The 221,495-nt window shown below is 48.7% G+C and overlaps 7 protein-coding genes across 13 annotated transcripts; 3 read left to right on the plus strand and 4 right to left on the minus strand.

The window, feature by feature from the left end:
* The first annotated feature begins 10,747 nt into the window (after nt 1-10,747).
* On the plus strand, nt 10,748-23,361 carry LOC130194900 (CD44 antigen-like). The gene is made up of 6 exons (XM_056416109.1): nt 10,748-10,839; nt 21,182-21,264; nt 21,370-21,527; nt 21,741-21,894; nt 22,445-22,584; nt 22,757-23,361. The coding sequence occupies exons 3-6, from the start codon at nt 21,434-21,436 to the stop codon at nt 23,359-23,361; spliced, it is 993 nt and encodes a 330-aa protein (XP_056272084.1). The 5' UTR covers nt 10,748-10,839; nt 21,182-21,264; nt 21,370-21,433.
* A 14,476-nt stretch (nt 23,362-37,837) lies between these two features.
* On the plus strand, nt 37,838-51,188 carry rlig1 (RNA 5'-phosphate and 3'-OH ligase 1). Its single transcript, XM_056416929.1, is given in 7 exon segments — nt 37,838-38,395; nt 39,993-40,110; nt 44,356-44,448; nt 48,140-48,519; nt 49,909-49,936; nt 50,550-50,629; nt 50,874-51,188. Coding segments are annotated over 7 exon segments (975 nt in total). The 5' UTR covers nt 37,838-38,305; the 3' UTR covers nt 51,060-51,188.
* Nucleotide 51,189: 1 nt separating this feature from the next.
* On the minus strand, nt 51,190-105,396 carry cep290 (centrosomal protein 290). 6 transcript variants are annotated; one of them, XM_056416920.1, is made up of 49 exons: nt 104,835-105,386; nt 104,445-104,522; nt 104,203-104,272; nt 104,094-104,140; nt 100,172-100,309; nt 99,556-99,609; nt 99,448-99,468; nt 98,687-98,833; nt 98,436-98,618; nt 98,268-98,357; nt 95,231-95,353; nt 95,099-95,119; nt 94,810-94,930; nt 94,230-94,402; nt 93,490-93,946; nt 92,402-92,472; nt 91,968-92,043; nt 91,756-91,883; nt 91,215-91,355; nt 90,688-90,822; nt 90,505-90,620; nt 87,953-88,055; nt 87,373-87,603; nt 76,745-76,909; nt 76,232-76,343; nt 67,260-67,465; nt 67,003-67,151; nt 66,677-66,848; nt 66,151-66,606; nt 65,925-66,089; nt 65,156-65,263; nt 64,950-65,084; nt 64,439-64,699; nt 63,716-63,823; nt 63,366-63,574; nt 59,326-59,539; nt 58,108-58,245; nt 56,770-56,991; nt 56,435-56,527; nt 56,220-56,362; nt 55,155-55,310; nt 54,687-54,807; nt 53,837-53,971; nt 52,870-52,956; nt 52,597-52,755; nt 52,284-52,379; nt 52,036-52,205; nt 51,822-51,954; nt 51,190-51,487 (listed from the first exon to the last, which is right to left on the minus strand). In XM_056416920.1, exons 1-49 carry the CDS (start codon nt 104,937-104,939, stop codon nt 51,290-51,292), a joined length of 7,140 nt encoding a protein of 2,379 aa, XP_056272895.1. In that variant the 5' UTR covers nt 104,940-105,386; the 3' UTR covers nt 51,190-51,289. The 6 variants fall into 6 exon arrangements, 4 of the variants coding, with proteins under 4 accessions (XP_056272895.1, XP_056272896.1, XP_056272898.1 ...); XM_056416921.1 differs by having other exon boundaries at nt 66,677-66,788; nt 104,835-105,385; XM_056416923.1 differs by lacking the exons at nt 95,099-95,119; nt 99,448-99,468 and having other exon boundaries at nt 66,677-66,788; nt 93,490-93,556; nt 93,626-93,726; nt 93,784-93,946; nt 104,835-104,959.
* Nucleotides 105,397-105,464: 68 nt separating this feature from the next.
* Nucleotides 105,465-126,092, plus strand: tmtc3 (transmembrane O-mannosyltransferase targeting cadherins 3). Of its 2 annotated transcripts, none has more exons than XM_056416925.1 (14): nt 105,465-105,594; nt 106,275-106,488; nt 109,594-109,812; nt 114,124-114,223; nt 115,304-115,419; nt 115,532-115,704; nt 118,126-118,378; nt 118,901-119,049; nt 119,133-119,253; nt 119,839-119,950; nt 120,617-120,720; nt 121,356-121,525; nt 123,525-123,751; nt 124,649-126,092. In XM_056416925.1, exons 2-14 carry the CDS (start codon nt 106,300-106,302, stop codon nt 125,458-125,460), a joined length of 2,745 nt encoding a protein of 914 aa, XP_056272900.1. In that variant the 5' UTR covers nt 105,465-105,594; nt 106,275-106,299; the 3' UTR covers nt 125,461-126,092. The 2 variants fall into 2 exon arrangements, with proteins under 2 accessions (XP_056272900.1, XP_056272899.1); XM_056416924.1 differs by having other exon boundaries at nt 105,465-105,590.
* A 2,546-nt stretch (nt 126,093-128,638) lies between these two features.
* On the minus strand, nt 128,639-144,388 carry LOC130194902 (basic proline-rich protein-like). Its single transcript, XM_056416110.1, has 3 exons — nt 144,308-144,388; nt 129,564-130,678; nt 128,639-128,702 (listed from the first exon to the last, which is right to left on the minus strand). Exons 1-3 carry the CDS (start codon nt 144,386-144,388, stop codon nt 128,639-128,641), a joined length of 1,260 nt encoding a protein of 419 aa, XP_056272085.1.
* Nucleotides 144,389-163,666: 19,278 nt separating this feature from the next.
* Nucleotides 163,667-203,730, minus strand: kitlga (kit ligand a). Its single transcript, XM_056416926.1, has 10 exons — nt 203,441-203,730; nt 171,476-171,586; nt 170,960-171,016; nt 170,517-170,669; nt 169,561-169,741; nt 167,239-167,292; nt 166,294-166,391; nt 165,990-166,093; nt 165,197-165,265; nt 163,667-165,105 (listed from the first exon to the last, which is right to left on the minus strand). The coding sequence occupies exons 1-9, from the start codon at nt 203,453-203,455 to the stop codon at nt 165,235-165,237; spliced, it is 804 nt and encodes a 267-aa protein (XP_056272901.1). The 5' UTR covers nt 203,456-203,730; the 3' UTR covers nt 163,667-165,105; nt 165,197-165,234.
* On the minus strand, nt 171,594-176,726 carry LOC130195413 (uncharacterized). The gene is made up of 2 exons (XM_056416928.1): nt 172,283-176,726; nt 171,594-172,184 (listed from the first exon to the last, which is right to left on the minus strand). Exon 1 carries the CDS (start codon nt 176,588-176,590, stop codon nt 176,222-176,224), a length of 369 nt encoding a protein of 122 aa, XP_056272903.1. The 5' UTR covers nt 176,591-176,726; the 3' UTR covers nt 171,594-172,184; nt 172,283-176,221.
* Nucleotides 203,731-221,495: the final 17,765 nt, after the last annotated feature.

Raw genomic sequence — 221,495 nt, forward strand, 5'->3', positions numbered from 1 at the left:
AGGTTCTCCTCCCCTCCCACATCTGTTGGGTCTGGGTGTTCTCCCCCCCCCCCACCTCTGTTGGGTCTGGGTGTTCTCCTCCCCCCATCTCTGTTGGGTCTGGAGGTTCTCCTCTCTCCCCCCCTCCCACCTCTGTTGGGTCTGGAGGTTCTCCCCCCCACCTCTGTTGGGTCTGGAGGTTCTCCCCCCACCTCTGTTGGGTCTGGGTGTTCTCCTCTCCCCCCATCTCTGTTGGGTCTGGAGGTTCTCCTCCCCCCCCCACCTCTGTTGGGTCTGGAGGTTCCCCCCCCCCCCCCACCTCTGTTGGGTCTGGAGGTTCTCCTCTCCCCCCCCCACCTCTGTTGGGTCTGGAGGTTTTATTATTTTATTTACCTTATACATGCTTCCTTTGGGCAATATTATCAGGAAACACTCCATAAACTTTCATTGTTATGCAGATGACACTCAACTATATTTATCGATAAAACCAGAGGAGAGCAACCAACTCTGTAAAATTCAAGCATGTCTTAAAGACATAAAAACATGGATGACCTGCAACTTCTTGATGTTAAACTCAGACAAAACCGAAGTAATTTTAATCGGCCCTGAGCACCTCAGAGATCAATTATCTGGTGATGTGGATTCTGTAGACGGCATTGCCCTGGCATCCAACACCACTGTAAAGAATCTTGGCGTTATCTTTGATCGACTTGTCCTTTAACTCCCACGTAAAGCAAATCTCAAGGACTGCATTCTTTCATCTCGTAATATTTCAAAAATCAGGCACATCTTGTCTCAAAAGATGCAGAAAAATTGGTTCACGCGTTCGTTACTTGAGACTGGATTACTGCAACTCCTTATTAGCAGGCTGCTCTAATAAATCTCTTAGGTCCTCCAGTTGATCCAGAATGCTGCAGCTCGTGTTCTCACTAAAACTAAGAAAAGAGATCACATCACTCCTGCACTAGCTGCTCTGCACTGGCTCCCAGTAAAATCAAGAATCACTTTTAAAATTCTTCTCTTAACCTACAAAGCCTTGATTGGTGATGCACCATCATATCTTAAGGAGCTTGTCGTACCATATTGCCCCACTAGAGAGCTACGCTCACTAAATGCGGGACTACTTGTAGTTCCTAGAGTCTTAAAAGTAGAATGGGAGCCAGAGCCTTTGGTTATCAAGCTCCTCTTCTATGGAACCAGCTTCCAATTTCAGTCCGGGAGGCAGACACAGTCACCTCGTTTTAAGAGTAGACTTAAGACCTTCCTCTTTGACAGAGCTTATAGTTAGGGCTGAATCAGGTTTGCCCTGGTCCAGCCCCTTGATATGCTGCTATAGGCTTATAGCTGCGGGGGGCGTTAGGATGCACTGAGCACCTATCTCCTCTTTTCTCTCCTTAAGGATGAATTTTCATCTCTCAATCACACGTTACTAACTCTGCTTTCTCCCGAAGTCCTTTTGACTTTACGTCTCATGGGGTCATCGGACCCTATGAGACGGCATAGATCCTATCTGCCTGATGGATCGTCTGGGTCGTGGAATTCCTGCTCATGACTACGCCACTGTCCTGTTGAGACTCCGCCCACTCCTCCCCACCGCCATCTGCCTGATGGATCGTGGAGGTCTCCATCGTGGAATATGCCTACTATGAACTATTCATACACTCTGTCATATTCATTGAATGTATTTTAACTCTAAATCTGTCCTTCTGGTCACATGACATCTATTGTTCTGTCCATCCTGGAGAGGGATCCTCCTCTGTTGCTCTCCTGCAGGTTTCTTCCTTTTTCCCCTGAAGGGTTATTTGGGAGTTTCTCCTGGTCCGATGTGAGGTTTTGGGGCAGGGATGTCTATGTGTACAGATTGTAAAGCACTCTGAGACAAATTTGTAATTTGTGAAATTGGGCTATACAAATAAACTGAATTGAATTGAATTGAGGTTCTCCCCCCCACCTCTGTTGAGTCTGGAGGTTCTCCTCTCCCCCCCCCCACCTCTGTTGGGTCTGGAGGTTCTCCCCCCCCACCTCTGTTGGGTCTGGGTGTTCTCCTCTCCCCCCCCCCACCTCTGTTGGGTCTGGAGGTTCTCCTCTCCCCCACCTCTGTTGGGTCTGGGTGTTCTCCTCCCCCCCACCTCTGTTGGGTCTGGAGGGTCTCCTCTCCCCCACCTCTGTTGGGTCTGGGTGTTCTCTCTCCCCCCCATCTCTGTTGGGTCTGAGGTTCTCCTCCCCCATCTCTGTTGGGTCTGAGGTTCTCCTCTCCCCCACCTCTGTTGGGTCTGGGTGTTCTCCTCTCCCCCATCTCTGTTGGGTCTGGAGGTTCTCCCCCCCACCTCTGTTGGGTCTGGAGGTTCTCCCCCACCTCTGTTGGGTCTGAGGTTCTCCTCCCCCCCACCTCTGTTGGGTCTGGGTGTTCTCCTCTCCCCCCACCTATGTTGGGTCTGGAGGTTCTCCTCCCCCACCTCTGTTGGGTCTGGAGGTTCTCCCCCCCACCTCTGTTGGGTCTGGGTGTTCTCCTCTCCCCCACCTCTGTTGGGTCTGGAGGTTCTCCTCCCCCCACCTCTGTTGGGTCTGAGGTTCTCCCCCCACCTCTGTTGGGTCTGGGTGTTCTCTCCCCCATCTCTGTTGGGTCTGAGGTTCTCCCCCCCCACCTCTGTTGGGTCTGGAGGTTCTCCTCCCCCACCTCTGTTGGGTCTGGGTGTTCTCCTCTCCCCCCCCCCACCTCTCTTGGGTCTGGAGGTTCTCCCCCCCCACCTCTGTTGGGTCTGGAGGTTCTCCTCTCCGGTCCGGCTCAGCTCCCGGCGGAGGTCTTCCCCGGCACCCCCCAGGCTCTGGTTCTCCTGCAGCAGGACCCTCTTCTCCCCTGAGACCCGGTCCAGCTGCCGCCGGGCGTGGAGGCGGCCCTCCTCGGCCCGGGCCAGGGCTCGCTGCAGGGCTGCGCGCTGACAGGGAGGTAGGGGGTGGTTAGAGGAGGCGTGATGTCACTTCCTGTGTGTGCGTGAGGCTCCACCTCTCCGCTCAGCGCCTGCAGCTCGTGGCTCAGGTCCAGCCGCTCGGCCTCCGCCGCCTCCCGGTCCCGCCGGCTCCCCAGGGCCCGGGCCTCGCTCTGGGCCCGGCTCAGCTCCGCCTCCCCTCGGGAGGCCTCGGCCTCGTCTGCCGCCCGCGAGCTCAACGTCGCCCTCTGCTGGCTGAGGTACAGCTTCTGCTTCAGCTGGGGGGGGGGGGGGGGGACGTGTTCATGGGACTAAATGCTCTTTTGTTTTGTATCGAGTTTAAAGCTGCATAATAATAATAACAACAATAATAATAATAATAACGCATTTTATTTGTACGTCGCTTTAAAATATACTTTACATGTTACCAGAAACAATAAAAGCTATATTATTATAAACAAGAACATATCGTATATATATATATATATATATATATTTATATAAATATAGTCTTGTGAGTTTTCAAGCATCCCAAAAAATGCATCCACGGTACAAACATCAGAATAATAACAGATGAGGAACAAAAGAAAGCTTCTTTGCACAACTGCAAATACAATAACTAACATGCTGATGCTGCTAATGCTAATCAATGCTAATGTCAGGCTGTTCAGGAGGACCTCGTGCTCAGTGTGTCTCATCTCAGCTTCTCTGGCAGCTGTTTGGTCCTCTTGAAGTCTGACTTCCTCCCTTTGATGGTTTCACATTGGACGCTCAGGAGAGACGGCTGCTCTGGTCCTGTTGAGGGAGGCCTGGTCTCTGAGCCAGTCCAGTGTGTGTGTGTGTGTGTGTGTGTGTGTGTACCTCTTTGACCTGGGCCTGTAGCTCCTGGTTCAGGCTCCTGAGGGTCCTCATGGTGAGCTCGCTCTCCGTGCGCATCACGACCCTCTCCATGTGGATCTCACTGGACAGATGCTTGTTTTCTCTCCTCAGATCTTCACATTCCTGGAAAAGTATCAAAGCAGACGTTTTGTTCTTGTTGTTGTCTCTGTCTCATAAATACTTTGTATTGTTTGAGGAACATTTTAACTTTAAGAGTGATTTAAATCCACTTTTTAAAATTAGATTTATAGTCAGTTAGATTTTTATTTTTATTTTATTATATTTTTATTTTTTAATTTATTATATTTTTTGTATTTTAAGTATTTTTAATTTGTAGTTTTTAATTTAGTATTTTTGTTGTATTTTGGGTATTTTTTATTATATATTTTTTTAATTTTAGTATTTTGGGTTTTTTTAAATGTATTTTTTAATTATATTTTTAGTTTTTGGTTTAGTATATGTTTTGTATTTTTTATTATATATATAGTTATTTATTTGATTATATTTTATTATTTTAAAGTATTTTTTTAGAATATTTTTAGTTTTTAGTTTAGTATATTTATTGTATTTTTAGAATTTGTTTACTATATTTATATTGATATTTTATTATATTTTTTTATTTTAAGTATTTTTAAATTATATTTTTAGTTTAGCATCACGGATCAAAGGTGACCTTAAACTTTCTCGTATGCCGCAGGCTGCAGATTGTCCACTAGAGGGAGCCGTTTGGGGTGGGGGTGGGGGTGAGGATGGGGGTGGGGGTGGGGGTGATGAATGCACACTGGGGTTCTTATACCTGGTGGTGATTATGATCAGCTGGGCTTTATTCTTTTTTTAAATTCCAACACATGACATTCACCTCATAACTAAACAATTTAATAATCCTGTGATTTAAATTTATTGGGAAAATATCCGAAAATAAATCTGATTCCTCTTTATTTCTTTCTTTCTCATTTCTCTCCGTATAATTCAGGAGCGAAACGGTTGCAGGAAGTCAGTCGTACGCGTCTGAACGTTTTCCTGAAACCAAAAGTCGTCAACGGCTGTCGGACCAAATCATTTAATTAATTTCACTCATTTAGTTCATTTAATTAATTTAACTAATTTTTTTTTAAAGATTTGTTTTTTATTAACAAAAATGTTGCCCCACAGAACATCCGCAGTGGAATAGCACCTACAGTTTGTTATGCTGAAAACACTACTCTACAAAAGAAAATACACAAATGTATAATCCTGTGGAAATCACCACACAAGGATGATGTTTTTTGTTTTTTTTAACATAAGATGAAAACAAGGAGAGAAAAAAAAGAAAAGAAAACAAGACCAAACAAAACAAAAACATGACACAAAACTTTTTCCCCATCCCACCCCTCCCCTTGTATGGCTCTGTTTCCTTTCATTTATACATCTACACAGTCTCTACACAGTTTACCTACACCCATCCGTACACATTTGTATCAACATAAACCAATACAGCACTCACAACAAAATAAAAAATAAATAACCTGCAGCGGGCTTAATGTGACGCCGGTCTCACACCACCACGATCAGCCGAGTCCAGAGATGGCAGAATATCTATGAAGGGGCCCCAGATTTTTCCAAAGGCTGCCTGCTTCCCTCTCACATTATATAATATCTGTTCAGGTGTGCAGTAGGACACAAGCTCATTCATCCAGTGTCTTATTGATGGTGATTTTTCAGATTTCCAGTTAATCAGAATACATTTTTTCACTGCAGTGCTCGCAAGTAAGATAAAGTATTTATTATGGTAGTTTGCATTGATAGAGCTTGTGTCCCCCAGAATCCATATCTTTGGGTCCTGTTCAATTTGAATTCCTATTATCCTTGAGGTTAATTCAGTGACGCGTTTCCAAAGTTCTTCTATCAATGGGCAACTCCAGAGCATGTGTAGAAGATCACCGTTTGTCACTTTACATCTCTGACATCTGGGGGAAATGTTGCTGTCCATGTAAGGGGTGTAGGATGTCCTATGGAATATATTAAATTGAATTTGTCTGTGTTTTGTGGAGATTAATACCGTCTGTGCCTGTTCCAATAGGTGATACCAGTCTGCCTCCTCGTAGACACATCCTAGGTCTGTTTCCCATTTCCCTTTAGTAGATGTTTTATCATAAACAGGTGACTTTCCGTTGATGATCCCGTATATTTAAGATATTATTCCTTTTGTTGATCTGCATAATTTGTTACATAGGTGAGTTTCAAGGAGAGTTTCTTTCGGGATATCTGGGAATATTTCTTTAGATTTCTCCTTAACCCAGTCTCTAATTTGTAAGAATTTAAAGAAACTATATTTGGGAAGGTTGAATTTATGATTTAGTTGTTGGAGGCTAGCAAATGTATCATTAATGTATAAGTCAGCAGCTGTTTTAATTCCTCTATCCCTCCATCCCCGCAACACTGAATCCTCTGTGGTGTGAGAGGTTGGGATTACCCCACAGCGGTGCCCTTCGAAGAAAAGAAATATTTATATCCAGGAGTGAGTGAGATTCCTGCCAAGCAGCAAATGTATTCAGTATTATTGAATTGTTTGTGAGTGTGGCTACATTTTTTTTTTTTACCTATGAATGGTACGTCCTTTAAAGGCATAGACTTCATCTCATGCTGTTCTATTGAGACCATCTAACTTCACGGTTCTTTGCATGCAGCCAGATCTAGATTGGTCGGTACTGAGAGGCAAGATAATAAGTTCTAAAGTGTGGTAGGTTCAGCCTTGAATATGGAGCCTGCAGAGAGATGAGTTTAACCCGGGGTTTTTTCATTTGCCATAAAAAAGGTGTTATAATTTTGTTAAGCTCTTTGAAGAAACTCTTTGGAACATTTACAGAGAGACATTGAAATAGGTAAATAAACTTAGGTAAAACGTTCATTTTAATAGTATTAATTCTGCCTATGAGAGACAGAGGGAGATCCATCCATCTTTGAAGATTAAGTTTGGTTTTTTCCAATAATTTTATATAGTTATATTTAAATATATGTTCATCCGATTTGCCAATTTGTATACCCAAATATTTGAAACCAGTGTTGCACCATCTCAATGGGTCAGTGAGAGCTCTAATATTGTTGTCCTGTATATTTAGTGGTAGAATCTCACTTTTAGTGTAATTTAATTTATACCCCGAAACTGCACTATATTCTTTGAGGCAATTCAATAGAGGGGGGACTGATGTGTGTGGCTCGGTTATATACAATAGGAGATCATCTGCATAAAGAGAAAGTTTATGTTCACTTGTACCAAATTTAATTCCGGCTCTGGAGGCGTTGGAGCGGATGGCGATGGCTCAAGTGCAAAGAGCAGCGGGGAGCGTGGACAGCCTGCAGCCTCTGGTTAGTGAGAAAGTCTTAGACAAGACGTCATTTGTTAAAATATTAGCTTTAGGGGCATTGAAAAGTGTTTTAACATACCGAGTGAATTTCTCTCCAAAACCCATAGCCTCTAGAGTCCGAAAAAGAAAGCTTGGTTCAATCCTATCAAATGCTTTATTTGCATCCATAGATATTATTTGCGTAGGATTTTGATTTTTTTGAGTTCAGAATGTGGAGCAGTCGCCGCACATTATCAGCTCCGTACCTGTTTTTGACGAAGCCTATTTGGTCAGCGTGTATTATCTTTGGTATAACATCTTCCAGTCTGAGGGCAATTAGTTTGGATAGTATCTTATAATCTGCATTTAAGAGGCTGAGGGGTCTGTATGAGTCGCATTTCTGTTTGTCCTTACCCGGTTTCGGAAGTAATGTGAGTGTTGCAATCTCCAATGAGTCTGGTAATCATGTTTACGAGGGGTGTCAGTAGTTTTTTTGAGAAGGTCTTATAATACTCGATGGGGAAGCCATCTGGCCCAGGTGTCTTGTTATTTTGTAAGGAATTGATGGCTTGGAGTACCTCCCTTTCTGATATATCTGCATCTAGCAGATCTCTATCCTCATCTTGTAATTTGGGAAGGGTCATTCCGTCCATAAATCTTTTTGCTCCAATATTATCAGCATCCTGCCCAGTTTTATATAAATCTTCATAAAATTGTTTGAATTCTGCATTTATGGATGGTGAGTTGTCAAGGAGTCTGCCGTCCTCTGTTAATATTGAGTGTATAAACTTATCAGATGCTTCCTTTTTAATTTGCCAAGCCAAGAGTTTACTTGTTTTGTTCCCTAATTCATAATAGTGATATCTAGTTCTGGCCATAGCTGCTTCCTCTTTGTTGGTACATAGATTATTATATTGCATTCTTGTTTTAGTTAGTGTATTAAGATGTTCTTCCTGTTTGGAGGCAATGTAATCCTGTTCCTGCTTTTTAATATCTCTTTCCAATTTAGTAAGTTTCTCTCTAATTTGTTTTGCCTTGTGGGCACTGTATGAAAAAATGTGACCTCTCATATAGGCTTTAAGGGCATCCCAAATGTTGGCATGCGAGGAGGAATTCGAATTGGCCTCAAGAAATATTTCAATATTGGTAGTCATATAAGAAATAAACTCGAGGTCTTTCAACATGTAATTTTTAAATCTCCACCTGCGGGCTGTGGGCTGTTGAGTATCACTCATCCACGAGAGTTTGATAGGGTTATGATCTGAGAAAGTGGCTGCTAAATATGAGCATTCTATCACTCTGGCCATCATATCTAGTGGCACTAAGAACATGTCAATAGAGTGTGTATTATGCACTGGTGAAAAGAAGGAGAAATCCTTCTGGTTTGGGTAAAGATTTCGCCACACGTCAACTATGCCTCTATCTTTCATACCTTGGTTTAGTGCTGCTGCCGCCTTTGATAGTGAAGATGTTTTTGGTGCTGATCGATCCAAAAGAGGGTTTAGGACCAAATTAAAGTCTCCACCCACAACACATTGGCCCCCAATTGTAGCCAGTTTCAAAATCAAATTGTTAAAGAACAATGGGTCATTGTAATTAGGCCCGTATATATTCACCAAGGATATCTTGTTCCTATTTATTTCACAGTCTACAAGCAAAAATCTGCCGTTTTTATCCTTTTCAATTGAATTTAATTTAAAGTGCAGGTGTTTATTAATGAGCAGGGCGACACCTCTTGCTTTTGAGGAATAGGAAGAGTAAAAAACATTACCCACCCAGTCTCTATGCAATTTTAAATGTTCAGTGTCAGTTAGGTGGCTCTCTTGGATAAAGGCAATATCTACATTCTGCCTCTTTAAATAAGTCAACATTTTCTTCCTCTTAATTGGCGGGTTGATCCCTCTTATATTCCAAGATATACATGTTAATTTACCCATAATATAAGTTCTTCGTATGGATGTCTCAAAAGGATAAGTGACATAGCGTTCAGCTCTAAGTCCGTCTGATTGTGATTCTGCATTGAGTTTACGGTAAAGCAATGGACAGGAGTGTGATGCTGAGACTGAGCCCAGCCATAAGAATAATCTGGACATGTGTGTAAGTAGAAGTTTGAAACTTAGTGAGACCATTCATATCCCCAAAACGTTCAAGTAAAAACCTGCCTAATAAAACCCCTGTGACTGAAGCACATGAGGTAGGTAACTCTTCTAAACAGCAGTGGTGGCTTCAGCAACTGCTGGAAATTAGAACTGGCCACTCATAACATTTTGTATATGGCAAAGCTTTAAATTTAACTATATCGGAAATAAGGCCTAAACATGTAATGGATAAAGAAGTTGGTTAATTAGAGTGTGATCCCTTCTGCCACGAGGGTGTAGCCCATAACATCACGCTCATGAGCTTATATATGGACGTACCGACATAATTGAGGAGTGAACAATTGACCATATCACAGTAAACAGGTGCAGGTTCATCATCAGCCATGTCCCAGTTATTTTGAGCATTCGAGGATAACAGGTTGAGGCTATTATGTCGCAGCTGTAATCCCAGCTCTTCTTATCAGTGTCTATGACGGTGGACTGTGTACTGCAGCCACTTTGGTCATCTTTAGGTTACTCACTTGATAGTTCTTTCACAAATCGTTGCGCTTTCGGCTGGAGTGGAGAAAAACTTGAAGGATCCCAGATGTTTGATGCGAAGCTGGGCTGAGCAGCGCGTATTCCAGCTCCTTCTCTCGCAGCGTCCGCTTCACATCACGGAACTCGTCTCTCCTCCGCTGCAGGTCTGCGCTGTAGTCTGGATAGAGCGATTTCTTTTTGTTCTCGTATGTCATCTCTCCCTTACTTCTGGCCAGTCGAAGGACTTTCTCTTTATCTCTGAAGTTCAGGAACTTGGCCATGAGGTCTGTCCCTTCTTCCCGATGCGCTGCGCTCTCTCCAGGGTGACAGGTGAGGTGAAGTTGTCGTTACCCAGGATTTGCGGTATAAACTTTTCCAAAAATCCTACTGTATCACGACCTTCTGCTTGTTCCGGCACATTTATTATCCTAATGTTCGATCTCCTACTGCGGTTCTCCAAGTCGTCAGCTTTGTCTTTGAGGTTCGCTATCAGTTTCTCCATTTCGTCAACACGGTTGTGCGTGTCTTTGATATCGTCTTCGTTTGCACTCATTTAACTCATTTAACTCATTTAATTAATTTAACTCATTTAACTCATTTAATTAATTTAACTCATTTAACTCATTTAATTAATTTAACTCATTTAACTCATTTACTTAATTTAACTAATTTAACTCATTTACTTAATTTAACTCATTTAACTCATTTAACTCATTTAACTCATTTAACTCATTTACTTCATTTCATGAGATCTTCATTGAACAATCAGGACATTCCTCCGTGAGCCCAGACTCCTGAAGGCGAGTCCAGGTGTGTTCCTGTGTCCGTGCTCACCTTCCTCTTCCTCACCAGCTCTCCCTGCAGGTGGTTGATCTGGAAGAAGGACCCGTTGGAGCGGCGGCGGCGCTGAGCGGCCGCACCGCCCTCACGGGCCTCCGGGCCGCTCTGGGGGCTCTTGCCCTCGGCGGGAGCCAGCGCCGCTGCTCATGGAGAAGGACCTGAAGGGACCGTCGTCCGGGGGCCTCGCCGCCGCCGACAGGTCGCTGTGGGATTTGGCCCTCAGGGACATCGTTGTGTCTGCTGGGCTCCGTGCGGAGCAGCCGAGCAGCTCAGGTATTATTCATGAGGTAGCGAGAGCACCGGCCTCTCCTTTGTGCTTCAGACTGGGTCAGCCTCCATGGCTCAATGTGTGAAGGCACAAGGTGTTTACTTACTGACGCTTCAGTTTCTACCCAATGTCAACATGTCAACATGTCAACAAGTCTACATGTCAACATGTAAACATGTCAACAAGTCAACATGTCAACATGTCAACATGTCAACATGTAAACATGTCTACATGTCAGCGTTGCGATACAATACAATATGATACGCTACGTTACGTGCAATACGCTCGTTACGATACAATGCGATGCGTTGCGATACAATATGATATGCGCTGCGTTACGATGCGTTTGCGATGCAATACGATGCGCTGCGTTGCGATGCGATGCGCTGCGTTACGTGCAATACGATGCGTTGCGATGCGTTGCGATGCAATACGATACGCTCGTTGCGATACAATACGATGCGTTGCGATGCAATACGTTACGATGCGTTGCGATACAATACGATACATTGTGATGCAATACGATGCGTTACGATGCAATACGATGCGTTGTGATACAATACGATGCGTTGCGATGCAATGCGTTACGTGCAATACGTTGCGATGCGTTGTGATGCAATGCGATGCGATGCGCTGCGTTGCGTGCAATGCGATGCGTTACGTGCAATACGATGCGTTGTGATGCAATGCGATGCGTTGCGATGCAATACAATGTGATGCGCTGCGTTGCGATGCGTTGCGATACAATATGATGCGTTACAATGCAATACGATGCAATACGATATGTTGCGATGCGTTGCGATGCAATGCGTTACGATACAATGCATTACGATGCAATACGATGCGTTACGATGCAATGCGTTGCGATAAAATCGATACATTGCGATGCGTTGCGATGCAATACGATGCGTTGCGATGCAATGCGTTGTGATGCGTTGCAATACGATGCAATACGATGCGTTGCGATGCGATGCGATGCAATACGTTGCGATGCGTTACGATACGTTGCGATACAATACGATATGTTCCGTGCGCTCCGTGCAATGCGTTGCGATGCGTTTGCAATGCGATGCGATGCGTTGCGATGCGTTACGATGCAATACGATGCGTTGCGTGCAATGCGATGCGTTGCGTGCAATGCGATGCGTTGCGATGCGTTGCGATGCGATGCGTTGCGATGCGTTGCAATACGATGCGTTGCGATGCAATACGATGCGTTGCGATGCGATGCGTTGCGATGCGTTGCAATACGATGCGTTGCGATGCGTTTACGATTACGTGCAATGCGTTACGATGCGTTACGTGCAATACGTGCGTTGCGATGCAATACGATACATTGCGATGCGTTTGCAATACAATATGATGCGCTGCGCTGCAATGCGATGCGATGCGATGCGTTGCGATGCGTTGCGATGCAATACGATGCGTTGCGATGCAATACGATGCGCTACGATGCAATGCGTTGCGATGCGTTTGCAATACGATATGTTGCGATGCAATACGATATGTTGCGATCGTTGCAATGCGATACGATACATTACGATGCAATACGATGCATTGCGATGCAATGCGTTGCGATGCAATGCGTTACGATGCATTGCAATACGATGCGATGCGTTGCGATACGTACGATGCGTTACGTGCAATGCGATGCGTTGCAATGCGATGCGATGCGATGCGTTGCGATGCAATGCGATGCGTTGCGATGCGATGCGTTGCAATGCGATGCGATGCGTTGCGATGCAATACGATGCGTTGCGATGCGTTGCGTTGCAATATGCGTTGCGCTGCAATACGATGCGTTGCGTTACAATGCGATGCGTTGCGATGCGTTACGATGCGTTGCGATACAATACGTTGCGATGCGTTGCAATGCGTTGCGATGCAATGCGATGCGTTGCGATGCGTTGTGATACAATACGATGCGTTGCGATGCAATACGTGCATTACGATGCAATACGATGCGTTACGTGCATTACGATACATTACGATGCAATGCGTTACGATGCGTTGCGATGCAATGCGATGCGTTACGTGCAATACGATGCATTGCGATGCGTTGCAATGCAATATGATGCGCTCGCTGCAATGCGATGCGTTGCGATGCGTTGCGATATGCAATGCGATGCGTTGCGATGCAATGCGATGCGGCTACGATGCAATGCGTTGCGATGCGTTGCAATGCGATGCGTTACGATTGCGATATGTTGCGATGCGTTGCAATGCGATGCGATGCGTTACGTTGCGATGCATTACGTGCAATGCGTGCAATGCGTTGCGATGCGATGCGTTACGATGCAATACGATGCGTTGCGATGCGTTGCGATGCAATACGATGCGTTGCGATGCAATGCGATGCGTTACGATGCGTTGCGAGGATGCGTTGCAATGCGATGCGATGCGATGCGTTGCGTGCAATGCGATGCGTTGCGATGCGATGCGTTGCGATGCGTTGCAATACGATGCGATGCGTTGCGATGCAATACGATGCGTTGCGATGCGTTACGATACAATGATGCGTTGCGCTGCTATGCGATGCGATGCGTTGCGATACAATACGATATGTTGCGATGCAATACGATGCGTTGCGATATGTTGCGATACAATGCGTTGCGATACAATACGTTGCGATGCAATACGATACATTACGATGCGTTGCGATGCAATGCGATGCGTTACGATGCAATGCGATACGTTTGCGTTGCGATGCGATGCGATACAATGCGATGCGTTGCGATCGTTGCAATGCGATGCGATCGTTGCGATGCAATGCGATGCGTTGCGATGCAATGCGATGCGTTGCGATGCGTTGCGTGCAATACGTTGCGCTGCGTTGCAATGCGATGCAATGCGTTGCGATGCGTTGCGTGCAATACGATGCGTTGCGATGCGTTACGTAATACGATGCGTTACGTGCAATGCGATGCGTTGCGATGCGTTGCGATGCGATGCGTTGCAATGCGATGCGATGCGTTGCAATGCGATGCGATGCGTTTACGATGCGATGCGATGCGTTGCGTGCAATGCGTTGCGATGCGTTGCAATACGATGCGTTACGATACAATGCGTTACGATGCAATGCGATGCGTTGCGATGCGTTGCGATGCAATACGATGCGTTACGTGCAATACGATGCGCTGCGTTTGTGACAATGCGATGCGTTTACGTGCGATGCAATGCGTTGCGATGCGTTGCGATGCAATACGATACATTGTGATGCAATACGATGCGTTACGTGCAATACGATGCGTTGTGATGCAATACGTCGATGCGTTGCATGCAATGCGATGCGTTACGTGCAATGCGATGCGTTGTGATGCAATGCGATACGTTGCGATACAATACAATGATGCGCTACGTTGCGATGCGTTACGATACAATATGATGCGTTGCAATGCAATACGTGCAATACGATGTGTTGCGATGCGTTGCGTGCAATACGTTACGATGCAATGCGTTGCGATGCAATACGATGCGTTACGTGCAATACGTTGCGATGCAATGCGATGCATTGCGATGCGTTTGCGTGCAATACGATGCGTTGCGATGCGTTGCGATGCAATGCGTTGCGATGCGTTTGCGTGCAATACGATGCGTTGCGATGCGATGCGTTGCGATGCGATGCGTTGCGATGCGTTGCGATGCGTTGCGATACAATACGATGCGTTCGATCGTGCACGTGCACGTTGCGATGCGTTGCAATGCGATGCGATGCGTTGCGTGCAATGCGATGCGTTGCGATGCGATGCAATATGATGCGTTGCGCTGCAATACGTGCGTTGCGATGCGTTGCGATGCAATGCGTTGCGATGCGTTGAAAATGCGATGCGTTACGTGCAATACGATGCGTTGCGATGCGTTGCGTGCAATACGATGCGTTGCGATGCAATGCGATGCGTTACGATGCATTGCGATGCAATGCGTTGCGATGCGTTACGTGCAATGCGATGCGTTACGTGCAATACGATACATTGCGATGCGTTGATACGTTGCGCTGCAATGCGATGCGATGCGATGCGTTACGATGCGTTGATGCGTTGCGATGCAATGCGATACGTTACGATGCAATACGATGCGCTACGATGCAATACGTTACGATGCGTTTGCAATACGATGCGTTGCGTGCAATACGTTTGCGATGCGTTGCAATGCGATGCGATGCGTTGCGATGCAATGCAATGCGTTGCGTGCAATGCGTTGCGATGCAATACGTTGCGTTGCGTTGCAATACGATGCGATGCGTTACGTGCAATGCGATGCGTTGCGTGCAATACGATGCGTTACGTATGTTGCGATGCGTTGCAATACGATGCGTTGCGGCTGCAATACGATGCGTTACGATGCAATGCGATGCGTTGCGATGCGATGCGTTGCGATGCGTTGCAATACGATGCGATGCGTGCGATGCGTTGCGATACATTACGATGCGTTGCGATGCAATACGATACGTTGCGCTGCTGCGATGCGATGCGTTACGTGCAATACGATGCGTTGCGATGCGTTGCGTTAAATACGTTACGTGCAATACGATGCGTTGCGATGCAATACGTGCATTACGTGCATTGCGATGCGTTACGTTACGATGCGTTGCGTTACAATGCGATACGTTGCGTTGCGATGCAATACGATGCGTTGCGTGCGTTGCAATGCGATGCGATGCGTTACGTGCAATACGATGCGTTACGATGCAATGCGATGCGTTGCGATACAATACGATGCGTTGCGATGCAATACGTTATATGCAATACGATGCAATGCGTTGCGATGCAATACGATATGTTGCGATGGTGCGTTGCGTGCAATGCGATGCGTTGCGACCGTTACGATGCGTTACGTGCAATACGATGCGTTGGGATGCAATACGATGCGTTACGATGCAATGCGTTGCGATGCGTTGCAATGCGATGCGTTGCGTGCAATGCGATGCGTTGCGATGCGTTGCGATGCAGCCGGCTACATTGCGATGCGTTGCGATGCAATGCGATGCGTTGCGTGCAATGCGATGCGTTACGTGCAATGCGATGCGTTGCGATGCGTTGCGATGCGTTGCGATACAATGTGCGTTGCGCTGCAATACGATGCGTTGCGATGCAATACGATGCGTTACGATGCGTTGCGATGCGTTACGATGCGTTGCGACTGCAATGCGTTGATGCGTTGCAATGCGTTACGTGCAATGCGATGCGATGCGTTGTGATGCGATACGTTGCGATGCAATACGATACGTATTGCGATGCAATAGATGCGTTACGATGCATTGCGATGTGCAATACGTTACGATGCGTTACGATGCAATGCGATGCGTTACGTGCAATACGATGCATTACGATGCGTTTGTGCAATATGATGCGTTGCGCTGCAATGCGATGCGATGCGTTGCGATGCGTTACGTGCAATACGATGCGCTACGTGCAATGCGTTGCGATGCGTTGTGCGATACGTTACGTGCAATACGATATGTTGCGATGCGTTGCAATGCGATACGATGCGTTACGATGCAATACGATACGACGATACAATGCGTTACGTGCAATGCGTTGCGATGCGTTTGCAATACGATGCGATGCAATGCGTTACGATACAATACGATGCGTTGCGATGCGTTACGTGCAATGCGATGCGTTACGTGCAATACGATGCGTTGCGATGCGTTACGATACGTGCAATGCGATGCGATGCGATGCGTTGCGTTGCAATGCGATGCGTTGCGATGCGTTGCGATGCGTTGCAATACGCGATGCGTTGCGATGCAATACGTGCGTTACGATGCGTTGCGTGCAATACAGCTGATGCGTTGCGCTGCTATGCGATGCGATGCGTTGCGATGCAATGCGATGTTGCGATGCAATGCGATGCGTTGCGATGCGTTGCGATGCAATGCGTTGCGATGCAATGCGTTGCGTGCAATACGATGCATTGCGATGCGTTGCGATGCAATGCGATGCGTTGCGACAATACGTGCAATACGCTGCGTTGCGTTGCGATGCGATGCAATACGATGCGTTGCGATGCGTTGCAATGCGATGCGATGCGTTGCGATGCAATACGATGCGTTGCGTGCAATGCGATGCGTTACGATGCGTTGCGATGCGTGCAATGCGTTGCAATGCGTTGCGATGCGTTGCGATGCGTTGCGATGCAATGCGATGCGTTGCGTGCGTTACGATGCAATGCGTTGCGATGCGTTGCGATGCGTTGCGATGCGATGCGTTACGATGCGTTGCAATGCGATGCGATGCGTTGCAATGCGATGCGTTGCGATGCGATGCGTTGCGATGCAATACGTTACGATACGTTGCAATGCGATGCGATACCGGCCGCGATGCGTTGCGATGCGTTACGCAATGCGATGCGATGCAATACGATCGCTGCGCTACGATACGTTGTGATACGATACATTACGATACAATGCGTTGCGATACAATACGATACATTGCGATGCAATACGATGCGTTACGTGCAATACGTCGTTGTGATGCAATACGATGCGTTACGATACAATGCAATGCGTTTGCAATGCGTTACGTACATTGTGATGCAATGCGATGCGATGCGCTCGTTGCGATGCAATGCGATGCGTTACGTGCAATACGATGCGTTGTGATGCAATACGATGCGTTGCGATGCAATACAGCCGTATGATGCGCTACGTTGCGATGCGTTGCGATACACAACCGATGCGTTACAGCCAATGACAATACGTTATGTTGCGATACGTTCGTTGCAATGCGTTACGATACAATGCGTTGCGATGCAATGCGATGCGTTACGTGCAATGCGTTGCAATACGTGCATTGCGATGCGTTTTGCGTGCAATGCGATGCGTTACGATGCGTTGCGTGCAATGCGTTGCGATGCGTTTGCAATACGTGCAATGCGATGCGTTGCGATGCGATGCGTTGCGATGCGATGCGTTGCGATGCAATGCGATACGTTGCGATGCGTTGCAATGCGTTACGATGCATACGATGCGATGCGTTGCGATGCAATACGTGCGTTGCGATGCGTTGCGATACAATACGATACATTGCGATGCGTTGCGTTGCAATAGCCTTGATGCGTTGCGCTGCAATGCGATGCGTTTGCGTGCAGCCTTGATGCGTTGCGATGCGTTACGATGCGTTGCGATACGTTTGCAATCGATGCGTTGCAATACGTTACGTGCAATACGATGCGTTACGTTGCGATACATTACGATGCGTTTGCAATACAATATGATGCGTTGCGCTGCAATGCGATGCGATGCGATGCGTTGCGATGCAATACGATGCGTTGCGATGCAATACGATGCGGCTACGTGCAATGCGTTGCGATGCGTTTGCAATACGATGCGTTGCGATGCAATACGATATGTTGCGATGCGTTGCAATGCGATGCGATGCGTTGCGTGCAATGCGATGCGTTGCATTACGGTACATTGCGATTGTTAATGCGATGCGATGCGTTGCGATGCAATACGATGCGTTACGTGCAATGCGATGCGTTGCGATGCGTTGCAATACGATGCGTTGCGCTGCAATGCGATGCGTTACGATGCAATGCGATGCGTTGCGATGCGTTGCGATGCGTTGCAATGCGATACGATGCGTTGCGATGCGTTGCGATATGCAATGCGATACATTGCGATGCGTTACGATTGTGATGCGTTGCGCTGCTATGCGATACGATGCGTTGCGTGCAATGCGATGCGTTGCGTGCAATACGATGCGTTGCGATGCGTTGCGATCAATACGTTGCGTGCAATGCGATGCGTTACGTGCAATACGTGCATTGCGATGCGTTGCGATACAATGCGATGCGTTGCGATGCAATAGATGCAATGCGATGCGTTGCGTTGCGATGCGATGCAATGCGATGCGTTGCGATGCGTTGCAATGCGATGCGATGCGTTGCGTGCAATACGATACGTTGCGTGCAATGCGATGCGTTGCGATGCGTTACGATACAATGCGTTACGATGCGTTGCAATACAATGCGTTGCGATGCAATACGATATGTTGCGATGCGTTGCGTGCAATGCGATGCGTTGCGATGCGTTGCGATGCGTTCGTGCAATAATGCGATGGGTTGCCAATGCGATGCGTTGCGATGCAATGCGTTACGATGCGTTGCAATACGATGCGTTGCGATGCAATACGATGCGTTGCGATCGTTGCGATGCAATACGTGCATTGCGATGCGTTGCGATGCAATGCGATGCGTTGCGTGCAATACGATGCGTTGCGATGCGTTGCGATACGATGCGTTACGTCGTTTCAATACGTTACAATGCGTTGCGTACAATGCGATGCGTTACGTACAATACGATGCGTTGCGATGCGTTGCGATGCAATACGTTGCGATGCGTTGCAATGCACGATGCGATGCGTTGCAATGCGTTGCAATATGCGATGCGTTTACGTGCAACGTACGTGCGTTGCGATACGTTGCAATACGATGCGTTGCAATACAATGCGATGCGTTACGTGCATTGCGATGCGATGCGTTGCGATGCGTTGCAATACGATGCGTTGCAATGCGATGCGATGCGTGCAATGCGATGCGATGCGTTACGTGCAATGCGTTGCGATGCGTTAATCGATGCGTTGCAATACGGTATGTTGCGATACAGCCGTACGTTGCGTGCAATACGATGCGTTGCGATGCGTTACGTGCAATACGATGCGTTGCGTGCAATACAATACGTTGCGATGCCACGATCGTTACGTTACGTGCGTTGCGATACAATGCGTTGCGATGCAATGCGATGCGTTTTGATATGTATTGCGATGCGATGCGTTGCGATGCGTTGCAATGCGATGCGATGCGCTGCAATGCGATGCGATGCGTTGCGGCAATGCGATGCGATGCGGTGCAATGCGTTTGCGATGCGTTGCAATACGATGCGTTACGATGCAATACAATGCGTTGCGATGCAATGCGATGCGTTGCGATACAATGCGTTGCAATACAGCCGTTGCGATGCAATACGATGCGATGCTGCAACAATGTGCGATGCGATACGTTACGTTGCAATGCGTTGCGATGCGTTGCAATGCGATGCGTTACGATACAATGCAATGCGTTGCGATGCGTTGCAATGCGATGCGTTGCGATACAGCCGCAATGCGTTGCGTGCAATGCGATGCGTTGCGATGCGTTACGATGCAATACGATGCGTTGCGATGCAATGCGATGCGTTGGGATACAATGCGATACGATGCGCTGCGATGTACGATACGTTGCGATGCGTTGCAATGCGATGCGTTGCGATGCAATGCAATGCGTTACGATACAATGCGATCGTTGCGATACGTTGCGATGCGTTTACGACAATACGTGCGTTACGTGCAATACGATACGTTAGGATACAATACGATACGCTACGGTATGATACAATCCATGAATCCATAACAAAAGTATCAGGCATGTGATACCATGAGAGAACGTAGCGCGGTGCCAGTGATGAGGATGAGCTCTCTGGACTTCAGCCGTCTCCTATGTTTGTGTTTAAAGTTCAGTAACGACTTGAGGGCGACTCGGAGGAAGGAACTCGTACTCTTTCACCACTGAGCTCCGCCTCGACTCTTGGGACTCGGACTCTTCCTGACCAGGAGAATGTGACCAATTAGCTCGTCTTCCGGCTCCTCCCCTGCAGCGCCTCGGTCCTCAGAGGGGAGCTCCATCATGAAGAATAGGACGCGCCCAAAAAGTACCATCGATATGTGAATACGTCAAAATTGCAAACACTTGATACTAAGCTAAGCTAACCTGTTGCTTCAGATTCAACAGATATGAGGCTGTCGTTCCTCTCGCCTCAAGAATCTGACTCATCTTCATGTATATGTATATAAACATGTACATATTTATATATGGATAGATATAAATATATATACACACATGCACACACTTTATCTTGTAACAAATATGTATATATTTTATGTACATTTATTATTTGTACGTGTTTGTATATATATATATACAAACACACACATATACATATACACACACACTTATATATATATACAAACACACATATACACACACATTTATATATATATATACAAACACACAAATATATATATATATACAAACACACACATATACATATACACACACATTTATATATACAAACACACACATATACACACACATTTATATATACACACACACACACACACACACACACACACACACACACACACACACACACACACACACAGGGACAATGTGGAGGAAGTTTTCTTCCTGACAGAACAAACTCGGCTCTGAAGGATAAATGCTGACTAAGCAGGAAAAAAAAGTCAAAACCATGTTTATTCAACATCCCTGTTGTTGTTGTTGTTGTTGTTGTTCTCGTGTATCCAGAAGAAGAGGAGCGACCGTCTCTTCTCTACAGCTGACCGGCCACCCGGCTTTCATGTTTCATGGAAATCCTCACAACTCGGTTTGTAAGTTGAACCGGTTTATTGCGCAATCGGCCTCCCGCCGTTATCTCGTGAAGGGGCATCCAGCAGATTGACCCCGCCCCCTTCCTGTTTCCTCGCCGTGCCCAGGCTTTTCCCCGTGCGTCGGCTTTCTTTGCTTCCTCCACCTCCAGCAGCTTCGTTCCACGTCCACATGAGCGTCCTCCAGAGCAACGGGATGGCCGCGGTGGCGCTGCTCCTCTCCCTGTCGGCCTGGGCCGTGGCGTCCGGCGGCGAGCCGGTGAAAGGTACGTCGTCTCGCTGCTTTTCATTCGTTGGCGTGAGGAGGGAGCAGCGATGTCAGCGTGAACATCAAAGGAGCTCTCTGCCCACCGGGCAGCAGGCGCTCAGCCGGGGGTTGGCGGTTCAACGCCCTGGTCGATGTGTCCTTGACCCTTGACCCGGAGCAGCGCTGTGTCGATGTGTCCTGATGTCATGTGACCCCTCCCTGTGGCCTCCAGGTCCGGGAGCCGCCGGCGTCTTCTTGCTCATCGAAGGCGGGAGGTACACGCTGGACGCGGCGGCGGCAGCGGCCGCCTGTCGGAGGCTGAGCGTCACCGTGGCGACCAGAGCCCAGATGGAGCGGGCGCTGCAGCGCGGACTGGAGACGTGCAAGTAGGCCGACCGCCCGCCGCTCTGGAAACACGGCAGGTCTCCGGAGACGAGGGTCTGGCTCGGGGCGTTTGAGGAAGGCGAGTCATTTGAAGGCGTGTTCTTCAAGTAACTCGCCTTCCTCCCGCCGGCCCGTTGGGGTCAGGCGGACCGGCACCGGGCTCCTCGGGGGCTTCTTCTCGCGGCCCGTTGCTCGGCAACAGACTCCCAAAGCTCGACAACAACCGACTGCAGAAATGCTCCTGAAACCCAAATGATAGCTGCACATTCCCACGATTCTGAAGGCCTTTGAACTCACCGGGGGGCATATCTTAAAACACCGTGGCACGTAACCTGCAACATGAAAGCTAACCGGCTGTTATCCGGTGCCTACGTTACCCACAATGCAGCGCTTCAGTTCACGCCTGAAGCGCTGCATCTGGTCTCACTTAGATAAGACGTGTTTCAGTGAGCGACTAAAACTTTATTGACTGTTCACCAGATTCGGCTCGTTAAAACTTTATTGACTGTTCACCAGTTTCGGCTCGTTAAAACTTTATTGACTGTTCTCCAGGTTCGGCTGGATCTCGGAGCAGACCGCCGTCGTCCCGCGGCGCTCAGCCGACGTTAGATGTGGAAAGGGCAAAACGGGCGTGGTGACGTGGTTCGCCAGAGCAGACCAGAAGTTTGGAGTCTTCTGCTTCAATGCGTCAGGTACTGCGTCCGACCGGCGTTCTCCACTGGAGGGGCTCTTTGTTATATTGTCTCCATTAGAAGGGCTCTTTATCCTATGTTCTCCACTGCAATGGCACTTTATCATGTTCTCTCCACTAGAAGGGCTCTTTATCATGTTTGAATGAAACTTTTTCTTCCTCGCCACTTGCAGATTTAGAGATAACAGCAAACAGAACCACATCCGGTCCACACAGCTCCGGTCTGCCGACCACATCGACCACGCTGACCCGGATCCAGACCCTCAGACCAGCATCCAGCTCTTCACCTTCAATGCAGCCAGTAACAGAAGCTCCCGAGGAGACCTCTTCCCCCGCCGCCTTCACTCTGCTGATCCAGACCAGCCCTTGGCCTCGCTCCTCCTCCTCCTCCTCCTCCTCCTCTCATGTTCCCACCTCTCTTTCTCCACTCCTCGCCTCGAAGCCCTCTGTCGTCGGCTCGGTCGTTTCTACTTCTGCCTCCAGCTCGTCTCTTTCCTCTGAGTCGGGGAGGCTGGGCACCGCCACACCTCCCCAGAGAAGTACGTCCTCGTCCTCGTCCTCGTCTTCGTCCTCCTCTTCGTCCTCATCCTCACGTTGTTTGAGGTGTCTATGTGTTTGTGTTGCTCTGATGAGCTACGTTCAGGTCTTTTTCTCGATGTGGTTTCATGTGACGCTCGTTGTGGCCACCAGGGGGGAGACCGAACACAACCAGCTGACCTCGGCGCTTTTTAAACACTTTTTTCAAAATTGGATAAGAGGCATTATGATTTATGATTAACAAAAACAAAAGATCAATTCATATAAAACAAACAAACAAACATGTCGTAGTGGAACTACGCGTCTCTGTGCGATGGATCGAGTGTATTGAGCCTCCATCAGGTGTGGAGTGAGCCTCCGTCAGGTGTGTAGTGAGCCTCCATCAGGTGTGTAGTGAGCCTCCGTCAGGTGTGTATTGAGCCTCCGTCAGGTGTGTAGTGAGCCTCCATCAGGTGTGTAGTGAGCCTCCATCAGATGTGGAGTGAGCCTCCATCAGGTGTGTAGTGAGCCTCCATCAGGTGTGTAGTGAGCCTCCGTCAGATGTGGAGTGAGCCTCCGTCAGGTGTGTAGTGAGCCTCCATCAGATGTGTATTGAGCCTCCATCAGGTGTGTAGTGAGCCTCCATCAGGTGTGGAGTGAGCCTCCATCAGATGTGGAGTGAGCCTCCATCAGGTGTGTAGTGAGCCTCCATCAGGTGTGTAGTGAGCCTCCGTCAGGTGTGTAGTGAGCCTCCGTCAGGTGTGTAGTGAGCCTCCATCAGGTGTGGAGTGAGCCTCCATCAGATGTGGAGTGAGCCTCCATCAGGTGTGTAGTGAGCCTCCATCAGGTGTGTAGTGAGCCTCCGTCAGGTGTGGAGTGAGCCTCCATCAGATGTGTAGTGAGCCTCCATCAGGTGTGTAGTGAGCCTCCGTCAGGTGTGTAGTGAGCCTGCATCAGGTGTGTAGTGAGCCTCCATCAGGTGTGTAGTGAGCCTCCATCAGATGTGGAGTGAGCCTCCATCAGGTGTGTAGTGAGCCTCCATCAGATGTGGAGTGAGCCTCCATCAGGTGTGGAGTGAGCCTCCATCAGGTGTGGAGTGAGCCTCCATCAGGTGTGGAGTGAGCCTCCATCAGGTGTGTAGTGAGCCTCCGTCAGGTGTGTAGTGAGCCTCCGTCAGGTGTGTAGTGAGCCTCCATCAGGTGTGTAGTGAGCCTCCATCAGGTGTGTAGTGAGCCTCCATCAGATGTGGAGTGAGCCTCCATCAGGTGTGTAGTGAGCCTCCGTCAGGTGTGTAGTGAGCCTCCATCAGGTGTGTATTGAGCCTCCATCAGGTGTGTAGTGAGCCTCCATCAGGTGTGTAGTGAGCCTCCATCAGATGTGGAGTGAGCCTCCATCAGATGTGTAGTGAGCCTCCGTCAGGTGTGTAGTGAGCCTCCGTCAGGTGTGGAGTGAGCCTCCATCAGGTGTGTATTGAGCCTCCATCAGGTGTGTAGTGAGCCTCCATCAGATGTGGAGTGAGCCTCCATCAGATGTGTAGTGAGCCTCCGTCAGGGGTGTAGTGAGCCTCCGTCAGGTGTGTAGTGAGCCTCCGTCAGGTGTGTAGTGAGCCTCCATCAGGTGTGTAGTGAGCCTCCATCAGATGTGGAGTGAGCCTCCATCAGATGTGGAGTGAGCCTCCATCAGGTGTGGAGTGAGCCTCCATCAGGTGTGGAGTGAGCCTCCATCAGGTGTGTAGTGAGCCTCCGTCAGGTGTGTAGTGAGCCTCCGTCAGGTGTGTAGTGAGCCTCCGTCAGGTGTGTAGTGAGCCTCCATCAGGTGTGGAGTGAGCCTCCATCAGGTGTGTAGTGAGCCTCCGTCAGGTGTGTAGTGAGCCTCCGTCAGGTGTGGAGTGAGCCTCCATCAGGTGTGTAGTGAGCCTCCATCAGATGTGGAGTGAGCCTCCATCAGGTGTGTAGTGAGCGCACATCAGGTGTGTAGTGAGCCTCCATCAGGTGTGTAGTGAGCCTCCATCAGGTGTGTAGTGAGCCTCCATCAGGTGTGTAGTGAGCCTCCATCAGATGTGGAGTGAGCCTCCATCAGGTGTGTAGTGAGCCTCCGTCAGATGTGGAGTGAGCCTCCGTCAGATGTGGAGTGAGCCTCCATCAGGTGTGGAGTGAGCCTCCATCAGGTGTGTAGTGAGCCTCCATCAGGTGTGTAGTGAGCCTCCATCAGGTGTGGAGTGAGCCTCCATCAGATGTGGAGTGAGCCTCCATCAGGTGTGTAGTGAGCCTCCGTCAGGTGTGGAGTGAGCCTCCATCAGATGTGGAGTGAGCCTCCATCAGGTGTGTAGTGAGCCTCCGTCAGGTGTGTAGTGAGCCTCCATCAGGTGTGTAGTGAGCCTCCATCAGGTGTGGAGTGAGCCTCCATCAGGTGTGTAGTGAGCCTCCATCAGGTGTGTAGTGAGCCTCCATCAGGTGTGTAGTGAGCCTCCATCAGGTGTGTCCAGGTGTGTAGTGAGCCTCCATCAGGTGTGGAGTGAGCCTCCATCAGGTGTGGAGTGAGCCTCCATCAGGTGTGTATTGAGCCTCCATCAGATGTGGAGTGAGCCTCCATCAGGTGTGTAGTGAGCCTCCATCAGGTGTGTAGTGAGCCTCCATCAGGTGTGTAGTGAGCCTCCATCAGGTGTGGAGTGAGCCTCCATCAGGTGTGTAGTGAGCCTCCATCAGGTGTGGAGTGAGCCTCCATCAGATGTGGAGTGAGCCTCCATCAGGTGTGTAGTGAGCCTCCATCAGGTGTGTAGTGAGCCTCCATCAGGTGTGTAGTGAGCCTCCATCAGGTGTGTAGTGAGCCTCCATCAGGTGTGTAGTGAGCCTCCATCAGGTGTGTAGTGAGCCTCCATCAGGTGTGTAGTGAGCCTCCATCAGGTGTGTAGTGAGCCTCCATCAGATGTGGAGTGAGCCTCCATCAGATGTGGAGTGAGCCTCCATCAGGTGTGTAGTGAGCCTCCATCAGGTGTGTAGTGAGCCTCCATCAGGTGTGTAGTGAGCCTCCATCAGGTGTGGAGTGAGCCTCCATCAGATGTGTAGTGAGCCTCCATCAGGTGTGTAGTGAGCCTCCATCAGGTGTGTAGTGAGCCTCCATCAGGTGTGTAGTGAGCCTCCATCAGATGTGGAGTGAGCCTCCATCAGGTGTGTAGTGAGCCTCCATCAGGTGTGGAGTGAGCCTCCATCAGGTGTGTATTGAGCCTCCATCAGGTGTGGAGTGAGCCTCCGTCAGGTGTGTAGTGAGCCTCCATCAGGTGTGGAGTGAGCCTCCATCAGGTGTGTGTGAGCCTCCATCAGGTGTGGAGTGAGCCTCCATCAGGTGTGTAGTGAGCCTCCATCAGGTGTGTAGTGAGCCTCCATCAGGTGTGTAGTGAGCCTCCGTCAGGTGTGTAGTGAGCCTCCATCAGGTGTGTAGTGAGCCTCCATCAGGTGTGGAGTGAGCCTCCATCAGGTGTGTAGTGAGCCTCCATCAGGTGTGTAGTGAGCCTCCATCAGGTGTGGAGTGAGCCTCCATCAGATGTGGAGTGAGCCTCCATCAGGTGTGTAGTGAGCCTCCGTCAGGTGTGTAGTGAGCCTCCGTCAGGTGTGTAGTGAGCCTCCATCAGGTGTGGAGTGAGCCTCCATCAGGTGTGTAGTGAGCCTCCATCAGGTGTGTAGTGAGCCTCCATCAGGTGTGTAGTGAGCCTCCATCAGGTGTGGAGTGAGCCTCCATCAGGTGTATTGAGCCTCCATCAGGTGTGGTGAGCCTCCATCAGGTGTGTAGTGAGCCTCCATCAGGTGTGTAGTGAGCCTCCATCAGATGTGGTGAGCCTCCGTCAGATGTGGAGTGAGCCTCCATCAGGTGTGTAGTGAGCCTCCATCAGGTGTGGAGTGAGCCTCCATCAGGTGTGTATTGAGCCTCCATCAGGTGTGGAGTGAGCCTCCGTCAGGTGTGTAGTGAGCCTCCGTCAGGTGTGTAGTGAGCCTCCACTGCGTGGGAGGAGCCCATCAGGTGTGTAGTGAGCCCACTGGGTGTGTAGAGCCTCCATCAGATGTGGAGTGAGCTCATCAGATGTGTAGTGAGCCCGTCAGGTGTGCAGTGAGCCTGTCAGGTGTAGTGAGCCCATCAGGTGTGGAGGAGCTCCATCAGATGAGTGAGCTCATCAGATGTGGAGTGAGCCCATCAGGTGTGGAGAGCTCCATCAGATGTGGAGTGAGCCTCCATCAGGTGTGTAGTGAGCCTCCGTCAGATGTGGAGTGAGCCTCCATCAGATGTGGAGTGAGCCTCCATCAGGTGTGGAGCCCACTGCGTGGTGTGAGCCTCCATCAGGTGTGGTGAGCCTCCATCAGGTGTGTAGTGAGCCTCCGTCAGTTATTGTAGTGAGCCTCATCAGGTGTGGAGTGAGCCTCCATCAGGTGGAGAGCCCATCAGGTGTAGTGAGCCTCCATCAGGTGTGTAGTGAGCCTCCGTCCAGATGTGGGTAGGCCTCCATCAGGTATTAGTAGCCTCCATCAGGTGTGTAGTGAGCCTCCATCAGGTGTGGTGAGCCTCCATCAGGTGTGTGTGGCGAGCCTATCAGATGTGGGAGGAGCTCATCAGGTGTGTGTGAGCTCCATCAGGTGGAGTGAGCTCATCAGATGTGGAGGAGCCCACTGTGTAGTGAGCCTGGCCAGGTGTGTATTGAGCCCGCTGTGATTGTGGTGGTACTCCATCGGATGTTGAATTTGGTACTCCATCGTGTGTAGTGAGCCTCCATCAGGGTGTAGTGAGCCTCCATCAGATGTGGAGTGAGCTCATCAGTGTGTAGAGCCTCCATCAGGTGTGTAGTGAGCCTGCTGATGTGGAGTGAGCCGTCAGGTGTGTAGTGAGCCTCCGTCAGGTGTGTAGTGAGCCTCCGTCCAGGTGTGTAGTGAGCCTCCATCAGGTGTGTAGGCCTCCATCAGGTGTGGGCCTCCATCAGGTGTGGGTGACCTCCGTCAGGTGTGTGAGCCTCCATCAGGTGTGGGTGAGCCTCCATCAGATGTGTAGTGAGCCTCCATCAGGTGTGTAGTGAGCCTCCATCAGGTGTGTAGTGAGCCTCCATCAGGTGTGGAGTGAGCCTCCATCAGGTGTGTAGTGAGCCTCCATCCAGGTGTGAGTGAGCCTCCATCAGGTGTGGTGAGCCTCCATCAGGATGTGGGTGAGCCTCCATCAGGTGTTATCAGTTTCTCCATTTCGTCAACACGGTTGTGCGTGTCTTTGATATCGTCTTCGTTTGCACTCATTTAACTCATTTAACTCATTTAATTAACTCATTTAACTCATTTAATTAATTTAACTCATTTAACTCATTTAATTAATTTAACTCATTTAACTCATTTACTTAATTTAACTAATTTAACTCATTTACTTAATTTAACTCATTTAACTCATTTAACTCATTTAACTCATTTAACTCATTTACTTCATTTCATGAGATCTTCATTGAACAATCAGGACATTCCTCCGTGAGCCCAGACTCCTGAAGGCGAGTCCAGGTGTGTTCCTGTGTCCGTGCTCACCTTCCTCTTCCTCACCAGCTCTCCCTGCAGGTGGTTGATCTGGAAGAAGGACCCGTTGGAGCCGGCGGCGGCGCTGAGCGGCCGCACCGCCCTCACGGGCCTCCGGGCCGCTCTGGGGGGGCTCTTGCCCTCGGCGGGGAGCCAGCGGCCGCTGCTCATGGAGAAGGACCTGAAGGGACCGTCGTCCGCCGGGGGCCTCGCCGCCGCCGACAGGTCGCTGTGGGATTTGGCCCTCAGGGACATCGTTGTGTCTGCTGGGCTCCGTGCGGAGCAGCCGAGCAGCTCAGGTATTATTCATGAGGTAACGCGAGAGCACCGGCCTCTCCTTTGTGCTTCAGACTGGGTCAGCCTCCATGGCTCAATGTGTGAAGGCACAAGGTGTTTACTTACTGACGCTTCAGTTTCTACCCAATGTCAACATGTCAACATGTCAACAAGTCTACATGTCAACATGTAAACATGTCAACAAGTCAACATGTCAACATGTCAACATGTCAACATGTAAACATGTCTACATGTCAACGTTACGATACAATACAATATGATACGCTACGTTACGATACAATACGCTACGTTACGATACAATACGATACGTTACGATACAATACAATATGATACGCTACGTTACGATACGTTACGATACAATACGATACGCTACGTTACGATACGATACGATACGTTACGATACAATACGATACGTTACGATACGTTACGATACAATACGATACGTTATGATACAATACGATACGTTACGATACAATACGTTACGATACGTTACGATACAATACGATACGTTATGATACAATACGATACGTTACGTGCAATGCGATACGTTGATACAATACGATACGTTACGATACAATACGTTACGATACAATACGTTACGATACGTTATGATACAATACGATACGATACGCTACGTTACGATACAATACGATACGTTACGATACAATACGATACGTTATGATACAATACGATACGTTACGATACAATACAATATGATACGCTACGTTACGATACGTTACGATACAATATGATACGTTACAATACAATACGATACAATACGATATGTTACGATACGTTACGATACAATACGTTACGATACAATACGTTACGATACAATACGATACGTTACGATACAATACGTTACGATACAATACGATACATTACGATACGTTACGATACAATACGATACGATACAATACGTTACGATACGTTACAATACGATACAATACGATACGTTACGATACGATACGATACAATACGTTACGATACGTTACGATACGTTACGATACAATACGATACGTTCCGATACGCTCCGATACAATACGTTACGATACGTTACAATACGATACGATACGTTACGATACGTTACGATACAATACGATACGTTGCGTGCAATGCGATGCGTTGCGTGCAATACGATGCGTTGCGATGCGTTGCGATGCGATGCGTTGCGATGCGTTGCAATACGATGCGTTGCGATACGACACGCGTTGCGATGCGATGCGTTGCGATGCGTTGCAATGCGATGCGTTGCGATGCGTTTACGATGCACGATGCAATGCGTTGCGATGCGTTTACGATGCAATGCGATGCGTTGCGATGCAATACGATGCATTGCGATGCGTTTGCAATACAATGCGATGCGCCGCTGCAATACGATGCGATGCGATGCGTTACGATGCGTTACGTGCAATACGATGCGTTACGATGCAATACGATGCGCTACGTGCAATGCGTTGCGATGCGTTTGCAATACGATATGTTGCGATGCAATACGTTATGTTGCGATGCGTTTGCAATACGATACAATACATTACGATACAATACGATGCATTGCGATGCAATACGTTGCGATGCAATGCGTTACGATGCATTGCAATGCGATGCGATGCGTTGCGATACACGATGCGTTGCGATTACGATGCGTTTGCAATGCGATGCGATGCGATACGTTGCGTGCAATACGATGCGTTGCGATGCGATGCGTTTTGCAATACGATACGATGCGTTGCGATGCAATGCGATGCGTTGCGATGCGTTGCGATGCAATATGCGTTGCGCTGCAATACGATGCGTTGCGTTAATACGATACGTTACGATACGTTACGATACGTTACGATACAATACGTTACGATACGTTACAATACGTTACGATACAATACGATACGTTACGATACGTTACGATACAATACGATACGTTACGATACAATACGATACGTTACGATACAATACGATACGTTACGATACATTACGATACGTTACGATACAATACGTTACGATACGTTACGATACAATACGATACGTTACGATACAATACGATACATTACGATACGTTACAATACACATGATCACGCTGCAATACGATGCGTTGCGATGCGTTGCGACAATACGATACGTTATTGCAATACGATGCGCTGCGATACACGTTGCGATGCTGCAATGCGATGCGTTGCGATTGCGATATGTTGCGATGCGTTGCAATGCGATGCGATGCGTTATTGCGATGCATTACGATACAATACGATGCGTTGCGACGATGCAGCGATGCAATACGATGCGTTGCGATGCGTTGCGATAATGCGATGCGTTACGTGCAATACGATGCGTTGCGATGCGTTAATACGTTGCAATGCGACACGATGCGATGCGTTTACGTTACAATGCGATGCGTTACGATGCGACACGTTGCGATGCGTTGCAATACGATGCGATGCGTTGCGATGCAATGCGATGCGTTGCGATGCGTTACATACATTGATACGTTGCGCTGCTATACGATGCGATACGTTGCGATGCAATACGATATGTTGCGATGCAATGCGATGCGTTACGATATGTTACGTGCAATGCGTTACGATACATACGTTACGTGCAATACGATACATTGCGATGCGTTGCGATGCAATACGATGCGTTGCGATGCAATACGATGCGTTTACGTTGCGATGCGATGCGATGCAATGCGATGCGTTGCGATGCATTGCGATACGCGACGTGCGATGCGCGATGCGTTACGTGCAATACGATCGTTGCGATGCGTTGCTACAATACGTTGCGCTGCGTTGCAATGCGATGCAATGCGTTGCGATTTACGATGCAACACGATACGTTACGACACGTTGCGATACTACGATGCGTTACGTGCAATGCGATGCGTTGCGATGCGTTGCGATGCGATGCGTTGCAATGCGATGCGATCGTTGCAATGCGATGCGATGCGTTGCGATGCGATGCGTTACGTGCAATACGTTGCGATGCGTTGCAATACGATGCGTTGCGATACCCACGCAATGCGTTTACGATGCAATGCGATGCGTTGCGATGCGTTTACGTGCAATGCGATGCGTTACGATACAATACGATGCGCTGCGTTTGTGACAATCGATGCGTTGCGATACGCGTTGCGATGCGTTGCGATGCAATACGATACATTGTGATGCAATACGATGCGTTACGTGCAATACGATGCGTTTGTGATGCAATACGACACGTTGCATGCACGTTGCGATGCAATGCGATGCGTTGCCGATGCAATGCGATGCGTTGCGATGCAATACAGCCATGCGCTGCGTTGCGATGCGTTACGTTACAATATGATGCGTTACAATGCAATGCGATACGCCACGATATGTTACGTGCGTTGCGTGCAATACGTTGCGATACAAATGCGTTACGATACAATACGATGCGTTGCATTCGTTTACGTGCAATGCGATGCATTGCGATGCGTTTGCGTGCAATACGATGCGTTGCGATGCGTTACGTGCAATGCGTTGCGATGCGTTTGCGATGCAACGATGCGTTGCGATGCGATGCGTTGCGATACGTCGTTGCGATGCGTTTGCGATGCGTTGCGATGCAATACGATGCGTTCCGTGCACGACACGTTGCGATGCGTTGTGCATGCGATGCGTTTACGATGCAATGCGATGCGTTCGCGTTGCGATGCAATATGATGCGTTGCGCTGCAATACGCGTTGCGATGCGTTGCGATACACGTTGCGATATTTAAAATGCGATGCGTTTACGAAATGCGATGCGTTGCGATGCGTTGCGATGCAATACGATGCGTTGCGATACACGATGCGTTGCGATATTGCGATACAACGTTACGATGCGTTGCGTGCAATACGATACGTTACGATACAATACGATACATTACGATGCGTTGCAATACATATGATGCGTTCGCTACGCGATGCGATACGATGCGTTGCGATGCGTTGATGCGTTACGATGCAATGCGATGCGTTGCGATGCAATACGATGCGCTCGATGCAATACGTTGCGATGCGTTGCAATACGATGCGTTGCGATGCAATGCATTTCTATTGCGATGCGTTGCAATGCGATGCGATGCGTTGCGATGCAATGCAATGCGTTTACGTGCAATGCGTTGCGATACAATGTGCGTTGCGATGCGCCACACGATGCGTTACGATGCAATGCGATGCGTTGCGATGCAATGCGATGCGTTACGTTTGTTGCGATGCACAATACGACGTTGCGCTGATACGATACGTTACGATACAATGCGATGCGTTGCGATGCGATGCGTTGCGATGCGTTGCAATGCGATGCGACGATGCGTTACGACATTGCGATACGTTGCGATGCAATATGATACGTTGCGCTGCGCGATGCGATGCGTTACGTGCAAACGATGCGTTGCGATGCGTTGCGACACGTTGCGATACAATACGATGCGTTGCTGCAATACGACACGTTACGATGCATTGCGATGCGTTGCATTGCAATACGATGCGTTACGACAATGCGATTCGTTGCGATCGATGCAATACGATACGTTGCGATGCGTTGCAATGCGATGCGATGCGTTATTGCAATGCGATGCGTTACGTGCAATGCGATGCGTTACGATGCAATACGATGCGTTGCATTTATACAATACGATATTTGCAATACGATACACGTTTGCGATCAATGCGATATGTTGCGATGCGTTACGTGCAATGCGATGCGTTGCGATAAACGATGCGTTACGACAATGCGATGCGTTACGATACACGATGCGTTACGTGCAATATGCGTTGCAATACGATACGTTGCGATACAGGCGATGCGCGATGCGCGACAATGCTACATTGCGATGCGTTGCGATAATACGCGTTGCGATGCAATACGATACGTTACGACAATACGATGCGTTGCGATGCGTTGCGACGTTGCGATACAGCGTTGCGCTGCAATACGATGCGTTGCGACAATGCGATGCGTTGCGATCGTTGCGACACGATGCGTTCGATGCAATGCGTTGATACGTTTGCAATACGTTGCGATACCACGATGCGATGCGTTGTACAATACGACACGTTGCGTGCAACGATGCACGATGCAATACGATGCGTTACGATGCATTGCGATGCAATACGTTGCGATGCGTTTACGTGCAATGCGATGCGTTACGTGCAATACGATGCATTGCGACACGTTTGCAATACCATACGTTGCGCCAACGACACGTTGCGATGCGTTACGTGCAATACGATGCGCTACGATACAATGCGCGATGCGTTGTACGATACGTTATGCAATACGATATGTTGCGATGCGTTGCAATACGATGCGATCGTTGCGATACAATACGATACGACGATACAATACGTTACGTGCAATGCTTATGCGTTAATACGATGCGACAATGCTTTACGTAATACGATGCGTTACGATGCGTTCGATGCAACGATGCGTTGCGTGCAACGATGCGTTGCGATGCGTTCGATACATTAATGCGACGACGATACGTTACGTGCAATACGATGCGTTACTTTGCGATGCGTTAACACGATACGTTACGATGCAATCGACGTTACGTGCGTTCGATTTATTATGCGTTGCGCTGCTATGATACGCGTTACGTGCAATACGATATTTTCGATGCAATACGATCGTTGCACCGACGATGCAATGCGTTACGACAATGCGTTGCGATACGACGATACATTCGATCGTTATGCAATACGATGCGTTACGACAACGATCAACGCTCGTTGCGTTACGATGCGATGCAATACGATGCGTTACGATCGTTGCAATACGATGCGATGCGTTTGCAATACGTGCGTTCGTGCAATACGATGCGTTGCGATGCGTTTACGTGCAATGCGTTGCGATGCGTACAACGATGACGTTGCGACGTTACGTGCGATACACGATGCGTTACGTCGTTATTGCAATGCGTTGGATGCTTACGATGCGTTGCGATGATGCGTTGATGCGTTACACGACGATGCGATGCGTTGCAATGCGATGCGATTGATGCGATGCGTTTACGTGCAATACGTTCGATGCGTTGCAATGCGATGCGTTATACGCCACGCAATGCGATGCGTTATGCGTTACGACAATACGATGCGTTGCGATACGATGCGCTCGTTTATACGCCGATACGACGTGCAATGCTTCGATCAATACGACATTGCGATGCAATACGATGCGTTGCTGCAATACGACGCCATCGATGCTACGATACACACAATACGTTAATACACGTTACGATGCATTGTATGCAACGTGGATGCGCTTCGTTACGTGCAATACGATGCGTTGCGATGCAATACGATGCGTTGATACAATGCGATACGTTACGTGCAATACAATATGATCGCTGCGTTACGTGCGTTGCATTTAATGCGTTACATCAATCGACAATACGTTATGTTGCGATACGTTGCGATGCAATGCGTTGCGATACAATGCGTTTACGATACAACGATGCGTTACTAATGCGTTGCTAATACGATACATGCGATGCGTTGCAATGCGATGCGTTGCGACGTTGCATACATGCGTTGCGATGCTTGCAATGCGTAATACCGTTACGACGTTGCGACGATGCGTTGCGACGTTGCGATCGTTGCGATGCAATACGATGCTTTCGATGCGTTGCTACGTTGCGATGCTTAATGATACGCGACGATGCAATACGTGCGTTGCATCGTTGCGATGCAATGCGATACATTGCGATGCGTTACGATGCAATATGATGCGTTGCGCTGCAATGCGACGTTTACGATACAGCCTTATGCGTTGCATGCGTTACGACAATCGCTACGTTTAATGCACGTTGCAATACGTTGCGATCAACGATGCATTACGTGCAATCGACATTGCGATGCGTTGCAATACACACGCATACGTTGCGCTACATGCGATGCGATGCGTTATGCGTTACGATGCAATGCGATGCGTTGCATGCAACGATCGCTGCATACACACGCGTTGCGATACGTTGCAATACGATGCGTTACGATGCAATACGATATGTTGCGATGTGCAATGCGATACGATGCGTTCGATACAATGCGATGCGTTCCACAATATGTTGCGTCGTTAATGCGATGCGACACGATGCAATGCGATCGTTGATGATGCGATGCGTTACGATGCGTTATACGACGTTGCGCTGCAATGCATGCGTTGATGCAACACGTTGCGATGCGACGTTGCGACGTTGCAATACGATCGATCGTTGCGATACGTTACGACAATACGACCTGCATTGCGATATGCGATACATTGATACTGCGCTGCATACGATGCGATGCGTTGCATGCAATGCGATGCGTTATGCGTCAATACGATGCGTTCATGCGTTCGACAATCGTTACGTGCAATGCGATGCGTTCTGCAATACGATGCGATGCGTTTACGTTGCAATACGATGCGTTGCGATGCACGTGCAATGCGATGCGTTGCGTTGCGATGCGATACACGATGCGTTGCGATGCGTTGCAATGCGACGATGCGTTATCGATGCGTTACGATGCAACGACGTTGCGATAGTTGCGATACAATACGTTGCGATACGTTCACGATACAATACGTTGCGACAATCTATGTTCGATGCGTTACGATGCAATGCGATGCGTTGCATCGTTTTTGCGATGCGTTGCACACGACACGCCTAATGCGATGCGTTGCTGCAATGCGTTACGATGCGTTTGTATGCGTTGCGATACAGCCACGTTGCACGATGCGTTACGATGCACGATCTGCGATGCGTTGCGATGCAATGCGACCGTTGCTGCAATGCGATCGTTGCATGCGTTGCGATACGATGCTTCATAACAACGACAATACGTTCAGTGATGCTTACGACAATACGACGTTGACGTTCGTGCAATGCGTTCGATCGTTGCAACACGATTATGCTTTCAATCAGATGTTATTCAACACGTTACGATATTATTAACGACGCCACAATCGACGTTACGTGCATTGCGACATGATGCGTTACAACGATGCTAATGCGATGCGATGTTATGGCGACGATGCGTTATAATGCGTTTGCGATGCGTTAATCGATGCTTGCAATACGTTATTTCGATACACACGTCGTTATAACACGATTACGACACGTTCGTAATACATGCGTTAGTTACAGCGTTGCTGCAACACGTTATGCGTTGCACACGTATTAGACAATACGATCGTTATGTGTGCGACACGTTACGACGCAACACGATACGTCGCTGCAATCGATGCACGTTATAATGCGATCACTGAATGCGTTATCTTTGCAATACGATCGTTATAATACCACGTTGCGATAATGCGATCGTTACGACAATATCTTGATACACGATGCATCAATGCGACGACGCTGCAATAAACACGACGATCTACGTGCAATGCTTACGATCGCAATGCGACACGTTACGTACAATAATCGTTATGCTTAATGCGATTTATTACAATACACGTTACAATCGATCGTTACACGTTACGATGCAATACGGCGTTATACAATACGACGTTTATACACACGACACGCTACGATAACGATACGTTACGATCAACGTTGATAACGATCGTTCGACAATGCAATGCTACGACAATACACGACACGTTACGATCGACGACAATACGATGCGTTACGTTCAATACGACGTTTATACAATACGATACGCTACGGTATGATACAATCCATGAATCGCCAAAGTATCAGCATGTGATACCATAGAACGCTGCCAGTGATGAGGATGAGCTCTCTGGACTTCAGCCGTCTCCTATGTTTGTGTTTAAAGTTCAGTAACGACTTGAGGGCGACTCGGAGGAAGGAACTCGTACTCTTTCACCACTGAGCTCCGCCTCGACTCTTGGGACTCGGACTCTTCCTGACCAGGAGAATGTGACCAATTAACTGCTTCCGCCCTCCAAATTTAGCTACAGCACTGTCAGTTAGACATCTGGTGTAGAAACTTTTGACTAACGGAGTACACTCCGGTAGTATAAATTCAAAAGTGATGAGGTTGTGGTCTGACAGAAGAGGATTCTGTGGGAAGACGTTCAAATGCTCAATGTCAACGCCATAAGTAAGAACAAGATCAAGCGTGTGGCCAAAGCTGTGAGTGGGTTTCTGTACTCTCTGACAGAAGCCAATCGAGTCCAACAAGGAGATGAATGCAGCGATCCGCCGCCGCGCCGCACGGTGGCGCTAACGAGCCATTCGATGGTTTGGCAAAATACATTTAAAAAAGCGAAGAAGAAAAAGAACGTCACGTGACAGGAAACATACACACATCCCCCTCCCTCCTGAGCGCTAGCCGCGATGCTGCTCCGACGCTAGCATGCACACCGAGGAGTCTGAGACAACACGCGGACAACAGCAACAACAAGAACAACAACAACAACATGCGGCGTCTGGGCGCCGTTCAGCAGAAGATACCGTGCGTCTTTCTGACGGAGGTGAAGGAGGAACAGTCGCGGAAACGGGACCGTCAGGTGAGACGTTCATGAACCAGGTGCCCGTGAAGCAACAGCCGGTGTTTCAACGCACATGCGGACGGGTTAACTTCGGGTTGCCGTTCACCACCATCCCCCTTTGCCACTACCCGTTGCTGAACGGACAGCTGCACACAAACCCGAATGTTGGATCCATTAATGAATGTGTTATTTACATCGTCTTCAACAGGTTTTAAATGTATTTATTTGCATCTACATCGGAACGTTCTGCCAACAGTCACAACAACAGTCACAAGTACAGTCACTACAACAATCACAAGTACAGTCACAACTACAGTCGCAACTACAGTCACAACAACAGTCGCAACTACAGTCACAGCTACAGTCGAAACAGTCGACACTACAACAGTTGCAACAGTCACCACTGCAGTTGCAACTACAGTCACAACTACAGTCTCTACAGTCACAGCTACAGTCGAAACAGTCGGCACTACAGTTGCAACTACAGTCACAACTACAGTCACACCAGTCACCACTACAGTCACAACTACAGTCGCAACAACTGTCGAAACAGTCAGCACTACAACAGTTGCAAGTCACCACTACAGTCGCAACTACAGTCACAACAACAGTCACCACTACAGTCACAACAACAGTCACAACTACAGTCTCTACAGTTACTACAGTCACCACTACAGTCACAACAACAGTCACCACTCCAGTCACAACAGTCACCACTACAGTCACAACAACAGTCACAACTACAGTCTCTACAGTTACTACAGTCACAACTACAGTCGCAACAACAGTCACAAGTACAGTCTCTACAGTTACTACAGTCACAACAACAGTCACAGCTACAGTCACAACAGTCTCTACAGTTACTACAGTCACCACTACAGTCACAACAGTCACCACTACAGTCACAACTACAGTCGCAACAACAGTCACCACTACAGTCTCTACAGTTACTACAGTCACCACTACAGTCACAACAACAGTCACAGCTACAGTCACAACTACAGTCTCTACAGCTACAGTCACAACAACACTCACAGCTACAGTCACAACTGCAGTCGCACGCCGCTCTACAGCCCTCTGTATGAATGGCGGTGACGTGTTGAGCTGCTGATGAACTCCTTTAGAGAAACGGCCTTTAGAGATGTTGTTCAGGTTGAGACATGTTGAAGACTACCAGGTAAAACTGTGTTAATAGATATTAACACCCATTTTTAATTATGCCCCTGAGGTTTTATTGACTGCATTCACCGATGCAAAGAGACAAAGTAGTTAAATAAACTACGACTTTGTGTCTTTATTGAATGTTTTTCTTTTGTTTAGCATCTGCTAAATGACATGTAATGTAATGTTAGAGAACCAAAAAAAGCTCAGTCTAAAAAAACTGTCCAGTGCAAGAAAGAGATAAAAGATATATATACTTAAAACTACTCGACAGATGTAGATTGTGTGTGTAAGTATGTGTATATTGTGTATGTTGTGTATATTATGTTATCTCATTATAACTTCTTTAAAATAAATACATGGGTGGATTTCTGATGATGAGGGGTCGAGAGAAAACACTTGTGATGCCGTAACCCTGGAATTCCCCTCTCTCTCTCTCTCTCTCTCTCTCCAGCAATTCCAGGTAGTTGCCACGGAAACCGTGAACCCGGTTGCCGTGGAGGCCAACGTCGACCGCGCGCTCGTCACCGAAAAACTGGACGGCACGTGCTGCTACGTGACGCTCTATAAAAGTGAGCGCTGGCCACCGCTCTGCTTCTCTTGAGCAAGGCACCGCAGAGGGTTGTGTTCACGCTGTGTTATTGACATGTTCATCACGTGTTATTGACATGTTCATCACGTGTTACTAACATGTTCATCACGTGTTATTGTTGGAGTTGGACAGGATCACACCACCTGGACGGTACTCACTGGGAAAAACAGCAGTAGACTTTTACTTTAAATCTATAAAGCGTTTATTCAAAATCAAGATACAAAATAGACAATCATGCGCATGGACCCCAATCCAAACCTGTTACCAATGGCTTCAGGGCTGGAGAAAGGATGCCGGTTCAGAGTGTGCGGCCATTGAAATAGGCAAAAGGAACAGTTCTGATTGGTCAGGAGAAAAAGGGGTGTTGTCTTCTCATTGGTTCTTGTTCCTCTGCTTCTGCCGTTGTCGCTCTTCCATTGGTTCTTGTGGCCAGCCAATGAATTCATATGTTTGTAGAAAGGTGTGAGAGAAAGAAAGAGAGTTGATTTACTGGTTTCTGTCTTCAAGGAAGACTTCCTTTGGGGCCCCTTTTGTGCAGGGATGGGGTCGGGGTCTTCTCAGAGGGTTGTCAAAACAAAGGGCCCTCTCTCATGTGTGAGTGTGCATTGGGTCAGAGGTAAGACATGAGTGTTAGGTCAGAGGGGACATCTGTGCCTGCTGTTTCTCGGGGGGAGGGGGGTACATAGGTGTCACTGTTATTTTCTTTAGATCAGTCCAGGCGCCAGAGCGCCCCATTAGACATTCCAACCCTCCTCCAGTCTATTCCCTCCTTACAAATAAGCTTTATGCACATCACGATAGGGGCATCCCAAGCAACAGTATATATTCTTTACATTATTAACATGTTCATCACGTGTTATTAACATGTTCATCACGTGTTATTGACATGTTCATCACGTGTTATTAACATGTTCATCACGTGTTACTAACATGTTCATCACATGTTATTGACATGTCCATCACGTGTTATTAACATGTTCATCACATGTTATTAACATGTCCATCATGTGTTATTAACATGTTCATCACGTGTTATTGACATGTTCATCACGTGTTATTAACATGTACATCACATGTTATTGACATGTACATCACGTGTTATTGACATGTTCATCACGTGTTATTGACATGTTCATCACGTGTTATTGACATGTTCATCTTGACATGTTCATCACGTGTTATTGACATGTTCATCACGTGTTATTGACATGTTCATCACGTGTTATTGACATGTACATCACGTGTTATTGACATGTTCATCACGTGTTATTGACATGTTCATCACGTGTTATTGACATGTTCATCACGTGTTATTGACATGTTCATCACGTGTTATTGACATGTTCATCACGTGTTATTGACATGTACATCACGTGTTATTGACATGTTCATCACGTGTTATTGACATGTTCATCACGTGTTATTGACATGTTCATCACGTGTTATTGACATGTTCATCACGTGTTATTGACATGTTCATCACGTGTTATTGACATGTTCATCACGTGTTATTAACATGTTCATCACGTGTTATTGACATGTTCATCACGTGTTATTGACATGTTCATCACGTGTTATTAACATGTTCATCACGTGTTATTGACATGTTCATCACGTGTTATTGACATGTTCATCACGTGTTATTGACATGTTCATCACGTGTTATTAACATGTACATCACGTGTTATTGACATGTTCATCACGTGTTATTAACATGTTCATCACGTGTTATTGACATGTTCATCACGTGTTATTAACATGTTCATCACGTGTTATTAACATGTACATCACGTGTTATTGACATGTACATCACGTGTTATTGACATGTTCATCACGTGTTATTGACATGTTCATCACGTGTTATTAACATGTACATCACGTGTTATTGACATGTTCATCACGTGTTATTAACATGTTCATCACGTGTTATTGACATGTTCATCACGTGTTATTGACATGTTCATCACGTGTTATTGACATGTTCATCACGTGTTATTGACATGTTCATCACGTGTTATTGACATGTTCATCACGTGTTATTGACATGTACATCACGTGTTATTGACATGTTCATCACGTGTTATTGACATGTTCATCACGTGTTATTGACATGTACATCACGTGTTATTGACATGTTCATCACGTGTTATTGACATGTTCATCACGTGTTATTGACATGTACATCACGTGTTATTGACATGTTCATCACGTGTTATTGACATGTTCATCACGTGTTATTGACATGTTCATCACGTGTTATTGACATGTTCATCACGTGTTATTGACATGTTCATCACGTGTTATTGACATGTTCATCACGTGTTATTGACATGTTCATCACGTGTTATTGACATGTTCATCACGTGTTATTGACATGTTCATCACGTGTTATTGACATGTTCATCACGTGTTATTAACATGTTCATCACGTGTTATTAACATGTTCATCACGCGTTATTGACATGTTCATCACGTGTTATTAACATGTTCATCACGCGTTATTGACATGTTCATCACGTGTTATTAACATGTTCATCACGTGTTATTGACATGTTCATCACGTGTTATTAACATGTTCATCACGTGTTATTAACATGTTCATCACGTGTTATTAACATGTTCATCACGCGTTATTGACATGTTCATCACGTGTTATTAACATGTACATCACATGTTATTGACATGTACATCACGTGTTATTGACATGTTCATCACGTGTTATTGACATGTTCATCACGTGTTATTGACATGTTCATCACGTGTTATTGACATGTTCATCACGTGTTATTGACATGTTCATCACGTGTTATTGACATGTTCATCACGTGTTATTGACATGTACATCACGTGTTATTGACATGTTCATCACGTGTTATTGACATGTTCATCACGTGTTATTGACATGTTCATCACGTGTTATTGACATGTTCATCACGTGTTATTGACATGTTCATCACGTGTTATTGACATGTACATCACGTGTTATTGACATGTTCATCACGTGTTATTGACATGTTCATCACGTGTTATTGACATGTTCATCACGTGTTATTGACATGTTCATCACGTGTTATTGACATGTTCATCACGTGTTATTGACATGTTCATCACGTGTTATTAACATGTTCATCACGTGTTATTGACATGTTCATCACGTGTTATTGACATGTTCATCACGTGTTATTAACATGTTCATCACGTGTTATTGACATGTTCATCACGTGTTATTGACATGTTCATCACGTGTTATTGACATGTTCATCACGTGTTATTAACATGTACATCACGTGTTATTGACATGTTCATCACGTGTTATTAACATGTTCATCACGTGTTATTGACATGTTCATCACGTGTTATTGACATGTTCATCACATGTTATTAACATGTTCATCACGTGTTATTAACATGTACATCACGTGTTATTAACATGTACATCACGTGTTATTGACATGTTCATCACGTGTTATTGACATGTTCATCACGTGTTATTAACATGTACATCACGTGTTATTGACATGTTCATCACGTGTTATTAACATGTTCATCACGTGTTATTGACATGTTCATCACGTGTTATTGACATGTTCATCACGTGTTATTGACATGTTCATCACGTGTTATTGACATGTTCATCACGTGTTATTGACATGTTCATCACGTGTTATTGACATGTACATCACGTGTTATTGACATGTTCATCACGTGTTATTGACATGTTCATCACGTGTTATTGACATGTTCATCACGTGTTATTGACATGTTCATCACGTGTTATTGACATGTACATCACGTGTTATTGACATGTTCATCACGTGTTATTGACATGTTCATCACGTGTTATTGACATGTACATCACGTGTTATTGACATGTTCATCACGTGTTATTGACATGTTCATCACGTGTTATTGACATGTTCATCACGTGTTATTGACATGTTCATCACGTGTTATTGACATGTTCATCACGTGTTATTGACATGTTCATCACGTGTTATTGACATGTTCATCACGTGTTATTGACATGTTCATCACGTGTTATTGACATGTTCATCACGTGTTATTAACATGTTCATCACGCGTTATTGACATGTTCATCACGCGTTATTAACATGTTCATCACGCGTTATTGACATGTTCATCACGCGTTATTAACATGTTCATCACGCGTTATTGACATGTTCATCACGTGTTATTAACATGTTCATCACGCGTCCTCCTGCAGGCCGACCTCACCTGTGGGCTCGACTCGACCGCAAGCCCAACAAACAGGCGGAGAAGAGGTTCAGAAGACATCGGCACGCTCACAGCTGTGAAGGTAGAGGCTCATATATGTGCATAAATATATATATATCATATATATGTATAAATATATATATATCATATATATACACGCAGCCCATACCAGCTGCCCCGTAACCATAGCGACGCAGAGTAAACAGGACAAGAAAAGTCCTGACTCGTGTGAAATAGTCTGTTGCATCAAAATATTTATATTCCCAAGATGGCGCCGCAGATGGCAGCCTCGGTACTGCGCTCTCTCGTACTTTTCCTGTTTTTGTTTGTTTGTCTCGTCTCCAGCTCTCCCTCTCTGATCACATTCAGTAGGGAGGAACTTTTAAACTTCCGTGAATCCACTGGACAATTTTTTTCACCGGTCTTCAATGAACCGGATGACTTTACTGGGTTTTTGGTTGCAGGAGCAGCTGCTCTTCTCGGAATTCACCGGAGACGCCGGCGTGGGAAGCGTGCAGGAGCGCTTGTTAAAGTGCGTCAGCGGGATTTCGAACTGCGCTCCCGTCAATTCATCTGGCGAACGTCCGCTCTCTGGCGAACAAGATTGATGAACTGCTGCTCCTGAACAAAACTAATAGGGACTTTAGCAGATCTGCCGCCTGTGCTTCACCGGCTCGGCGCACATCCCGGACAGCGCACTGCATCTGCGGGCTTCCAACTCCACCGAGCGGACGCGTAACGGCTCTGTCGGGAAAACGAGGGGAGGCGGAATCTGCTTTTATATCAATGAAGGTTGGTGCACAGATGTCACGGTGTTAAAGGAATCATGCAGCCCTCACCTAGAAACTCTTTTAATAAACTGCAAACCATTTTATTCACCGTGAGTTTTCCTCATTCATCCTGGTCGGTGTGTACATCCCACCTCAGGCCTGTGTGAGTGAGGCACTCCAACACCTGGCAGAGCAGATCACCACCATGGAGCACAAACACCCAGACTCCCTGCTCATTGTTCTTGGGGACTTTAACAGAGCAAACCTCAGCAAAGAACTGCCAAAATACAGACAGCACATTAAGTGTAGCACCAGGGACAAAAACACACTGGACCACTGCTACACTGTACTAAAGGACGCATATCGCTTTGGGACTCTCTGATCACTGTCTGGTTCATCTTCTCCCGTCCTACAGGCAGAAACTAAAATCTGCAAAGCCTGTGGTGAAGACTGTGAAGAGATGGACCAACGAGGCCAAGCTGGAGCTACAGTCCTGCTTTGCCTCCACTGATTGGAGTGTTTTTGAGGCTGCTGCTACAGACCTGGATGAGCTAACTGACACTGACATCATATCAGCTTTTGTGAGGACATGTGTGTGCCGACAAAAACCTTCTGCACATACAACAACAATAAACCCTGGTTCACTGCAAGACTCAGGCAGCTTCGCCGGGCTAAAGAGGAGGCCTACAGAGGTGGGGACAGGATTCTGTACAACCAGGCCAGAAACACACTAACGAGGGAGATCAAGGTAGCTAAGAAGAGCTACACTGAAAAGCTGGGAAAAAAGTTTTCAGCCAACGACCCCTCGTCAGTTTGGAGAGGCCTGGAAGTACTCACCAACTACAAGAGACCATCCCCCCCCACTGAGGACAATCACCGACTGGCTGACGACCTGAATGTCTTCTATTGTAGGTTCGACAAGCCCACTTCCACCCCGCCCAACTGCTCCATCATCGAACAATCACCTCCACTCTCTGACTCACCTCTCCCATCCAACCCCCCACCGGCACTGAGGATCTGCGAAGAGGATGTGAGTCGGCTCTTTCAGAGGCAGAAGATCAGGAAGGCTCCGGGCCCAGACGGCGTGTCCCCCTCCTGCCTGAAAGCCTGTGCTGACCAGCTGTCCCCCATCTTCACGGAGATCTTCAACCGATCACTGGAGCTGTGTGAAGTCCCTTCCTGCTTCAAGCGCTCCTTGATCATCCCGGTGCCCAAGAAATCCTCCATCACAGGATTAAATGACTACAGACCCATCGCCCTGACGTCTGTGGTCATGAAGTCCTTGAGAGGCTGGTGTTGACCCACCTGAAGGACGTCACAGGGCCCCTGCTGGACCCCCTGCAGTTTGCCTACCGTGCAAACAGGTCGGTGGATGACGCAATAAATATGGGACTGCACCATTTACTGCAACACCTCGACTCCCCAGGGACATATGCAAGGGTTCTGTTTGTGGACTTCAGCTCTGCATTCAACACGATCATCCCGGAGGTTCTACAACCCAAACTCTCCCAGCTCGCCGTGCCAGCCCCCACCTGCCGGTGGATCACAAACTTCCTGACAGACAGGACGCAGCAGGTGAGGCTGGGAAAAACCACATCCAGCACCCGGACCATAAGCACTGGCGCCCCAGGATGTGTGCTCTCCACTGCTCTTCTCCTCTACACCAACGACTGCACCTCAGAGGACCCGTCTGTTAAGCTCTTGAAGTTCGCAGACGACACAACGGTCATCGGCCTCATCAGGAACGGTGCTGAGTCTGCGTACAGACGGGAGGTTGAACGGCTGGTCCTCTGGTGTGGACAGAACCACCTGGAGCTGAACAAGCTCAAGACTGTGGAGATGACAGTGGACTTCAGGAGGAGCCCCCCAACACTATCCCCGCTCACCATACTAAATAGCACTGTTCCTGCGGTGGAGACCTTCAAGTTTCTGGGATCCACAATCTCCCGGGACCTGAAGTGGGCCTCCAACATTAACACCATCCGCAAAAAGGCCCAGCAGAGGCTGTACTTTCTGCGCCAGCTCAGGAAGTTCAACCTGCCTCAGGAGCTGCTGATCCTTTTTTACTCCGCCATCATCCAGTCTGTCCTCTGCTCTTCCATCACTGTGTGGTTTGGATCGGCCACCAAACAGGACAGTCAGACTACAGCGGATCGTCAGGTCTGCAGAAAGAACCATTGGTTCCAGCCTCCCCTCCATTCTGGACTTGTACACCGCCAGAGTCAGGAAGCGGGCAGGAAAGATCACTGCAGACCCTTCACACCCTGGACACAAGCTGTTCCAACTCCTGCCCTCTGGTAGGCGCTACAGAGCACTGTACGCCAAAACCACCAGACACAGAAATAGCTTCTTTCCACTGGCCGTCACCCTGATGAACAATTAATCACTCTTCCATCTGCACTATCTGCACTTTTTGACTACTGTCTTTAATGTCTTTTTTATATTTATCCTGCTTATTGTATATTGTGTGTGTGTATAAGTACGGAAGAGCAAAGTGAAACCGGAGTCAAATTCCATGTATGTGCAAACCTACATGGCCATTAAAGCTGATTCTATTCTATTCTATCTATATCAATAATCAAATAAATGATGTCTCACAACAACTAGTCTATTGTCTCATTATATATATATATTTAATGTATATAAATATTATATATATACATATATATTTAGTATATATATATTTAATGTATATACAAATAATATATATTATAAATGTATGTTATAATTATATATGTATTATATATATAACTAGTGAGACTTTCATATATTTTGACTTTTATATATCTAATATATATATATACATAAAATGTATAATATATATATAAAATAATTATAATTGTAATATATTTAATATATATTTTATAAATACAAAATCTATATAAAATTATAATATATATACATATATAAAATTATATATATATTTTATATATATAAAATGATTGTGGGTAAAACACGTTTGAATCTCTCGGCGTGACCGTTAAACTCGTGAATGGCGTTCAGGTTTCTCGTGGAGCGTGGAGGACGACTTCAAGGCGGTGCCAGAGACGTGGATCCCGGCTCACCGGGTCCGGCTCCGCGACGGCCTGCCGGTGCCGGACCCACACGGACACATTCCAGGCTGGGTGCCGCTGGACAAGGACAACAAGCAGTACCGCTGGCACGCCGCCGCGGTGGACGCCGAGGCCCGGCGGGCCCTGGTCCTCCGGCCCGGCCCGGCCGAGGAAGACGAAGACGCGCTGGAGGTCGCGGCCGTCCCGCTGGCCGACCTCCTGGAACAGACGCTGGAGCTCATCGGCACCAACGTCAACGGGAACCCGTACGGTGAGGCGCCGGGTTCAACCGGCCACGCTCTTCTTCTCTACAGCCACGTCAGAGAACATGTCAACAGTTTCAGGAGATAAAGAAGTTTTAAAAAATAAAGTCAGAGAGAAGTCAACATGTCGCAGAGCGTGACACTCGTTTTTCAGTCTTTTGTTAAACTAAAAAAGTAACAACAGAATGACAAAAGTTCATATAAATGTCTAATATAGTAAAATAAGTCATATAAATGTCTCTAATGTCGTAAAATAAGTCATATAAATGTCTCTAATGTAGTAAAATAAGTCATATAAATGTCTCTAATGTAGTAAAATAAGTCGTTTAAATGTCTCAATAATATAGTAAAACAATCCCTGAGAGACCAGCAGGACGAGTGGAGGCGTCTGTGGCACAGACGACGGCACGCTCGTCCTGGTGTCAGAGAGACCGTCTCAGAGAGGCCCAGAGAACGGCTCAGAGAGAGAGATCGAGAGAGACCAGCAGGACGAGTGGAGGGCGTGGTGTGGCACTGTGACGACGGCACGCTCGTTAAGGTGAGAGAGAGAGAGAGAGAGAGAGAGAGAGAGAACGAGAGAGAACGAGAGAGACCAGCAGGACGAGTGGAGGGCGTGGTGTGGCACTGTGACGACGGCACGCTCGTTAAGGTGAGAGAACGAGAGAGAGAGAGAGAGAGAACGAGAGAGAGAGAGAGACCAGCAGGACGAGAGAGACCAGCAGGACGAGTGGAGGGCGTGGTGTGGCACTGTGACGACGGCACGCTCGTTAAGGTGAGAGAGAACGAGAGAGAGAGAGAGAACGAGAGAGAGAGAGAGAGACCGAGAGAACGAGAGAGACCAGCAGGACGAGTGGAGGGCGTGGTGTGGCACTGTGACGACGGCACGCTCGTTAAAGGGTACCTGTAGTGCAAAACAACAACGTGCTACATCCATTCGGCGCATCAAATAAATCATATTTACCCCGCTGCTATTGTCAACAAGGATTTACATTTCTTTGTCAACATTCCGAGTCCGTGGGCGCAGCCATTTTGCTAGTTATTTACTCCAGCTCAAAGCTAACTATGACGTTGAGTCGTTGAAAGGAATTCAGCCAATCCGGAGCCACTTCTACACGCGTTGCTTCTTGGGATAGATCGGTGGCCTCAAGAATTACACAATCTATATCAGGGGTGCTCAATACGTCGATCGCGGCGACCTGCCAGTCGATCGCGGCGTAGTATTGGTAGATCGCATGACATTAAAAAAAATTGGCCCGCCCCCCTGTCACTTTCTCTATAGCGCCACATTACAGCAGCAGCACGTCATTTCTGTCTCTACGTGTTGCGCTGACAGTCCTCTGCCCGCCGTCTCGTGCGCCGCGGAGCTCCCCACACCGGTTTGCGCGCATCGGGACGGAGCAAAGAAAAAGTCACTAGCACCCCCGAACATGTGGGCCGAACATTGCATCAATGAAAGACATCTCCAGCGCTGGCTTATGCGCGATGTAGCTATCAAGCTCACGCTTTTGTGTGAAGCAGATGAGGTCTAATGACACTATATCATCGGACATAAGTTCGTGTTCTTTACAACAAATGCACTCTATGTCTGTTTTTAGTGGCACACATTTCCCACAACTACACCAAACGACCGCCGACTTGCGTGCACGGTCCGCACGGTGAAGCATCTGGACCGGCGGTCCTTGACATCAACTTCATCAGAATCATCGCTATCATCGCTGTCACAATTCACTAAATGGGGATAGTCTGCTTTTAAAGGTTCAAACAAGTATCCAGTTGCTGAATCTGACAATCTTTCATCGTCCATATTCTCAATCTCTCAGCATTTGTTTGCGAGCGCTCGACGTTGTTTACATTGGTATCTGAACACATCCGCTGTGGCTGGCTGTCGATCTCTCAACGATCTGACGTCACACCACCCGCGACATATTCAAGCTCCAGTGCACTGTCGCATGTCGGAGTTGAGGACTTTGAACAGCCTAAACTACGTATTGTTATTGAATACTGGACCGTCATGCATGAATAACCTTTAGAAACACATTATCTTTTGATCTGGCTACATATTGTTTTGCACTACAGGTACCCTTTAAGGTGAGAGAGAACGAGAGAGAACGAGAGAGAGACCAGCAGGACGAGTGGAGGGCGTGGTGTGGCACTGTGACGACGGCACGCTCGTTAAGGTGAGAGAGAGAGAGAGACCGAGAGAACGAGAGAGCGAGAGAGACCGAGAGAACGAGAGAGAGAGAGACCGAGAGAACGAGAGAGAACGAGAGAGAGACCAGCAGGACGAGTGGAGGGCGTGGTGTGGCACTGTGACGACGGCACGCTCGTTAAGGTGAGAGAACGAGAGAGAGAGAGAGAACGAGAGAACGAGAGCGCGACTCCAGTGTCGAGTGGTTTCTAATTGGCCGCCCGTTTCTTCAGGTCCACCGGCACCACCTGGGACTGAGGTGGCCAGACGGGGGGACGGCCCTCGCCGACCGGCCGGTGGTGGTTACCGTGGACGACAGCAGCATCATTAGCAATACTAGCATCAGCAGCATGGACTTGTTCACCTTCTTCTCCAGGCTCAATGGACATCGCTTCAGTCGACTGCTGGACATCAAGTAATCTCTCCCTCTCTTCTCTCTCCAAGTATTCCTCACTAATAATTCCAGATGAGAGTAAACAACAACAGCAGGAGCAGCAGCCCGAGTGGCTGAGTTCCACTGAGCTGTTGAATAAAGGACGTGAACGTGTGTGATGTCTACTCAACACTTTATTGTCATGTTCGTATAAAACTAGGTTCTCACACACGCTGAGCAGTAGCCCATGACTCCCTCTTAAAGGGACAGTAACCGTTAGCTGGCGGGTGAGTCGGGCCGTTGGTCTCTCACTCCGAACTGGTGGCACACCTTCCTCAGCCGCTCCTCCAGCAGGATGTTCTTCTTCACCTCCGCCCTGTAGTTGTACTTTAGGTCTTCCACCTCGTCGAAGAACGTGGGGTCGAAGTTCTGCAGCTCCGCCTTCAGCTTCTTCACCTCCGCCTGAAGTTTGTCCTTCAAAAGGAGACAATAAATATATATTATTAATATATGTACATTATAATATAAATGTATAAATTATATATTTTAGAATATAAATATATATAAAATAAATAGATGTATATTTATAAATATATATATTATAGATATATATATATTATAAATATATATTTTATATATATTATAAATATACATTTAAATATATTATAAATATATATATCTATTATAAATATATTTTAAAAAGAAATATATCTATATTATAAATATATCTATATATATAAATATATTATAAATATATATATAAATATTTATATTATAAATATATATATATATATTTTTGGGCCTGTACCTGATCCTCTAGCAGCCGGACGCTCACCCGAGCGCTCTCCTCGGACTCCTTCAGCTCCTTCTGGAGGTCCCCCAGGCTGCTGGTCTTCATGGAGAGCTCCTTCTCCAGCTCCTTCATCTTGTTCTCAAACATCCTGCGGATTCAAAGAGCAGCTCAGAGTTCATCCTCTCTTCTCTACTGCCGACTGGATGGAAGAACAGCGTGGCGCTCGGACCGGGTCACCACGGAGCCCTTCCGGGTCTTGCCGCTCACTCCTTCGGCGAGGGGCGTGGCCAGAGCGTCCCGCAGCCTCCGCTTGGTCTGCTCCAGCTCCGCCTCCAGCTTCTCGTTGGTCACCTCGGCGCTCGCCTTGGTCTCCCTTAGCCGTTGGGCAGCGTCCACTTCCTGGAACACACACACAATAATCCAGGTGTTGTCCGGGAGCACGGACTGCGTGAGAACAGCTGCTGCAACGGAGCTCACCTGACGCAGACGCTGGTTCTCCAGCGCTCTGGTCTGACACTCCAGCCTGGAGCTCAGCTCGGCTTCACTCTGGCTCTTCAGTCGCTCATAGTCGCCCTAGGAACATACATATACTTATATATGTTATATATATTATAGAATATATCACATATATATATTACATATATAACATGATATAATTATATATATATATTACACATATATAATATATAACATATTCATAAATATATATGTTAAATACATTATATATATAATATATACACATCTATGTATGTATATATTATATATATACATATAAATATATAATACAAACCTTTAGTTTGGCGTGTTCCTGCTCCAGCGCCGTGTCTCTCGTGGCGTGAGCGTCGTGTTTCTTGAGCGCCTCGTTCTCCCTCTGCAGACGCTCCACCACCTTCTTCATCAAGCCCACGGTCTTCTCCAGCTCCGGCACCGTCTTGCCGCTGTGACCGGCCTGGTGATTACAAACATGTCAATTGGCTGCTATTCAAATCCCTGTTGTTGCTGCTCTTCCTGTGTGGTAGGGTCAGGGTCAGGGTCATGCATCGGTGACTCTGGGTGAACGTACTCCACGTATGTGCGTCAGCTTCTTCTCCACCTCCACTCGTTCCTTCTTCAACGCGCCGCACATCTCCTTCAGGTCTGCTACTTGATTCTGAGAGAACAAAGACTTCATATAGAAATACTGTGGAGTAAAGTTAACATCTGGGGTTCCTACATTATATTTTGTAGTTGTTTTAACCCTTTATACGCACTCAGTGAAATACTTGAAATTCAAAATGTCAACACTACAATGCTATTGGAGGACCTAACAAAACTGTTTTACTGTTCTATATATATTATGAATAAATATATATATGATAAATATATATGTATATCTTCTAATATATATATATATATTTGATAATATAAATAAATTTTAATCTACGCACTCATTGAAATACTTTGAAATTCAGAATGTCAACACTACAGTGCTATTGGAGGACCTAACAAAACTGTTTTACTGTTATTCTATATATATTATAAACATATATATTAAAAATTTATATTTTAGAATATATATATATATTAATAATATATTTTAAAATATATATATATGCATATTTGATAATATATATAGATTTTAATCTACGCACTCATTGAAATTCAGAATGTCAACACTACAGTGCTATTGGAGGACCTAACAAAACTGTTTTACTGTTCTATATATATTATAAATAAATATATTATAAATATATATATGTATATATATTTTAATATATATATATATATGTATATTTGATAATATATATACATTTTAATCTACGCACTCAGTGAAATACTTGAAATTCAGAATGTCAACACTACAGTGCTATTGGAGGACCTAACAAAACTGATTTACTGTTGTGACATAAAGAATGTATATATATTGTTTTTAGGTAAAAAATCAACATCAACTAAGTTTGTTGGTGCCTTGCCTGTTTGTGGTAAAGACTTAAAGAAGTTTATGACGCAACATTGGATTCTCTTCACTCTCCCCCTGATGCTAAGCTAACCGTTAGCCTCGGCAGGTCTCTGTCGCTCTGCTCCAGCTGGAAGCGCAGCTCCAAGTTCTCGGAGGCCAGTTTGAGGTTCTCTTTGTGGAGGTCCTGGTCCCTCTGGGCCGGCGGGCCGGCGCCTCGCCCCGAAGTCTACGGGAAAGTCAAGACAAGTGGAAATAAATCGTCCTGAGGAGCAAGTGAAAGGCAGCGATAGCTGAGGAGGGAAGGAGGGGAACACAGGAGCTCTGAGGGGGTCAACGACACGCCTACTACAGGGGCCTGGGGGCCCTGCACAGAGCTCAGGTCTACAGGGGCCTGGGGGCCCTGCACAGAGCTCAGGGGTCGAGCGTCCCTTCTGGTACCCATGAGCCTCTCTGGTAGTCTGCTCAGCGTGGAGTCCACATCTGGTTCGGGGCCTCCTCCTCCTCCTCGGCGGTTGCCGTGGACGACGTAACCGGTCTTCCTGAAGGATCCTCGGGTCGGTACCTCTCGTGGTCCGCGCTTCTCCTCCTTCGTCCTCTCCTTCCGCCACAGAGCCTTCTCCTTCTTCTCCAGCAACGTCGGCGCGACTCGGTTGTTCTTGTTCGGCCCAAACGTCCTCCGCTCCCCCGGAGCCGGTTTGGGGTTCTCCGGCGTCTTCGGCCGCCTCGGAGAACCCGGCGTGCGCGCGGTGGCGTTCGGCCACAGGGGGCGAGGCGGCGGACGAGGAAGCTTTCCCCTTCACGGGCCGTGGAGCAAGAGAAGCCAGTGAAGGAGAAACACAGGAAGGAGGGAGGCGACGAGAGCCTCTGTGGGATGTCCACGGAGTGATGCATTGTGGGTGCTCACTGCACAACCTGCCACATACAGGTGGGCGGGGACTCACCGAGGGTCTGGAGGCCGGCTCTTTGGGGGTCTGGCCCTCCGAGTGGAGTCTCTCCTCCAGGAGGCGGTTCCTCAGGGTCAGACTCTCCAGGGCGGCGTCACGCGGTAACGCCTGGCGCTGCCTGGTGGTCACAGTGGGTATCGTTAGTCATTTGATGTGTGTGTCTGTATATATGTAATAAATATAGATATAATTATTATATACAATAATATATTACTATATAAATATTATATATATATAGACAGGAGGAGAATTCTCTGGCTGTACAGAAGTCTATGCTTCATGTCTTAAAGCTGCATTCTCTCTCCTGACCACCAGGGGACTCCTCTGGTTGTATAGAAGTCTATGCTTCATGTCTTAAAGCTGCATTCTCTCCTGACCACCAGGGGACTCCTCTGGTTGTATAGATGTCTATGCGTCATGTGTTGAAGCTGCATTCTCTCTCCTGACCACCAGGGGGCGACGTACTTGATGTTGAGGACGAGCGCCTCCAGCTCAGAGTTCTTGTCCCTCAGCTCCTCTAGCTCCGCCTCCAGGTCGCTGCACCTAGCCCCCACCACCTGGTCGGAGGTCACGCCGCGACCCCTCACCTTCCTCTGGAGGGCGCTCTTCTCCTGCTCCAGCCTGAGGAGCAGAGAGCCTCGTTGCCATAGTTACCATAGATACGACATGGAAATAACTTTTAAAAGTCCTTGACCTTCTAGGTTCCCCATGACCTTCCAGGTTCCCCATGACCTTCCAGGTTCCCCATGACCTTCCAGGTTCCCCATGACCTTCCAGGTTCCCCATGACCTTCCAGGTTCACCATGACCTTCCAGGTTCCCCATGACCTTCTAGGTTCCCCATGACCTAGGTTCCCCATGACCTTCCAGGTTCCCCATGACCTTCTAGGTTCCCCATGACCTTCCAGGTTCCCCATGACCTTCCAGGTTCCCCATGACCTAGGTTCCCCATGACCTTCCAGTTTCCCCATGACCTTCTAGGTTCCCCATGACCTTCTAGGTTCCCCATGACCTTCAAGGTTCCCCATGACCTTCTAGGTTCCCCATGACCTTCCAGGTCCCCCATGACCTTCCAGGTTCCCCATGACCTTCCAGTTTCCCCATGACCTTCTAGGTTCCCCATGACCTAGGTTCCCCATGACCTTCCAGGTTCCCCATGACCTTCTAGGTTCCCCATGACCTTCCAGGTTCCCCATGACCTAGGTTCCCCATGACCTTCCAGTTTCCCCATGACCTTCTAGGTTCCCCATGACCTTCCAGGTTCCCCATGACCTTCTAGGTTCCCCATGACCTTCTAGGTTCCCCATGACCTTCAAGGTTCCCCATGACCTTCTAGGTTCCCCATGACCTTCTAGGTTCCCCATGACCTTCCAGGTCCCCCATGACCTTCCAGGTCCCCCATGACCTTCCAGGTTCCCCATGACCTTCCAGTTTCCCCATGACCTTCTAGGTTCCCCATGACCTTCCAGGTTCCCCATGACCTTCCAGGTTCCCCTGCGCCCTGGCCGTGGGCCTGATGAGTGAAGCTGACCTGGCTTGGAGGTCCCTCAGCGTGGCCAGCTGCTGGCTCAGGGCCTGGTTCTCCCGCTCCTTCTCCTTCAGGGCGCTCCGCACCTTTTCCATCTTGGCCTGCCACTTCTTGCCCTCCTCCCAGCGCAGCAGCTGGGCTTTGACCTTGAGGGACAGACGTAGAGGTCAGGTCCAAAGCCAACGTGTCCGACGAGCACGCCTCATCCGGAGCAGAACCTTTTCGGGGTCGTCCTTGAGGCTTCTGCGGTCGGCCCGCTCCTCCGGCTCGGCCTCCGGGCGCCGGCCCCTCCCGTCCGGGTCCGGTTGGTTCTGAGAATCAGCAGAAGAGAGGAGCGCCTCCTCAACATCAGAATATGAAGCGTTCATTTAATTGGTCCTGGTGTCTCCTCATGAACTCTCCTTCCCCTCTTTGACCCCGTAACCTCTCACCACAGAGGTCAAGGAGAAGTGGTGAGCAAAGGAGGCTAGGAGGCATTGGACTGGGCGACATTCCTCAGGAGGTCAAAGGGACCCGTCTAGATTCATCCCCCACAATGCTCAGCGGCGCTCACCTGCAGGGCGCCGCTGAGCCTCTGGACCTGCTGCCGCAGCTCCCGGACCTCCTGCTGCGCCTCCTCCCGCTCGGCCTGCAGGCGCCTCTGGGCCTTCAGGCTGCTCTGCAGCTCCTGGTCCAGGCGCTGCGCCTCCTCCTTCAGGGCGCTCTCCCGGCCTCGGGCGGCTCTGGGGAACTCCTTCGCCGCCTGGAGCTCCTCGCTGAGCTCCTGCACCCGCAGCTGTGGAGGAGGAAGAGATGAAGAAGGAGACTTCTCTGAGTTCTCTTTACATTGAAGAAGGAGACTTCTGAGTTCTCTTTACGTTGAAGGAGACTTCTCTGAGTTCTCTTTACGTTGAAGGAGACTTCTGAGTTCTCTTTACGTTGAAGAAGGAGACTTCTCTGAGTTCTCTTTACGTTGAAGGAGACTTCTGAGTTCTCTACATTGAAGAAGGAGACTTCTCTGAGTTCTCTTCACGTTGAAGAAGGAGACTTCTCTGAGTTCTCTTTACATTGAAGGAGACTTCTCTGAGTTCTCTTTACGTTGAAGGAGACTTCTGAGTTCTCTTTACGTTGAAGAAGGAGACTTCTGAGTTCTCTTTACATTGAAGAATGAGACTTCTCTGAGTTCTCTTTACGTTGAAGGAGACTTCTGAGTTCTCTACATTGAAGAAGGAGACTTCTCTGAGTTCTCTTCACGTTGAAGAAGGAGACTTCTGAGTTCTCTTTACGTTGATGAAGGAGACTTCTCTGAGTTCTCTTTACGTTGAAGAAGGAGACTTCTCTGAGTTCTCTTTACATTGAGGAATGAGACTTCTCTGAGTTCTCTTTACGTTGAAGGAGACTTCTGAGTTCTCTACATTGAAGAAGGAGACTTCTCTGAGTTCTCTTCACGTTGAAGAGGGAGACTTCTGAGTTCTCTTTACGTTGAAGGAGATTTCTGAGTTCTCTTTACGTTGAAGAAGGAGACTTCTGAGTTCTCTTTATGTTGAAGAAGGAGAATTGTGAGTTCTCTTTACGTTGAAGGAGAATTCTGAGTTCTCTTTACGTTGAAGGAGACTTCTCTTTAGGTTGAAGAAGGAGACTTCTGAGTTCTCTTTAAGTTGAAGGAGACTTCTCTGAGTTCTCTTTAGGTTGAAGGAGACTTCTCTGAGTTCTCTTTACGTTGAAGGAGACTTCTGAGTTCTCTTTACGTTGAAGGAGACTTCTGAGTTCTCTTTAGGTTGAAGGAGACTTCTCTGAGTTCTCTTTACGTTGAAGGAGACTTCTCTGAGTTCTCTTTAGGTTGAAGGAGACTTCTCTGAGTGTGTATATATGAGTGTGTGCATGTTGATGGATGGGAAGTGGGCGGGGCCACCTTGAGCTCTCGGGTGTGGCGGTCCAGCAGCGCCTGCAGGTTGAGGCTCTCCTCCCTCTGCGCGGCGCCGGTGACGACCTGCTGCTCCGCGGCCGCCGTCATGTCGGCCCGCAGCTCCAGCAGCGCCCTGCTGAGCGCCTGAGAGGTGGAGGTGAGCGCCACAAACTTCTTCTTCATACAAACAACTAACTTTCTTCTTCTTTTCGGGACAAACAAGATTAGATTTTTTCCTAAGTGTTCCTAAAAATGTGATTTTTTTTCTTCTTTTCTCTTTTTAAAACCACTTTCAAGTTCTGTCATTTTTGTTTTTTTGACAAACAATATAATATTTTTATTATACTTTTTTTCCCTTTTTCGTGATAAACCAAACATTTTTTTTCAACAAACACAATTTTTCCCCCTTTAAAACAAATTATTATTATTTATTTTTTTCGTGACGAACTAATTATTATTAAAAAAATAGAAATTTTCTTTTCGTTGCAAACAAACTTTGTTTTTTTAAAATAAACAACCTTTTTTAGTTTTTGGTTAAAAAAAAGACCAAACTTGAATCAAATAGAATTAATATTATTATTACCTTCGCATTGAAAATGCCGGAAGGTTATGTTTTGATCGCCGTGTATTTATTTATTTGTATGCGTGTTATTCGCAAAACTCAAAAAGTATTGAACCGAATCTCATGCAATTTGGTGGGATGATTGTTTATTATCCGGGGACCAGTTGATTAGATTTTGGGATCTATCGGGTCAAAGGTCAAGGTCAAAGGTCATGAACAGGTCAAAATGTTCTTGAATCGCATGAAATTTGGTGGGATGATTGTTTATTATCCGGGGACCAGTTGATTAGATTTTGGGATCTATCGGGTCAAAGGTCAAGGTCAAAGGTCATGAACAGGTCAAAATGTTCTTGAATCGCATGAAATTTGGTGGGATGATTGGTTATTATCCGGGGACCATTTGATTAGATTTTGGGATCAATCGGGTCAAAGGTCAAGGTCATGGAAAGGTCAAACTCAGCACGATACATTTTTGTCCAATTGGCATGCAACTAATGCGAAACTGTTCATAATTCAATGCCCAATCTTGTGATATGCGAAGGTATGCGCTCTACCGAGTGCCCATTCTAGTTGTATTTATATTCTACTTGTATTGATTCACTGAGTGTAGATGTGGAGGCGTCCAGCGTGCATCACTTGTGACTGAAGGTCATGCTGCTGACCTTGAGCTGCTTCTCCTTGTGGCCCAGCTGCGCCTTCAGCCGCTCCACCAGCTGCTTCATGGCGCTGCTGGGCGAGCGCCCGCTGGCCTCTGTCTGGGCCGCCAGCGCCGCCCGCAGCTCGCCCGCCGCCTCCTCCGCCCGCGCCGCGCAGCCCGCCTGCTCCTCCGTCTGGGCGGCCAGAACGGCCAGCCGGGCGGCGTGGCGCTCCTCCAGCCTGCAACGCCCCCGTGTTAGACCAGACACGACCCGCACACTGGAGTGATGACATCACTTCAGGTCATCACTGTGAACGTATGGGGGGGGGGCTATGTTCTGCAGCTGGTGTAGACTATGTTCTGCAGCTGGTGTAGACTATGTTCTGCAGCTGGTGTAGACTATGTTCAGCAGCTGGTCTAGACTATGTTCTGCAGCTGGTGTAGACTATGTTCTGCAGCTGGTCTAGACTATGTTCTGCAGCTGGTCTAGACTATGTTCTGCAGCTGGTGTAGACTATGTTCTGCAGCTGGTGTAGACTATGTTCTGCAGCTGGTGTAGACTATGTTCTGCAGCTGGTGTAGACTATGTTCTGCAGCTGGTCTAGACTGTGTTCTGCAGCTGGTGTAGACTGTGTTCTGCAGCTGGTGTAGACTGTGTTCTGCAGCTGGTGTAGACTATGTTCTGCATGGTGTAGACTATGTTCTGCAGCTGGTGTAGACTATGTTCTGCAGCTGGTCTAGACTATGTTCTGCAGCTGGTGTAGACTATGTTCTGCAGCTGGTGTAGACTGTGTTCTGCAGCTGGTGTAGACTATGTTCTGCAGCTGGTGTAGACTGTGTTCTGCAGCTGGTGTAGACTGTGTTCTGCAGCTGGTGTAGACTGTGTTCTGCAGCTGGTGTAGACTATGTTCTGCAGCTGGTCTAGACTATGTTCTGCAGCTGGTGTAGACTATGTTCTGCAGCTGGTGTAGACTATGTTCTGCAGCTGGTCTAGACTATGTTCTGCAGCTGGTGTAGACTATGTTCTGCAGCTGGTCTAGACTATGTTCAGCAGCTGGTGTAGACTATGTTCTGCAGCTGGTGTAGACTATGTTCTGCAGCTGGTCTAGACTATGTTCTGCAGCTGGTCTAGACTATGTTCTGCAGCTGGTGTAGACTATGTTCTGCAGCTGGTGTAGACTATGTTCTGCAGCTGGTGTAGACTATGTTCTGCAGCTGGTGTAGACTATGTTCTGCAGCTGGTCTAGACTATGTTCTGCAGCTGGTGTAGACTATGTTCTGCAGCTGGTGTAGACTGTGTTCTGCAGCTGGTGTAGACTATGTTCTGCAGCTGGTGTAGACTATGTTCTGCAGCTGGTGTAGACTATGTTCTGCAGCTGGTGTAGACTATGTTCTGCAGCTGGTGTAGACTGTGTTCTGCAGCTGGTGTAGACTGTGTTCTGCAGCTGGTGTAGACTATGTTCAGCAGCTGGTGTAGACTATGTTCTGTCGCTGGTGTAGACTATGTTCTGCAGCTGGTGTAGACTATGTTCTGCAGCTGGTCTAGACTATGTTCTGCAGCTGGTCTAGACTATGTTCTGCAGCTGGTGTAGACTATGTTCTGCAGCTGGTCTAGACTATGTTCTGCAGCTGGTCTAGACTATGTTCAGCAGCTGGTGTAGACTATGTTCTGCAGCTGGTGTAGACTATGTTCTGCAGCTGGTCTAGACTATGTTCTGCAGCTGGTGTAGACTATGTTCTGCAGCTGGTCTAGACTATGTTCTGCAGCTGGTGTAGACTATGTTCTGCAGCTGGTGTAGACTATGTTCTGCAGCTGGTCTAGACTATGTTCTGCAGCTGGTGTAGACTATGTTCTGCAGCTGGTGTAGACTATGTTCTGCAGCTGGTGTAGACTGTGTTCTGCAGCTGGTGTAGACTGTGTTCTGCATGGTGTAGACTATGTTCTGCAGCTGGTCTAGACTATGTTCTGCAGCTGGTGTAGACTATGTTCTGCAGCTGGTGTAGACTATGTTCTGCAGCTGGTGTAGACTATGTTCTGCAGCTGGTCTAGACTATGTTCAGCAGCTGGTGTAGACTATGTTCTGCAGCTGGTGTAGACTATGTTCTGCAGCTGGTCTAGACTATGTTCAGCAGCTGGTGTAGACTATGTTCTGCAGCTGGTCTAGACTATGTTCTGCAGCTGGTGTAGACTGTGTTCTGCATGGTGTAGACTATGTTCTGCAGCTGGTCTAGACTATGTTCTGCAGCTGGTGTAGACTATGTTCTGCAGCTGGTCTAGACTATGTTCTGCAGCTGGTCTAGACTATGTTCAGCAGCTGGTGTAGACTATGTTCTGCAGCTGGTGTAGACTATGTTCTGCAGCTGGTGTAGACTATGTTCTGCAGCTGGTCTAGACTATGTTCTGCAGCTGGTGTAGACTATGTTCTGCAGCTGGTGTAGACTATGTTCTGCAGCTGGTGTAGACTATGTTCTGCAGCTGGTGTAGACTGTGTTCTGCATGGTGTAGACTATGTTCTGCAGCTGGTGTAGACTATGTTCTGCAGCTGGTGTAGACTATGTTCTGCAGCTGGTGTAGACTATGTTCTGCAGCTGGTCTAGACTATGTTCTGCAGCTGGTGTAGACTATGTTCAGCAGCTGGTGTAGACTATGTTCTGTCGCTGGTGTAGACCATGTTCTGCAGCTGGTCTAGACTATGTTCTGCAGCTGGTCTAGACTATGTTCTGCAGCTGGTGTAGACTATGTTCTGCAGCTGGTGTAGACTATGTTCTGCAGCTGGTCTAGACTATGTTCTGCAGCTGGTCTAGACTATGTTCAGCAGCTGGTGTAGACTATGTTCTGCAGCTGGTCTAGACTATGTTCTGCAGCTGGTGTAGACTATGTTCTGCAGCTGGTCTAGACTATGTTCTGCAGCTGGTGTAGACTATGTTCTGCAGCTGGTCTAGACTATGTTCTGCAGCTGGTGTAGACTGTGTTCTGCATGGTGTAGACTATGTTCTGCAGCTGGTGTAGACTATGTTCTGCAGCTGGTGTAGACTATGTTCTGCAGCTGGTCTAGACTATGTTCTGCAGCTGGTGTAGACTGTGTTCTGCAGCTGGTCTAGACTATGTTCTGCAGCTGGTGTAGACTATGTTCTGCAGCTGGTGTAGACTGTGTTCTGCAGCTGGTCTAGACTATGTTCTGCAGCTGGTGTAGACTGTGTTCTGCATGGTGTAGACTATGTTCTGCAGCTGGTGTAGACTATGTTCTGCAGCTGGTGTAGACTATGTTCTGCAGCTGGTCTAGACTATGTTCTGCAGCTGGTCTAGACTATGTTCTGCAGCTGGTCTAGACTATGTTCTGCAGCTGGTCTAGACTATGTTCAGCAGCTGGTGTAGACTATGTTCTGTCGCTGGTGTAGACTATGTTCTGCAGCTGGTCTAGACTATGTTCTGCAGCTGGTGTAGACTATGTTCTGCAGCTGGTGTAGACTATGTTCTGCAGCTGGTGTAGACTATGTTCTGCAGCTGGTGTAGGCTATGTTCTGCAGCTGGTGTAGACTATGTTCTGTCGCTGGTGTAGACTATGTTCTGCAGCTGGTGTAGACTATGTTCTGCAGCTGGTCTAGACTATGTTCTGCAGCTGGTGTAGACTATGTTCTGCAGCTGGTCTAGACTATGTTCTGCAGCTGGTGTAGACTATGTTCTGCAGCTGGTGTAGACTATGTTCTGCAGCTGGTCTAGACTATGTTCTGCAGCTGGTGTAGACTATGTTCTGCAGCTGGTCTAGACTATGTTCTGCAGCTGGTGTAGACTATGTTCTGCAGCTGGTCTAGACTATGTTCTGCAGCTGGTGTAGACTATGTTCTGCAGCTGGTCTAGACTATGTTCTGCAGCTGGTGTAGACTATGTTCTGCAGCTGGTCTAGACTATGTTCTGCAGCTGGTGTAGACTATGTTCTGCAGCTGGTCTAGACTATGTTCTGCAACTATGTTCCTCAAGTCCTTGAACGGCATTCTGGGTAATCTCGTGAGCGTCCCCAGACGTTCCCCCGTGTTCCATCGTTAACGCGAGTCTCAGACCGTCACCTGGCCGTCTCGTCGCCGTGCCTCCTGGCCAGCGTTGCCGTGGCGACCCTCTGGCGCTCCAGCTCTGCGGTGGCCAACCTCAGCTTGTGGGAGGCGGCCTCCAGCGACTCGTCCTGCTCGGCCAGCGTCTGCTGCAGCTCGGCCAATCGCTGCAGCTGCTGGGCGGCGGCGGCCGACGGAGGCCGGATGGCCGGCTTCCTCATCAGCTCCTGGACAAAAAAAGGAGAACACCTGAACGCTGCAGGACTCAGAGACACACACACAGAGACACACAAAGAGACACACACACAAAAAGAAGAGAAAGGGTGCGTTCAGGGCCCTTGGGTGAGGACACCGGGCCCTGAACGCACCATGGCCGTCTGCTTGAAGCGGTCCAGGGAGGAGTCCGTGTGCAGGTCCAGCTTGTGGTGCAGCGCTCTCAGCTCCTCCTGGTGCCTCTGGATCAGCTCCTCCTGGTCCTGGTCACAAGGAGCAGCATCACATGACGCTCAGTGAGCCACCAGAGCCACGTGCTCCATGAGCTCACCGTCATCAGATGAAGAGAACATCTCGTCAAGAGGTTATGAATCATGATGTGGATAGTACATATGTCTGGAGTTCTTCTAGTGGCTCAAAGGAAGGCCAGTTGGATAGCTTCACTAGCAGCATAACTGTTTTCAGCTGCGCTCACATCAAAAGGGTTTACGGGTTTTCTACCCCTCCGCTAGTCTTCTAAGGCGATAACACAATGTACCATTAGACCACTGGAGATGGGCCTCTAGACACCAGAGAATAGTCACGACCTCATTAACTATGTAGACTTCATTACACACCAGAGAATAGTCACTACCACATTAATTATGTAGACTTCATTACACACCAGAGAATAGTCACTACCACATTAACTATGTAGACTTCATTACACCAGAGAATAGTCACTACCACATTAACTATGTAGACTTCATTACACACCAGAGAATAGTCACTACCACATTAATTATGTAGACTTCATTACACCAGAGAATAGTCACTACCACATTAACTATGTAGACTTCATTACACCAGAGAATAGTCACTTCCTCTTCAGCCCGTACCTGTCTGGCCTGAGTCAGCTGCCGCCGGTATTTCTTCAGCACGTCCTCCTTCTGGCCGAGTCTCCCCTGGAGGTCTTTGATGGTCTGGTGGGCGAGCGCCGTGGGGGGGGGGCGCTCCGCCCGGCCCTCCTGGAGGTCGGCGAGCAGCCGCTCCCTGTCGGCCGAGGCCGGCAGCCTCAGCCTCAGCTCGTTGATCACCCGGTCCCTGGACACCACGTTCTGCTCCGCCTTCCACAGAGACGCCTCCTTCTCCTTCAGCTTCTGCTGGGGGGGGGTTCCATCTCAGTACATTCCTGTGTACTCTGACATCTGGCTGACCTGAGCGTCGTCCCTCTCCTCCCAGTGTGTTGTTGTGATGCTCTTCACCTGGTGACATGTTCTGGTGTTGACACCTTGTTGCTATTGACTACTGTCACCACTTTGTGAGAAGAGCTAAATAATTACACTTTACCTACCTCACTACTTACCCTCCTACCTTCCTACCTACCTACCCGCTAACCCACCCACCCACCTGGTGCAGGTGGCTGCAGGTGGCCTGCGTGTCCCTGGCGGTGCGGCCGTGCTCTGCGGTCTGAGCCAGAGCCAGGTCCAGCTGCCGGTCCAGAGGCAGGCCGGGGTCGGGTCGGGCTGCCGGGCCTCCGTCACGCTGGAACACACGGAGAGGCGTCACACCCAGGAGACCTTACACGGGCTGCCCTATAGGGGGCGGCGGCTCACCTGCTCCGCAGCGCTCAGGACCCGGTTCTGCTGCTGCTGGTACTGGTCCAGCTGGAGCTCCAGACCCACTTCTCTCTGGTCAAACGCCAGCTCACGCTCTTCCTGAAGCTGGACGTGGTGAAGAGGAGAGAGAGGGGCGAGAGAGAGGGGAGAGGAGAGAGAGAGGGAGAGAGAGGAGAGAGAGAGGGGAGAGAAGGGAGAGAGAGGGGAGAGGGGAGAGAGAGGAGAGGAGAGAGAGGGGGGCGAGAGAGAGAGGAGAGAGGGAGGGGGGGGAGAGAGGAGAGAGAGAGGGGAGAGAAGGGAGAGAGAGAGGGGAGAGAAGGGAGAGAGAGGGGAGAGGGGAGAGAGAGGAGAGGGAGAGGAGAGAGAGGGGAGCGAGAGAGGAGAGAGAGAGGGGAGAGAGAGAGAGGAGAGAGAGGGGGGAGAGGAGAGAGAGCGGGGAGAGGGAGGAGAGAGAGAGGGGAGAGAGAGGAGAGAGGAGAGAGAGGGGGGAGAGAGGAGAGAGAGGGGGGAGAGATAAAGAGGTTAGCGTTGAGCTAACACGGCTAGAGAGGTTAGCGTTGAGCTAACACGGCTAGAGAGGTTAGCGTTGAGCTAACACGGAGAGAGGTTAGCGTTGAGCTAACACGGCTAGAGAGGTTAGCGTTGAGCTAACACGGCTAGAGAGGTTAGCGTTGAGCTAACACGGCTAGAGAGGTTAGCGTTGAGCTAACACGGCTAGAGAGGTTAGCGTTGAGCTAACACGGCTCCACCCTCTCAGCTTCCTCACCGTGTCGAGCTGCACCGTCTCCTCCTCCAGCTGGCGGATGCTGCTCTCCTGCTCCTCCACCAGGCTCTTCAGGTAGCGGATCTCCTCCCTCTGGACCAGCAGCTCCCTCCCCTTCCTCAGCTCCTGCAGACGAGCCTCCTCCATCTTGCGGTGCCACTCGGTGACCTGCGGTAGACGAGCGTCAGGAGGACGTCCCGCAGCCGGCGCTCTGTGTGCCGCGACGCACCTTGTGGGCCCCCGTGGCGTCCTTCAGCGTGGAGAGGAGCTCCTCCAGGCCTCGCAGCCTCAGCTCCAGCTCCTCGGCCCGGCCCTCCGCCCTCCTGCTCTCCTCCTCGGCGCTCCTCTTCTCCTCCCGGGCTCTGGCCCGGTCCTCCTGGAGGCTCGCCGCGGCCAGGGAGAACTTCTCCAGCCGGCGGAGCGGCAGCGCTCCGGCCAGCTGCCGCCGCAGCGCCTGGACGCTCTGCCGCAGGCGGCGCCGGCTGTTGCCGGCCTCCTGGCGGGCGAGGAACAGGGCGCGCTCGGCGGCGTCCTGCCGCTGCTCGCCGCGCAGCCGGCCGGCCTCCAGCTGCCGCCCGCGAGAGGCCGCCGCCTCCCGCTCGGCCAGAGACGCCGCCTCGCCGAGCCGCAGCGCCACGACCTGCCGGTGGAGCTCGCCGATGAGGGCCTTCTCGTCCGAGTGCGACTGAGGGCGGAGCCAGAGACGCCGTGAGACCACGCTCAGGAGAGAGAAGGTGTTGAACAAACAGCGTTACCTGGTAGTCCAGTGTCTGTCCCCTCAGAGCTTCCAGCTCCTCGTCTCTGGCCTGCTGTCCGGCCTGCAGAGCCGACGCCTGCATCACGGCCACATGGGACACCTCCTGGAGCCTGGAGCCACACATGGCATCAAACTCCCACAGGAGGAGTCCTTTCTTTTTGGATTTTCTTCTTTTAATGTATAGATATTCTATTTTATTTATATTCATACACATATAGAAATATATATATTTTTGTTTTATTTATATGTGTATAATTGTGTGTATATATATTTATATAAATATATATTTATATTAAGCCCCGCCCCCTTTGTGTGTAAACCTACTGTGAGACCTCCCAGCAGAGCTCCGCCTCGCTCTTCTCCAGCTCGGCGATCCTGGCCCGCTCGGCCTCGCTCAGCACGCCGCCGCCGCCCGCCAGCTCGTCTCTCAGCTGCTGCTCCACCTGCTGCGCCTCCACGACCACCTGGGTCAGCTGGGAGGGGGGGCTTTATAATGAATGCATACAGGGAGGCTTCATGGGGGGTGGGAGTGAAATAAAACATTGAATACCAGACGACTGGCGCCACACACACACACACACCTCCGTGACGTTGGCCTCCAGCTCCGCGCTGCGCTGCTCCGCCCTCTCCAGGGCGCTCCTGCTGTGCTGGTGCATGCGCATGGCGTGCTCCGCCCGCTGCCTCTCGTTCAGCTCCTTCATCTCCAGAGAGGTGAGGCGCCGGGCGGCGGACGCCACCTCCTCATTGGCCAGCGCCTTGCCCGCCTTGTCCATGTTGTTCTCACCGGCTGAGACCAACAGAGGGGAACCTGGGTCAACCTGGAGGTCGACTACAGTAGTACAGGCTAATGTACAGGCTAATGTACACGCTAATGTACACGCTAATGTACACGCTGATGTACACGCTAATGTACAGGCTAATGTACAGGCTAATGTACAGGCTAATGTACACGCTAATGTACACGCTAATGTACAGGCTAATGTACACACTGATGTACACGCTAATGTACACGCTAATGTACACGCTAATGTACACGCTAATGTACACGCTGATGTACACGCTGATGTACACACTAATGTACAGGCTAATGTACAGGCTAATGTACAGGCTAATGTACACGCTAATGTACACGCTAATGTACACGCTAATGTACACGCTAATGTACACGCTAATGTACAGGCTAATGTACAGGCTAATGTACAGGCTAATGTACACGCTAATGTACACGCTAATGTACACGCTAATGTACACACTAATGTACACGCTAATGTACACGCTAATGTACACGCTAATGTACACGCTAATGTACACGCTAATGTACAGGCTAATGTACACGCTAATGTACGCTAATGTACACGCTAATGTACACGCTAATGTACACTAATGTACACACGCTAATATGTACAGGCTAATGTACACGCTAATGTACACGCTAATGTACACACTAATGTACACGCTAATGTACACGCTAATGTACACGCTGATGTACACGCTAATGTACACACTGATGTACACGCTAATGTACACGCTAATGTACACGCTAATGTACACGCTGATGTACACGCTAATGTACACGCTAATGTACACGCTGATGTACACGCTAATGTACACGCTAATGTACACGCTAATGTACACGCTGATGTACACGCTAATGTACGCTGTACACGCTAATGTACAGGCTAATGTACACACTGATGTACAGGCTAATGTACACGCTAATGTACACGCTAATGTACATGTTATGTACACGCTAATGTACACGCTAATGTACACGCTAATGTACACGCTAATGTACACGCTAATGTACACGCTAATGTACACGCTAATGTACACGCTAATGTACACGCTAATGTACACGCTAATGTACACGCTAATGTACACGCTAATGTACACGCTAATGTACACGCTAATGTACACGCTAATGTACACGCTAATGTACACGCTAATGTACACGCTAATGTACACGCTAATGTACACGCTGATGTACAGGCTAATGTACACGCTAATGTACACGCTAATGTACACGCTAATGTACACGCTAATGTACAGGCTAATGTACACGCTAATGTACACGCTAATGTACACGCTAATGTACACGCTAATGTACACGCTAATGTACACGCTGATGTACACGCTAATGTACACGCTAATGTACACGCTAATGTACACGCTAATGTACGCTAATGTACACGCTAATGTACACGCTAATGTACACGCTGATGTACAGGCTAATGTACACGCTAATGTACACGCTAATGTACACGCTAATGTACACGCTGATGTACAGGCTAATGTACACGCTAATGTACACGCTAATGTACACACTAATGTACACGCTAATGTACACGCTAATGTACACGCTAATGTACACGCTAATGTACACGCTAATGTACACGCTAATGTACAGGCTAATGTACACGCTAATGTACACGCTAATGTACACGCTAATGTACACGCTAATGTACACGCTAATGTACACGCTAATGTACCTAATGTACCTAATGTACACGCTAATGTACACGCTAATGTACACACTGATGTACACGCTAATGTACACGCTAATGTACACGCTAATGTACACAATGTACGCTAATGTACACGCTAATGTACACGCTAATGTACACACGCTAATGTACACGCTAATGTACACGCTAATGTACACGCTAATGTACACGCTAATGTACAGGCTAATGTACACGCTAATGTACACGCTAATGTACACACTAATGTACACGCTAATGTACACGCTAATGTACACACTGATGTACACGCTAATGTACACACTGATGTACACGCTAATGTACACGCTAATGTACAGGCTAATGTACACGCTAATGTACACGCTAATGTACACGCTAATGTACACGCTAATGTACACGCTAATGTACACGCTGATGTACACGCTAATGTACACGCTAATGTACACGCTAATGTACACGCTGATGTACACGCTAATGTACACGCTAATGTACACGCTAATGTACACGCTAATGTACACGCTAATGTACACACTGATGTACACGCTAATGTACACGCTAATGTACACACTGATGTACACGCTAATGTACACGCTAATGTACACGCTAATGTACACGCTAATGTACACGCTAATGTACACACTGATGTACACGCTAATGTACACACTGATGTACACGCTAATGTACACGCTAATGTACACACTGATGTACACGCTAATGTACACGCTAATGTACACACTGATGTACAGGCTAATGTACACGCTAATGTACACGCTAATGTACACGCTAATGTACACGCTAATGTACAGGCTAATGTACACGCTAATGTACACGCTAATGTACACGCTAATGTACACGCTAATGTACAGGCTAATGTACACGCTAATGTACACGCTAATGTACACGCTAATGTACACGCTAATGTACAGGCTAATGTACACACTAATGTACACGCTAATGTACACGCTAATGTACACGCTAATGTACACGCTAATGTACACGCTAATGTACACGCTAATGTACACGCTAATGTACACGCTAATGTACACGCTGATGTACACGCTAATGTACACGCTAATGTACACGCTAATGTACACGCTAATGTACACGCTAATGTACACGCTAATGTACACACTGATGTACAGGCTAATGTACACGCTAATGTACACGCTAATGTACAGGCTAATGTACACACTGATGTACACGCTAATGTACACGCTAATGTACACGCTAATGTACACGCTGATGTACACGCTAATGTACACGCTAATGTACACACTAATGTACACGCTAATGTACACACTGATGTACACGCTAATGTACACGCTAATGTACACGCTAATGTACACACTGATGTACACGCTAATGTACACGCTAATGTACACGCTAATGTACACGCTAATGTACACACTGATGTACACGCTAATGTACACGCTAATGTACACGCTAATGTACACGCTAATGTACACGCTAATGTACACGCTAATGTACACACTGATGTACATGCTAATGTACACGCTAATGTACAGGCTAATGTACACGCTAATGTACACACTGATGTACACACTAATGTACACACTGATGTACAGGCTAATGTACACGCTGATGTACACACTGATGTACATGCTAATGTACACGCTAATGTACATGTTATTTACAGGCTAATGTACATGCTAATGTACATGCTAATGTACATGCTAATGTACACACTGATGTACAGGCTAATGTACACACTGATGTACATGCTAATGTACATGCTAATGTACACTGATGTACAGGCTAATGTACACGCTAATGTACACGCTAATGTACACACTGATGTACAGGCTGATGTACACTGATGTACATGCTAATGTACATGCTAATGTACATGCTAATGTACACACTGATGTACTCGTCTTTGTACAGGACTAATGTACACGCTTTTCGTGAGGGACTAATGTACTCGCTTTTTCGTGAGGGACTTTGTGTCTAAATCTTTTGTAGGGACTTTGTGTCTCGTCTTTTCGTGAGGGGACTTTGTGTCTGCCTTTCGTGAGGACTTTGTGTCTCGTCTTTCGTGAGGGACTTTGTGTCTTTTCGTGAGGACTTTGTGTCTAAATCTTTTCGTGAGGGACTTTGTGTCTCGCTTTTCGTGAGGACTTTGTGTCTCTTTCGTGAGGGACTTTGTGTCTGCCTTTTCGTGAGGGACTTTGTGTCTCGTCTTTCGTGAGGGACTTTGTGTCTGCCTTCGTCGAGGGACTTTGTGTCTCGTCTTTTCGTGAGGGACTTTGTGTCTCGTCTTTTAGTGAGGGACTTTGTGTCTCGCCTTTCGTGAGGGACTTTGTGTCTCGTCTTTCGTGAGGGACTTTGTGTCTCGTCTTTTCGTGAGGACTTTGTGTCTGCCTTTCGTGAGGGACTTTGTGTCTCGCTTTCGTGAGGGACTTTGTGTCTCGTCTTTTCGTGAGGACTTTGTGTCTCGTCTTTCGTGAGGGACTTTGTGTCTCGTCTTTTCGTGAGGGACTTTGTGTCTCTTTTGGAGGGACTTTGTGTCTCGTCTTTCGTGAGGACTTTGTGTCTCGTCTTTTCGTGAGGACTTTGTGTCTCGCTTTTCGTGAGGGACTTTGTGTCTCGCTTTTCGTGAGGGACTTTGTGTCTCGTCTTTTCGTGAGGGACTTTGTGTCTGTCTTTTGTGAGGACTTTGTGTCTCGTCTTTTGTGAGGGACTTTGTGTCTCGTCTTTTCGTGAGGGACTTGTGTGTCTTTTAGGGGACTTTGTGTCTCGCTTTTCGTGAGGGACTTTGTGTCTCGTCTTTTCGTGAGGGACTTTGTGTCTAAATCTTTTCGTGAGGGACTTTGTGTCTCGTCTTTTCGTGAGGGACTTTGTGTCTCGTCTTTTCGTGAGGACTTTGTGTCTAAATCTTTTCGTGAGGGACTTTGTGTCTCGTCTTTTCGTGAGGGACTTTGTGTCTCGTCTTTTCGTGAGGGACTTTGTGTCTCGTCTTTTCGTGAGGGACTTTGTGTCTCGCTTTCGTGAGGGACTTTGTGTCTCGCCTTTTCGTGAGGGACTTTGTGTCTCTTTTCGTGAGGGACTTTGTGTCTGCCTTTCGTGAGGGACTTTGTGTCTCGTCTTTTCGTGAGGGACTTTGTGTCTCGCTTTTCGTGAGGGACTTTGTGTCTCGCCTTTTCGTGAGGACTTTGTGTCTCGTCTTTTCGTGAGGGACTTTGTGTCTCGTCTTTCGTGAGGACTTTGTGTCTCGTCTTTCGTGAGGGACTTTGTGTCTCGTCTTTTCGTGAGGGACTTTGTGTCTCGTCTTTTCGTGAGGGGACTTTGTGTCTCGTCTTTTAGTGAGGGGACTTTGTGTCTCGTCTTTTCGTGAGGGGACTTTGTGTCTCGTCTTTTCGTGAGGGGACTTTGTGTCTCTGCCTTTCGTGAGGGACTTTGTGTCTCGTCTTTTAGTGAGGGACTTTGTGTCTGCCTTTTCGTGAGGGACTTTGTGTCTCGTCTTTTCGTGAGGGACTTTGTGTCTCGTCTTTTAGTGAGGGACTTTGTGTCTCTTTTCGTGAGGGGACTTTGTGTCTCGCTTTTGAGGGACTTTGTGTCTCGCTTTTCGTGAGGGACTTTGTGTCTCGTCTTTCGTGAGGGACTTTGTGTCTCGTCTTTTCGTGAGGGACTTTGTGTCTCTTTTTCGTGAGGGACTTTGTGTCTCGTCTTTTCGTGAGGGACTTTGTGTCTCGCCTTTCGTGAGGGACTTTGTGTCTCGTCTTTTCGTGAGGGACTTTGTGTCTCGTCTTTTCGTGAGGGACTTTGTGTCTCGTCTTTTCGTGAGGGACTTTGTGTCTCGTCTTTTCGTGAGGGACTTTGTGTCTCGTCTTTTCGTGAGGACTTTGTGTCTCGCCTTTCGTGAGGACTTTGTGTCTCGTCTTTTCGTGAGGGACTTTGTGTCTCGCCTTTTCGTGAGGACTTTGTGTCTCGCCTTTTCGTGAGGGACTTTGTGTCTCGTCTTTTAGTGAGGGACTTTGTGTCTCGCTTTTCGTGAGGGACTTTGTGTCTCGTCTTTTCGTGAGGGACTTTGTGTCTCGTCTTTTCGTGAGGGACTTTGTGTCTCGCTTTTCGTGAGGGACTTTGTGTCTCGTCTTTTCGTGAGGGACTTTGTGTCTCGTCTTTTCGTGAGGGACTTTGTGTCTCGCCTTTCGTGAGGGACTTTGTGTCTCGCTTTGTGAGGGACTTTGTGTCTCGTCTTTTCGTGAGGGACTTTGTGTCTCGCTTTTCGTGAGGACTTTGTGTCTCGTCTTTTCGTGAGGGACTTTGTGTCTCGTCTTTTCGTGAGGGACTTTGTGTCTGGCCTTTCGTGAGGGACTTTGTGTCTCGCCTTTTCGTGAGGGACTTTGTGTCTGTCTTTTCGTGAGGGACTTTGTGTCTCGCCTTTCGTGAGGGACTTTGTGTCTCGTCTTTTCGTGAGGGACTTTGTGTCTCGCCTTTCGTGAGGGACTTTGTGTCTCGTCTTTTCGTGAGGGACTTTGTGTCTCGTCTTTTCGTGAGGGACTTTGTGTCTCGTCTTTTCGTGAGGACTTTGTGTCTCGTCTTTTCGTGAGGGACTTTGTGTCTGCCTTTTCGTGAGGGACTTTGTGTCTCGCTTTTCGTGAGGGACTTTGTGTCTCGCCTTTCGTGAGGACTTTGTGTCTCGTCTTTTAGTGAGGGGACTTTGTGTCTCGTCTTTTCGTGAGGGGACTTTGTGTCTCGTCTTTTCGTGAGGGGACTTTGTGTCTCGTCTTTTCGTGAGGGGACTTTGTGTCTCGTCTTTTAGTGAGGGGACTTTGTGTCTCGTCTTTTCGTGAGGGGACTTTGTGTCTCGTCTTTTCGTGGGGGGACTTTGTGTCTCGTCTTTTCGTGAGGGGACTTTGTGTCTCGTCTTTTCGTGAGGGACTTTGTGTCTCGTCTTTTCGTGAGGGGACTTTGTGTCTCGTCTTTTCGTGAGGGGACCTTGTGTCTCGTCTTTTCGTGAGGGAACTTTGTGTTTCGTCTTTTCGTGAGGGACTTTGTGTCTCGCCTTCGTGGGGACTTTGTGTCTCGTATTTTCGTGTGGGGACTTTGTGTCTCGTCTTTTCGTGAGGGAACTTTGTGTCTGCCTTTTCGTGAGGGGACCTTGTGTCTCGTCTTTTCGTGAGGGAACTTTGTGTTTCGTCTTTTCGTGAGGGGACTTTGTGTCTCGTCTTTTAGTGAGGGGACTTTGTGTCTCGTCTTTTCGTGAGGGGACTTTGTGTCTCGTCTTTTCGTGAGGGGACTTTGTGTCTCGTCTTTTCGTGAGGGGACTTTGTGTCTCGTCTTTTCGTGAGGGGACTTTGTGTCTCGTCTTTTAGTGAGGGGACTTTGTGTCTCGTCTTTTCGTGAGGGGACTTTGTGTCTCGTCTTTTCGTGAGGGGACTTTGTGTCTCGTCTTTTCGTGAGGGGACTTTGTGTCTCGTCTTTTCGTGAGGGGACTTTGTGTCTCGTCTTTTCGTGAGGGGACTTTGTGTCTCGTCTTTTCGTGAGGGGACTTTGTGTCTCGTCTTTTCGTGAGGGACTTTGTGTCTCGTCTTTTCGTGAGGGACTTTGTGTCTGCCTTTCGTGAGGGACTTTGTGTCTCGTCTTTTGGTGGGGGGACTTTGTGTCTCGTCTTTTCGTGAGGGACTTTGTGTCTCGTCTTTTCGTGAGGGACTTTGTGTCTCGCCTTTTCGTGAGGGACTTTGTGTCTCGTCTTTCGTGAGGGACTTTGTGTCTCGCCTTTTCGTGAGGGACTTTGTGTCTCGCCTTTCGTGAGGGACTTTGTGTCTCGCCTTTCGTGAGGGACTTTGTGTCTCGCCTTTTCGTGAGGGACTTTGTGTCTCGTCTTTTCGTGAGGGACTTTGTGTCTCGTCTTTTCGTGAGGGACTTTGTGTCTCGTCTTTTCGTGAGGGACTTTGTGTCTGTCTTTTCGTGAGGGACTTTGTGTCTCGTCTTTTAGTGAGGGACTTTGTGTCTCGCCTTTCGTGAGGGACTTTGTGTCTCGCCTTTTCGTGAGGGACTTTGTGTCTCGCCTTTCGTGAGGGACTTTGTGTCTCGTCTTTTAGTGAGGGACTTTGTGTCTCGCCTTTCGTGAGGGACTTTGTGTCTCGTCTTTTCGTGAGGGACTTTGTGTCTCGCCTTTTCGTGAGGGACTTTGTGTCTCGTCTTTTCGTGAGGACTTTGTGTCTCGTCTTTTCGTGAGGGACTTTGTGTCTGCCTTTTCGTGAGGGACTTTGTGTCTCGCCTTTCGTGAGGGACTTTGTGTCTCGTCTTTTCGTGGGGGGACTTTGTGATTCGCCTTTTCGTGGGGGGACTTTGTGTCTCGTCTTGTCGTGGGGGGACTTTGTGTTTCGTCTTTTCGTGAGGGACTTTGTGTCTGGCTTTCGTGAGGGACTTTGTGTCTCGCCTTTTCGTGAGGGACTTTGTGTCTCGCCTTCGTGAGGGACTTTGTGTCGTCTTTAGTGAGGGACTTTGTGTTTCGTCTTTTAGTGAGGGGACTTTGTGTTTCGTCTTTTAGTGAGGGACTTTGTGTCTCGTCTTAGTTTCGAGGGACTTTGTGTCTCGCCTTTTCGTGAGGGACTTTGTGTCTCGTCTTTCGTGAGGGACTTTGTGTCTCGCCTTTCGTGGGGGACTTTGTGTCTCGTCTTTTAGTGAGGGGACTTTGTGTCTCGTCTTTTAGTGAGGGGACTTTGTGTCTCGTCTTTTCGTGAGGGGACTTTGTGTCTCGTCTTTTCGTGGGGGGACTTTGTGTCTCGTCTTTATTCTCGAGACTCCACTTGGAAGGCGACAGAAATCAAATGGAACATTCTAAATCGAGGAATGAATTAAAGTCAGTGAGGACGTGTGACGCCATTGTTTGTGTCCAGAGCCACGCGGTCAACACCCACAATGCAACAGTTTGAACTTTCGGCCCTGCAGCCAACGACGTGACCAAATCCATGAAGCGTGTGACGGCTCGATGGACGAGCTGATGAGCAACTGAGAGGCTTTTGTCCTGTTGTCTGTGAATAGACTAGCAGCAGCAGCAGGGTTAGCAGCAGGGTTAGGGTTAGCGGCAGCAGCAGCTAGCTTACCGGTGGCATGGCTGCTGCTCCACGCCTGCTCCAGCGTGTTCAGCTTCTCCTTCGTCGTCTCCAGTTCTTTATTGGTGGCCGAGATCTGCTCCCGAAAAGACTCGTTCTCCTTCTGAGGGACGGGAACAAGATATTTAATATATATATATATGACCATTCAATGACTATTCCATCACTTTAAACCACGTCATGACCCAACATGTCTCTAAATCTCAGTATAAACATGTAAAGTGATAAACTTTGTATTTAACTAACAAAGAGAATTACAAGTTTAAACCTTAAAGACTCAAATGAGAGACAACAGTTTAGATTTAAAGAATAAACATGCAAGTCTTTTCAGTTACGGTGCGTTCACTTGCAGCGCGGTGAGTGTGAAAGAGCGTAAGCGGCTTATATTCAGAGGAGCGTCTTTCTTTTAAGAGCATGTTCATTATTTTACATTCACAGGACTTTTCCAGGCTTGGAAATAAGCGTTTTTGAATGCCAGGCGTTTCCATGTTGTCCGTGTCCTACCTCCAGGAGGTGGGCGGTGCCCTGCGCGCGGCCGCCGCCCTGCAGCAGCTCCCTGTAGCGCCCCGTGAGCTCCGCGTACTGCCTGTTGGCCGCCTCCAGGGCGGCGTGGGGCACGCTGCGGTCCAAGGCCTTCTGCAGCGCCGCCATCCGATAGGCCGCCATGTCCTACAGCGCCCGGGAGAAACCCTTCTTACCGAGGACCCGGAGCCGCCTCCAAGTCCACATCGAGTGTTTAGAAGAAGGAACCAGAACTGGTTCCCAAGTAAACCAGTTCACAACACGCAGCGCGGCCGGCGCCAAGTGGCCGTTGAAGGAACTGCAGCGTTCGGCTCGTCCTTTGGGACTAAAGCTGCGTTCACACCAAAACGACCGAATCCCATGAGAAGTCAACGTACAGACGCGTGTGGCTGCGATAGATGCAATATTTTTCCGGGCGACGCGTTTACAGCAGCGTGTTTACAGCAGCGTGTTTACAGCAGCGTGTTTACAGCGTACAGTGTGTATACAGTGTGTGTACCTTGTGTCTCTGCAGTGTGTGTACCGTGTGTGTACCTTGTGTCTCTGCAGTGTGTATACAGTGTGTGTACCTTGTGTCTCTGCAGTGTGTGTACCGTGTGTGTACCTTGTGTCTCTGCAGTGTGTATACAGTGTGTGTACCTTGTGTCTCTGCAGTGTGTACCTTGTGTCTCTGCAGTGTGTGTACCTTGTGTCTCTGCAGTGTGTGTACCGTGTGTGTACCTTGTGTCTCTGCAGTGTGTATACAGTGTGTGTACCTTGTGTCTCTGCAGTGTGTGTACCTTGTGTCTCTGCAGTGTGTGTACTGTGTGTGTACCTTGTGTCTCTGCAGTGTGTGTACTGTGTGTGTACCTTGTGTCTCTGCAGTGTGTGTACCTTGTGTACCTTGTGTCTCTGCAGTGTGTATACAGTGTGTGTACCTTGTGTCTCTGCAGTGTGTGTACCGTGTGTGTACCTTGTGTCTCTGCAGTGTGTGTACCGTGTGTGTACCTTGTGTCTCTGCAGTGTGTGTACCTTGTGTCTCTGCAGTGTGTATACAGTGTGTGTACCTTGTGTCTCTGCAGTGTGTGTACCGTGTGTGTACCTTGTGTCTCTGCAGTGTGTATACAGTGTGTGTACCTTGTGTCTCTGCAGTGTGTATACAGTGTGTACCTTGTGTCTCTGCAGTGTGTGTACCGTGTGTGTACCTTGTGTCTCTGCAGTGTGTGTACCGTGTGTGTACCTTGTGTCTCTGCAGTGTGTATACAGTGTGTGTACCTTGTGTCTCTGCAGTGTGTGTACAGTGTGTGTACCTTGTGTCTCTGCAGTGTGTATACAGTGTGTGTACCTTGTGTCTCTGCAGTGTGTATACAGTGTGTGTACCTTGTGTACCTTGTGTCTCTGCAGTGTGTATACAGTGTGTGTACCTTGTGTCTCTGCAGTGTGTATACAGTGTGTGTACCTTGTGTCTCTGCAGTGTGTGTACCGTGTGTGTACCTTGTGTCTCTGCAGTGTGTATACAGTGTGTGTACCTTGTGTCTCTGCAGTGTGTGTACCGTGTGTGTACCTTGTGTCTCTGCAGTGTGTGTACCGTGTGTGTACCTTGTGTCTCTGCAGTGTGTATACAGTGTGTGTACCTTGTGTCTCTGCAGTGTGTATACAGTGTGTGTACCTTGTGTCTCTGCAGTGTGTGTACCGTGTGTGTACCTTGTGTCTCTGCAGTGTGTGTACCGTGTGTGTACCTTGTGTCTCTGCAGTGTGTGTACAGTGTGTGTACCGTGTGTGTACCTTGTGTCTCTGCAGTGTGTGTACCGTGTGTGTACCTTGTGTCTGCAGTGTGTGTACCGTGTGTGTACCTTGTGTCTCTGCAGTGTGTGTACCGTGTGTGTACCTTGTGTCTCTGCAGTGTGTACAGTGTGTGTACCTTGTGTACCTTGTGTCTCTGCAGTGTGTATACAGTGTGTGTACCTTGTGTCTCTGCAGTGTGTGTACAGTGTGTGTACCTTGTGTCTCTGCAGTGTGTGTACCGTGTGTCTCTGCAGTGTGTGCAGTGTGTGTACCTTGTGTCTCTGCAGTGTGTGTACCGTGTGTCTCTGCAGTGTGTGTACCGTGTGTGTACCTTGTGTCTCTGCAGTGTGTGTACCGTGTGTGTACCTTGTGTCTCTGCAGTGTGTGTACCGTGTGTGTACCTTGTGTCTCTGCAGTGTGTATACAGTGTGTGTACAGTGTGTGTACCTTGTGTCTCTGCAGTGTGTGTACCGTGTGTGTACCTTGTGTCTCTGCAGTGTGTGTACTGTGTGTGTACCTTGTGTCTCTGCAGTGTGTGTACCGTGTGTCTGCAGTGTGTGTACCGTGTGTGTACCTTGTGTCTCTGCAGTGTGTATACAGTGTGTGTACCTTGTGTCTCTGCAGTGTGTATACAGTGTGTGTACCTTGTGTCTCTGCAGTGTGTATACAGTGTGTGTACCTTGTGTCTCTGCAGTGTGTGTACTGTGTGTGTACCTTGTGTCTCTGCAGTGTGTGTACCGTGTGTGTACCTTGTGTCTCTGCAGTGTGTGTACCGTGTGTGTACCTTGTGTCTCTGCAGTGTGTGTACCGTGTGTGTACCTTGTGTCTCTGCAGTGTGTATACAGTGTGTGTACCTTGTGTCTCTGCAGTGTGTGTACCGTGTGTGTACCTTGTGTCTCTGCAGTGTGTGTACTGTGTGTGTACCTTGTGTCTCTGCAGTGTGTGTACCTTGTGTACCTTGTGTCTCTGTGTATACAGTGTGTGTACCTTGTGTCTCTGCAGTGTGTGTACCGTGTGTGTACCTTGTGTCTCTGCAGTGTGTATACAGTGTGTGTACCTTGTGTCTCTGCAGTGTGTGTACTGTGTGTGTACCTTGTGTCTCTGCAGTGTGTATACAGTGTGTGTACCTTGTGTCTCTGCAGTGTGTGTACCTTGTGTCTCTGCAGTGTGTGTACTGTGTGTGTACCTTGTGTCTCTGCAGTGTGTGTACCGTGTGTGTACCTTGTGTCTCTGCAGTGTGTGTACCGTGTGTGTACCTTGTGTCTCTGCAGTGTGTACCGTGTGTGTACCTTGTGTCTCTGCAGTGTGTGTACCGTGTGTACAGTGTGTGTACCTTGTGTACCTTGTGTCTCTGCAGTGTGTATACAGTGTGTGTACCTTGTGTCTCTGCAGTGTGTGTACCGTGTGTGTACCTTGTGTCTCTGCAGTGTGTATACAGTGTGTGTACCTTGTGTCTCTGCAGTGTGTATACAGTGTGTGTACCTTGTGTCTCTGCAGTGTGTGTACCGTGTGTGTACCTTGTGTCTCTGCAGTGTGTGTACCGTGTGTGTACCTTGTGTCTCTGCAGTGTGTGTACTGTGTGTGTACCTTGTGTCTCTGCAGTGTGTGTACTGTGTGTGTACCTTGTGTCTCTGCAGTGTGTGTACCGTGTGTGTACCTTGTGTCTCTGCAGTGTGTGTACCGTGTGTGTACCTTGTGTCTCTGCAGTGTGTGTACCGTGTGTGTACCGTGTGTGTACCTTGTGTCTCTGCAGTGTGTGTACCGTGTGTGTACCTTGTGTCTCTGCAGTGTGTACAGTGTGTGTACCTTGTCTCTGCAGTGTGTGTACTGTGTGTACCTTGTGTCTCTGCAGTGTGTACGTGTGTGTACCTTGTGTCTCTGCAGTGTGTGTACCGTGTGTGTACCTTGTGTCTCTGCAGTGTGTATACAGTGTGTGTACCTTGTGTCTCTGCAGTGTGTGTACCGTGTGTGTACCTTGTGTCTCTGCAGTGTGTGTACCTTGTGTACCTTGTGTCTCTGCAGTGTGTATACAGTGTGTGTACCTTGTGTCTCTGCAGTGTGTATACAGTGTGTGTACCTTGTGTCTCTGCAGTGTGTGTACCGTGTGTGTACCTTGTGTCTCTGCAGTGTGTATACAGTGTGTGTACCTTGTGTCTCTGCAGTGTGTGTACTGTGTGTACCTTGTGTCTCTGCAGTGTGTGTACCTTGTGTACCTTGTGTCTCTGCAGTGTGTATACAGTGTGTGTACCTTGTGTCTCTGCAGTGTGTGTACCGTGTGTGTACCTTGTGTCTCTGCAGTGTGTGTACCGTGTGTGTACCTTGTGTCTCTGCAGTGTGTATACAGTGTGTGTACCTTGTGTCTCTGCAGTGTGTGTACTGTGTGTGTACCTTGTGTCTCTGCAGTGTGTGTACCGTGTGTGTACCTTGTGTCTCTGCAGTGTGTATACAGTGTGTGTACCTTGTGTCTCTGCAGTGTGTGTACCGTGTGTGTACCTTGTGTCTGCAGTGTGTACCGTGTGTGTACCTTGTGTCTCTGCAGTGTGTATACAGTGTGTGTACCTTGTGTCTCTGCAGTGTGTATACAGTGTGTGTACCTTGTGTCTCTGCAGTGTGTACCGTGTGTGTACCTTGTGTCTCTGCAGTGTGTGTACCGTGTGTGTACCGTGTGTCTCTGCAGTGTGTATAGTGTGTACAGTGTGTGTACCTTGTGTCTCTGCAGTGTGTATACAGTGTGTGTACCTTGTGTCTCTGCAGTGTGTATACAGTGTGTGTACCTTGTGTCTCTGCAGTGTGTGTACCGTGTGTGTACCTTGTGTCTCTGCAGTGTGTGTACCGTGTGTGTACCTTGTGTCTCTGCAGTGTGTATACAGTGTGTGTACCTTGTGTCTCTGCAGTGTGTATACAGTGTGTGTACCTTGTGTCTCTGCAGTGTGTGTACCGTGTGTGTACCTTGTGTCTCTGCAGTGTGTGTACAGTGTGTGTACCTTGTGTCTCTGCAGTGTGTATACAGTGTGTGTACCTTGTGTCTCTGCAGTGTGTGTACCGTGTCTCTGCAGTGTGTATACAGTGTGTGTACCTTGTCTCTGCAGTGTGTGTACCGTGTGTGTACCGTGTGTCTCTGCAGTGTGTACAGTGTGTACCTTGTGTCTCTGCAGTGTGTGTACAGTGTGTGTACCTTGTGTCTCTGCAGTGTGTATCTGTGTGTACCTTGTGTCTCTGCAGTGTGTGTACCGTGTGTGTACCTTGTGTCTCTGCAGTGTGTGTACCGTGTGTGTACCTTGTGTCTCTGCATTGTGTGTACCGTGTGTGTACCTTGTGTCTCTGCAGTGTGTACTGTGTCTCTGCAGTGTGTACGTGTGTGTACCTTGTGTCTCTGCAGTGTGTGTACAGTGTGTGTACCTTGTGTCTCTGCAGTGTGTACAGTGTGTGTGTACCTTGTGTCTCTGCAGTGTGTACAGTGTGTGTACCTTGTGTCTCTGCAGTGTGTGTACAGTGTGTGTACCTTGTGTCTCTGCAGTGTGTGTACAGTGTGTGTACCTTGTGTCCTGCAGTGTGTACAGTGTGTGTACCTTGTGTCTCTGCAGTGTGTGTACAGTGTGTGTACCTTGTGTCTCTGCAGTGTGTGTACAGTGTGTAAGTGTGTGTGCCTTGTGTCTCTGCAGTGTGTGTGTGTGTGTACCTTGTGTCTCTGCAGTGTGTGTACCGTGTGTGTACCTTGTGTCTCTGCAGTGTGTGTACTGTGTGTGTACCTTGTGTCTCTGCAGTGTGTGTACTGTGTGTACCTTGTGTCTCTGCAGTGTGTACGTGTGTGTACCTTGTGTCTCTGCAGTGTGTGTACTGTGTGTGTACCTTGTGTCTCTGCAGTGTGTGTACTGTGTGTGTACCTTGTGTCTCTGCAGTGTGTGTACCGTGTGTGTACCTTGTGTCTCTGCAGTGTGTGTACCGTGTGTACCTTGTGTCTCTGCAGTGTGTATACAGTGTGTGTACCGTGTGTGTACCGTGTGTGTGCAGTGTGTGTACCTTGTGTCTCTGCAGTGTGTGTGTGTGTACCTTGTGTCTCTGCAGTGTGTATACAGTGTGTGTACCTTGTGTCTCTGCAGTGTGTGTACTGTGTGTGTACCTTGTGTCTCTGCAGTGTGTGTACTGTGTGTGTACCTTGTGTCTCTGCAGTGTGTGTACCGTGTGTGTACCTTGTGTCTCTGCAGTGTGTGTACTGTGTGTGTACCTTGTGTCTCTGCAGTGTGTGTACTGTGTGTGTACCTTGTGTCTCTGCAGTGTGTGTACTGTGTGTGTACCTTGTGTCTCTGCAGTGTGTGTACCGTGTGTGTACCTTGTGTCTCTGCAGTGTGTGTACCGTGTGTGTACCTTGTGTCTCTGCAGTGTGTATACAGTGTGTGTACCTTGTGTCTCTGCAGTGTGTATACAGTGTGTACCTTGTGTCTCTGCAGTGTGTATACAGTGTGTACCTTGTGTCTCTGCAGTGTGTATACAGTGTGTACCTTGTGTCTCTGCAGTGTGTGTACCGTGTGTACCTTGTGTCTCTGCAGTGTGTGTGTGTGGTCCTGCAGTGTGTATACAGTGTGTGTACCTTGTGTCTCTGCAGTGTGTGTACTGTGTGTGTACCTTGTGTCTCTGCAGTGTGTGTACTGTGTGTGTACCTTGTGTCTCTGCAGTGTGTGTACCGTGTGTACCTTGTGTCTCTGCAGTGTGTACCGTGTGTGTACCTTGTGTCTCTGCAGTGTGTGTACCGTGTGTGTACCTTGTGTCTCTGCAGTGTGTATACAGTGTGTGTACCTTGTGTCTCTGCAGTGTGTACCTGTGTGTACCTTGTGTCTCTGCAGTGTGTATACAGTGTGTGTACCGTGTGTCTCTGCAGTGTGTACAGTGTGTACCTTGTGTCTCTGCAGTGTGTGTACTGTGTGTGTACCTTGTGTCTCTGCAGTGTGTACAGTGTGTACCTTGTGTCTCTGCAGTGTGTGTACCGTGTGTGCCTTGTGTCTCTGCAGTGTGTGTGTGTGTGTACCTTGTGTCTCTGCAGTGTGTGTACCGTGTGTGTACCTTGTGTCTCTGCAGTGTGTATACAGTGTGTGTACCTTGTGTCTCTGCAGTGTGTATACAGTGTGTGTACCGTGTGTGTACCGTGTGTCTCTGCAGTGTGTGTACCGTGTGTACCTTGTGTCTCTGCAGTGTGTACCGTGTGTGTACCTTGTGTCTCTGCAGTGTGTGTACTGTGTGTGTACCTTGTGTCTCTGCAGTGTGTGTACTGTGTGTACCTTGTGTCTCTGCAGTGTGTACCGTGTGTGTACCTTGTGTCTCTGCAGTGTGTGTACAGTGTGTGTACCTTGTGTCTCTGCAGTGTGTACAGTGTGTGTACCTTGTGTCTCTGCAGTGTGTGTACGTGTGTGTACCTTGTGTCTCTGCAGTGTGTATACAGTGTGTGTACCTTGTGTCTCTGCAGTGTGTGTACTGTGTGTACCTTGTGTCTCTGCAGTGTGTGTACAGTGTGTGTACCTTGTGTCTCTGCAGTGTGTGTACAGTGTGTGTACCTTGTGTCCTGCAGTGTGTGTACTGTGTGTACTGTGTCTCTGCAGTGTGTGTACCTTGTGTACCTTGTGTCTCTGCAGTGTGTGTACTGTGTGTGTACCTTGTGTCTCTGCAGTGTGTGTACCGTGTGTGTACCTTGTGTCTCTGCAGTGTGTGTACCGTGTGTGTACCTTGTGTCTCTGCAGTGTGTATACAGTGTGTGTACCTTGTGTCTCTGCAGTGTGTATACAGTGTGTGTACCTTGTGTACCTTGTGTCTCTGCAGTGTGTATACAGTGTGTGTACCTTGTGTCTCTGCAGTGTGTATACAGTGTGTGTACCTTGTGTCTCTGCAGTGTGTGTACCGTGTGTGTACCTTGTGTCTCTGCAGTGTGTATAGTGTGTGTACCTTGTGTCTCTGCAGTGTGTGTACTGTGTGTACCTTGTGTCTCTGCAGTGTGTGTACCGTGTGTGTACCTTGTGTCTCTGCAGTGTGTGTACTGTGTGTACCGTGTGTCTCTGCAGTGTGTACAGTGTGTGTACCTTGTGTCTCTGCAGTGTGTGTACTGTGTGTGTACCTTGTGTCTCTGCAGTGTGTGTACCGTGTGTGTACCTTGTGTCTCTGCAGTGTGTGTACCGTGTGTGTACCTTGTGTCTGCAGTGTGTGTACCGTGTGTGTACCTTGTGTCTCTGCAGTGTGTGTACCGTGTGTGTACCTTGTGTCTCTGCAGTGTGTGTACCGTGTGTGTACCTTGTGTCTCTGCAGTGTGTGTACCGTGTGTACCTTGTGTCTCTGCAGTGTGTGTACCGTGTGTACCTGTGTCTCTGCAGTGTGTGTACCGTGTGTACCTTGTGTCTCTGCAGTGTGTGTACCGTGTGTACCTTGTGTCTCTGCAGTGTGTACCGTGTGTGTACCTTGTGTCTCTGCAGTGTGTGTACTGTGTGTGTACCTTGTGTCTCTGCAGTGTGAGTACCCTGTGTGTACCTTGTGTCTCTGCAGTGTGTGTACCCTGTGTACCTTGTGTCTCTGCAGTGTGTGTACTGTGTGTACCTTGTGTCTCTGCAGTGTGTGTACGTGTGTACCTTGTGTCTCTGCAGTGTGTGTGTGTGTGTACCTTGTGTCTCTGCATTGTGTGTACCGTGTGTGTACCTTGTGTCTGCAGTGTGTGTACCGTGTGTACCTTGTGTCTCTGCAGTGTGTGTACCGTGTGTGTACCTTGTGTCTGCAGTGTGTGTACCGTGTGTGTACCTTGTGTCTCTGCAGTGTGTGTACCTTGTGTCTCTGCAGTGTGTGTACCGTGTGTGTACCTTGTGTCTCTGCAGTGTGTGTACCGTGTGTGTACCTTGTGTCTCTGCAGTGTGTGTACCGTGTGTGTACCTTGTGTCTCTGCAGTGTGTATACAGTGTGTGTGTACCTTGTGTCTCTGCAGTGTGTGTACTGTGTGTGTACCTTGTGTCTCTGCAGTGTGTGTACTGTGTGTGTACCTTGTGTCTCTGCAGTGTGTATACAGTGTGTGTACCTTGTGTCTCTGCAGTGTGTACCTTGTGTCTCTGCAGTGTGTGTACTGTGTGTGTACCTTGTGTCTCTGCAGTGTGTGTACTGTGTGTACCTTGTGTCTCTGCAGTGTGTATACAGTGTGTGTACCTTGTGTCTGCAGTGTGTGTACTGTGTGTACCTGTGTGCAGTGTGTACCGTGTGTGTACCTTGTGTCTCTGCAGTGTGTGTACCGTGTGTGTACCTTGTGTCTCTGCAGTGTGTGTACCGTGTGTGTACCTTGTGTCTCTGCAGTGTGTGTACCGTGTGTGTACCGTGTGTCTCTGCAGTGTGTATACAGTGTGTGTACCTTGTGTCTCTGCAGTGTGTGTACCGTGTGTGTACCTTGTGTCTCTGCAGTGTGTGTACCGTGTGTGTAGCTTGTGTCTCTGCAGTGTGTGTACCTTGTGTCTCTGCAGTGTGTGTACCGTGTGTGTACCTTGTGTCTCTGCATTGTGTGTACCGTGTGTGTACCTTGTGTCTGCAGTGTGTGTACCGTGTGTACCTTGTGTCTCTGCAGTGTGTGTACCGTGTGTGTACCTTGTGTCTCTGCAGTGTGTGTACCGTGTGTGTACCTTGTGTCTCTGCAGTGTGTGTGTGTACCTTGTGTCTCTGCAGTGTGTACCGTGTGTACCTTGTGTCTCTGCAGTGTGTGTACCGTGTGTGTAGCTTGTGTCTCTGCAGTGTGTGTACCTTGTGTCTCTGCAGTGTGTGTACCGTGTGTGTACCTTGTGTCTCTGCAGTGTGTGTACTGTGTGTGTACCTTGTGTCTCTGCAGTGTGTGTACTGTGTGTACCTTGTGTCTCTGCAGTGTGTGTACCGTGTGTGTACCTTGTGTCTCTGCAGTGTGTGTACCGTGTGTGTACCTTGTGTCTCTGCAGTGTGTATACAGTGTGTGTACCTTGTGTCTCTGCAGTGTGTGTACCGTGTGTATGTCTGCAGTGTGTGTACCGTGTGTACCTTGTGTCTCTGCAGTGTGTGTACCGTGTGTGTACCTTGTGTCTCTGCAGTGTGTGTACCGTGTGTGTACCTTGTGTCTCTGCAGTGTGTGTACCGTGTGTGTACCTTGTGTCTCTGCAGTGTGTGTACCGTGTGTGTACCTTGTGTCTCTGCAGTGTGTATACAGTGTGTGTACCTTGTGTCTCTGCAGTGTGTGTACTGTGTGTACCTTGTGTCTCTGCAGTGTGTATACAGTGTGTGTACCTTGTGTCTCTGCAGTGTGTACCGTGTGTGTACCTTGTGTCTCTGCAGTGTGTGTACCCTGTGTGTACCTTGTGTCTCTGCAGTGTGTGTACCGTGTGTGTACCTTGTGTCTCTGCAGTGTGTGTACAGTGTGTGTACCGTGTGTCTCTGCAGTGTGTGTACCGTGTGTACCGTGTGTCTCTGCAGTGTGTGTACCGTGTGTGTACCTTGTGTCTCTGCAGTGTGTATACAGTGTGTGTACCTTGTGTCTCTGCAGTGTGTGTACCGTGTGTACCTTGTGTCTCTGCAGTGTGTATACCGTGTGTGTACCTTGTGTCTCTGCAGTGTGTGTACCGTGTGTGTACCTTGTGTCTCTGCAGTGTGTGTACTGTGTGTGTACCTTGTGTCTCTGCAGTGTGTGTACCGTGTGTGTACCTTGTGTCTCTGCAGTGTGTATACAGTGTGTGTACCGTGTGTCTCTGCAGTGTGTGTACCGTGTGTGTACCTTGTGTCTCTGCAGTGTGTATACAGTGTGTACCTTGTGTCTCTGCAGTGTGTATACAGTGTGTGTACCTTGTGTCTCTGCAGTGTGTGTACCGTGTGTGTACCTTGTGTCTCTGCAGTGCGCCCGTCCTCTGGGTGACGGCGGCCTCCACCCGGCTGCTCTCCTCCCTCAGCGTGGCGTTCTCTGAGCGGAGGCGGCGCTCTCCCTCCAGCAGGGCGCCGTGGCGCCGCCGCAGCCTCGCCTCGTTCACCTTCAGCAGCGTGGCCGAGCGCAGCGCCTCCCCCAGACGGCGCCGCGCCTCCTCCGGGGCCTCCTGCAGCGCCGCCAGCAGCTCCTGGGCCACAGGACAACGCTCAGCTCCTCCTCCTCCTCCTCATCATCATAAACTAGGAGACGAGAGTTGAGTGATCCCGTCCCTCTATGGCCACCGAACTGTTCAGTTAAGGTGCGTTCACTGACAACGGGACGTTGGCTTTTATCCTGAGCGTCTCTTTGAAACACATTCATTATCTTAAACATGAATAAACATTTACATGACTTTAACAAAACTTTTGGGATTTTGAAAATAACTTTTTTCAGGTTTTCCATGTCCTTATGAACCCCGTGTGTCGTGGACTGTTAGCATGTATATGAGAGAGAGAGAGAGTGTGTGTGTGTGTGTGTGTATGTGTGGTCCAACTCACGTTGAACTCCTGGATCTTCACAGCGTCCACCTGCTGCTGCTCCTCCAGCTTCCTCCTCAGGTCTTTGAACGCCTCCTTCTCCTTCTGCCACTCCGTCTTCTCGCTGAGCAAACACACAGAACAGGTACCGAGCTCTCTGGCTCTCTCCGAAGGCGGTCGCATTTTTTCTCTCCCCCCCCCTTCCCATGATCTTCCCTTCCCTGCTTGGCTTCTCTCGTCATGTCTTGTCTGTCTCTATACTGGAGAGACTCTCTCCGCATCGCTCTTCGAACTAAAAACCATGGACGAATCAACTGGTCCTTAAACGCACTGACACCATCTTCTCGACGAGAAGCTCGGGTTCGGGGAACCTGCCTGTCCTGCTGGGACGAATGTTGCTGGATACACGATGACGGCGTGGCGTGGCGGGTCTTGTGCCTAGCACCACTCTCCGTGGAGGACGTGAAGACATCTACCTATTCGGAACTATGATTACAGGATTTCTGCTGTTTGGATTTGGCGCTGCCCTGGCTTATCGGAAAATTAAGGAAACGGTGACAGCTGTAAAAGCCCCTAAGGCTGCCCGACATGATTGACGTTGGGTAGAGTTGTTGGCACTCAGACTGTGGCATTAAACCGCCAGAATGATAACATCGTGGAGAAGCTGACGGCTCTGCAAATGAAAGTGGATCGATTTGAAATCCTATTGGCAAACGGGAGGAAGATGGAGGAATAGTGGTTGCGCAAAATTGAAATGCAGCTACTGGAAGACCAAACAATCCCAATCTTATCTGCTTTCGGCTCCCTTACCAGGACGGGCCTTGGCCAAGGCCGTTACTGGAACAACAACTCCCCCGAAGATCACTGAAGTGAGAATCTCTCATTCCCTTCCCCCTATCCACAGACACCTGTGGTTGTTTTCTCCCCAGGACCCTTCAAGGCTATCTCCATGGCAACGACCATCTTGCGGACTGAGAACTCTGTCTGTTGTGGCCTGGGGGAGGACGACATACTGGCCACGCTCACACAAACTTAACATACACTGAAATGCATTCACTACCCCCCCCCCCATCCCACGCCTTCGTCTGCTTCGTCCCCCCAGTGTGACAGGACGGGGCCTGTGATCGGCGCTGTAATGGCTGAAGGACCGGGCTGGCTGCTTGTCGGTGCTGGTCACCTCCTGCCCCCAATGGCTGGGCTTAGATCACCCAGTCTTTGGCTTACCTCCCCTCCCCCCTTCCTACTCGCTGCAATTTATGTTTAAGATGTATGTGCTTATGTGCTAAGGTGTTTTTTTCCTGCTCCCACACTGTACCCCTAGGGGCATAGTCGGGGGGTTGTTTTTTTCTCGCCTCTCTTCCCTCATGTTATGCTGTAATCTTCCATCCCCTTTCTTTTCAATTTCGTTGCTTCTGTACCTGTACTCTATGCAATGACAATAAAACCCATATCATATCCTCCAGGACCCCCTGAGGACCCACCTGAGGTAGTCCTTGTAGAGCAGCCATGAGGACCCACCTGAGGTAGTCCTTGTAGAGCAGCCCATGAGGACCCACCTGAGGTAGTCCTTGTAGAGCAGCCCATGAGGACCCACCTGAGGTAGTCCTTGTAGAGCAGCCCATGAGGACCCACCTGAGGTAGTCCTTGTAGAGCAGCCCATGAGGACCCACCTGAGGTAGTCCTTGTAGAGCAGCCCATGAGGACCCACCTGAGGTAGTCCTTGTAGAGCAGCCATGAGGACCCACCTGAGGTAGTCCTTGTAGAGCAGCCCATGAGGACCCACCTGAGGTAGTCCTTGTAGAGCAGCCCATGAGGACCCACCTGAGGTAGTCCTTGTAGAGCAGCCCATGAGGACCCACCTGAGGTAGTCCTTGTAGAGCAGCCCATGAGGACCCACCTGAGGTAGTCCTTGTAGAGCAGCCCATGAGGACCCACCTGAGGTAGTCCTTGTAGAGCAGCCCATGAGGACCCACCTGAGGTAGTCCTTGTAGAGCAGACATGAGGACCCACCTGAGGTAGTCCTTGTAGAGCAGCCATGAGGACCCACCTGAGGTAGTCCTTGTAGAGCAGCCCATGAGGACCCACCTGAGGTAGTCCTTGTAGAGCAGACATGAGGACCCACCTGAGGTAGTCCTTGTAGAGCAGCCATGAGGACCCACCTGAGGTAGTCCTTGTAGAGCAGCCCATGAGGACCCACCTGAGGTAGTCCTTGTAGAGCAGCCATGAGGACCCACCTGAGGTAGTCCTTGTAGAGCAGCCCATGAGGACCCACCTGAGGTAGTCCTTGTAGAGCAGCCATGAGGACCCACCTGAGGTAGTCCTTGTAGAGCAGCCCATGAGGACCCACCTGAGGTAGTCCTTGTAGAGCAGACATGAGGACCCACCTGAGGTAGTCCTTGTAGAGCAGCCCATGAGGACCCACCTGAGGTAGTCCTTGTAGAGCAGCCATGAGGACCCACCTGAGGTAGTCCTTGTAGAGCAGCCCATGAGGACCCACCTGAGGTAGTCCTTGTAGAGCAGCCCATGAGGACCCACCTGAGGTAGTCCTTGTAGAGCAGCCCATGAGGACCCACCTGAGGTAGTCCTTGTAGAGCAGCCCCTGCTGGTGGCTGCTGACGGAGAGCTGCATCTTGAGCTGCTCCAGCGCGGCGGTGAGCCGGCTGCTCTGCTGCTCCTTGTTGCTGAGCTCCTGGAACAGAGCAGGTGGGTTCATACCTGAGGGGCGTGGCTCCTCTCGCTCCGTCTCGCTCACCCACCTGGAGGAGTCGCACGGCGTACTCCTCCAGAGAGCCGCCGGGCTCCGGGCCCTCGGGGAGGGTCGAAGGTCGCGGGACAACTCCCAGGCTGCCTGGCCTCCTCCACGCCTCCAACGGGCCTTCCAGTGGAGTCACCTGAGGACAGGTGAAGCGGAGCAGGACCCGCCAGAGGACCGTTAGAGGAGGAGCCAGAGTCTACGGGACCATGCTCTGCATGTGTGGGGATATGGATGTGTGTGTGTATGGATGTGTGTGGATATGGATGTGTGTGTGTGGATATGGATGTGTGTGTGTGTGGATACGGATGTGTGTGGATATGGATGTGTGTGTGTGTGTGGATATGGATGTGTGTGTGTGTGTGGATATGGATGTGTGTGGATATGGATGTGTGTGGATATGGATGTGTGTGTGTGGATATGGATGTGTGTGTGTTTCTCAGGTCATGTGTGTTTCTCCTGAACCAGTCACAGCCTCCAGCTGTCCTCCATCAGCTCGTCTCCAGGACACATTCATTATTACTGAAGCACCTTTTCCGTGGCGGCGGCAGCGGCTTCCTGCCGGGCCGACCGCAGCTCCCGCCTCAGCTCCTCGTTCTGGCCCAGCAGCTGATGGATTTGGGCGGCGAGGTGCGGCGTGGACCGCCCGCTGGCGGCGCCGACATCCACCACCTGAGACGTGGGAAACATCGGAGGATAAATAACGTTCTCACATCGGGGAAATATAAACACCAACAGCAGAGACCACATGTAGTGACCGTATACGTGTCCTCCTGTCATGCAGTGACCGTATACGTGTCCTCCTGTCATGCAGTGACCGTATACGTGTCCTCCTGTCATGTAGTGACCGTATACGTGTCCTCCTGTCATGTAGTGACGGTATACGTATATATATATATATAAAGATATTTATAAATGTATATCTATTTATAAATATATAATTGTTTGAATACTAAAAATATATTTATAGATATATAAATATCTTTATCAGTATATATATATATTGATGAATATATATATTTATAAAAAGACGTGAAGTGAAATCTTGGAACAACATTAAAAAGCGACTTGCATTGGCCAGCCTCTCCAGGCTGTGCATATCGATGGCGGGTGGCGGGAGGTCCTGATTGGCCCTCAAGGCTCGAAGGACGTCCCTCAGGGCGCCCTCCAGGTCGTGCTTCACCTTGGACAGCTCTTCCACTGCGAGTCGACCAGAAGGAACACCAGGACCTTCAGACTGAGGGGCCGGTCTCCTCCTCAAACAGAGGGCCTCATGAGACTCACGCTCCGTGTGCTCCTGGCTCCTGTGGAGCTCCAGCTCTCTCTGCTTGTCGCTCAGCTGCTTCTCCAGGTGCTCGTTCTGCAAAGGAAAACAGTTTGGACTCACAGGGTTCAGACACATGTTGACCAATGGATTTACATGACCTTTCCAAGACCTTTCCTTAACTTATTCATGACCTTTCCATCACTTGTCCATGACCTTTCCTTAACTTATTCATGACCTTTCCATGACCTTTCCTAAAACTTCTTTCTGACATTTCCATAACTTGTCCATGGCCTTGCCATGGCCTTTCCATGGCCTTTTTATGACCTTTCCATGACATTTCCTTAACTTCTCCATGACCTTTCCTTAACTTCTCCATGAGCTTTCCATCCATTACTTTAAACCAAATGTCCACAACGTGTCCATGACCTTTGCGTGACCTTGGAGGTCTTACCCTGCGGCGGCTCTCTCCGTGTGAGCGCGTGCTGTCCTCCGCTGAAGCCGGCCTGACGTCCCCCCTCGGCTCTGTGAACACTTCAAAGGTCACGACCACTGAACCGGAGCTTTGAGTAATCTCGATTGGAGATGATATCTCACTTCCCCAGAACAACGACACACACACACACACCAAGTATAACAAAAAAGAAATATATATATATACACTGTATACATGTGCCTCAAGGTATATAAATATGTATACATTTATTTCTAAATAAATATATATATGTGCTTCAATATATTTAATTAATTCTTATTTATTTATATATAAATATATATAGATATACATATTTAAATAACATGATATATATGTATATTTATACAAATAAATATATACATATTTATATATCTTGGGGCATAAAGATATATATATATCTATATATACACTACCGTTCAAAAGTTTGGGGTCACTTAGAAATTTCTTTATTTTTCAAAGTAAAGCAGTGTTTTTTCAATAAAGATAACATTAAATCAGAAATACCCTCTATACATTGTTAATGTGGTAAATGACTATTCTAGGTGGAAACGTCTGGTTTCTAATGAAATATCTCCAGGTGTATAGAGGCCCATTTCCATCAACTATCACTCCAGTGTTCTAATGGTACATTGTGTTTGATCATCGCCTTAGAAGACTAATGTCTGATTAGAAAACCCTTGTGCAATTATGTTAGCACAGCTGAAAACAGTTATGCTGGTGATATAAGCTATACAACTGGCCTTCCTTTGAGCTTTTAGAACAAAATTAATACTTCAAATATTAATCATTATTTCTAACCTTGTCAATGTCTTGACTATATGATCTATTCAATTTTCAATTAATTTGATGAATAAAAGTGAGTTTTCATGGAAGACACAAAATTGTCTGGGTGACCCCAAACTTGAACAGTAGTGTATATACATCTATATATATATCTATATATAGATATATATATTTATACTTGTTGCATTAGTGATTTTTTGAGGCAAAAGTCAGGCTGCTAACATTCTGTGACCTTCGTTGACCTCGAGCTGAACAAGCGTCACATGACGTGTTATTGAATTCACCTCGTTCCTTCACCATGCGCCGGACCTGCTGCTTCAGCTCCAGCCTCTCTTCTTCAAGGCGCTCTATCTGGAAACCACGGGGAGAAAGTCTGAAGAGGAGGAGGAGGAGGAGGATGAGGAGGAGGCCGATGTGTACCTCCTTGGTGAGGACCTGGTTCTCAGCCCGGTAGCTCCTCTGCCGGCGGTCCTTCTCCCTCCTGAAGGCGCTGAGGTCCACTTCCTGCTGGGGGCCCAGCCCTGCAGAGACAGACTGGTTCAGGTCACAGGTCAGGAGGAGAGAGACACGCCACCCACCCAGCTGCTCTCTGAAGGCCTGGTTCTGGTCCTGGAGGTCCGAGGCGGCGCTCTCCAGCCGGTTGGTCTCCTTGGTGGCGGCCCGGGCCTCCAGCTCCCTCGCCCACAGCTCGTGTTTGCAGCCTTTGATCTCTGCGATGGCGGCTTCCAGCCCATAAGTGCCCTGTTGTGCACACAGAGCGCCCATTACCCCCAAGCAGCCGGCGGGGCTCCGCCCCCTCCTGGGACAGACGCTTATCTAGTGGACGCTGTGTCTTAGAGTCCCGTTGCCGCCACGGCCTCGCCGCCACGGGACTCTAAGGACTCACACACCGCCTCCAAGAATCAGCACATCATCTACTTCTCTGAAAACCCTCAAGGAAGACAACAGAGAGGGAGGGAGGGAGAGAGGGAGACAGACAGACAGAGAGAGAGACAGCCACACAGACAGGTGTCCTCAGACGTACCTCCTCGTATCCTCTCAGGCGGCCCGAGGCCTCCATGAGCTCCTTGTCCTTCTCCTCGGCGTGAGCCTCGGCGAGCTCCGCCATGCGCGTCGCCTCCGCCGCCCTCGCCTCCGCCGCCTCCAGCTGGGCCTCCAGCTGCTCCACCTTCCTCTGCTGCAGGGAGGACGGGAGGCCTGGGGGGGGGGTTAACACGAGGTCATACTTTAGTTAGAAGGTTGAGGTGATGGAGACTCGTGAGGAACAAACCACTCGGCCTGTTAGGGCTCAGACACATCATGACCACTGGGTTTACATGACCTTGACATGACCTTTACATGACTTTAAACCCGAGTGAGAAGATGTCTCTAAATTAACAAAGAGAAATCCAAAGCGTTTAGTTTATAACCTTGAAGACTCAAATGACTGAGAGTCTCTCATCAGAACCTCTCCTTCAGTTACTGTAAACCACACTCCATCATCTACTCGTCTTGAGGTCATCGTAGACGCCCGTGTGATCTCGGGAGGTGGCTTTGGGCCACGCCCCCTTGTGGGCGGAAGCTCCTCCCAGTCTGTTTGCCGCTCTTCCCAAACACAAGCCCACCTCGGTCCTTCTTGGTGGTCCTCAGCTCCTGGATGAGCAGCGTGTGCTTCTCCATCTCCCCCGTGTACTGCTCCAGCTCCGCGCTCAGCACCTGGATCTGATCGTCCCTCTCCTGCACGGCCTGGAGACATGCACCACCACGTTGAGACTCAAGGGGGCGCTGAGGGGTCACGGGGTCACCTGCACGCCAACGTGAAGGGGAGCTATGGAGGGACTGGGGTCTGGGGGGGCTGGAGGCCTGGGGGGGGGGGGGTCTGGAGGTTGAGAGGACAACACATTTGGAACTTACACTGCAGAGCTCAAATATGACCTAGAACCACAGCAGCGAGAGAAAGATGGGAGGAAGAGAGCATGTCAGAGGCAACGAGAGAGAGACAGAGAGAGATGGAAGAACATCCGATGTGGACCCCCCCCCACAGACCTGCTGCAGGGCCATGCTGCTGCTCCGGTCCTGGTCCAGCTGGGCCGAGCGCAGCTTCTCCCTCTGGTCCCGGATCATCTGCTGGTACAAGCAGATCTCCTCGTCCTTCACCGAGAGCGCCGCCTGCAGGAGGAGGAGGAGCCACAGGATGGGGAGAGCATCAGGAGAACCTTCCTGAGGCAGGAGAACCTTCCTGAGGCAGGAGAACGTTCCTGATGCAGGAGAACCTTCCTGCTGCAGGAGAACCTTCCTGAGGCAGGAGAACCTTCCTGATGCAGGAGAACCTTCCTATGGCAGGAGAACGTTCCTGATGCAGGAGAACCTTCCTGAGGCAGGAGAACGTTCCTGAGGCAGGAGAACCTTCCTGAGGCAGGAGAACGTTCCTGATGCAGGAGAACCTTCCTGCTGCAGGAGAACCTTCCTGAGGCAGGAGAACCTTCTTGCTGCAGGAGAACGTTCCTGCAGCAGGAGAACGTTCCTGCAGCAGGAGAACCTTCCTGAGGCAGGAGAACCTTCCTGATGCAGGAGAACGTTCCTGAGGCAGGAGAACGTTCCTGAGGCAGGAGAACGTTCCTGATGCAGGAGAACCATCCTGAGGCAGGAGAACCTTCCTGCTGCAGGAGAACCTTCCTGAGGCAGGAGAACCTTCCTGATGCAGGAGAACCTTCCTGCTGCAGGAGAACGTTCCTGCAGCAGGAGAACCTTCCTGCTGCAGGAGAACGTTCCTGAGGCAGGAGAACGTTCCTGCTGCAGGAGAACCTTCCTGCTGCAGGAGAACCTTCCTGATGCAGGAGAACCATCCTGAGGCAGGAGAACCTTCCTGAGGCAGGAGAACGTTCCTGCTGCAGGAGAACGTTCCTGAGGCAGGAGAACGTTCCTGCTGCAGGAGAACGTTCCTGCTGCAGGAGAAACTTCCTGAGGCAGGAGAACCTTCCTGAGGCAGGAGAACCTTCCTGATGCAGGAGAACGTTCCTGATGCGGGAGAACCTTCCTGAGGCAGGAGAACGATCCTGATGCAGGAGAACCTTCCTGAGGCAGGAGAACCTTCCTGCTGCAGGAGAACCTTCCTGATGCAGGAGAACGTTCCTGATGCAGGAGAACCTTCCTGCTGCAGGAGAACCTTCCTGAGGCAGGAGAACCTTCCTGATGCAGGAGAACGTTCCTGAGGCAGGAGAACGTTCCTGAGGCAGGAGAACCATCCTGAGGCAGGAGAACGTTCCTGAGGCAGGAGAACGTTCCTGAGGCAGGAGAACGTTCCTGCTGCAGGAGAACGTTCCTGAGGCAGGAGAATGTTCCTGCTGCAGGAGAACCTTCCTGATGCAGGAGAACCTTCCTGATGCAGGAGAACCTTCCTGAGGCAGGAGAACCTTCCTGCTGCAGGAGAACGTTCCTGATGCAGGAGAACTTTCCTGATGCAGGAGAACCTTCCTGATGCAGGAGAACCTTCCTGCTGCAGGAGAACCTTCCTGATGCAGGAGAACGTTCCTGATGCAGGAGAACCTTCCTGCTGCAGGAGAACCTTCCTGATGCAGGAGAACCTTCCTGAGGCAGGAGAACCTTCCTGAGGCAGGAGAACCTTCCTGAGGCAGGAGAACCTTCCTGCTGCAGGAGAACCTTCCTGCTGCAGGAGAACCTTCCTGAGGAAGGAGAACGTTCCTGAGGCAGGAGAACGTTCCTGAGGCAGGAGAACGTTCCTGAGGCAGGAGAACGTTCCTGAGGCAGGAGAACCTTCCTGAGGCAGGAGAACCTTCCTGAGGCAGGAGAACCTTCCTGATGCAGGAGAACCTTCCTGATGCAGGAGAACGTTCCTGATGCAGGAGAACCTTCCTGAGGCAGGAGAACATTCCTGAGGCAGGAGAACGTTCCTGATGCAGGAGAACCTTCCTGAGGCAGGAGAACGTTCCTGATGCAGGAGAACCTTCCTGAGGCAGGAGAACGTTCCTGAGGCAGGAGAACGTTCCTGATGCAGGAGAACCTTCCTGAGGCAGGAGAACGTTCCTGATGCAGGAGAACCTTCCTGAGGCAGGAGAACGTTCCTGAGGCAGGAGAACGTTCCTGATGCAGGAGAACGTTCCTGATGCAGGAGAACGTTCCTGATGCAGGAGAACGTTCCTGATGCAGGAGAACGTTCCTGATGCAGGAGAACGTTCCTGATGCAGGAGAACGTTCCTGATGCAGGAGAACCTTCCTGAGGCAGGAGAACCTTCCTGAGGCAGGAGAACCTTCCTGAGGCAGGAGAACGTTCCTGAGGCAGGAGAACGTTCCTGATGCAGGAGAACCTTCCTGAGGCAGGAGAACCTTCCTGAGGCAGGAGAACGTTCCTGATGCAGGAGAACCTTCCTGAGGCAGGAGAACGTTCCTGAGGCAGGAGAACGTTCCTGATGCAGGAGAACCTTCCTGAGGCAGGAGAACATTCCTGAGGCAGGAGAACGTTCCTGATGCAGGAGAACCTTCCTGAGGCAGGAGAACGTTCCTGATGCAGGAGAACCTTCCTGAGGCAGGAGAACGTTCCTGATGCAGGAGAACCTTCCTGAGGCAGGAGAACGTTCCTGATGCAGGAGAACCTTCCTGAGGCAGGAGAACCTTCCTGAGGCAGGAGAACGTTCCTGAGGCAGGAGAACCTTCCTGAGGCAGGAGAACGTTCCTGAGGCAGGAGAACGTTCCTGATGCAGGAGAACCTTCCTGAGGCAGGAGAACGTTCCTGAGGCAGGAGAACCTTCCTGAGGCAGGAGAACATTCCTGAGGCAGGAGAACGTTCCTGATGCAGGAGAACCTTCCTGAGGCAGGAGAACGTTCCTGAGGCAGGAGAACCTTCCTGAGGCAGGAGAACATTCCTGAGGCAGGAGAACGTTCCTGAGGCAGGAGAACCTTCCTGAGGCAGGAGAACGTTCCTGAGGCAGGAGAACGTTCCTGATGCAGGAGAACCTTCCTGAGGCAGGAGAACCTTCCACCCAGTAATTCATGGGCCATCACAAAGCACCCCCCCCCACCAAAGGGCTCAACATTCCTCTCCGTTCTCTGGAGATCAGGCGCTCACCTTCCACTGATCCACTTTGGTGTTGACGGCGGCCATTATGGAGTCATCTTCCTCAGCAGCGCTGTGGACCTTCTCCATCAGCTCTCTGACCTGCACGGAGACACACAGGAGGAGGAGGAAGGAAGAATATGAGGACAAGAAGAACCCCCCCCCAGCAGCAGTGTGTACCTGCAGCCGGGCCAGGTCCCGGTCCTTGCGGAGCTGGTCCATGATGGCGTCCGTCTGCTGCACCACGATCTTCATGGTGTTGTACTCGCCCGTCATCTTGTCCATGTCCCTCACCGACTCCTCCAGGCCGCTCTGCAGCTGCTGGTTCTGCGTCTCCAGGTGGGCGCTCTGCTCCTCGGCTCGCTGGGTGGGGGGGGGGGTGTTATTGGTGTCCTGGCCTGCAGCCGGCGGGTGAAGGCCTCTGCCGGTACCTGCAGGTCCTCCAGGGCCTGGTAGAGCTGCCGGTGGGCCGCGCTGAGCTTCCTCTGGGCCTCGGCGCTCTGGTCTCTGGAGGGCGGCGGCTCCTTCTGCTCCAGCTCTCCGCGGTAGAAGTCCACGTCCTGCTGGAGCTGCTCGTTCTGAGGGGGCAGGCGCCATCTTGGGTTATGGACCGACAGCCAGTCAAATACATACAGAAATATATAGAGCATTTTATTATTGATATATATTTTATTTTATTGATATATATATAAAAAATACATATAGATATAGATATATATAAACACACACATCTCATGTAAAAATATATATATAAATATCAAGAACATAAATATATATAGTATTTTTTTATATATATTTTTTTCTTTCTTTCTATATATGTATAGATATATATACAGGTTTTTTTTTAGATGAGATGTGTATATATATTTATATATATATATCAAGAAAGGTTAAAATAAATAAATATTCTAAAAATAATCCCTTATGTCAAGTCTTTGGATTTCTCTGCACGAACGAACACCTTTAACTTGAACGAATCTCCATTTAAATATATTTAATTCCTCTACGACAAGGAAATCTACGTCACTTCCTACAGGACCAGAGGGAAGCTCCACTACTGGTGTGCTACACGCGGGTCATCTGTGACCCCATGAGGTCCTGACAGCTGACCTCTGGTCTGTATGCGGCCCTCTCACAGGCCTGAGGACCCCTCTGGCTCTCTGCACTGACTTGAAGATGAACCCACGCTTACCTTCTTCTTAAGCTGGTTGAGCTTTTCCAAGAGAAGAGGAAAGAGATGGAGCCAATGAGGGGCCGAGAGCACACACCGTTAAGGGGCCTGTTGGGCGGAGCCACGTACCTCTCTCTTCAGCCTCTTGGCCTCCTCCTTGGCCTCCATCGCTCGTGCAGCCAGCTGGAGAGACGGGAGAGAAGCACAGGCCGGTCACGTGCCGCATCGTCACCATCGACACCGAGGCGGCCGCACGGCGCCGGGAGGTCGGGGACGCTCCCGAGGGACGGAGGCGTTCCGAGACTCCAGGGGTCACGACCCGGTGGAGGCGTGGAAACGACGGCGTCGGGCAGACGCCCGCGCCCTCCCCCCTCGGGAAGAGGTCTCCGGCTGCTTCCCGTCCACACCCTCAGGGTTCACTTTGAGTGAGCTCCGTGGACAGGGAGCCGAGGTCATTCTTCATGCGTGATGTTGGCTTTAATGGAACGTGAGCGGTCGTGTGATATTTTCAAAAAGTTGCCAAAAACGATGCTGCAGCGCTCAGGTGTGGACGGAGGTGTGTTTGGAGTTGGTGGATGTGGGAGGAGCCTCAGTCAACGCCTCATAAGAGGAGTGGACACTGCTTTCAACTCCGAAATGTGAAATGTCTTCGTTGTATTGTGAAGTGTTTTCAGAGAGTTCAACCAACACACCGGAGGGGGCCACGGCCCTAAAGGTCACCTGAGGACCACCTGAGGGCTCCTACCTCCTCGCTGCTCTGCTTGTCTTTGCCCATCTCCCTCTGGAGGCGGCTCAGCTCCTTCTCCCTCTGCGCCAGCTGGCTCTCCAGCTGACGGATCTCCTCCCGGAGGAAGTGGGTGTCTGGCCCTTTGCCGCCGCTGAGCTGGAGTTGTTTTGAAAAAAAACCAAGACAAACAAATTACACCCAAATCACAACCCCCCCCCAAGAGAAAACCCTCTGAGTCTGGCATCAGCGCCGCCATCTGTTCACAGCACCGACACATGCAGACCGACCACGACTAGAGGACACAATGACCACGACTAGAGGACACAATGACCACGACTAGAGGACGACTAGAGGACACAATGACCACGACTAGAGGACACAATGACCACGACTAGAGGACACACTGACCACGACTAGAGGACACAATGACCACGACTAGAGGACACAATGACCACGACTAGAGGACGACTAGAGGACACAATGACCACGACTAGAGGACACAATGACCACGACTAGAGGACGACTAGAGGACACAATGACCACGACTAGAGGACGACTAGAGGACACAATGACCACGACTAGAGGACACACTGACCACGACTAGAGGACACAATGACCACGACTAGAGGACACAATGACCACGACTAGAGGACACACTGACCACGACTAGAGGACGACTAGAGGACACAATGACCACGACTAGAGGACACACTGACCACGACTAGAGGACACACTGACCACGACTAGAGGACACAATGACCACGACTAGAGGACACAATGACCACGACTAGAGGACGACTAGAGGACACAATGACCACGACTAGAGGACACAATGACCACGACTAGAGGACACACTGACCACGACTAGAGGACACAATGACCACGACTAGAGGACACAATGACCACGACTAGAGGACGACTAGAGGACACAATGACCACGACTAGAGGACACAATGACCACGACTAGAGGACGACTAGAGGACACAATGACCACGACTAGAGGACACACTGACCACGACTAGAGGACGACTAGAGGACACACTGACCACGACTAGAGGACACACTGACCACGACTAGAGGACACAATGACCACGACTAGAGGACGACTAGAGGACACACTGACCACGACTAGAGGACGACTAGAGGACACAATGACCACGACTAGAGGACACAATGACCACGACTAGAGGACACAATGACCACGACTAGAGGACACAATGACCACGACTAGAGGACACACTGACCACGACTAGAGGACACAATGACCACGACTAGAGGACGACTAGAGGACACACTGACCACGACTAGAGGACACAATGACCACGACTAGAGGACACATGACCACGACTAGAGGACACAATGACCACGACTAGAGGACACAATGACCACGACTAGAGGACACAATGACCACGACTAGAGGACACAATGACCACGACTAGAGGACACAATGACCACGACTAGAGGACACAATGACCACGACTAGAGGACACAATGACCACGACTAGAGGACACACTGACCACGACTAGAGGACACAATGACCACGACTAGAGGACACAATGACCACGACTAGAGGACGACTAGAGGACACAATGACCACGACTAGAGGACACAATGACCACGACTAGAGGACGACTAGAGGACACAATGACCACGACTAGAGGACACAATGACCACGACTAGAGGACACAATGACCACGACTAGAGGACACACTGACCACGACTAGAGGACACTGACCACGACTAGAGGACACACTGACCACGACTAGAGGACACAATGACCACGACTAGAGGACACAATGACCACGACTAGAGGACACAATGACCACGACTAGAGGACACAATGACCACGACTAGAGGACACAATGACCACGACTAGAGGACACAATGACCACGACTAGAGGACGACTAGAGGACACAATGACCACGACTAGAGGACACAATGACCACGACTAGAGGACACTAGAGGACACAATGACCACGACTAGAGGACACAATGACCACGACTAGAGGACACAATGACCACGACTAGAGGACACAATGACCACGACTAGAGGACACAATGACCACGACTAGAGGACACAATGACCACGACTAGAGGACACAATGACCACGACTAGAGGACACAATGACCACGACTAGAGGACACACTGACCACGACTAGAGGACACAATGACCACGACTAGAGGACACAATGACCACAACTAGAGGACACAATGACCACAACTAGAGGACACAATGACCACAACTAGAGGACACAATGACCACGACTAGAGGACACAATGACCACGACTAGAGGACACAATGACCACGACTAGAGGACACAATGACCACAACTAGAGGACACAATGACCACGACTAGAGGACCTCTCAGCTCAACCACAGCCAGAGTCTCATCACGGACTCAAAAATGCAGAGGAACATGAGATAGCGATGAAGACGAAGGAGAGGGAACAACGCTCCGCGTGTGCATGAGAGGATTAGCTGTAATCTCCTTAGCGCTGTGGGTCACGACACACCCCCTGGTCGCCAGGTCACCCTCTGATTGGCTAAAAAGATTTAGCACCGTGTCCAAAGGTAAACACACCAGATGTACAGTTACACACACGCACACACATCCGTGTGTGCGTGTGTGTGTAGGTGTATGTGCGTGTGTGTGTGTATGTGCGTGTGTGTATGCGTGTAGGTGCGTGTGCGTATGTTTGCGTGTGTGTTGTGTGTGTATGTGTGTAGGTGCGTGTGTGTGTATGTGTGTAGGTGCGTGTGTGTATGCGTGTGCGTATGTGTGCGTGTGTGTGTAGGTGCGTGTGCGTATGTTTGCGTGTGTGTTGTGTGTGTTTAGGTGCGTGTGTGTGTATGTGTGTAGGTGCGTGTGTGTGCGTGTGTGTAGGTGAGTGTGTGTGTAGGTGCGTGTGTGTAGGTGTATGTGTGTAGGTGCGTGTGTGTGTATGCGTGTAGGTGCGTGTGTGTAGGTGAGTGTGTGTGTAGGTGCGTGTGTAGGTGCGTGTGTGTGTGTAGGTGCGTGTGTGTGTGTATGCGTGTAGGTGCGTGTGCGTGTGTGTGTAGGTGCGTGTGTGTGTGTGTAGGTGCGTGTGTGTAGGTGTATGTGTGTAGGTGCGTGTGTGTGTGTGTGTGTGTAGGTGCGTGTGTGTAGGTGTATGTGTGTAGGTGCGTGTGTGTATGTAGGTGCGTGTGTGTATGCGTGTAGGTGCGTGTGTGTAGGTGCGTGTGTGTGTGTATGTGTGTAGGTGCGTGTGTGCGTGTGTAGGTGCGTGTGTGTGTAGGTGCGTGTGTGTATGCGTGTAGTGCGTGTGTGTGTGTGTGTGTATGCGTGTAGGTGCGTGTGTATGTGTGTGTGTGTAGGTGCGTGTGTGTATGCGTGTAGGTGCGTGTGTGTGTATGCGTGTAGGTGCGTGTGTAGGTGCGTGTGTGTAGGTGCGTGTGTGTAGTTGCATGTGTGTAGGTGCGTGTGTGTGTGTAGGTGCGTGTGTGTATGTTTGGGCGGCTTTAGCTCAGTGGGGTAAGAGGGCCGTCCTGCAACCGCAGGGTTGTGGGTTCGATCCCCGCTCTCCCCATTAGCTGCAAGTCGAAGTGTCCTTGAGCAAGGCACTGAACCCCCAGTTGCTTCCCGGGCGCTTCACCGCAGCCCACTGCTCCTTAATAACTAAGGATGGGTTAAATGCAGAGAACTAATTTCCCCTTGGGGATTAATAAAAGTGTATATTCTATATATTCTATTCTGTGTGTGTATGTGCGTGTGTGTAGGTGCGTGTGTGTATGTGCGTGTGTGTAGGTGCGTGTGTGTATGTGCGTGTTTAAGACATTCATCACAGTGGTAATAAAGAAAACCTCAGTAGCTCAATGAGTAATGATGCAGACGCACACACACAGACATACACACATACACAGACACACACACACACCCCCGGTGCCCCGCGTTACCTTGAGCTCTTGCTGCAGCCTGGTCACCTGTGTGAGGAGCTCATTCTCTGCAGGGAGATCAACAGTCAGCACCGTCACCTTCATCTTCACCTTCATCTTCACCACTCACCCACTTTCCCGTGCTCCTCGCCCGCCTGCTCCAGGAGGGCGGTGCTGAAAGCAGCTTCTCGGTCTCTGATCTGAACCGGGAGGGAACACAAGCACACATGAACAACTAAACCATAACATCTAAAGTCAGAAGTTATAAAGTAAATGTGATTTCTGATTGAAATGAGTTATACATCCGGGTGGAGTTGTTGTTGTTGTACGTGTTAGATACCAGAATAAAACAATAATAATAATCCGGCATACCTTCAACAGGGTCTGAAGCAATCGGAGGACTTGAGTAATGTCCTCTGGGGTTTTATTCTTCACCTCCCATTCTTCTGTCTTTATGTGGTGAGAGAAAAAAACAGTAAGATGCAGTTATTTGCAGTCAAAACAACAACAAAACAGCAATACAAAAACTGGACCTAAACAAAAAGGTAAACACAAGTCTATGAAGCCAAAGGTTGTAGGAAAGCCCGATCACAGCCTCACTTCATGGCGATGATGACGGATCATAAGGATCCGCTGTGACGTCACACTGATCTCAGACCAGCAGGACACGTGTCTCCTTTCAGCAGGCATAGCCACCAACCTGTAACACGTTCATTTGAACTGTGATTCATTATTATATGCAGTGGTTAAAAACGTAATTACCCAAACAAGCATGTTGACGACCTCCTCCATTTGGGTTTTGTCATATTCGAAGAGGCTCGCCGGGTCGATCCGGGTCACTTTGTCCCACTCGAGAGCCGCGGGCATCTTGGCGCGTTGGTAGAGATGTTATAGCGAGACTAAACGAGTGGAAACTGCGTTCTTACGTTACGTAAAGGAGGGACGTTGCGTTACGTTACCGGGGGACGTTACGTCGAGCTAACATTCGGACCACAAAATGCTAAGCTAGCTAAACGTTAACGTCGAGATTTATAGTTAAGTGTGAAGCTGAATGACCCGGATGCAAAATATAAGGCTATCCAGAGGTATCCATGGCGACGAGCTGACAACCAGCAGGAGTCACAATACACGTTTAACGGACACTCACACAAAGTGTAGAGAAGCGCAGGTAACCTGCTCGAGAAGCGCAGGTAACCTGCTCTAGGAAGCGCAGGTAACCTGCTCGAGAAGCGCAGGTAACCTGCTCGAGAAGCGCAGGTAACCTGCTCTAGGAAGCGCAGGTAACCTGCTCGAGAAGCGGCTTCGCGTCGGCGCACAGACGAGACGGCCGACGTTGAACGCGCGCGCTCACCTCTGACCCGGAAGTGATCGTGATGACGCGTCGGGGCAGCCGCTAGCATCTCACGAGAGGACCGCCGCTGTCCGGATCCTCTCCTCCGTGTGTGTGTGAGCCGTGAACGCTGTTCAACGTGTCTGATACCGCCTCTGCAGTCACCGTTCGCCCTTTTTATAGACACGGTAGGTAGGAAATAACAATCATAAAATCATTAAATGCCATTTTGTTCGTATCAAAGACGCCTCTCAGCCCGGTTAGCGTCAGCTAGCTGCTGTGCGGCTAGCTGACGCTATGCAGCAGCAGCGAGACAGAAATAGCTATTTGGGGGCTTTTTAACAACTGTTATACCACCGCGAAAACAACGTGGATCTCATACGTTTGACCAGAGGGCTGCCGCTGTGTAGCTATGGGAGGAGGCCAGAGCTCAGCTGCGGGGAGTCCGCCCTGCAGCTGAGCTCCTGCCAGCTGTGGCCTCACGGGGCTTCAGGCTCTCTCTGATGGCCATGACGTCTCTGACGGCATGTCATGTCTGCTTTGTAACGCTTGTCTTGTTTGCTGTTCGATGTGGGCTGTCTCTTGTTGTCTGTATGCGTTCCCCTAGTTTAATAAAGCTTTCCAACCCTAAACGGGGTGGCGGACTATCAGGGTGCTGAACGTCAGGAGTATTACCACCACCTGTGTTCAGCCAGCATGAGCATTGTGATCAGGACTCTCCAGAGGAAGAGTCCAGCACAGACACAATGTCCGTGACTGTCTGTGACCGGTCTCCAGCTCTCATGATCCTTCCCTCTGGAGGCTGTCTGAGTCCCATCAGGTGAGCCGCTGCCCTCCAGGTGACCCCTCTTGACCTCTTGTCTCTCGCACAGTGATCGATGACGGCTTTGGTCGGCCATGGCTGTCGTGTCATGGAAGGAGATGTTACTTTTGACTGGACTGGTGGTGGCGTGCTACTGGAACAGCGTGGCGTGCGGCTTCGTGTTTGACGACGTGTCGGCGATCCTCGACAACAAGGACCTGCGGCCCTCGACCCCGCTGCGCAGCCTCTTCCTCAACGACTTCTGGGGAACGCCGATGTCCGAGGTAACCCGGGTCCACGATGCACCTCTGTGCTGCATCACAATTACTTTCTCACGCTTTTACGTTGAGCTGAGTTTAAGTTTGATTTCAGTCACTGAACTCCTCGTTTGCCCCCTCCTCATGTTCACGTGCCTCTGAGGTTGCTCTCAAAATGGCCAAAACTAAGCCGGCAACTCTGGAGGTGATGGGGCTGCAATCGATGAACCATTCAACAGCGCCAACAGAGGTTCCCCCATGGGAGGGCTGCTACTCAGACATTGTGTGGTTGTATCACTCATATCATTTAGTTTACAGCAATATATATATATACTACCGGTGACTAACAGTTGAGAACATATCAGGGTTTTTCCTGGGTCAAAATGGGTCTTCGGTGCTCCCCAAAAAAATGTCTGTATCGCCATGTCACCATAATTAACAGACATCTATGTTTTTGTTTTTTTCCCATAAATAATGGAGGCAATGCTTGAGGAAATCATTTTGCTAAAATAGATCGGCTAATAGATTGACAATTAGAGATTCACCGATCAGGATTTTGGTGCCGATCACCGATCACTGAAATCAGTATCTGCCGATCCGATAATACCGATCACCGTTCACGGTGTTGATTGAAGCATTCTATTTATTGTGTAGCATTATTGCTATGAGGACTATGAGGAAATACATATATAAAGCACCTCAAACATTAAAGAAATTACAGATTTCTTTAAACATTTAGGACTTTTACTTTGAAAAATGTCCTAATTGATACATTTAAATAGTTTGATTGCTATTGATGGGGATTTCAGATATGTATGGAACACATCTGTATCATTCATTTCCTGGAACTCTTGGGGAAATCTATAGACAGGACTTTGTTTAACATACAAAAGTCTGACTTATTTTTATAAACTCTTCCTTGGTGCAGTAACAATGTTTTAATGTTAGCATAATTTAAGCTAAATATCAGAAACGATCTCTAAAGATACAAAATCAGTTCATTGTTTACTTTGATATGTTAGTGTATGATTTGTCGACATCTTATTTTGAAAAACGGATGTTGTTTCACGTGGTTCTTTCCGCTAACTTTGCAAAACCGGATGTTGTTACTTTAATCCTTCCGCTAACTTTATCAAAACCCTCTTAGCTCCTGATGGAATGTGTTTAGCGTGAGCATCTCTAGGGGCTCAGAGCCTCAGACATGTGAGAGTCGGCTGAGTCGACCCAGAGATTCAACTCGGGGGACGGGGACGCCGCTCGGTGGTGAGGATCCCCTCTGACCTCTGACCTCTCACTCTGCGGCCCTCGCCGGGCGCATCGTCTCCGTTGCGCCGCCATTGAAACGTCTGATAGTTTTTCTCGCAGATGTTACGTCATCTGATCGGCCATTTTGAGAACGCCGATCAAAACCGATAATGGGAATATCGGCCGATATGGATCGGCGCCGATCAGATCGGTGCATCCCTATATAGTCCAGGTGTGTTGGTGCAGGTCGGGCTGGTGAGGGACCAGCAGCTGGCCGCTCTGTCCATTCGCCTCACAGTATTGATAAGACAAGAAGACACGCTTATCAACGCCATTACTGTTGATCCAAACAGAACGAGGGTTCGGCTGTAGCCGACTTGAAACATACGATTGAGAACACATTCGCTGACGTGCACCTGATGAACACAGGTTGTTTTTTTCCATCGCCATTTTGTCATAGGCGTTCGGGAAAACGGCTTAGGCGCACGCCCACATTTTCTCTATGCAGGAAAAACCCTGCATATAATAATAATAATATAATAATAATTTTCGACTTTTATAGTGCTTTTCAGTCCACAAAGAAGCTTGAGCACCCGGATGGTTCCAGTTGTTTTTGCAATGTCAGCAGTTGAAGTCCAGTGAAGAACCTGAAATGGAACAAAGCTCAGCGGCAAACTGCCAGAGGTTAAACCAAAAACTGAAAACTAATGTACGTTTCAGAGTTCTCCAAAGGGGACTTCTTCAGGGAACAAGGAATCAAGGGTTAACGACTTGCCGCTGTTCTGGAAGTAAATGAAGCCGTGCAAGTTGATGCTGTGGATCCTCCGGGTGTCTCAGCTCCATCCCTGTATGAAGCAGTGTGGGGACAGACGGTGCTCCTCCGCCCTCTTCAGCGTGACGTGGACAGTGTCGTACTGCAGGAAGTCATATGGTGCTCTTAGCATGGCAAGAACAAGGTCATGAACAGAAGACCGGCCATGAGAAGCGTCGCTCTTTCCTTTAGAGAACTGGTTCTAAAGCTCTCGAGCGGGACTCAGGGACGTGCGGGCAGGGGAGGCAGGTGAGGCAAATAATGATGACATCAAATGTATATTAATATTTGTCCACCGATCTTTATGTAGGACTAATTTCGAACATTTATATCGTCAAAATCGCTGAATTTGCCTCTTTCCTGTTTAAACAGGAAGAAACGAGAGTCGAGCCAAGCCTCTGATTGCGCAATCCATCACAAGCTGGGTTGATGCGATTGGCCCGTGCGGGTTGCCGTATCTCTGCATGTCGCCAATATAATGTTTGCAGATATGTTTATTTGCCCTGATGTTCCACAGTCTGCTAAGCTCTTTAACCTTTACACTTTAACGTTGGTAAGGGACATATTTAGTTTGCTGATGGTAAATAAAGCCGCAGGGTGAGGTGCTAGTCCTCTGCCGGCCTGCAGGGGGCGCTCCTGAGCCAACGGGTCCTTGTTGCTGCTTCTTCTACGCTGAGGCGCCAGGGAGTCCAGTCCGTTTGTTTTTGTGTTTTTCTACGTCAGACTGCCAACATGGAAGAGGATTAAACATCTGAGCTGAACACGTCTCAAAACTGGACTTTCAGTCAAAGTGGACGTGATGAACAGGTAGACCAGACAGACAGGTGTGCTGCACACTGCGGGACAGAAGATAACTCTCTTTTCAAACGGAGTGTGTGTGCCTGTGTGCTGCGTGAAGAATGCTGATGAGACATGAAGTAACCAGCAGCCAATTGAATCAGCCCCTTCTGGGTTTATATATTTAAATCTGACACTCAAGGAGTGCGAGCCTCAGCACCATGAAGCTCGCCGCTCGTCACTGCCGGTCCCGTCTGTTGGTCGAGCTGCTCAGAGTCATGGGTCCTGTTCCCCCACAGGAGCGGAGCCACAAGTCTTACCGGCCGCTGACGGTGCTCACCTTCCGCCTGAACTACGTGTTCAGCGAGCTGAGCGCCGCGTCCTACCACCTGCTCAACGTGCTGCTGCACGCCGCCGTGTGCGTGCTGTTCCTGCGCGTGTGCCGACTGTTCCTGGACCGCACGACCAGCCTGGTGGCCGCGCTGCTGTTCGCCGTGCACCCCATCCACACTGAGGCTGTGAGTGTGTGTGTGTGTTCCTCACTCACTGAAGTCCAGGAGCATTTAAACAGACATGAGGCACTTTATTAAACTTGTAGAATAACATTTAACCTTTGTTGAAAATAATCAATAAACTTATTTAGGCTCACAGGATATAAGCAACTGTCATAAAGATGGCAATAAAAGACTATTAGGCAATAATAAGACTGAAGAAAACATATCAGACAATCATATTACATTGTATTATTATTTCTTTGTGGTTATTCATTGTTAAGTTTTTATAAACGACTATTATAATTATAATGATCAGTCCTCTGCTGGACTTCAACCTCAACACCGGCTTGAACACAAACACTCCCGCTATGGAAAGAAGCTGAATCTTGGCACAATGTGTTGTTGACACCTTAGATCCCGCCCCTTTGTTAGATCCCGCCCCTTTGTTAGAGCCCGCCCCTTGGGCCTGACCATGACACGGCGTCCCGTGGTGCACTGCGTCTACGTGCTTTTAACTCTTCTAACGGGATCAAGTCAACTCAAGTTACCGTTAACAGTCCCTTAGCCCCCCCCCCCCCCCTCGTCTGTTACTACGGCGATGATCACCGGGCCTCTGGTTTCCCCTGCGGCCGTTATCGGCTCCATCGAGGTGGTTGAGACGACCAGACGACCAGGCGACCAGACGACCAGACGACCAGACGACCAGACGACCAGGCGACCAGACGACCAGGCGACCAGGCGACCAGGCGACCAGGCGACCAGACGACCAGACGACCAGACGACCAGGCGACCAGGCGACCAGGCGACCAGACGACCAGGCGACCAAACGACCAGGCGACCAAACGACCAGGCGACCAGACGACCAGACGACCAGACGACCAGGCTCTGCTCCTGTCCAGACGCTCTCTCTGTCCAGGCTCTCTCTCTCTTATGTCCAGGCTCTCTATGTCCAGGCTCTCTCTCTCTCTCTCTCTCTATGTCCAGGCTCTCTCTCTCTCTCTATGTCCAGGCTCTCTCTCTCTCTATGTCCAGGCTCTCTCTCTCTTTATGTCCAGGCTCTCTCTCTCTCTCTCTCTCTCTCTCTCTCTCTCTCTCTCTCTCTATGTCCAGTCTCTCTCTCTCTATGTCCAGGCTCTCTCTCTCTCTCTATGTCCAGTCTCTCTCTCTCTATGTCCAGTCTCTCTCTCTCTGTCTCTGTCTCTCTATGTCCAGGCTCTCTCTCTCTCTCTCTATGTCCAGTCTCTCTCTCTCTCTATGTCCAGTCTCTCTCTCTCTCTCTCTATGTCCAGGCTCTCTCTCTCTCTATGTCCAGTCTCTCTCTCTCTGTCCAGTCTCTCTCTCTCTCTATGTCCAGTCTCTCTCTCTCTCTATGTCCAGGCTCTCTCTCTCTCTCTATGTCCAGGCTCTCTCTCTCTCTCTATGTCCAGTCTCTCTCTCTCTCTCTCTATGTCCAGGCTCTCTCTCTCTCTCTCTATGTCCAGTCTCTCTCTCTCTCTCTCTATGTCCAGTCTCTCTCTCTCTCTCTCTCTCTATGTCCAGGCTCTCTCTCTCTCTCTATGTCCAGGCTCTCTCTCTCTCTCTCTCTCTATGTCCAGGCTCTCTCTCTCTCTATGTCCAGTCTCTCTCTCTCTCTATGTCCAGGCTCTCTCTCTCTCTATGTCCAGTCTCTCTCTCTCTCTCTCTCTCTCTATGTCCAGTCTCTCTCTCTCATGTCCAGTCTCTCTCTCTCTCTCTCTATGTCCAGTCTCTCTCTCTCTCTCTCGCTCTGTCTCTCTATGTCCAGGCTCTCTCTCTCTCTATGTCCAGTCTCTCTCTCTCTCTATGTCCAGTCTCTCTCTCTCTCTATGTCCAGTCTCTCTCTATGTCCAGTCTCTCTCTCTCTCTATGTCCAGTCTCTGTCTCTCTATGTCCAGTCTCTCTCTCTCTGTGTCCAGGCTCTCTCTCTCTCTCTATGTCCAGGCTCTCTCTCTCTCTATGTCCAGTCTCTTTCTCTCTCTCTATGTCCAGGCTCTCTCTCTCTCTCTCTATGTCCAGTCTCTCTCTCTCTCTATGTCCAGTCTCTCTCTCTCTCTCTCTCTCTCTCTCTCTATGTCCAGTCTCTCTCTCTCTCTATGTCCAGGCTCTCTCTCTCTCTCTATGTCCAGTCTCTCTCTCTCTCTCTCTCTATGTCCAGGCTCTCTCTCTCTCTATGTCCAGTCTCTCTCTCTCTCTCTATGTCCAGTCTCTCTCTCTCTGTGTCCAGGCTCTCTCTCTCTCTCTATGTCCAGTCTCTCTCTCTCTCTCTCTCTCTATGTCCAGTCTCTCTCTCTCTCTATGTCCAGGCTCTCTCTCTCTCTCTCTCTATGTCCAGTCTCTCTCTCTCTATGTCCAGGCTCTCTCTCTCTCTCTCTATGTCCAGTCTCTCTCTCTCTCTATGTCCAGTCTCTCTCTCTCTCTATGTCCAGGCTCTCTCTCTCTCTCTCTCTCTCTCTATGTCCAGTCTCTCTCTCTCTCTCTCTCTCTATGTCCAGGCTCTCTCTCTCTCTCTATGTCCAGTCTCTCTCTCTCTCTCTCTCTCTATGTCCAGTCTCTCTCTCTCTATGTCCAGGCTCTCTCTCTCTCTCTATGTCCAGTCTCTCTCTCTCTCTATGTCCAGTCTCTCTCTCTCTCTATGTCCAGGCTCTCTCTCTCTCTATGTCCAGGCTCTCTCTCTCTCTCTATGTCCAGGCTCTCTCTCTCTCTATGTCCAGTCTCTTTCTCTCTCTCTATGTCCAGGCTCTCTCTCTCTCTCTCTCTCTCTCTCTCTATGTCCAGGCTCTCTCTCTCTCTATGTCCAGTCTCTCTCTCTCTCTATGTCCAGTCTCTCTCTCTCTCTATGTCCAGTCTCTCTCTCTCTCTCTCTCTATGTCCAGGCTCTCTCTCTCTCTCTATGTCCAGGCTCTCTCTCTCTCTCTATGTCCAGGCTCTCTCTCTCTCTATGTCCAGTCTCTCTCTCTCTATGTCCAGGCTCTCTCTCTCTATGTCCAGTCTCTCTCTCTCTCTCTCTCTCTCTCTCTATGTCCAGTCTCTCTCTCTCTATGTCCAGGCTCTCTCTCTCTCTCTCTCTCTATGTCCAGTCTCTCTCTCTCTCTCTCTCTATGTCCAGTCTCTCTCTCTCTATGTCCAGGCTCTCTCTCTCGCTCTCTCTCTCTCTATGTCCAGGCTCTCTCTCTCTCTATGTCCAGGCTCTCTCTCTCTCTATGTCCAGGCTCTCTCTCTCTATGTCCAGTCTCTCTCTCTCTCTATGTCCAGTCTCTCTCTCTCTCTATGTCCAGGCTCTCTCTCTCTCTCTATGTCCAGGCTCTCTCTCTCTCTCTCTATGTCCAGGCTCTCTCTCTCTCTATGTCCAGGCTCTCTCTCTCTCTATGTCCAGGCTCTCTCTCTCTCTCTATGTCCAGTCTCTCTCTCTCTCTCTCTCTCTCTATGTCCAGGCTCTCTCTCTCTCTCTATGTCCAGTCTCTCTCTCTCTCTCTCTCTATGTCCAGGCTCTCTCTCTCTCTATGTCCAGTCTCTCTCTCTCTCTCTCTCTCTCTCTCTATGTCCAGGCTCTCTCTCTCTCTCTCTATGTCCAGTCTCTCTCTCTCTCTCTCTCTATGTCCAGGCTCTCTCTCTCTCTATGTCCAGGCTCTCTCTCTCTCTATGTCCAGGCTCTCTCTCTCTCTCTCTCTCTCTCTCTATGTCCAGGCTCTCTCTCTCTATGTCCAGTCTCTCTCTCTCTCTCTCTCTCTATGTCCAGTCTCTCTCTCTCTATGTCCAGGCTCTCTCTCTCTCTCTATGTCCAGGCTCTCTCTCTCTATGTCCAGTCTCTCTCTCTCTCTATGTCCAGTCTCTCTCTCTCTCTCTCTCTCTATGTCCAGTCTCTCTCTCTCTCTATGTCCAGGCTCTCTCTCTCTCTCTCTATGTCCAGGCTCTCTCTCTCTCTATGTCCAGGCTCTCTCTCTCTCTCTCTATGTCCAGTCTCTCTCTCTCTGTCTCTGTCTCTCTATGTCCAGGCTCTCTCTCTCTCTCTCTCTATGTCCAGGCTCTCTCTCTCTCTCTTCCGGCTGTCGGTGGTATCTCCGTCTGGAATCTGTCCCTCTGAACGGATCATTTGTTTTATAGTTATGCACTGAAGCTCCCTTCATGATTAGTGCGAACAAAGGGTGTGTGTGTGTGTGTGTGTGTGTGTGTGTGTGTGTGTGTGTGTGTGTGTGTGTGTGTGTGTGTGTGTGTGTGTGTGTGTGTGTGTGTGTGTGTGTGTGTGTGTGTGTGTGTGTGTGTGTGTGTGTGTGTGTGTGTGTGTGTGTGTGTGTTGATTTGTTCTCTCTTCATCACCAGGTCACAGGTGTGGTTGGCAGAGCTGAACTGCTTTCCTCAATCTTCCTCCTGGCTGCTTTCCTGGCCTACACCAAATCCACAAGCGCAGACCACTCCATCGGTAAGTCTCTGGTCGTCCACCGGTCCCTCAGCCGCGGGGTCTGGACCCGAACCCAACATCCTGGTGTTCTGGAAGGCCAATGCACCCCAACATCCTGGTGTTCTGTTCTGGAACCCAACATCCTGGTGTTCTGGAAGGCCAATGCACCCCAACATCCTGGTGTTCTGGAAGGCCAATGCACCCCAACATCCTGGTGTTCTGGAAGGCCAATGCACCCCACTGCTCAGGGCAGCTCGAGCCCGTTGCTTGAGGTTGATGTCGTTGTTTTTACCGACCGCACCTGTTTCTCGTGCGGTCGGGAACGTGTTTCGCGGTTCTCCGGCTCGGGAACCCGGACCGACGTGAGAGAAAAGAAAAGCACCCGTTTGAATTCATTCCTATAATTGCACCTTGAGAAAAACCTCCACGCTGCATTAGAGGCCTTGTTTAAAGTGTCTTTCTCCCTGTGCAGCATGTGGTAAGCATCCACACTGAAGGCCTCTAAACCATGACATCACATTGTAATGCTCCCCGTCTGTGTCAGGCCTCTCTAGAGCTCATAGTGAGAGCAGGCTGTGAGCAACCCGCTCTGGGTTTGATGGTTCTGAGAGAAGTCCAACAGCACGTATCAGGGCTCTTGTTCAGAACGATGGCCTCACTGACTCGACAGGACTCGAGGAGTTATCTGGTGCATCTCTGTGCGGCCGCTTATCGCTCAAAGGTTTCCTGGATACCGTATCGTGGATCTACCATACCCCGCCTCAGAGGCCGAATCTTTTTGAAAGACTTGAAAGGCAGAAAAAGTGCCCTTCCTTCCTTTTAATGAGCCTCGACCGAAGAGACTGAAGCCCGCGGTGCGTTCAGGAACCGCTCATTAAGTCACATGTTTCAAAGTGTGCGACCGGGTGGTATAAATAGCTCCGTCGTCATGTTTCCAGGGTTAATGCAGAATCCATCCGTCTAGCTTTCATACTAACGATGGCCGACGGAGTCACGGACGTTCCTGGCGTCCGCATTGAGTCTAGGTCGGTGTCTTATGAGTGGTGAAGTCACATGAGATATTATGATGTCTTGCGTAATGGTTTGTTGCTGCTCTTCCAGTCTGGGCCCCCATCGCCCTGACGGTGGTCCTGGTGGCGGCGGCCACGCTGTGCAAGGAGCAAGGCGTCACCGTCATCGGCATCTGCTGCGTCCACGAGGTGTTTGTTGCGCAAGGGGTAAGGCTCCGCCTCCAACACGTGACCCTGGAGCGAACCCCGAGTCGCTCTCTGTCCCAGTGGCATGTCAAGTGTTGGAGAAACCTGGTTTTAAGTCTGACCCCCCCCCCAGTTCACCTTGCCCGCGCTGCTGACCACGCTGCTCCGGGCGCTGCGGGGCAAAGACGGCTTCCCGTACGCCGTCCTGCAGACGCTGCTGAAGCTCATCGTGCTCATCATCAGCACCCTGCTGCTCGTCATCGTCAGGGTGCAGGTCATCCAGTCGCAGCTGCCCGTCTTCACCAGGTAACCCCCCCCGCTAGTCGACCGCGCCGGCCTGTCGTGGACGGAGAGCCTCGTCCGCCGGGAGGAAAGGCTTCATTGTGTTGGAGCGCGTTGTTCCTGTCGCTCACTCAGGAGAGGCTTCAGGAGGGTTAGAGGTCAACCAAGGTCCCGACTGGAGACGCACGATGCGAGAGCTGGTCTACGTGAGGGTCTGGGGGTCTACGTTAGGGTCTGGTGGTCTACGTGAGGGTCTGGTGGTCCGTGAGGTCTGGGGTCTCGTTAGGGTCTGGTGGTCTACGTGAGGGTCTGGGGGTCGGTCTGGGGGTCTGGGTCTGGTGGTCTGGTCTGGTGGTCTACGTTAGGGTCTGGGGGTCTACGTGAGGGTCTGGTGGTCTACGTGAGGGTCAGGTGGTCTACGTGAGGGTCTGGTGGTCTACGTGAGGGTCTGGGGGTCTACGTTAGGGTCTGGGGGTCTACGTTAGGGTCTGGTGGTCTACGTGAGGGTCTGGGGGTCTACGTGAGGGTCTGGTGGTCTACGTGAGGGTCTGGGGGTCTACGTTAGGGTCTGGTGGTCTACGTGAGGGTCTGGTGGTCTACGTTAGGGTCTGGGGGTCTACGTGAGGGTCTGGGGGTCTACGTTAGGGTCTGGTGGTCTACGTTAGGGTCTGGTGGTGGTCTGGGGTCTACGTTAGGGTCTGGGGGTCTGCGTTAGGGTCTGGGGTCTACGTTAGGGTCTGGTGGTCTACGTTAGGGTCTGGGGGTCTACGTTAGGGTCTGGTGGTCTACGTTAGGGTCTGGGGGTCTACGTTAGGGTCTGGTGGTCTACGTTAGGGTCTGGTGGTCTACGTGAGGTCTGGGGGTCTACGTTAGGGTCTGGGGGTCTACGTTAGGGTCTGGGGGTCTACGTTAGGGTCTGGTGGTCTACGTGAGGGTCTGGGGGTCTACGTTAGGGTCTGAGGGTCTACGTTAGGGTCTGGGGGTCTACGTTAGGGTCTGAGGGTCTGGGGGTCGGTCTGGTGGTCTGGGTCTGGTGGTCTACGTGAGGGTCTGGGGTCTACGTTAGGGTCTGGGGTCTACGTTAGGGTCTGGTGGTCTACGTGAGGGTCTGGGGGTCTACGTTAGGGTCTGGGGGTCTACGTTAGGGTCTGGTGGTCTACGTGAGGGTCTGGGGGTCTACGTTAGGGTCTACGTTAGGGTCTGAGGGTCTACGTTAGGGTCTGGGGGTCTACGTTAGGGTCTGAGGGTCTACGTTAGGGTCTGGTGGTCTACGTGAGGGTCTACGTTAGGGTCTGGGGGTCTACGTTAGGGTCTGGTGGTCTACGTTAGGGTCTGGGGGTCTACGTTAGGGTCTGGTGGTCTACGTGAGGGTCTGGGGGTCTACGTTAGGGTCTGAGGGTCTACGTTAGGGTCTGGGGGTCTACGTTAGGGTCTGAGGGTCTACGTTAGGGTCTGGTCTGGGGGTCTACGTTAGGGTCTGGTGGTCTACGTGAGGGTCTGGTCTGGGGGTCTACGTTAGGGTCTGGGGGTTCTTCTGACAGCACATGTAGAGTCTGGTTCACATGTTTTGCGTGTCTTCCGATGTTCTTCAGATGTGTTGCACCGCCTCTATGGGTGGGTGGTGGGGTGAGGTGTGGGTGGGGTGGGGGGGGGCGGGGTGGGGTCGAGTGGGGCGGGGTCGGGTGGAGTCGAGTGGGGTGGGGGTGGGGGGGGGTGGGGTGGAGTGGGGCGGGGTCGGGTGGAGTCGAGTGGGGTCGAGTGGGGTGGGGTCGAGTGGGGTCGGGTGGAGTCGAGTGGGGTGGGGTCGAGTGGGGCGGGGTGGGGTCGGGTGGGGTGGGGTGGGGTGGGGTGGTGAGTCGGGTGGGGTGGGGTGGGGTCGGGTGGGGTCGGTGGGGTCGAGTGGGGTGGGGTGGGTGGGGTCAGTGGGTCGAGTGGGGTGGGGTGGGGTGGAGGTGGGGTCGGGTGGGGTGGGGTGGGGTCGGGTGGGGTCGAGTGGGGTGGGGTGGAATCAGGTGGGTCGAGGTGGGGTGGGGTGGGGGGGGAGTGGGGTGGGGGGGGGCGGAGTGGGGCGGGGTGGGGTCGAGTGGGGTCGGGTGGGGTGGGTGGGGTGGGTGGGGTCGGTGGGGTGGGTGGGGTGGGGTGGGTCAGGTGGGGTGGGTGGGGTGGAGTGGGGTGGGTGGGGTCAGTGGGGTGGGTGGGGTCGGGTGGGGTGGAGTGGGGTGGAGTGGGGTCGAGTGGGGTGGGGTGGAGTCAGGTGGGGTCGAGTGGGGTCGGGTGGGGTGGAGTCAGGTGGGGTCGAGTGGGGTCGGGTGGGGTCGAGTGGGGTGGGGTGGAGTCAGGTGGGGTCGAGTGGGGTCGGGTGGGGTCGAGTGGGGTCGTCGGTCTGCTTCTCTCCCCTCTGTTCTTCTTTGACCCTCGTGACCTCGTGACCTCTGCCTCTCGTAGGTTTGACAACCCGGCGGCCGTAAGCCCCGCCCCCGCCCGGCAGCTGACCTTCAACTACCTGCTGCCGGTGAACGCCTGGCTGCTGCTCAACCCCTCGGAGCTGTGCTGCGACTGGACCATGGGCACCATCCCCCTGGTGGAGTCGGCCCTGGACCCCCGCAACCTGGCCACGCTGGCGTTCTACGGCGCTCTGGGCCTGCTCGCCGCCCACGGCCTGCGCCACCGGCACGCCTCGGCCAGGACCGTCCTCATGGTGAGAGACGGCGGGGGGGCGGGGCCCGACAGACGAGTCCACAGAGCTTCTGGAGGAGGGCTGTCCAGTGACTCTGACCGTTTGAAGGGAGGTCACGGCTCAGGCCCCGCCTCCTTCCCTCTGCCAGAGCCCCACACACACACAGCAGCACGCGTCCACATGCACGGAGGATGGATTGCGGTTCTGGTTCTGGTGGAGCTGCCGCTGTGCGACCCGGCCGACCTCCAGACGGTGTCTGTTCCCGGCTCGTCTCTCACGCTGAGATGGCAGATATCCCAGGATCTCGTATCTGATTAAACCACCGATTCAGCATTTTATTCTTTTTTAGAACCGTTTTTGTCCAGCTGAAGGTTGTAATGCTCAGAGCCAGAGGAGTGGAACAGCTAGAAGCCACTCGAGGCCTCCAGGACGGCCATCTCCTTTAGAGTCAAGTGAACAGAACCGGTGCCGGTGACGCAGTGGAACGTGTGTTGCGCAACATCTCTGTAACGAGCGCCTTGGTTCTGGGTCCTTCTCCTCCAGGCCCTGTCCCTCATCGTGCTGCCCTTCGTCCCTGCGTCCAACCTCTTCTTCCCCGTGGGCTTCGTGGTGGCGGAGCGGGTCCTCTACGTGCCCAGCATGGGCTTCTGCGTGCTCGTCGCCCACGGGTTCAAGATGGTGTCCCAGAGAGGGTGAGCGCCCGGACGCCGCTCTCGCGTTGATGCCGAGGCTCCCGGCCGTGCTCTTTATCCGAGTCTTCGTACGCCCTCTGCAGGCGCCTGAAGAAGATGTCCTGGGTGGTGATCGGCATGCTGCTGGCCACGCACGCCGTGAAGACTTTCCGGAGGAACTGGGACTGGGAGTCCGAGTACACTCTGTTCACCTCGGCCCTGAAGGTGAGCTGCAGACGCACCTTCAGGCGGATTCCTGCTGCGCTGATCCAGCCGGTTGTGATCAGGAGAAAAATGGAAAAGTAATAAGAAAGAACTGGAAAAAGAAGGAAAAAAATGTAAAAGTAATTTTTTTTAAACTGGAATAGTATTTCTTTTAAACTGGAAAATTATTATTTTTAAAGTTTTGTTGTATAACACAAAAAAAACTGGAAAAGTTAAAAAAAAAATAACTGGAAAAGTACAACAACAACAAAACCTGGAAAAGTTAAAAAAAAGTTATTTTAAAAACTAGAAAGAAAAAAAGTTAAACTAGAAAAGTGTTTTGTAAAAAAAAAAAAAAAAGGCAATGTAAATGACTGGAAAAGTAGGAAAAAGAAACTGGAAAAGTATTTTAAAAACTGTAGAAACTGAAAGAAAAAAATGGAAATGTGTAGATTTTTTAAAAGCGTTTTTTAAATAAAACTGGAAAAGTTTAAAAAATACCTAAACATTTTTTTTTTTAACTGGAAAAGAAGAAAACAATTTAAATGTGGTGTAAAGCCCATTGGTCCACGTGTATTAACCCTTTTCTTTAATTCGTCTTTTCAGGTGAACAAGAACAACGCCAAGTTGTGGAACAATGTGGGCCACGCCCTGGAGAACCAGAACGACTACCTGAAGGCGCTGCAGTACTTCCTCCAGGCCACTCGGGTCCAGCCAGGTGAGGCGCGGGGATGCCGGAGCCTGAGAGCAGCAGCTGATGAACAGCTGGAGGCTGCAGACACGTGATGCTCTGGACATCCCGAGTGTCTACTGGCATTACATTCATCATTCAGAAAAAAACGTTTCTTTAGTATTTAGATATTGAACAACTGGAGAAAAAAAAATTTTTACTGGATTTTTTGTTGTTGAAGTTTTAGAAAACCAAATAAAAAAATGTTAACCCAAAAAAATTACTGGAAAGTATTTTTTCTTTTTTTGTAAAACTAGAAATGTAAAAAAAAATTGACAAGTATTTAAAAAAAGTATTCTCACATCTCTCATTTCTAAAAGACGTGGGTCTTCAGTATTAAATGTGGAACAAGCCGGTTCTTTGTCTGATCTCACGATCCTAAACGTCTCATGTTGGAGCAGGTTTCGTTTTTCCTCCCGTGAACCGAGACGACCGCCGACTTTCACCGGCTCGCCACCCGGAGAGTGTTTCCCCGAGATAACCGGAGGAAACGCTCGCCCCGTGAGCGCTTCCTGCTAATCATCCAGCGCCACTTCCTGAAGATTAATTTTGCTTCTTTAGTTCCTTTTCCTTTGAAGTACAGCTTTAATTTCTGTATACTTACCATAAGTTTACTTGTGGAACGTTAAAGTTATTTTTCTCTTCTCAACACAGATGACATCGGGGCCCACATGAATGTTGGAAGAACCTACAAGAACCTGAACAAGTCCAGAGAGGCAGAAGATGCCTACCTGGTCGCCAAGTCCCTGATGCCACAGGTATGTCATCACGTCACATGACCCAACCTGGTGGATCTCCTCCATTCAGATACTGTTCTAGTCTACAGCGGACTTGATGGTGGCGGGTCACATGATCCACAGTCCACAACATCTCAATAATAACTTGCTCTTTGATTTAGTGCCATGTATTTAAAATATATATATTTAAATATATTTGATATATATCAATGTATTTAAACTATATATACATATATTTAAACTATCTTATATATTTATATATATATATTTAAATGTAGACATCTCTTTTTTAATATATATATACAAAATTTGTATTTATTATTTTTATTAAACTAGATACATTATAAACAATACATATTCTAATAATAAATACATGATACTCTCATTTCAAGTAAAATAAAAACTGGATAAAAAAAAAAATACATTTTGGAAAGTTTTTAAAAATAGTTATGATGCATCTTGAATTATTGTACTTCACACCTGAATGAAGTGAATTCAAAGTTTCGTTTAATCTTTCTAAATGAAGTGATGTGATTGGATGAGGTGGTTCAGTAAACTGACGCGCTCCGTCTGGGTCGATGGTCCTCATTGAGACGTGTGTTTGCCGTGATTCAGACCGCCTCCAGCCGGTCACGCCGATGCCTTCTCCCCGGCAGATCATTCCCGGGAAGAAGTACGCGACGCGCGTGGCGCCGAACCACCTGAACGTCTACATCAACCTGGCCAACCTGATCCGGGCCAACGAGTCGAGGCTGGAGGAGGCCGACCAGCTGTACCGGCAGGCCATCAGCATGAGGCCGGACTTCAAGCAGGCCTACATCAGCAGGCAAGAGACTGATGGCCCCGGAGACCTGGAGCGCCACTTCCCAGCCTCTCACTACTTCTGCTCTCACACCGGGGCAACCGGCACATGGCCGTTCCCTTTCGTGGGTCTCGTGCCTCTTGGTGCCTGTAGCATGCCCGAGGCCGCCACCCGTGGGTTTCCCCCCCCAGCACCAAGGATCCGCCAGACCGCAAGAGGTTTCGTTCCAAGACATATTTATTCGTCACTCACACGACACCGAGCAGACCGCACAACACGTGCCTCTGCTCACCTCCCTCTCCACTCTCGAGTGGCAGCTTTTATAAGGGTGGCCTCGGCTGCTGAGTGATTGCCAATCACCAGCAGCCGAGGCCAAATCAGACACAGCTGCCACAGTGCCGTTGGGATGTCTTTCACCTCAATTTCCGCTCTTTCTGGTTTGATTTGACCTCTCACCCCGCTGCACCGACACTTCCTTTGTCGTGTGTCTGGACTCAGGTGACTGTGGGTCAGAGGTCAGCAGCTGTGTGTCCACGGTGTGAGACTGTTGGTCGCTCTGGATTAGAGCGTCAGATGAAACGTAAAGGGAGGTGCTGCTGGATTTATTATCACTGATAATCTTTGTTTGATTAACTCCAGGATTTAAGGCGTCACTACCGCAGTTCATACGAGTCAGTTACAGCTTTTAAAACGCATTCTAATGAATAATATACATATATATACAGGACTGTCTCAGAAAATTAGAATATTGTGATAAAGTTCTTTATTTTCTGTAATGCAATTAAAAAAACAAAAATGTCATGCATTCTGGATTCATTACAAATCAACTGAAATATTGCAAGCCTTTTATTCTTTTAATATTGCTGATTATGGCTTACAGCTTAAGAAAACTCTAAAATCCTATCTCATAAAATTTTAATATTTCCTCAGACCAAGTAAAAAAAAAGATTTATAACAGCTGAGTGTTTGTCAAGGCTCAGGAAACCCTTGCAGGTGTTTCGAGTTAATTAGACAATTCAAGTGATTTGTTTAATACCCTACTAGTATACTTTTTCATGATATTCTAATATTTAGAGATAGGATATTTGAGTTTTCTTAAGCTGTAAGCCATAATCAGCAATATTAAAAGAATAAAAGGCTTGCAATATTTCAGTTGATTTGTAATGAATCCAGAATGCATGACATTTTTGTTTTTTGAATTGCATTACAGAAAATAAAGAACTTCATCACAATATTCTAATTTTCTGAGACAGTCCTGTATGTATTTTATTATGTATTTATTAAAATATATATATAAATATTATGTATTTAAAATATATATAATATTATAATATGTATATATTTATTAAAATAATATAAATAAATATTAGGTATTAATTAAAATATATATATTTTGTTATGTATTTATTAAAAAATATATATACAGAATATGTATTTATTAATATATATATAATGTATTTATTAAAATATCTATAAACAGATTATGTATTAATATATATATAATGTATTTATTAAAACATATATCCGTATAAATATGTATTTATTTAAATATATAATATAGATATATTATCTATTTATTAAAGTGTATAATATACCGCAGCCTCACCCCGGTTCGTATGGATGTGAATGAGTGTTGGTGGTGGGGGAGGGGCCGTAGTTGCTGATTGGGGGAGGGGCCGTAGGCGCTGATTGGCTGCCACGCTTCCGTCAGTCTGCCCCAGGGCAGCTGTGGCTCCTGATGTAGCTCCACCACCGGGATGACTGTGTGTGTGACTACTGGACTCTGGACTGTAAAGCGACTTCGGGTCCCTTGAGAAGCGCTATATAAATGATTATTATTATTATTATATCATGTTTTTATTAAAATGTATAATCTTTCATCTGTAGCGTAAGTCCTATATGTCCAGTCTGGAGGTTGGTTTGATAACCTGTGATTGGATGATGATGATGTCATGGCCTCTCAGACCCCTCCGGGCGGGAGGGGCGTGGCTCTGTGATGTCATCCGTCTCTCCTCTCCCTCAGAGGGGAGCTGCTCCTGAAGATGAACAAGCTGTCGGAGGCGCGCGACGCCTACCTGCGCGCGCTGGAGCTGGACGGCACCAACGCCGACCTGTGGTACAACCTGGCCATCGTCAACATCGAGATGAAGGACCCGCCGGGGGCCCTGCGCCATTTCAACCGGGCCCTGGAGCTGAACCCGCGCCACAAGCTGGCCCTGTTCAACTCGGCGCTGCTCATGCAGGAGTCCGGTGAGCCTCGCGGTGCGGCGGCACGTCGTCGGGCCCCGAGCCGGAGGTCACCTCGGGTCTGGGGCCGCGCCGACATCTCCTTCTACGAATGGCCCCCGCCACGGGGCCAGGAACCCGGGGACTCCGGGGACGGGTTCTGTCCCGCGGGGCCGTCTGTCAATCAATTTATTTTAAGTTTTTACAAGTTGCACATTACCAGACAACAAAAACAACAACAACAAATAAATGAAAATTACATAACAGCAAAACAACCCAATCAGACATGGACAGAACAAAGAAACACACGGACAGAAATCATGGTAAATCATGACATCATCGTAAATCATTACATCATGGTAAATCATGACATCATGGTAAACCATGACATCATGGTAAATCATGACATGGTAAATCGTGACATGGTAAACCGTGACATGGTAAATCGTGACATCATGGTAAATCATGACATGGTAAATCATGACATCATGGTAAACCATGACATCATGGTAAATCATGACATGGTAAATCGTGACATCATGGTAAACCGTGACATGGTAAATCATGACATGGTAAATCGTGACATCATGGTAAACCGTGACATCATGGTAAACTGTGACATCATGGTAAACCGTGACATGGTAAATCATGACATCATGGTAAACCGTGACATGGTAAATCGTGACATCATGGTAAACCGTGACATGGTAAATCATGACATCATGGTCAATCATGACATCATGGTAAATCATGACATGGTAAATCATGACATGTTAAATCGTGACATGGTAAACCGTGACATGGTCGTAAGTCATTGAGTAATTGGCTCCTCCTCCTCCTCAGTGACATCGTGTTTCTTGCTCCTCTCGTCCCGTGTTGTCTCCGATGTGTGACCGAGGTCCGCCGTGTCGTCTCTCTCAGGGGAGCAGAAGTTCTGGCCCGAGGCCAACCGGCGCTTCCTGTCCTACGTGGAGGAGGAGCCCAAGGACGCCAACGGCTACTTCAACCTGGGCATGCTGGCGATGGACGCCGGCGAGAGCGCGGCGGCGGAGCGCTGGATGCGGCGCGCCGTGGGGCTGCAGGCCGGCTTCCGCAGCGCGCTGTTCAACCTGGCGCTGCTGTACTCGCAGCAGGCCGGCCGCGAGGAGGAGGCGCTGCCGGCGCTGGACGAGCTGCTGCGGCACCACCCGCGCCACGTCAAGGGCCTGATCCTCAAGGGAGACCTCCTCATGAACCACCGCAAGGACACGCGCGGCGCCAAGGCCTGCTTCCTGCGCATCCTGCGCGCCGACCCGGGCAACGTGCAGGGCAAGCACAACCTGTGCGTGGTGTACTTCGAGGAGCGCGACCTGCCGCGCGCCGCCGCCTGCCTGGAGGAGACGCTGGCCATGGCGCCCGGCGAGGAGTACGTGCGCCGCCACCTGAGCATCGTGCGCGGTAAGATGGCGGCCATGAGCGCGGCGGGGCGGCCGCTCGCTCCGGAGGTCGGGGTCGCGGAGGGCGAGGGGGAAGCCGAGGAGGAGGAGGAAGGGCGGGACGCCGAGAAGAATGCCAGGAAATCCTCCGCGGAGAGCCTCGGAGGCGAGAGCCAATCGGAGGCCCCGGTTGGTCGCCATGCCGATGAGCCGCCGCCGGCGGCTAAGTCCACCGAGGAGATTAAAGACATCGAGAACAAGAGGGCGGCCGCCCTGAGGAGGCTGGAGGAGATCGAGCGCATCCTGAGCGGAGACTGACTCTTCTGGACCCCCCCCAACAGTAACCATGGAGACTAAAGGGAATCCACAACAAGCACAAGAGCCGCTGGAGAGGACAACTGTTGTTCCTCATGTGGTCATTGTTTATCAGGGGTACCCCCCCCCCCCCTCCTGTGTTTATTGTTTCAAACAGATTGATTGTACCGGAGAACAATTAAAGGAAATGACGTGACCTTCCCCCTGCGCCTCCTCACTGAGAGCCATCTAGAGGCCATGCCCCCCCCCATGATACTGTAAGCTACCCGCTATGCATCCACCTCTTTGTGCTATGCAGTTCATGTACATACATTTATATATTTATTATCTTTATATTAGCACTGCGTTTACCACTCTACTCTAACACGTGTGTAACTTTGTCTCCCAGTGATCATATATGATCATTATATCATGACGTGTGAACCACTAGTGATCATATATGATCATTATGACGTGTGAACCTCTAGTGATCATATATGATCATTATCACGTCTAACCAACGTGTCATGAGCCCTCATGAAGTCACCACAACAGAATATCACATGGTTTACATTTTGTCTGATTTTTGTCTTTTTTTTAATGAGGAGGAGGAGGAGGAGGAGGTGGAGGTTCTGAAATAAAGGTAGCTGACAGCTCGTGGTCTGGTGATGTTCTTCAGGTTCACCATGTGACCACCACACGGCCAATCACACGCTGACACGTCTTCTCATGGGTGTGTGTGGGTGATGGCATCATGGCCCCCTCAGTGGAGCCCCTTCCCAAGTGGAGCCCCTTCCCCCAGTGGAGCCCCTCCCCCAGTGAAGCCCCTTCCCAAGTGGAGCCCCTTCCCCCAGTGGAGCCCCTCCCCCAGTGGAGCCCCTTCCCAAGTGGAGCCCCCTCCCCCAGTGGAGCCCCTTCTAGAGGTCTACTAGAGGTCTACAGGAGGTCTACTAGAGGTCTACAGGAGGTCTACTGGAGGTCTACAGGAGGTCTACAGGAGGTCTACTAGAGGTCTACAGGAGGTCTAGAGGAGGTCTGGAGGAGCTCTGGAGGAGCTCTGGCAGCAGTCCTCACGGTGGTCCTCTTGTGTTCCAGATAATATAAACAACCTTCTCTTCCTGCCTTCTGCTCCATGCCTTGCTCAAAGGCTTTAACAAAGCTGCTGTACTGTAGAGGGTCCCCTTCAGGGTAGGATTACCTATTGCATGGGGGCGTGTCTCCGTAGGGTTTGGCTGTTTGTAGAATGCCTCTTTGACCTTTGACCTTTGACTGGAGGCTCATTGATGCTGAACACGCTGTCCTGCTGGTGACCTTTGGGACTGCGTTGCTGCTGTGAAGGTGAACCGTTGTCATGGCAGCGGTGGTTCATCCCATCGCTCCTGGAGGTCAGAGGTCGCCGTGGGAGGGCTTCAGATCAGAGGCCTTACTGTGAGTCCTTAAGGCTGCCCCCCCCTACAGAGGAGGCGGTCCTTCTCCTCTGACTCCAGTGTTTACCCTCATTCTGCATCAGGAAGCAGCTCCATGTGTTCACACCTCCATCAGCTCCACATGCAGTACCTGTTGTAACCCCTAGGGATAACTGGTCGTGTTGATGTTCTCCTGCAACGTTTCTAACTGAAGCCCGGCGCCCCGAGGGTCGCTCAGCTCTCACATGTGTGTCACCTGTTCGTCCCACGCCGTCAACCAGTCCAGAGTCCACATGAGTCCACATGAGTCCACATGAGTCTCTGGTCTGCGGCACCGCCTCGGCCACCGCTGCGTTGGGTTGTTGTGCGTTCACGAGATTTAAATGTCCATAAACGGTGTTGCGCTGCTCATAGCTCCTCATAACGACGTAGCATAGCGACGTAGAATAGCGACGTAGCATAACGATGTAGCATAACGATGTAGCATAGCGACGTAGAATAGCGACGTAGCATAACGATGTAGCATAGCAACATAGAATAGCGACGTAGCATAGCGACGTAGAATAGCGACGTAGCATAGCAACATAGAATAGCGACGTAGCATAGCGACATAGAATAGCGACGTAGCATAACGACGTAGCATAGCGACGTAGAATAGCGACGTAGCATAATGACGTAGCATAGCGATGTAGAATAGCGACGTAGCATAACGACGTAGCATAGCGACGTAGCTTCGCTCGCTCTGACGTGTTTCCATTGTTTTCCCCTCGTCGCCGACGTGACCTCCGGCCCGTCGTCTTCATGGTCATTCATCTACGATCCGGTGGACCGAGCAGAACCTCCACCACCTGATGGAGGTAGCTGTGCTCTGGACGCACAGCAGCGCCACCCAGTGGACACAGAGAGGTCATGCATGTATCACATGTGGCTCGTACGATGCCTCAGAACAACCCAAAAGCGTGAACTATGCTAATGAACACAGCCGGCGGTCGTCTCCGCCGACCGGCTGCTAGCACCACGCGGCGTAGCCTAGCACACAACGTAGCTTAGCACACGGCGTAGCTTAGCATGCGTTGTAGCTTAGCACACAGCGTAGCTTAGCACACGTCTGCTGTTGAGTATCAATGAAGGAGCATCTGGAACGGTTGGCTCCTCCCAGAAACACATTCCGCGGTTGTTTGTGTTCCTGCAGCGGTCAGCGTCATGTTGTCGGTCACAACGACCCGCCACCAAACACACGAACATGTTGAGGATGCTCCAATCACAGAGCAGCAGTAAAGCTGAAGACGCATGTCGTCCATCTTCAGTCCGCTGGTCGTCTCCGTGACAACGAGCTGCGGGCCGAGACGCGCCATGCGGGGAGTTCTTTTTAGGGAATTACAGAAAGAATTTTGGCTCTGGGGTCGAAAACTTCAGTCAGATTGTGAATGCGGAAGAATTTTTGAGAAAAAGAAGAAACAAACGTTCGGGACACCGAGAAGAATTAAAAACATATTCCAGCCAATGGAAATGCTCCCTGGAATGAGGAAGTGAAGAACCAGAATCCATCCCAGAGGACTGGTGGGGGGCGGTGCCCCTGAACACCTCAGGTCAGTCCGTCACCTTGCATTCAGGAAAGTAGACAACGAATAATACATGAGCCATTATAACCATGGTTAAGCTAGCTACGAGCTACGAGCGCCACGGTCTGCTCTCCGCTGGTTGTTCTGGCTCCGCCCACAACAGCTGCATTGTTTTGGTGTGCATTTAAAAAAAATTGGTTTCCTGGTAATCAAATTTGAATGAAACTTTATTTCTCACAGGTCTGGTGGGTGCAGACGCTCCGACTCTCCCGGTGCATGCTGGGTCGCCTCGCTGCATCTGGAGGATGAAACGAACAAAAACAAGAAAAGAACAGGAGCCGCATGTTTGGGAAGAATGTGGAACGATCTCTGAGGAACAAGTGCACAGATTTCTAAAATCGTCTGTCAGACATCTGGATCTGAACTTCATGAACATCCCGGAGAACGAGACGACCTCCAGTCAGTTGTTTTATTTACATTTATATCACCAAGAAAACATCCCATAGAAATGAAACTCAACATTAATTATAACGATCACATAAAAACAATATAAAGGTCTCGGTACTGATTCGCGTTGAGTTTGTTAAAGTGAATGTTCTGGTTTAATAATTCATAAATCATTCTCGTCTTCCCTTCCTGGAGTCACTTCAAGAGGTCAACGTGTTCCTGCTCAGGGTCAAAAGGCTGCCGGCGCTCTTAAGGGAAGGTCATACGTAAAGGGGGAGGAGCTACCGGGCGGTCTTTGGAGACGAAAGAAGCAGACAGACAGACAGACAGGTCCCCCTGTTAGTGGAGCTGTCTGCAGTCCATGGAGCCTCCAATGGGGATCTATGATCACTGAAGTCATTGTTCTCACTGAAGTGGATTCTCCATTATTCCGATGACGTGACGGGACGTTTATTATTAACGTTCCTATAACGTATTAAATATGGTTTAGTTACATTTCACCGAGCAAAACACATTTATATCGTTATTCTTTTTATAGGGCTTTTGTGGTTTTGGTGTTCTCCCAGTTTCCCCAGTGGATCCCAGTTCCCCTAGTGGATCCCAGTGGATTCCAGTTCTCCCAGTGGATCCCAGTTCCCCCAGTGGATCCGGCCAGAGGGCGGACGAGGTCGGGAATGCATCGTCGTATTTTAACTGCAACCCGGCCACCAACCGCCGAGCAGACACGGGACTGACAGGTCTGGACAGGCGCCCCTGGTGGTGGGAACAGGTCTGGACAGGCGCCCCTGGTGGTGGGAACAGGTCTGGACAGGCGCCCCTGGTGGTGGGAACAGGTCTGGCCAGGCGCCCCCTGGTGGTGGGAACAGGTCTGGACAGGCGCCCCTGGTGGTACAGGTCTGGCCAGGCGCCCCCTGGTGGTGGGAACAGGTCTGGACAGGCGCCCCTGGTGGTGGGAACAGGTCTGGACAGGCGCCCCTGGTGGTGGGAACAGGTCTGGACAGGCGCCCTGGTGGTGGAACAGGTCTGGACAGGCGCCTGGTGGTGGGAACAGGTCTGGACAGGCGCCCTGGTGGTGGGAACAGGTCTGGACAGGCGCCCTGGTGGTGGGAACAGGTCTGGACAGGCGCCTGGTGGTGGGAACAGGTCTGGCCAGGCGCCCCCTGGTGGTGGGAACAGGTCTGGACAGGCGCCCCTGGTGGTGGGAACAGGTCTGGACAGGCGCCCTGGTGGTGGGAACAGGTCTGGCCAGGCGCCCCCTGGTGGTGGGAACAGGTCTGACAGGCGCCTGGTGGTGGGGAACAGGTCTGGACAGGCCCTGGTGGTGGGAACAGGTCTGGCCAGGCCCTGGTGGTGGGAACAGGTCTGGACAGGCGCCCTGGTGGTGGGAACAGGTCTGGACAGGCGCCCTGGTGGTGGGAACAGGTCTGGACAGGCGCCCCTGGTGGTGGGAACAGGTCTGGACAGGCGCCCCTGGTGGTGGGAACAGGTCTGGACAGGCGCCCCTGGTGGTGGGAACAGGTCTGGCCAGGCGCCCCCTGGTGGTGGGAACAGGTCTGGCCAGGCGCCCCCTGGTGGTGGGAACAGGTCTGGACAGGCGCCCCCTGGTGGTGGGAACAGGTCTGGACAGGCGCCCCTGGTGGTGGGAACAGGTCTGGCCAGGCGCCCCCTGGTGGTGGGAACAGGTCTGGACAGGCGCCCCTGGTGGTGGGAACAGGTCTGGACAGGCGCCCCTGGTGGTGGGAACAGGTCTGGACAGGCGCCCCTGGTGGTGGGAACAGGTCTGGACAGGCGCCCCCTGGTGGTGGGAACAGGTCTGGACAGGCGCCCCTGGTGGTGGGAACAGGTCTGGACAGGCGCCCCTGGTGATAAGGGCGGTCTTCCTTCTCGTCATGCGATGGGTTGGAAAGCCCCGTGTGAATATCTTTTATATAGTGAATGCTTTTGGCCGTCATTGTTAAAATGTGTCATCGGGTTTCGATGGATAAATCATTGAATCCATGCCCCCCCCCCCCCCGTGCCTAATGTGGGGGCTTTGTATGAAGACGTATAGGAATGTCCCTGCTCACTGTACATCAGGCCTCTATGTGCCCTCTGAGCCGCTCACGACTCTGGAAGCGTCGTACGAGACGGGCTCATGCGACGGTGATGAAAGAACAGATTGTTGGGGACCAGACGCCCGCCCCCCCCCCCCCACCCCGGAGCCCGGTGACATCACTTTACCATTAGACGCTGGCCCGGCCACGCGGTGCGTCTGTTACTGTCTGAATGTCAAGCTATTCAAAAATAACTGGTTCACACTGCGGTGACAAATCCAGCCAACGGGCACCAGGAGAACACAGGACACGCCCCCCAGGGTCTGGAGGGACAGCAGAGACGCACTGATGAAGAGTTGGGCTAATGGTACTAATGTAGTCCACCTGTGTGGCCCACGTACTAATGTAGTCCACCTGTGTGGCCCACGTACTAATGTAGTCCACCTGTGTGGCCCACGTACTAATGTAGTCCACCTGTGTGGCCACGTACTAATGTAGTCCACCTGTGTGGCCCACGTACTAATGTAGTCCACCTGTGTGGCCCACGTACTAATGTAGTCCACCTGTGTGGCCCACGTACTAATGTAGTCCACCTGTGTGGCCCACGCACTAATGTAGTCCACCTGTGTGGCCCACGTACTAATGTAGTCCACCTGTGTGGCCCACTTACTAATGTAGTCCACCTGTGTGGCCCACGTACTAATGTAGTCCACCTGTGTGGCCCACGTACTAATGTAGTCCACCTGTGTGGCCCACGTACTAATGTAGTCCACCTGTGTGGCCCACGTACTAATGTAGTCCACCTGTGTGGCCCACGTACTAATGTAGTCCACCTGTGTGGCCCACGTACTAATGTAGTCCACCTGTGTGGCCCACTTACTAATGTAGTCCACCTGTGTGGCCCACGTACTAATGTAGTCCACCTGTGTAGCCCACGTACTAATGTAGTCCACCTGTGTGGCCCACGTACTAATGTAGTCCACCTGTGTGGCCCACGTACTAATGTAGTCCACCTGTGTGGCCCACGTACTAATGTAGTCCACCTGTGGCCCACGTACTAATGTAGTCCACCTGTGTGGCCCACTTACTAATGTAGTCCACCTGTGTGGCCCACGTACTAATGTAGTCCACCTGTGTGGCCCACGTACTAATGTAGTCCACCTGTGTGGCCCACGACTAATGTAGTCCACCTGTGTGGCCCACGTACTAATGTAGTCCACCTGTGTGGCCCACGCATACTAATGTAGACCACCTATGTGGCACACCTACTAGTGTAGACCACCTGTGTGGCCCACGTACTAATGTAGTCCACCTGTGTGGCCCACGTCTAATTCACCTGTGTGGCCCACTAATGTAGTCCACCTGTGTGGCCCACGCACTAATGTAGTCCACCTGTGTGGCCCACGCACTAATGTAGTTCACTTGGGTGGCCCACGTACTAAAGTAGTCCACCTGTGTGGCCACATCATCTAATGTGGTCACCTGTGTGGCCCATTACTAATGTAGTCCACCTGTGGCCCACGTACTAATGTAGTCCACCTGTGGCACGTGACTATGTAGTCCACCTGTGTGGCCCACGACTAATGTAGTCCACCTGTGTGGCCACGACTAATGTAGTCCACCTGTGTGGCCACTTACTAATGTAGTCCACCTGTGTACACGTATCAATGTAGTCCACCTGTGTGGCCCACGTACTAATGTAGTCCACCTGTGTGGCACTTACTAATGTAGTCCACCTGTGTGGCCCACGTTAATGTAGTCCACCTGTGTGGCCCACATGTAGTCCACCTGTGTGGCCACGTACTAATGTAGTCCACCTGTGTGGCCCACGCATGCTAATGTAGTCCACCTGTGTGGCCCATTACTAATGTAGTCCACCTGTGTGGCCACGACATCTAATGTAGTGGCCACCTGAATGTACGCACTAATGTAGTCCACCTGTGTGGCCCACGTACTAATGTAGTCCACCTGTGGCCCACGCACTAATGTAGTCCACCTGTGTGGCCCACGTACTAATGTAGTCCACCTGTGTGGCCCACGACTAATGTAGTCCACCTGGCCCACGCTAATGTAGTCCACCTGTGTGGCACATCACATGTAGTCCACCTGTGTGGCCCACGTACTAATGTAGTCCACCTGTGTGGCCCACGACTAATGTAGTCCACCTGTGTGGCCCACGTACTAATGTAGTCCACCTGTGTGGCCCACGTATCTAATGTAGTCCACCTGTGTGGCCCACTTACTAATGTAGTCCACCTGTGTGGCCCACTTTACTAATGTAGTCCACCTGTGGCCACTTACTAATGTAGTCCACCTGTGTGGCCCATTACTAATGTAGTCCACCTGTGTGGCCCACGCATAATGTAGTCCACCTGTGGCCCACGTACTAATGTAGTCCACCTGTGTGGCCCACGACCAATGTAGTCCACCTGTGTGGCCCACGTACTAATGTAGTCCACCTGTGTGGCCCACGTACTAATGTAGTCCACCTGTGTGGCCCATTACTAATGTAGTCCACCTGTGTGGCCCACGACTAATGTAGTCCACCTGTGTGGCCCATCGTTAATGTAGTCCACCTGTGTGGCCCACGTACTAATGTAGTCCACCTGTGTGGCCCACGTACTAATGTAGTCCACCTGTGTGGCCCACGACTAATGTAGTCCACCTGTGTGGCCCACGACTAATGTAGTCCACCTGTGTGGCCCACGTACTAATGTAGTCCACCTGTGTGGCCCACGACTAATGTAGTCCACCTGTGTGGCCCATGACTAATGTAGTCCACCTGTGTGTACATACTAATGTAGTCCACCTGTGTACGCATCTAATGTAGTCCACCTGTGTGGCCCATGCATCTAATGTAGTCCACCTGTGTGGCCCACTGACTAATGTAGTCCACCTGTGTGGCCCACGCATCTAATGTAGTCCACCTGTGTGACATCTAATGTAGTCCACCTGTGTGGCCCACGCACTAATGTAGTCCACCTGTGTGGCCCACGTACTAATGTTGTTCACCTGTTCACATGACATCTATTGTTCATCTAGTCACATGACATATATTGTTCATCAGGTCACATGACATCTATTGTTCATCTGGTCACATGACATCTATTGTTCATCTGGTCACATGACATCTATTGTTCATCTAGTCACATGACCTCTATTGTTCATCTGGTCACATGACATCTATTGTTCATCTGGTCACATGACATCTATTGTTCATCTGGTCACATGACATCTAATGTTCATCTGGTCACATGACATCTATTGTTCATCTGGTCACATGACATCTATTGTTCATCTGGTCACATGACATCTATTGTTCACCTGTTCACATGACATCTATTGTTCATCTAGTCACATGACATATATTGTTCATCAGGTCACATGACATCTATTGTTCATCTGGTCACATGACATCTATTGTTCATCTGGTCACATGACATCTATTGTTCATCTGGTCATGACATCTATTGTTCATCTGGTCACATGACATCTATTGTTCATCTGGTCACATGACATCTATTGTTCATCTGGTCACATGACATCTATTGTTCATCTGGTCACATGACATCTATTGTTCATCTAGTCACATGACCTCTATTGTTCATCTGGTCACATGACATCTATTGTTCATCTGGTCACATGACATCTATTGTTCATCTGGTCACATGACTCTATTGTTCATCTGGTCACATGACATCTATTGTTCATCTGGTCACATGACATCTATTGTTCATCTGGTCACATGACATCTATTGTTTATCTGGTCACATGACATCTATTGTTCATCTGGTCACATGACATCTATTGTTCATCTGGTCACATGACATCTATTGTTCATCTGGTCACATGACATCTCTTGTTCATCTGGTCACATGACATATATTGTTCATCTGGTCTCATGACATCTATTGTTCACCTGGTCACATGACATCTATTGTCCATCTAGTCACATGACATCTATTGTTCATCTGGTCACATGACATCTATTGTTCATCTGGTCACATGACATCTATTGTTCATCTGTTCACATGACATCTATTGTTCATCTAGTCACATGACATCTATTGTTCATCAGGTCACATGACATCTATTGTTCATCTGTTCACATGACATCTATTGTTCATCTGGTCACATGACATCTATTGTTCATCTGGTCACATGACATCTATTGTTCATCTGGTCACATGACATCTATTGTTCATCTCACATGACATCTATTGTTCATCTGGTCACATGACATCTATTGTTCACCTGGTCACATGACATCTATTGTTCATCTGGTCACATGACATCTATTGTTCATCTGGTCACATGACATCTATTGTTCACCTGGTCACATGACATCTATTGTTCACCTCTGTTCACATGACATCTATTGTTCATCTGGTCACATGACATCTATTGTTCACCTGGTCACATGACATCTATTGTTCATCTGGTCACATGACATCTATTGTTCATCTGGTCACATGACATCTATTGTTCATCTGGTCACATGACATCTATTGTTCACCTGGTCACATGACATCTATTGTTCATCTGGTCACATGACATCTATTGTTCATCTGGTCACATGACATCTATTGTTCATCTGGTCACATGACATCTATTGTTCATCTGGTCACATGACATCTATTGTTCATCTGGTCACATGACATCTATTGTTCATCTGGTCACATGACATCTATTGTTCATCTGGTCACATGACATCTATTGTTCATCTGGTCACATGACATCTATTGTTCATCTGGTCACATGACATCTATTGTTCATCTGGTCACATGACATCTATTGTTCATCTGGTCACATGACATCTATTGTTCATCTGGTCATGACATCTATTGTTCATCTGGTCACATGACATCTATTGTTCATCTGGTCACATGACATCTATTGTTCATCTGGTCACATGACATCTATTGTTCATCTGGTCACATGACATCTATTGTTCACCTGGTCACATGACATCTATTGTTCATCTGGTCACATGACATCTATTGTTCATCTGGTCACATGACATCTATTGTTCATCTGGTCACATGACATCTATTGTTCATCTGGTCACATGACCTCTATTGTTCACCTGTTCACATGACATCTATTGTTCATCTCGTCACATGACATCTATTGTTCATCTGGTCACATGACATCTATTGTCCATCTGGTCACATGACATCTATTGTTCATCTGGTCACATGACATCTATTGTTCATCTGGTCACATGACATCTATTGTTCATCTGGTCACATGACATCTATTGTTCACATCTGTTCACATGACATCTAGTTCACCTGTTCACATGACATCTATTGTTCATCTGGTCACATGACATCTATTGTTCATCTGGTCACATATTGTTCATCTGTGTGACATCTATTGTGGTCACATGACATCTATTGTTCATCGAGTCACATGACATCTATTGTTCATCTGGTCACATGACATCTATTGTTCACCTGTTCACATGACATCTATTGTTCATCTGGTCACATGACATCTATTGTTCATCTGGTCACATGACATCTATTGTTCATCTGGTCACATGACATCTATTGTTCATCTGGTCACATGACATCTATTGTCCACCTGAGTCACATGACATCTAACATCTATTGTTCACATGACATCTATTGTTCATCTGGTCACATGACATCTATTGTTCATCTGGTCATGACATCTATTGTTCATCTATTGTTCATCTGGTCACATGACATCTATTGATCATCTGGTCACATGACATCTATTGTTCATCTGGTCACGACATCTATTGTTCATCTGGTCACATGACATCTATTGTTCATCTGGTCACATGACATCTATTGTTCATCTGGTCACATGACATCTATTGTTCATCTGGTCACATGACATCTATTGTTCATCTGGTCTATCACATGACATCTATTGTTCATCGTCACATGACATCTATTGTTCATCTGGTCACATGACATCTGTTCACCTGTCACATGACATCTATTGTTCATCTGGTCTCATGACATCTATTGTTCATCTGGTCACATGACTCTATTGTTCATCTGGTCACATGACCTCTATTGTTCATCTGGTCACATGACATCTATTGTTCATCTGGTCACATGACATCTACTGTTCATCTGGTCACGACATCTATTGTTCATCGTCACATGACATCTATTGTTCATCTGGTCACATGACATCTATTGTTCATCTGGTCACATGACATCTATTGTTCATCTGGTCACATGACATCTATTGTTCACCTGGTCACATGACATCTATTGTTCATCTGGTCACATGACATCTATTGTTCATCTGGTCACATGACATCTATTGTTCATCTGGTCACATGACATCTATTGTTCATCTGGTCACATGACATCTATTGTTCATCGTCACATGACATCTATTGTTCATCTGGTCACATGACATCTATTGTTCATCTGGTCACATGACATCTATTGTTCATCTGGTCACATGACATCTATTGTTCATCTGGTCACATGACATCTATTGTTCATCTGGTCACATGACATCTATTGTTCATCTGTCACATGACATCTATTGTTCATCTGGTCATGACATCTATTGTTCATCTGGTCACATGACATCTATTGTTCATCTGGTCACATGACATCTATTGTTCATCTGGTCACATGACATCTATTGTTCATCTGGTCACATGACATCTATTGTTCATCTGGTCACATGACATCTATTGTTCATCTGGTCACATGACATCTATTGTTCATCTGGTCACATGACATCTATTGTTCATCTGGTCACATGACATCTATTGTTCATCTGGTCACATGACATCTATTGTTCATCTGGTCACATGACATCTATTGTTCATCTGGTCACATGACATCTATTGTTCATCTGGTCACATGACATCTATTGTTCATCTGGTCACATGACATCTATTGTTCATCTGGTCACATGACATCTATTGTTCATCTGGTCACATGACATCTATTGTTCATCTGGTCACATGACATCTATTGTTCATCTGGTCACATGACATCTATTGTTCATCTGGTCACATGACATCTATTGTTCATCTGGTCACATGACATCTATTGTTCATCTGGTCACATGACATCTATTGTTCATCTGGTCACATGACATCTATTGTTCATCTGGTCACATGACATCTATTGTTCATCTGGTCACATGACATCTATTGTTCATCTGGTCACATGACATCTATTGTTCATCTGGTCACATGACATCTATTGTTCATCTGGTCACATGACATCTATTGTTCATCTGGTCACATGACATCTATTGTTCATCTGGTCACATGACATCTATTGTTCATCTGGTCACATGACATCTATTGTTCATCTGGTCACATGACATCTATTGTTCATCTGGTCACATGACATCTATTGTTCATCTGGTCACATGACATCTATTGTTCATCTGGTCACATGACATCTATTGTTCATCTGGTCACATGACATCTATTGTTCATCTGGTCACATGACATCTATTGTTCATCTGGTCACATGACATCTATTGTTCATCTGGTCACATGACATCTATTGTTCATCTGGTCACATGACATCTATTGTTCATCTGGTCACATGACATCTATTGTTCATCTGGTCACATGACATCTATTGTTCATCTGGTCACATGACATCTATTGTTCATCTGGTCACATGACATCTATTGTTCATCTGGTCACATGACATCTATTGTTCATCTGGTCACATGACATCTATTGTTCATCTGGTCACATGACATCTATTGTTCATCTGTTCACATGACATCTATTGTTCATCTGGTCACATGACATCTATTGTTCATCTGGTCACATGACATCTATTGTTCATCTGGTCACATGACATCTATTGTTCATCTGGTCACATGACATCTATTGTTCATCTGGTCACATGACATCTATTGTTCATCTGGTCACATGACATCTATTGTTCATCTGGTCACATGACATCTATTGTTCATCTGGTCACATGACATCTATTGTTCATCTGGTCACATGACATCTATTGTTCATCTGGTCACATGACATCTATTGTTCATCTGGTCACATGACATCTATTGTTCATCTGGTCACATGACATCTATTGTTCATCTGGTCACATGACATCTATTGTTCATCTGGTCACATGACATCTATTGTTCATCTGGTCACATGACATCTATTGTTCATCTGGTCACATGACATCTATTGTTCATCTGGTCACATGACATCTATTGTTCATCTGTTCACATGACATCTATTGTTCATCTGGTCACATGACATCTATTGTTCATCTGGTCACATGACATCTATTGTTCATCTGGTCACATGACATCTATTGTTCATCTGGTCACATGACATCTATTGTTCACCTGTTCACATGACATCTATTGTTCATCTGGTCACATGACATCTATTGTTCATCTGGTCACATGACATCTATTGTTCATCTGGTCACATGACATCTATTGTTCATCTGGTCACATGACATCTATTGTTCATCTGGTCACATGACATCTATTGTTCATCTGGTCACATGACATCTATTGTTCATCTGGTCACATGACATCTATTGTTCATCTGGTCACATGACATCTATTGTTCATCTGGTCACATGACATCTATTGTTCATCTGGTCACATGACATCTATTGTTCATCTGGTCACATGACATCTATTGTTCATCTGGTCACATGACATCTATTGTTCATCTGGTCACATGACATCTATTGTTCATCTGGTCACATGACATCTATTGTTCATCTGGTCACATGACATCTATTGTTCATCTGGTCACATGACATCTATTGTTCATCTGGTCACATGACATCTATTGTTCATCTGGTCACATGACATCTATTGTTCATCTGGTCACATGACATCTATTGTTCATCTGGTCACATGACATCTATTGTTCATCTGGTCACATGACATCTATTGTTCATCTGGTCACATGACATCTATTGTTCATCTGGTCACATGACATCTATTGTTCATCTGGTCACATGACATCTATTGTTCATCTGGTCACATGACATCTATTGTTCATCTGGTCACATGACATCTATTGTTCATCTGGTCACATGACATCTATTGTTCATCTGGTCACATGACATCTATTGTTCATCTGGTCACATGACATCTATTGTTCATCTGGTCACATGACATCTATTGTTCATCTGGTCACATGACATCTATTGTTCATCTGGTCACATGACATCTATTGTTCATCTGGTCACATGACATCTATTGTTCATCTGGTCACATGACATCTATTGTTCATCTGGTCACATGACATCTATTGTTCATCTGGTCACATGACATCTATTGTTCATCTGGTCCCATGACATCTATTGTTCATCTGGTCACATGACATCTATTGTTCATCTGGTCACATGACATCTATTGTTCATCTGGTCACATGACATCTATTGTTCATCTGGTCACATGACATCTATTGTTCATCTGGTCACATGACATCTATTGTTCATCTGGTCACATGACATCTATTGTTCATCTGGTCACATGACATCTATTGTTCATCTGGTCACATGACATCTATTGTTCATCTGGTCACATGACATCTATTGTTCATCTGGTCATGACATCTATTGTTCATCTGGTCACATGACATCTATTGTTCATCTGGTCACATGACATCTATTGTTCATCTGGTCACATGACATCTATTGTTCATCTGGTCACATGACATCTATTGTTCATCTGGTCACATGACATCTATTGTTCATCTGGTCACATGACATCTATTGTTCATCTGGTCACATGACATCTATTGTTCATCTGGTCACATGACATCTATTGTTCATCTGGTCACATGACATCTATTGTTCATCTGGTCACATGACATCTATTGTTCATCTGGTCACATGACATCTATTGTTCATCTGGTCACATGACATCTATTGTTCATCTGGTCACATGACATCTATTGTTCATCTGGTCACATGACATCTATTGTTCATCTGGTCACATGACATCTATTGTTCATCTGGTCACATGACATCTATTGTTCATCTGGTCACATGACACTTATTGTTCATCTGGTCACATGACATCTATTGTTCATCTGGTCACATGACATCTATTGTTCATCTGGTCACATGACATCTATTGTTCATCTGGTCACATGACATCTATTGTTCATCTCACATGACATCTATTGTTCATCTGGTCACATGACATCTATTGTTCATCTGGTCACATGACATCTATTGTTCATCTGGTCACATGACATCTATTGTTCATCTGGTCACATGACATCTATTGTTCACCTGTTCACATGACCTCTATTGTTCACCTGTTCACATGACATCTATTGTTCATCTAGTCACATGACATCTATTGTTCATCTCGTCACATGACATCTATTGTTCATCTGGTCACATGACATCTATTGTTCATCTGGTCACATGACATCTATTGTTCATCTGGTCACATGACATCTATTGTTCATCTGGTCACATGACATCTATTGTTCATCTGGTCACATGACATCTATTGTTCATCTGGTCACATGACATCTATTGTTCATCTGGTCACATGACATCTATTGTTCATCTGGTCACATGACATCTATTGTTCATCTGGTCACATGACATCTATTGTTCATCTGGTCACATGACATCTATTGTTCATCTAGTCACATGACATCTATTGTTCATCTAGTCACATGACATCTATTGTTCATCTGGTCACATGACATCTATTGTTCATCTGGTCACATGACATCTATTGTTCATCTGGTCACATGACATCTATTGTTCATCTGGTCACATGACATCTATTGTTCATCTGGTCACATGACATCTATTGTTCATCTGGTCACATCATCTATTGTTCATCTGGTCACATGACATCTATTGTTCATCTGGTCACATGACATCTATTGTTCATCTGGTCACATGACATCTATTGTTCATCTGTTCACATGACATCTATTGTTCATCTGGTCACATGACGTCTATTGTTCATCTGGTCACATGACATCTATTGTTCATCTGGTCACATGACATCTATTGTTCACCTGTTCACATGACATCTATTGTTCATCTAGTCACATGACATCTATTGTTCATCTCGTCACATGACATCTATTGTTCATCTCGTCACATGACATCTATTGATCATCTGGTCACATGACCTCTATTGTTCACCTATTCACATGACATCTATTGTTCATCTAGTCACATGACATCTATTGTTCATCTGGTCACATGACATCTATTGTTCATCTAGTCACATGACATCTATTGTTCATCTGGTCACATGACACCTATTGTTCATCTGGTCACATGACATCTATTGTTCATCTGGTCACATGGCATCTATTGTTCATCTAGTCACATGACATCTATTGTTCATCTGGTCACATGACATCTATTGTTCATCTGGTCACATGACATCTATTGATCATCTTGTCACATGACATCTATTGTTCATCTAGTCAAATGACATCTATTGTTCACCTGGTCACATGGCATCTATTGTTCATCTGGTCACATGACATCTATTGTTCATCTGGTCACATGACATCTATTGTTCATCTGGTCACATGACATCTATTGTTCATCTAGTCACATGACATCTATTGTTCATCTAGTCACATGACATCTATTGTTCATCTGGTCACATGACATCTATTGTTCATCTGGTCTCATGACATCTATTGTTCATCTGGTCACATGACATATATTGTTCATCTGGTCACATGACATCTATTGTTCATCTGGTCACATGACCTCTATTGTTCATCTGGTCACATGACATCTATTGTTCATCTGGTCACATGACATCTCTTGTTCATCTGGTCACATGATATCTATTGTTCATCTGGTCACATGACATCTATTGTTCTATCCATCCTGGAGGGGGATCCTCCTCTGTTCTCTCCTGAAGGGTTCTGAACCATCCATTCTCATCCGCTTATTGGGTCGGGTCTTGGGGGCAGCAGACCCAGCAGGTCGACCCAGACTTCCCTCTCGCCCGCAACATTTTCCAGCTCATTCTGGGGGATCCCGAGGCGTTCCCAGGCCAGCCGGGAGATGTAATCCCTCCAGCGTGTCCTGGGTCTTCCCCGGGGTCTCCTCCCAGTAGGACGTGCCTGGAAAACCTCTAACGGGAGGCGTCCAGGAGGCATCCGAATCAGATGCCCGAACCACCTCAGCTTTTGATGTGAAGGAGTAGCGGCTCGACTCCAAGCTCCCTCCTGATGTCCGAGCTCCGTACTCTATCCCTCAGGCTGAGCCCGGCCACCCTACGGAGGAAACTCATCTCGGGCGCTTGTATTCGCGACCTCGTTCTTTCGGTCACTACCCAGAGTTCGTGACCATCGGTGAGGATTGGAACGTAGACCGACCAGACGGTCCGGTACAGCGCCTGTTTTACTGCTGCAGCCGCACCGATCCGCCAGTCGATCTCCGGCTCCATCTGACCCTCACTCGTGAACAAGACCCCGAGATGCTTGAACTCCTTCGCTTGGGGCACTCTGTCCCACCTGGAGGATCAGTCCACCGGTTTCCGGCAGAGCACCATGGCCTCAGATGTGGAGGTGCTGCCTCTCATCCCCGCCGCTTCACACTCGGCTGCAAAACGCCCCAGTGAGTGCCGGAGGTCACGGTCTGAGGACAATAGTCTGCAAACAGCAGAGAGGCGATCACTGAGACCCCCAAATCGGACCTGCTCCACCCCCAGGCTGCGCCTAGATATCCTGTCCATGAAAATCACAAACAGGACCGGTGATGAAGGGCAGCCCTGGTGAGACCAACACCACCGGGAACGTGTCTGACTTACTGCCGAGGATGCGAACACAGCTCCTACTGCAGGGTACAGAGACCGGATAGCCCGTAGCAACGGGTCCGGAACCCCAGACCCCCGCAGCACCCCCCACAACAATTCCCAAGGGACCCGGTCCAAAGCCTTCTCCAAGTGCACAAAGCACATGTAGACTGGTTGGGCTCCCAGGACCCCTCCAGGACCCTTGCGAGGGTGAAGAGCGGGACCCAGTTCCACGACCGGGATGGAATCCGCACTGCTGGTCTTGAACCTGAGGTTAGACCAGCGGTCGGAGCCTCCTTTCCAGTACCCTGGTTCTGAACCCTTTTTCCTAATTCTTGGGAGCTGTTCCTGATCTGATGTGAGGTCCTGGGTCAAAGGTTAAAGGTCAGGGATGTCTATGTGGTTGCAGCGCCCTCTGAGGGGAGTTTGTAATGTGTGATGTATATTGGGCTACACTGAATTGAATTGTTTGACATGCTGTGAGATGCTGAGCTCCCCCCCCCCCCTCTGTACATGTGTTCAGGTCCACTAATCTGTGTTCTTGGCGTGTTCTTGGCATGTTCCTGGAGTCTTGGCTCTCTCCATGTATGAAGGGAACATCTGGACCGTGGCTGCTGGATTCAGTCCCAGTTCTATGCTATGAGCTGCTGCTGGTGCCCACCCAGAGGCTCTCCCCGGGTCCCTTCCTGTTGACGAGGTTGTTCCAGCGCTCTCCGTGTGGGGGAATGTTGTCCCTCCACATTACTGTTTTAAATACAAAGACCTGCTCCGTATGAAATGTTCCCAAAACAACTTGTTGACCCTCCGGTGGGGATCCCCGCTCTGTGGACACGTAGAGGTGAAGCTGGAGGTCTGGGATGCACATGGAGCAGCTTTGAAGGGTAGGGAGGGAGGAAAGGAGATGCTTGATGCAGAAAGGGAGTGAAGGAGGCCACAGAGAAGCTGAGAGGCTCGATACCTCATTCCATTAGCTCGGCCATTACACCAAATAAGTATTACATTTATATTCGATTTGTTACTGTTAAGGATTGTCTTCGACCCCAAGTGCACGACAACAGAAAGTATTAATGTTTAGCCAAAAAACAGGGCGTAGTTTATTTGAAAAAACCAAGGGAGCGGAAAGTTCCGAGAAACAAAAGAAAACTGCCTCCTTAATTGGCAGTGGAAAAAACAAGCAAACAAAAACTCACTGTCGAATAATCCACGGGAAAAACGTTCATCACTGATGATCCATACGAAACAAAAACTCTGATACAAAAAACTCCAGGGTTGTGTGACCTCTCCTCTTGAGCTTCTAGAACGAACTCGCAGCGAGCTACTGGCAGTCCTTCTATTTAACTCCCTGTGTAACGAGCTACAGCTGCGACGTTAGCAGAGTGGCCGGGTGCGCAACTCTAACAGCGCGCTCCGAGGTACCGGGTGTCTCGGGCTGAGGTGGGACCCCGGCTGGCTGAGTCCTAACAATACCCTCCCCTCTACGGGAGCCACCTGGCGACTTGCCAGGCTTGTCGGGATGGGCCTGATAAAAGTCGGTCAGAAGCCCTGGGTCCATGATGAGCTGGCGGGACACCCAGCTACGTTCCTCCGGGCCATAGCCCTCCCAGTCCACCAGGAACTGGTACCCTCGACCTCGACGCCGAACGTCCATCAGTTGGCGGACCCTCCACTGAGGGTGCCCGTCTACGATTGTAGGTGGAGGTGGATCAGGGGCAGGAGGCATCAGGGGACTGAGGGAGACGGGCTTAATCCTCGATACGTGGAACACGGGATGTATGTGCATGGAAGACGGAAGTCTCATCCTCACTGCCGCAGGGCTGAGCACCCTCGTGATCTCAAAAGGGCCCACGAAATGGGGACCCAGCTTCTTGGTGGCCGACTGGAGGGGAAGATCCTTGGCGGACAGCCAAACCCTCTGCCCCGTGTGGTATGTTGGAGCTGGGTTCTGGCGACGGTTGGCCCCCCGGCGGCCACGTTCAGCCGCTTGGAGTAGGGCGGCTCTGGTGACCTCCCAGATGCGACGACATCTGTCCAGATGGGTCTGCACGGAGGGAACTGCCACCTCTGGTTGCTGTGCAGAAAACAGCGGTGGCTGGTACCCCAGAGATACCTCGAAGGGGGAGAGACCCGTGGCAGAGCTGACCAGGGAGTTGATGGAGTACTCGACCCGGGGAAGGAACCGACTCCAGGAGGATGGGTTCCTGGCAGCCACACAGCGGAGTGCCGACTCCACGCTCTGGTTCATCCTCTTCGTCTGCCCGTTAGTCTGTGGGTGATAACCAGAGGTGAGACTGACAGAGGCACCCAACCCCTTGAAGAATGCTCGCCATATCTGGGATGTGAACTGGGGTCCTCGATCCCAGACGACATCCTGGGGGAGACCATGGAGCCGGAACACCTGGCTCATCAGGAGGTCCGCCGTCTCTGACGCCGAAGGGAGCTTGGGGAGGGCCACCAGGTGCACCCCCTTACTGAACCGATCCACTACCGTCAGTATCACCGTCTTACCCTGGGAGGACGGTAGTCCAGACACAAAGTCCAAAGCCACGTGGGACCAGGGGCGGCTAGGAACAGGAAGGGGTTGCAGTAGCCCGGCGGGTGCCCGGTGAGAGGCCTTGCTGCGGGCACAAACGGGGCAGGCCAGCACAAAGTCCTTCACCTCTCTCCTCATAGTAGGCCACCAGAAACGCCGAGCCAGGAAGGTGAAGGTGCGGTAAACCCCGGGATGGCAGGCAAACTGGCTGGTGTGGCCCCACTGAAGCATCCGGGATATGACAGGTTCCGGGACGAACAGCCGGCACGGGGTCACGCCACTTGGAGCAGGATGGGAGCACAACGCCTTTCTCACAACGGTCTCAATGCCCCAGGCCACCACGCCAACCACCTTGGCCTCGGGGACGATGGGAACCGACTGCTCAGTGGTCCGCCTCCCTTGGTGTAGTCGGGACAGGGCATCCGCCTTAATGTTGCGGGAACCGGGACGATAGGTCAGGGAGAAATCGAATCGACTGAGGAAGCCAGCCCAACGAGCCTGTCGCCCATTGAGACGCTTGGTCGCCTGGATGAATGTCAAGTTCTTATGGTCTGTCCAGATGGTGAATGGCTGCTCCGCCCCCTCCAGCCAATGGCGCCACTCCTCCAGAGCAGCTACCACTGCCAGCAACTCCCGATTCCCGATGTCGTAGTTCTCCTCTGCGGGAAGAAAACGTTGAGAGAAGAACGCACAGGGGTGTACCTTTTGATCCGCCACCGCCCGTTGGGAGAGGACCGCCCCCAACCCGGTGTCTGAGGCGTCTACCTCCACAATGAACTGCCTCTTTGGGTCGGGGTGGAGCAGAACTGGGGCGCTGGTGAACCTCCCCTTAAGGGACAGAAATGCGGCGTCGCTAGCTGGGGACCAGATGAACGGCTGGGAGGGAGAGGTCAGCCTGGTGAGAGGTTCTGCCACAACGCTGTAGTTTCGGATGAACCTTCTGTCGAAGTTCACGAATCCGAGGAAGCTCTGCAACTCCTTTCGCGATGTGGGGGTCGGCCAGTCCACCACAGCCTTGATCTTGCGGGGGTCGGCCTGAGTCTGCCCCTTCTCCACGATGAAACCCAGGTAGTCGACAGAGGCAGAGTGGAATCGGCACTTCTCAGCCTTGACGAAGAGCCTGTTAAGAATATAAAAATACATACATAGTACCCCATGTCCCTCACTTTGCATTAAGGCCCCGAAGCACCAAACCTTGTGTCCTTCTATGGCTCGATTCCGTTTTCGGGCTCTGACCAGAGAGAACAGCTCATACGCATGCTCACCCACATGTTTTGGAACATACTGACTGCTGGATAAGAAGCACAGATACTGTAGGTACAAACACTTCTGGACCTCGGCCAGAAGATGACACATCCACACAGGGAAGATAATCAGGAACTCTGTGCAACTCTTGGCTCTGACCTCACCCTGACTGCTCAGTCGTAGAATTGAGATTTAATAAGAGCCGTACCTGTCACCGTCAAAGAATTTGTTTATGTAAGCAACATAGTTTCAATGCCTTTTTAGTTTCTATTATATTAAAGAAACTGCACAGCTCCTGTCCGTTGGGCCCCGGGTCGGATCCCGTCTGTCGGGCCCCAGGTCGGATCCCGGCCGCCGGGCTCCAGGTCGGATCCCGGCCGCCGGGCCCCGGGTCGGATCCCGTCTGTCGGGCCCTTGGCACCGGAATCCTTCATCTAAAGAACATCTGACCTCATGATGCTCGTGCTGATTGCCTCTCGGGGACGATAGCATAACGCGCTCGCTGGGTAGCTTCAGCGTTCTTCAACAGAAGTTACTGGAGCTGATCGGGTCGAGCGCCGGCGACCACGGCTAACATGTGAGATCGTCTCCATGGCGCCACCGTGGTCATTTCACCAGATCTTAACGGTCTCAACATTGGACATTTAACTAGCTAACGTTGGCTAGGCTAGCTTGTAGGGTGCATTACGAGATCAACGCCTCGAGTTCAACGCCTCGAGATCAACGCCTCGAGTTCAACGCCTCGAGATCAACGCCTCGAGATCAACGCCTCAAGTGAAACGCCTCGAGATCAACGCCTCGAGATCGACGCCTCGAGTTCGACGCCTCGAGATCAACGCCTCGAGTTCAACGCCTCGAGATCAACGCCTCGAGTTCAACGCCTCGAGATCAACGCCTCGAGATCAACGCCTCGAGATCAACGCCTCGAGTTCAACGCCTCGAGATCAACGCCTCGAGTGAAACTCCTCGAGTTCACCGCCTCGAGATCAACGCCTCGGGTGAAACGCCTCGAGATCAACGCCTCGAGTTCAACGCCTCGAGATCAACGCCTCGAGTGAAACGCCTCGAGTTCAACGCCTCGAGAGCAACGTCTCGAGATCAACGTCTCGAGATCAACGTCTCGAGTTCAACGCCTAGAGATCAACGCCTCTAGTGAAACGTCTCGAGATCAACGTCTCGAGTTCAACGCCTAGTGAAACGTCTCGAGTTCAACGCCTCGAGATCAACGCCTCGAGTGAAACGCCTCGAGTTCAACGCCTCGAGATCAACGTCTCGAGATCAACGTCTCGAGATCAACGTCTCGAGTTCAACGCCTAGAGATCAACGCCTCTAGTGAAACGTCTCGAGATCAACGTCTCGAGTTCAACGCCTAGTGAAACGTCTCGAGTTCAACGCCTAGTGAAACGTCTCGAGATCAACGCCTAGAGATCAACGCCTAGAGATCAACGCCTCGAGATCAACGCCTCGAGTGAAACGCCTCGAGTGAAACGCCTCGAGTTCACCGCCTCGAGTTCAACGCCTCGAGATCAACGCCTCGAGATCAACGCCTCGAGATCAACGCCTCGAGTTCAACGCCTCGAGTGAAACGCCTCGAGTTCAACGCCTCGAGATCAACGCCTCGAGTTCAACGCCTCGAGATCAACGCCTCGAGTTCAACGCCTCGAGATCAACGCCTCGAGATCACCCTGAAGATGCTCCAGGCCTCAAGATGGCCGCTGCCCGCCCAGCTGCAGCCACGTGGACACCCCTCTGCTCTGGTTCTGGTTCTGTGGACGTTCCTCTGCTCTGGTTCTGGTTCTGTGGACGTTCCTCTGCTCTGGTTCTGGTTCTGTGGACGCCCCTCTGCTCTGGGTTCTGGTTCTGTGGACTTTCCTCTGCTCTGGTTCTGTGGACGCCCCTCTGCTCTGGGTTCTGGTTCTGTGGACGTTCCTCTGCTCTGGGTTCTGGTTCTGTGGACGTTCCTCTGCTCTGGTTCTGGTTCTGTGGACACCCCTCTGCTCTGGTTCTGGTTCTGTGGACGTTCCTCTGCTCTGGTTCTGGTTCTGTGGACGCCCCTCTGCTCTGGGTTCTGGTTCTGTGGACGTTCCTCTGCTCTGGGTTCTGGTTCTGTGGACGTTCCTCTGCTCTGGTTCTGGTTCTGTGGACGCCCCTCTGCTCTGAGTTCTGGTTCTGTGGACGTTCCTCTGCTCTGGTTCTGTGGACGTTCCTCTGCTCTGGGTTCTGGTTCTGTGGACCGTGAGCCCGTCTGAGGACAGTGTCTCCTCGGACCAGAGGGCGGCGCCTTGTTTGCGTCTCTTCTTTTCTTTCAGTGTTCTCGTGTTTCTTTTGAAGTGGAGCGGCGTGGCGTCCGCAACCCGTTCCCATGGCAACACCCTCCCACCGCTTTGTGGCCTTCGCTCAGACACCGTCTCCAGGGAGACGTTTTGTTTTGGGTTTTTTTGGCAGAACAATTTCATATTTTTGGAAAGTGTACAAAAAGACATTCCTGCAGTTTGAGGTTATTCAACATTGTTCAAGACGTTCGTTACGGGACACGGGGTTAAGACACGACCTTCAAGAGTTAGGGGTCACGGAGAAATGCTCTTTTAATGAAGTATCGATACTAAAAATATGCTAAATCACATGGTGTTTAACGTACGGGTACTTTGTTAGTATCGCTACACCGTGCAGCGTGACAGCAGTAGATGTAGCGGACTAACATCGTGACACGTCCCATCAAAGATGTTTTATTGCGAAGAGCACCACTTCACATTTTCTCCGCGTCTCACTGCAATCTCAACGGCAGCGGGCCAGGTGAAAAAATAATAAATCAGAACGCGTCTCTGGTATTGTTCAGGGGGCCGGTCCAAATGTGGAGGCGGGCCGGATCCGGCCCGCGGGCCGTAGTTTGGGGACCACTGCTCTACATAGTTAATGTGGTAGTGACTATTCTCTGGTGTGTAATGAAGTCTCTACATAGTTAATGTGGTAGTGACTATTCTCTGGTGTAATGAAGTCTCTACATAGTTAATGTGGTAGTGACTATTCTCTGGTGTAATGAAGTCTACATAGTTAATGTGGTAGTGACTATTCTCTGGTGTGTATGATGTCTACATAGTTAATGTGGTAGTGACTATTCTCTGGTGTAATGAAGTCTCTACATAGTTAATGTGGTAGTGACTATTCTCTGGTGTAATGAAGTCTCTACATAGTTAATGTGGTAGTGACTATTCTCTGGTGTAATGAAGTCTCTACATAGTTAATGTGGTAGTGACTATTCTCTGGTGTAATGATGTCTACATAGTTAATGTGGTAGTGACTATTCTCTGGTGTAATGAAGTCTCTAAATAGTTAATGTGGTAGTGACTATTCTCTGGTGTAATGAAGTCTCTACATAGTTAATGTGGTAGTGACTATTCTCTGGTGTAATGAAGTCTCTACATAGTTAATGTGGTAGTGACTATTCTCTGGTGTAATGAAGTCTACATAGTTAATGTGGTAGTGACTATTCTCTGGTGTGTAATGATGTCTCTACATAGTTAATGTGGTAGTGACTATTCTCTGGTGGTAATGAAGTATCTACATAGTTAATGTGGGAGTGACTATTCTCTGGTGGTAATGAAGTCTCGACATAGTTAATGTGGTAGTGACTATTCTCTGGTGTAATGAAGTCTCTACATAGTTAATGTGGTAGTGACTATTCTCTGGTGTTAGTGAAGTCTCTACATAGTTAATGTGGTAGTGACTATTCTCTGGTGTTAGTGAAGTCTCTACATAGTTAATGTGGTAGTGACTATTCTCTGGTGTCATGAAGTCTACATAGTTAATGTGGTAGTGACTATTCTCTGGTGTAATGAAGTCTACATAGTTAATGTGGTAGTGACTATTCTCTGGTGTAATGAAGTCTACATAGTTAATGTGGTAGTGACTATTCTCTGGTGTTAGTGAAGTCTCTACATAGTTAATGTGGCGGGCGTGGGGGCCGTGGCGTGGGGGCGAGTGATTCATCCTGAACGTTCAGGAGCCACTGAGTCACCGTGAGGCTGACCTGGGATCAGGTGACGGGCGGCGCTCACTCGAGGTGACACAAACAAGATCTCTCAATGCCCTCTTGTCTGCCCCCCCCTCCCACACAGGTGGAGCTTCTTCTACTTCTTCTTCCGTCTCATTCTGGTAGATTTTAGACTCCGTCGTAGTTTTCTGGTTCGTTGGCGACGGAGTTTATAAAATACTTTTTGTTAGACTTTTAAATGCATTTATTTGTCTAATCAGAGCTTCTACCTTCTATCACGATATCACTTACTTTACATATTGATAATATATATCTATATCTCTATTTCTCTATATCTCTATCATGAGAGAGCACGTTTAGTTAAGCCTATGAATTCAACCTGACTGTATTTTGTCATTTAAAGATAATAATCAGATTCTTCAGACATTTTATTTAGGATGTATTTGTTTTAATAAATTTAGACACTGTAAATGTGTATCTTGATATTATGATTCTATAGAAAGACGAGACATTACATTAAACGACTGCGCAGGCTTCATGTCGACAACTTCATCACTATTTTAAAAACGAGGTTCTCCACTGTTACGCAACATCATGAACATGAGATTAAAACATGAGATAAAACATGAGATAAAACATGAGATTAACACATGAGATAAAACATGAGATAAAACATGAGATAAAACATGAGATTAGAACATGCGATTCACACATTAGATAAAACATGAGATAAAACATGAGATTAGAACATGAGATTAACACATTAGATTAAACATGAGATAAAACATGAGATAAAACATGAGATTAGAACATGAGATTCACACATTAGATTAAACATGAGATAAAACATGAGATAAAACATGAGATTAGAACATGAGATTCACACATTAGATTAAACATGAGATAAAACATGAGATAAAACATGAGATTAAACATGAGATTAAACATGATATAAAACATGAGATAAAACATGAGATAAATCATGAGATTAACACATGAGATTAACACATTAGATTAAACATGAGAGACGTTGTCGGACACCGTAATTTTCTCTGGCCCTCTCCCAAATTTGCAGACAGATGAATTGTTTAGCCGAATGTCGTCTTTCAACTGCTGGCTGTCGAGGTGGTGCCCAGCGAATAATGTGGGCTACGTAGACAACTGGAAGACTTTCTGGGGAAAGCCTGATCTGATGAGGAGAGACGGCATCCATCCCACGTTGGACGGAGCGCGTCTCATTTCTGAGAATATGACCAAGTTGATCACCGGACTTAATCCATGACAACCCAGGGTTCAGATCAGGAACCGGGAGCAGAGTTGTAGTTTAACACCCTTCTCTGCTCTTCCATTCGAGCAGTTACCCACCCTTGACTTTAGAGTAGAGACTGTGTCTGTCACCCGGCCACTTCAATTAAATAAATCAAAAGTAAGCAGAAGAGGAGTCGTACACAATAACCTTATTCAAGTTAACACCATTATTTCAGCAGTGCAACAAAACAGGACTATTAAATGTGGTCTCCTAAATATTCGATCTCTGTCATCTAAAGCTGTGTTACTGAATGATTTAATATCAGATAATCACATTGATTTATGTTGCCTAACTGAAACCTGGCTGAGCCATGAAGAATATGTCTGCCTGAATGAATCGACTCCTCCAAGTCATATTAATACTCACATTCCTCGAGGCACCGGTCGAGGAGGTGGAGTAGCAGCCATCTTTGAATCAAGCCTATTAATTAATCCTAAACCAAAGTTACACTACACCTCATTTGAAAGCCTTGTTCTTAGTCTTTCACATCCAACCTGGAAAACACTACAGCCAATTCGATTTGTGATTCTGTACCGGCCACCAGGTCCATATTCAGAGTTTATATCTGAATTCTCAGAATTTATATCAAGTTTGGTTCTTAAAACTGATAAAGTTATTATTGTTGGAGATTTTAATATCCATGTGGATGTTGATAATGATTGCCTTAGTGCTGCATTCATCTCCTTGTTGGACTCGATTGGCTTCTGTCAGAGAGTACAGAAACCCACTCACAGCTTTGGCCACGCTTGATCTTGTTCTTACTTATGGCGTTGACATTGAGCATTTGAACGTCTTCCCACAGAATCCTCTTCTGTCAGACCACAACCTCATAACTTTTGAATTTATACTACGGAGTGTACTCCGTTAGTCAAAAGTTTCTCCACCAGAGGTCTAACTGACAGTGCTGTAGCTAAATCTCACGCGATTCCTTCTGCGTTTGATTCGATACCACGTCTCAATATAACAGAGGACTCCTGGTCTAACTTTAGTCCGTCCCAGATTGATCATCTTGTTGACAGTGCCATAGGCTCTCTGAGAATGACACTGGACTCGATAGCCCCTCTGAAGAAGAAGACAGTGAGGAAGAGGAGGTTTGCTCCTGGTATAACCCTCAGACCCGCAAACTGAAGCAAGCGTCACGAAAGCTTGAGCATATGGCGTTCAACTAATCTCGAAGAATCCCGCTTAGTTTGGCGAGATAGTCTTAAAACATATAAGAAGGCCCTCCGTAATGCCAGAGCAGCCTATTACTCATCAGTAATAGAAAAAAATATGAACAACCCCAGGTTTCTCTTCAGCACTGTAGCCAGGCTGACAGAGAGTCACAGCTCTGTGGTGCCGAGCATTCCTATAAACCTCAGTGGTAATGACTTTATGAACTTCTTTAATGAAAAGATTTTAACTATTAGGGACAAGATTAATATTCTCTTGCCCATAACCAGTGCCAATCTGTCCTCAAGTGGAATGGCCTTGGAAACCGCTGTATGCCCTGGTGTATATTTGGAGGGCTTTTCTCCCATCAACCGTGACCAATTATCTTCAACGGTTTCTACTTGAACACGTCTACCTGTCTCTTGGACCCCATCCCGACGAGGCTGCTTAAAGACGTTTTGCCTTTAATTGGCGGCTCTCTATTAGATATTATCAATGTGTCTCTGCTAACAGGCCACGTACCACACTCCTTCAAGGTGGCTGTTATTAAACCTCTCCTGAAGAAGCCCACTCTGGATCCAGAGGTGTTGGCTAACTACAGACCGATCTCTAACCTCCCCTTCCTCTCCAAGATCCTTGAGAAAGTGGTCGCAAATCAGTTGTGCGACTTTCTACATCATAATAGTTTATTTGAGAAATTTCAATCAGGATTTAGAAAACACCACAGCACCAAGACGGCACTGGTGAAAATTACAAATGACCTCTTAATGGCAGCAGATAAAGGACTCCTCTCTGTCCTGGTCTTGTTAGACCTTAGTGCTGATAGAGGACTCCTCTCTGTACTGGTCTTGTTAGACCTTAGTCCTGATAGAGGACTCCTCTCTGTCCTGGTCTTGTTAGACCTTAGTCCTGATAGAGGACTCATCTCTGTACTGGTCTTGTTAGACCTTAGTGCTGATAGAGGACTCATCTCTGTACTGGTCTTGTTAGACCTTAGTCCTGATAGAGGACTCCTCTCTGTCCTGGTCTTGTTAGACCTTAGTGCTGCATTCGACACCATTGACCATGACATCCTGTTACAGAGACTGGAGCAGTCGATTGGCATTTCAGGCACGGCACTAATTTGGTTTAAATCCTATTTATCAGATCGATCTCAGTTTGTATTTGTAAACGATGACGCCTCGATAACCACTAACGTTAATCACGGAGTTCCACAAGGTTCTGTGCTTGGACCAATTTTATTTACCTTATACATGCTTCCTTTGGGCAATATTATCAGGAAACACTCCATAAACTTTCATTGTTATGCAGATGATACTCAACTATATTTATCGATAAAACCAGAGAGCAACCAACTCTGTAAAATTCAAGCATGTCTTAAAGACATAAAAACATGGATGACCTGCAACTTCTTGATGTTAAACTCAGACAAAACCGAAGTAATTTTAATCGGCCCTGAGCACCTCAGAGATCAATTATCTGGTGATGTGGATTCTGTAGACGGCATTGCCCTGGCATCCAACACCACTGTAAAGAATCTTGGCGTTATCTTTGATCGGGACTTGTCCTTTAACTCCCACGTAAAGCAAATCTCAAGGACTGCATTCTTTCATCTACGTAATATTTCAAAATCAGGCACATCTTGTCTCAAAAGATGCAGAAAAATTGGTTCACGTTCGTTACTTCGAGACTGGATTACTGCAACTCCTTATTATCAGGCTGCTCTAATAAATCTCTTAGGTCCCTCCAGTTGATCCAGAATGCTGCAGCTCGTGTTCTCACTAAAACTAAGAAAAGAGATCACATCACTCCTGCACTAGCTGCTCTGCACTGGCTCCCAGTAAAATCAAGAATCACTTTTAAAATTATTCTCTTAACCTACAAAGCCTTGATTGGTGATGCACCATCATATCTTAAGGAGCTTGTAGTACCATATTGCCCCACTAGAGCTACGCTCACTAAATGCGGGACTACTTGTAGTTCCTAGAGTCTTAAAAAGTAGAATGGGAGCCAGAGCCTTTAGTTATCAAGCTCCTCTTTTATGGAACCAGCTTCCACCTTCAGTCCTGGAGGCAGACTCCGCCCCCTCATGTAGACTGAAGACTTTCCTCTTTGACAGAGCTTATAGTTAGGGCTGAATCAGGTTCACCTGGTCCAGCCCCTTGATATGCTGCTATAGGCTTATAGCTGCTGGGGGACGTTTAGGATGCACTGAGTACCTATCTCCTCTTTTTTCTCTCCTTAGGGATGAATGTTCATCTCTCAATCACACGTTACTAACTCTGCTTTCTCCCCGGAAGTCCTTTTGACTTTACGTCTCATGGGGTCATCGGACCCTATGAGACGGCATAGATCCTATCTGCTGATGGATCATCGAGGTCTGGGTCGTGGAATTCCTGCTCCTGACTATGCCACTGTCCTGTTGAGACTCCGCCCACTGTTGAGACTCCGCCCACTCCTCCTCCCACCGCCATCTGCCTGATGGATCGTGGAGGTCTCCATCGTGGAATATGCCTACTATGAACTATTCATACACTCTGTCATATTCATTGAATGTATTTTAACTCTAAATCGGTCTTTCTGGTCACATTACATCTATTGTTCTGTCCATCCTGGAGAGGGATCCTCCTCTGTTGCTCTCCTGAAGGTTTCTTCCCTTTTTTTCCCCCTGAAGGGTTATTTGGGAGTTTTTCCTGGTCCGATGTGAGGTTTTGGGGCAGGGATGTCTATGTGTACAGATTGTAAAGCACTCCGAGACAAATTTGTAATTTGTGAAATTGGGCTATACAAATAAACTGAATTGAATTGAATCGAATCAAACATGAGATAAAACATGAGATTAGAACATGAGATAAAACATGAGATTAAACATGAGATTAAACATGAGATAAAACATGAGATTAACACATTAGATTAAACATGAGATAAAACATGAAATTAAACATGAGATAAAACATGAGATTAAACATGAGATTAGAACATGAGATTAACACATTAGATTAAACATGAGATAAAACATGAGATTAAACATGAGATTAACACGAGATTAAACATGAGATTAAACATGAGATTAAACATGAGATTAAACATGAGATTAACACGAGATAAAACATGAAGTAAAACATGAGATAAAACATGAGATTAACACATGAGATTAAACATGAGATTAACACATGAGATAAAACATGAGATTAACACATGAGATTAAACATGAGATAAAACATGAGATACAACATGAGATTAACACATTAGATTAAACATGAGATTAAATATGAGATTAAACATGAGATAAAACATGAGATTAGAACATGAGATTAACACATGAGATTAACACATGAGATTAACATGATCAGGGTCAGGGTCATGGATCCAGACTCCAGCTGAGAGCCGGCTTGTTATTCTTTGTCTTTCATTGTCGTAGTTTGACTTCATTTGGTGGTGAACACATGCCGGCCTTCTGTTTCCCTGAAAGAGACGAGAATCAAACCGTCACCGTGTCTAAGAGTCTTCTCTGTCTCTTCTATCTCTCGCTGTCTCCTCCTCCTCCTCCTCCTGCTCCTCAGCCCAGTGCTTCTGTGCGGGGGGGGGGGGGGGGGCGGGCCTTCTCGATTTCCCTCCTGCCTAGATAAATCAATATTGGGAGGCGGCCCGAAAGACCTTTCACAGGAGTATTACAGCCCAGCCCGGCGCTCCGATAAGCCTCCTGTTACGGCCTCCCGGGACGGGGCTGGCAATGGCCGCCTCCCCGCCGGGGGGGAGGCATTCTCCTCCGGCCGCAGGGAAGAGCGCCATAAAGGGCAAGACGTGCATCCCGAGTCCATCGGCTGGGCTATTAGTAACCTTAGAGCCCCTGACCTGCGACTAGGGTCCTGTGCTGCTTCCCACACACACTCACATGGACACAGTGTGTAGCTAACGCGTGCGCCGACGCAGAGAGCGACCACGACCTCGGCGTCATGGCGGCCTGTCAGCGGATTTACCTGTAATGACACGCACACACACGCACACACATGCGCGCACACACACGCGCGCACACACACACGCACACACATGCGCGCGCACACACACACGTGCACACACACACACGCGCACACACATGCGCGCGCACACACACGCGCACACACGCGCGCACACACACGCGCGCACACACACACACGTGCGCACACACACACACGCGCACACACATGTGCGCACACACACACACACGCGCGCACACACAAACACGCACACGTGCGCACACACACGCGCGCACACACACACACACGCGCACACACACGCGCGCACACACACACACGCGCACACACACGCACGCGCACACACACGCGCGCACACACACACGCACACACACGCGCACACACACGCGCGCACACACGCACACGTGCACACACACGATTTTTACTGAGGGAATACATCAAGAGAAGAGTAGAGTCATTAGATAGACTTCTATACAACCAGAGGAGTCGCCCCCTGGTGGTCAGGAGAGAGAATGCATGGCGTTGTGAGACGATACAGGTTGAGGAAACACATCGTGGAGCTTGAGGATCAGATCACAGCTCGGTGGAAGTGAACTCTTTCTGGCAGGAGGCCCGGAGGTAAACCTCTCCCGTGTGTTAGATGTTCGCTAAGTCAGAATTTATTTGACAAATGTGTCTCCATAATCCATTTTGCCAAAGGGGAAAGTGTAAAACGTTTTGGCATATCGCTGCAGTCTAAATTGTATTTTTGTGGCTTACAATAACACAGTTTCGTAATCTGAAAACCAAAGGTGTAAATGTTTGAGCTGTGAACTGGGAAGGTAAATACTTTTTAATGACACACGCCTGAGCCTGCAGAGGCTTAAGAGAGATCCACGCTGGGAGAAGATAATAAACCAGAAGTGTCAGACGTCAGTTTAAACCGGAGACTTGGAGCACGCCGCTCGGCGGTGTCAGCCACATGGATCCTCTTAATGACTGTTTATCAGCAGCTTAGGCCTCTGCTCACGTCCCCGGGGCGGTCTGAACACGTCCCAACCGTCATGGGGTTGATTCAACTCGTGGTTCTTGTGGACTTTGGCAGAACGTCTGTGTTCGTATCCAGGACCTCGACCTCTGATCCACCTTCACATCAGACCTCACGCCGTGAAGAGGCCTCTGAGCCGGTGATGCCGTCGGCCACCGCGGCTTCTTGTTATTCCTGGATCCGACCCTCAGTTCATTAAATCTCTTCCCACTGACTCCACTTGAACTGAGAGTCGCTCCAACAACAACTGGAGAAACACGAGTCGCAAACAAACCCCTTTTTCTAACTCGTCCCCAAAGTCAAATTCACGGAGTCCACGAGGGACCGATCCATCGAAGGCCCAGAGAGACGCTGCTGGTCCCAGGTCAGCTGTTCCCGGGTCAACTGGTCCCAGGTCAGTTAGTCCCAGGTCAGCTGGTCCCAGGTCAACTGGTCCCAGGTCAGTTAGTCCCAGGTCAGCTGGTCCCAGGTCAACTGGTCCCAGGTCAGCTGTTCCCAGGTCAGCTGGTCCCAGGTCAGTTGGTCCCAGGTCAGCTGTTCCCAGGTCAGCTGGTCCAAGGTCAACTGGTCCCAGGTCAGTTAGTCCCAGGTCAACTGGTCCCAGGTCAATTGGTCCCAGGTCAGTTGGTCCCAGGTCAGCTGGTCCCAGGTCAACTGGTCCAAGGTCAACTGGTCCCAGGTCAACTGGTCCCAGGTCAGCTGGTCCCGGGTCAGCTGGTCCCAGGTCAGCTGGTCCCAGGTCAGTTAGTCCCAGGTCAGTTGGTCCCAGGTCAGCTGGTCCCAGGTCAACTGGTCCAAGGTCAACTGGTCCCAGGTCAACTGGTCCCAGGTCAGCTGGTCCCGGGTCAGCTGGTCCCAGGTCAGCTGGTCCCAGGTCAGTTAGTCCCAGGTCAGCTGGCTCGCAGTCACCAAAAACAACTCGCAAAAAAAGAGAAAGTAAACGATGTTCCTCGTTCAATCCGTGCAGCTGGGAGTCGTCCGAGGTGATGAAGGAGGACGCTCCGGGCTGGGAGTGATGGAGGAGAGGGAGGACGCTCCGGGCTGGGAGTGATGGAGGAGAGGGAGGACGCTCCGGGCTGGGAGTGATGGAGGAGAGGGAGGAGGACGCCCTTACCAAACCCCCGCGGTTAGCTAGCTACCTGGATGTAGTGAAGATGGAACTGTCGTTCCACGGTGCTAAAGAGAGAACTATCTCACCCTGGTCCAGGCTTTAAGCAACATTCAACATTATATGTAACTGTAACATAATATACTACATTCCCTTATATAATATCTGGAGCTGTGTGAGGGGGGGATCGGCGTGTTTATAATTTATTAGTTTTTTGTCTGAGTACCTTTGTTGACGTACAGTGTGGACTTCTTTTCTTTTGCATATCTCGAACACCAAAAAAAGATTTGATTACAAAAAAGCATCTGGAAAAAAGAGTCGGGATCCGACTTTGAAACGATCTCCACGGCCGACTAACCCGCCGGAAGCTACGCTCACGAAGCTAGGACCAAAGGCTACTCTGATACCGGTCAAACGCACAAGATGGATGAAAGCAGCGGGAGGTGGGTGCTGAGCCCACGTCTTCACAGGGAACGGGCTTCATCTCCATCAATGTGCGGTTGCAGGATTTTAGTTTTTATTTTAAAAAAAGGCCTGAACCACCTTTTTTTCTTTCTTCTCTTTTGACTAAAATCTATTTACATCTCAACGATAATGTACTTCAGAAAATAACAAATGTATTCTATCTAGTGCCCACATGTGGAAAAAAATAGATTATATTTGCATTTTACTTTTTAAATCTGGCAACTGCTGGTCAAACCGGAGTTGCCTTGGGACTAAGCGGCCACCTGTCACAGGTAATTGCAGAGCAATTACAGTCACAAATTATGTCTGCAGCTTTTTCGCCCAACGCAAATATCTGAGCCGCCCCCCCACCGCTGCAAAATAACCCCCCTGCCAAAAACAAACGACCTATAATTAACATTTGAATACTTGTACTTTATTCATATCTCACATATGTGTCTTTACATTTATACTACAATACAGAAAACAGTCGGGTTTTCACCCAGAAAACCAACCGGGCAATAATTACATTAGATTTTTTGGCAGCCAGACTTATTTCCTGCCTCGTTTGATTCCCCACTGAAGTGGATCGCTGAGCACACACCGTTCAGGATCACACGCCCACGGGGACGCGTCAGGGCGTTCCTGCTCCGCGAGCGCTGCTCGGGCCGGCCTCCACGCATCAGACAGACTTAGTGGCACAGACAGGAAAATGGGAGACCGTGATGTCAGTTCTCTTTCTCTTTTTTCACAGCTTAGACCTGTTGCAGCTCATGATATTCATAGACTATGTATATATATATATATATAAAAGCCATTTTGACAGAGTATACCTTTATTGTGGCCGGCCTAGTCGTCTCTGTCAGAATACTGGCGACTAGGCGAAATAGTCTTCATGTAGAGACGCGAAAAACATAAAGCTCAACGGACGTGAAAGCCTCAGGTCTAGACCGCCACAGATAATATGCTCCAATATTGTAAAAAAATGCATTTTTGAATGGAAACAGTTTAAATGAAAGTGCGTTACCACACTACTAATGTCAGAGAGTCCTGCTAAAAGTCTGGTTGTTGTGGACTATATGAACACCAATGTGGTATACGTCTTCTAACACAGACTCTAAACCGCCATAGAGAATATGACATCGTTAATAATAGGGTGTTTCTCAAAAATGCATTTTGAATGAATAAAACTATCTTGCAGTTCAACACAACAAACACTACTTTACCACACAGAAGGATCCCAGCTGTTGATGCTGACAGATACTGTAGCTCTGAACTATATGAACACCAATGTGGTACAGGGCTCTCCAGTGTCACGCATTGAGCGTGAGACTCACGCATTTCGGTCTTAAGTCACGCACTCCCGCCACACATCGTATTTCTCACACTGAAAAAAACTCTCGGCTATTTAATGTTTTAATGTGCAGCCTTCAACATGAGCCGCGCTGCCCTCACCGTGGAGGAATCAAGCGCTCCCCTGGAGTTCTGCTGTGAGGAGCCACTTATCAGCCAATCAGAAAAAAGAAATGGGCTACACAATAGCCAATCAGAAAAAAACCTGTATCTGTTGTATCTGGGTGAGATTTAATCCAGCAACCTATGAAAATAAAGCATCCTGTAATTGCGCGCGACTGTCTGATATCCGAAAATTTCCGTCTGGGGGGGGGGGCTGATGATGGAAATGTCACTCTTGCCTGTCTTCAAAACTTGAGAGCCCTGGTGGTATATGTTTTTTCTTTTTTTCTTTTCAAACACAGATTAAATTTTGCACATATACTCGATTCCTAAATCCCAAATACACATGAAAACAAGCAGTTTTTTTTTCTAAAGGTTAGAAAGGATAATATGTCAAGTTGTGCAGAAAGAAAAGCAGTTCATTTCTGCCAGAAAGAGTTCCGACATCATAACTGTGCACAGGTCGAGCCGACTCGTGAAACAGAGAAGCGGGGGAACCGTAACTGTTGGGATAATCTAGTGAGATGATTCTAATCTGCCCGGTGACTCACGTTCTGCTACCACACAGAAACATAGAGAGGCTCTTTTCTTCTTCTTTTCACAAGGCACAAAACCCAGAATGGACATGGTACAAATGTAAGAGCACAAGCATGACAGAAATACTCCAACTAGATCTGGAAGCAGGTGTTTGTGTCCTGCCACCTGGTCACGTGATGGGGAAGGTCACAGCCAGCATGCCCTGTTCACACTCCCCCCTCCTCCCTGATCTCATATCACAACACCTACAATCCATTAGTGATCCACTCTGCTGTGGGCAAGGCTACGTGGGAGTTAAAAAGATTCGGTCAAGCCGTTTCCTCACTTATATCTGCTCCGCCCAGTTTCGCCCATCGTGATATCTACCACGTCACCTCCGCCTGGTCGTGATCTCAGTCCAACTCGTCCTCGCACGGATTACGGTAAAACAAAATGTTCCCTTTAATTTGAGTTTAGTTCAGGACGCTAATAACTCTCTCCTGAATGAAAGCTCTGTTTTTCAGCTAAATTATGGGAGTATGTGCTTTAAAAAAAAATGTTGTTTGGTTTTACTAGTTTGCCTTAAGCTTTTAACTGTTTTTATTACCCTGTCAGACGCATTGAATGTGTGAACACACCAAGTTGCCTTGTTATGTGTGTGTAAGAGCGACTGAAGGAGATTCGTGGCTCAGGATCTGAGAAATAAAATAATTAGTAGAAAATGGTCTTACAGACTTAGAATGTAATCTAGTCTTTCTACTAATGTTATTAAAGCAAATAGAATCAACCAGACTAGTTCTTCTGTCTCCACTTTCAACAAACGGTAATCTTGATTCCAGATATTTGACCCGGCTAGCGGAGGTCAAGCCGCTCGCCATAGCCTCCGTGTCTCTGACGCCGCGGCCGCTCGCCTCGCAGCTCGGACCACATCCGTTGTCGACGAGACTTTTCACGCCGAGGAACATGCAAAAGGAACGGAGCCCGCTTCTTCATATCGAAATGCCACCGCTAGCTATCCGCTAGGTACCCGCTAGCTACCCGCTCGGTTGAACTGCTTGGATTCGTCCACCGGGGATGACTTCCTGCGCCTGCACGCCCGGAGACCCGGCACACCTCCTTTGACGGCGTGTTATGGCGCAACTTTAAGGCAACATTGATATTCCGGTCGACGCCTTGTTGGATTTGGGGGGTGAAAACCAGCCAGGCATCGTCCTCCAGCACTTCGTTAGCGTTTGACTCTTCATGAATGCACTAACTAGCCTTGTCAGATTGTCTGTAATGGGTTTTTATTATGCAAGCACAACACTGATGATACTGGACAAAGGCAGAAGAAGAACAGATCAAACCATGAGGGAACAGACCGAGCTCGTGGATTTGGATTTGTGAGTATAGGTCATGGAGAGAAAAGGTAAAGAGTTGTTGATAGGTTATTGAAATGTTATATTATATAGCATCTGTATAATCAGTCTTATTATTTCACTCTCTTTATATTAGTTTCCATGGCCATCAAAAACCTCCGTAACAGTTTTTGCTTTGCAAGCGGGAAAAAAAGGTGAGATAATCCAAAGAACTATAATAACAATAATAAAGGCATTATAGAGCTAATCATTAACTAGGGGAGGCCCCGTCGTTGACTTACATCTAACACCTACGTTCTGAATTCACCTTGAACAAAATAAAAATAAAATGAAGACAAAATCCCGGATTCACAGACGTCCCTGATACTCATGAGCAGAATGTAAATGTGAGTTAGTGGAAGCAGCGTCTCTGTTCTGTTAGCCATTCACACTCGAGTCATCGACGCCGACCACAGCAACAACATCGTAACAGGAAATGTAACTTGTTCGTGAAAGGGGCCCGGGTTACGATGTGTTCGTACACACACACACACACACACACACATATATATATATATATATATATATTTAGATTGTTCTTTAAATTCCATTAGTAGAGGTGCTCTTAAATGATCGCTTGAAACATCTCAGTTGTATCGATGCAGCTCAGTGCAGCCACCAAATAAATAAATACAGCATTCAACCGCCCGCGAGCTCGAGCCTCGACCTCGACAACGGGACTACGGGTCGGGACTACAATGTTGAACATTATATTCTTGAGGGAACCCCCCCCCCCCCCCCCCCCGGAACCGTAGAGGACCCCCGTGGGGCTCGCTGTTGAAGACGTGGGGGTCACTGGAGGTAGTAGATCACGCCTCAGTCCATGCGGGAGGATCGACGAGTGTCGGCCCCTCTCGGCACCGCTGGTTTGAGGATGAACTGGTGGGTCCAAAAGAAACACCGGCAGACTGTTGCAACGTCCTGAAAGGGGGCTGTGGGGGGGGGGGGGAGTCCTCCTCCAGATAGTTCATGGAGCAGCAGGTTCTGGAGGACGTGGGAGCCCGAGAGGCCAGTTGAGGGGGGTCGGGACGCTCGGCTTGAATCGTAGTCTCTGCCAGAAGGATTCATGCAGTCTTACAAGAAAGGCGAGCCGATCCACACGGTGGGGGGACGGCGCGTCGGACCTCGGGCACGGCAACAACTCTGCGGCCATGAAATCTGGAGACAACAACAAGCCACCGCCCCTTTTCTTTTTTTGGGCGGAGAGTTCAGCTTCGTGCTTTTTCGTGGTTTTTTTGTCGTGTTTTTTCTTTTTTTCTTCCATCACCTCTGGACACCAACAGGAGGGAGGGATGGAGGGGGGGGGGGGTCCTGTGGGAGAGAGACGTTTTAGAGCTCCGGGATACAAGCTGGATTTGCTTTTTTAATTTTCCACAAAATGAAGTTGTGCGTGGAATCTCACCGATTTACGCCGAAGGACATCGGAGGGTAGGAGCGTTGTTACACGATCTCAATGACGTTCAACATGTTTCTGCAATTGGACGGAGAAAAAGAAACGTCAGACGATGGCCTGTGCTGCTGCAAACTCTTTTAACTCTTTAAACTCTGAGCTTGGCAAGGACGACGTCTGAGAGAAGTTCACTTACAGCCAGAATCAAGACATCTACAATGATGTTAACCACAAAGCAGAGGGGCATGAAGAGGAGAAGCCTGTTTTCTACATTCTCAGCGTTCACAGGGCCAGAGCGACCTGTGGGGGCCTCTGGGGCCCCGAAGTGACGCGAGCTCCCCTTAGAGGGTGCAGCTGTAACGTGGGGAGCTCACAACAGACCGAGGAACAACAAGGAGGCTCACAATGTGAGCAGCACAGGGTCGAGAGGTTCTCGTTCTGGTCCTTCGTTCCGGGTCGAGTTCCCCACAGAAAATACTTTGTAATGCTTGGGATACATGAATACCCAGAATGCAACTGAGTAGCATATTTACTTAGGCTCCCTCATGTCTGCCGAATGGCCAATTTCATAATATTTTCCTTTGCATATTCCAAATGTAACCGAGTTAAGGAGATGACATCATCGGGCAGATCCACCGCGAGAAGAGTTACTATTAAAATAAAGTCTGCACGGCATCTTACCTTCGAGTTCTAGTAATTCACATGGACTTCATTTATTATTATTCCTATTTCTTTAATTTTCAATAATAAGTGCTCTTCTTTTATTATTATTAATAACATGGAGAAAGAAAAGCGTCGGACTCACTTTTCCGATACTTCAGCATCTCGTGGCGGCGCAGTCACTTCTTTGAAGAGTCCACCGTCTCCAGGGTTCTGATGCAGATCCTCCTCGTTCCTACATGATCGGACCTGTTTTGGGAGATCGTTATTAACGCCGGCGTTTGCAAGTCTAAAAAAAAAAAATCAACATAACTCAGGTCCACAAAATCTGAACATCCTGCACAGGTAGTTGAAAAAGGTCCGCCGTAAAGTGCGTGGACAATAAAACAGGCATCCGACAAACAGGCCATGTCAATGCGCAGTAACAATGGGGTCAAAGGTCAGCTCACCTTCCATACGAGCAGGAATACGAGAGCTAGGAGGGGAATCAACAGTAAGGAGAGAAGGCTTCGCTCCATCACCTCCGTCAGGGCGCTCATTTTAGAATCTGAGACCGAGAAAAGAGAACATAAAAACTCAACGTCATTTCCTGCCCTCTGACCTCTTTAAATAGCTGGAAACAAATCATACAGCAAAGAGACTTTTAAATAGTTATTAAGTATAGACTAGACGTCTAGTGCCGCTTTCATTGTCGTCTATATTTCCAGAGTTAGTGTGAAGTCTTAATCAGCTACCAGCGGACAAATTAAAGATCATCAACCCAAAAAGCAACTTCATAAACCTCAGCCCAAATGTCACAGAACAGCGGCGGCACACGTGTTCATATCGGAGCTGAACGCCGGCATAACATTAGTTTTAGGGTCAAAAGAAAGGTTCACTCCATGGTTTCAATATCTGAGAGAAAGAATTTGGAGCCCGACAACTCGTGTTTGCGTGGAGGCGGGACTTTGAAGTGGTGTCTAATGACCACGCTTTAAAAAAAAACATGACGAATAATCCCTATAACGAATGCTCTCTCTCATCATTCGTCTTCCATCTTAATGAGTGTCGCCGCGGCGCTTTCTGAGCGAATAATTCATTCTTTGAAAGCAGAAAATGTTTGCACACTTTTGGTCTCGGTGAAAGGTCGCCGCGCGGAGGAGAAAAAAGCCGCGCAAGATAAGACACGAGATGCGGTGAGGAATTTGCCCCGCAGAGCATCATTACTCAAGTGACAGCCGCTCCTTGGGAAACGGGGCCGACTTTGATGTCGAATGCGCCAAAATAACGCCGCCGGCGGAAAAAAGCTGCCGCGTTGACACGCCAGCCGGGCCGGTTTCCCTGCCACCAGAACTCAGACCTGACACCCGACTTATCGGGAAATGTGGAGAACATGCAAAAGAAAAGAAACCTACGTGGTTTGCAGCCTGTTGCACATTCGGTGTCTTTACTGCTGGACGCTGGAGATACTGGGGGGAAGAGAAGAGTTTGTGAGTCTGGTGAAAACATTTCATTGTCGGGTGTCAAAGTGTCGACTCGACGCTGCCTTCTCCACACACACACACACAGGAAAAAGATCCAACCCGACCACTCGGTCCAAGCTCTTGGGAAGATTGGAAGATTGCTCTGTAAATCGACACGTACACAATCGGGTTTCGGGCCCTTTTCTTCCCGAGCGCCGCCTGGGGACGCCTCCTCCTCGGCCCCTGTGACTCAGCCGTGGACTCAATGGGGGCAACGTCGGGTTTTGATCTGGCAAAAAGTTTTCTTGTGAAGAAATAATGGGTTCCTGGACTGAAAAGCTTCTGGAAGCGGCCACTAGAGATCTGTCCTAAATGGAGCCCGCTCACAATACACCAAAGAGGGTGGCGGTGGCGGCAGAGGGGAGGGGGTGTTTACGGGCAGAGGTCAACTGGAATGTTGCTTGTTTGAGTTTGTAGGCCGGCTCATAAATAATGAGCGTGACCTAAATCGTCAACTCAGACAGTAGATCCCTTGAAAGGTCCGGCTGAAGGACCCATCCGCCCGCTCCTCGCCGTCCCTTTCAGGACTTTCACCTCGGCCTACTTTAGAGGAAGGGAATGTGGGGCGGCCCCGCGGTTCTGCACCCGGCCAACTCTCGTTAGCGCAGCTTTCACGAGCGAGCCGGAGAACTGCTGCTGCGGCCTTCAGGTGAACGTGAATATGTTGGGTTTGTCCATTCTGGAGAAAACATGGTGGTGCAATGTGTCGACGTCAGGGAAAAGGAACTGCTCTTTATGTGCTTTACAAATCCAAGCAATTCATACTGAGCAACAGATTACCGAGGTTTTGAGATATCATATATATTTTATACTCAAGGCTCTTGCAGCTCCAAGGTGAAAGATGAGCGTCTCTTTTGAAATGTTTGTGCAAATGTTCCTTTTTGTTTTTGTAAACCTCTTAAATCACATGCAGTGTCTTGTTGGCAGCCGGTCAAGCTGCCTCTTCTTCCCCGGGTCAGCTTCAGTCCGCCTGAGCTCCATCCCACTTATCGGCACCATGCACATGCAACTGTTGATGTTGAGTCTCCGCCCTCCCAATGCCGCGTCGGGGGGAGAAATCCACACTCGTCAGTCGGTGCCAGAGAAAGCTCGGACTGGCTGTTGTCTCCGCCCGGTCTTGTTATTTCTTTGTCGCGTCCCGTGGCTTCCACCACCCACCCGATGGGCCCAGTGTTTGGAGTCACCGCGGGGATGAACTCCTAACTAACGTCTGAGATTTGACCAAAAGGTTGACGGAGGAGCTTTTCTCCACGAGTGTCAGGAACCCCAGCTGTGTCTTATTTTTGTTTCCCCCATCAGCTTGTCTCAGCCACCCTCAACCTTGCCCCCTCCCCTCCCTTACTCAAATAAAAACGAACTGTCTGCACAATGTCATCTTGAACTGAAAGGTGATCAAACGCGCGGACGGAACAAGCGTCCATTATCCCAACTGGCATGTTTTGCACATTAAAGTTGGAAAACATTCAAAAGGGCCTGCGTAGCAGTGGAAATGGATCAGACTGTGGAAGAGGCCGTGAGGTTAAAATAGTGGCGCCAGCAGCGAAACCTGGTGTCCGCGGGGGCTGCAGCCCTCAACAAGTCTGCACCGTAGTCCATCCATCCCGAAACAAAGGGGAGGCGACCGGAGGGGTGGCGAGGAACGGCCATTGTTCGCAAAGCTCTCAAATTCCTCCCAGCCAGAAGACTTTGAACGTCGATTCCCAGCCGATTGATTCTAAACTATAGCTACCGTACGACCTCTACACCCATTGGTCTAGGTGATATGGAGACGATCAAATACCAGAATATCTTTTGATTACTACTGCAAAGAATAGAATGTCTAGAATAGTAATATTACAGCCTTTGAAACAAGGAAAATACTTTACGATTCGTATTCTAACAAACAAGTCTCATATCGCAATATTGGTATAAAGAAACCCAAAAGGAGGGGAGGAGTTTGCCTTTTTAACTCATTTATAGCCAATGGCATGACATTTTTAAGACGGGGGTCCAACACATTGTTGTAGTCTTTATGCACCGTGCAATGAAAATGATGGACTGATGTCAAATGATTGATCATTGTGGTCATAACAAGAGACGCACCAAGCTGCTGCCCATTGATGCCACAGCTCAGATTGAAGGTGTTTTTCCTGTGCTTGCCAAATGTGTCCGACATGCTTGCAAAAACTTCAAAATCATACAGCGAATACACGTCGCACACAAATTAACATTCACCATTTAAATATTTTTCTGTCGCTGCTGTGTACGACGTCGTGGGACATGGAGGAGGATCACAGTCGTCTGAATCTTCTTCATTCTGCGCCGCTATGAGGAAGTTTTTGACCAGGTCAAAGTAGCGCCCCGTCTGCCACCTCTCTTCCCGGTAGTGGCACTCGAAATCATACATGATGGGCTCCTATGGAGGCACAAACAAAAGAGACGCTCAACACTAGTCACGTCGTCTTCCTGTAATGATAACACAAACTCACCAACTGGTTGGAACTCTAGAGTCGTCATTGTGTGTAAGCGCGTTATAGTAGTGAAGGGTTTATAGATTTATAACCAGTTACAGCCAAAGAGCCATTGGTATCTAGAGGAGAATGTACTACGACCACTAGTGGTGAGGTCAGTGTACTACTAGTTGTAGCTTCTCCGGCTTCATCCGTGCTACTACGGTTTTGTAGTAGCGCGGAAGAAGGGGCGTATCCTTTGCTGCGTTTTGCATCGAGCGCCCTCACCCCTCCTGCATTTATTCGTTGTCGTTTTAAGTACTTTTTATCTGTGTGAGAGATAAAGCAAGACCTGTAGTTTTTTTTCCTCCCACGAAATTTGTTTGTGCGAGTTTATAGAAGGAAGATTATAAAACCTTTTATTATTAAGTCATGTAAGACTTGTTTTAAGGCGTGTTAGCGTGGAATGTAAATCGTCCATGAAACGGGGCTGAAACAGGGTTTTAAAACGGAAGCGTATTGATTTGGCCGTAGGCTCCGCCTCCTGAAGCCAAAGTCTGTGTATTTGCCCTGCAGGGCAATCTATTTACGAGCTTCACAATATTACGTCTTGCGGCTGAAAAGGATGACAATTTATGGATTTCAGCTTTTCATCTTGCAAACCAGTAGTTTCAAACAACAGACACGCTATCGAGTGTTTTTTCCGTCTTTCATGGACACGTTTCCGCATTCTGAACTCACCAAAGACCCCATGTTGAGCCGCAGTTCCTGGAGCATTTGGATGAATATGCTAATATCTTTTCTGTTGGATGAAATGTTTCCAAACTTGTGCGCTAAATCTTGTAAACTCTCCTCCAAGTAGAAGACGTTCAATTTTACCCAACATATGCCTCCCTGGAAGAAAAAGAGCAGAGTTATGGCATCAATAGAGCAAGCGCTGTGCTAATCAGGTTCAAACAACGGCCACAAAGAAGCTGTGAATGCACTGCATATCTGGCTCAGTCTAATAATCCTTCCACTCAGATGTTACTGTCGCAGCTAAGACTCCACTTGGCCGATGATATAATACAATATTTATACTGTACATTAATTATAAGGTCAGCCAAAGTTGGGCGTGAATGTGTAGCCGAGGAAAGAGGTAACCAGAGGTTCTTGCCAGTATGAGTAATGCCACGATGTCTTACCTCTTCTTTTGTAACGTACTGTACAGGAATCCTGTAATCTTTGGGAATATTTTGTCTCTGTAAAAAAAGAAAAAGAAAGGGAATTTTCATATTTTCAAAAATGACTTTGAGTTCATTGTGCAGCAATAGTCTCTTACGTCTTTGCCACTACAAAAGACTTTAACTTGGAGAGTCTTGCTGAAAATGTCTTTTGTTCCGTCATGAAATGCTGAGTAAACAGGAACGCATGTACCAATACACCAATAATCCCTCTCAATCATCACGTATCACCACTAGAACACTACCGGGGATTACCGAGCAGAATGGGTTTTGTCTTCTTGTTAAAAATATGTTTTTAAAGCTCCTTTATCTGTATGGATTTTAACATTATACATCCTTCCAGATACATAATTGGTTTAGTAGCGACTACTCATGATCTGATAGTTACTCATTGTACGGTGAAGTGACGGTCAGGCATACAGATATGTGATATGCTTCTGGGCTTTATGTTGTATTGAATGACATCATTGCTCTTACCAAAATAGAGAGTCTTGAGATGTCATCTGTCACTGGGTTGACGTCAAATCTACTCGAATGTACCCCAAGTGCGATGAACAGCAGTATATGGACACAGACGCGTATCCAAATCTGCAGATCAAAAAACACAACACAGGACACTTGGACAATTAGTCACATCCTCTCGACAATAAAAAACAACACATGCTGGGACTGTGGCTTCTCTAGATGACAATCAACTCATTGTGACCATTGCGTGGCTGTCGGGTACACCGTGGGATTCCTTGGCTCACAACAACATCAACGTCGCTGTCAATCACCAGCCCGTCACGGCTGTATGAAACCGTGACCTTTAATGCAACGCGAGTTGACGAAGCCTTCTTGGCTTTGAACAATGTGCAGTCTGCCCGACTGAGACGTACACACATTCGCATGGACACGCTACTTTAGATGAGAAACTTTATTAATCCCCAGTGGGGGACTCGTGTCCAGCAACAAGTCATACAGACGTAAGACACAACAGACCAGAAACAAAACCAGAAGATGCCCAAACCAAACCGCCGCTGGAATGAAAGACCTTCTGATTGGTTCAGTGGAACACCGAGGCATCCTACGTCTTTCTAGAGACCTTTTGATTGGTTCAGTGGAACACCGAGGCATCCTACGTCTTTCTAGAGACCTTTTGATTGGTTCAGTGGAACACCGAGGCATCCTACGTCTTTCTAGAGACCTTTTGATTGGTTCAGTGGAACACACCGAGCATCCCTACGTCTAGAGACCTTTTGATTGTTCAGATTGGTTCCGTGGAACACCAATCTTTCTAGAGACCTTTTGATTGGTTCAGTGGAACACCGAGGCACCCTAAGTCTTTCTAGAGACCTTCTGATTGGTTCAGTGGAACACCGAGGCATCCTACGTCTTTCTAGAGACCTTTTGATTGGTTCAGTGGAACACCGAGGCACCCTAAGTCTTTCTAGAGACCTTTTGATTGGTTCAGTGGAACACCGAGGCACCCTAAGTCTTTGTTGAGACCTTTTGATTGGTTCAGTGGAACACCGAGGCACCCTAAGTCTTTCTAGAGACCTTCTGATTGGTTCAGTGGAACACCGAGGCATCCTACGTCTTTCTAGAGACCTTCTGATTGGTTCAGTGGAACACCGAGGCACCCTAATTCTTTGTAGAGACCTTTTGATTGGTTCAGTGGAACACCGAGGCACCCTAAGTCTTTCTAGAGACCTTCTGATTGGTTCAGTGGAACACCAAGGCACCCTAAGTCAAAATCACAGATTTCTGAAAGTGACGGTCTTGTTGTTCGACCTCTCGGCCACACCTAACAACCGCTAGCCGTTGAGTTATACAGAACAGCAGCAGCGGCTTGCACAGGCATCGCAGAAAGAAAACAGGTCAACCATGTAACGTGGCATGATAGCTTGACAGCATGTATCTTAATTTAAGAGTTATCCGGCATGACGCCTGCTGCCTACATGGCTAATAGTTTTGTGCTAGCACAACGCCTTCTGACCACTCACAGCGCTGGACTCTACACGTCATCACCCATTCACCCCCTGGTGGCAGGGGGCTACCATGCTAGGTGCCACTAGCCACCAGGACTAGCTGAGTGCTCACTCGTGGTTACAATGCACAGGGGAGGGGATTTACATGTTCTTTAGGGGGCAGTTTTTTCCTCCACTGACTGAAGTCCAGGAGCATTTAGAAATAAATGGTGGGCACTTTTTGAAACTTGTGAAATAACATTGAACCTTTCTTCAAAAATAATAAATATACTTGTTTAGGCTTACAGTATATTAGCAACTGTCACAAAGATGTCAATAATAAGACTATATGGCAGTAATGAGATTATTAGGCAGTAATCTACGGATTCAGTGTTTTGTTAGATTTCTTCGAACAAAGAACGAACAGAAAACATATTAAATGTTATTATTTCTTTGTGGTTCAACAACTATTATTGTTTCTTTGTTTTTTATAATTCATAATTCTATGTATTGATTTCATTTGTTTGTACCTACCTAGAAAAACAGCAAAACGCTATTAAATTATTTAAATTCTGTGGCATCTTTTGCCTCTCCAGGGGCAACATGATATTTCTCAGGGCCAGTTTTGCCCTATGCCCTCAGTGGCATAATTTAAGGCAATATTGTACGACTTGATGCAAACGCATTGTTCTGAAGCACACGTCGACATTCTGTATTCACATTTCATTCGTATTGAATGATTTCCATAATTGGAAAAAAAAGACTGAACGGAAACAACAAAAAGATCCAACCACGTCTGATGAATAATAGTTTAGATTATATGGTGATTATATTCACCCGCCAACCTCCCATCCTCGAGTCAGAGGGCAACTGGCCCCGCCTCTTCCTCTGTTACGCAAGTCGGCAATAAACAGCGATTTTATTGCGACTTCGAGGGAATAGCTTAATACAAAAGTAAAAACCAGTGAGAGTCCACCGCACTGGCTCATTGTCTCTGATGACACACTCGTGTTTCACAAGCACGCAACACCTTCATATCACACCAGCATAAAAGAAGTGAATTATATTATATGCATGGTGTTTTCTATGCACCAACCTTCGGAAATATTATTTAATATTAAAGAATTCTTTGCCACTCAAAAAAAATACATGACAGAATGTCCTGTCTGCTCCCTTTTAGTGCATTGATACCACAGGACAATGCAGGCCACTTATACAAGATCCACCCTGTTAAACGTCTGCAGTGCCAACCTATGCACGTTTTGAACATTACCCTTTTTTTCTTTACAGGTGAAATTTTAGACGTAAAGAAAAAAGAAGAAGCTAATTGTTACTCTTGACATAACTCAAGGGTCCCCAGTAAAGCTTGACAGCGAGTCGGCATTGAGCAACAACGGGAACCTGCAGAAGCCGCTAAATGGAATGCATCCATTATTCATTAGATTATTTACACCTGTGCTGCGACATGTCGAAATGGTTCCTGCGAAAGAAAGAAAAAAGGCCCTTTTGTATTTTAAGTGGGAATTCTGAGCTGGGAAACAAATGGTGCAAACTGCTGCTTGTGGGTTTCTGGGTTCTGTTGATAGACAGATTATGAAATCTGACTGGGCTCGGCCGCGCCGCACCAGAGAGAAGCAGCTCCCACTCAGGTTTGAAGTGGTCAGACCGGCATGTATTCATCTATTCTTCCCGCCGCGTTCACTTTGCTGTCACACCGCTGGCTCTCTGCAGCTTCAGGCCGTGAGAAAGGTAAACTTTCAAACAACCGGCGGTCGTGTCGCAACACGGTGTTGTTGACACGCGGTCTTGCGACAGAACGATTCAATTTCAAATACACTTTCTACATAGATGAAGTCTGACAGCCGAGATTTATACTTGGGAAGAAAGATAATAAAATACGATGGTAATCTGGATGTCGATGTGTGCGTGTGTTCCACCGCCAGCGCCGCTCAGGGGCGTACAGACGTCTTAGTGGTGGATCAGTTGAACAGCTGCAGCACCATAGCTTTTTTTGGTCCATGGCTTTAAAATCAATCGAGAGGCAAATGAATATTAAGAGGAACAGTAAATTCCGGCTACTGACAGAACTAACGGCCAGGCAGGTCCTATCCTACCAGCCATCGCCCTGGCTACACTTGTCTTTTCAACGCATGCGCGAGTCCACGCCGGATACTGATTGGATATATTTTTCGTGGTTCAAAGTAGTGGCTGTAAAATGGGAGGTAAACACATTACATTTCCTCAGAATTTTCGCAATGTTTCTCCTTATCGTCTCTCCCCGGCAAATATCAGCAAACGTGTCCAATGGAAGAATATCTGCTACTTCAGTGATAAGACCTTCAGATCCGGACCAAAGACAAGCGCCACCATGTGGCGGGATCTTAGCGTCTGTTTCCTGAAAGGGTGAGAGATGTGCGAGATGGGCATTGCCATTCTGAATGAAGCCTTTACGTTATCTTCTGTGACCTTTGACCTCTGGTAACACGATGGAGCACGAGCACAAATCGACAGTTGATGCAAATCGAGGAAGACTGCCGGATGTAAAACAATGCAGGAATCGAGCAGAAAGTAAATGGGGACTGTAGCAGGACTCATGCCACTACCCGTGGGTTTCCCCCACCCGCACTAAGGACCAGCCAGGCACCACGAGGTTTCGTTGAAAGACATAATTTATTTGTCAGCAAATAACGCACAAGCAGACCGCAAAACCTGCGCCTCTGCTCACTCCCCCCTCCACTCTCAAGTGGGAGCTTTTATAAGAGTGGCCTCGGCTGCTGACTGATTGCCAATCATCAGCAGCCGAGGCCAAATCAGAGACAGCTGCCACACTCCCCACCACCCGATTTACTCCCCCCCCCCCCATGAGAGCTTGGGCGGAGGAGGAGCTCTGGGGGACCGGGCTCGGGAGGAGGGGGCTCTGTGGGACCGGGCTCAGGACGTGGGGGCTCTGGGGTTGACTGGGACGGGGGGACGGGGAGCTGAAGCTAGCCGAGATGGGGACGGGGCAGGGGTAACAGGCGCCGCCGACGGGTCCCGGGGAACATGGGTCGTCGGCAGCGCCGCCGGGTCCTGGGGCTCGGGGATCGGCAGCTCCGACGGGTCCTGGTGCTCGGAGGTCGGCAGCTCCGACGGGTCCTGGGGCTCGGCGATCGGCAGCTCCGACGGATCCTGGGGCTCGGAGGTCGGCAGCTCCGACAGATCCTGGGGCTCGGCGGTCGGCAGCTCCGACGGATCCTGGGGCTCGGCGGTCGGCAGCTCCGACGGGTCCTGGACCTCAGGGGTCAGCAGCTCCGACGGGTACTGGGGTCGGCAGCTCCGACGGGTCCTGGACCTCGGGGTTCAGCAGCTCCGACGGGTCCTGGACCTCGGAGGTCTGCAGCTCCGACGGGTCCTGGGCCTCGGAGGTCGGCAGCTCCGACGGGTCCTGGGGCTCGGGGTTCGGCAGCTCCGACGGGTCCTGGGCCTCGGGGGTCGGCAGCTTCGACGTCTCCTGGTGAACGGGGTACAGCTGCAGAGCCGGCGGGTCCAGGAGGGCCTTGAGGAACCGGCGGTTCTCCTCCGCCTCTGCCCGCCGCATCTCCTCTATACGGGCCAGCATCTGCCCCAAGCTGTTCATCAGCTCCTCTTCCGGATCTGGCCGCATCCCTTCCAGGCGCTGGGTTCCAGGGGGCCCATGTTGGGCTCCACTGTAGCAGGATCGTGTCCGTTACCCGTGGGTTTCCCCCTCCAGCACCAAGGATCAGCCAGGCACCAAGAGGTTTTGTTCGAAGACATGTTTATTTCGGACACACACACACACACACACACACACACACACACACACACACACACACACACACACACACACACACACACACACACACACACACACACACACACACACACACACACACACACACACACACACACACACACCGAGCAGACCGCAACCCTGTGCCTCTGCTCACTCTTCCCTCCACTCTCAAGTGGGAGCTTTTATAAGAGTGGCCTCGGCTGCTGACTAATTGCCAATCATCAGCAGCCGAGGGCAATCAGAGACAGCTGCCACAGGGACGCACTGACATTGGTTGACCACAACACTTTTGGTTTGTTAAAAAGAAAGCTCTGACTTAAAGACGAGGTGCTTCACCGGCTGACGGCTTAGCGTACATTAACAGTCGCCATTTGGTTGGCTGACCTTCCTCTCCCCTGTGCCAGTCTGACCGTATTATGCAATGGGGCTGCAACGCTCCTCTTAGAGATTAGGGCCAGCCGGGCCCTAACCAAAAAACAATTCGGCAACCTTGAAAGTGAGCCTCCTGGTTGGCAAATAAAGCTTTAGAGTGTTACACAAAGACACCTTGTGACAGCGGGCTCAGCCATGTCTAATCTCAAAGGTACCTCAACCGGTGCGACGGCATTTCGTCCTGCAGTTTATTCAGGGAGGCTTTGTGCTTGTGTTCTCTCTCCTTGTTGCTTCTCCTTCACCGTGGTAACGTTCAGACTTTCTGGCCGTTCCGATCGCTCATTGTTAAAATCTTCTCAGTTCAGAGTCCGCCGCCGCCCACCTTCCTGCTGCCACGGCACACTCGGTACTACCAGAGCCACAACAGGAAGACAACGGCGATCCATCAACGGCAGGAAAGAAAAAAAGGCCAAAGGGAGGAAAAGAGGCCTTTAAAATGCGCAGACGGGAGGTAATTAGATTTAAAACCCAATCGTCTCTCAATGGCAGACAGGGACAATGGGAGATTAGTGGGGGGCGGGGAACTCATTGGAATTTATTCCAAGTACATTCTCCAAAAGGGTTCGAAAACATGAGCCGGCACTTTCATGCAACTCAAGGACTTCCAGGCGCAAAACGATCTCACATGATCTCAAACCATCTCACATGATCTCAAACCATCTCAAACCATCTCAAACAATCTCATATGATCCCAAACCATCTCAAACAATCTCAAACCATCTCATATGATCCCAAACCATCTCATATGATCTCAAACCATCTCAAACCATCTCATATGATCTCAAACGATCAGATCTGATCTCAAACCATTTCATATGATCTCATATGATCTCAAACCATCTCCCATTCACTGAAAGGTAACCCGTGTCCTTTGAAGCCGACGGGCTCGTTCATCGCTCCGGTGTCTGGTTTCACTAAATCTCAATCAACCGTGTCGACCTGCCCCACGTGGGCTCACCATGCAGGGTTGTTTAGAAGGATGACTCAGTCGTGGCCACCACAGACAACACAAGCAAAGTCTTCCTTTCAGAGCGGCAGATCAGATCAAATCCCCCGACAATGTTCTTTATAATAACAACGGCCGTGCTCATCTGGTTTTGGAGCGACTCCAGTGCCGTCCTGTCGAAACACACTCCGAGAACCTGAGAGCGTCGCGACTGCTTCGCTTCCCAGTTACAAGTCGATCCCACGATGTCAGACGAGTGTTTTCTTTGAATTTTTGACACGCAACCCAAAACCACATGCTGCCTTGGAGAGGACCGCCCTGCGGCGCCGCCGTTATTTCTCTTAAAACTTAGGGTCATCCCGATGGTTTCCTCTGGCGGGCCACGTAAACACCGCAGTATACGCAGCGGGTCGTCATGCCGATACCGACCCACATTCCCACCGCCTTTTACGAGACACATTCACAGCCCAGCAAACGAGCCGGCTGAAGTTACCAGCTTCACAAGAGTCACCGCGACAAGTCGGGGGACGTCACCGACGGCGATGTAGGGCTACAACACGTCCGATGGCAGGACGCCCAGTCGTCGCCACCGCAGAGTATAATTAATGGTTTCTTTGCTCCGAGGCTGATTTGTACTCCAGATTTTGTGGAAATTCATTAATGGATCGTTTATGAGATGTTGACATAAATATGTAACCGCTTATTGAACTCAACAAGTCGTCTCCAATGAGCGGTTACATTTCGATTCCTCTTGAAGTCGGAGTACGTCGTAAAACCTTTTGAGTAAAGCCACAGGCGTGCGCAGGTTACGAGGTTCACAGGTAAAACTAGGGTAACATAAACAGTGGTCTCCTGGGTGAAAGTCTTGTGTTTGGTCTAAAAGTCAAAACATGGAGATGTTTTTATCTTTCCTTATTGATTCATTGATTTCATATTCTGAGTAAGTAAAGAAAAAAGCACATTAAGCTGCTAACAGACGATATTTGTAAATCAATCCCAATTTAGTGTTGAGTCTGAACTGTCGTCTCCTTCCTGATTTATGCATCGTAATTCTTGCAGGAGATGAAATTGGACACTTTCTTAAAAATATTCACGTTGTTTTGTCACATCGGCATTTAGCTTGTAACTCGTGTTAAATATTCCTTCAACCATATCCCCGCGATGCTCCACCATCACAGCAGCATGGCGCTTACACTGTGTCGTGATGCAGTACCAAACCCAAGAATCAGCCAAGACCAAAGTCAAGCAATCATTCCTATCTTATCGCCAGCCGCCTTATCTCAACAGGAAGTAGTTGTGAGTAATATCTCAGGGAAACAATGTCCGCGAAAACAAACTCATCTCGTCTCTAAAAGTTCAAAAAATGCTCCTGAACTCCGAACACGCAGCGCAGGCCAAACGTATTAATAACCAGCGAGGTTCCAGTGGGAACAGCGCGATGACTTCAACTCACTCAGCTGACCTCGGGAGACCGAAGTCACAGCTGCACCGACAGGGAGGAAATCATTTCTCAATGCTGAAGAATAAATGGGGCCCCATTCCCTCCCTGGAACACGCCGCCACCGCCGTGTCCTTCGGAGCAGCGACGCAAAGCATGTTGGGTATGCTGCCGTCACATGGAGTCAGGCGGACACAAAGGACGCCTTCTGGATGACGAGACACGGCCCAACAAATGACGATGTGTTTCCCTGTGAGGATCATGAGTATGGCATCTGAGCATTACTGTGCCACCTGCATTACTGTTGCAGCAGCATTGCATGTGGCAGCAGCATTACTGTTGCAGCAGCATTACTGTTGCAGCAGCATTGCATGTGGCAGCAGCATTACTGTTGCAGCAGCATTACTGTTGCAGCAGCATTGCATGTGGCAGCAACATTTCTGTTGCAGCAGCATTACTGTTGCAGCATTGCATGTGGCGGCAGCATATCAAACCAAAAGAGTAGGTCAGGTGCCCCCCCTCCAAACCAAAGCCCTCTTATCCGCCAGGTGCAGCAGTCACACTCGAGGCCTGCTTGCCTTCCTGATGTTGATGCTTTAGATTACCCCCCGCCCCCCCCCCCGCGAGGTGTCGTTAGCTGAACAGGCCCGAGAGCCTGTTCAGCTAACGACATAATCTCATCGAGGCAGAACGACGTCATGCTTTAGTCCTCAGCAGCACACAGCCTGGTTATTGCAGAGCTACCAACTCTCACGGTTTCGCCGTGTGACACACGCTCTCACGCCACACAACCAATTTCTCACGGCAAAAGAAATTCTGATTTTGGGCCGAGGCGCATTGGTTTCTTTTCAAACTCCGCGACGATAGATGGCGCTAAGGAGCGCATCTATAAACCTATTCGCTGCATAGACATCCTATTTACCCCAAAGAGTCCCGGAGTTAGCAACAGAAGAAGATTTTCAAACAGACACAAAGAGCAGAGACTACGGTGTGTTAATGCAGGGCTCTCAAGTGTCACGCATTGAGCGGGACACTCACGCATTTCGGTCTTAAGTCACGCACTCCCGCCACACATCGTATTTCTCACGCTGAAAAACAACTCTCGGCTATTTAATGCGGCTCATGTTGGCAGCGCGCCAACATGAGCCGCGCTGCCCTCACCGTGGAGGAATCAAGCGCTCCCCTGGAGTTCTGCTGTGAGGAGCCACTTATCAGCCAATCAGAAAAAAGAAATGGACGACACAATAGCCAATCAGAAAAAAACGTATCTGTTGTATCTGGGTAAGATTTAATCCAGCAACCAATGAAAATAAAGCATCCTGGATAGATATGTCACTCTTGCCTGTCTTCAAAACTTAAGAGCCCTGTTAATGACATGTGGTTCAATTAAGTTCTCACTCTCTTAAACTTTTAATCTTGAAATAATGTGTTGTGTTTGTGCGTGTGATTTTGTGTGGTGATGTAAACTCAGCTGTCATAAGGAGCAGCAGGAGAGCACCGTGTTAACCTCTTGGTATCCTGCATGCTCAACACATCAGAGCATTGTTTGTTAAGGCTGCCCACAGAGCATTTATCTCTTTATTTGCAGGCCTAGGAAAAGGACCCTCTCAAAATTTTTCCTAACAGCTCTTTGAACAAGTAAGATGTATTATAAAGAATTTAACATGAAGACAGGACATTTGTGCAATAGAATTAGGCATGTTTTTGTAAATGAGAGTAGAGTTATTAAAAAACATTTTAATTATTTAAGGTACCAAAGATGCCTCGTAAAAGACCTTTGCCACGCCAGAATGCAGGGTACAACATGGGGACAACATGGGTACAACATGGGTACAACATGGGGACAACATGGGTACAACATGGGGACAACATGGGTACAACATGGGGACAACATGGGTACAACATGGGTAAAACATGGGGACACCATGGGTACAACATGGGTAAAACATGGGGACACCATGGGTACAACATGGGGACAACATGGGGACAACATGGGTAAAACATGGGGACACCATGGGTACAACATGGGGACAACATGGGTACAACATGGGGACAACATGGGTACAACATGGGGACACCATGGGTACAACATGGGGACAACATGGGTGACACCATGGGGACAACATGGGTACCAAATGTGGACAACATGGGTACAACATGGGTACAAAATGGGGACAACATGGGTACAACATGGGGACAACATGGGTACAACATGGGGACAACATGGGTACCAAATGTGGACAACATGGGTACAACATGGGTACAACATGGGGACAACATGGGGACAACATGGGTACAACATGGGGACAACATGGGTACAACATGGGGACAACATGGGTACAACATGGGGACACCATGGGTACAACATGGGGACAACATGGGTACAACATGGGGACAACATGGGTACAACATGGGACAACATGGGGACAACATGGGTACAACATGGGGACAACATGGGTACAACATGGGGACAACATGGGGACAACATGGGACAACATGGGGACAACATGGGTACAACATGGGGACACCATGGGTACAACATGGGGACAACATGGGTACCAAATGTGGACAACATGGGTACAACATGGGTACAAAATGGGGACAACATGGGTACAAAATGTGGACAACATGGGTACAACATGGGTACATGTGGACAACATGGGTACAACATGGGGACATGGGTCCAACATGGGTACAGCATGGGGACATGGGTACAACATGGGGACAACATGGGTACAACATGGGTACAACATGGGGACAACATGGGTACAACATGGGGACAACATGGGGACAACATGGGTACAACATGGAAACAACATGGGTACAACATGGGGACAACATGGGGACAACATGGGTACAACATGGGGACAACATGGGGACAACATGGGGACAACATGGGTACAACATGGGGACAACATGGGTACAACATGGGGACAACATGGGTACAACATGGGGACAACATGGGTACAACATGGGGACAACATGGGGACAACATGGGTACAACATGGGGACAACATGGGACAACATGGGTACAACACGGGGACAACATGGGGACAACATGGAGACAACATGGGGACAACATGGGTACAACATGGAGACAACATGGGGACAACATGGGGACAACATGGGTACAACATGGAGACAACATGGGTACATCATGGAGACAACATGGGTACAACATGGGACAACATGGACAACATGGGTACAGCATGGGGACAACATGAGGACAACATGGGACAACATGGGTACAACATGGGGACAGCATGGGGACAACATGAGGACAACATGGGACAACATGGGTACAACATGGGGACAACATGGGTACAACATGGGGACACCATGGGACAACATGGGTACAACACGGGGACAACATGGGTACAACATGGGGACAACATGGGGACAACATGAGGACAACATGGGTACAACATGGGTACAACATGGGGACAACATGGAGACAACATGGGTACAACATGGGGACAACATGGGTACAACATGGGGACAACATGGGGACAACATGGGTACATCATGGAGACAACATGGGGACAACATGGAGACAACATGGGACAACATGGACAACATGGGTACAACATGGGGACAACATGGGGACAACATGGGTACAACATGGGACAACATGGGGACAACATGGGTACAACATGGGGACAACATGGGACAACATGGGGACAACATGGGACAACATGGGGACAACATGGGACAACATGGGGACAACATGGGGACAACATGGGTACAACATGGGGACAACATGGGTACAACATGGGGACAACATGGGTACAACATGGAGACAACATGGGACAACATGGGACAACATGGGGACAACATGGGACAACATGGGTACAACATGGGGACAACATGGGGACACCATGGGACAACATGGGTACAACATGGGGACAACATGGGTACAACATGGGGACAACATGAGGACAACATGGGTACAACATGGGGACAACATGGGACAACATGGGTACAACATGGGGACAACATGGGGACAACATGGGGACAACATGGGACAACATGGGGACAACATGGGACAACATGGGACAACATGGGTACAAATGTGGACAACATGGGTACAACATGGGTACAACATGGGGACAACATGGGGACACCATGGGACAACATGGGGACAACATGGGGACAACATGGGTACAACATGGGTACAACATGGGTACAACATGGGTACAACATGGGACAACATGGGGACAACATGGGACAACATGGGGACAACATGGGGACAACATGGGTACAACATGGGGACAACATGGGTACAACATGGGGACAACATGGGTACAACATGGGGACAACATGGGGACAACATGGGACAACATGGGGACAACATGGGTACAACATGGGTACAACATGGGTACAATGGGACAACATGGGACAACATGGGTACAACATGGGGACAACATGGGGACAACATGGGTACAACATGGGTACAACATGGGGACAACATGGGTACAACATGGGTACAACATGGGGACAACATGGGTACAACATGGGTACAACATGGGGACAACATGGGTACAACATGGGTACAACATGGGACAACATGGGACAACATGGGGACAACATGGGTACAACATGGGGACAACATGGGACAACATGGGACAACATGGGTACAACATGGGACAACATGGGGACAACATGGGACAACATGGGGACAACATGGGTACAACATGGGGACAACATGGGACAACATGGGACAACATGGGACAACATGGGACATGGGTACAACATGGGTACAACATGGGGACAACATGGGTACAACATGGGGACACCATGGGGACAACATGAGTACAACATGGGGACAACATGGGTACAACATGGGGCAACATGGGGACAACATGCAGGCAACATGGGTACAACATGGGTACAACATGGGGACAACATGGGTACAACATGGGTACAACATGGGGACAACATGGGGACAACATGGGGCAACATGGGGACAACATGGGTACAACATGGGTACAACATGGGGACAACATGGGTACAACATGGGGACAACATGGGTACAACATGGGACAACATGGGTACAACATGGGGACAACATGGGTACAACATGGGGACAACATGGGGACAACATGGGTACAACATGGTACAACATGGGACAACATGGGTACAACATGGGACAACATGGAGACAACATGGGTACAACATGGGGACAACATGGGGACAACATGGGTACAACATGGGGACAACATGGGTACAACATGGAAACAACATGGGGACAACATGGGGACAACATGGGACAACATGGGTACAACATGAAGACAACATGGGGACAACATGGGGACAACATGGGTACAACATGGGGACAACATGGGTACAACATGGGGACAACATGGGTACAACATGGGACAACATGGGGACAACATGGGGACAACATGGGTACAACATGGGGACAACATGGGTACAACATGGGGACAACATGGGTACAACATGGGGACAACATGGGTACAACATGGGTACAACATGGGGACAACATGGGAACAACATGAAGACAACATGGTGACAACATGGGTACAACATGGCGACAACATGGGACACCATGGGGACAACATGGGTACAACACGGGGACAACATGGGGACAACACGGGACAACATGGGGACAACATGGGACAACATGGGTACAACATGGGGACAACATGGGGACAACATGAAGACAACATGGGGACAACATGGGGACAACATGGGTACAACATGGGGACAACATGGGTACAACATGGGTACAACATGGGGACAACATGGGTACAACATGGGGACAACATGGGTACAACATGGGTACAACATGGGGACAACATGGGTACAACATGGGGACACCATGGGACAACATGGGTACAACATGGGACAACATGGGACAACATGGGGACAACATGGGTACAACATGGGGACAACATGGGGCAACATGGGTACAACATGGGGACAACATGGGTACAACATGGGGCAACATGGGGCAACATGGGGACAACATGGGTACAACATGGGGACAACATGGGGACAACATGGGGACAACATGGGGACAACATGGGTACAACATGGACAACATGGGACAACATGGGTACAACAGGGGACAACATGGGGACAACATGGGGACAACATGGGTACAACATGGGGACAACATGGGGACAACATGGGGACAACATGGGACAACATGGGGACAACATGGGGACAACATGGGGACAACAACATGGGTACAACATGGGGACAACATGGGTACACCATGGGGACAACATGGGACAACATGGGGACAACATGGGACAACATGGGTACAACATGGGACAACATGGGACAACATGGGGACAACATGGGTACAACATAGGTACAACATGGGGACAACATGGGTACAACATGGGTATAACATGGGGACAACATGGGTACAACATGGGTACAACATGGGGACAACATGGGTACAACATGGGGACAACATGGGGACAACATGGGGCAACATGGGTACAACATGGGACAACATGGGACAACATGGGGACAACATGGGGCAACATGGGTACAACATGGGTACAATATGGGTACAACATGGGTACAACATGGGGACAACATGGGACAACATGGGGACAACATGGGTACAACATGGGTACAACATGGGGACAACATGGGACAACATGGGTACAACACGGGTACAACATGGGGACAACACGGGTACATGGACAACATGGGACAACATGGGACAACATGGGTACAACATGGGACAACATGGGACAACATGGGGACAACATGGGTACAACATGGGGACAACATGGGTACAACATGGACAACATGGGTACAAAATGTGGACAACATGGGTACAACATGGGTACATGTGGACAACATGGGTACAACATGGGTACAGCATGGGTACAACATGGGGACACCATGGGGACAACATGGGGACAACATGGAAACAACATGGGTACAACATGGGGACAACATGGAAACAACATGGGTACAACATGGGGACAACATGGGGACACCATGGGGACAACATGGAAACAACATGGGGATAACATGGGTACAACATGGGGACACCATGGGGACAACATGGGGACAACATGGGTACAACATGGGTACAACATGGGGACAACATGGGTACAACATGGGGACAACATGGGGACAACATGGGTACAACATGAGGACAACATGGGACAACATGGGACAACATGGGTACAACATGGGGTACAACATGGGACAACATGGGGACAACATGGGGACAACATGGGACAACATGGGACATGGGACAACATGGGACAACATGGGTACAACATGTGGACAACATGGGACAACATGGGGCAACATGGGGACAACATGGGTACAACATGGGGCAACATGGGACAACATGGGGACAACATGGGGACAACATGGGGTACAACATGGCAACATGGGACAACATGGGGACAACATGGGTACAACATGGGTACAACATGGGTACAACACGGGTACAACATGGGGACACCATGGGACAACATGGGTACAACATGGGACAACATGGGTACAACATGGGTACAACATGGAGACAACATGGGTACAACATGGGTACAACATGGAGACAACATGGGGACAACATGGGTACAACATGGAGACAACATGGGTACAACATGGGGACAACATGGGTACAACATGGAGACAACATGGGTACAACATGGGACAACATGGGGACAACATGGGTACAACATGGGGACAACATGGGTACAACATGGGGACACCATGGGACAACATGGGTACAACATGGGTACAACATGGGGACAACATGGGGACAACATGGGTACAACTTGGGTACAACATGGGACAACATGGGACAACATGGGGACAACATGGGTACAACATGCGGACAACATGGGGACAACATGGGGTGACAACATGGGTACAACATGGGGACAACATGGGACAACATGGGACAACACGGGTACAACATGGGTACAACATGGGGACAACATGGGACAATATGGGTACAACACAGGGACAACATGGGTACAACATGGGGACAACATGGGTACAACATGGGAATGGGACAACATGGGACAACATGGGACAACATGGGGACAACATGGGTACAACATGGGGACAACATGGGTACAACATGGGACAACATGGGGACAACATGGTACAACATGGGACAACATGGGACAACATGGGACAACATGGGGACAACAACATGGGGACAACATGGGTACAACATGGGACAACATGGGGACCACATGGGTACAACATGGGACAACATGGGTACAACAGGGGACAACATGGGGACAACATGGGGACAACACAGGTACAACATGGGACAACATGGGCCCAACATGGGTACAACATGGGGACAACATGGGTACAACATGGGGCAACATGGGTACAACATGGGGCGACATGGGGACAACATGGGGCAACATGGGGACGACATGGGGACAACATGGGTACAACATGGGTACAACATGGGTACAACATGGGTACAACATGGGGACAACATGGGTACAACATGGGTACAACATGGGGACAACATGGGTACAACATGGGACACCATGGGACAACATGGGACAACATGGGACAACATGGTACAACATGGTACAACATGGGGACAACATGGGGACAACATGGGACAACAACATGGGACAACATGGGGACACCATGGGTACAACATGGGACAACATGGACAACATGGGGACAACATGGGACAACATGGGGACAACATGGGACAACATGGGTACAACATGGGACAACATGGGTACAACATGGGGACAACATACAACATGGACAACATGGGACAACATGGGTACATGGGACAACATGGACAACATGGGGACAACATGGGACAACATGGGACAACATGGTACAACATGGACAACATGGGTACAACATGGGGACAACATGGGACAACATGGGTACAACATGGGACAACATGGGGCAACATGGGACAACATGGGTACAACATGGGGACAACATGGAAACAACATGGGACAACATGGGACAACATGGGACAACATGGACAACATGGACAACATGGGTACAACATGGACAACATGGGGACAACATGGGTACAACATGGGACAACATGGGTACAACATGGGGACAACATGCAACATGGGTACAACATGGGGACAACATGGGGACAACATGGGTACAACATGGGGACAACATGGGACAACATGGGACAACATGGGTACAACATGGACAACATGGGACAACATGGACAACATGGGTACAACATGGGGACAACATGGGACAACATACAACATGGGACAACATGGACAACATGGGACAACATGGGTACAACATGGACAACATGGGTACAACATGGACAACATGGGTACAACATGGACAACATGGGGACAACATGGGTACAACATGGGACAACATGGGACAACATGGGGACAACATGGTACAACATGGGTACAACATGGGACAACATGGGACAACATGGGGACAACATGGGTACAACATGGGGGACAACATGGGGACAACATGGGGACAACATGGTACAACATGGGACAACATGGGGACAACATGGGACAACATGGGACAACATGGACAACATGGGACAACATGGGACAACATGGGTACAACATGGGTACAACATGTGGACAACATGGGTACAACATGGGACAACATGGGGACAACATGGGTACAACATGGGACAACATGGGACAACATGGGGACAACATGGGTGGGACAACATGGGTACAATGGGTACAACATGGGACAACATGGACAACATGGGGACAACACAGGTACAACATGGGACAACATGGGACAACATGGACAACATGGACAACATGGGACAACATAACATGGGTACAACATGGGTACACCATGGGACAACATGGGTACAACATGGGGACAACATGGGGACAACATGGGTACAACATGGGTACAACATGGGGACAACATGAAGACAACATGGGGACAACATGGGGACAACATGGGTACAACATGAGGACAACATGGGGACAACATGGGGACAACATGGGGACAACATGGGTACAACATGGGGACAACATGGGACAACATGGGTACAACATGGGGACAACATGGGGACAACATGGGTACAACATGGGGACAACATGGGTACAACATGGGTACAACATGGGGACAACACGGGTACAACATGGGTACAACATGGGGACAACATGGGTACAACATGGGGACAACATGGGACAACATGGGTACAACATGGGGACAACATGGGTACAACATGGGACAACATGGGTACAACATGGAGACAACATGGGGACAACATGGGTACAACATGGGGACAACATGGGACAACATGGGTACAACATGGGTACAACATGGGACAACATGGGTACAACATGGGACAACATGGGACAACATGGGTACAACATGGGGACAACATGGGTACAACATGGGACAACATGGGACAACATGGGTACAACATGGGGACAACATGGGACAACATGGGACAACATGGGGACAACATGGGACAACATGGGGACAACATGGGACAACATGGTACAACATGGGGACAACATGGGTACAACATGGGGACACCATGGGACAACATGGGTACTACACGGGGACAACATGGGTACAACATGGGGACAACATGGGGACAACATGAGGACAACATGGGGACAACATGGGGACAACATGAGGACAACATGGGGACAACATGGGACAACATGGGGACAACATGGGGTACAACATGGGATGGGTACAACATGGGACAACATGGGGACAACATGGGACAACATGGGGACAACATGGGTACAACATGGGGACAACATGGGACAACATGGGACAACATGGGACAACATGGGTACAACATAACATGGGACAACATGGGGACAACATGGGACAACATGGGGACAACATGGGTACAACATGGGACAACATGGACAACATGGGGACAACATGGGACAACATGGGACAACATGGGGACAACATGGGGACAACATGGGGACAACATGGGTACAACATGGGGACAACATGGGACAACATGGGACAACATGGGACAACATGGGTACAACATGGAGACAACATGGGTACAACATGGGAACAACATGGGTACAACATGGGGACAACATGGGTACAACATGGTGACAACATGGGTACAACATGGGGACAACATGGGGACAACATGGGACAACATGGGACAACATGGGACAACATGGGGACAACATGGTACAACATGGGGACAACATGGGTACAACATGGGACAACATGGGGACAACATGGGTACAACATGGGGACAACATGGGTACAACATGGGTACAACATGGGGACAACATGGGGACAACATGGGGACAACATGGGTACAACATGGGGACAACATGGGACAACATGGGACAACATGGGTACAACATGGGACAACATGGGTACAACATGGGTACAACATGGGGACAACATGGGGACAACATGGGACAACATGGGTACAACATGGGGACAACATGGGCAACATGGGACAACATGGGACAACATGGACAACATGGGTACAACATGGGGACAACATGGGACAACATGGGACAACATGGGTACAACATGGGACAACATGGGGACAACATGGGTTACAACATGGGACAACATGGACAACATGGGTACAACATGGGACAACATGGGTACAACATGGACAACATGGGACAACATGGGACAACATGGGGGTACAACATGGAACAACAACATGGACAACATGGGGACAACATGGACAACATGTACAACATGGGACAACATGGGGACAACATGGGTACGGGACAACATGGGTACATGGGACAACATGGGGACAACATGGACAACATGGGGACAACATGGGTACAACATGGGTACAACATGGGGACAACATGGGGACAACATGGGGACAACATGGGGACAACATGGGTACAACATGGGGACAACATGGGTACAACATGGGTACAACATGGACAACATGGAGACAACATGGGGACAACATGGGTACAACATGGAGACAACATGGGTACAACATGGGACATCATGGGTACAACATGGGTACAACATGGGTACAACATGGGGACAACATGGGTACAACATGGGTACAACATGGTGACAACATGGGGACAACATGGGTACAACATCGGTACAACATGGGGACAACATGGGACAACATGGGACAACATGGGGACAACATGGGACAACATGGGTACAACATGGGCAACATGGGGACAACATGGGGACAACATGGGTACAACATGGGACAACATGGGGACAACATGGGTACAACATGGACAACATGGGTACAACATGGACAACATGGGACAACATGGGTACAACATGGGGAACATGGTAACATGGGACAACAGGGACAACATGGGTACAACATGGGGACAACATGGGTACAACATGGGGGACAACATGGGGACAACATGGGTACAACATGGAAACAACATGGGTACAACATATGGGACAACATGGGACAACATGGGGACAACATGGGGACAACATGGGTACAACATGGGACAACATGGGGACAACATGGGTACAACATGGGTACAACATGGGGACAACATGGGTACAACATGGGTACAACATGGGGACAACATGGGTACAACATGGGTACAACATGGGACAACATGGGGACAACATGGGTACAACATGGGGACAACATGGGGACAACATGGGTACAACATGGGAACATGGGACAACATGGGACAACATGGGTACAACATGGGGACAACATGGGACAACATGGGGACAACATGGGGACAACATGAGGACAACATGGGGACAACATGGGTACAACATGAGGACAACATGGGGACAACATGGGGACAACATGGGGACAACATGGGACAACATGGGGACAACATGGGACAACATGGGTACAACACGGGGACAACACGGGGACAACATGGGGACAACATGGGGACAACATGGGACAACATGGGTACAACATGGGGACAACATGGGTACAACATGGGGACAACATGGGGACAACATGGGTACAACATGGGTACAACATGGGGACAACATGGGACAACATGGTACAACATGGGTACAACATGGGGACAACATGGGACAACATGGGTACAACATGGACAACATGGGACAACATGAACACCATGGGGACAACATGGGACAACATGGGGACAACATGGGTACAACATGGGGACAACATGGGCATGGGGACAATGGGTACAACATGGGGACAACATGGGACAACATGGCAACATGGGTACAACATAGGATGGGTACAACATGGGGACAACATGGAGACAACATGGGGACAACATGGGTACAACATGGGGACAACATGGGTACAACATGGAGACAACATGGGTACAACATGGAATTTTAACATGGGTACAACATGGGGACAACATGGGGACAACATGGGTACAACATGGGGACAACATGGGACAACATGGGTACAACATGGGTACAACATGGGGACAACATGGGTACAACATGGGGACAACATGGGGACAACATGGGGACAACATGGGTACAACATGGGGACAACATGGGTACAACATGGGGACAACATGGGGACAACATGGGGACAACATGGGACAACATGGGTGACAACATCAGGACAACATGGGGACAACATGGGTGCAACATGGGGACAACATACATGGTACACAACATGGGGACAACATGGGCACAACATGTAGGCAACATGGGGACAACATGGGGACAACATGGGTACAACATGGGTACAACATGGGTACAACAAAATGGGTACAACATGGGTACAACATGGCAACATGGGGACAACATGGGTACAACATGGGGCAACAAGGGTACAACATGGGGACAACATGGGGCAACATGGGGACAACATGGGGACAACATGGGGACAACATGGGTACAACATGGGGACAACATGGGGACAACATGGGTACAACATGGGGACAACATGGGGCAACATGGGGACAACATGGGTACAACATGGGGACAACATGGGTACAACATGGGTACAACATGGGTACAACATGGCTACAACGTGGGGACAACATGGGTACAACAACATGGGTACAACATGGGTGCAACATGGGTACAACATGGGGACACCATGGGTACAACATGGGACAACACAACATGGGTGCAACATGCGGAACAACATGGGTACAACATGGATTTACAACATGGGGACAACATGGGTTACAACATGGGGACAACATGGATAACATGGGACAACATGGGTGCAACATGGGGACAACATGGGACATGGGGACAACATGGGTTACAACATGGGTACAACATGGGGACAACATGGGAACATGGGGACAACATGGGTACAACATGGGTACAACATGGGGACAACATGGGCACAAAATGGGGACAAACATGGGTACAACATGGGTGACAACATGGGAACAACATGGGTACAACATGGGTACAACACGGGGACAACATGGGGACAACATGGGGACAACATGGGGACAACATGGGTACAACATGGGTACAAATGGGACAACATGGGGACAACATGGGTACAACATGTTGCAACATGGGAACAACATGGGGACAACATGGGGACAACATGGGTACAACATGGGGACAACATGGGTACAACATGGCACAACATGGACAACATGGGACAAACATGGGCAACATGGGGACAACATGGGTACAACATATTACAACATGGGGACAACATGGGACAACATGGGTACAACATGGGACAACATGGGACATGGGTTACAACATGCGTTGACAACATGGGGACAACATGGCGACAACATGGGCACAACATGGGGACAACATGGGGACAACATGCAATGGGACAACATGGGAACAACATGGGGACAACATGGGTACAACATGGGGACAACAGGGTACAACATGGGGACAACATGGGACAACATGGGGACAACATGGGTACAACATAGGGACAACATGGGGAACAACATGGGGACAACATGGGTACAACATGGGGACTACAACATGGAACATGGGGACAACATGGGGACAACATGGCACGGGCTGTGTGAATTTTCATGGGGACAACATGGGACAACGGGACAACACAGGGAGTGCATGGGTACAACATGGGGACAACATGGAGACAGATTAACATGGGGACAACCTTGGGTACAACATGGGGACAACATGGGTACAACATGGGGACAGCACTCGTTTAACGAGACAACATATGGCATCGTTGCAACATGCGGCACAACATGGTGACATATGGGCACAACATGGGTACAACATGGGTGCTGTGGGTACAACACGGCAATTATGGACAACATGGGACAACATGGTACAACATGGGTACAACATGGGGACAACATGGAGACAACATGGGTACAACATGGGACAACATGGTACAACATGGAGGACAACATGGGTACAACATGGGGACAACATGGAGACAAATCGTTACAACATGGGGACAACATGGACAAATGGGGATGCTGTGGGTGGCTGTCATTCCAACATGGCATGGAATTCAACATGGGGACAAATATGGGACAACATAGGGACAACATGGACAACATATGGACAACATGACAGGAATGCAACATGGGGACAACATGGCAATACCATGGGGACAACATGGGACATGGGACATGGAGGACAACATATGGGTACAACACGGGGACAACATGGGGACATTATGGGGACAACATGGGGACAACATGGGGACAACATCAGGACAACATGGGCACAACATGGGGACAACATGGGGACAACATGGGAACAACATGGACAACATACACAACATGGGTGTATGGAACAACATGGGGACACATGGTACAACATGGGACAACACGGGCACAACATGCACAACATGGCACAACATAGGGACAAAATGGGGACAAATATGGGTACAAATATGGGACAACATGGGTACAACATGGGACATTGCTGCAGGGACACTGCAGATGAAATATGGGACGAAATATGGACAACATAGACAACATCGGGCACAACATAGGGGACAACATATGGCGCGGTACAACACAGGGACAACATGGAATTTTAACTGGGTGCAACATGGTGACTTAACATCGTTACCCTGTGGGAGCAACATCGGGACTACACTTATTTGCATGTATCATTATCATTAAAGGAGGCAGGATAACTATGGGTGCAACACGCAGGCAAGAGGCTTATGGAGGAGAAGAAGAAATCGCTTTGTCGCTTGACAACAGGCTGGCAACCAGAGCTTGGGAAGAGTGAGACCAGTCGTTACAACATGGGGAGCAACCTGTTGTTTCTCGAGGGACCAACATCAGGTTCAACATGGGGCGTTCTAACATGGCTGTGAGTGCAACATGGGTGCAGCAACAATTTCTTTGGACCTGAAATAGAGGACAACATGGGTTACAACATCGTTACAACATGGAATTTTAACATGCCGGGTACAACAGCAGGAACGCATGGGTGCAACATGCTGGGTGCAACATGGGTACAACACTTCATTAACATGAGGGACAACATAAGCCGTTTTAACATGGAATTTTTAACATGCTAGGGGACAACATGGGAACAACCTGGGTACAACCTTCACGTTTTTAACATCACGTGACAGCATGGGTACAACATACGGTACAGCACGGTACAACATGGGGACAACTTGTATGGGACAACATGGGTTACAACATGGGGACAAACGTGCCAACATGGGGAGTACATAGAGACCAACATGGGCCACAACAGAATTTTGCGTTTATGGGGACAACATGGGGACAACATGGGTACACAAGGAGGCCAAAATCTCACTCAAAGTTTTTTTTTTTTTTTTTTTGAAAGTTTAGCAAAAACTCATGTTATTGTCAGATGGGTTTTCCTCTTATTGTCTCCCATCATTGTTCAGAGACTTCTTCTACGCAACCGTAGCTCTCATGTGAGGATTACAGCGCGGCGATGATAATGGCCGTGCCAACGAAATACCTCCAGACGTTTGGAGCTGGTTCAGGTTTGTTCTTCTTGGTTGTTTTGTGCAGGGTGGGCCTGAAGATCAGAACACCCTGACATGGAAGGAAGAACCGTCCCCCACACTCTGCACCCCTGGTTAACTAAACATTCACCAGACTTATTTGACTACATTCTGTATATGACTCATGAGCTCCTGCTCCACGCCGTCTCCAGTTCCTCTTCCCACGCTATAGGACTCATCCGGCCAACAACCATCCGGAAGAACCTCTTTATCACATTTGTCTCTAACACATAGTCAATATTTAACATCTTAATGGATCCCAGAGCAGAGGGCTCCGTGCTCCGGCCTCGGGATCCCACCCGCGATAGGACCGTAAAGACCAGCACCTCAAATGTTCCTCCTCGTGATGCCGTTAGTCACCGAGCGGCGGAAGTGTTGCAGTACGATCTGTTTTGATCTGTCATCTCAACGAGAGGAGGAACCGGATGTACGCTCCTTCGTCTTTCTGGAAGCGTCACAACATGCTCCTTCACGCCGAAATCCAATTAGCGCCTGAGGTTGGCAAAACCAGGACGCTGGGTAACCCGAGGACCCGCGCCAGGTAACCCGAGGAGCCACTTCCAGGTAACCCGAGGAGCCACTTCCAGGTAACCCGAGGAGCCAGACTAATGTGTGGCGGAGCAGCGTATTAACACAACACAACCACGATGCTGAGGAGCTACGATCTACCTAGGCTGCTGCTGCTGCCGCGCTGTTCTGCTGTTGTTTAAAACAAACTACCTAGCCCCCCTCCCCACGTCGATTGCTGCCGTGGGGTCATCATTAAGTTAAAGCTTGGGACACCAACCTTGGTGGCAAGCACCCAGATCCCGCCCCCCTGAAGCTGTAAACCTTGGGGAAACACTGCTCTGTCCAATGAGAGCAGATCCTTTGTCCAATAAGAGCAGACCCTCTGTCCAATGAACAGACCACAACTTCATCAGTAGGAGGCAGACCCTTTGTTCAATGAGGCAGACCCTCTGTCCAATGAGAGGCAGACCAGCACGCCTCCAGTGAGCAGACCCCTCTGTCCAATGAGAGCAGACCCTTTGTCCAATAAAGAGGCAGACCCTTTGTCCAATGAGGAGCAGACCCTCTGTCCAATGAGCAGACCCTCTGTCCAATGAGAGCAGACTCTTTGTCCAATGAGAGCAGACCCTCTGTCCAATGAGAGCAGACCCTTTGTCCAATGAGAGCAGACCCTTTGTCCAATGAGAGCAGACCCTCTGTCCAATGAGAGCAGACCCTTTGTCCAATGAGCAAGACCTTTGTCCAATGAGCAGTCCTCTGTCCAATGAGAGCAGACCCTTTGTCCAATGAGAGCAGACCCTTTGTCCAATGGTAGACATCCAATGAGAGCAGACCCTCTGTCCAATGAGAGCAGACCCTTTGTCCAATGAGAGCAGACCCTTTGTCCAATGAGAGCAGACCCTCTGTCCAATGAGAGCAGACCCTCTGTCCAATGAGAGCAGACCCTTTGTCCAATGAGAGCAGACCCTCTGTCCAATGAGAGCAGACCCTACCCTTTGTCAATGAGCAGGCCTCTGTCAATGAGAGCAGACCCTCTGTCCAATGAAACAGACCCTCTGTCCAATGAGAGCAGACCCTCTGTCCAATGAAGCAGACCCTCTGTCCAATGAGAGCAGTCAATGAAACGAACCCTCTGTCCAATGAGAGCCAGACCCTTTGTCCAATGAGAGCAGGCGCTCTGTCCAATGAGAGCAGACCACTCTGTCCAATGAGCAGACCCTCTGTCCAATGAGAGCAGACCCTTTGTCCAATGAGAGCAGACGCTCTGTCCAATGAGAGCAGACCCTCTGTCCAATGAGAGCAGACCCTCTGTCCAATGAGAGCAGACCCTGCTGTGAGGAACCACGGTTGCTGAGGTAAGGACCCGTTCACCAGATAACATCCGCGTGATGGAGAGAGCTGGAGAGGACGAGAAGGTGGAGGTGTGGAGAGGGAACAGCGGCTTCAGAGAGGGGGGACACTTCCACGATGATGCATTCGAGGACACGCCGTCACACACGAGATTCCCATTTTCAGGCTGTTTAGTCTCCTTTTGAGAAGTTGCTGTTTCACATTTCCTGACATTTTGTTGTTTGGGCTCAATTATCCGGTCTCAGAGATTTGAGTCACGATTTGTAGTTGAGGAATTGTGTCATGTGAACTTCTTGTTGCCGCTCACAATTCAACCAAATTAATTCAATTTTCCATTCAATTCAATTTTCCATTCAATTTAATTCTCCGTGGTTTCATGGACTGTTGTTCTGTTGTCATCGGGGAGGCGGATCGAGGATCCACCGCTCACGGTGCTCAGCGGCTTCAGTGGCGCCTATAAATGCTATAAATGGATTTAAAAAAATAAAAAAACAACATTTTGATAGTTTGACGTTCAGCAGGCTTGGAATGCATTGGCCCAAATACAATATATATATAAATATATATAAATATATATAAATATATTTATAAATATATATATAAATATATTTGCCTTCTTTTTTCATATTTAAATGTGACCTTAAAGTTATTGTAAAACTGTGTGGAAGGATGACTTAGCAAAGTAAGACTTTCATTGTACGGAGTCTGTTAACTGTGCATATGACAATACAAATATCTTTCAATATATGTTTTTCATTTCAAATTTAAAAATAAAAAATTGTCTCTCAACTACAACTTCCAATCGGATTGTAAACAGCGAGCGGGGGACAGGAAGTCTCCGCTGGTGAAATCTGTTGTCAGATGAATTCATCAAACCAACACGAGGCCACCTTCTGCTCTTACCTTTCACAATAAAAGCCCCAGACGTATAACACTTACAGGGGAGTGTTCACCCCGACTACCTAAAGGCCTTCGGGGTCAAACAGGAAACCTGACCTCGCTCCCAGAGGAGAGTTAACGAGTCGGTGGAGTTAAAGTGGATTTGACGGCCGTGCGCTTCCTGTCGTTTTCTCTGGAAAGGAAAAGCCGTGTCTGAGCGTTCCCTTATAGCCGCTTCTCTACAGCCACTTCACACTATGTCAACAGATAACTGGATCTGGTGAAGACGCAGGAGGAAGAGGAGGGAGCTTGGCTCGAACATCAAAGACGAGAGTTGTGCAACCTCCCCCCCCCCCCTCCCCCTGCACCTAGTTTTACTCACCACTTTTTTTAAAGTTGCGAAAGCGAGCTGAGAGAAGCGCTCGGCCGCGGTCGCTCGCCGCCAGCGTTAACGAGCTCGTGGTCATTACTCCAAGACGTAAGGGGGGGGGGGCGGGGGATGGGGGGAAAGGACAGGGGGGCGGGGAGGCGGCATAATCGGTTCCTCTGCAGGACATGTTGTTACCGTTTGGCACAAACAGTCTTTATACCAAAAGTTGAGGGTTTGAAAACCGTGCTTAACTTTACCCTCTTCAATCCCCCCCCCCCCCCCATTCCATTGGCTTGAACGGGTTGAATCTGATCTCTTTCCAGCTTGAAAATTCTGTTCCCCCCTCCCCCCCCCCCCCCCCGCAAATAATTAAACTCTTGACCCACAAAACCCCAAACCGCACAGTGCATTCCCACTCCGTGCCTGTGGAGCATGGCGTCCCACCTGGTTCGGTTTTGGAGCCACTTTTTTTCATTCTTTTCTCGCTGCCTCTCGGAGACGCGGGCCAGATTTACCGACGCTCAGGTTCCTCCATCCACCCCTCGACCTTCCTCTGGCTCCGCCCCCGTCGCTCTCCCTCCCTGTTCGCATTACGGACGCAGCCCAACACGCCGGCGTCTCCATGGCTTCTACCAAAGCCGTTAGCCGTGTTATGTGTGTCACATGACAGTGACAGTCCGCCGAGGCCTCCGGGTCAAAAGGCTCCATGTGAGCATCAGCGAGTTCACAAATCACTACCCAATCCCGCCATATGGGAACAACAACAACAACAACAACAACACTGTCCCTAGTGGACATCTCTAGAACATCAACATGATAAATATATTGTTCCATCTTCACACTGATCAGTCCGTTCTGTTCAACACCGGCTAAAGAACATCGCTGGATTTCTCTCGTGACCTTGGGGTCAATGTTGGAGGGTCTCCACCGGAGGGTCTCCACTAGAGGGTCTCTGCTAGAGGGTCTCTACTAGAGGGTCTCCACCGGAGGGTCTCCACTAGAGGGTCTCTGCTAGAGGGTCTCTACTAGAGGGTCTCCACCGGAGGGTCTCCACTAGAGGGTCTCTGCTAGAGGGTCTCCACTGGAGGGTCTCTACTAGAGGGTCTCCACTAGAGGGTCTCTGCTAGAGGGTCTATACTGGAGGGTCTCTACTAGAGGGTCTCCACTAGAGGGTCTCTACTAGAGGGTCTCCACTGGAGGGTCTCTACTTGAGGGTCTCCACCGGAGGGTCTCCACTAGAGGGTCTCTGCTAGAGGGTCTCCACTGGAGGGTCTCTACTAGAGGGTCTCCACTAGAGGGTCTCTACTAGAGGGTCTCTGCTAGAGGGTCTCTACTAGAGGGTTTCCACCGGAGGGTCTCCACTTGAGGGTCTCTACTAGAGGGTCTCCACTAGAGGGTCTGTGCTAGAGGGTCTCTGCTAGAGGGTCTCTACTAGAGGGTCTCCACCGGAGGGTCTCCACTTGAGGGTCTCTACTAGAGGGTCTCCACTGGAGGGTCTCTACTAGAGGGTCTCCACTAGAGGGTCTCTGCTAGAGGGTTTCCACTGGAGGGTCTCTACTAGAGGGTCTCCACAGGAGGGTCTCTACTAGTGGGTCTCCACTAGAGGGTCTCTACTAGAGGGTCTCTGCTAGAGGGTCTCTACTAGAGCGTCTCTACTAGAGGGTCTCCACTGGAGGGTCTCTACTGGAGGGTCTCCCGTCTGATTCCAGGTCCAGTACTAAACCCTCATGCTGCCCCCCCCCCCAAAGCGTGCAGGAATGCAACCCGGCCTCCAAATTATTTTTTCTTAAACCACATGCTTTTGTGTTAATTGGTCTGCATGCAGGCCCAGAGCCCTGAGCTGGCTCCGCCCACACTGGACCACCTGCTGCAGGGTCAAAGGTCGCCCAGGAAACTCTTAGTCGTGGCTCTGTGTTCAATTCCCCCCCCCCCCCCCCCACATTCACATGACACCCTTCTTCTCATGGCACTCTTTGAACAGAGACGAAGAAGAAGAAGAAGAAGAAGAAGAAGAAGGATCTTTGGAGCTGTCGATGCTCCTCATGGTGCCGAGGTCTCAACGTGGCAGCAGCGTGTGACCCTGGAGGTCAGAACGTCTTCAACCTCGGGAACGGATCCGCCGGTTGAAGCCGGCGTCGTTAAAAAAATACATAAAGACCCAAAATGTGTGGACCTGGAGGCCGAGACCACGAGGGAGTCCAGCTCCACAGGAAGTCTGTCCCGTGAGTCAGCAGCAGGAACGCCCCCCCATCAACTCTAATGCCCCACCCCCATCAGCTCTAATGCCCCGCCCCCCCCCCCCCCATCAGCTCCAATGCCCCGCCCCCGCTGTCGCCCTAATGCCACTATTAAGCTAGAAGAACAAATCATTAACCCAGGACTTGATTAGCAGATGCAAGTCCCCCCCACAATGTATCTGTGAATACCGCGGACTGGATAGTTCTGACACCTCGGCGCCATCGACGCCCACCTCCGCACGCCGTGTGACAAAATCATCTCAGCGCCGTCTGGACATTTAAATGATGTGTGAGAGTCGCAGCGCCCGCGGGGTCAGAGGTCGACACCTCCAGCTGCTCCTTACACCTTCGGCCCGACAGCGCCGTCCACGAGCCGGTGGTCGTGACAGGGGTCAGCGGAGTGATTGATGCCCCACGGCGTCCACATATCTGAGGGGGGGGGGCCTCACACGGCCCGCAGACCTCCGGCACTGGAGTCAGAAAACGAGCGACAAGCTCTCTCTCTCTCTCACACACACACACACACACAGACATACACATGCAAACACACACACACACATGTACACACACACACACATGCAAACACACACACACACATGCACACACAGACATGTACACACACACATGCACACATACACACACACATACATGCACACACATGTACACACACACACATGCACACACACACACATACACACACACAGACATGCACACACATACACACACACAGACATGCACACACATGTACACACACACACATGCACACACACACACACACAGACATGCACACATGTACACACACACACACCTTGTTAAATCCGTATTACATTTATCTGACTCATCAAACAAAAGTCAGTGCCCCTGTTAAAAAGGTGAAGACACAAAAATATTCAATGAAACGTGTTTTCACTTCTAATATACATATATATATATATGTATATATATATAAATATATTAAAGGCTCTCTCTCGTTGGCTCGGTGGTTCTCTGACGTTAAACCGTCTCTCAGTGGTTTTAAAGCCCTGGAGATGTTCTGTGAGAGGAGACACACACAGGAGCCGGCCCGCAGCCTCCTTCCCTCCTTGCCTCCTTCACTCCCTCCCTGCCTCCTTCCCTCCTTGCCTCCTTCCCTCCTTCCCTCCCTCCTTGCCTCCTTCCCTCCCTCCTTGCCTCCTTCCCTCCCTCCCTCCCTCCTTGCCTCCGCCCCTGTGAGGAGCCTCCAGATGGCCGCAGGTCACCGGGCGCGCGTCCCGCCGCCGCTGACCTCTCTCCCTGCTTAGCGCCGGCTTACTGCGGTGTCAGGCTGCCACACAGGCGGGGATCAACCTGCGGCCCCATCGCGGGGACGGTAACGTCACGAAGGTGTGACGCGGCCCGGGATCCGGGACCACGGCCCAGATCACACACACACCGAGTCAACAGCGGCTGGTGGCGCAGCGGGCGGATGGTCTATTGAGGGGGGGGGGGGGGGGTGTTGGTAAAGCCAACAGCAGAGTGTGTGTGTAGAGGGTTAGGGTTAGGTCTGCCCCCCACAGACACAATAATACTCTTTTAGGTTAATCGATAATCTGACAGGTTACGTTTATGACTCCAGACAGCCGCATGCGCATTACACCTCCTCCTTCTTCTCCTTCTTCTTTATAAGTCGGACAAACAAACAAGGAACAGGTCACTTACTTTTGGCTTCTTCATATGGAACGACAGGAGTAAATCCAGTGTGAGCGAAAGCCTATTTTATTTTACTTCTACGGGGAGGAAAGGGGTTGTCATCATCCTGTGTGCACATATCCGTCAGGCAGCGCAGTGTCCGGGCGCAGGAGAAACACAGCCCCAGAGAGGAGGAGGAGGAGGAGGAGGAGGAGGAGGAGGAGGAGGAGGAGGAGGAGGACAATGTAAAGTCAAACTCTCCACCTCTGCGCCTGCAGCTCGCGCGTGTGCCCGGCAGCCTCTCACTACATAGACCCGGACTCCGGCTCTTGTGGAGCGGGACGGCGCGCGCGGAGGGGCTGAGCCTTTATAGGCGCGGGAGAGCCGCCCTCTGACGCGCTGCTCCCGGGTCCGGGACCGCGGCGGCCCTGGGTTGCGTAACGCACGGCGCGGGTTAACCCTGTGAGCGCCGCGCTGTGGTTTCTGGGTTCTTGTTCTCAACTCTAAGGGGCGTGTCTACATCTTTATTGGAACAACTACACAGCATTAGGGGTGATGTCATGCATACAGCACATGTGGCTGTGTGTGTGTGTGTGTGTGTGTGTGTGTGGGGGGGGGGGGGGGGGTCATAACTCCAGGTTGTTTCCCGTTGATACATATTGGACAGCGTAGATGGATTAGTGAACGGCCTACCGGTCACAGGCCCAGGGGCCCAATGTGTCAGGCGGCCCCAGGCCCTTCACATACAACATGTGACTCAGATCGACTCAAAAAGACAAGAAAGAAAAGAATCAACACGAAGAGATGGAGAAGGATTACAACGACAAACAACGACACACCGCTGCAGGAACAAAGAGACTACAAACAAGCACAAAACAACTACAAAGAGACACAAAAGAACTACAAAGAGAAACAAAAGAACTACAAAGAGACACACAACAACTACAAAGACACAAAACAACTACAAAGAGACACAAAACAACTACAAAGAGAAACAAAAGAACTACAAAGAGAAACACAACAACTACAAAGAGACACAAAACAACTACAAAGAGACACAAAACAACTATAAAGAGACACAAAAGAACTACAAAGAGAAACAAAAGAACTACAAAGAGAGACAAAAGAACTAGCTGTCCAATGTGTATCAACATGACACATCCTGGGGTTATGACACACACACACACAATTCAGTTTTTCAATTCAGTTTATTTGTATAGCCCATTTTCAAAAATAAAAAATTTGTCTCAGAGTGCTTTACAATCTGTACACATAGACATCCCTGTCCCAAAACCTCACACACACACACACACAGCGTGAATGCCACCACTTAGCCTGCCTGCTCAGGCAAAAGCTCTCTCCAGGCCCCCTTCATAAACCAGACCCTGATTGAAAACACCGGCCAGCATCCACCTCACTCCAGCCTCCAGGTCGGGGGGGTTCTGCATCACCTGCAGAGAGGCAGGAAGGAAGCGGACAGAAAACCACGAGGCCGCACGGGAATGTCGACCGGGAGCTAAGATAACATTCAAGTGGGTCTTTCATTGCCTAAAGGTGTTATTAAATATGACCCCGTGCTAAACAAACGGTGGACGCCGAGGAGAGGGAAGCTTGTGATTACACCCTTCACCTGTTCTTTAAAGATAGGGCGGTGTGGGGTCGGAGGGGGCGTGGCCTCAGAGGTAATGGTAAACATAAAGAGTAGTCCCAGAATGACCTGCAGGCTCAGCAGCAGAGAGACCCTCGTCTTCACTGACAGCTTTGAAACTGAAGTTGTGAGCAGCAGCAGCTGTTACAATGTGGTCGCCTCTAACATCTCGCTGTCTGTATTATATTTCACTCTGTGACGTATTTGTTTTGTGTTTTATTGTTTCTATGAAATCGTCGCACACTCGATTATCTAACATTGTTCTCTTCTTTTTTTTCAATTTTTTTTATCTGGTTGAAAAAAAAAAAATTGTTAATTGAAAGTGTTCCATCGAATGAAACTGAGTCATTGCCCTTTCAAAAGTTGTTTTTTATTAAAAAACGCATTGGACAGCAGAATTGTGTCACATGCATTCTGGATTCATTAAATCAACTGAAATATTGCAAGCCTTTTATTCTGATTTATTGCTGATTATGGCTTACAGCTTAGAAAACTCAAATATCCTATCTCTAAATATTAGAATATCATGAAAAAAGTATACTAAGTAGGGTATTAAACAAATCACTTGAATTGTCTAATTAACTCGAAACACCTGCAAAGGTTTTCCTGAGCCTTGACAAACACTCAGCTGTTATAAATCTTTTTTTTTACTTGGTCTGAGGAAATATTAAAATTTTATGAGATAGGATTTTAGAGTTTTCTTAAGAGCTGTATAATCAGCAATATTACAAGAATAAAAGAATAAAGGCGCAAGTTGATGATTTGTAATGAATCCAATGCAATGACATTTTGTGTTTTAATTGCATTACAGAAAATAAAGAACTTTATCTAATTATTCTAATTTTCTGAGACAGTCCTGTACATGCCTAATAGGTGACTAATATTTCTGAAATAATATCGGCATTATAATTATTATAACTATGATGATTTTTTTAGTTGCCTATTTGTTGGTGCCCCCTCAGGACTTGGTGCCCTACGCACAGCGCGTAGTGCGCTATGGGAGCGGCGGCACTGTACATGACTGTATTATAATTTAAATAGTCATATATATATATATTAGGGCTGTCAGCGTTAACGCGTTAATCTATACGATTAATTTGGCCGCGTTAACGCACTAAAATATTTTAACGCAATTAACGCAACTTTGTTTACTTCCGGTGTTCGTTGAAGTTGTTACACTCAAACCGAGTGTCAAGCCGCGGCAGTACGGTTTAACACTGTTTCCGTTTTTAAAACAATTATTTATCCGCAAAAATAAGGATCATAAATCAGTTTAACTCGTGGATGAATCAGTCGGGTTTCCTTCCCCGTCTCCCCTGAGACACAGAGAGGAACGGAGGGCGACGGAGCGACATCGGCGCGGAAAGAACTCGTCACACGAAACCTTCACCGTGATTGGTCAATCCGTTTGTCTGTCAACATTTTGGGAAAAAAACAACCAATGAACACTCAGTAAATCACAAAGGACCTCATTAGCAGCCTGTCAGTCAGAGAGCAGAGAACACGCGCGAGGACAATGAGCCTCATTGAATAGAGCTGAGATTGTTCTGGAATGTTTGATGTAGAACACGTGGGGGTGTCACCAGTGGCGGCTGGTGAAATTTTTTTTTGGGGGGGCGCAGTTGGGCGACGCGGTTTAAATAGCACTCAACAATGAGAAGAAAAGAGGTTTTGAGTAGAATATTGTAAAAACCAAAGCTTTATTTCAAGAACACAGCGTGCTCATCAACACTGTCCAATAACAACTATCAACACACTGTAACTTTGGGCATGAGAGGTTCAGAGCAGAATTCTTTAAGAAACATTGGGTTGGGTTTTAGAGGTTTGCAAAATAAAAGAGTTTCACCCTCACATGAAAGAGGTTCAGAGCAGATGTAACTGATGTGGGCAGGCATGGAAGAAGTCGGCTCAGATGGTGGATTTTCCAGCACTTATTTATTCTGCAGAAGACAACAGAACACACATTCGCTTTCTGATCTGTCTCTGCACTTCCATTCTTTTCATTAAAATAAAACCATTTTCCATGGAAGACAGGATCACAATAAATCTAAATAATAACAATTCTCATCAAAACCATGACATGTAACATACAAGGGAAAACAGAGACCCCTAATGGACAAAATAAATAACTACATAAAATAGAATCATTTCAAAAGAAACAGAAAATTCTAACTTTGAACAAAAGGAAACACATACCTGCAGAAGACAACAGAACACACATTTGCCTTCTGATCTGTCTCTGCACTTCCACTTCCTAGACACGCAAAACACAATTTACACAAGGAAAATATACGTCGGGGCGACGGATGTAGCTAAACAAAACGGTGCCAAAGTGGCTCAATGAGACGGCCACCAAAGGTATATGTTGACGGTCTAAATGACACGACAGCTGGACGCCGTGATCAGGACCATTACTGTATGTAACATAAACGGTTAATTTTATAAAAGAATATAGGCAAAATAGTGCAACATCGCTTTTCACTCATCTCACCCTCAGCAATATAAAACCATTGTGAGCAGGGTTGCCAGGTCTGTGTGACAAAACCAGCCCAATGGCCAATCAAAACCAGCCAAAACCAGCCCAATATCAGTACGCAAAATATGCCCGTGCCAAACCATATACACTGCTTTTAAAGTCCAACAGCATTGCTATCATTGCCAAATATATTGTAATATCTACAAAGTAACAACATATGTTTAGTTTGCCAGCATTAAAAAGCAGTTTTCCTAAACAGTTATTTCCCTATGTCCTAAAATGGCCTTGTGTAATTAGATACAGTATATTATCATAAATAAAATGTTATGCGTGCTGATCTGGAGTCAGTTTGGTAGGATTTGGGTATGAATAAATTATTTCATTTAAAATATGGATTTTTATTTAAAGATATTCATGTAATTTGCATGCAAAATAGGTCTACCGAACCAAGGACAAAAATTCAACCAGCGCAACACTTGCTTCAAAAGTGGCGATTCCATGCAGGAAAACCATGGACCTGGCAACACTGCTCTATGGGCTGAGGAACATACGGGTCTCTGATCTGCCCAATAATCCAATCGCGTGCGCACATTTATGCTTAAGATTCCCAGTTTCATTCGCCAATGTGAAGCGGTCTTTGCCAAAAACGACTGAAATGTTGTATCAATGCCGCACACACGTTAGACCAGCGCCCGAAAAAGGGAGGGCTTCTCTCCGTGATAATGGCGATATATTATATTTTTCACATTAACTTAAGTGGTTGTTGACAGAGGGGCTTCACGGTCTCCCACACACATTTAGCGCGTCAACACGGTATATTTACTATTTAAATGATTTGGCATATAATGTTTTTTGACAGATTTTTTTTTTTTTTCTTCTTCTTCTTTTTTTTTCATCTCCAAATTTTAAGAGGGGCGGCGCCCTAGCGCCCCCTATGGACGAACCGCCACTGGGTGTCACATGAAAACGCCTTTAAAAGGTGAATTTAATTGTTGTTGTAAAATGTATAAAATGAGCCCAGCCTCCAGAGGGTTAACGTGACATATGTGAATGTCAGTCAGTTACCAAGGCCACTGGTTCTGCTGTTCAGTGTTAAAGATGACAGGACCAATGGGGTCTCAATATACTTCTTCTTTTTTACTAATCTGATGTTTCACTGAAGAAACAATTTATCATCCACGATATTAAATACCTCGCACTCTTTATAGGTAGGAGCCTCTTTGAAAACACAGCTCTGTGTGAAGTTTGGTCTTTAAAAAGAATGAACTTTTAACTTTTAACTTTTAATTGCGAGTAATCGCGATTAATCGCGATTAATGAATTTCAAAATGTGCGATTAATTAGTTAAATTTTTTTAATCGATTGACAGCCCTAATATATATATATATATATATATATATATATATACATGACTGTATTATAATTTAAATACAGTCATATATATATATATGACTATATTGGAATTTGAATACAGTCATAAATATTATATTTAGTTTATTGCTTTATTTGTTGTTTATAAAAAAAAAATATATATATATATATAATATGATTAGTTGAGTAAATAACTATAAAAAACAGAGGCACATTTAAGATTATTGCTCATATCACATATATCTTTAAATAGGTCTATTTCCCCGTATTGAGAGGGGTCGGTTCTCTTTGCCGAGCCCGAGGGGTCAAAACCTCAAATTGCAGTATGTCTGACACATTTGGCGCAGGATCCCTCGCTGCCTTCGGGCTGGGGAAAGGGAACTGGTTTCTGGAGTCCTTCAAGCAGAGTCCTGTCCCTTCCTGCTCGTCAGGGGATTAGCGTGAAAAGAATGAGGCGTGTCGGGTGCAATAGAACCTGAAACACATTCACAGCCCAGTCAAAGCTCAGGCTTTTCTTTTGGCAGAGAAAAATAATATGATTTTACAACCAATGGCATCGTGTGTTCACCGCCCTCCCTCTGGAGGAGGAGGAGGACCTCCTCCTCCTCCTCCTGGAGGTGAATGCTGCGCGGTCTTTATCAATGAATGAGATCCAGACCTCACAAGGAACTGGATGCCCTGGATACTCACCATGAGAGGCCCCTAACCCCTAGTCCTGATAGAGGACTCCTCTCTGTGCTGGTCTTGTTAGACCTTAGTGCTGATAGAGGACTCCTCTCTGTGCTGGTCTAGTTAGACCTTAGTCCTGATAGAGGACTCCTCTCTGTACTGGTCTTGTTAGACCTTAGTGCTGATAGAGGACTCCTCTCTGTACTGGTCTAGTTAGACCTTATTCCTGATAGAGGACTCCTCTCTGTACTGGTCTAGTTAGACCTTAGTCCTGATAGAGAACTCCTCTATGTACTGGTCTAGTTAGACCTTAGTCCTGATAGAGGACTCCTCTCTGTACTGGTCTAGTTAGACCTTGGTCCTGATAGAGGACTCCTCTCTGTACTGGTCTTGTTGAACCTTGGTGCTGATAGAGGACCCATCTCTGTACTGGTCTTGTGAGACCTTAGTCCAATAGAGGACTCATCTCTGTACTGGTCTTGTGAGACCTTGGTCCTGATAGGGACTCATCTCTGTACTGGTCTTGTTAGACCTTGGTCCTGATAGGACTCATCTCTGTACTGGTCTAGTTAGACCTTGGTCCAATGAAGGACTCATCTCTGTACTGGTCTAGTTAGACCTTGGTCCTGATGGGACTCTCTCTGTACTGGTGCTGATAGAGGACTCATCTCTGTACTGGTCTTGTTAGACCTTGGTGCTGATAGAGGACTCCTCTCTGTACTGGTCTTGTTAGACCTTGGTCCTGATAGAGGACTCCTCTCTGTACTGGTCTAGTTAGACCTTGGTGCTGATAGAGGACTCATCTCTGTACTGGTCTTGTTGGACCTTGGTGCTGATAGAGGACTCCTCTCTGTACTGGTCTAGTTAGACCTTGGTCTGATAGAGGACTCCTCTCTGTACTGGTCTTGGTTAGACCTTGGTGCTGATAGAGGACTCCTCTCTGTACTGGTCTTGGGACCTTAGTCCTGATAGGACCCCTCTGTGCTGGTCTAGTTAGACCTTGGTCCTGATGGGGACTCCTCTGTACTGGTCTGGTTAGACCTTGGTGCTGATAGAGGACTCCTCTCTGTACTGGTCTTGTTAGACCTTGGTGCCTGATAGAGGACTCTCTCTGTACTGGTCTTGTTGGACCTTGGTCCTGATGAGGACTCCTCTCTGTACTGGTCTTGTTAGACCTTGGTCCTGATAGAGGACTCATCTCTGTACTGGTCTTGTTAGACCTTGGTCCTGATAGAGGACTCCTCTGTACTGGTCTAGTTAGACCTTGGTCCTGATAGAGGACTCATCTCTGTACTGGTCTTGTTGGACCTTGGTGCTGATAGAGGACTCCTCTCTGTACTGGTCTTGTTAGACCTTGGTCCTGATAGAGGACTCATCTCTGTACTGGTCTTGTTAGACCTTGTTGGGCCTTGGTCCTGATAAGGACTCCTCTCTGTACTGGTCTAGTTAGACCTTGGTCCTGATAAGGACTCCTCTCTGTACTGGTCTAGTTGGACCTTGGTCCTGATAGAGGACTCATCTCTGTACTGGTCTTGTTAGACCTTGGTCCTGATAGAGGACTCATCTCTGTACTGGTCTTGTTGGACCTTGGTGCTGATAGAGGACTCCTCTCTGTACTGGTCTTGTTAGACCTTGGTCCTGATGAGGACTCCTCTCTGTACTGGTCTTGTTAGACCTTGGTGCTGATAGAGGACTCCTCTCTGTACTGGTCTAGTTAGACCTTGGTCTGATAGAGGACTCATCTCTGTACTGGTCTTGTTAGACCTTGGTCCTGATAGAGGACTCCTCTCTGTACTGGTCTAGTTAGACCTTGGTCCTGATAGAGGACTCATCTCTGTACTGGTCTTGTTAGACCTTGGTGCTGATAGAGGACTCATCTCTGTACTGGTCTTGTTGGACCTTGGTCCTGATAGGACTCCTCTGTACTGGTCTTGTTAGACCTTGGTCCTGATAGAGGACTCATCTCTGTACTGGTCTTGTTAGACCTTGGTCCTGATAGAGGACTCCTCTCTGTACTGGTCTTGTTAGACCTTGGTGCTGATAGAGGACTCCTCTGTACTGGTCTTGTTGGACCTTGGTCCTGATAGAGGACTCATCTCTGTACTGGTCTAGTTGGACCTTGGTGCTGATAGAGGACTCATCTCTGTACTGGTCTTGTTGGACCTTGGTCCTGATAGAGGACTCATCTCTGTACTGGTCTAGTTAGACCTTGGTCCTGATAGAGGACTCCTCTCTGTACTGGTCTAGTTAGACCTTGGTCTGATAGAGGACTCATCTCTGTAGACCTTGTGCTGATAGAGGACTCCTCTCTGTACTGGTCTTGTTAGACCTTGGTGCTGATAGAGGACTCCTCTGTACTGGTCTTGTTAGACCTTGGTCCTGATAGAGGACTCATCTCTGTACTGGTCTTGTTAGACCTTGGTCCTGATAGAGGACTCCTCTCTGTACTGGTCTTGTTAGACCTTGGTCCTGATAGAGGACTCCTCTCTGTACTGGTCTTGTTAGACCTTGGTGCTGATAGAGGACTCACTCTCTGTACTGGTCTTGTTAGACCTTGGTCCTGATAGAGGACTCCTCTCTGTACTGGTCTTGTTAGACCTTGGTCCTGATAGAGGACTCATCTGTACTGGTCTGGTTAGACCTTGGTGCTGATGAGGACTCATCTCTGTACTGGTCTTGTTGGACCTTGGTCCTGATAGAGGACTCCTCTCTGTACTGGTCTAGTTGGACCTTGGTCCTGATAGAGGACTCATCTCTGTACTGGTCTTGTTGGACCTTGGTGCTGATAGAGGACTCCTCTCTGTACTGGTCTTGTTAGACCTTGGTGCTGATAGAGACTCCTCTCTGTACTGGTCTAGTTGGACCTTGGTCCTGATAGAGGACTCCTCTCTGTACTGGTCTTGTTAGACCTTGGTCCTGATAGAGGACTCCTCTCTGTACTGGTCTAGTTAGACCTTGGTCCTGATAGAGGACTCCTCTCTGTACTGGTCTTGTTAGACCTTAGTGCTGATAGAGGACTCCTCTCTGTACTGGTCTTGTTAGACCTTGGTGCTGATAGAGGACTCTCTGTACTGGTCTAGTTAGACCTTGGTGCTGATAGAGGACTCCTCTCTGTACTTGTTAGACCTTGGTGCTGATAGGACTCCTCTGTATGGACCTTTGATAGAGGACTCCTCTGTACTGGTCTAGTTAGACCTTGGTCCTGATAGAGGACTCCTCTCTGTACTGGTCTAGTTAGACCTTGGTGCTGATAGAGGACTCATCTCTGTACTGGTCTTGTTAGACCTTGGTCCTGATAGAGGACTCATCTCTGTACTGGTCTAGTTAGACCTTGGTCCTGTTGGGGGACTCCTCTCTGTACTGGTCTTGTTAGACCTTAGTCCTGATAGCGGCCTCCTCTCTGTACGGGTCTAGTTAGACCTTGGTGCTGATAGAGGACTCCTCTCTGTACTGGTCTAGTTAGACCTTGGTGCTGATAGAGGACTCCTCTCTGTACTGGTCTAGTTAGACCTTGGTCCTGATGAGGACTCATCTCTGTACTGGTCTAGTTAGACCTTAGTCGTGATAGAGGACTCCTCTCTGTACTGGTCTAGTTAGACCTTTGTCCTGATAGATCACTCCTCTCTGTACTGGTCTTGTTAGACCTTGGTGCTGATGAGGACTCCTCTCTGTACTGGTCTAGTTAGACCTTAGTGCTGATGAGGACTCTCTCTGTACTGGTCTTGTTAGACCTTGGTGCTGATAGAGGACTCCTCTCTGTACTGGTCTGGTTAGACCTTGGTGCTGATAGGACTCCTCTCTGTACTGGTCTTGTTAGACCTTGGTGCTGATGAGGACTCCTCTCTGTACTGGTCTAGTTGGACCTTGGTCCTGATAGAGGACTCCTCTCTCTCTGTACTGGTCTGTAGTTAGACCTTAGTGCTGATAGAGGACTCCTCTCTGTACTGGTCTAGTTAGACCTTGGTCCTGATAGAGGACTCCTCTGTACTGGTCTAGTTAGACCTTGGTGCTGATAGAGGACTCATCTCTGTACTGGTCTTGTTAGACCTTGGTGCTGATAGAGGACTCCATCTCTGTACTGGTCTAGTTAGACCTTGGTGCTGATAGAGGACTCCTCTCTGTACTGGTCTTGTTAGACCTTAGTGCTGATAGAGGACTCATCTCTGTACTGGTCTAGTTAGACCTTGGTGCTGATAGAGGACTCCTCTCTGGACTGGTCTAGACCTTGGTGCTGATAGAGGACTCATCTCTGTACTGGTCTTGTTAGACCTTGAGTCCTGATAGAGACTCATCTCTGTACTGGTCTGGTAGACCTTAGTGGTCATGGGACTCCTCTCTGTACTGGTCTTGTTAGACGTGGGTGGTGATACAGGACTCCTCTCTGTACTGGTCTTGTTAGACCTTAGTGCTGATAGAGGACTCCTCTCTGTACTGGTCTACTTAGACCTTGGTGCTGATAGAGGACTCCTCTCTGTACTGGTCTAGTTAGACCTTAGTCCTGATAGAGGACTCATCTCTGTACTGGTCTGGACTAGACCTTGGTGGTCATAGAGGACTCCTCTCTGTACTGGTCTTGGACCTTGGTCCTGATGAGGACTCCTCTCTGTACTGGTCTTGTTAGACCTTGGTGCTGATAGAGGACTCCTCTCTGTACTGGTCTGGTTAGACCTTGGTGCTGATAGAGGACTCCTCTCTGTACTGGTCTTGTTAGACCTTAGTGCTGATAGAGGACTCCTCTCTGTACTGGTCTAGTTAGACCTTGGTCCTGATAGAGGACTCATCTCTGTACTGGTCTGGATTAGACCTTAGTGCTGAGGACTCATCTCTGTACTGGTCTTGTTAGACCTTAGTGCTGATAGAGGACTCATCTCTGTACTGGTCTAGTTAGACTTGGTCCTGATAGAGGACTCCTCTCTGTACTGGTCTAGTTGGACCTTGGTCCTGATAGAGGACTCCTCTCTGTCCTGGTCTGGTTGGACCTTGGTCCTGATAGAGGACTCATCTCTGTACTGGTCTTGTTAGACCTTGGTCCTGATAGAGGACTCATCTCTGTACTGGTCTTGTTAGACCTTGGTGCTGATAGAGGTCTCATCTCTGTACTGGTCTTGTTAGACCTTGGTCCTGATAGAGGACTCCTCTCTGTACTGGTCTTGTTAGACCTTGGTGCTGATAGGACTCATCTCTGTACTTGTCTAGTTAGCCCTTGGTGCTGATAGAGGTCTCATCTCTGTACTGGTCTTGTTAGACCTTGGTCCTGATAGGACTCCTCTGTACTGGTCTAGTTGGACCTTGGTCCTGATAGAGGACTCCTCTGTACTGGTCTAGTTAGACCTTGGTGCTGATAGAGGACTCATCTCTGTACTGGTCTAGTTAGACCTTGGTGCTGATAGAGGACTCATCTCTGTACTGGTCTAGTTGGACCTTGGTCCTGATAGAGGACTCATCTCTGTACTGGTCTAGTTGGACCTTGGTGCTGATAGAGGACTCATCTCTGTACTGGTCTTGTTAGACCTTGGTTCTGATAGAGGACTCCTCTCTGTACTGGTCCTAGTTGGACCTTGGTCCTGATAGAGGACTCCTCTCTGTACTGGTCTAGTTGGACCTTGGTCCTGATAGAGGACTCATCTCTGTACTGGTCTTGTTAGACCTTGGTGCTGATAGAGGACTCCTCTGTACTGGTCTTGTTGGACCTTGGTGCTGATAGAGGACTCCTCTCTGTACTGGTCTGGTTGGACCTTGGTCCTGATGGGACTCATCTCTGTACTGGTCTGGTTAGACCTTGGTGATGAGGACTCCTCTCTGTGCTGGTCTAGTTAGACCTTGGTGCTGATAGAGGACTCCTCTCTGTACTGGTCTTGTTAGACCTTGGTGCTGATAGAGGACTCCTCTCTGTACTGGTCTGGTTGGACCTTGGTCCTGATGGACTCCTCTCTGTACTGGTCTAGTTGGACCTTGGTCCTGATATAGGACTCCTCTCTGTACTGGTCTAGTTAGACCTTGGTCTGATGAGAGGACTCATCTCTGTACTGGTCTAGTTGGACCTTGGTGCTGATAGAGGACTCCTCTCTGTACTGGTCTAGTTGGACCTTGGTCCTGATGAGGACTCATCTCTGTACTGGTCTTGTTAGAGCTTAGTGCCGATAGAGGACTCCTCTCTGTACTGGTCTTGTTAGACCTTAGTGCTGATAGAGGACTCCTCTGTACTGGTCTTGTTAGACCTTAGTCCCTGATAGAGGACTCCTCTCTGGACTGGTCTAGTTAGACCTTAGTGCTGATAGAGGACTCCTCTCTGTACTGGTCTAGTTAGACCTTAGTCCTGACAGAGGACTCCTCTCTGGACTGGTCTAGTTAGACCTTAGTCCTGATAGAGGACTCCTCTCTGTACTGGTCTTGATGGACCTTAGTGCTGATAGAGGACTCATCTCTGTACTGGTCTAGTTAGACCTTAGTGCTGATAGAGGACTCATCTCTGTACTGGTCTTGTTAGACCTTAGTCCTGATAGAGGACTCCTCTCTGTCCTGGTCTTATTAGACCTTAGTGCTGATAGAGGACTCGTCTCTGTACTGGTCTTGTTAGACCTTAGTGCTGATAGAGGACTCATCTCTGTACTGGTCTAGTTAGACCTTAGTGCTGATAGAGGGCTCCTCTCTGTACTGGTCTAGTTAGACCTTGGTCTGATAGAGGACTCCTCTCTGTACTGGTCTTGTTAGACCTTGGTGCTGATAGAGGACTCATCTCTGTACAGGTCTGGTTAGACCTTGGTGCTGATAGAGGACTCCTCTGTGACTGGTCTGGTTAGACCTTGAGTCCTGATAGAGGACTCTCTGGACTGGTCTAGTTAGACCTTAGTGCTGATAAGGACTCATCTCTGTACTGGTCTTGTTAGACCTTGGTCCTGATAGAGGACTCATCTCTGTACTGGTCTAGTTAGACCTTAGTGTGGTCAGAGGACTCTCTGTACTGGTCTTGTTAGACCTTGGTGCTGATGGGGACTCCTCTCTGTACTGGTCTTGTTAGACCTTGGTGCTGATGAGGACTCCTCTCTGTACTGGTCTAGTTAGACCTTAGTGCTGATAGAGGACTCCTCTGTACTGGTCTAGTTAGACCTTGGTCCTGATAGAGGACTCATCTCTGTACTGGTCTAGTTAGACCTTAGTGGTCCATGGGGACTCCTCTCTGTACTGGTCTTGTTAGACCTTGGTCCTGATAGAGGACTCCTCTCTGTACTGGTCTTGTTAGACCTTGGTGCTGATAGAGGACTCCTCTCTGTACTGGTCTAGTTAGACCTTGAGTGCTGATAGAGGACTCCTCTCACTGGTCTTGTTGAACCTGGCGCCTCAGAGATCAATTATCTGGTGATGTGGTTTCTGTAGACGGCATTGCCCTGGCATCCAACACCACTGTAAAGAATCTTGGCGTTATCTTTGATCGGGACTTGTCCTTTAACTCCCACGTAAAGCAAATCTCAAGGACTGCATTCTTTCATCTACGTAATATTTCAAAAATCAGGCACATCTTGTCTCAAAAAGATGCAGAAAAATTGGTTCACGCGTTCGTTACTTCGAGACTGGATTACTGCAACTCCTTATTATCAGGCTGCTCTAATAAGTCTCTATAGTCAACTCCTTATTATCAGGCTGCTCTATAAGTCTCTTAGGTCAACTCCTTATTATCAGGCTGCTCTAATAAGTCTCTATAGTCAACTCCTTATTATCAGGCTGCTCTATAAGTCTCTTAGGTCAACTCCTTATTATCAGGCTGCTCTATAGTCAACTCCTTATTATCAGGCTGCTCTATAAGTCTCTTAAGTCAACTCCTTATTATCAGGCTGCTCTATAAGTCTCTTAAGTGAACTCATTATCAGGCTGCTCTATAAGTCTCTTAGGTCAACTCCTTATTATCAGGCTGCTCTATAAGTCTCTTAAGTCAACTCCTTATTATCAGGCTGCTCTATAAGTCTCTTAGGTCAACTCCTTATTATCAGGCTGCTCTATAAGTCTCTTAGGTCAACTCCTTATTATCAGGCTGATCTATAAGTCTCTATAGTCAACTCCTTATTATCAGGCTGCTCTATAAGTCTCTTAGGTCAACTCCTTATTATCAGGCTGCTCTAATAAGTCTCTATAGTCAACTCCTTATTATCAGGTTGCTCTATAAGTCTCTTAGGTCAACTCCTTATTATCAGGCTGCTCTATATGTCTCTATAGTCAACTCCTTATTATCAGGCTGCTCTATAAGTATCTTAAGTCAACTCCTTATTATCAGGCTGCTCTATAAGTCTCTTAAGTCAACTCTTATTATCAGGCTGCTCTATAAGTCTCTTAGGTCAACTCCTTATTATCAGGCTGCTCTATAAGTCTCTTAAGTCAACTCCTTATTATCAGGCTGCTCTATAAGTCTCTTAGGTCAACTCCTTATTATCAGGCTGCTCTATAAGTCTCTTAGGTCAACTCCTTATTATCAGGCTGCTCTATAAGTCTCTTAGGTCAACTGCTTATTGTCAGGCTGCTCTATAAGTCTCTTAGGTCAACTCATTATTATCAGGCCGCTCTAATAAGTCTCTTAGGTCAACTCCTTATTATCAGGCTGCTCTATAAGTCTCTTAGGTCAACTCCTTATTATCAGGTCGCTCTATAAGTCTCTTAGGTCAACTCCTTATTATCAGGCTGCTCTATAAGTCTCTTAGGTCAAGTCATTATTATCAGGCTGCTCTAATAAGTCTCTTAGGTCAACTCCTTATTATCAGGCTGCTCTATAAGTCTCTTAGGTCAACTCCTTATTATCAGGCCGCTCTATAAGTCTCTTAGGTCAACTCCTTATTATCAGGCTGCTTTATAAGTCTCTTAAGTCAACTCCTTATTATCAGGCTGCTCTAATAAGTCTCTTAGGTCAACTCCTTATTATCAGGCTGCTCTATAATTGAACTGCTCTACATTGAACTGTTGGCCGTGGGGATGCGCCCCTACTATTTGCCGAGGGAGTTCACGTCCGCCATTGTGGTTATCGTGTACGTGCCGCCATCAGCTGACGCTGAGGAAGCTGTGGACACCATCCACTCCACTGTGTCTGCTCTGCTGAACCATCAGCCTGGAGCATTCATGGCTATCACTGGTGACTTTAACCACACCACATTGGATAAAGCTCTGCCAACCTTCCATCAATACATAGACTGCCCAACAAGGAACAATAAAACTCTGGACTTGCTGTACACTAAGGATGCATACAGCGCCTGCCCTTCCCCTCGGCAGGTCTGATCATGACCTGGTCCGGCTGACACCAGGTCTGTTCCTCTGGTGAAGAGGCTGTGACCACCAGGACTGTGAGGAGGTGGTCTCTGGAGGCTAACGACGCTCTACAGGACTGCTTGAGTCAACGGACTGGGATGTGCTGTGTGGACCACTTGCAGGAGGACATCAACAGTATGACCGACTGCATCACGGAATACATCAAGTTCTGTGAACACACCACCATCCCATCACGGACTGTGTGCTGCTTCCCCAACAACAAGCCCTGGATCACCAGGGACCTGAAGGCGCTTCTTAACATGAATGCTGCATTCAGGTCTGGAGACAGGGAGGAGCTGAGAGCCCAGCGCAACCTGAAGGTGAAGCTCAGGGGAGGCAAGGACTCCTACAGGAGGAAGCTGGAGGCCAAACTCCAGCTGAACAACACAAAGGAGGTGTGGTCTGGCATGAAGCAGATAACTGGCTTCAAGGTGGGAGGGAGACAGCCAGGGGCTCCTGGAGAGGGCCAACGAGCTCAACTGTTTCTTCAATAGGTTCAGTTCACAGCCCTCTCCTGTCTCCTCCACACATCACACCTCCCAAACACCTCCCCTCTGTCCCCTGCTGAGCTGCACATCCACCGCCCCTCAACAATGAGCCCTCCTCCCCCTCCCTCTCTCTGTGACGACTGACCAGGTGAGAAGACAGCTGGAGAAACTACACAAGCAGAGCTGAAGGTCCTGATGGCATCAGCCCCAGGGTCCCTAAGACCTGCCCACCCAGCTGTCTGGTGTCCTGCAGCGCCTCTTCAACCTCAGCCTGAGGCAGGGGAGGTCCCGTGCTGTAGGCGTCGTGCCTGGTCCCTGTCCCAAAGAAGTCAGCACCATCTGGCCTCAACGACTACCGACGGTTGCCTCACCTCCCATGTGATGAAGGTGCTGAGAGGCTGGTCTTGGCACACCTCCGGCCGCAGGTGAAATCGTCGCTGGACCTCTGCAATCTGCTTCCCAGCCTCATGTGGGAGTGGACGGCCTCATCATCTACCTGCTTGCAGCTCAGTCGCACCTGGATGGACCCGGTGTCTGTGAGAGTCACTTTCTTTGACTTCTCCAGTGCATTTAACACCATCCAGCCACTGCTGCTGGGAGTGAGAAGCTGCGGGTGGTCGGTGTGGGACGTCCACCATCTCCTGGATCACTGACTACCTCACAGGCCACAGTTTGTCAGAATGGGCGTGTGCTGAAGCAGGGTCAGTGATGCTGAGCCCCTGAGGAACTGTTCTGTCTCCTTCCTCTTCACCCTGTACAGTGACTTCCAGTACAACACGGGTCATGCATCTGCAAGTACTCTGATGATTCTGCAGTGGTGGTATTAGGGATGGACGGGAGGAGGAGGACAGGGCAGTGGTGAGCGACTTTGTAAAGTGGGCCGATGAGAACCACCTCCGGCTGAACGTGGCCAAGACCAGAGAGATGGTGGTGGACTTCAGGAGGAAGAGCTCCTCCCCCTCTGAGTGTCCTGGGAGTGGACGTGGACATGGTGGAGGAGTACAAGTACCTGATGGAGGAGGACCAGTACCTGGTGGAGGAGGACCGGTACCTGGTGGAGGAGGACCGGTACCTGGTGGAGGAGGACCGGTACCTGGTGGAGGAGGACCGGTACCTGGTGGAGGAGGACCAGTGCCTGGTGGAGGAGGACCAGTACATGGTGGAGGAGGACCGGTACCTGGTGGAGGAGGACCGGTACCTGGTGGAGGAGGACCAGTACCTGGTGGAGGAGGACCAGTACCTGGTGGAGGAGTACAAGTACCTGGTGGAGGAGGACCAGTACCTGGTGGAGGAGGACCAGTACATGGTGGAGGAGTACAAGTACCTGGTGGAGGAGGACCAGTACCTGGTGGAGGAGGACCGGTACCTGGTGGAGGAGGACCAGTACCTGGTGGAGGAGGACCAGTACCTGGTGGAGGAGGACCAGTGCCTGGTGGAGGAGGACCAGTACATGGTGGAGTACAAGTACCTGGTGGAGGAGGACCAGTACCTGGTGGAGAGGGACGGTACCTGGTGGAGGACCAGTACCTGGTGGAGGACAGTACATGGTGGAGGAGGACCAGTACCTGGTGGAGGAGGACCAGTACCTGGTGGAGGAGGACCAGTACATGGTGGAGGAGGACCAGTGCCTGGTGGAGGAGGACCAGTACATGGTGGAGGAGGACCAGTACCTGGTGGAGGAGGACCAGTACATGGTGGAGGAGGACCAGTACCTGGTGGAGGAGGACCAGTACATGGTGGAGGAGGACCAGTGCCTGGTGGAGGAGGACCAGTACCTGGTGGAGGAGGACCAGTACCTGGTGGAGGAGGACCAGTACATGGTGGAGGATAAGATAAGATAAGATAAGATAAGATATTCCTTTATTAGTCCCTCAGTGGGGAAATTACAGGATCACAGTAGTATAGCTCACTGATAAACGAATAATAAAATAGAAACAAGTAATATAATAAGCATTAAAAAAGAAAACATCAGTAGAATATAATAAGCATTAAAAACAGTAGAATATATGTACAGACTGAATAAAAAGTATATATATATATAAACAAAGTATATAAACAAAAAGTACTTCAGCATATTGCACATGTTGTTGCACCAGGTAGTGGTAGAGTGATAAAGTGATAAACTGCTGAGTGACCAAGTTCAGTTTG

Source organism: Pseudoliparis swirei, chromosome 6 (assembly GCF_029220125.1).
Source record: "Pseudoliparis swirei isolate HS2019 ecotype Mariana Trench chromosome 6, NWPU_hadal_v1, whole genome shotgun sequence".
Lineage (NCBI taxonomy): Eukaryota > Metazoa > Chordata > Actinopteri > Perciformes > Liparidae > Pseudoliparis > Pseudoliparis swirei.

Coding starts and splice junctions, on each gene's coding strand:
- LOC130194902 (XM_056416110.1), bottom strand. CDS start 144,388: ATGTGGAGGGACAACATTCCCCCACACGGAGAGCGCTGGAACAACCTC. Junction 130,679..144,307: donor GACCCGGGGAGAGCCTCTGG/GTGGGCACCAGC, acceptor TCCCACCACCAG/GGGCGCCTGTCCAGACCTGT. Junction 128,703..129,563: donor AGTCCCGTGTCTGCTCGGCG/GTTGGTGGCCGG, acceptor TTCATCCTCCAG/ATGCAGCGAGGCGACCCAGC.
- LOC130195413 (XM_056416928.1), bottom strand. CDS start 176,590: ATGCGGCCAGATCCGGAAGAGGAGCTGATGAACAGCTTGGGGCAGATG.
- kitlga (XM_056416926.1), bottom strand. Junction 170,670..170,959: donor AGTACGTTACAAAAGAAGAG/GTAAGACATCGT, acceptor TTTTTCTTCCAG/GGAGGCATATGTTGGGTAAA. Junction 167,293..169,560: donor GACAGAAAAATATTTAAATG/GTGAATGTTAAT, acceptor TCTTCCCCCCAG/TATCTCCAGCGTCCAGCAGT.
- cep290 (XM_056416920.1), bottom strand. CDS start 104,939: ATGCCCGCGGCTCTCGAGTGGGACAAAGTGACCCGGATCGACCCGGCG. Junction 91,884..91,967: donor GAGCCAGGAGCACACGGAGC/GTGAGTCTCATG, acceptor GTCGACTCGCAG/TGGAAGAGCTGTCCAAGGTG. Junction 58,246..59,325: donor ACAAGGAGAAGCAGCTCAAG/GTCAGCAGCATG, acceptor TCCACCTCTCAG/GCGCTCAGCAGGGCGCTGCT.
- LOC130194900 (XM_056416109.1), top strand. CDS start 21,434: ATGAGCGTCCTCCAGAGCAACGGGATGGCCGCGGTGGCGCTGCTCCTC. Junction 21,528..21,740: donor CGGCGGCGAGCCGGTGAAAG/GTACGTCGTCTC, acceptor TGTGGCCTCCAG/GTCCGGGAGCCGCCGGCGTC. Junction 21,895..22,444: donor CGCGGACTGGAGACGTGCAA/GTAGGCCGACCG, acceptor ACTGTTCTCCAG/GTTCGGCTGGATCTCGGAGC.
- tmtc3 (XM_056416925.1), top strand. CDS start 106,300: ATGGCTGTCGTGTCATGGAAGGAGATGTTACTTTTGACTGGACTGGTG. Junction 109,813..114,123: donor ACCCCATCCACACTGAGGCT/GTGAGTGTGTGT, acceptor CTTCATCACCAG/GTCACAGGTGTGGTTGGCAG. Junction 121,526..123,524: donor AAGCAGGCCTACATCAGCAG/GCAAGAGACTGA, acceptor CCTCTCCCTCAG/AGGGGAGCTGCTCCTGAAGA.